This window comes from Heptranchias perlo, chromosome 2 (genome assembly GCF_035084215.1).
Source record: "Heptranchias perlo isolate sHepPer1 chromosome 2, sHepPer1.hap1, whole genome shotgun sequence".
In the NCBI taxonomy this organism is placed as follows: domain Eukaryota; kingdom Metazoa; phylum Chordata; class Chondrichthyes; order Hexanchiformes; family Hexanchidae; genus Heptranchias; species Heptranchias perlo.
Genome location: NC_090326.1, coordinates 114,969,648 through 115,258,005, shown reverse-complemented (window position 1 = coordinate 115,258,005; position 288,358 = coordinate 114,969,648). Strand labels below are relative to the sequence as shown.

Here is a 288,358-nt window from a genome sequence, read left to right as displayed (position 1 = left end):
CCCAGGAAGACAACTAATAGTACACATACAATATAAAAAAGATACTCATTCAAACTCTCCCCATCTCCCTCTCCCTCTCTCTGTCTTCCTCCATCTCAATCTCTCTGTCTCCTTCTCTCTCCTTCCGTCTCACACTCGTCCCCTCTCTGATGCCCTCTATCTTGCTCTCTCCATCTATGTATCTCTGTGTATTTCTCTCTCACTAGGATAAATTTGAACTCTCCCCAATTGGAGTGAAAGGAGCGAGGGAGCAGTTAAAATGGAGCGAATCCATTTCCCGCTCCGTTCCTGATTCCCCATTTTAATGTCAGTTGTTTTGACAGCAGATAAGGCTTCCGCCAGACTTCAGCGGGAGCCTCATTAATAAATGCAAATTGCATCATGTACATGGGACCCCGATGGCATTTTAACCACTCCTGAGTGGGATGCCAGGTAAAGCCTTCGGGAAGTCAGCGAGGCTTTCTAGGGTAAGTGAAAACAGGCCTCTGCTGCCCTGGGCTCCCCCTCACCTTCAGCCACGAGACACTTGCAACACCCACCACCTGGACTTACTTTGCTGCCGGAAACCTTCTCTTGACGCCGGTGGGCAGCTTCCGGGTCGCCCAATCTCCGTTCCTACCCAATGGCCAGATGCTGCTTTCCACCTGAAAAGGGTGAGCAGCGGATTTGCAGCAGTCAAATGAGGCCCAGCAGTTAACATATGCCAGGCCTCCAATGGAGACTCCCACACGGGATTGATGTCCACTCCCACCAGCTTCCCACCGGGAGTTAAAATCGGCCTTACTGTCTTTGTCCAGCTCTCTCTCTCTGTCTTGCTCTCTTTGTCTGTGTGTCTCTTTCTCTCTCTCCCTGTCACTTACTGCCTCCTCCACTCTGGAAGTTGGTGAAAAAAATTACTATGACTAAATTATAGAAAGGATATAGAGGCATTGGAGAGGGTGCAAAAAAGATTCACAAGGATGATACCAAAACTGAGAGGATATACTTATCAGGAAAGGCTGAACAGGCTGGGACTCTTTTCTCTAGAAAAGAGAAGGCTGAGAGGTGATCTGATAGAGGTCTTTAAAATAATGAAAGGGTTTGTGAGGGTAGACATAGAGAAAATGTTTTCACTTGTGGGGGAGTCCAAAACTAGAGGTCATAAATATAAAATAGTCGCTAATCTTTACCCAAAGAGTGGTAAGAATGTGGAACTTGCTACCAAAAGGCAAATAACATAGATGCATTTAAGGAGAAGCTAGATAAATACATGAGGGAGAAAGGAATAGAAGGGTATCCTGATAGGGTTAGATGAGGTAGGGAGAGAGGTGGCTTGTGTAGAGCATAAATGCCAGCATAGACGAGTTGGGCCGAATGGCCTGTTTCTGTGCTGTGGTTTCAATGTAACGCGATGCAAATTAAATACATTGACACAGGTAGCTATCTTTTGGTACCATTGCTTAGCTGGCAAGAATTGGTTATTTTAATATTCCGAGTTTCGGTTGAGGAAATTAAAATGATCTATCATGAAATCAATCTGAAATTATCTTTGTTCATTCATCCTTAACATTATAAAGAAATGTAAGTGTCTTCACTGTATAAGTTTCCACCTAATTTTAAGTAACATTTTAATGTAATTAATATGTTTCTAAATGTTTCCCTGCGGTTATAAACAGAATACATAATGGGGTACAGTGGGATAATGAGTCTATCCCATTTGCAAGCTAGTGCTTCATGATGCATGAGTGACAGGTTGTGATGTCTTCCTTGTTCATTTGTACTGTGCATCCATTGTGTTCGTTGTGTCTACGTTGAATTTTCTAAAGTGACTAATTAGAGCCTATAAGATGGTGGATACCCTTTAGGGCACTAGCGCCTGTGATATTAGGAGATTGCTGTATTATCCTTGCCAAAATGTTTTAAAGGCAGTTAATAGCCTTGGGGGTGAATTTATACGGGGGTGAATTTTCACAGGGATTCTCCGACTCGTCTGCCATGACTACAGTGGAAGAGCCATGGAAACCCTGGAAAAATGCCATAAACGCCATTTACATTGTTTTTCTGGGGTTTCCACAACACTTCCACCGAAGGTACAGTGGACGAATGGATGAACCCCTGCGGAAATTCACCCCCCATCACCGCATCCAGCATAGGAACTTAGGAACAGGAGTAGGCCATTCAGCCCCTCAGACCTGCTCCGCCATTCAATTAGATCATGGCTGATCTGCACCTCAATTCCATTTACCGTCTTTACTCCATATCCCTTGATACCATTACCTGACAAAAATCTATCATTCTCAGTCTTGAAAGCTCCTATTATCCTAGCATCCAAAACTTTTTGGGGAGAGAGTTCCACATTTCTCACCCTTTGTGCTTCCTTATTTGCCCCCCGAATGGCCTAGCTGTAATTTTAAAATGATATCCCATCATTCTTGATTCCCCCACCAGAGGAAATAGTTTCCCTGTATGTACCCGATCAAAACCTTTTTATCATTTTAAACACCTCGATTAGATCACCCCCAATCCTCAATACTCAAGGGAATACAAGCCAAGTTTAAGCAACCTGTCCTCAAAATTTAACCCTCTAAGCATATCCATTGGACTTCACCTGGAGAACTGTGTACAGTTTTGGTCTCCTTATCTAAGGAAGGATATACTTGCCTTAGAGGCGGGGCAATAATTATCTTTTTTCTTTCCTGTAAGATATTTCCATAACATTTATAAACTGTAGTAACCATGAAACTTTTAAGATGCTAGGAACTCACCTATTTCCTTTTTGAAACCTTTAAAGTTTCCTTTTGAATCATTTGCAGTAGCAATTTGTTCTATATATTGATCAACCTTTTGCTAAAGAAATTTGACCAATTTGACCTATTCAATTTATGCCCCGGTTCTGGAATTTGGATGAATCTTCTATGCTTTGCTAAAATGTCTCCCCTGGAAATAAAGTTCTGGTCTGCAGGGCAATTGGATTGTGCAGTGAGTTAGATAGCCCCATCTTCCACCCTCCATAAACTTAAGCTCATCCAAAGTTCTGCTGCCCATATCCTAACTCGCACCAAGTCCCTGTGCTTGCTGACCTACATTGACTCCCGGTCCACCAATGCCTTGAATTTAAAATTTGCCTCCATGGCCTCGCCCCTCCCTACCTCTGTAACCTTTGAGAATTCTGTGTTCCTCCAATTCTGGCCTCGTGTGCATCTCCCACTTCCTTCACCCTACCATTGGCGGCCGTGTCTCCAGCTGTCTAGGCCCTAAACTCTGGAATTCCCTCTGTAAACCTCTCCACTTTTCCACCTCTCTCTCCTCTTTTAAGATGCTCCTTAAAACGTCTTTGACCATGCATTTGGTCACTTGTCCTAATGTCGTCTTCTTTGGATCGGTGTCAATTTTTCGGCTGATCACAAGCCTGTTAAGCTCCTTTGGATGTCTTACTATGTTAAAGGCGCTATATAAATGCAAGTTGTTGTTGCTGTGGTTGAGGGATAAAGATTGGACAGGGCAATGGGAGAACTCCCCTGCTCGTCTTTGAACAGTGTCAAAGGATCTTTCAAGTCCACCTGTGAGGGTAGACAGGCCTAGGTTTAACATCTCACCCAAAATACAGCACTTCCAACAGTGCAGCACTCTCTCAGTACTTCACTGAACTGTCAGACTAGGTTATGTGTTCAAGATCACCTGAGGGGGGGGGGGGTTGTCGGAGAGGAATTTTCCAGATTTTTTTTCCCAAATTGGCCTGGGTTTTTATCTGGTTTTTCACCCCTCCCAGGAGATCACATGGTTTTGGGTGGGTGGGGATTACATATGTTGTGTTGCACAAGGTATCACAATTGTGTGGGACAGGCTGAATGGACCAGAGGGTGTTTTCCTGTTTGTCATTGTTCGTATGTTCGTAAGTCGCTAGAATGGGGCTTGAATCAACAACTTTCTGACTCAGAAGTGAGAAGGCTACCATTGAGCCAAGGCTGACACCTACCACATAGCTATAACATTCTTTCTAATACAATGCACTATTGAAATCATTTACCATTTCAGATAGCTGCAAACCAATGATTCTGGTACATATTGCTGAATGTTAACATTTTACAAAGTAAAGCTTGCCAAATTTATGTGTTTATGAAATAAACAATCCAAACCATATACGACATGAATATGCAAAGGAAAATAAGACCCATAGGATAAAAGAGGACCACATGGAGCAGACAATTCTTGAAATTCTTCAAGAACCAAACTTCAGGTTACATTGCCAGTTGGGATCCATGTATAATTGTTAATCTAGTAACACCAAATTTGAAAATATAAACTTATATGTAAGTGAACAATCAATTTTGAGATTAATAAATAATAACATTGTGAAAAGAAAAAGGAAGAAAAAAACTATAAATACTGGCAATCCGAAACAGCAACAGAAATGTTGGAAATGCACAGAAGACAATTGGCATCTGTAAAGAAAAAAGATTAAAGAAGGGTTACACCCGAAACCTGTCTTTTCCTTTTACAAATGCTGACTGATGTGTTGTGTATTTTTAGCACTTCTGTTTGGTACAACATTGTGAAAGTCAGATTTCAATTACATTATGTACATTTAATTTACTTACAGAGATCTATGTGTCACGTTCCCCAACAATCCCACCACTGTATGAGAAGTTTTGGATGGAATGTTCAACAGAGGTATCCTTAGGGGGGTCACCTTCAGGTCACAAAGGCACAGCAGCCTCAGTTCCACTGGATGGTGTCCAACAACCCACTTACAATTGCCTTCAGTGAACTGAATGGTGACACTTACTGTGGTACAGAGGATTGATAGCCTGATAAATGTGTGTATTAGATTAACTAAAAATACTGCAACAGCCTGGCATTAAATTGTTTTGTAATAGAATATCCTTATGCACACTGTTCAACCGATGTTGGAGTGGCCAGAATTGAATCTAATCCTGCAGGGGTAACTCTCCTTGCTGCACACTCTGGGACTATGGTGGGAGAAATGAAGGAAAAGCACCCTTCCTGATGTGTTCTTCTTAACTGTGTTGGTCTCATGGAGCCTACTGCCATATGAGAGATTGCCTCCCACCATATAACCATATACTCAAGATCTATTCCCCACATGGATTTTATTGCATCTTTTCAGTCTACATACCTTTCTCAGCCACACCAGCTTCTTTTTTGCTGGCCAAACAACTTCTCCTCCCTATCTTTTGAGACCATGGTGGTTTGCTGTTTCACTGATATCAGTTCGACAAGGGTTTTTCCACTCATCCACCATATCTTAATAGCATTTAAGGGGAAGCTAGATAAGCATTTGAGGGAGAAAGGAATAGAAGGGTTTGCTGATAGGGTTAGATGAAAAGGGGTGGGTGGAGGCTCGTGTGGAGCAGAAATGCTGGCATAGAAGAGGCTTACAATGTTACCAAAAAGAGTAGTAAGCCTGAGGATTGGGAGGGTTTTAGAAATCAGCAAAGGATGACCAAGAAATTGATAAAAAGGGAGAAAATTGAATATGAGAGTAAACTAGCAAGAAATATAAAAACAGATTGTAAGAGCTTCTACAAGTATGTAAAAAGAGGGTAGCGAAGGGAAACGTGGATCCCTTAGAGGCAGAGACAGGAAAAATTATAATGGGGAATAAGGAAATGGCAGAGATGTTAAACCAATATTTTGTAACCGTCTTCACGGTAGAAGACACAAAAAAATATCGGAAATAGTAGGGAACCAAGGATCGAATGAGAGTGAGGAACTAAAAAGTAATTAATATTAGTAAGGAAAAAGTACTGGAGAAATTAATAGGACTAAAAACTGACAAATCCCTTGAACCTGATGGCCTACATCCTAGGGTTCTAAAAGAGGTGGCTGCAGAGATAGTGGATGCATTGGTTTTGATCTTCCAGAATTCCCTACATTCTAGGACGGTCCCTGTGAATTGGAAGGCAACAAATGTAACCCCGCTATTCAAGAAAGGAGGGAGAGAGAAAATAGGAACTACAGGCCAGTTAGCCTAACATCAGTAGTAGGGAAAATGCTGCAATCTATTATTAAGGACATAGTAACAGGACACTTAGAAAATCATAACATGATTAGACAGAGTCAAAACGGTTTTATGAAAGGGAAATCGTGTTTGACAAATCTATTAGAGTTTATTGAGGGTGTAACTAGTAGGATAGATAAGGGGGAACCTGTGAATATAGTATATTTGGATTTTCAAAATGTGGAGATGCCGGTGATGGACTGGGGTGGACAAATGTAAGGAATCTTACAACACCAGGTTATAGTCCAACAAATTTATTTTAAAATCACAAGCTTTCGGAGATTATCCCCTGATAACCCTGATTCACCTGACGAAAGCTTGGGATTTTCAAAAGGCATTCGATAAGGTGCAACGCAAGAGGTTGTTACACAAGATTAGGGTTCATGGGATTGGGGGTAATATATTAGCATGGATAGGGGATTGGTTAACAGACAGAAAACAGAGAGTAGGGATAAATGGGCCATTTTCGGGTTGGCAGGTTGTAGCTAGTGGAGTGCTGCAAGGATCAGTGCTTGGGCCTCAGCTACTTATAATCTATATTAATGACTTTGAGGGGACTGAGTGTAATGTATCCAAGTTTGCTGATGATACAAAGCTAGGTGGGAAAGTAAGCTGTGAGGAGAATGCAAAGAGGCTGCAAAGGGATATAGACAGGTTAAGTGAGTGGGCGAGAAGGTGGCAGATGGAGTATAATGTGGGGAAATGTGAAATTATCCACGTTGGTAGGAAGAATAGAAATTCAGAATATTTTTTAAAAGATGAAAGACTTTGGAGAGGAAAGGGAGATTGCAGATGGGGCAATCGTTTGCAAGGACAGAGGGGTCAAGGGTGGGTTTTTTGAGGAGGGGGGTGATGATGGCAGATTTGATGTGAATGGGGCAGTACCTGAGGAGAGGGAACCGTTAACAATATCAGCTAATCTGGGAGCCATGAAGGGAAGTTGGGTGGTCAGCAGTTTGGTGGGAATAGGGTCAAGGATGCAGGAGGTGGGTCTCATAATCAATTTGGCTGCCGTGCTTCCTACATTACGTCAGTGACTTCAAAAAGCACTTCATTGATTGTAAAGCACTTTAAGACGTATGTCTGTTTGTCTGTCTGTCTTTCTATCTAGATGAGCTTGGAGAGGGCATGAGGAGTGATAGGAGAGAAACTAGAGAGAGATGCAAGTTCAGGGCTAGGGCAGGGGTGAACCATAGGGCTTGGTGGGCTAGGGGAAGGGAGGTAGGTGACAGAGGCAGCTGAACGGATGGTCTCAATCTTAGTGACAAAGAAGTCCCTGAGCTCCTTGCATTTGTTGTTGGAGTTGAGGGTGGAGGAGGCAGGGGAGAGGGGCTCCAGAAGACGGTTTGTAGTGAAGAGAAGCCGGGGTTATCTTTGCATTCCAGGATGATCCTGGAATAGTGAGCAGTTTTGGTAGAGGAGAGCAGGACCTGATAGTCCTTTATGTGGTCCAGCAGATCTGGCGATGAATGGCTCAACCAGTTGTCTGCCATAAACGTTCAAGTCTGCATCCCTTGGACATAAGGGAGTGGAGGTGAGGACCATACCAGGGGGAATGACCAGGGTGAGTGAGAGTAATGGTTTTAATGGAGACGGGGCATCAGAAGTGAAAGTAAGGGTGTGATTGAGCAGATTGGTAGCTGCAGAAATGTCGTCGTGAATGGAGGGCCAAAGGCTAAACAGTTGGCTATTTGAAAGTGCTGTTGTTAGTGACTTGGGGGAGAGTATTTTCCAGAGGCGGACACAGAAGGAAGTGGGGTTGGGAGGAGGATGGGGGATGTGGGTGGAGAGGGATACAAGGAAGTGATCAGACATGGCCTTATCTATGATTGACACGATGGGAGTAGAGAGGCCACGTGAGATGGCAAGGTTGAGGTGGTGGCCATGAATATGGGTAGTGGAGTTCATATGTAGGGAGAAATTAAGGGAGGATAGGAGGGCAGTGAACTCAGAGGAGAGAGGGCATGATGAGTTGAGATGGAGGTTGTAATCACCAAGGATGAGAAGTCGCTCAGTTCGGAGGGTGAGGGAGGAAAGCAATGAAGATATCTTGGTGAGAAACTTCTCCTTTCACATATCCACTTGTAGCCCCTTTTTTGCTAAAAGTTATATCTTTGTCGAGAACTATGTTGTAAATCATTGACAAATGTTCAGTAGCACTCAGGTGTTGAAGCTAATTTTGAAACTTTTGTGGTGAAAATGGGCTAAATTTTAGTGATCATGACACAAAGCTTCATGTGATAAAAGTGGGTATTGGGAATTTGGACGGAGAGGTCATTGCTCCTGATCTTGTACCATTTCTTGTTTGTTCATTTTAAAACAGTAAATCATGTGGGCCATGAATTAGACATGTGGACCTCTCCAGCCAACTTCCCCTTTATGCACTCCTGTCATGTGAAGCTCGGTCCTGGGAGCACGGACTAGCAAAATTTACTCAAATAATTATGCTGCTGACGTTCAGCAGCAGGTACTTTGGTCTTGTCATTGCAGAATACACTTTATAATTCTGCAATTTGTTTTGCACGCATGGATAAAGCCAATATGGAGAATTTGTGTTCCCTTCATCAGTTGGCTGAAGATGCCACTTTAAGTCTATTTACTGTCTTTGCTGAGTGCAAAGAAAAGTAATTGGACAGACAGTCGCATAGAGGTTTTCCTCAAAGCTAGTTGAAAATCCACTAAAATTATTCCTCAATCCACGACCTTTATGTTCTGATGACTGGAATATTTTTGTGAGAACATAAGAAAGCATGGAGCAAGAGAAAGTCAATAAACTATGCAGCCCACTCCTTCCATGGACTACGTTCAATTTACACGATCTCTTAACAAAAAAGTTTAGCATAAACACTCCCTGATTCCCAAAGGTAATCAAACAAAACTCCACGTGCTTGAAATTGATTTTTTGGCAATAGCGCAGAATGGCACAGGTAATGAATTCCGTGTCCAATGAAATCAATGGGAAAGAAAATCGTGCAGGGTGCCTATCAGGCTGCCGATTAGCTATCGCCCGTTTTACGCTATCGCTGAAGACCAATTTCACCCCCTCAGAATATTTATCCACTCTCACATCTCCACCATTCAACCTTGGCTAGCTGCTTTCCAGAACATTTTCTTGTTCCCAGCAACACAGTAATCATTGTGTTCCTTGGAAGATTTGATCACCAGTGGCCATACTTGTCCCTGTCATCTTCAATCTCATTCTTAATCAGATATTTATCCAGTTCCTTTTGAAGGCGTTAACTGCTTTTTCTGGGAATCAAGTCCTGTTTGCGGCTTGTTAATTTTGTACCTATATCCTCCAATTCTACAATCACAATTCATAGCCTGGTTAAATCAACATTAGCTATTGCCCTTCAATCTTTTTTCCTCCTGGTATCCGTGCATTATGAAGATATTTTTAGAAATATTGCAGACATCTGTATAAAATTAGATCAAAGATTTTTTTGCAATGACAAGAATCCCATTCCAGAATGGCTACTGGTAAAGATTTTGCTCATAGTTGAGTTGCTGAGTACCAGTAAATGTAAAATCTGATATATGTAGATGCACATTAATCTGACTACAACAACGTAGCACATTTAGCACAGCCTACACACACATGATGAGTACCATGAACGGAAAGAAAAACTTTATAAATTAAATACCTTGATGTTGCAATACTCACAGTACTGAAATCTGTCCACCAACTCATTCAGATCATAAAAAAAAATACTATCTCATGATTGCAGGTATGGTGAGATTTCCAAGCTGATAAGTGGTTTCAAGAGTTACTAGCAAACCATTGTGCTCGGTATCTCTGGGTTTGTCAGATGACTTCCAGTACTGAACGATCAATCCTTGATAGCAGCAACCTGGTCTCCCCACCCCACTTTCTCACATCTAGGGTTGGAAATTGGACCTCATTGCACCCATTTTACAGGCGTAAAAGGGGCACAACAAAGTCCAATTTTGGCTCAGCCTTGGGCTGTATATGGCACTCATTTCAGGCCTGAAAACAAGCCCTAAAGGAATTTCCGCTCCCTTGGGTCCTGATACAGTTTTCATGACTTATTTATCCAAATATTGGCATTTCTGTTAGACCTAAGTTCACTGTATTTCTGTCCCTTAACTCCTTTGCCTCCTGACTTTGATCAAATATGCTCCAACAAAAGAGGATGGGTTGTGGGGGCGGGGGGTAGTGTCTCCTGAGCTTAGCAACAGGGCAGGATTTTCTCACATAACACAAATGATTGAATGAAAGGGCGATTATGATAACAGAATAAAAAATCTTTGAACCAGTGCTGAACTCTTGGGGACAATTGGTTGAATTGCAGCGTACTGAACCACAGTCAGACACTAACAAGATCATTTCCAATTTGCCGACATCAAAATGATTTTTAAAACTGCTACAAAGGAATATTTGTGGCAAATTCAAAATAAATGTATTGTATGTATGAACTAAATTATAAAAATAATGCTTTGAAATATAAATAGCTATTAAATTGAACTGTTAATAGTGTAATATTCTTATGTAATATGTTTTTAACTCACAACCTCAAAATAATTACAGGCGAGGTAGACCTTTCAGCCCGTCTTAATTATTTTCATCGGAACAATGCAGATTATGGGGCATTAGGATAGAAATATTTAAAATTATGAAAGGGAGAGAGAAAACAGGGAACTACAGGCCAGTTAGCCTGACATCAGTCATCAGGAAAATGCTGGAATCCATTATTAAGGAAGTGGTAACAGGGCACTTAGAACATCATAATATGATTAGGCAGGGTCAACATGGTATAATGGAAGGGAAATCATGTTTGACAAATTTATTAGAGTTTTTTGAGGATGTAGATAAAGGGGAACCAGCGGATGTAGTATATATTGGATTTTCAAAAGGCATTCAATAAGGTGCCACATAAAAGGTTGTTACGCAAGATATGTGCTCTTGGGGTTGGGGGTAACATATTAGCATGGATAGAGGATTGGTTAACTGACAGAAAACAGAGAGTAGGGATAAACGGGTCATTTTCAAGTTTGCAGGCTGTAACTGGTGGGGTGCCGCAAGGATCAGTGCTTGGGCCTCAGCTATTTACAATCGATATCAATGACTTGGATGAAGGGATCGAGTGTAGCATATCCAAGTTTGCTGATGATACAAAGCTATGTGGGAAAGTAAGCTGTGAGGAGGACACAAAGAGTGTGCAACAGGATATAGACAGGTTAAGTGAGTGGGTGAAAAGGTGGCAGATGGAGTATAATGTGGGGAAATGTGAGGTTATTCACTTTGGTAGGAAGAATAGAAAAACAGAATATTTTTTAAATGGTGAGAAACTATTAAATGTTGGTGTTCAGAGAGACTTGGGTGTCCTCATACAAGAAACACAAAAAGTTAGCATGCAGGTACAGCAAGCAATTAGGAAAGCAAATGGTGTGTTGGCCTTTATTGCAAGGGGGTTGGAGTACAAGAGTAAGGAAGTCTTACTACAATTGTACAGGGCTTTGGTGAGACCTCACCTGGGCTACTGTGTACAGTTTTGGTCTCCTTATCTAAGGAAGGATATAATTGCCATAGAGGCGGTGCAACGAAGGTTCACTGGATTGATTCCTGGGATGAGATGGTTGTCCTATGGGAGAGATTGAGTAGAATGGGCCTATCCTCTCTGGAGTTTAGAAGAATGAGAGGTGACCTCATTGAAACATGTAAGATTCTGAGGGGGCTTGACAGGGTAGAGGCTGAAAGGTTGTTTCCCCTAGCAGGAGAGTCTAGAAATAGGGGGCATAATCGCAGGATGAGGAGGCATTTCTTCATTCAGAGGGTTGTGAATGTTTGGAATTCTCTATCCCAGAGGGCTGTGGATGTTCAGTCATTGAGTATATTCAAGGCTGAGATAGATAAATTTTTGGACTCTAGGGGAATCAAGGGATATGGGGATCGGGCAGGAAAGTGGAGTTAAAGTTGAAAATCAGCCATGATCTGATTGAATGGCGGAGCAGGCTCGATGGGCCGTATGGCCTACTCCTGCTCCTATTTCTTATGTTCTTATGATGGAACATGGTAAATAGAATTTGACTATTTCCAGTTGTTGGGGGGGATCTTGAACGAGCAGCCATAGATACAAGATTAAATGTAAGAGTTTCATAACAGAGGGCAGCAGAAACCTCTTTAAACAGAGAGTTGTGAGACTGTGGAATTCACTTCCAGGGTTAGTGGTTGAGGCAGGTAATGATGAGTACTGCCTCTTATAGCTTTCTGATGCTCTGGGTTATATTGCAGTCATGCATTACAATTATCAACTCCAAATCTAAACCCTGACATATAAAGCTAAACCAGCTCCTTTCCTGTCTTTTTTGAAGAATCTGTACCTCTGAATGCTATATTAATTTCCAATCTCTGGGTTTAATCATGTTTCTGATATTCCCAGTACATCATAGTTCCCCACCGCCACAACAGTGACCAGTTCTGGCTTGTTCTAGCATTAATGTAAATATGTCTTATTGTAGATTTTCCTCCTTCATGTCTCCCATGTTTGTTTTTTACCGGTCTATAATACATGTGTCTCTCACTAGGTTTCTGTGCCCATACTCACCTATTGCCTACCTTCTGGTTTTCCCCTTGCCCCCCACCTATCTAGTTTAAATGAGTTTTGATTGCTTCCTCAATGTACCTTCTTTGTTTGTATGTGCTTTAGGTGCTGCGCATATGTGTCCTACATCAGTCCATTTTATTCTGAAAATGCTCTCAGTAATTTATGAAAATACAAATATTGTTCTCACATCATGCTGCGAGCCACTCATTTAAGTTCTTGGTGAACTTCTTTCCTTTCTCTAACACCAAAGGACATAGCTTTGAATTACCTATCTTTGAGCTTTGAGGCAATCCTCATGCATATGGCTTTTAAAGCCCCAAGGTTATTTTGCCCTGTGTTGTTTACTACTAAGCAGCAGCGTGGATACGAAAAGAGACAGAAAGCAGGGAGTAGTGGTGAACGGTTGTTTTTCAGACTGGAAGGAAATATACAGTGATGTCCCCCAGGGGTCGGTAATAGAACCACTGCTCTTTTTAATGTATATTAATGACCTGGGCTTGGGTATTGGGGCATCAGTTCAAAGTTTGCAGAAGACACAAAACTTGAGAATGTAGTAAACAGTGAGGAGGATAATAACAGACTTCAGGAGGACGTAGACAGACTGGTGAAATGGGCAGACACATGGCAGATGAAATTTAATGCAGAGAAGTGTGAAGTGATGGATTTTGGAAGGAAGCATGAGGAGAGGCAATATAAACTAAATGATACAATTTTAAAGGGGTTGCAGGAACAGAGACCTGGGGTTTACATACACAAATCTTTGAAGGTGGCAGGACAAGTTGATACGGCTGTTAAAAAAGTATAAAGGATCCCCTTGGCTTTATAGATAGAGGCTTAGAGTACAAAAGCAAGGAAGTTATGCTAAACCTTTATAAATCATTGGTTAAGCCTCAGCTAAAAGAGACAGAAAACAGAGAGTAGTGGTGAACGGTTATTTTTCAGACTGGAGGGAAATATACAGTGATCTCCTCCGGGGGTCGGTAATATAACCACTGCTCTTTTTAATATATATTAATGACCTGGGCTTGGGTATTGGGGCATCAGTTCAAAATTCTGAGCACCACACTTTAGGAAGGATGTCAAGGCCTTGGAGAGAGTGCTGAGGAGATTTACCAGAATGGTGCCAGGAATAAAGGTCTTTAGTTACGTGGGGAGACTAGAAAATCTGGGATTTTTGTCTCTGGAGCAAAGAAGGTTAAGGGAAGATTTAACAGCGTTGTTAAAAATTATGAAGGGTTTTGATAAAGTAAATAGGGAGAAACTGTTTCCACTGGCAGGAAGGTCAGTAACCAAAGGACACAGATTTAAAATAATTGGCAAAAGAGCCAATGGGAATATGAGAATTCTTTTACACAGCGAGTTGTTATGATCTGGAATGCACTACCTGAAAGGGTGGTGAAAGCAGATTCAATAGTAACTTTCAAATTGGAATAGGATAAATACTTGAAAAGGAAAAAATTGCAGGGCAATGGGGTAAGAGCAGGGGAGTGGGACTAATTGGATAGCTCTTTCAAAGAGCCGGCACAGGCACGATGGGCCGAATGGTCGCTCTCTGTGCTGTATGATTCTATGATTCTAAGTGGACTACTGCCACTATGCTTTTCCTGGCCCTATCAGTATCTCATCTAGCCTTTCCTCAATATGTATGGTTTTAATTCCACATAGACAACTCAATGTTCTGTAGGCATTGTGTTTATGACACACATGGTTATCCACTTTCCTGAGCAAAGAATCTCCTTACCACTACAACCTTTCTGTGTCCATCAGTTTGCTTTTTTGTCCAAGCTATCCTCTGTGGCTTTCTGATTGCCTTTTCTTCTGAGATCTTGTTCCCAAGATTGGACAATGCCTTGTATCTTTTCACTGTTGTAACCCCATGGGTGGCTTCATAGGCTTTCTTCTCTTTCTTGTTTCTTTCACCAACCTTAAACCATTCAGTGTCTCATGTATTTGGCTTCCCACAGCACCAGTCTCTGTACCCTAACCATGTCCCTGGTTCTACTGGTTCTCCAACTTCAATCCCTGAAGGATCACCCTCAAAGTTCAATGTTAGTCTGGTCATTCCACTGACCTGTTATGACTCAATTACCGAGTTTAACATTATCCATTCACTCTCAATAATCCTCTAATTTTTGCTAGCTTTGTAAGATCCTGTACCTTGCTGTCTAAATCATCTTTAAGTATATTGATTAATAGTTTTGTATCTCTTTACCCGTCTGCTATAACTGGCTTTCCCATTCATAAACATTCTACAGCAAACACATCCCATGACCTCTATCTTAATAATAATTAACTCCACTGATCTCCATTATTCTTATTTATCCGGTTTGTTCCCGGTTAGTTTTTCTTTTTTTACTGTGTGCTCCTCTTTTTGATTTTAATTTTACTGGTGCCCCCTTATAAATTTTGCTTCCTAGGGAGTTGTGTCAGCTGTGGTGCAGCAGTAGCACACTTGCCTCTGAGTTAGAAGGTTGTGAGTTTAAGTCCCACTCTTGAGTATAAAATCTTGTCTGACATTTTAGTGCAGTACTGAAGGAGTGCTGCACTGTCAGCAGTGCCATCTTTTGGATGAGAGGTTAAACCAAGACTCCATCTGCCCTCTCAGGTGGATGTAAAAGATCCCATGGCATGATTTTGAAGAAGAGCAGGGGAGTTCTCCCTGGTATCCCTTAACCAAAAAAAATATAATCTGGTCATTATCACATTTCTGTTTGTGGGACCCTGCTGTGCACAGATTAGCTGCTGCATTTCCTCCATTACAACAGTGACTACACTACAAAAGTACTTAATTGGTTGTAAAGTGCTTTGGGACGTCCTGAGATTGTGAAAGGTGCTATATAAATGCAAATCTTTCTTTGTTAATTTTTAATTTCCTTAGGGTATTTCTTTTTTTATTATGGCTCATCTTGGGTGGTCACTTTTGACATCTAATTCTCAAAAGTTGTTCCCTTCCTCCTCAACTTCTCTCTGCTGGTCCCCTTTAACCTTAACTTCACTTAGATGTTCTCCCTTTAAACCTAATTCTCCCTTTAAATCTAATTCTGTCTGTCCTGCTTTTGAAGATATTTAAAGGTAATGATCCATTGTTAATTTACTCCCCTTATACATTACCTAGTCACTCAATCTTTATGACCATCCTGAGGCTACGGAGAGTGGAGCTTTCTCACGGTGAGGTATTTCACTGTTTTGTCCTTACAGCTACCCTTGGTTCCATACTGATAGCTTCTGACGGAATCTATCACTCACTGTTTGTTAAGTTGGCAGTAGGCCTGGATGTTTGAAGATTTTTTATGGTGATTGTAAGAGCCCTCCTGAGCAGCAACCATGCTAGTTCAACCAGAAGTCCTTCCCTCAACTGGAAGTCCGTCCCTCAACCCCATGTATATCGTGCAGGTCCACTTCATCAAATTCAAAACAACTTTCAATTATTCATGTTCATTCTACTAATTGAGCTTTTTCCTACTGTGACTGCTGCCTGACCCATTCCAGCCTGACCTAGTTACATGTGTTGCCCAACCTGGCCTAGCAAGGCCCAGACTGAATGCTTTTCGGCTGCCCTGACCCAAACCTATGTGCTTCCCAGCCTGGTCTCCTAAGACCCATCTGCCTGTATCATTTTAATTTCATTGCCAGCAGACAATTAACATTGAAGACTACAAAACAAAGCACCAGCACCATCTACACATGGGCATAGTGTGATGTCAGTGCCTGGCTGAATGAATACAAACTGGACATTAGTACATGAGGTGAATCCATCTCCATTAGGCTCATGTATAGTCGCACTGAGCACAGTCACCTGAATAGACTTCATCTTTGGGATACTGATCTGTTACCACATTTGTAACCATATGCCACAGTATTATTTAATTAATGAGAGCATGCTATACAAATTGCTACATCTATTTCAAAATCTTTAATTTTTCACAAGTTGATTAGATTTTTTAAATGATTACAATTTTTACAGATCACTTATATTTAACAATAGCTGGTGTAACCTCCAACTTAAAAACATTATTCACATCCTGCAGAAATTGTAAGAAATTTCAAAATTTGCAGACAACACCAAATTGGGGGTATTGTTAATACTGAGGAGGACTGCAACAAAATACAGTAAGACATTAACAAACTAGCAGGATGGGCGTGTAATTGGCAAATGAATTTCAATATAGATAAGTGTGAGGTGGTACATTTTGGTAGGAAGAATAAGGAGGCCACATACTGCTTGGAAAATAAGAGTCTAAATGGGGTAGAGGAGCAGAGGGACCTGGGGGTACAGATACACAAATCACTATAAGTAGCGACGCAGGTTAATAAGGTCATAAGAAAAGCAAACAAAGCACTGGGATTAATTTCTAGAGGGATAGAACTGAAAAGCAGGGAAGTTATGTTAAACTTGTATAGAACCTTGGTTAGACCACACTTAAAGAACTGTAAACTGTTCTGGTCTCCATATGATAAAAAGGATACAGAGGCACTGAAGGTGCAAAAAAGATTTACTAGGATGATACCATAACCCGGACTTCAAGGGTTAAGTTATGAGGAGAGATTACACAAATTGGGGTTGTATTCTCTAGAGTTTCGAAGGTTAAGGGGTGATCTGATCAAGGTTTATAAGATATTAAGGGGAACAGATAGGGTGGATAGAGAGAAACTATTTCTGCTGGTTGGGGATTTTAGGAGTAGGGGGCACAGTCTAAAAATTAGAGCCAGACCTTTCAGGAGCAAGATTAGAAAACATTTCTACACACAAAGGGTTGTAGAAGTTTGGAACTCTCTTCCACAAACGGCAATTGATACTAGCTCAATTGCTAAATTTAAATCTGAGATAGATAGCTTTTTGGCAACCAAAGGTATTAAGGGTTATGGGCCAAAGGCAGGTATATGGAGTTAGATCACAGATCAGCCATGATCTTATCAAACGGCGGAGCAGGCACGAGCGGCTGAATGGCCTACTCATGTTCCTATGTTCCTAACTGCTTGTTTGTACCTATCAGGAAAGATTGAACAGGCTGGGGCTCTTTTCTCTAGAAAATTGAGGGGTGACCTAAAAGGGTTTGATAGGGTAGATGTAGAGAAGATGTTTCCACTTGCGGGGGAGACCAGAACTAGAGGCCATAAATATAAAATAGTCACTAATAAATCCAATAGGGAATTCAGGAGAAACTTTTTTACCCAGAGAGTGGTTAGAATGTGGAACTCGCTACCACAAGGAGTAGTTGAGACGACTAGCATAGATGTATTTAAGGGACAGCTAGATAAACACATGAGGGAGAAAGGAATAGAAGGATATGTTGATAAGGTTAGATGAAGAAGGGTGGGAGGAAACTCGTGTGGGGCATAAACACTGGCATCGACCTATTTGGGCCGCATGGCCTGTTTCTGTGCTGTACATTCTATGTAATTCTATGTATTCAGCTCGGTTATTTTAAGCTCATATGTGATGAATGTTACAAGAGTCACCTCCAACAACAAGTGCGAGGAGCTCATGGACTTCTTTATCACTAAGATTGAAACCATCCATTCAGTTGCCTCTGTCACTTCCCTCCCTTCCTCAAGCCCACCAAGTCACATGTTCCCTAAGGTTCACCCCTGGCCTAGCCCTGAACTCGCATCGATCTTCAGTTTCTTTCCTATCTCCCCTCATGCCCTCTCCGAGCTCATCTTGACCATGAGACCCACCTCCTGTTCCCTCGACCATATTCCCACCAAACTGCTGACCTCCCAACTTCCCTTCCTGATCTATCCTTGGCCCCCTCCTATTTCTCATCTATATGCTGCACCTCGGTGACATCATCCAAAAACACAACATCAGGTTCCACATATACGCTGACGACACCCAGCTCTACCTCACCACCACCTCCCTCGACCCCTCCACTGTCTCTGATTTGTCACTCTGCTTGTCCGATATCCAGTACTGGATGAGCAAAAATTTCCGCCAACTAAATATTGGGAAGACCGAAGCCATTGTCTTTGGCCCTCGCCACAAACTCCATTCTCTAGCCACCGACTCCATCTCTCTCTCTGGCCACTGTCTGAGGCTGAACCAGACCATTCGCAACCTTGGCATCCTATTTGACCCTGAGATGAGCTTCCAACCACATACCCACTCCATCACCAAGACCGCCTACTTCCACCTCTGTAACATCGCCTGTCTCCACCCCTGCCTCAGCTCACCTGCTGCTGAAACCCTCATCCGTGCCTTTGTTACCTCTAGACTTGACTATTCCAATGCTCTCCTGGCTGGCCTCCCATCTTCCACCCTCCATAAACTTGAGCTCATCCAAAACTCTGCTGCCCGTATCCTAACTCGCACCAAGTCCTGAACATCCATCACCCCTGAGCTCACTGATCTACATTGGCTCCCGGTCTGGGAACACCTCGATTTTAAAATGCTTATCTTTGTTTTTGAATCCCTCCATGGCCTCGCCCCTCCCTCTCTCTAACCTCCTCCAGCCCTACAACCCTCTGAGATCTCTGCACTCCTCCAATTCTTGCCTCTTACGCAGCCCCGATTTTCTTCACTCCACCATTGGCGGCCATGCCTTCAGCTGCCTAGGCCCTAATTTCTGGAATTCCCTCCCTATACCTCTCTGCCTCTCTACCTCTCTCTCCTCCTTTAAAACGCTCCTTAAAACCTACCTCATTGATCAAGCTTTTGGTCACCTGTCCTAATATCTCCTTATGTGGCTCAGTATCAAATTTAGTTTGATAAGGCTCCTGTGAAGCGCCTTGGGGGACGTTTTACCACGTTAAAGGCACTATATAAGTGCAAGTTGTTGTTGTTGTATGTATGTATGTAGCTTCTCGCACTATAAAACATTCTACTTACATACTCCTTGTATTCTCCTATCTTTATACACACCATTATCTCTGGCTCATTTTTAACAATGCCATGAGAGCTCCATATATATCTGATCTGTGTGTGTTTCTATATAATATGTATATGTGTATTCCACATACACACAATTTGGTGGCATTTTTATGTTTTTAATTTAGCAAATTTCTATTTTAGTTAATGTACTTTGGAAACACATATGATTATCTTTTTACCTCTCATATCTGATCCTTTCTTTGCATTGAACATACATCACCTGCTAACATGGCAGAAAAAGAGGGGAAACTCCTTTGAAGCAAGAAATTAAAATAGCCTTTGTAGGATAAGCACAAAAATTATATATCATACTTATTAGCTGTGATCAGTAAATGATGGCAAATGAGATATCAGGCGGATGTGGAACATAAGAATGGACTTTTTCACGGCAATGCCAAATCGCCTGATAACCCACAATTATTATAATTTATTTGCTTTATTCATTTGTGGCTGCACATACATAAATACTCGTGATCTCAGTTACTGGAAAGATTATAGTTTCTTTAGTTTCAAGGTCATTGGATCCTTTCAGTTTCCAAGCTGCAGTTTTTCTGGTCAGTTAAATGTTTGCGCACAGAAGGCTAACTAGGCAACATCGATTTCACTCTTTGGTTGTAAAGTAGTGTCAATCTCTGGATAGTGACATTCTTGTTAATTAACTGTGTGCTTTCCGCAACTGGTAAAACCTGATTTGTGTCATTCTGCTAAACAAACACTGCACCGCAAAACTGTTGTCCGCTTAATTGATCTTCACTGGCACTTTAGGGAAAACAAAGTGCACAGTCTCAGGTGTCAGACACCGGATGTCTGAATAAATAGGGCTAGGCTAATCACCATTTATTTGTCCTTTTTTGAATGGTTGAATGAGTCATGCAAAAGCCTGTTCTACAAGAACTTATGAATGTAAGGAATCTTACAACACCAGGTTATAGTGCAACTGTTTAATTTAAAAATCACAAGCTTTTGGAGGCTTTCTCCTTCGTCAGGTGAGCGAGTGTGGGATTCCATGGAAGGTTACCGCATTTATATTCAGAAGTGATTACAGATAATCTTTCCAACTGCCCGTTGTCAAGGCAATCAAAGTGTTCAGACAGAGTGATGTTACCTACAGGACCACCGAATACACAAACGGCCAGAACACAAAACAGAGAGAGAGAGGGAGAGAAACATCCGAAAGGAAGAGAATGACAGAGAATGACCCGTTGTGTTAAAAACAGATAACTTTTTTTAGCTGGTGGGGTTACGTGTAGCGTGACATGAACCCAAGATCCCGGTTGAGGGCGTCCTCATGGGTGCGGAACTTGGCTATCAATTTCTGTTCGACGAGTTTGCGTTGTCGTGTGTCTCGAAGGCCGCCTTGGAGAACGCTTACCCGAAGATCGGTGGCTGAATTTCCTTGACTGCTGAAGTGTTCCCCGACTGGGAGGGAACCCTCCTGTCTGGCGATTGTTGCGCGGTGTCCGTTCATCCATTGTCGCAGTGTCTGCATGGTCTCGCCAATGTACCATGCTCCGGGGCATCCTTTCCTGCAACGTATGAGGTAGACAACGTAGGCCGAGTCACAGGAGTATGAACCATGTACCTGGTGGGTGGTGTCCTCTTGTGTGATGGTGGTGTCTGTGTCGATGATCTGGCATGTCTTGCAGAGGTTGCCGTGGCAGGGTTTTGTGGTGTCGTGGACGCTGTTCTCCTGAACATTCACCTGACGAAGGAGAAAGCCTCCGAAAGCTTGTGATTTTCAAATAAAATTGTTGGACTATAACCTGGTGTTGTAAGATTCTTTACATTTCACAAGAACTTATGATATTGGAAAAGGTACATTGAATGGAGACAGCTGGTGATCCCCTAAGACCAAGATGTCTTGCGTGACTTGTTTTGATCTAAAACAGCCAGAAAGTGGGCACATTGCAGTAAAACCCAAAGTATTTTTGTAACTACAGAAGATAACTTAATTTCATCATCAGGGCCTCAGATTTGTAACAAATGCAAAACACTTGAACAAAGGATTATGAAATGGTGCAAGTTATCAAGCAACGTTACACCAAGAAAAGCTCAACGTGGACTATAGGAACATTGATATAAGGATGGAGAAAGCAATCCCAGCACGGTGACAGCACCATAATGCGTGGTCAGCTAATTTAACTATTTTTGTGGTGCTCCTGGCACTTGGCACTTGACTCACTGGGAGTGCCCAAGAGGACCAGGGTTGGATTATTTGGCACTAGCAGCTACTGAAGGGCTGCTGCCTGTCCTTAAAGTTGTGCCAGCTTTTCAAGGAAAATGATGACTTAGGACAGAACAGCCCCACACACAGAAGGGCCGTTGGAGGTCAAGCAAATGGAGGTCAGACAAATGAAGAGGAGCCCTATTAGAAGGCAAGGGCAACCCAGGAGGACTTCTGTCACCTAATGCACCCATTGAAAATGGGTGCTAAAAACAACTGGAGCACTTTCCAGGTACTCAAGCCGCATTATGGGATGTTATCCTAATTAGAATAAAACTGGGACCGAAACAAGCCTTTGTACTGAAAGTGCACAGAATCTGTATTGTTCTGTGCTGTGCTCAATGTGTGCTGAGTAGGCTTCAGGCTCAGCACCCAATAATATAGGGCCTCAGTGCCCAAAATGCAACTGTGTCACAAGAACCTCCAAGTGTAATATCAGCCCCATATCAGAGCTTATTAAAGGACTGTAGGAGATGAAAAGAAAAGAGTAGAGCCAGAAAACATCCAAGAAAGAAAATTAAGGTTGGGGGACTCAGCTATGGAACGGCAGCAGATATGCACACATGAATGGGCACAGAGGGAGATCTTGGATTACAAGAAACAGTCGCAAGAGCTAGACATAGCAAACACGATTCTTAGGGTATGGTGTTGATGCAAAGATGTCCAATAGCTTGAGGCCCTGTCTTGAGGGGGATTATAGAACACGATGATGTTCAAGCTCAGCAGATAGCAACAGTTTTTTTTTCCCCAAAAATTGTACTCTTATTCAGGGCATAATTGACTATGTCAATGCTGTTGAATACCTAAAGAGGAAGGAAAAAGTATATTAGTCCATCAATGTGGAATTGCTCCATGACTCCTACAAGTAAATAATGAACTTTATTTATAGTTCAGGGAGAAGAAATACATGCTGCCTTCATTCTAAGGCTACCAAAGATGGTTGATTTTCTTTGAAGAGGAGGACAGTTGGACGGTTGTTTCTTCAGAGATATTCAGTGCAACCATGTCTAATGACAACTCTGCACAACCCCTATACAGACATTTGAGAGGGCTAAAACAATGCTTTAGATGGTTGGGATGGGGTGATATAAAGTTATAATATGGGTCAGAAAAGTTCTGCAAAGAACCCATACTGCATGCTGGCCACTATTACTTTCTTTTGGACATAGTTACAATCCTGAAACTGCTATTTACTTTACCAGTTCATTTCAATTTAAGTTGTGTGATGCTAATGGTGTTCATATTTAATGTGTTTGCTGCTGCTTGGTTGTCTATGTGCCCTAATACTAGGTGCTACAGAGTAGCACTAGTGCATGGCTGTATATAACCAACTGGCAAGCTGCAGGATACAGAAAGCCTAGTACCTGTACCTTTGACTAACTCCGATGGACTGGCACCAGTGCCAGAGATCTCCTTTGCTGGAGTTGCTGTGGACTCAGAGCTGCTTTCAGAGGTGGCAACTACTGCCACTTGTATAGAACTATGTGATACCACATAACTTGTGTTAACTTGATTCTCAGCTCCTGCTCCGGTTCCTGTGCTACTCCATGCCTGTCACTGCTGGAGGACACCTCTTCATAAAGAAACACTGGTCTATGTGAGTATAGAACAATGGTGTTCTATAGGATCCCTGAATTTCTCTCTCATGGTTGCCGATAAACATTCTCCAAGTGAACTGAAACTGACATAACTGCATCTTGGATTCCAAAAGCTTTATAACGTTAATGAGAGTGTCCATGAGTGATGCTCCTGCTCTGCCTATGGCCTATATAACTGAAGTCTGCATTGATAACTGCCTTTGGTGTTGCCACACGTTCAATGGCAGACTGCAGTGTAGCCAACCAGTGCTCCATAACATCACTTATGTGGAACGTGGAGCTTGTTGGACTCTCACACAATCCACAACACCTCCTAACTTAGTGTGATCAAAGCACCTGACTCTGCAAAATAATACCATTGCTCTATCAGCCTCTGTTAGAAAGCAAGCCCACTAATGTTTGTATTCCCCATACATCTTAGAAGAGGAAAGAACTGAGCCCTGAACCAATGGGCTCCTCATTAACTCTCTCAACTGTTATCAATGCTCAATGGCTCAAATTGTTCTTCCTCCACAATATCATTATAATCTCGCATAGTGTGTGTATCTGTGCTGGTGCTTGCTTCAAATTAGGGTGGTAATGGTTGATTCTCCAGTGATTTGTGTTCTTTCATTACAGTTAGTGTCTCCTGGATCTGTGAAGAGAGCAGATGTAACATTATGAATACATTTGCACACTTATTCATTTAGGTGCTGCATTGTCATTGCATGCACAATTGTGCATTTTTCTTAATTCTCAGTATGTGGCCGTCATTTGTGAGACTGGCCTTTATTGCCCATCCCTAGTTTCCCTTGAGAAGATGGTGGTGGGCCTTCTTCTTGAACCGCTGCAGTCCGTGTGGTGAAGGTGCTCCCACAATCCTGTTAAGTAGGAAGTTCCAGGATTTTGTCCCAGCAACAAAGAAGGAATGACGATATATGACCAAGTCAGGATGATGTGTGACTTGGAGGGAAACTTGTAGGTGTTGGTGTTACATTTGCCTTTCTAGGGTTTGGGAGGTGCTGCCGAAGAAGTCTTGGCAAGTTGCTGCAGTGTGTCCTTTACATACTGCAGCAGTGGTGAAGGGGTTGGATGATTTGCCTGGTGCTTGAAGTGCCAATTAAGTGAATTGCTTTGCCCTGGATGGTGTCGAGTTTCTTGAATGTTGCAGCTACACCTATTCAGGCAACTTGAGAGAATTCCATCATACTCCTGACTGGTGCTTTGTCGATGGTGGAGAGGCATTGGTGAGTCAGGAGAAGAACTATTCACCACAGAATACCGAGGGGAGAATTTTAACCCCGCACGATGGGCGGGAGAGGGTGTGGTGGGGGGGGCTAAATCAGCAAATATGCAAAAACCAACCCCAACCCACTGCGAAAGCGCCTGCTTCCGTTTTAACCACGGCAGGTTTGGGGGCGTCTGAATAACCCACTCTGGAGAGCAGGTCCGTCATTATAATATGTAAATGAGGCTCTATTCCTGATATTTTGTCAACCATTTAAATTTAATTCTGGCCGGCCAGGTTTCCCAGGGTCAGGAAACCCAGCAGCTAAAGGGAGGCAGGAGCAGCCGAATCCAGCAGATAAGTACTTTTTAGAGCACAGGAGTGCTTCCCCCCGGCCCGTCAAGCAAATCTTTTGCTGCGATCGGCCGATCCCACCCCCCTCCAAACCTGCATTGTTTCCAGGTCCCCCCTCCCTCCCAATTGCAGTCCCAGCCCCTCCCACCCACCAACCCGCAGTGTTTCCCGGTTACTGGAGACCATCCCCAAGGGTCCCCGGCCGTGGCCTTCTAGCGCTGGCTTTCCCACCCGGCAGCCTGTCAATCTGGCCGGCTGTTAAATTCAGTAGGGCCTCCGTGTTCCCAGCATTTCCGGATTTCCTCCCCGCATACACACGCCCACACTCTCTCCCCGACTCCCTGTAATTTTCGGGGCCCTAGTCTCTGACCTGCTCTAGTAGCTGAGGCATTTATGTGGCTAGTCCTGTTGAGGTTTTGGTCAATGATGAACCCCAGAATGTTGATGGTGGTGGACTTTGCAATGGTAATGCTCTCTCTTGGTGGAGATGGTCATTGCATGGCAACAGTATGGCCCAAATCTTGCTCGCTACTTATCAGTGCAAGCCTGGATGTTGGACCGTTGTTGAGGACAGGGATGTTCATGAAGCCTCCTCCTCCCATTAGTTGATTAGTAATCCACCACCATTCACAACTGCATGTGGCAGGATTGCAGAGTTGTTGGTTGTGGCATTGCTTAGCTCTGTTTATAGCATGCTGTTTTCACTGTTTAGCGTGCATGTAGTCCTATGTTATAGCTTTATCAGGTTTTCACTTCATTTCAGGTATGTCTGCTGCTCCCCCTGGTCTTCAACACTCTTCATTGAACAGGGTTGGTCATCTGGCTTTTTGGCTCTTTCTGGAAGAGTGAAGGATATGCTAGGCCACGAGGTTACAGATTGTAATGGAATACAATTCTGCTGCTGCTGATGACCCACAGCACCTCATGGATGCCAAGTTTTGAACTGCTAGATCTTTTCTTAATCTATGCCATTTAGCACAGTGGTAGTGCCACATGACACGATGGAGGGAGTCCTCAATGTGAAGTCATAACTTGGTCTCCTCAAGGACTGTGTGGTGGTCACTCCTACCAATGCTGTCATGGATAGACGCATCTGCGACAGGCAGATTGGTGAAGATATGGTCAAGTAGGTTATTCCCTCGTGTCGGTTCTCTCACCACCTGCTGCAAGCCCAGTCTGGCAGCTGTGCCCTTCAGGACTAGGCCAGCTCAATAGGTGGTAATCAGCAGGTGGTTTCCTTGCCTATAATTGACCTGAAGCCATGGGGCTTCATAGGGTCCGGAGTTAATGTTGAGGACTCCCGGGGCCAATTCCTCCTCCCCCCCCACAACTGTATACCACTGTACTCCCACCTCTGTTAGGTCTGTCCTGCCAACAAGACAGGACATACCCAGAGATGGTGATGGAGGAGTCTGAGTTGTTGGCTGATAAGTATGATTCTGTGAATATGACTGTCTCAGGCTGCTGCTAGACTAGTTAGTAGGACAACTCTCCCAACTTTGGCACCAGTCCCCAGATGTTAGTGAGGAGGACTTTGCAGGATTGACTGGGCGAGGTGTGCCTTTGTCATATCTTTTGTTGATGCCTAAGTAGTAGCCAAATGGTCTGTCCAGTTTGATTCTTTCTAATGGTTTGATACAACTCAGTAGCTCGCTAGACCATTTCAGAGGGCAGTTAAGAGTCAACCATATTGGTATAAGACTGGTGCTAGACCGGGTAATGACGGGTTTCTACGACAATCCGACATCTTCATTGACATTTTTACTGACTACTAGTCCAGTAACATGGCCACTACGCCACGGTACCCGATGTTGATCCATTTCTGCACAAGCAATGTATAGGGACAAGTTGATGTAATGCAGCAAACAAATCATAGAGTATATTATTAATAGTTACATACCAGTAGTTCTGCACAATCCTCCAATCTCCACAGTACCAATACCCTTTTAGTTCCTCTTCCTGAATAAATCAAATACTGCTTCCTCGTATGGAATGAGTTGTTTCAAGTCTGGGGAACTACTAATTGTTCCACACCGTGCCTTCCTCTTAAATCATAAGATCATAAGATACCTACAGGTGGCCCGTCTTAATTCATTCATCCAGAACAACTCTAAATCCCCCCCTTTGCTGCATCTCATTGTTTCTTAAATTATTTCATTGTTTTCATCTCCGTCACTCTGCTTAGAAATCCATTCCAAATGTTGATCCAAAGTCCCAAAGTTACTTTTAACTACTTTGAACCTAGGTCCTTTTGTTCTACTCCCACATTTTAATTTAAAGTAGTATTCCTGATTAACCTTTTCCATATCATTACTATTTTACATATCTCCACAAGTATACCTCTCAGACGCCTCCTTTGCAGGCTGAAAAGCCCAAGAACCTCAGAATTCAAACCCCTGACACTAGGGATTAACTTTGTGGCTCTTCTCTGCGCTGCCTTCAACATTGGAATGTCACCCTTGTTTCTTGTCAACCAGAACTGGACACAGTACCCAACGTTTAGTTTTATCATTAAATGTAACATCATTGGGGATTAAGAGAGGGTGATTTGGCCAATGAAAAGTCCTTCCTGTAGTATTATGTGCTACAAACATGCAAACATTTCCGTGTATCCTGCACAGCATTTTTTGTACGTATCTTTAACAAATATTACATTCCTTCATGCCTTTGTAGAAAGAGTAGTCAGATGTTTCTATGGAAGGATGAGCTAGATGGGCCTAATTAGCTCTCTCTTCTGCACTTATCTTTGTGGCCTTTGTGATACATGTCCTGAAATGTTACTTTATAGTAATACTTGTATCTTTTTATGCCTTTCTTTTTTAAGCCATGCAACATCGGGGCCTTTCAGACAGATCCTCTGGGTAGTTCTCACAGTGTTGACTCTTTTAGTGATATATTGTGCTTGATGCCTCCTTAGCATATTTGGGGGCCATCTTCCCTGACCAAAAATGTGTTCACATTGCTCCATTCCAGAGCAGCGTGTACAGAGCCATATCAGCAAATTGGACTTTTCTTAACTGTCGTAAAGCCATTACCTGTGAATATTGAGCACTGCATAGCTGCATTAATGAACTTTTCAACATTTATACTGGCTACCTGGTTCATTAGCTGCTTGGAAAGGTGCAATATGACTTTCTATCTATTGTCACCACTAAGAAAATTGTATTGTCAGAAAGTGCACATTTCAAATTCCTGCAATTGCATGAGTGGGTCAGAAATTAAAATGAAAAATGGGGACTTCTGTTTTTTCAAAAAGAAGAGGAAAATCTAGTACACTGACACAATTTAGGTTGAAGCATATCATTGCCTCACAAAGACACGTAGCTGTTGTGGCTTGATGAGAACACTGCTACTTAAAAATATGTCGTTTATATTTTTGACATTTGCTTTGAAAAAAAAACTGTCAACAAAGATTTTATCCCCTGAACATCGTAAAGTGAAGTGAAATAATGTGAACATGACAAAAAAAAGACGGAAATGAGATATTTAATTTCAACAACTGCTACTCTTACAGAAAGAAATGAACAAGGAATCTTTAATTTAAAAAATACTTATCCAGGTACTGAAGATGTAAAACTGACAGGTCTGTGCCAGTAGCAGTTCTGCATAATTGTTGTGGACTGTGAATCATTCATACTATCATTAGTTATGGTTAATAATTTTTTCATATATGCTCTTTTACTTTGCACCCTGTAATCCTGCTCCTAATGTAATACTTTTCTACAACAGTACAGAAACCCAAAGGATGAGTTTTATTAATTTTAATGATCTCTTTCAGTAAGGAAAATGTGACTTCCACACAAAATCTGCCATATATACCCACATATAAGGCTAAATTTGTATCTCCCTTTGGTGCTAAAAGTCTGTGTGCATGGCCGAGGGACACCTTACATCAGGGAGGAGGTCGGGGGAGGGAAGAAATGTTAAGCCGTGATGGTCTGGTCATCATGGTGTGGGGCAGGCTCGATGGACCAGCTAGTCTTTTCCTGCCCATCAATTTTGTATGTTGGTATGTTTGCATACCCTAATGGCTGGTTTCTCTCGTAACAGAGCAATTTTTCAAAAGATAACGGAAACATCAACTTGCACTTGTATAACGCCCTCCACGCATCCAATCTTCAAACATCCAAGCCCATCGATGCTAAAGACGAATAATCGACGAACTTTCCAAAAAGTTGGCAATACTTTCCATCAGGAGCTTTCAGTATGAGGCCCAAAGGTAGCTGCATGTAAGGACAGAACAACAACAACTATTCACATTTACATAGCACCTTTAATGTAGAAAAGCATCCCATGGTTGACTCCTGGTGGGCATGCTGACCAAGAAGTTCAATAAAAGAGGAGATTAGGGCAGCTGGTTTTGCTGCTTGTAAAGAAGCAGTGATGGACTCTTCAGAGAATGCCAAGGGAGACACAGAGGATGCAAGCCTGGGATGGCAGCAGGAGATTAGGAAAGCAGAAAAGTAGTGATAGGAGGGTGGGTGGGGGCAAAGTTTCTGAGAGGGAAGAAATGAAAGGTGACATGGCTGGATGATAAGGACAGAAGGAGAGAGTAAAGAGGGCCTGAGACAGGCCAAGAGTAAAAAATGAGGATAGAAGTAATTGTGGTAATAAATAGGGGACATGGGGCAGACGCTATGAAAGTTAAAGTCTGAAGCCCCAGTGGTGAGATAAAGTCGACTTGTAGATAATATAGGGTCAGCTTGGAGTGTCCACATACCAATATCCAGGTTTGGAAGTCAAATGTGGAGAGCAAGTGGACCCAGGAACTGTTTGAGGGGCAGAGTATCAGCTGAGGTGCTGGTGGAAGCAGAGGGCTGAAGACATGCAGAACGTTGACCATGAATCAGCTGAGGTTGATCTTAGGATCCAGCAGAGGGGTCCAGTGGCCTCAGATATCAGCGGTGTATGTGAATAGATAAACGTAGGAGTAAGGAGCAGTGGGAGTGAAACTCAAGAACCGAGATCAGTGAAGAGCAGGTAGCGAGGGGAGGGTGATGGGCAAATCCAGTGCAGATGAGGGAGCTGATCCATGGACCAGCAATAGGGTAGTTAGGAATACAAAAGATTGGGTGCTGCAGCAGTAGCTTGACGAGAGAAACGGCTGAGTGCACTGGATACAGCAAAGGCTATGGGCCCCGACAACATCCCGGCTGTAGTGCTGAAGACTTGTGCTCCAGAACTAGCCGTGCCTCTAGCCAAACTATTCCAGTACAGCTACAACATTGGCATCTACCCGACAATGTGAAAAATTGCCCAGGTAGGTACTGTCCACAAAAAGCAGGACAAATCCAATCCGGCCAATTACCGCCCCATCAGTCTACTCTCAATCATCAGCAAAGTGATGGAAGGTGTCGTCAACAGTGCTATTAAGCGGCACTTACCAATAACCTGCTCAATGATGCTCAGTTTGGGTTCCGCCAGGATCACTCAGCTCCAGACCTCATTACAGCCTTGGTCCAAACATGGACAAAAGAGCTGAATTCCAGAGGTGAGGTGAGAGTGACTGCCCTTGACATCAAGGCAGCATTTGACCGAGTGTGGCATCAAGGAGCCCTAGTAAAATTGAAGTCAATGGGAATCAGGGGGAAAACTCTCCAGTGGCTGGAGTCATACTTAGCACAAAGGAAGATGGTAGTGGTTGTTGGAGGTCAATCATCTCAGCCCCAGGACATTGCTGCAGGAGTTCCTCAGGGCAGTGTCCTAGGCCCAACCATCTTCAGCTGCTTCATCAATGACCTTCCCTCCATCATAAGATCAGAACTGGGGATGTTCACTGATGATTGCACAGAGTTCAGTTCCATTCACAATCCCTCAGATAATGAAGCAGTCTGTGTCCACATGCAGCAAGACCTGGACAACATCCAAGCTTGGACTGATAAGTGGCAAGTGACATTCGTGCCAGAGAAGTGCCAGAGAAGTGCCAGGCAATGACCATCTCAAAAAAGAGAGAGTCGAACCACCTCCCCTTGACATTCAATGGCATTACCATCACCGAATCCCCCACCATCAACATCCTGGGGGTCACCATTGACCAGAAACTTAACTGGACCAGCCACATAAATACTGTGGCTACAAGAGCAGGTCAGAGGCTGGGTATTCTGCGGCGAGTGATTCACCTCCTGACTCCCCAAAGCCTTTCCACCATCTGCAAGGCACAAGTCAGGAGTGTGATGGAATACTCTCCACTTGCCTGGATGAGTGCAGCTCCAACAACATTCAAGCAGCTCGACACCATCCAGGACAAAGCAGCCCACTTGATGGCACTCCATCCACCACCCTAAACATCCACAGGATGCACTGCAGCAACTCGCCAAGGCTTCTTCGACAGCACCTCCCATATCCGCGACCTCTACCACCTAGAAAGACAAGGGCAGCAGACACATGGGAACAACACCACCTGTACATTCCCCTCTAAGTCACACACCATCCCGACTTGGAAATATATTGCTGTTCCTTCATCGTCGCTGGGTCAAAATGCTGGAACTCCCTTCCTAACAGCACTGTGAGAGAACCTTCACCACACGGACTACAGCGGTTCAAGAAAGCGGCTCACCACCACCTTCTCAAGGGCAATTAGGGATGGACAATAAATGCTGGCCTCGCCAGCGACACCCACATCCCATGAATAAATTTTTAAAAAGCTGGTCCAACCCAGTTCAGAGAAAGGTGATAGAGGAGTTCTGAAAGATGAGTGGAGCAGAGCAGAGTCAGTGGGCATGAGAAGCAAGTGGATAGCAAAAAAGCAGAGATCATTCAGCAACATGAGAGCAGATTCCAGTGAAAAGTCTCAGCAGAAGAGCAGAAAAGAAGCCTGCCGGACAAGCCAGGTAGTGGAACAAAGGCCAGTGTACTCCTTTCCCAGTGCATTCCTGTCAGCTTTTGTCCACTCCATTTCTCTTGCACTGTGATACTGAAATGGCAACTTCCTCTCCTGACTTCAGCCAAGGGTCTAGCTGCTGATTTGAAATCAGAGGAAGTCCAGCAGGATAGAGTCATGAAAGGGAACTTCAAATCTGAAGCAGAAAACGGTGCTAATGTCAGGAGGCAGATTTCCCTTTTAAGTAACACAACACTGGAGGGCAGAGCAACAAGAGATAGGATTTCCCCGGTTGTAGTGAGAACAAACTGAGAAATAAATATGCAGATGGAAATTATTAAAGGTTCACAATTTTTGTGGATCAAAGCTTTGATGTTGACCCTCATCGTAAATAACAGTCATGGATTTTTACAGGTTTTTTTGGATAGAATTTTGGGGGGGGTTCACCTTATACTAGGGTCAGCTTATATGCAAATATATATGGGGGATATGTTTTCATCACTCCTGGCACAGAGCTTCATTGGCACAGGTTTAGCACTCCTGGCACAGAGCTTCACGTACATGGAATACATATCGAGAATTTGGGGACACCAGGAGCACAAGAGGCCATTTTGCAATTGCGTGCTGCCAGCGGGGAGCCTCACCAACTGGCAGCACATATCAGAAATTGCGCGGGGCACGATTTTACAACAAATAGACTGACTTATCCTGCACAGTGTGTGCCCAAATTTCTTACGCCCTCCTGGCAAGCAATGTTTCCCACCTGCAGTGCAAAGTGGGAAAATTGCCCTCTAAAACTTATTCCATGGTACATTTTCTGGTTGGTGGAATGTAGAATTTGATCAGAAGAAACTCTTAGCAACAAAGCAAATCAAACAAGACATTGTTAAAAGAATGAGAAATCACAATATTAAGACATGAATCATTCTTGGTGAATGTAAAGTTAACTCTGCAGTAATCTAGTAATAATGCCATATACAGCTGAGTAGAATTTTTTGATGTCCTGATATTCACATTTTAATATAAACTAAGCTGCATATCTTTGCAACAGAAAGCACATTATATGCTGTTCATTTTAACACAGTAATTAAAAAACAATTTCTCTAGCTGTGGTAACAAAGTAATCTTACTTCAATCAATTGCTGTTCTTTCTACAATTCAGATTTTTTTATAAGTTGGCTATTATTTTCATTAAAATCTGCATAAAAATACATTTGATTTGGTAAATTCCTGCACCAGCCAAAGGCATGACACCTTTCAGCAACTCCTGCTACATAACAGCCGAGTAAAATGTATCTACAAAGTAGCCTTATGATCTTGCCAAAGTCTAATTAAGAAAGAGCTGTGGATTTCTAATAAAAATGCAATCAAAATAAGCAATGGCAATAATACAAAATTGTTTATTCATGATCTTTATCTCCAAGACAGCCTCAAGCAAGTGACCATTTAAGTAAAATTGAAATCTGAGTCTTCATCTCATTCACTGGAAATTTATCAGGTGATTAAAACCGGACAGTCAAAAGCTTAGAAACTGAGCCCACCACTCCAAGGGTAAACGGCAGTAAACACTGCACTCTCACTTTTTCAGCTTGATGTGCTGCTTGCTAGTTGTTGTCATCTAGTTTATTTCTCACTAGCATATCTGAAGAGCTGAATAGAGTATTTAACTGGCTGGTCATTGATCGGGGCAGATGATGCTTATCAAGCTTAATTACTATTCACTGGACAGAAACATGAATGGCTTTCTCAAGATACACTGGAGGTCATAGTTACTACAAAAATGGTCCTACCCAAAGATATCCCTGCATATAAGTTTGAACCCTCCAAGGATCTTCTAGTAGCAGCAAAAAGAAGCAACAAAGGGAATACGGTCAAGCTCACAAGAGGGAAGCATGTCCAAATAAACAGCTTACCTTGCATGGAAAGCCATTCTTTTGGCACAAAACTGCTTACATTCCAAGAGTGGCTAGCGGCTTTGCCCCTGGATTTTTGTAGGGGTCTGCCCCTGGACCTCACTGGGACCCTCACTGAGGCACCCAACCTCTGGTGAGTATTGGAGAGGCTATCTCACCGATTTCAATACTTACAGGTTGACATCTCTGATTTCAATCCATTCTGAAAAGTAGTGGTGATTCAACTAAATAGAAAGACCTGAACTCAGTACACCTTTAAGAAGGATCTACAATTAATAGCTGCACAGGGTGGTGGCGGGGGGTGGTTTATGCTTTTTGACACAATGGTGCCCTGCCCCAGCGAATTGTCACCCCCATTTTACATGACAATTCCTGAGCTTTTTCAGGGAGCCAGTCCACCACTCATATGAAGCTTTTTGGGTTGGCACCAGAAAAAAATGACACTGAAAGCTGCTAGATCATTGTAAAAACCCAACTGGTTCACTAATGTTCTCCAGGGAAGGGAACCTGCGACTCCTACTTGAACTGGCCTGCATGTGACTCCAGTCCCACGCTATGCGGTTGATTCTTAATGCCCTTGGATGCCTAGCAAGCCACTCCATTGTATAAATAATTGCGTGTAGCACCCGTCTTGTAGGCACTACACGGACACCTAAGCCCCGAAAATGGCGTCCAAGATGCACACGCACATTTGCGACGGGAAGTGCGCAGGACACCATCTTGGTAAAGGCGTTTGCGCGCACCTAACAACGCCAGCAGCATGTAGAGTAGGGAGACTATGTGCTCAATGCATTTAAAGTCATCAGTCAGGAGTGTGGGTTTTATGCGTACTCATCTGGGCATTCATCCTCAACCTGTCTCAGAGATCACTGCATCACTGAAGTATAAGGTTTCCTCTCAAAGGTCTGCCCTGTAATGGCTGGCTAGAATTCCTTCGGTGGTAAGAAAGACTTGAGCTTCCTTCCTAAACTTCATTAATTATGTAGCATCAGAATGGGGTCCAGAGTGACACAGCAATTGATCATGTAGTCGTGAATAGCTTGGTCGAGATGCCGGCGTCAAGACAGATGGAGACTGTCAAGTTAGAGTGCCTGATGGTCTCTGCGCTTCAAGTGATTGAGCCAAAGCATTCAGCCACAAGAAGGATATTGGCGACCACAAAGCCCGGGACCAGGTCTGTGTGACTACTGATAGGGTATACTCAACAGCAGACCACAGGGCCAATCATTTACTTGCCTCGACAGCTGAAGTCATAAACAACTGATGCTTGCTGCTCAACCACCATTAGCAACTGCAAAGGAAAAGAGAGCAGTTAGGTGGAAGCAAAGATCCTTTAAGTGGGACTTGGAACTCTTTCAGAGTAATCAAGAACTGCTGCAAAAGGTAAATTATGGCCCGTAATTTCCTCATAAATTTCAGTGCAACGACACTGTAAGATCTAGTTTATTCTGAAGAGACTCGTGCATAAGTGACTTACACTGGTTTTACACCAGAACCTGCAGGTCTTCAGTTATGTGGAAAGCCTGGAGAAGCTGGGATTGTTCTCCTTAGAGCAGAGAAGGTTAAGGGAAGATTTAATAGAGTTTTCAAAATTCTGAGGGGTTTTGATAGAATAAATAAGGAGAAACTATTTCCATTGACAGAAGGGTCAGTAACCAAAGGACACAGATTTAAGGTAATTGGCAAAAGAGCCAGAGGTGTGATGAGGAGAAATTTTTTTACACAACGAGTTATTATGACCTGTAATGCACTGCCTGAAAGGATGGTGGAAGCAGATTCAATAGTAACTTTGAAAAGGGAATTGGATAAATACTTGAAGGGGAGAAAATTGCAAGGTTATGGGGAAAGAGCATGGGAGTGACTAATCGCTTTTTCAAAGAGCCAGCACAGGTACGATGGGCCGAATAGCCTCCTTCTGTGCTGTAAGATTCTATGATTCAACAAACCTTGCTATGTACGAATTTCTTTGATCATTTGCACCGCTTCAGTTACGTCAGCTGAAACCCCACTTAGCACATTGACATAGCTACATTCCCCCATGCAGAGACCGAGGAGCATGAGTATGCTCCATTTATTTCAGTTCTGATCGGACATAAATTTATGCCCAATTATAGGCGCAGCAGGAGCTGAAGTCACTGGGGTAGACCTTGACTTTGTGGAATAGTGTAAAACGGGTATTGTATTAATACGCCTGTCCATCTTTTATTTTTGTAGTTTTGAAGAAATTCCACACCCCGAACATTAACTTGTCTCCTATTTCCACAGATGCTGACTGGCCTGCTGAGTGCGACCGGCATTTTTTATTTTGTGATTTATTTCCATTAACACATTTCACACAGGACTGTCGTATGAGGAGAGATCGGGTCGACTCGGCCTGTATTCACTCGAGTTTAGAAGAATGAGAGGGGATCTCATTGAAACGTATAAAATTCTGACAGGGCTAGACAGACTGGATGCAGGACGGATGTTTCCACTGGCTGGGGGTTCCAGAACGAGGGGTCACAGTCTCAGGATACGGGGTAGGACATTTAGGACTGAGATGAGGAGAAATTTCTTCACTCAGAGGGTGGTGAACCTGTGGAATTCTCTACCACAGAAGGCTGCGGAGGCCAAGTCACTGAATATATTTAAGAAGGAGCTAGATAGATTTCTAGACACAAAAGGCATCAAGGGGCATGGGGAGAGAGCGGGAATATGCTTTTGAGATAGAGGATCAGCCATGATCATATTGAATGGTGAAGCAGGCTCGAAGGGCCGAATGGCCTACTCCTGCTCCTATTTTCTATGTTTCTATGTTTCTATACAACGAGAGCAAAACTCTGAGGTGCGGTAAAAAGAGGAAAATTCTTTTCCACTTTCTGATGGGTTTGCTCACCAGTTTATTCATATATACGTCTCTGATAAACATATCTCAGAAAGTGAAATAGAACACTAAAAGATTTGAGTTACAAATTACAACACAAATTTCAACAAATGTACAATGTAAATTTTATGACTTAGTGCTTAAGTGACTGAGACGCATATTAGAATTCGGACATTCCCTGCATGATTTTCCATTCATAATAGCATTAAATAATCAAACCTACCCTATAATCACTGACAATGGAGTGTAACAAGTGTAACAGTAATGATACATTTTCATGTGGAAACAAGAAGAGTGTAACTCTTACAAACTGACTGTGGGATGACATTCAGGGAGGAGGTAGGGTCGTACTATTGTAAAATGTACAAAAATTACTTTTTAAAAAGCTGCTTTTTATACCAGCATGAGCAGGTGCTGTTCTTTTCTGATGTTAGTACATCCTGGCCAAGCTAAGGACTGTGGGCTGTGGTTTGTTGTACTTCCTGCTTGTTTTTGGTTCATATTTTCACCAATAATTGTTACACTGTGCTCATAAAAAAATCAAAGGTAAATCGTGGTTAAGACTTCAAACCATTTTGATAAAACAATAAAGACTCTGTCAATCTTTACCACGCAAAGACCAAGAATGGATTAGGGTCTTTAATGAGAGATTTCTGATGATATGTAATCAGGAAATCTGTACATAGGCCAGCTTTCTCAATCATGATTGACAGCTGCTGATGTGTGCACTACAGGTCCTGTGTTTGAAGTGCTGTTTATAAATGTGTGAGGCCTATGTTTGATTTGGCACAGCGGGACATAAATGGCTCATGTTATCCTGTAAATCTAAAAGTACTATCTTTAACTGTCCCATGTATATAAAGCAGCTGCATCTGTGTACCTTTCATTATCAGCAACATTTTACCAAGCTACACCTGGGGTTGGATTTTCCTTTGATTTACCACCCGCTTTTGTGTGGTTTGGGACACTAAACTCAGTAAAATGAGGCAGTAAGACTGACCACCTCAACTCCACTGCCAGAAAATTGCACCCAAATTGTCCTAAAAAATGTCATTGCCCTTTAACAACCACCTGGCGCCTGCCCCACCACATTTAAATTGGGCCAAGTGAGCATGGTCATCCTTCCTATTTTTTCCCCAAAATTTTACCAGGAATGCGACTATAAGAACATAAGAAATAGGAGCAGGAGTAGGCCATACGGCCCCTCGAGCCTGCTCCGCCATTCAATAAGATCATGGCTGATCTTCGACCTCAACTCCACTTTCCAGCCCGATCCCCATACCCCTTGATTCTCTTAGAGTCCAAAAATCTATCGATCTCAGTCTTGAATATATTCAACGACTGAGCATCCACAGCCCTCCGGGGTAGAGAATTCCAAACATTCACAACCCTCTAAGTGAAGAAATTCCTCCTCATCTCAGCCCTAAATGTCCGACCCCTTATCCTGAGACTATGCCCCCTAGTTCTAGACTCTCCAGCCAGGGGAAACAGCCTCTCAGTATCTACCCTGTCAAGCCTGCTTAGAATCTTATATGTTTCAATGAGATCACCTCTCATTCTTCTAAACTCCAGAGATTATAGGCCCATTCTACTCAATCTCTCCTCATAGGACAACCCTCTCATCCCAGGAATCAATCTAGTGAACTTTTGTTGCACCGCCTTTAAGGCAAGTCTATCCTTCTGTCGGAGACTAAAACTGCACACAGTACTTCAGGTGTGGTCTCACCAAAGCCTTGTACAATTGCAGCAAGGCTTCCTTACTCTTGTACTCCAACCCCTTTGCAATAAAGGCCAACAGACCATTTTCCTTCCTAATTGCTTGCTGTACCTGCATGTTCATATGCACTTTACATGTGGCAATATGAGCAGCACAGCAGTATCCCTGAGGCACATACTGTATTTGGTGGGGGAGGGGGGGCATTTTGTTTGCTGCAGCTGAAGGCTGGTGTTACTTTGTCCCCATTTGATTTTAGCTGTTTGATGTTCAGGAGCTTCTGTCAGGCTCTGCAGAATGTACAATTATAGACTGGGACATGGTTTTCATATTGAGAATCCTTCTACTTCTATGTTTTGAAAAGGAGGAGAATGAGCATATGGAAGAGGTTAGATTGGAGGCTCTCAGAGTGAGGCATCATAGAGGACATTTGTTCCCTACATGTAGATATCCACTGATTAGAGTTTACAGAGCAAGAAGATCTGACCTAGGTTTCTCTGCATATCAATGTCTCAGAAGGCTGCACTTCTCCCAGAGGCTACAGGGGAAACATAAATTGCAGGCTGAAGACCTGCAGCCTACTTCCAGGAAAACAGCATTGTCTGTAGTGGTCAAAGACACCACTGCCTTGAATTTCATTTCACGTGGATCCTTGCAGGCAGTATCTAGAGACTTCTGCCAAATTAGTCAGGCAGCAGCTCACCATTGCATCAGAGGGGGGACAACAGATATAATGAGGCCCATGCAACTCCAAATTAGTAACAGTGAAGACTATAAGTATTCTGAAGTATCACTTTAGCCTACATTTCCCCTGCCATTGTCCCAAGAGTTTCAAGCAAACATGGAAATGAACTCAGAAGTCTATGTGGTCAAGCCACATATTAAAGGATACCCAAAAAGTCCCTTCTTCCTTTCTGCAGCTACTTCTTAGTACTGTGTCAAATAACAATTGCTCTAGTTCTTGTTCTACTACTTTTACGAGATGCTCCCTGAATAAGATGAGGTTGAGTAGTAGGTGGGTGCAATGGTTTCCCTGGAGCCTTAGAAACCTGAGATGTTTCAGCAAAGCAGCTGTCCCAGCGTTACTGGCATCCAACAGCCTTTTTCTTGCAGTGTGAAGGGATGCTTGGCCCATGTCTGAAACTCCCCGAAGTGCAGGCATTGGTGGGGGTGGGGCCTTAAGGACACAGGCTCTTTGCCACTCTCTGAAAAGACAGTGACATGTGGGAACACTCTTTGCAGCCCACTGGTGTTCAACACAGGCTGTTACTGGTCAGTGTCATTACAGTACGAATAGTATCAATCAGTAATGTAAGCCCTGTGCAGGTATAGTTTTGAGGGTGACCCTTAAGGCATCTATTGGAGCAGTGGTAACTGCCAATCTGGAACTCATAAATCTACTTAGAAGCTTCCCCTGGCACATGGAAGCTTGCTTCTGACTCATTTCTCGCAATCACTGCATTACGGCAATATAAGAGAGCAATCTCCAAGAGGTGAATGCAACCTTCCTTTAAGAGTTGCATTCATGCTTTAAATTTCCTCTGGAAGCTTGCTGCAAATTGTGCCCTACAAATGGGCAGGCTGCCCGATCCCAGCTTGATCGGTCGGCCAGCCCGCCAATCAACGTAAACGATGCCCAGCAGTTAAAATGAATCCGGCCTCACAGTGATGACATTAGGCGAGCTTCCTCCTCGCCTGACCTTTGCCCACCCGAAACCCGCTGCCAGTTCAAATTCCCCCTCATGACTTTAAAACTCCTCTTCCAGGATATTTTTGAAACTGTTCCCAAAGATAGTACTTTGGACAAGAACTTTTGAAATGGGAATTCCTCAAATTCTTAGGTGTAATAGATTTCAAGGGCTGTCCACAAACAACTGTGAAACACCAAGTACCAAGATACTGCAAACTTAAATAGACAGAATATAATTAAAGTAACTTGACTAGTGCGTTCAGAGTTTGGAGAGAAGCTTGATCAATGCTGTCATCCCTACAGACAGTGTTTGACAACACCCCATCTTAATGATTTTCATGTGCTGAATGAAGACGATAAATCATAAAAACCAAAGAGGAAAACAGCCTAGCTACAACCTGTAAAAAACAAAATTGTCTTTTCTAATGAGACTTGCAGGTTGCAGTTGTTACTGTGAGATTGTCAAACAGAACAAGCTGAATAATAAAAGAGAAATGAAAAGGAATAATTTCTGCTACAAGAGTATAAAAGGAGAGAACAATAGACTCTGTGGCCTCATTTCCTGGACTACCTGATGTAAAACAATACTAGATGTTTTATTATTATTCACGCAATGAAGTCTTTTGAAGGCCAAACTATCTCTAGGTGGAAGGCTATAACCTGTGAGGCAAAAACCCGATATGAAGCAACGCCTGTCTAGTTAATATTCAATCAATTTTATTAGCTAACGGAAATAGCTCAGAAGTTAACAGTTACTCATTATCTTGGGGTCCTGAATGTGTTGGAGAGTATAAGAGCAGGGCTTGAGATTTGAGAAACGGAGTTAAGGGCTAACAGCTGCTCAGATCTGAACTATTCCAGGAAATTTGAATGTGTGGAGTGTCTAAACAACAACAATTATAGTTAAAAAGCGGATCAGTGTTGATTTGACTGTGTAATGGGGTTGGGAGGAGGTCTTATTTATTATTCCGGGTTATTTTTCGCTGTTTTTTCTCATTTATAATTTTTGCCTATCTTAATACTTTTTATTCTCGTGTATGCCTTCTGTCTCCCTTTGTGTTTTTCTGTATTTGGATATCATGTTTGTTTTTTTTCTTTCTTTCCATTTCCATTTTACACTGAATTTCATGAGTATTGTGCAGAGAAGAGTTGGTTGCCTGGACGGGTTCTTGTACAATGCTCTCATTTCATAATTATAAACCAGAAGGGGAAATGCAGAGGCAAAGCTGAAAAGAGAAGAAAAAAATGCCGAATTTCCATGGGGGCTCTGCTGGACTCCTGCCAATGCTCCAGCAGGAGCCTAGTGGAACCCATTAGAAAAATGGCAGGGACCCAGTTGCACCAGATTCACTGCCAATTCTGGGATTTCCTGGTTAGCTTTGTCAGGGGAAGAGACTTACATCATTATTGTAGTTTATTTAACTTCGGCCAATAAAAAAGACGGGCAGATTACCCTCATGCCTTGTCAAACCATGAACTGGTCGAGCTCACAGGCTTTTTCTGAGACATCAGCTTTGACTAGGCTGATTAGAAAAATCTTTTCTCAACTGTGCTGTTAAATTATTATTCAGCAGTTTCGGGCAGGGAAATCTTTTTCTTCCCACCATCCTGACATGGAGCCATTACCATGGGGTTCACTGGCCATACCCAAATATGCTTTATAATGGAGGCAGGACAGGAACAGGAGGAAGAAGAAATGAATGAGGCACACAGGATAAGGTTACACCAGAAGAGAAGTAGATCAACCTGGAAATAACCTTCCACCAGACTTTACACACCACACGACTTCCCTGAAAATGTTATCAGAAGACATCCGCTTATGAAGGCGATGGTTGATTAAGGAGGTATAGAAGGAACTGTGTGCCTCATTGCAAACTGACCTCCAAACATCCTCTCAAGTACAAAAACCAAAGGACAGCCATATCTTGGAACACTGGGATTTCAAGTGGTTTAACTTCGCACGTATATATTTACAACCACTGCTTTTTACCACCGCGGCTACTCCTGGTGCCCCTCTGTGCTGTTTGTTAACCTAGCTTGGAAGAAAAAGATTTCACTGATCCTCAAGTAACACCTGAGGATCAGGGGCATCAATAGTCTGTGGCTGCCCTGTGGTATCATGACTCTCTTGGGACCTATGTGGGACTGGTCTTAGAGTTTATGAATCTCATAGAGTCATAGAGTCATAGAGTTATACAGCACGGATAGAGGCCCTTCGGCCCATCGTGTCCACGCCGGCCATCAAGCCCTGTCTACTCTAATCCCATATTCCAGCATTTGGTCCGTAGCCTTGTATGCTATGGCATTTCAAGTGCTCATCCAAATGCTTCTTGAATGTTGTGAGGGTTTCTGCCTCCACAACCCTTTCAGGCAGTGAGTTCCAGACTCCAACCACCCTCTGGGTGAAAAAGTTCTTTCTCAAATCCCCTCTAAACCTCCCGCCTTTTACCTTGAATCTATGTCCCCTTGTTATAGAACCCTCAACGAAGGGAAAAAGCTCCTTAGTATCCATCCTATCTGTGCCCCTCATAATTTTGTACACCTCAATCATGTCCCCCCTCAGCCTCCTCTGCTCCAAGGAAAACAAACCCAATCTTCCCAGTCTCTCTTCATAGCTGAAGCGCTCCAGCCCTGGTAACATCCTGGTGAATCTCCTCTGCACCCTCTCCAAAGCGATCACATCCTTTCTGTAGTGTGGCGACCAGAACTGCACACAGTACTCCAGCTGTGGCCTAACCAGTGTTTTATACAGCTCCATCATAACCTCCTTGCTCTTATATTCTATGCCTCGGCTAATAAAGGCAAGTATCCCATATGCCTTCTTTACCACCTTATCTACCTGTTCCGCCGCCTTCAGGGATCTGTGAACTTGCACACCAAGATCCCTCTGACCCTCTGTCTTGCCTAGGGTCCTCCCATTCATTGTGTATTCCCTTGCCTTGTTAGTCCCTCCAAAGTGCATCACCTCGCACTTTTCCGGGTTAAATTCCATTTGCCACTGTTCCGCCCATCTGACCAACCCATCTATATCATCCTGCAGACTGAGGCTATCCTCCTCGCTATTTACCACCCTACCAATTTTTGTATCATCAGCGAACTTACTGATCATACCTTTTACATTCATATCCAAGTCATTAATGTAGACCACAAACAGCAAGGGACCCAGCACCGATCCCTGTGGTACCCCACTGGCCACAGGCTTCCAGTCACAAAAACAACCTTCGACCATCACCCTCTGCCTTCTGCCACGAAGCCAGTTTTGTATCCAAAGTGCCAAGGCACCCTGGATTCCATGGGCTCGTACCTTCTTGACCAGTCTCCTGTGGGGGACGTTATCGAAGGCCTTACTGAAATCCATGTATACCACATCCACTGCGTTACCCTCATCCACACGCCTAGTCACCCCCTCAAAAAATTCAATCAAATTAGTCAGGAGTACACTTCAGCAGGCTATGTCGCTGTTTCAGGTGCGTGGACAGTCTGGCCTATATCCTGCCACCAACGTGGGCAGGCATCTGAGGGGGCTGGCTAGAAAGCTAATTTGAGCTATAATCAAGGGAGAGAAGAGCATATTGAAGGCAAATGCTAGCCATGCCTCCTGGGTCCTGGGTCTGAGTGACCATTGATCTGTGGGAAAGCAGACCTGATGGCAGATCCTGCAAACCCTAAGAGACAGCTTTCATTGTTCTCTCAAAAGGCTCCCCAAGACGTGAAGGCCAGTGGTCAAAGCATTCACTTTGGATATACAGACGAACCGTCTTAATTGCAACCACTCGAGATAACCTCGCAGATTGCGATAAAACGGGAATTTCTATAAAGCGAGGAGCAACAAAAATTAAGGCTGATCTGGTGCATAACAACTTGTACTTGCCTAAATTTCATACAGCATCTTAAAAAGATGACTACAATATAGCATCTTAAAAATTAAAGAAAAAGACTCTTGTCTCATGAGGTTTTTTTTGTGTTGCGAAGAATTCTGTGATTTATTTTTGGTGGGGATCAAAAGTCATCAACCTCCACACTGTCCCTTCCAGCACATAAAATTCATCAAATGTTTCACTGTCTTTTGAAACGATGAATCGAAGAAGAATGAAACTCTCCAACTTTGGGTACTTCCAGTCCTGACATATCTTCATTTACATCTTCTGCAGTTTCTGTTTCCGAATCTTTCAGAGAAGAAATGATTTCTGCATCCGCCATCTCTCTGCGGATGTCAGGGTCATCATCTGTCGAAACAAAAAGATCGAACACAAAAACTGCCAAGAATGGCTTCATCAACCTCATCAGCTTCGCTTGGGTCATTGTTTTCCTCGCTAGAAACTAAACCGCAGTTTCTAAAGCAGTTACTGATGCAACTGGGAGTCACTGCATTCCAAGTTCTACTGGATAAATGCATAACATCCAACATGCTATAGTTCTCTGTAACCTTGCACCCACTTGCTTGTACAATGAAAGTCGCGGCACTTTTTTTGTTGAGCCATCTTCAAAAGCAATTCGACTTCCACACAACACTCGCAAACATTAGAGATGACTGGAAACCAGATCAAAGCGGTTTTTAGGTTACGTTGATCAGTGAACACAATCGGATTGACAAGTAAAAATCTCAGGTTCAAAGTTGAAAAGTCTCGTTATTTCTGCACACCACACTTGCATATATGTGGGAATTGCAACTGGAAGCTACAAAGGAACAATACAATGAGAAATGAATGCTGAAGATTTGAGGTGGAGAAAAGCATCATCAATAGACGGAGGAAAAGGAGAGACGGTACCAATGTGCTCTTCAAACAGGTGGAGAAGCCATATCAACAGCGAGTCTAGTAAGTGAGGGTATAGTTCAATTAGCCTATAACTTGGTAGGCAATAATTTTTTTGAACTCAATTTTGAATCAAACTTTAAAACAATGGATAACATAGATACTTTTATCTAGGCTTTTGAACTATTAGCAAAGCACCATAAATGGACCAAAAACGTTTGGGCTCAACAGCTGCAACCAACATTTAACGATAAAGTACTCACTACATTTTCTTGTGTTGATTTGATGGAGAGTATGGACTAAGGAACTGTGAATATGCTATTCTTACTGGTTACGGCATAATGCCTAAAGCATACAGGCAAAGATATCAGAAGTCATGAAAAGTTCCACGTGGTACTTATAGCAAATCAGTCATAGAAATATTTGGAAACTGTGGCTGCAAAGAGAGAATTTAACTGCTTATAATAGTATGTCAGGTGGGGTTAGAGAGAGAGTCATAGAGAGTTATACAGCACGGATAGAGGCCCTTCGGCCCATCGTGTCCACGCCGGCCATCAAGCCCTGTCTAATCTAATCCCATATTCCAGCATTTGGTCCGTAGCCTTGTATGCTATGGCATTTCAAGTGCTCATCCAAATGCTTCTTGAATGTTGTGAGGGTTCCTGCCTCCACAACCCTTTCAGGCAGTGAGTTCCAGACTCCAACCACCCTCTGGGTGAAAAAGTTCTTTCTCAAATCCCCTCTAAACCTCCCGCCTTTTACCTTGAATCTATGCCCCCTTGTTATAGAACCCTCAACGAAGGGAAAAAGCTCCTTAGTATCCATCCTATCTGTGCCCCTCATAATTTTGTACACCTCAATCATGTCCCCCCTCAGCCTCCTCTGCTCCAAGGAAAACAAACCCAATCTTCCCAGTCTCTCTTCATAGCTGAAGCGCTCCAGCCCTGGTAACATCCTGGTGAATCTCCTCTGCACCCTCTCCAAAGCGATCACATCCTTCCTGTAGTGTGGCGACCAGAACTGCACACAGTACTCCAGCTGTGGCCTAACCAGTGTTTTATACAGCTCCATCATAACCTCCTTGCTCTTATATTCTATGCCTCGGCTAATAAAGGCAAGTATCCCATATGCCTACTTTACCACCTTATCTACCTTCAGGGATCTGTGAACTTGCACACCAAGATCCCTCTGACCCTCTGTCTTGCCTAGGGTCCTCCCATTCATTGTGTATTCCCTTGCCTTGTTAGTCCCTCCAAAGTGCATCACCTCGCACTTTTCCGGGTTAAATTCCATTTGCCACTGTTCCGCCCATCTGACCAACCCATCTATATCGTCCTGCAGACTGAGGCTATCCTCCTCGCTATTTAGCACAATAGCGAGGTTCTTTGTCCTCTGCAGCCATTCTGCAACCTCAGACTTTCTGTCCCTGAAAAGAAATCATAATGATGATGGCTGCCCTTTCAAGTTTCTCCAGGCCTTTAAATCCTGTAGCAGCATTACTTTTTCCAGCTCCCCCCACCCCCCCAAACAAAGTGTTTGACACATAGGGCTAGAAATTGGGCCATGTAGCGCCCGTTGTTTTGGCGCTACGTAGCCTTCCGAAGTGCCAAGGTGGCATTTTGACTGCGCACGCACATTTCCAGCGTGACTTGTGCCGGACGCCACCTTGGTATAGGTATTAGCGCTTGTGCAAATACCTGGACGCCAGCAGCATGTAAAATAGGGAGAAAATGCGTACAATCAATGTGCAACGCTGATTTAAAGTGATAGACACCATTTTGGACCTTAACGCTCAACTGACCGCACAGTCTCAACCACGCACACATGAACATGTCTTAGAATGCCTGGAGCACCCCCCACCAGTGCTATTTAAAGGGACCGTGCAGGTGTTGTGGGTTAGTTGCTGGGTTATTTTTTCAGGCTGCTGGTGGAATAGGAAGTGTTTTTTGAAGCTCCCTACACTTACTGAGAGTTGCTACAGTACATTTGAGTGTGGTTTGGCAGGTACTGCCTTAGGGTTTGGAAAGTTACAACCGTGGTTGAACAACATTCTTGGCAACCATGGGCGGTCTGCTAGGGCTCCCGTTGGGCATTGAGCATGACTGGGAGCATGCAGAGAGGCCACGCACAGCATGTCGAGCTGCGAGGAGAGGGAGGAGGAGACACAGGGCACTGAACAGGAGGCCATATCCAATGAGGGACTTCCGAGACCAATTCTCTCACCTCAACAGGAGCGAGGAGCATTGCATCCGATGGCTGAGGTTCACCAAGGAGGCTGTGACGGAGATCTGTCAACTGGTGCGGCCACAACTGCAGCCTCAGAGCAGGGCAAGGACAGCATTGCCTGTTGCTGAGAAAGTAACCGTGGGGCTGAACTTCTAAGGCTCAGGATCACTTCAGGCCCTCTGCTGGCGATATGTGCCACATCTCGCAGTATGCAGTGCACTGCTGCATAAGGGAGGTCACAGACGCACTGTACGAGATGAGGAACAGGTTCATCACCATCCCTCTTGACAGAGACAAGCAGAACGAGCAAGCACGGGAGTTCGGGAGTTCGCTCCATTGCTGGCTTCCCCATGGTGCAGGGTGCGATTGACTGCACACAAATTGCCCTGTGTGCCCCACATATCAACTCAGCCGTCTTCATCAACCGAAAGGGCTTCCACTCCCTGAACGAGCAGCTGGTGTGCGACCACATGTATCGAATCATGGAGGTCAATGCCCGCCACCCTGACAGCAGACACGACGCCTTTGTTATGCGGCAGTCCAATGTGCCAGCTACCTTTCACCCGCCTCGGCAAGTCAAAGGCTGGCCAGTGGGCGACGAGGGCTATCCCCTCATGACCTGGCTCATGACTCCAGTCAGGAACTCACGCACGCGTGCAGAGCAGGCCTACAATGAGAGCCATGCTGCTACACACAATGTCGTGGAGCACACCATAGGCCTCCTGAAACAATGCTTCTGCTGCCTGGACAGTTCTGAAGGAGCCCTGCAGTGCTCCGCTGAGCGGGTGGGAAGATTCATAGTGGTATGCTGCATGCTGCACAACCTCAGCATCATGAGGGACCAGCCCTTGCCACCGACGATCGGAGAAGACCCTGAGCCAGAGGTGGAGGAGGAGGAAGTGGATGAAGACGCAAGGGTGCAACAGGGAACACACGCCTTGTCTGCAAGGGCTCTGCGTGCTCACCTGATCCGTGCCCGCTATCAATAATTTGAACTACATCCCTGAACTCACCAAAAGTCCTACACTCCCCACCTGTCCACTCCCACATGACCATCAAATCGCCCTCCACCTGATTACACATTGATTTCCCCCTCAGCTCATCGCACAAATAAAAACCACCCTCAAATGCAAATTCAAGGTCAAATTTATCAATTAACAAATAAAATTATGGAAACATAACAGAACTATTCACCCCTGTGCATTCCCTTAGTGCCTGTTGATCGTGTGCCTTTACCTATCCTAGTGCTCCTATGAGGTGCATCTCCAGTGGCTGGAGCATGGGTGGTGGAAGGCTGCTGGCCTTCAATTGAGGAGACTGCAGATGGCCTGAGAGGACAACCTCGAGCAGTTCTGGGCCAGGAGGGCCCGACTTCAGACTGCACCATCTCAGCATGGGCTGGAGCAGTCTGGCCTGGCTGGCTGACAGGCAACAACAAGGGCACTGGCGGAGTGGCAGGGATGGGAGCAGGAATGCTGTCGTCCCGAGAGAGGACAGCAGGTTTGACTGCCATGTGCCACTGCCTCTCTCCCTGTGCAGCCTTTCAGCAGCGTGGGTAGCACTGGCTGCATGGAACGATCATGCTAATTAACAGACAGCTTGAAATTCATGTGCTGCCTGCGTAGGGGCCAATGGGTGCGGATTAATAGTGGACTGCGCTACCTACCCTCAATATTAGGCCTTATCCAGTTTTTTTTTTCCCCCCTGGAGTTCACCCAAAATATTATCATTAGGTTGACCCTGGAAATTACAACATTTAGTATGCTGGCTTCTGAAGTGCTTGGAAAATACAGACTAATTACTCCGGGATTAGGGTTTTATGACAGTCAGTGAGAGTGTAATTGAAATATAACTTGAGATGTAACTCTTATTGTGATATAATAGAAGCATTGATATTATCACAGTTTCTGACTCTCAACTCTCATCAGCTCAATTGGTAGCTCATAAGAAAGTCACAAGAAAATAATTGAAAAAGGCAAATTTTTAAAAGGTCTCAACCAGGTAAACCAGAGCCAAACACACCCCATGGATGGAAAACATCTCTTCGTTTGATTCACTACTACAGTGTTCCTAAATTGACATGTTTTCCTTCCATTTTACTTAAGGATTCAAAGTGAAATATTACACATGAGCCCTGAAAATGATTGAGAATTGTGTCACAGTTTATTTAGTAACAGTTGATTTACTGTAGCATTGCTCATGAACGATAATAAAAAGAAAAATAGTAAAATGAAAAGGAAACACTACAAATGCTGGAAATCTGAAATAAAAACAGACAAGCTGGAAATTTGCAGCAGGTCAGTCAGTATCTGTGAAGAGAATTAATGGGTTATGAGATTTCAGTTGTGTAGAATAGCAGCAGTAGCATGTAGAGAATACAAGAATAACCCAGTGCCAGTTGTAAGAGACGCTAATGTTACTATCATACTCGAGACATCCACATCTGGCACTCCGTTAACCGTCCTGTCTACATCTTGCACTATATTACTAAAAAGCATCATAACATTGAGTTCTAACTCATTTTCAGAGTTCACATTTATCTGTACAGTGACATATGATGTTTCACTTTGAATTATTAAGTATATTTTAGACACAAAAAACATCATAACTTTTTCTCTTTCCTGATGCTGACTGACCTGCACTGTATTTCCAGCATTTTCTGTTTTAAAATAAAAATACTGTCTCTTCTGATAAGTGTGTCTCTGTTTCACTCCCACTCTTGAATTCCTTCTGTCTCTCTTTGACTTTCTATTTTTCAAAATATTTTTCTATTTTGAGGGAGTAGAGCAGGGGCCTTTACTGAGGGAGTAGAGTGGGGGCCTTTACTGAGGGAGTAGAGTGGGGGCCTTTGCCTGAGGGAGTAGAGTGGGGGCCTTTACTGAGGGAGTAGAGCGGGGGCCTTTACTGAGGGAGTAGAGCGGGGGCCTTTACTGAGGGAGTAGAGTGGGGGCCTTTACTGAGGGAGTAGAGTGGGGGCCTTTACTGAGGGAGTAGAGCAGGGGCCTTTACTGAGGGAATAGAGTGGGGGCCTTTGCCTGAGGGAGTAGAGCGGGGGCCTTTACTGAGGGAGTAGAGTGGGGGCCTTTACTGAGGGAGTAGAACGGGGGCCTTTACTGAGGGAGTAGAGTGGGGGCCTTTACTGAGGGAGTAGAGTGGGGGCCTTTACTGAGGGAGTAGAGTGGGGGCCTTTACTGAGAGAGTAGAGCGGGGGCCTTTGCCTGAGGGAGTAGAGCGGGGGCCTTTACTGAGGGAGTAGAGTGGGGGCCTTTACTGAGGGAGTAGAGTGGGGGCCTTTACTGAGGGAGTAGAGTGGGGGCCTTTAGTGAGGGAGTAGAGTGGGGGCCTTTACTGAGGGAGTAGAACGGGGGCCTTTACTGAGGGAGTAGAGTGGGGGCCTTTACTGAGGGAGTAGAGTGGGGGCCTTTGCCTGAGGGAGTAGAGTGGGGGCCTTTGCCTGAGGGAGTAGAGCGGGGGCCTTTACCGAGGGAGTAGAGCGGGGGCCTTTACCGAGGGAGTAGAGCGGGGGCCTTTACCGAGGGAGTAGAGCGGGGGCCTTTACCGAGGGAGTAGAGCGGGGGCCTTTACCGAGGGAGTAGAGCGGGGGCCTTTACCGAGGGAGTAGAGCGGGGGCCTTTACTGAGGGAGTAGAGTGGGGGCCTTTACCGAGGGAGTAGAGCGGGGGCCTTTACCGAGGGAGTAGAGCGGGGGCCTTTACCGAGGGAGTAGAGCGGGGGCCTTTACCGAGGGAGTAGAGCGGGGGCCTTTACCGAGGGAGTAGAGCGGGGGCCTTTACTGAGGGAGTAGAGCGGGGGCCTTTACTGAGGGAGTAGAGTGGGGGCCTTTGCCTGAGGGAGTAGAGCGGGGGCGTTTACTGAGGGAGTAGAGCGGGGGCCTTTACTGAGGGAGTAGAGTGGGGGCCTTTACTGAGGGAGTAGAGCGGGGGCCTTTACTGAGAGAGTAGAGCGGGGGCCTTTGCCTAAGGGAGTAGGGCAGGGGCCTTTACCTGAGAGAGTAGAGCGGGGGCCTTTACTGAGGGAGTAGAGTGGGGGCCTTTGCCTGAGGGAGTAGAGCGGGGGCCTTTACTGAGGGAGTAGAGCGGGGGCCTTTACCGAGGGAGTAGAGCGGGGGCCTTTACCGAGGGAGTAGAGCGGGGGCCTTTACTGAGGGAGTAGAGCGGGGGCCTTTACTGAGGGAGTAGAGTGGGGGCCTTTGCCTGAGGGAGTAGAGCGGGGGCGTTTACTGAGGGAGTAGAGCGGGGGCCTTTACTGAGGGAGTAGAGTGGGGGCCTTTGCCTGAGGGAGTAGAGCGGGGGCCTTTACTGAGGGAGTAGAGTTGGGGCCTTTACTGAGGGAGTAGAGTGGCGGCCTTTGCCTGAGGGAGTAGAGCAGGGGCCTTTACTGAGGGAGTAGAGTGGGGGCCTTTACTGAGGGAGTAGAGCGGGGGCCTTTACTGAGGGAGTAGAGCGGGGGCCTTTACTGAGGGAGTAGAGCGGGGGCCTTTACTGAGGGAGTAGAGTGGGGGCCTTTACTGAGGGAGTAGAGTGGGGGCCTTTACTGAGGGAGTAGAGCGGGGGCCTTTGCCTGAGGGAGTAGAGCGGGGGCCTTTACCTGAGGGAGTAGAGCGGGGGCCTTTACTGAGGGAGTAGAGCGGGGGCCTTTACTGAGGGAGTAGAGTGGGGGCCTTTGCCTGAGGGAGTAGAGCGGGGGCCTTTACTGAGGGAGTAGAGTGGGGGCCTTTACTGAGGGAGTAGAACGGGGGCCTTTACTGAGGGAGTAGAGTGGGGGCCTTTACTGAGGGAGTAGAGTGGGGGCCTTTACTGAGGGAGTAGCGTGGGGGCCTTTATTGAGGGAGTAGAGTGGGGGCCTTTACTGAGGGAGTAGAGCGGGGGCCTTTACTGAGGGAGTAGAGCGGGGGCCTTTACTGAGGGAGTAGAGCGGGGGCCTTTACTGAGGGAGTAGAGCGGGGGCCTTTACTGAGGGAGTAGAGCAGGGGCCTTTACCGAGGGAGTAGAGCGGGGGCCTTTGCCTGAGGGAGTAGAGTGGGGGCCTTTGCCTGAGGGAGTAGAGCGGGGGCCTTTACTGAGGGAGTAGAGCGGGGGCCTTTACTGAGGGAGTAGCGTGGGGGCCTTTACTGAGGGAGTAGAGTGGGGGCCTTTACTGAGGGAGTAGAGTGGGGGCCTTTACTGAGGGAGTAGAGCGGGGGCCTTTACTGAGGGAGTAGAGCGGGGGCCTTTACTGAGGGAGTAGAACGGGGGCCTTTACTGAGGGAGTAGAGCGGGGGCCTTTGCCTGAGGGAGTAGAGTGGGGGCCTTTGCCTGAGGGAGTAGAGCGGGGGCCTTTACCGAGGGAGTAGAGCGGGGGCCTTTACCGAGGGAGTAGAGCGGGGGCCTTTACTGAGGGAGTAGAGTTGGGGCCTTTACCGAGGGAGTAGAGCGGGGGCCTTTACCGAGGGAGTAGAGCGGGGGCCTTTACTGAGGGAGTAGAGTGGGGGCCTTTACTGAGGGAGTAGAACGGGGGCCTTTACTGAGGGAGTAGAGTGGGGGCCTTTACTGAGGGAGTAGAGTGGGGGCCTTTACCGAGGGAGTAGAGTTGGGGCCTTTACCGAGGGAGTAGAGCGGGGGCCTTTACCGAGGGAGTAGAGCGGGGGCCTTTACTGAGGGAGTAGAGTGGGGGCCTTTACCGAGGGAGTAGAGCGGGGGCCTTTACTGAGGGAGTAGAGTGGCGGCCTTTACTGAGGGAGTAGAGCGGGGGCCTTTACTGAGGGAGTAGAGCGGGGGCCTTTACCGAGGGAGTAGAGCGGGGGCCTTTACCGAGGGAGTAGAGCGGGGGCCTTTACTGAGGGAGTAGAGCGGGGGCCTTTACTGAGGGAGTAGAGTGGGGGCCTTTGCCTGAGGGAGTAGAGCGGGGGCGTTTACTGAGGGAGTAGAGCGGGGGCCTTTACTGAGGGAGTAGAGCGGGGGCCTTTACTGAGAGAGTAGAGCGGGGGCCTTTGCCTAAGGGAGTAGAGCGGGGGCCTTTACTGAGGGAGTAGAGTTGGGGCCTTTACTGAGGGAGTAGAGTGGGGGCCTTTACTGAGGGAGTAGAGCGGGGGCCTTTACTGAGGGAGTAGAGCAGGGGCCTTTACTGAGGGAGTAGAGCGGGGGCCTTTACTGAGGGAGTAGAGCAGGGGCCTTTACTGAGGGAGTAGAGTGGGGGCCTTTGCCTGAGGGAGTATAACGGGGGCCTTTACTGAGGGAGTAGAGTGGGGGCCTTTGCCTGAGGGAGTATAACGGGGGCCTTTACTGAGGGAGTAGCGTGGGGGCCTTTACTGAGGGAGTAAAGTGGGGGCCTTTACTGAGGGAGTAGAGCGGGGGCCTTTACTGAGGGAGTAGAGCGGGGGCCTTTACATGAGGGAGTAGAGTGTGGGCCTTTGCCTGAGGGAGTAGAGTGGGGGCCTTTACTGAGGGAGTAGAGTGTGGGCCTTTGCCTGTGGGAGTAGAGTGGGGGCCTTTACTGAGGGAGTAGAGTGGGGGCCTTTGCCTGAGGGAGTAGAGTGGGGGCCTTTGCCTGAGGGAGTAGAACGAGGGCCTTTACTGAGGGAGTAGAGCGGGGGCCTTTACTGAGGGAGTAGAGTGGGGGCCTTTACTGAGGGAGTAGAGTGGGGGCCTTTACTGAGGGAGTAGAGTGGGGGCCTTTGCCTGAGGGAGTAGAGCGGGGACCTTTACTGAGGGAGTACAGCAGGGGCTTTTGCCTGAGGGAGTAGAGCAGGGGCCTTTGCCTGAGGGAGTAGAGCGGGGGCCTTTGCCTGAAGCTGTAAAGGAGGTTTGGGTGAAGAGCCATTAATCCGCTGACCTCTGTGTTTGGGGTTCAAGGGACCGTTGCTGGCATTTCAGTGAGGAACACAGCAGGATGATGCCACACAGCAGGAGCAGCAGTTTTAAACTGGCTCACAGATTCACGCAAGGAGCGGGACAGGCTGATCAGTTTATTTCTCAGGTGCTGAACGAATGATTGTAAAAAATAAAGTGGAGAAGCAACAGGATCAACATTCAGGAAATCAGATAATGTGCTTATCCTATTGGCAAGCAATCCTGTGACATCACTGAAGCTTATGTTCGTGGTTTACAGCAGCATCTTGAAGTGGCACCAATTTAGCGGCAGGCCTGGATCTATTATGGGAGCAAATGGAGGTCCAGTGTTGAGGCTGAGAGAGGAAGACGCTCGTGGGAGGCCTAGAAAGGATGTGGAGGTGAGTAACGGAGAAAAAAGCAGAGGAGTAAAGCCCAGTTAGTAAACTGAGAGAGCAGAGGTCCAGAACCGAGAGGAAGGTTAGCAGGAAGATGAAAGCTGAGGCTGGGGTCAAGGTTAGGGAACAGTTAAATGCCATGGGCACCTGAATCACACAGAATTTATTTTCGGTGGAACGTGATTCAGTTTTTTGTCCATTGAGAAAGTCAACATGTAACAGTACAGATATTTGGCCAATGAGAATTGAAAATTTCTTTTGGTGGAATGTAACTGGTCATATTTTTATAGTTCAATCAGAAAGTTGAGACATGATTAATCAATTGGCAAGCAAGAAAATGATCCTACATGCCTTTGGTCACTATAGATATAGAGGCATAATTAAAAAATTGATTGACAGACAGATAAGTAATTTACTTCAAAAATCTTTAAACCTTGTACAGTATGCAAATTAATTTTTTTTTTTATGTTCGTTCATTGGATGTGGGCGTCGCTGGCGAGGCCGGCATTTATTGCCCATCCCTAATTGCCCTTGAGAAGGTGGTGGTGAGCTTCCTTCTTGAACCGCTGCAGTCCGCTGGGCTAATAAATCTAACATTGACAATCTACAAATACTCATGAATACCCCATGTACAGGAGCAAACAAGTTGGTTTCTGTTTGACTCTACAATTGCACAATTTAACGTTTTTTGGAAACTGCTACACTCCTGTTCCGGGGAAGCAGAAGGTTTTCACCATTCAGACTGATATTATCCATACTTTATGTGTAGTGATTTCGCCATTCTGCTGGGATGACCAGCCTAGACTATAAATAAGGAATTTTTAACAGCAGGAAGGTGATAACCCCAAATTTACTACAACCACTGCAGCAACAACATTGCATTTATATATTTTTTTATTATTCGTTCATGGGATGTGGGCGTCGCTGGTGAGGCCGGCATTTATTGCCCATCCCTAATTGCCCTTGAGAAGGTGGTGGTGAGCCGCCTTCTTGAACCGCTGCAGTCCTTGTGGTGAAGGTTCTCCCACAGTGCTGTTAGGAAGGGAGTTCCAGGATTTTGACCCAGCGACGATATGGCCTTTAATGAAGAAAAATGTCCCAAGACATTTAATAGATGGAACATTTAAAAAGAAGAAACAGACCCCAAGCCAGTATGGGAAAGTTAGGAGAGGTAACTAAAAGTTTGGTCAATATAATGAGTTTTAAAAGGCCTTTAAATGCAGGAAGAGGGGCAGAGAGATGGGAGAGTTTCAGGGGGGAGTCCCAGAGAGTTAGGGCTGAGACAACTGAAAGCTCTGCCATCAATGGTAGATAGGATGTGGGGTTTGATATTCAACTCTGGGTTTAACAGCTTTGAAAGCAGCTCTTTCCTATGACCTAGATATAAAGTACAGATTGTGTAAAACTGTAACAGTATATTCCACTGGAACAAAAAAAGCGAAGAGGAGATTTCATAGAGTCTTTTAAAATTATGAAGAATTTTGAGATGGTGAATACGGAAAGTCGATTTCCTCTGGTCGGAGTGTCAGTTACAAGGAGTCATCAATTTAAAATAGTTACTAAGAGAGTGGGAAGGTGGCGAGGTTTTTGTTTATTCGTTCATGGGATGTGGGCGTCGCTGGCAAGGCCGGCATTTATTGCCCATCCCTAATTGCCCTTGAGAAGGTGGTGGTGAGCTGCCGCCTTGAACCGCTGCAGTCCGTGTGGTGAAGGTTCTCCCACAGTGCTGTTAGGAAGGGAGTTCCAGGATTTTGACCCAGCGACAATGAAGGAACGGCGATATATTTCCAAGTCGGGATGGTGTGTGACTTGGAGGGGAACATGCAGGTGGTGTTGTTCCCATGCGCCTGCTGCTCTTGTCCTTCTAGGTGGTCGAGGTCGCGGGTTTGGGAGGTGCTGTCAAAGAAGCCTTGGCGAGTTGCTGCAGTGCGTCCTGTGGATGGTACACACTGCAGCCACAGTGCACCAATGGTGAAGGGAGTGAATGTTTAGGGTGGTGGATGGGGTGCCAATCAAGCGGGCTGCTTTATCTTGGATGGTGTCGAGCTTCTTGAGTGTTGTTGGAGCTGCACTCATCCAGGCAAGTGGAAAGTATTCCATCACACTCCTGAATTGTGCCTTGTAGATGGTGGAAAGGCTTTGGGGAGTCAGGAGATGAGTCACTCACCGCAGAATACCCAGCCTCTGACCTGCTCTTGTAGCCACAGTATTTATATGGCTGGTCCAGTTAAGTTTCTGATCAATGGTGACCTCCAGGATGTTGATGGTGGGGGAATCGGCGATGGTAATGCCATTGAATGTCAAGGGGAGGTAGTTAGGCTTTCTCTTGTTGGAGATGGTCATTGCCTGGCAGTTGTCTGGCGCAAATGTTACTTGCCACTTATCAGTCCAAGCCTGGATGTTGTCCAGGTCTTGCTGCATGCGGGCACGGACTGCTTCATTATCTGAGGGGTTGCGAATGGAACTGAACACTGTGCAATCATCAACGAATATCCGCATTTCTGACCTTATGATGGAGGGAAGGTTATTGATGAAGCAGCTGAAGCTGGTTGGGCCTAGGACACTGCCCTGAGGAACTCCTGCAGCAATGCCCTGGGGCTGAGATGATTGGCCTCCAACAACCACTACCATCTTCCTTTGTGCTTGGTATGACTCCAGCCTCTGGAGAGTTTTCCCCCTGATTCCCAATGACTTCAATTTTACTAGGGCTCCTTGGTACCACACTCGGTCAAATGCGGCCTTGATGTCAAAGGCAGTCACTCTCACCTCACCTCTGAAATTCAGCTCTTTTGTCCATGTTTGGACCAGGGCTGTTATGAGGCCTGGAGCCCCGAGTGGTCCTGGCAGAACCCAAACTAAGCATCAGTGAGCAGGTTATTGGTGAGTAAGTGCCGCTTGATAGCACTGTCGACGACACCTTCCATCACTTTGTTGATGATTGAGAGTAGACTGATGGGGCAGTAATTGGCCAGATTGGATTTGTCCTGCTTTTTTGGACAGGACATACTTGGGCAATTTTCCACATTGTCGGGTAGATGCCAATCACGTAGCTGTACTGGAACAGCTTGGCTTGTGACGTGGCTAGTTCTGGAGCACAAGACTTCAGCACTACAGCCGGGATGTTGTCAGGGCCCATAGCCTTTGCTGTATCCAGTGCACTCAGCCGTTTCTTGATATCACGTGGAGTGAATCGAATTGGCTGAAGACTGGCTTCTGTGATGGTGGGGATATCGGGAGGAGGCCGAGATGGATCATCCACTCGGCACTTCTGGCTGAAAGATGGTTGCAAATGCTTCAGCCTTGTCTTTTGCACTCACGTGCTGGACTCCACCATTATTGAGGATGAGGATATTCATGGAGCCTCTTTCTCCCGTTTAGTTGTTTAATTGTCCACCATTCACGACTGGATGTGGCAGGACTGCAGAGCTTTGACCTGATCCGTTGGTTGTGGAATCACAGCTCTGTCTACAGCATGTTGCTTCCGCTGTTTAGCATGCATGTAGTCCTGAGTTGTAGCTTCACCAGTTTGGCACCCCATTTTTCGGTACACCTGGTGCTGCTCCTGGCATGCTCTTCTACATTCCTCAGTGAACCAGGGTTGATCCCTGACTTGTTAGTAATAGTAGAGTGAGGAATATGCCAGGCCATGAGGTTACAGATTGTGCTGCAATACAATTCTGCACAGCGCCTCATGGATGCCCAGTTTTGAGCTGCTAGATCTGTTCTGAATCTATCCCATTTAGCACGGTGGTAGTGCCACACAACACATTGGATGGTGTCCTCAGTGGAAAGACGGGACATCATCTCCACGCAGACTGTGCGGTGGTCACTTCTACCAATACTGTCATGGACAGATGCATCTGCGACAGTTAGATTGGTGAGGACGAGGTCAAGTAGGTTTTTCCCTCATGTTGGTTCGCTCACCACCTGCCACAGGCCCAGTCTGGCAGCTATGTCCTTCAGGACTTGGGCAGCTCGGTCAGTAGTGGTGCTACCGAGCCACTCTTGGTGATGGACATTGAAGTCTCCCACCCAGAGTACATTCGGTGCCCTTGCTGCCCTCAGTGCTTCCTCCAAGAGGTGCTCAACATGGAGGAGGTCTGATTCATCAGCTGACGGAGGGCGGTAGGTGGTAATCAGCAGGAGGTTTCCTTGCCCATGTTTGACCTGATGCCATGAGATTTCGCAGGGTCCGGAGTCAATGTTGAGGCCTCCTATGGCCACTCCCTCCTGACTGTATATCACTGTACCGCCACCTCTGGTGGGCCTGTCCAGCCACTGGAACAGGACATACCCAGGGATGGTGATGAAGAGTCTGCGACGTTGGCCGAAAGGTATGATTCTGTGAAAATGGCTATGTCAGGCTGTTGTTTGACTAGTCTGTGGTACAACTCTCCCAATTTTGGCATAGTCCCCAGATATAAGTAAGGAGGACTTTGCAGGGTCAACTGGGCTTGGTTTGCCTTTGTCATGTCCGGTTCCTAGTGGTCCGTCCGGTTTAATTCTTATTGTGACTTTCTGTAGCGACATTGTACAACTGAATGGCTTGCTAGGCCATTTCAGAGGGCGATTAAGAATCAACCTACCTGTCGCTGTGGGTCTGGAGTCACATTTCGGCCAGACCGGGTAAGGATGGCAGGTTTCCTTCCCTAAAGGACATTAGTGAACCAGATGGGTTTTCACAACAACCAGCAATTAAAGGTAGTTTCATGGCCACCATTACTGATACTAGCTTTTTTTAAATTCCAGATTTTATTTAATTGAATTTAAATTCCCCAGCTGCTGTAGCAGAGATGTGAGCTCATGACTCCGGATTACTAGTCCAGTAACATAACCACTACCCTGATTGGGAGAAATGTCCATGTAAAGGGTTGTTGGTACATCGCATGCTTTGCCACAGAGTAGTTGAGACAGAGACCATGCCATCTTTTAAGGGAAAATTGGGTAAAGTAAAGGAAGCTACAAGACGATGAGGAGACGGTTGAGCAGTAGGATTAGTTTTGGATTCTTCTTCTTTTTACTCTTCCCTGCGTAGCGGCAGATAAGGCAATCCACTTCTTCCATTGCTTTTTCATTCAGCCGATCGTGCGCTTAGTTGTTTTCGTAATGTAGTCCCTTTTTGCATGAACATGCCATTAGCCTGACTCACAATTCCCTACCAGTAGGTGATGGGTAGGGGATTATGGGGTCATTACTCCAATCTAATTGGATTTGAGTACTCCAATATTCAGAGGCCAGAGCTCTGATCTCCTGCTCACCTCTAACAAAAAACCTGCACAGACACGATGGGCTGAATGGCCTCCTGTTGTGCTGTAAACATCAATGGTTTTATTGTTCTATATCGTAGTATTTATTCAATAGCAGGCACAGCTGGACTGCCTCAGTGGTTATGAATATCAGTTGTACTGCATTGAAATCTAAGAGCTCATAATCCTTTAACTGCTGGTTATTAAAACCGTTGACACAATCAAACCCTTTGTTGAGTTAACAGGTTAAAAGACAATGGTCGTAGCATGGATCTTTGGATTTACTGGTCAAGGTTAAGGTTAACTAACAAGTAGAACAAATCCAAAAGAAGGCAAAAAATAAGTCGTCAATTAAAGAAGAGTGAAAGAAAAAGAATAATAATTGAAACAGCTATGTATGTTTTAATTTCATTCAATGTGTCTAAATTATACAATTTTATTCTATCTTTAATCCGATTTCAAACATTTTCCTCTCTTTTTTTCCTTTATTCTCTATGTTTTCCTCTTTTTTTCCAGTCCTTTCATTTTCAGTGTTTTTGGCCCATCATGTAAGAGTGTTGTAATCTTGGTAGAACAGGAAGTGAACAACACCAAACCTGTCACAAGCTGTGCATAGGAAAGGCTCAGCTGTCATCAAGGTTTATTAGAAAAGTATCACGTTAATGTGAGACATTGCAAAAGCGACTTCAAGCAGGAAGTGTGGGGTGCTGACCTCAGAGGCAAAGCAAAGTTCTCACAGCACAGTGAAAATTAAAGATAAAGGGGTTCTATTGTGACATTTGGGCAGTCGACTGGCAGAGCACGCTGGTCGGCTGCTCATTCCTGTGGCAAAGTGACCCCCATGAATTTGAAGCTCCGTCCTCATTTACACTCGCCAGGCGAGCTGCAGGGCTTCAAACAGGCGTCTCGACGTAGCTCACTAGTTTCGGCAAAGGAAAACAGGTCGGAGCTGCCGCCAGGATGGTAAGTCGCTGAGGGGGAGGGGGGGTCGCGATCGCGGTTGGTGGGGGTCCTGGAGCGGCAGCGGCCCAGATTATTTTCATGGACCACAGAGGTGCATTCCTGCTCCTCGAACTTACCTTTGCTGGGCCTCTTCCCTCCCACACCCATGGATCTGGTCCAAGCCTGCATTGCACAGGTTCCAACCAGTTCCTACCTAAAATGGCAATCGGGGTCCTATTTACCTCATTTAAAACTTTTGCACTTTGCATCTTTGTGGAGCTTTTAAGTAAATCTGCAACGCTGCAGATTCCACAAGTGCGGGTTATTCCGATTAACATAAAGGAAGTTTCAACTAGTCAGCAAGTAGCAGCATTTAGAACTCACAACCATTCCTCAACCAGGAGAATAGGCAGACAATCTGTTCTCAAGACTCAGCCAATTCTGCTCTTCGACCAATGAAACCTATATTTAATCACCATATATATATATATATTTAGTCATACACTGGACTTACATTTTTAGTGAAGTAAGTGTTCACTGTTAGAGTGAATTTTATGAACTGCGAAATAGTAGAATAAGCAGGATTATGTTCCAAAGATCACAGAGATTGTCCAGCTCAGTATCGTTAGCGATAGATGTGCTGAAGCCTCCATGAGCAGGTCATAAATTTGAACTCTTGGACTTCCTAGCAATCATTTCACTTCACTCAGTTTGGTAAATAACAGCAATACTTGTACGAGCTGCTAGATGAAGCTCCATATGAAGGTACGACATTCTATTGAGGGGAGGAGGGAGAGGAAATTTGTGTAGACCATCTCACTCTATCTCATGATGGCCAATTACAGAATAAAATTGACAATGTCTGATGAACAGTCAATGGTAGCATAGCGGTTATGTTACTGGACTAGTAATCCAGTAGGCCTGGGCTAATAATCCAGAGTCATGAGTTCAAATCATGCCAGCGTAGCTGGGGAATTTAAATTCAATTAAATAAATAAAATCTGGAATTAATATACTGGTATCAGTAATGGTGGCTGTGAAACTACCGGATTATTGTAAAAACCCATCTGGTTCACTAATGTCCTTTAAGTGAAACCTGCTGCCCTTACCCGGTCTGGCCTATATGTGACTCTAGACCCACAACAATGTGGTTGATTCTTAATTGCCCTCTGAAATGGCCAAGCAAGCCACTCAGTTGCACAACCTCACTTTAAAAAAAGTCATAATAAGAATAAAACCGGACAGACCACTAGGCAGCGGACACGACAAAGGCAAATCCAAGCCCAGTTGACCCTGCAAAGTCCTCCTCACTAACATCTGGGGACCTGTGCCAAAATTGGGAGAGCTGTCCCACAGACTAGTCAAGCAACAGCCTGACATAGCCACACTCACAGAATCATACCTTTCAGCCAACGTCCCAGACTCTTCCATCACCATCCTTGAGTAAGTCCTGTTCCGCCGGCAGGACAGACTGACCAGAGGTGGCGGTACAGTGATATACAGTCAGGAGGGAGTGGCCCTGGGAGTCCTCAACATTGACTCTGGACCCCATGAAATCTCATGGCAGCAGGCCAAACATGGGCAAGGAAACCTCCTGCTGATTACCACCTACCGCCCTCCCTCAGCTGATGAATCAGTCCTCCTCCATGTTGAGAAGCACTCAGGGAAGCAAAGGCACAGAATGTACTCTGGGTGGGGGACTTCAAAGTCCATCACCAAGAGTGGCTCGTTAGCACCACTACTGACCAACTGGCCGAGTCCTGAAGGACATAGCTGCCAGACTGGGCCTGCAGGTGGTGAGTGAACCAACACGTGGGAAAAACCGACTTGACCTTGACCTCATCCTCACCAATCTACCTGTCGCAAATGCATCTCGTCCATGACAGTATTGGTAGGAGTGACCACCGCACAGTCCTCGTGGAGACGAAGTCCCGTCTTCGCACTGAGGATACCATCCAACGTGTTGTGTGGCACTACAAACTGTGTTAAATGGGATAGATTCGAGAACAGATCTAGCAGCTCAAATCTGGGCATCCATGAGGTGCTGTGGGGCAGTAGCAGAATTGTATTTCAGCACAATCTGTAACCTCATGGCCCGGCATATTCCTCACTCTACTCACCGATGCTCAGTTTGAGTTCTGCCAGGACCACTCGGCTCCAGACCTCATTACAGCCTTGGTCCAAACATGGACAAAAGAGCTGAATTCCAGAGGTGAGGTGAGAGTGACTGCCCCTGACATCAAGGCAGCATTTGACCGAGTGTGGCACCAAGGAGCCCTAGTAAAATTGAAGTCAATAGGAATCAGGGGGAAATCTCTCCAGTGGCTGGAGTCATACCTAGCACAAAGGAAGATGGTAGTGTTTGTTGGAGGCCAATCATCTCAGCCCCAGGACATTGCTGCAGGAGTTCCTCAGGCCGTGTCCTCGGCCCAACCATCGTCAGCTGCTTCATCAATGACTTTCCCTCCATCATAAGGTCAGAAATTGGGATGTTCGCTGATTATTGCACAGTGTTCAGTTCCATTTGAAAACCCTCAAATAATGAAGCAGTCCGTGCCCGCATGCAGCAAGACCTGGACAACATCCAGGCTTGGGCTCATAAGTGGCAAGTAACATTCGCGCCAGACAAGTGCCAGGCAATGACCATCTCCAACAAGAGAGAGTCTAACCACCTCCCCTTGACATTCAGTGGCATTACCATTGCCGAATCCCCCACCATCAACATCCTGGAGGTCACAATTGACCAGAAACTTAACTGGACCAGCCATGTTAGGGATGGTCAATAAATGCCGGCCTCACCAGCGACGCCCACATCCCATGAACGAATAAAAAAAATATATAAATACTGTGGCTCCAAGAGCAGGTCAGATCTGGGTATTCTGCGGCAAGTGACTCACCTCCTGACTCCCCAAAGCCTTTCCACCATCTACAAGGCACAAGTCAGGAGTGTGATGGAATACTCTCAACTTGCCTGGATGAGTGCAGCTCCAACAACACTCAAGAAGCTCGACACCATCCAGGACAAAGCAGCCCACTTGATTGGTACCCCATCCACCACCCTAAACATTCACTCCCTTCACCACCGGCGCACAGTGGCTTCAGTGTGTACCATCCACAGGATGCATTGTAGCAACTCGCCAAGGCTTCTTCGACAGCACCTCCCAAACCGTGCGACCTCTACCACCTAGAAGGACAAGAGCAGCAGGCACATGGAAACAACACCACCTGAACGTTCCCCTCCAAGTCACACACCATCCCGACTTGGAAATATATCGCCGTTCCTTCATCTTCGCTGGGTCAAAATCCTGGAACTCCCTTCCTAACAGCACTGTGGGAGAACCTTCACCACACGGACTGCAGTGGTTCAAGAAGGCGGCTCACCACCACCTTCTCAAGGGCAATTAGGGATGGGCGATAAATGCTGGCCTTGCCAGCGACGCCCACATCCCATGAACGAAAAAAAAATGTCCCAGTCTAAGTGATGAATGTCTATGAATAAATGTGGGAAAATTATACTTAATTAAAAATACCAAAATTTTAAAATATATATTAACCAAGTGTAGGAAACTAAATATTCAGATATAAATATCAATGGAACAAATGCTTAACCAAGCCAAGTAGACTTCACACTTGATAAATAGAGTGCATTGCAGCTTATAGAATCATAGAAGCTTAGAATGTTACAGCACAAACACGAGTTGTTTGGCCCATTTAGGCCTTGCCAGTTTTTTTTACTCCACGTGAGCCATCCTGGCCAATCCCACTCTCCAGCTCATTCCCAGTATACTTTAATAGTCCTCTTTTTCAAACAAGTATCTAATTCTCGGTAAAAAGAATTTATGAACTGTGTTTCGACCACAGCTGTGGCAGAGAATTCCACATTCTAAACACCCTTGTGTAAAGAATTTTTTTCTCACCTCCCTTTTAATTCTTGCATTTGTATTCTATGCCTCTAGATATAAAGGGATTCTGGATGCCATTTTTACTGGCCTCATCTACTTACACCACCATCTTTAATGATCACAGGCTACTCTGTTCCTGTATTCAATTTAAAATTCCACTGCTTAAGGTGTATCTCCTTTACCTATTCTTAGTTCCAAAATATATTATTTCACATTTTTATGCATTCACCTGCATTTGCTATTTATCTGCCTATCCTGCTAGCTTATCGATGTTTACCTGCAATCTTTCACAATCCTTATCACAATTTGCCATATCACATTTGTAGGAGGAGACATAGTTCCCACTTATGAACCAAACTTTGCTAACTCACTGAAAAACCATCACATTTTGTATAACGACATAAAACCTTTGTGTCAAACTTCACATTTGTCCCCAATTACATCCCATCAAAGTGCACTCATCTCACCTAGAACTAGGGTCTTCACAGGACTTGTGTGGCCTGTAAATTATTTGGTGGTAATTAACTCTTTGAGGAGAAGAGGCACTGTAAGGCACTGTCTCCTCAAATGCTTCCTTTAGCTCCTTTCATCCATCCGCCATTGGTCATCCTCCGGTGCACAGTGGCTGCCGTGTGTACCATCCACAGGATGCACTGTAGCAACTCGCCAAGGCTTCTTCGACAGCACCTCCCAAACCCGCGACCTCTACCACCTGGAAGGACAAAAGCAGCAGACACATGGGAACAACATCATCTGCACGTTCCCCTCCAAGTCACACACCATCCCGACTTGGAAATATATCGCCGTTCCTTCATCGTCGCTGGGTCAAAATCCTGGAACTCCCTTCCTAACAGCACTGTGGGAGAACCTTCACCACACGGACTGCAGCGGTTCAAGAAGGCGGCTCACCACCACCTTCTCAAGGGCAATTAGGGATGGGCAATAAATGCCAGCCTCGCCAGCGACGCCCACATACCATGAACGAATAATTTTTAAAAATCCTCTTGCATACAATACATTGGGAATTCCATACCTGTTACTCCGAACCTCTTACTATGGGTGGGCACAAAACTTTCCCAGTCTCCTCGGAGGCCCTCAGCCCTCGGGGTGTCAGATGCAAGTCCAGATCAATCCAGGTGCAAGGTGAAAAAATGCTTTCAATGCTCTTCCGTAACCTCTCAGTCTGTAACCATCAATTTCTCTTAAAGTTTCTTCAGGCTTCAGCCTTCAAATGAAAGCACTTCCACCAATCTCAGTTGATAAAGGCAACAGTTATATCTTTTATTTCATTCTATGTTACCGTTGATGCAATGGAAGCACAAGTTACAGGATTTGGTGACTCCAATGCTGCTCCTCCTCATTAGAATTTATGATTATGAGTTCCTCACTGATTGCACATGTGGAGGCCCTCAGATCGCAATGGAAACTGCAGCACAGCCATCATGGGGCAAAAGTTGGCAGGAATGGATCCCACCTTGGAATCCACATCCAGAAATATTGGCAGAAACTCAGCAAAAATGACAGGTAAGTTTAAGGCCAACATTTATAACAAAGAAAACAAATAAAAATATCAACAATTTAGAAATAGATCACCAGCATCCACAAATATTCTCATCCCATCTTTTAGTTGCTTAATTTTCTCTTACATAGAATCATAGAATCTTACAGCACAGAAGAAGGCCATTCAGCCCATCAGCCTGTGCTGGCACTTTGAAAGAGCTATCCAATTAGTCCCACTCCCCTGCTCTTTCCCTTTAGCTCTGCAATTTTTTTCTTTTCAAGTATATATTCAATTCCCTTTTGAGAGTTACTATTGAATCTGCTTCCACCACCCTTTCAGGCAGGGCAGTCCAGATCATAACAACTCGCTGCATTAAAACATTTCTCCTCATCTCCCCTCTGGTTCTTTTCCCAATTACCGTAAATCAGTGTCCTCTGGTTACCAACCCTCCTGCCAGTGGAAACAATTTCTCCTTATTTACTCTATCAAAACCCCTCATAATTTTGAACACCTCTATTAAATCTCCCCTTAACCTTCTCTGCTCTAAGGGGAACAATTCCAGCTTCTCTAGTTTTTCCACATAACGCACCACACCCCACTAAACCTCACAAAAATCCTCAACCTCAGCTATAAGCTTTCTCAATACTTCATGGCCTAGCCTACTCACTCAGCTGAGATCTGACTTCAGCATGTGTCCATCAAAAGAAACAAGTGTACAGCCCCAATGTTTTTTCCTCACACAACAGTCATAAAAATGACTCCTTCCCAGCTATTTAAAATGATTCTGCACTCAGCTCTTTTTTTCTTGCATCATGGGCAAGTGCATTGAAGAAAAATAATTAAATTAACTCAGCAGTTTGCTGAAGAAAAATAATTGAATAAAGTCAGGAGCCTCTTGCAGCTTTGGGTGAGTTCCTAACTTGATGTGATTATTTTTGTAGGCTGTGTGGTTGAGGAAATCAAATAGAACAAAGAGTGGGATAGCAACCAGGGCGAAGGAGTACAACTGAACAGCAAATCGGTCCTAAAGCAGCTGTGGAGTCAAGAGGAGAAATTAACTAAAATGATGATATGAGATTGAGAGAGGCAAAGAGAGGAGAGGTTGGGAGGCAGAGAGAGTAAGCAGAGAAAGCAAGCATTGTAATTCCAACCATGACACGCTGAGCACCACCTGCTAGCACCAACAGAGGAAAGTAAAAAACCAATCCATATAAATCTTTAAGCAATGCCACAGAAGATCAACCCTTTTTTAAAATATGTTTTGCACACTGCTCATTTTTGTGTGCTATGTGAAAAATGCCTCATTAGTGTGCTGTATGAGTGCATGTTCATGAATTAACACTTTTCTTTCCAATTTTATCCTCTATTCTCTTGATGGCAGTAACTCAAGTTGGGATACAGTTCCAATGGTGACTGTAGCCATCTTACTCATGTGACCATTCTTCATATATATCTAGATAGTGGGTGTTGGCATTTGAGCCCAATCCTTTCTTTGTGTTTACACTTTCCAGCAGGGTCAAGCAGGAGCCCCAGTTAATTCCCCCCCTCAGCATCCAAATACTGAAGCAGTTCATTGAGACCCAATGTAGTATATCCACTGCTGGCTTGGCTAAGACCAGGGACTGAACCTGGGACTTTATTGATTTGTGTGGATCATATCACTGAACCAGCAGGGTGAGCCACTGCAAATAACTTCTAACAAAGGAGATGGGAAAAGGTAGTGTGGGGTCAAAGTGGAATAAAATGAATATTACAGATGGAATATGGCAGACAATGTGATAAAGCCAGTTGGAGCAGAACTGGGAGTCACCTGCCACTTCATACTGGCTCATAGTCAAATCAGCATGAAACTTATCTCTGGTTTATGCCAACTCCAATTTGAAATATTTAAATTGGTCAATTTATGGTGCCAAATGGTGACTGGATTTCATCTAATTTCAACATGAATCTGACCTTTATGTGTCACCATAGATGGGGTCTCGTACTGTATAGAATATATTGAAGTTTACTGTCAGTGCTGCCTCCTAATTACATAAAACACGAGTTATTAGATTTTTCACACCCATTAGATCTGCGATCGATGCTCACAGATAAATATGCCCCAAACACATTAACACCAGAAGGTAAATATTAAGATTTTTTTTTAAAAAAACGACCTGTTGGATAGCTGAATTTTTCTTTCAATCTATTTAATATTCAATTACGCAATCACACAAACAGATTTTTAAAACCTCCTGCTAGGTTAAGATCCTGCAGGGTATAACAGAGTTTAGTGTCCTAATGTATCTACAGTGCTCTACTTGATAACAAGTAAATGGTCTGTTAAGTTTGATGAGTTAAAATTAATTGGAAAACAGATATTAATTTTTAACATTTTCCTGAAGACAAAATACATAAATAAACATACATAAAACCACAGTGCAACAATTATACAGTACATTAAAGAAGAGGCATAGCCATCAATCAATTACAGTAGGGTAACTGTAAGGCAGACAATTGAAATTTTTATATGATATTCCTTTAGAAACATGGGTCCTGAATTTCCTCAAGATCTTGGGCAGACTGCCAGCATAATTAGGGTGGGCTGGGACAGGCAGGGCAGGAAATGGGGAAGGATCCAATAAAGCCATATCTCTGCTCTGAAGAAATGGCCAAAGGGATTTCCTCTGAGGGCAGGGACAGCTGATAGTTGTGTCTGTCCCCTTGTTGTCTGATGTATTAAAAGGAAGAGGAATGGTGTCACCCACTTCCTGAGCCCTCAATTACTGTACACCAGCAAGATACAGGGATATAGTGCATCTTTACAGAGGAGGTAGGTCCCACGAGAGTATTCCAGACCAAGTTCATGGCCTCAAGCACTCCAAGGCTGATGTTTCTGCCACGGTGAATTCAGCATTCTTATAAAGGGGGTTGATTTCACATCTGTACATCTGTTTGCTACTGGACTTGTGGGATGTGGGCGTCGCTGGCAAGGCCAGCATTTATTGCCCATCTCTAATTGCCCTTGAGAAGGTGATGGTGAGCTGCCTTCTTGAACCGCTGCAGTCCGTGTGGTGAAGGTTCTCCCACTGTGCTGTTAGCAAGGGAGTTCCAGGATTTTGACCCAGCGGCGATGAAGGAACGGCGATATATTTCCAAGTCGGGATGGTGTGTGACTTGGGGGGAACGTGCAGGTGGTGGTGTTCACATGCACCTGCTGCCCTTGTCCTTCTAGGTGGTAGAGGTCGCGGGTTTGGGAGGTGCTGTCGAAGAAGCCATCCTGTGGATGGTATGCACTGCAGCCACTGTGCACCGGTGGTGAAGGGAGTGAATGTTTAGGGTGGTGGATAGAGTGCCAATCAAACGGGCTGTTTTGTCCTGGATGGTGTCGAGCTTCTTGAGTGTTGTTGGAGCTGCACTCATCCAGGCAAGTGGAGAGTATTCCATCACACTCCTGACTTGTGCCTTGCAGATGGTGGAAAGGCTTTGGGGAGTCAGGAGGTGAGTCACTCGCCGCAGAATACCCAGCCTCTGACCTGCTCTTGTAGCCACAGTATTTATATGGCTGGTTCAGTTAGGTTTCTGGTGAATAGTGACCCCCAGGATGTTGATGGTGGGGGATTCGGCGATGGTAATGCCACTGAATGTCAAGGGGAGGTGGTTAGACTCTCTCTTGTTGGAGATGGTCATTGCCTGGCACTTGTCTGGTGCAAATGTTACTTGCCACTTATGAGCCCAAGCCTGAACGTTGTCCAGGTCTTGCTGCATGTGGGCTCGGACTGCTTCATTATTTGAAGGGTTGCGAATGGAACTGAACACTGTGCAATCATCAGCGATCATTCCCATTTCTGACCTTATGATGGAGGGAAGGTCATTGATGAAGCAGCTGAAGATGGTTGGGCCTAGGACACCGCCCTGAGGAACTCCTGCAGCAATGCCCTGGGGCTGAGATGATTGACCTCCAACAACCACTACCATCTTCCTTTGTGCTATGTATGACTCCAGCCACTGGAGAGTTTTCCCCCTGATTCCCATTGACTTCAGTTTTACTAGGGCTCCTTGGTGCCACACTCGGTCAAATGCTGCCTTGATGTCAAGAGCAGTCACTCTCACCTCACCTCTGGAATTCAGGTCTTTTATCCATGTTTGGACCAAGGCTTTAATGAAGTCTGGAGCCGAGTGGTCCTGGTGGAACCCGAACTGAGCATCAGTGATCAGGTTATTGGTGAGTAAGTGCCGCTTGATAGCACTGTCGACGACACCTTCCATCACTTTGCTGATGATTGAGAGTAGACTGAAAGGGCGGTAATTGGCCGGATTGGATTTGTCCTGCTTTTTGTGGACAGGACATACCTGGGCAATTTTCCACAATTGTCGGGTAGATGCCAGTGTTGTCGCTGTACGGGAACAGTTAGGCTAGAGGCACAGCTAGTTCTGGAGCACAAGTCTTCAGCACTACAGCTGGGATGTTGTCGGGGCCCATAGCCTTTGATGTATCCAGTGTACTCAGCCGTTTCTTGATATCACGTGAGTGAATCGAATTGGCTGAAGACTGGCTTCTGTGCTGGTAGGGATATTGGGAGGATCATCCACTCGGCACTTCTGGCTGCAAACGCTTCAGCCTTGTCTTTTGCACTCACGTGCTGGACTCCACCATCATTGAGGATGGGAATGTTTGCAAAGACTCCTCCTCCCATTAGTTGTTTAATTGTCCACCACCATTCACGACTGGATGTGGCAGGACTGCAGAGCTTTGATCTGATCCGTTGGTTGTGGAATCGCTTAGCTCTGTCTATAGCATGTTGCGTCCGCTGTTTAGCATGCATGTAGTCCTGAGTTGTAGCTTCACCAGGTTGGCACCTCATTTTTCGGTACGCCTGGTGCTGCTCCTGGCATGCTCTTCTACACTTCTCATTGAAGCAGGGTTGATCCCCTGGCTTGTTGGTAATGGTAGAGTGAGGAATATGCCGGGCCATGAGGTTACAGATTGTGCTGGAATACAATTCTGCTGCTGCTGATGGCCCACAGCGCCTCATGGATGCCCAGTTTTGAGCTGCTAGATCTGTTCTGAATCTATCCCATTTAGCACGGTGGTAGTGCCACACAACACGTTGGATGGTATCCTCAGTGTGAAGACGGGACTTCGTCTCCACGAGGACTGTGCTGTGGTCACTCCTACCAATACTGTCATGGACAGATGCATTTGCGACAGGTAGATTGGTGAGGACGAGGTCAAGTAAGTTTTTCCCTCGTGTTGGTTTGCTCACCACCTGCCACAGGCCCAGTCTGGCAGCTATGTCCTTCAGGACTCAGCCAGTAGTGGTGCTACCGAGCCACTCTTGGCGATGGACATTGAAGTCCCCCACCCAGAGTACATTCTGTGCCCTTGCTACCCTCAGTGCTTCCTCCAAATGGTGTTCAAAATGGAGGAGGACTGATTTACTGGGTGGGCAGTAGGTGGTAATCAGCATGAGGTTTCCTTGCCCATGTTTGACCTGATGCCATGAGATTTCATGGGGTCCAGAGTCAATGTTGAGGACTTCCAGGGCCACTCCCTCCTGACTGTATATCACTGTACCGCCATCTCTGGTGGGTCAGGACATACCCAGGGATGGTGATGGAAGATTCTGCGACGTTGGCTGAAAGGTATGATTCTGTGAGTACGGTTATGTCAGGCTGTTGCTTGACTAGTCTGTGGGACAGCTCTCCCCATTTTGGCACAAGTCCCCAGATGTTAGTGAGGAGGACTTTGCAGGGTCGACTGGGCTTGGTTTGCCATCGTCGTGTCCGGTGCCTAGTGGTCCGATGCCGGGTGGTCCGTCCGATTTTATTCTTAGTGTGACTTTTATTAACGAGACTTTACAAATGAGTGACTTGCTCGGCCATTTCAGAGGGCAATTAAGAATCAACCACATTGCTGTGGGTCTGGAGTCACATATAGACCAGACCGGGTAAGGAAGGCAGGTTTCCTTCCCTAAAGGGCATTAGTGAACCAGATGGGTTTTTACGCCAATCCGGTAGTTTCACGGCTACCATTATTGATACTAGTATTTTAATTCCAGATTTTATTTTAATTAATTGAATTTAAATTCCCCAGCTGCCGTGGCAGGATTATGAACTCATGACTCTGGATTATTAGTCCAGGCCTCTGGATTACTAGTCCAGTAACATAACCACTATGCTAGCGTACCCGTTGCTGCCTTCAAACCCAGTGGACACCCAAGGTGCATCGATACTGGTGCAGGCACCAGCCACCACTGTGCAAATGGCCTGCCCCACATGGGTCATCAGCGGGACATGACTCTCACTGCACCATGGAACGAGAGAACTGATTTTTGTCCACAAAAAAAACAATTTTTTTGTCATCATTAATTTTAGCAGCAAAGTAGATATAAATAGAAAACGGTAACGTCATTAGGGAGAAGTAACGAGCTATTCGACTATGTCTAGCAATTATGTCGAGATTCCTATCCTTCCTAAAATGAAAGAGTGAAGATTAATAAAAAATGAGGACAATCTCTGTCTTTGCTTGTTAAGCTTTGTAAATGAAAAATTCAAAAATACAGAGCTGCATGCAATAATCTGAAAAGTGAGCATAATACTCAATTAAATGAAGGGGAAGATTTCAAAGTATCATCACAGCCGTGATTGAATTGAATCGTAAAGAGCTGTCCAAGAAGGTGGGTCTAATAGCTATTGACGGATATGTCCACCGTGCAGCAAAAGGAAGAGAGGAGCATGGAGGGAATCAAAAGTCCATAACATTCAGCAGCTTCTGTCCCAGGTAATGAGACTCCCACTCCTGAGTTAGCTATTCGGGCTTGATGGAAGAGCAGTGCATGAGAAGGTTCAGCCTCAGCTGGAAAGCTGTGACCAAAGTGTGCCTCATGCTTTGAGGACTCCCTACATGGAAAGTCAACAATACACCACAAGTGGCAGTGAAGGTCACTCCTGCCCTCAAATTTTTATTCACAGAGACCTTCCAGGTACCAGCAGGGCATATTTCACAGATGACTCCTGAAATATGCTCAAAATGGAGTGATAGATAGCAAAGCAGATGACTCCTCACTCCATTTTGGAATTTATAAATAGGGATATAGACTAAAAAAGTGAAGAAGTAATAATAAATTTATAAATACAACATTGGTTATGTCACAGTTAGAGCACCGTTTGTGGAATTGAGCACCCTATTATAGAAAAGCCAATACATCTCTCCCAATGGTAGGGGGGAGAGGAGAATGGGAGGGGGGCCGTGTGCAGGCCAACAATGGCCTGCAGTAACGCAGTAATGTGGTGCCAAGAGCAGCAGGAGTGGAAAAAGTAAGTAAGTTTTAAAAAGAACAAACCTTTTTGTTGGCAGCTGCTGACTAGGCTGCAGCAAACTCCTGAAAGCCTGAGAGTCCAGGCCAGGCACCTGCTCTGCTCAGTGCTGGCAAATTTCTTCAAGGGGTCCTTAAACAGGCATTAGGCATATTCAAGGGGCCTAATTCCTGATGAACCATTCTGAGGCATTTCTCTAGATGTTATGGGTGCAATATAAATGTAAGTCTTTTATATCCTCCCTCCATGTATAATGATCAGAAATATTTGGGATATGGCATAAATCCAGCAAGTGGACTTGAGGAATAACACGAGTGACAAAGTCCCAAATGTGTTTTGATGCCAGGGCTACTGGAAAGAATGGCATTTCCTACAGGAGTCTGTAGTTTGATTATTTTCATGGCATGTGTTTTTATTTTTGATGTTTTTTAAATTAGAGTTATATTTGTGTTTTGGAGACTATGTACGATGTAGAACAGAAGAACTTTTGTGATGTTTAGATAATCTGGTTATCTATTGTTCTGTGCACATGGGAATTGTATTGTCATGGTAACATGGGAAGGGAAAGCTCAGTGTGGTGCTGCGAGCTGGAGTGACTCATGGAAGTTGTTAGTGCTTATGTCGGGTTATTTAAACCTCATAGTTGCATACAGGAACAAAATAGTGCACACAAAAATTGTATCATCAGGTGTAGTGACCCAACCCATGGCAATGTATAAATATATGTCAAATTAGCTTTGAGGTATTAGACAGAATAATTCTAGATTTCAAATTGTAAACTTGGTGAGGTTGATATGCGATAGAATCATAGAATCATAGAAAGGTTACAGCACGGAAGGAGGCCATTTGGCCGATCGAGTCCGCGCTGGCCCTATGCAAGAGCAATCCAGCTAGTCCCACTCCCCCGCCCTTTCCCTGTAGTCCTACAAATTTTTTCCTTTCAAGTACTTATCCAGTTCCCTTTTGAAGGCCATGATTGAATCTGCCTCCACCACCTCCTCGGGCAGTGCATGCCAGATCCTAACCACTCGCTGTGTAAAAAAGGTTTACCTCATGTCACCTTTGGTTCTTTTGCTGATCACCTTAAATCTATGCCCTCTGGTTCTTGACCCTACTGCCAATGGGAACAGTTTCTCTCTACTCTGTCAAGACCCTTCATGGTTTTGAATACCTCTATCAAATCTCCTCTCAACCATTTTTGTTCCAAGGAGAACAACCCCAGCTTCTCCAGTCTATTCATGTAACTAAAGTCCCTCTTCCCTGGAATCATTCTCGTAAATCTCCTGCACCCTCTCGAAGGCCTTCACATCTTTCCTGAAGTGCAGTGCCCAGAACTGGAAACAATACTCCAGTTGTGGCCGAACCAGTGTTTTATAAAGGCTCATCATGACTTCCATACTTTTGAACTCTATGGCCCCGATATTACCAGGGAGGCAGGTTGGCAGTGGGGGGTCGACTGGCACATGGGCAACCCGCCCAGTAAAATTGGTCCGTTCCCCACGCGATCGCAAGTAAATTGAAGCCACTTACCGTGACTTCCGGATTTCCCGTTGGAAATCTGCGCAGTGGGCGGACGGCACACCCGCATCACAGGCTGTCAGCTGGAGGAGCCCTATTTAAAGGGGCAGTCCTCCAATGCTGCTCCTGGAACCAAGAACCAAAACACAGCATAGAGCAGCCTGGGGGGAAGGCTACTCCCAGGTTTAGTGATGCCTCACTCCAGGTCTTACTGGATGGGGTGAGGAGGTGGAGGGACATCTTCTATCCGGCGGTAGGGAGGAAGTGTCCTCACTCTGCCACCAAGAAGGCCTGGCTCGAGGTGGCAGAGGAGGTCACCAGCAGCAGCAGCAACATCTCACGCACGTGGATCCAGTGCAGGGAGCGCTTCAATGACCTAACTAGGTCAGCAACAGTGAGTACACTTACTCATTCTCCTACAGTCCGTCTGCCACATCACCACCTCCAACCCACAATTCCTTCTGCACTGCCAACACTACTCTATCACATCACTCCTCACACCCACTCAAACCTCATCCTCAACTTACCTGCACTTACTCACCTCCCCAGTACTCATCCCACCACTACCACTCAACCCAATCCTCATACAATGTCATGGCTCTGTCTCATACTCACCCTCTGATGCATCTCTTTCACGGTCACCCTCACCCAAACCAATGCTTTCAGTGGTTGGCCACGTCACCATCACTCACTCACACCTCTATACTTTCTCCCCTTATAGGAGAAGGGAGCCCAGAATGCACGGGAGAGGACGAAGACCAGAGGGGGGCCACAACATCAGGTCGTCCTCACGGATGCAGAGCAGGTGGCTCTCAAATTGAGCCGCACCCTCGAGTGCCTGTCCGGGGGGACGCCGAGACTGGCAACCAACAAACGGCTGGTGACACAGCTTTAACATTTACCACTCACAATAGCAAATGATGTTAACGTGCCTTGCCGTCTTCAGCACCTCAACATCCGTCATCATGCTTAATATTGCCTTCTGTTCTCTTACAGGACCTTTAGCGACTGCCGTGACGGCGGAGGGTAATTCCTCAGAGGATCTCTGAGGGGGCACCGTCACATCTGAGCGAGCCATCCACCAGCGCAGATACACACAACTCGGTGGGTCCCCGTCGTCACTTAGTTGGGGTTGCACGTGGTGAGTCACCACACACAAGTGAGCAGGAGCAGACACTGGTGGCAGGGGCAGCTGTGGAGAGTCTGCGTCGGTGGGAGCACTCCTCTCCAGGCTCTGCTCAGCTGGACACAGATGCTGAACCCTGGGGGCCATCCATTGAAAGGAGAATGATTGAGGGGCACCAGCATATTTGCGAGGTGCTGGAACAGGTGCCACGCATACTCTCCACAATAGCGCAGAGGATGGAGGAGTCTCTGCATGAGTAGAATGGTGCCACAGGTACATGAGGGAATCTCTGAGATACTGTCACAGGGACGTGAAGGCATCTCTGAGATAGTGTCGCAGGTAAGTGCGGGAATGTCTCATATCACGTGATATCAAGAAACGGCTGAGTGCACTGGATACAGCAAAGGCTATGGGCCCCGACAACATCCCGGCTGTAGTGCTGAAGACTTGTGCTCCAGAACGAGCTGCGCCTCTAGCCAAGCTGTTCCAGTACAGCTACAACACTGGCATCTACGCGACAATTGTGGAAAATTGCCCTGGTATGTCCTGTCCACAAAAAGCAGGACAAATCCAATCCGGCCAATTACCGCCCCATCAGTCTACTCTCAATCATCAGCAAAGTGATGGAAGGTGTCGTCGACAGTGCTATCAAGCGGCACTTACTCACCAATAACCTGCTCACCGATGCTCAGTTTGGGTTCCGCCAGGACCACTCAGCTCCAGACCTCATTACAGCCTTGGTCCAAACATGGAAAAAAGAGCTGAATTCCAGAGGTGAGGTGAGAGTGACTGCCCTTGACATCAAGGCAGCATTTGACCGAGTGTGGCACCAAGGAGCCCGAGTAAAATTGAAGTCAATGGGAATCAGGGGGAAAACTCTCCAGTGGCTGGAGTCATACCTAGCACAAAGGAAGATGGTAGTGGTTGTTGGAGGCCAATCATCTCAGCCCCAGGACATTGCTGCAGGAGTTCCTCAGGGCAGTGTCCTAGGCCCAACCATCTTCAGCTGCTTCATCAATGACCTTCCCTCCATCATAAGGTCAGAAATGGGGATGTTCGCTGACGATTGCACAGTGTTCAGTTCCATTCGCAACCCCTCAGAATATGAAGCAGTCCATGCTGACATGCAGCAAGTCCTGGACAACATCCAGGCTTGGGCTGATAAGTGACAAGTAACATTCGCGCCAGACAAGTGCCAGGCAATGACCATCTCCAACAAGAGAGAGTCTAACCACCTCCCCTTGACATTCAGTGGCATTGCCATTGCCGAATCTCCCACCATCAACATCCTGGGCGACACCATTAACCAGAAACTTAACTGGACCAGCCATATAAATACTGTGGCTACAAGAGCAGTCAGAGGCTGGGTATTCTGCGGTGAGTGACTCACCTCCTGACTTCCCAAAGCCTTTCCACCATCTACAAGGCACAAGTCAGGAGTGTGATGGAATACTCTCCACTTGCCTGGATGAGTGCAGCTCCACCAGCACTCAAGAAGCTCGACACCATCCAGGTCAAAGCTGCCCGCTTGATTGGCACCCCATCCACCACCCTAAACATTCATTCCCTTCACCACCGGCGCACTGTGGATGCAGTGTGTACCATCTACAGTAACTGAAGTAAAAGGAAAGGGAAGGTCTGCTGGTCTTATAGGAAGTAGCGTTTATTTTTCAGTGAATCAAGGTCCCAAGTGTAGTTAACATTCTCTAATTTGAGAACAATTTAAAGGAGTAAACTCCTTAAAGGGAGTGGTAAGTAGTTTTTCTTTCCTTTTTTTTCTCTTGACATTGCAGTTGTTGTTAAGCTAACTTAAGGGTTAAGTCATGGCAGGAGATCCCAGAGCCGTGTCATGTTCCTCTTGTGAGATGTGGGAATTCAGGGCTCCTTCCTGTATCCCTGATTCCTTCACCTGCGGGAAGTGTGTCCAGCTGCAGCTATTGTTTGACCGCTTGACGGCTCTGGAGCTGCGGATGGACTCACTTTGGAGCATCCGCGATGCTGAGAAAGTCGTGGATAGCACGTTCAGTGAGTTGGTCACACCACAGATAAAAATTACTGAGGGAGATAGTGAATGGGTGACCAACAGACAGAGGAAGAGTAGGAAGGCAGTGCAGGGGTCCCCTGCGGTCATCTCCCTCCAAAACAGGTATACCGTTTTGGATACTGTTGGGGGAGATGGCTCACCAGGGGAAGGTGGCAGTGGCCAGGTTCATGGCACCGTGGCTGGCTCTGCTGCACAGGAGGGCAGGAAAAAGAGTGGCAGAGCTATAGTGATAGGGGACTCGATTGTAAGGGGAATAGACAGGCGTTTCTGCGGACGCAAACGAGACTCCAGGATGGTATGTTGCCTCCCTGGTGCAAGGGTCAAGGATGTCTCGGAGCGGCTGCAGGACATTCTGGAGGGGGAGGGTGAACAGCCAGTTGTCGTGGTGCATATAGGCACCAACGATATAGGTAAAAAACAGGATGAGGTCCTACAAGCTGAATTTAGGGAGTTAGGAGTTAAACTAAAGAGTAGGACCTCAAAGGTAGTAATCTCAGGATTGCTACCAGTGCCACGGGCAAGTCAGAGTAGGAATGACAGGATAGCTAAGATGAATACGTGGCTTGAGAGATGGTGCAAGAGGGAGGGATTCAAATTCCTGGGCCATTGGAACCGGTTCTGGGGGAGGTGGGACCAGTACAAATTGGACGGTCTGCATCTGGGCAGGACTGGAACCAATGTCCTAGGGGGAGTGTTTGCCAGTGCTGTTGGGGAGGGTTTAAACTAATGTGGCAGGGGGATGGGAACCGATGCAGGAAGTCAGTGGGAAATAAAATGGTGACAGAAACAAAAGGCAGTAAGGGAGAGTGTACAGAACATGACCGGACAGATGGTCTGAGAAAGCAGGGCAAAGACCAAGGGAAGTCTAGATTAAACTGCATTTATTTCAATGCAAGAAGTCTGATGGGCAAGGCAGATGAACTCAGGGCATGGATGGGTACATGGGACTGGGATGTTATAGCTATTACTGAAACATGGATAAGGGAGGGGCAGGACTGGCAGCTCAATGTTCCAGGGTACAGATGCTATAGGAAAGATAGAGCAGGAGGTAAGAGAGGAGGGGGAGTTGCGTTCTTGATTCGGGAGAACATCACGGCAGTAGTGAGAGGGGATATATCCGAGGGTTCGCCCACTGAGTCTATATGGGTAGAACTGAAAAATAAGAAGGGAGAGATCACTTTGATAGGATTGTACTACAGACCCCCAAATAGTCAACGGGAAATTGAGGAGCAAATATGTAAGGAGATTACAGACAGCTGCAAGAAAAATAGGGTGGTAATAGTAGGGGACTTTAACTTTCCCAACATTGACTGGGACAGCCATAGCATTAGGGGCTTGGATGGAGAGAAATTTGTTGAGTGTATTCAGGAGGAATTTCTCATTCAGTATGTGGATGGCCCGACTAGAGAGGGGGCAAAACTTGACCTCCTCTTGGGAAATAAGGAAGGGCAGGTGACAGAAGTGTTGGTGAGGGATCACTTTGGGACAAGTGATCATAATTCCATTAGTTTTAAGATAGCTATGGAGAAGGATAGGTCTGGCCCAAAAGTTAAAATTCTAAATTGGGGAAAGGCCAATTTTGATGGTATTAGACAGGAACTTTCAGAAGTTGATTGGGAGAGTCTGTTGGCAGGCAAAGGGACGTCTGGTAAGTGGGAGGCTTTCAAAAGTGTGTTAACCAGGGTTCAGGGTAAGCACATTCCTTATAAAGTGAAGGGCAAGCCTGGTAGAAGTAGGGAACATTGGATGACTCGGGAGATTGAGGCACTAGTCAAAAAGAAGAAGGAGGCATATGACATGCATAGGCAGCTGGGATCAAGTGGATCCCTTGAAGAGTATAGAGATTGCCAGAGTAGAGTTAAGAGAGAAATCAGGAGGGCAAAAAGGGGATATGAGATTGCTTTGGCAGATCAGGCAAAGGTGAATCCAAAGAGCTTCTACAAATACATAAAGGGCAAAAGGGTAACTAGGGAGAGAGTAGGGCCTCTTAAGGATCAACAAGGTCATCTATGTGCGGAACCACAAGAGATGGGTGAGATCCTGAATGAATATTTCACATCGGTATTTACGGTTGAGAAAGGCATGGATGTTAGGGAACTTGGGGAAATAAATAGTGATGTCTTGAGGAGTGTACATATTACAGAGAGGGAGGTGCTGGAAGTCTTAACGCGCATCAAGGTAGATAAATCTCCGGGACCTGATGAAATGTATCCCAGGACGTTATGGGAGGTTAGGGAGGAAATTGCGGGTCCCCTAGCAGAGATATTTGAATCATCCACCGCTACAGGTGAGGTGCCTGAAGATTGGAGGGTAGCAAATGTTGTGCCTTTGTTTAAGAAGGGCGGCAGGGAAAAGCCTGGGAACTACAGACCAGTGAGCCTGACATCTGTAGTGGGTAAGTTGTTAGAGGGTATTCTGAGGGACAGGATCTACAGGCATTTGGAGAGGCAGGGACTAATTAGGAACAGTCAGCATGGTTTTGTGAGAGGAAAATCATGTCTCATGAATTTAATTGAGTTTTTTGAAGGGGTAACCAAGAAGATAGATGAGGGCTGTGCAGTAGACGTGGTCTACATGGACTTCATCAAAGCATTTGACAAGGTACCGCATGGTAGGTTGTTACATAAGGTTAAATCTCATGGGATCCAAGGTGAGGTAGCCAATTGGATACAAAATTGGCTTGACGACAGAATACAGAGGGTGGTTGTAGAGGGTTGTTTTTCAAACTGGATGCCTGTGTCCAGCGGTGTGCCTCAGGGATCGGTGCTGGGTCCGCTGTTATTTGTTATTTATATTAATGATTTGGATGAGAATTTAGGAGGCATGGTTAGTAAGTTTGCAGATGACACCAAGATTGGTGGCATTGTGGACAGTGAAGAAGGTTATCTGGGATTGCAACGGGATCTTGATCAATTGGGCCAGTGGGCCGATGAATGGCAGATGGAGTTTAATTTAGATAAATGTGAGGTGATGCATTTTGGTAGATCGAATCGGGCCAGGACCTACTCCGTTAATGGTAGGGCGTTGGGGAGAGTTATAGAACAAAGAGATCTAGGAGTACAGATTCATAGCTCCTTGAAAGTGGAGTCACAGGTGGATAGGGTGGTGAAGAAGGCATTCGGCATGCTTGGTTTCATTGGTCAGAACATTGAATGCAGGAGTTGGGATGTCTTGTTGAAGTTGTACAGGGCATTGGTGAGGCCACACTTGGAGTACTGTGTACAGTTCTGGTCACCCTATTATAGAAAGGATATTATTAAACTAGAAAGAGTGCAGAAAAGATTTACTAGGATGCTACCGGGACTTGATGGTTTGACTTACAGGGAGAGGTTAGACAGACTGGGACTTTTTTCCCTGGAGAGTAGGAGGTTAAGGGGTGATCTTATAGAAGTCTATAAAATAATGAGGGGCATAGATAAGGTCGATAGTCAAAATCTTTTCCCAAAGGTAGGGGAGTCTATAACGAGGGGGCATAGATTTAAGGTGAGAGGGGAGAGATACAAAAGGGTCCAGATGGGCAATTTTTTCACTCAAAGGGTGGTGAGTGTCTGGAACGAGCTGCCAGAGGCAGTAGTAGAGGCGGGTACAATTTTGTCTTTTAAAAAGCATTTGGACAGTTACATGGGTAAGATGGGTATAGAGGGATATGGGCCAAGTGCAGGCAATTGGGACTAGCTTAGTGGTATAAACTGGGCGACATGGACATGTTGGGCCGAAGGGCCTGTTTCCATGTTGTAACTTCTATGATTCTATGATTCTATGACTGCAGCAACTCGCCAAGGCTTCTTCGACAGCACCTCCAAAACTCGAGACCTCTACCATCTAGAAGGACAAGAGCAGCAGGTACATGGGAACAACAGTATCTGCACGTTCCCCTCCAAGTCACACACCATCCCGACTTGGAAATATATCGCCGTTCCTTCATTGTCGCTGGGTCAAAATCCTGGAACTCCCTTCCTAACAGCACAGTGGGAGAACCTTCACCACACGGTCTGCAGCGGTTCAAGAAGGCGGCTCACCACCACCTTCTCAAGGGCAATTAGGGATGGGCAATAAATGCTGGCCTCGCCAGCGACGCCCTCATGCCATGAACGAATAAAAAAAAATGGAGGGAAGGTTAGCCTCCATCGAGCTTCAAGCACAGCTCGATAATGAGTCCATTGCGGCCCTGACAACGGCCGTTCGGACTCAGGGTGAGCAACTTTCTGCCGCCTTAAACAAACAGGCAGATACACTAGCACTGGCCTTACAAGGCGTCACACATGTCCTCCAAACTCTGATCCAGCAGGGTGGTAGGAGTGATGTGGGCCTGGCCCAGGAGAGGGATGATGGCGAAAGGAGACATAGAAGTGGGGACGCCACTCAAAGCGCTTCCACGTCTCACCTGTTGCCCCCCTCTCAGCCAGTACCCACAATGCTGCCTTCTCTCCAGGTAGTCGAGTCTGCCCCTGCACAGGTGCAGGTGGAGCAGTCTTTGGAGCAGCCCTCACGGGCACCGAAACTCAGAGGGCGTCGGCCCAAAGCATCTAATCGGTCAGGGCATGAACAAGAGCAACCTGCCACTACCTCTGCTGCAGCCACAGGGGAAGCACCATGTAGGAGTAGTAGGAAGCGTAAGCCAAAGGTTTTGTGAGCACAAAGGGGATGCACAAGGGTGTTTGACGCTTTGTCATGTTTTTTATTTATATTTGTTTTGTTTTCCATTCACAATAAATCTTATTATTATCACCACTACTGCCACGTCTTGCTTATTCTTGACTGGCTTGTGCAATAAGTCCCTTTTATGAGGTTCACCATGAACACTCACACTTGATGCCACCCATTGGGTCACCCTACAGTGGGTGTATATGTAGTTGCACGACTATTTTGTGCAGGTGCCTGTGGCGCAGCACTGTGTTGTGGAGCTCCACGTGGCGGAGGTGGACGGCGTGCCTGGCGAGGCTGGTGATGTTGCTCGTCCTCGGATGAAGTGATGAATGCAGCCATGGCACCGGCCATCCTGACGGTGTGAGTTTGAGGGGGTCCGCAAAGTAGGTAAATGTGTTTGCACAGCAGAGTTTTGGGTATAAATTAATAATTTTGAGTGGAAAGACAAAGGTGTTGCAGCCAAAACTTTGTCTGAAGTGACAGAGTGTCCTGGTGCAATAAATGAGGTTTTCCCCCCCACCTGTCAAATAATCCTTTGCATCTCCCACTGGCTACTGACTGAAACACGTCTGCTCCAACAGGGAGTGTTTTCCACAGCACAGGAAACACGCTGAGAAGACTTGAAAATTCTACCCCTGCCAAAATCTCCTGTCAATGAGGTCTGTCAAGGATCCCAACTAGGTAAGTATTAAAATTGTCATCCCGCCGGCTTTAATTACCGGTGGGAGTCCCACATGCGGGAGCTGCGCGCGCACCCAAACACGTCCTTGGGGAACCTGGAAGTGGGCGGGTTGGAGACGGGCTCTGGACCCGTTCCAGGATGCCCCGATTTTACGAGCCCCCCTGCCCCTAATGCATCCACTCGGCCATCCTAAAATCGACCCCTATGCCTCTATTTATAAAGCCCAGGATCCCGTATGCTTTTTTTAACTGCTTTCTCAACCTGCACTGCCACCTTCAATGTATTGTGTACATATACCCCCAGATCTCTCTGTTCCTGAACACCTTTTAGAGTTGTGCCCTCCAGTTTATATTGCCTCTCCTCATTCTTCCTACCGAAGTTATCACTTCGCATTTTTCTGCGTTAAATTTCATTTGCCCATGCCACCAGCCTGTCTATATCCTCTTGAAGTCTATCATTATCTTCCTCACTGTTTACTGCCCTTCCAAGTTTTGTGTCATCTACAAATTTTGAAATTGTGCCCTGTACACCCAAGTCCAAGTCATTAATATGTCAAGAAAAGCAATGGTCCCAGTACTGACCCCTGGGGAACACCACTGTACACCTCCCTCCAATCCGAAAAACAACTGTTCACCACTACTCTCTGTTTCCTGTCCCTTAGCCAATTCTGTATCCATGTTGCTACTGCCCCCTTTATTCCATGGGCTGCAATCTTGATGATACGCCTACCATGCGGCACTTTATCAAACGCTTTTTGAAAGTCCATAACACGACATCAACTGCATTGCCCTCATCTACCCTCTCATCAAAAAACTCTATCAGGTTAGTTAAACATGAGTTGCCTTTAACAAATCCGAACTGGCTTTCCCTAATCAATCCACCCTTGTCCAAGTTCTGTCCCGGATTATCGTTTCTAAAAGTTTCCACACCACTGAGGTTAAACTGACTGGCCTGTAGTTGCTGAGTTTACCCTCACACCCTTTTTTGAACAAGGGTGTAACATTTGCAATTCTCCAGTCCTCTGGCACCACCTCCGTGTCTATGGATGTTTGGATGATTATGGCCAGTACCTCCACAATTTCCACCCTTACTTCCCTCAGCAACCTCGAATGCATCCCATCCAGACCAGGTGACTATCTACTTTAAGTACAGCTGGCCTATCAGGTACCTCTTCTTTATCAATTTTTAGTGCATCCAGTATCTCTTCCTTTACTGAGACACTGGCAGCATCTTCTTCCTTGGTAAAGGCAGATGCAAAGTATTCATTTGGTACCTCGGCCATGCCCTCTGCCTCCATGTGTAGATCTCCTTTATGGTCTCTAATTGACCCCACCCCTCCTCTATTACCCGTTTACTGTTTACATGCCTGTAGAAGACTTTTGGATTCCCTTTTATGTTGGCCACCAGTCTATTCTCATACACTCTCTTTGCCCCTCTTATTTCCTTTTTCACATCCCCTCTGAACTTTTTATATTCTGCCTGGTTCTCACTTGTGTTATGAACCTGACATCTGTCATATGCCCCTTTTTTCCATTTCATCTTACTCACTATCTCTTTTGTCATCCAGGGAGGACTGGCTTTAGTTGCCCTACCTTTCCCCCTCGTGGGAATGTGCCCAGACTGTACCCGAACCATCTCCTCCTTAAAGGCCGCCCACTGTTCAGTTACAGTTTTGCCTGCCAATCTTTGATTCCAATTTACCCGGTCACGTCTGTCCTCATCCCATTGAAATTGGCCCTCCTCCAATTGAGTATTTTTACTTTAGAGTGGTCCGTGCCCTTTTCCATACCTAATCTAAACCTTATGATACTATGATCGCTGCTCCCTAAATGCTCCACCACTGACACTTGCTCCACTTGGCCCACCTCATTCCCTAGAACCAAGTCCAGCAATGTCTCCTTCCTCGTTGGGCTGGAAAAGTACTGGTTAAGAAAGTTATCCTGAATACATTTCAAAAATTCCTCCCCCTCTGTGCCCCTTATATAATTATTGTTATCCCAGTCTATATTAGGATAGTTGAAGTCCCCAGTTATCACTACTCCATAGCTTTTGCACCTCTCTGTAATTTCCCTGTAAATTTGCTCTCCTATATCCTTCCCACTAGTTGGTGGCCTATAGAATATACCCAGTAGTGTAATGGCACCTCTTTTATTTCTTAACTCTAACCAAGTAGATTCTGTCCTCGACCTCTCCAGGACATCCTCTCTCTCCAGTACTGCAATATTCTCCTTAATCAATACTGCCACCCCCCCCCATCCCACCTTTCTTTCCTTCCCTATCTTTCCTGAACACCTTGTATCCAGGAATTTTTGGGGCCAATCCTGCCCTTTTTTGAGCCAGGTCTCCGTTATCACCACAACATTATATTCGCACAGGGCTATTTGCCCCTGCAGCTCACCAACCTTGTTTACCACGCTTCCTGCGTTTACACACGTGCACTGCAAACCAGTCTTAAGCTTTCTTGTACTCTCTCTTTGTCTGATCCCACCTAACACTGTACTATTTCTTACTCTAGTGCTATCTTTCTCCCCGATCCTTTGTGCCCCTTGTTTCTCTTTTCCATTGCTACATTCTGGTGCCAATCCCTCTGCCAAATTGGTTTAAACCCCCCCTCACAGCACTGGCGAACCTCTCAGTGAGGACATTGGTCCCAGCTCCGTTGAGGTGCAACCCCTCTGGCCTGTAAAAAATCCCACCTTCCCCAGAACTGGTCCCAATGCCCCAGGAATCTAAAGCCCTCCATCCTGCACCATCTCTCCAGCCACGCATTCATCTGCTCTTTCCTCCTATTTCTACACTCACTAGTGCGTGGCACCAGGAGTAATCCAGAGATTACTACCTTTGGGGTCCTACTTCTTAATCTCTTTCCTAACTCCTTAAAATCTGCCTGTAGGACCTCATCCCTCTTTCTACCTATGTCGTTGGTACCGATATGGACACTGACTGTTCACCCTCCCCCCCAGAATATTCTGCGGCCATTCAGTGACATCCTTGACCCTGGCACCAGGGAGGCAGCATACCATCCTAGAATCACGTCTGCTGCCACAGAAACGCCTGCCTGCTCCCCTAACTATCGAGTCCCCTTTCACTATTGCTCTCCTGAACTTTCTCCTCCCCCCTTTCAGCTGAGCCATCCGTGGTGCTGTGGACTTGGTTCTGGCTGCACTCCGCAGAGGAACCATCTCCCTCGCCAGTATTCAGAACTTCTTCAGAATTTCTTCAGTTATAGTTTTGTGGAAAAAAATGGGATATTTTTGATCATATATACCTTAACCGCATCATCCTAAAGCTATAGCTTCTCTTAATTAGCACCTCCCAAACCCGCGACCTCTACCACCTAGAAGGACAAGAGCAGCAGGCACATGGGAACAACACCACCTGCATGATCCCCCCCAAGTCACACACCATCCTGACTTGGAAATATATCGCCGTTCCTTCATCGTCGCTGGGTCAAAATCCTGGAACTCCCTTCCTAACAGCACTGTGGGAGAACCTTCACCACACGGACTGCAGTGGTTCAAGAAGGCAGCTCACCACCACCTTCTCAAGGGCAATTAGAGATGGGCAATAAATGCTGGCCTTGCCAGCGACGTCCACATCCCATGAACGAATAATATAAAAAAAATTGTTGTGTTTGCAGTATTCTGGAAATTATATTTTTCAGCATAAAAATAACCTGCTCAGAAGCTGATGTCAGAGATACACTTCATATTCTCAAGTTGGTATTTTTCGGAACCTGGGAGATAAATATTTCCTCCATGCAGTTTTCAGGCAGCCACTAGGCCGCCCAATAGTGCCAATGGGAGACCCAATCTATATCAGTTAACAGTCCAGCCAAAGAGGAACCCAAAGCTAAATTTCTATTTAGTTTTGTGGAGCCAGGCGAAGCTGACATGCTCGTCCGGCTGCACACAAATAACCGCTGCCACACAAGGTCCCCCTTTCCCAAGAATGGATCTGCCCCCTCGACCCCTACCCTCCGCCCATCTGCCTCCCTCACCCCCTCGGCTTACCTTTTTATAGGCCTAACATTGTGGTAGCCCAGAACCGGCAGGCTGTCCCTGGCACTCATTTTCCTCCTGCAGCCTTCCGGCCCTACGTTTCTGAAGCCTGGCTCTCAAATGGATCGGGCCTCCTTTCAGCACTATTGGGTGGCCAACCAGCGCATTCCACTGGCCATCCACCCAAAAACTGCACAGAGGGAATATCTACATCATTGGGCAGTGCATGCATGGCACATGCTCTGCCCAGAGGAGTCCTAAATTGGCATCGGAAACCTATTGACATTGTAGGACCTGACTTAAACATCTAAATTAGCTGTGTGTTAGATTCAGGTGGCTGTCCGGGCTACCTATTCTGAGGAACCTGGCAAAATCGCGCCTGCCACAATGACGGTGGGAACTGAGTGATAAGTTGCTCCCCACGATTTTTGGAGAACTACTGCCTCATTTCCACCAGGGAAAAGTCTTACAAGCCCCCTCTGGTGTCTTCGACAATCAGGGCCAGATGTCCTGAGCCGAAACCTGGAACAGAACTTATTTTAACCTTAGAATCATAGAATGATAGAATCACCGAAAGTTATGGCACAGAAGGAGGCCATTCGGCCCATCGTGTTCGTGCCAGCCGAAAATGAGCTTTCCAGCTTAATTCCCCTTTCCAGCACTTGGTCCGTAGCCCTGTAGGTTTTGGCACTTCAGGTGCTCATACAAGTACTTTTTAAATGAGTTGAGGGTTTCTGCCTCTACCACCCTTTCAGGCAGAGAGTTCCAGACCCCCACCACCCTCTGGGTGAAAAAATTTCTCCTCAGCTCCGCTCTAATCCTTCTACCAATTACGTTAAATCTCCTAGTCACCGACCCCTCTGCTAGGGGAAATAGGTCCTCCCTACCACTCTATCTAGTCCCGTCATAATTTTATACACCTCAATCAAATCTCCCCTCAGCCTCCTTTGTTCCAAAGAAAACAACCCCAGCCTATCCAATCTTTTCTCATAGCTAAAATTCTCCAGCTCTGGCAACACCCTTGTAAATCCCCTTTGTACCCTCTCTAGTGCAATCACATCTTTCCTGTAATGTGATGACCAGAACTGTACACAGTACTCAAGCTGTGGCCTAACCAATGTTTTATACAGTTCTAGCATAACCCCCCTGCTCTAATATTTTATGCCTCGGCTAATAAAGGAATGTATCCCGTATGCCTCTTTAACCACCTTATCTACCTGTCCTGCTACCTTCAGGGATCTGTGGACATGCACTCCAAGGCCCCTTTGTTCCTCTACACCTCTCAGTATCCTTCCATTTATTGTGCCCTCCCCAAATGCATTACCTCACACTTCTCTGGATTGAATTCCATTTGCCACTTTTTTGAACACATAGCCAGTCCATTGATATCTTCCTGCCGTCTACAGCTTTCCTCCTCACTATCAACCACATGGCCAATTTTTGTATCATCTGGAAACTCCTTGATCAAGCCCCCCACATTCAAGTCCAAATCATTAATATATACCACAAAAAGCAAGGGACCCAGTACTGAGCCTTACAGAACCCCACTGGAAACAGCCTTCCAGTCGCAAAAACACCCATCAACAATTACACTTTGCTTCCTGCCACTGAGCCAATTTTGGATCGAACTAGCCACTTTCCCTTGCATCCCATGGGCTTTTACTTTTTTGACCGGTCTGCCATGTGGGACCTTGTCAAAAACCTTGCTAAAATTCATGTATACTACATCAAACACGTTACCCTCATTGACCCTCTTTGTTGACTGCTCAAAAATTCAATCAAGTTAGTCAGACACGACCTTCCCTTAACAAATCCATGCTTAGAATGGCTTATATGTGTATTGCCTTGGCTCCGTAATAATGCTCTTTTCTTTGACTCAGAAGGCTATGAGTTCTAGCTATTTCAGGACTTAGAATCATAGAATCATAGAAAGGTTACAGCACGGAAGGAGGCCATCCAGCCAATCAAGTCCACGTTGGCTCTTTGCAAGAGCAATCCAGCTAGTCCCACTCCCCTGCCCTTTCCCTGTAGCCCTGCAAAATTTTGCTTTCAAGTACTTATCCAGTTCCCTTTTGAAGGCCATGATTGAATCTGCCTCCACTACCTCCTCGGGCAGTGCAATCCAGATTCTAACCACTCGCTGTGTAAAAAAAGTTCTTCCTCATGTCACCTTTGGTTCTTTTGCCAATCACCTTAAATCTAAGCCCTCTGATTCTTGACCCTTCCGCCAATGGGAACAGTTTCTCTCTACCTATTCTGACTAGACTCTTCATGATTTTGAATACCTCTATCAAATCTCCTCACAACCTTCTCTGTTCCAAGGAGAACATCCCCAGCTTCTCCAGTCTATCCACATAACTAAAGTCCCTCATCCCTGGAATCATTCTAGTAAATCTCTTCTGCACCCTCTCTAAGGCCTTCACATTTTTCCTAAAGTGTGGTGCCCAGAACTGGACACAATACTCCAGTTGTAGCGGAACCTGACTTCCTTACTTTTGTACTCTATGCCTTTATTTATAAAGCTCAGGATCCCGTATGCTTTTTTAACCACTTTCTTAACCTGCCCTGCCACCTTCAACGATTTGTGCACGTATACCTCCAGATTTCTCTGTTCCTGTACCCCTTTTAGAATTGCGCCCTCTAGTTTATATTGCCTCTCTTTCTCCTCCCGAAATGTAGCTTTAATGCTGACTTCAGCATTAAATCTACACTAAATCTACACTGTCAATGTCATTCAGGAAGTGCTGCATTGTCAGAGATGCTATCCTTCAGATGAAATGTTAAGCCTTTCTGTCTGTTTCAGTGGTTCAGGTGAATGTTAAAGATCCATAGCACTATTTGAAGAGCAATGAATAGTTCATGGCAAACTTTCTTCCCTTAGCCATCACTACAAAAAATTAATTTAGTGATAATATATCTCATTGCTGTTTCTGGGACATTGTACACAAATAATGGCTGACAGTGATCACCTATATGGTGCAGTGACTACAATTCTGTATGTGCAGCATTTTGAGATGCTTCTGAGAGATGTGAGAAGATGCGATATAAAGGCAAGTTTGTTTGAGTATATCCTTTTCTGTGGAAGTTACTCATTTTTCAGAATGTCCAAAGCAGCAAATAAATCTAAGGCGCAGAAACAGGCCAATTGGTCCAAATCATCTATGCCACACGAACCTCCTCCCACTCTAATTACCTCTTCCCATCATCTACAGGATGCACTGCAGCAACTCACCAAGGCTTCTTCGACCTCTACCATCTAGAAGGACAAGGGCAGCAGACACATGGGAACAACACCACCTGCACGTTCCCCTCCAAGTCACACACCATCCCGACTTGGAAATATATCGCCGTTCCTTCATCGTCGCTGGGTCAAAATGGTGGAAATCCCCATCTATCAGCACTGTGGGAGAACCGTCACCACACGGACTGCAGCAGTTCAAGAAGATGGCTCACCACCACCTTCTCAAGGGCAATTAGGGATGGGCAATAAATGCTGGCCTTGCCAGCGACACCCACATCCCATGAACAAATAAAAAAAACCCTGCCCCCACATCTCTATTCTTTTCTCTCTCGTATATGCCTCAAGCTTCCCCTTAAATGTGACCCTTGACAAGAGTCTCGGTTGATTTATTGAAAATATAATTCAAATCCAATAAGAAAGGTTTTTTTTCTGTAGTAAAGGTGATGCCTTTTACTCCATTAATGGTTAAATGACAAATATCTTTACACAAGTTTTCAGCGTTTTATAGGGAACAAGGGAAAGCTTGTGAAAAAAAGCTGCCATTTAATAGTCAGTTCAATAAAAGATATCATGTGTTAATGTGGCTCACACAAAACTATTGACTAAAACTGGGAAAACAAAGAATATAAAAGTTTTGGGGGATTAAGTGAGCATGTGTGAAATGTGAACTGGCACCTGCCTAATGGCAAAGTGCTATTCACTCAATTTTATGCCTCCCTTTGGAGGAGGGGACGATAGTGCTGCTTGTGTTCATCGTTCTGTGGGACAGTACCATTAACGATGAAAACAAAACACCTCAAAGTTAGCTTAAGTGATCTTCACTAGATGTCACAACCAAACTCCCAAAGCACAAACTTCTATCCTTGTTTCTGAGCTAATAAAAAGTCCAGTAGTCACACCAATTTGTTTTACATTTAAAATAAAATAAAAGCAGAATGACTTCACACAGCTCCACCAGTGTTTAAGGGCACACTTCCCAGGCTGGGTCTGATAAAAAAATCAAGATTGCATTTAAAATATCTATACATTTACCTGTGCTCTGAATATCAGAAACATGTACATGCTTCGGCTAAACTTATACATATGAACTAGCTAAAGGGCCTATTGTAGTCAGAGAATTTGCTAGCAGTGGAGGAGGGGAGGACTTCACAATTGTGGGAGCTGCTATTTTTGTTGGAGAATATTATCTTTTCTCCTATTTGGTGATTCAAAATAATGAATCTATTCTATGGAATAAAATATATTTGACAGTTGTGATAATACTTTATTAATGATTCATTGTTTACAATGTTTCCATATAGTTCATCTCAGGCTGTTACAATTTATTCCCTATTATTCATTTTAAAGTATCTCTCAGCCGCAAATATTTACAGAAGTTATATTTGGTATTTTTTATTTTGCGTTCCTTAGTAAATGCCAATTGTCCCGAGCAGCCATTCTCTTCTCTCCATGCCAAATCTTTTCCACTCTCTGAAGTTTACGGCACTGTCTCCATTTTTCATAGCTTGTTCCATACAGAAGCATCTACTCTGAAGCTGACCCCATTATCTTAGCACCATCCTCCAAATCTGCCATATTTCTAGCTTTTGCTTTATCAAACATATAATAATAATCCTTAATTGGCTGGATTTAATTACTTCTTCCTTGATAGTTGGCCCTCTTATTTTAATGGTCAGCTGTGGCTGAGTGGTAGCACACTCAGCTCGGACGTTGTTGGTTCAAGTCCCAATCCAGAGACTTGAGCACAAAATTGAGGCCCTATCTGTGCTCTCAGGTGGCTGTAAAAGATCTCTTGGCACTATTTCAAAGAAGAGTGGGGGAGTTCTCCCCAGTGTCCTGGCCAATATTCATCCCTCATGACTAAAACAGATTACCTGGTCATTATCACATTGCTGTTTGTGGGAGCTTGCTGTGCGCAAATTGGCTGCTACATTATAACAGTGACTACACTTCAAAAGTACTTCATTGGCTATAAAGTGCTTTGGGACGTCCTGTGGTCGTGAAAGGCGCTATATAAATGCAAGTCTTTCTTTAAATGTTTATTGTTCATTCAAAAGGTTTATTTAGAATTAAGAAGACATAGTGTGTGAAAATTTAAGGAGGGAAAAAGGAGATTTAAAGAAAAAATAGGTAAAATATTTTTAAAAAGATATATCTGTGAAAAGGAAAGTACATTTTTAAAATTTAAATTAGAAAGTAAAAAAGAAGGCTCTTCTGATGGCTCGAGGAGCTTTTTCCTGTGAGTAGCTGAGCCAAGTTCCATTCCTGGTCTATGTTGAGTTGGCTGATCCCAGCCAGGGTATTAGAATATCTCTCTCTGACCCTGACAATACCCCTGGGTTAGAGAATGCAAATATCAGCCAGCATTCCTACTCCATTTTGCTATCCATTGACCCCCGCTGGAAGTGTGGGTGAGAATAGGATTGGGCTCGGCTGCGATGTTCCCACTGCCAAATAGCCACATCCACTGTGAAATCTCAGATATGAATAATGGCTGTTTGGTTGAAGTATCAACTGCAATTGAATTAAATTAAATAAAATTAAAGAGGGTCTATTCCTGTCCGTCATTGTTCATAAGCTGTGGAGCTGTGCTCCCATTTAGCAGCCATAGCCTTCCAGAGAGAAGGGGAGAAAATTAGCAGAGAAAACCATTGAAAAAAAATGAAAAGAAAAATCTGAACAGAAAGAAAAGAGAATCAGATGAATAAAATCTTAAGTTAAAAAAGAGAAAAGAAAATGAGACATATTGTAAGATATAACACTACTAGATAGGTTACAGATTTATTTTCACAAACGCTTCAGGCATGAGGTACAAATGTCCTCACACAGAGCGGAAAAATTAGCAGAACAGCTTAATGCGGGATATTCTATTTATTCCGTGGTCATTGTTTGGGTCAGAGTTTAAGCCACATAGCAATGTGACTATGACATGGATTATTAACCAATAACAATAACTATTATTTTCAAATATACTGTTGTCCTGTTACCAACAATTGAGTATTTATCCATAAACTTGCAGTAATGGCAACATAAATGCTCTGAAATCATGATAGGTAAACTAATATGCACAGAAAGGAACTTATTTTGCCTGTTGGTGGGAAAAGACATCAACTTAGCAAGTGGCCTGCCTGTGTGGGTCAGCAGCAGTTGACTGGTTAGAAAGATCAGAGTGAAATATCAGGGAGTACATGTAGGATTGCCAAGGCCAATGGATGGTACTCCGATTATAGCACTGCGAATCGCAACAGACAAATCATCCTCTTCTTTAAAAAATACCGCTTTTTTGTTCTTTTTTGCCAATTTTTTCCATCTCCTCCTGGACACATTGACTCCTTACTGGGGTATGGTTCTATGTCAGCTGGTCACTCTCTAATACTTTGCCCAGTGGCCATTCTTGATGCATGAGCTTCATTAGGCAATTTGTCCATGTGGGCATCAATTGCACTGTGGGTCACCTAATAGCAATTATGGCTGATTCCCTCATCTCTAACTCAGGTGCACTAAAGCTAAGAGATGAGCTAACTCAGCACATACTGGGGATTAAACAGGGGACCTTCCTGCTCCATAGGGTGCAGTTATTCAATGTCTTAACCAGCTGAGCCATTGAGGAGACTCTCAATCCACTCCATTGAATTGTCTCCTGAAACCTTCGAAGCCCCATCCTATCCAACTATCATTAGACAGGAAATTAAGGAAATATATAAGAGGCAAGTTTACAAGTGTGCACTCCCAGAAAATCGTGGAAAACCCCAAATTCCTAAGATATGCTCCCACTGGGTAAAGCTCTGCCAAAAGCACAAATTTGTAAATATAAAGATTAGAATGTGTGGCAAATGTTTTTCATCAAGGCTCATAGGTCCCCTCTTTACGATCTGGTGAAGCTGACAATTTAATAATGCCCATGGGGCTTCTTGCCTGACAAGTGATTTGCTAGTCAGGTGCTGAGATAATGTCTTTCTCTTTGCTCAGAGAACATGCTGAAACACATCAGCCCACGATCATGGCCACACCCCTACAGCAATACAGGGCACCCAATGGCACTGGTAGATTTAGAAGTGCAAGGCTGTTGATCCAACAAGGGTGGGAGGAGGCTCGCGTGGAGCATAAACACCGGCATGGACCAGTTGAGCCGAATGGCCTATTTCTGTGCTGTACATTCTATGTAATTCTATATAATTCTATGATATTTGAAGAATGCACATTTACGTATGCTTATGTGGTGTTTTCATTGTGCAGTCTGGTGAACGTTTATGCTAACCTATGGTGCTAACTGCCTTAACTAATGAGCTAAAAAGTTGAACTTGACAGAAAATAATCCTTTAATCATTTAAAGTAGGGAAGTAGAATCACCATCAAAAATGTAGCGTGGAAAATGATACAATGAAAAATGAAGAAATGATTCAGAGAAATAGAGGTGAAGTTCCTACTGAATTAAATATTTAAACACAAAGATGATATTTGACACCAAGCAATATGTTCCCGCCCACTGCTGACAAACAACTTCTGATAAAAGAAATGTTCCAAAATCAAATGGGCAGGAGAGGACTGTCACAAATTTCTTAATAATGATATAAAAGGTGTAAGGGGTTTCTTTTTTACTGTTTCTCGGGCTTATAATAGGTCAGCCAGTTATGTTTTCCTGAGCTGCCCTGCCCGCAGTGCGGTTGCGAATCGCTTACCCCTTCCTGATTCTGAGCTGAGGACTTATCGAGTGGTAACAAAGACAGACAAACAGACCAGTGGATTGGTACAAGGAAAACCAATGTTTATTAATAAGAAAACTAAAACTACAAGGTAAACAGTATAATACAGAAGATAAAGAAATCGCTATGGATGTAATACAGTCTTACACTTATCGGGTTGAAAGAAACGGACACATCGAGGGAAAATTCTAAAATCACAAGTTTAGCAATATCCCTTAACCCCCAACCTTACACTTATGCTAGGTTGTCTTGTGGCGGCCAGAAAATTAATGCTCACCGGTGAAACAGATGAAAAGGCCTGGCCTCCTGCTGCGTTTGCGAGGTTTTTCTGGATGGCCTTCCTTCTCAAGTCTGAGCTAGTGAGCAGCAGGACCCCGGCCACCAGGCGAAGAGAGCAGCTAGAGAGAGATACTGGGCAGCCCCAGTTATACCCTCTTGGTAACAGGTTTTTTTCATACCTTATCAGCTTGCTTCATTGTTTGATTTAAGCACGAAACGTAAGACAAAGGACCCCATCTCTGGCCCATTTACATTAATGGCCATTTCCTGTATCGATCTGTTCGCTAACTGCTTTACCATTGTTCCGAATGTACCTTGATGGTTCACCTTTTGTCCTGCGATCACTTCCTGCTCGAATTTTGATGTGTTGGCCGGCCATGTTGATAGCTTGCCTCAGGGCTAGAATGCAGCTGCATTGTTTAAAGAAACCTGTCTGAAACACGAAGCCTGCCGAGTTGTTGAGAATGCAATTTCAAATCTGCCGGTCCTCGGCCATGTGTCTGACTGCAGCCATTTTGAGAGACCTTGGATTTTTTAAAACAGTCACACCAGGGTTTCTTTAATAACTCCAATAAATCTTCGGGGTGGGGGGAACATGTGAAATTTTGCGAATCCCTTCAAAGGTCAGCCAAAGCCAAGAGCAAAGAATCCCTAATACTTAAGAATTTTAATTTCCTCCACAGGACAGAGTTGAAGCTAAAGACAGAAGTTGTTGAATTCTTTAAGCACTTGGTGGCCGAGGAACATATTACATGCGGAAAGGATACATCAATAACTTTATTGGCAACCAAAAAGGATAACAGTAAATACATTCATAGTTAACAGATGTTTATTTTATATTGACTTTCAAAATAGATTCATAGTAAGATAAGGCAGTGTGTGGAGCAGAAAATAGTTGCAATAGAAAAAACTTGCATTTATACAATGCCTTTCACAGCCTCATAGGGCTTCATAGCCAATGAATTACGTTTGAAGTGTAGACACGGTTTTGTAGGCAAAGAGAGCAAACAATTTGCACACAGCAAGGTCCCACAAACAGCAATGAGATGAATGTTTTGGTGGCATTGGTTGAGGGATGAATGTTGGCCAGGATGCCAGAAGAACTCCTTGCTCTTCTTTGTAAAAGTGCCATTGGATTTTTTATATCCACCTTAACAAACAGGTGTAATGTCTCAAAAACCAAGAGATAAAACTTCCTGACACTGTAGTGTCAGCCCGCAATATACGCTTAAGAACTGGAGTGGGGCCTGAACCCACAGCTTTCCCATCCACATTAGCACTGAGCCATCTATACAAATAATAAACTAGTAGGTGTAGACTACAAAATAGCATTAACATTTATTTAGGTAATAAATAATAGCATGATGACCCACATTGGATTGTGGATCATCATGCTATTATATAGTACCTAAATAAATGTTTATGCTATTTTGTAGTCTATACCTACTAGCTTATTATCCTGGCCACCATTCATCGCAGCCATCCATTTGCTGTATAAATTTACAGCACATGGTTTGTTGTGATGATTCAAAAACTGACAAATGTTACATAAGTATACCCTTTGTTTAAATGCACTCTTGTGATCATACAACTCTCCCACTTACAGGTTTTAAAACGGGGGCACATATGCTGATATATAAAATAATGGACACCCAAAAATTGCTACAAGATAGTAATCTAATTGAGGGAATCATAAAACATAACCCATGAGAGTAAAGTTGAAGTAGTTTATAACTGTCACTGAACCTCTCAATTAGATTTTTGGTTTAAAATCAAACTCTGCTATTTCTTGCTTTTCATCAAGTATAATGTTTGAATTTTGTATGAAGTTTTATTCTGTCTGTGGTCTTTTCTGTACCAGAAACAACGTTTGGAGCAGATTCTATGTCCTTGATATATTCATTCACAATTCATATGAAAGAATTAACTAACATTGCACGAGTTTATTGAGAAATGATCTGCAGTTGATTACTGAGAAACGTTATGTCCATTGATAAAGTAAATAGCAGTGATCAGGGTGATTTTGCCATTAAGCCCCTGTTCGAAGGTCGCTTGCTAGACTCTGAACAGAATTTTACCCATTGCACTTTCATTGAAATTCAAGCATGGTGGTATTTCAATAAACATGTCGTCTTTTTTGAATATTCACCACATTCTCAAGTTCCTGGTGTGCTGTGAAAGAGTTGAGAAACACTAATATTGCTGGTAAAGGCACCAACATGCTGTGCTTCCGCATCAATCAGCGTTCCATTACGAAGAATTTGCAGGTTGCGTTCTATTTCAGTGAACCAGTCATTCCAGTCGTAAACAGATGGCTCAATAAACAGACTGAACTGGCGAGGCCGATCTACTTTACACTCCAGACAATTCTTCTTTAATGGTCATTCGTAGCAGACCTACAAGCATGCCATGAGTGAGCTATATAACACATTTGATTTGTTCAGTGTTTCTCCCCTTCTCTGTTCAGAAGCCAGATCCTATTTTCCTCACTGGTTTTGTGGCATCAGAATGCGTCTGCCGTGTGACCTTTCAGTTCAACTGTTTCTGGCACTGCTGAAGTCTCACTCTTAAAAATGAGCTCCATCTCACACATCTTTTCGAATCTGAGTTTATGCTGCTCATCTTTTCTGCCAACAGCCGTACTACATATCACACAACACATCACAAATGCAGTGCTGTCACACCAGGCGTAATCAGGTTCGTATTCCACACGGTTCTGTGTCTCATGTCTGATGAGATGATGAAGATGATGGTCTGGAACAAGGTCCATTTTTTTTCCTCTTTTGTTACTTGATTCAAAATCATCAGCCACGTTACTGTAGATCGACAGACACAACACAGGTTTCATGGCATAAAACAACTGCATGTTTCAGCAGCACAAGGTGGCTGGTCAGGAAGTTTCGATGAGTCAGTTCATCACTTTAGTGAGAATTCAATACCAATGTTGGTTTTGATGACAACAAACAAAACCTACTGAAGTACTAAGGATCTAGCCTCAACTTTAATGTCTGTCCCATCAGAATTGCCAAAACCTCTTTGCAAAATATTAATTTGATTATTAATACCTTTTCAATTTTCTCCCGTCATGTCTTATGCTGATTCTGTGGATAACTGCTCTCTTTGGTACCTTGTTCAAGTGGCCATTCTTCACGGATGATTCTAGAAGGCTATTTAAGCATGGGAGGCATTATAGCAACGCACAATCCACTTCTCAATTGATATACACACCTGCTCACTTTCTAGCAGGGATTACTTTGTAACAAACAGGAGCAATACTCACTGGTTGATTTTTCTCTCCTCAGTCCAGGCATTGGCGCTAACTTAAGAGGAGCAGGGGAGTAACTGATACCCATTGATAATACTGGGGATAGGTATTTACAGTTAAATCTGCAGATTCAAATTTCCCACACATTCACAGCAAGAAATCTGAACCCACTGACAGACAACTTTCTCACTGAGCATGCAAGAACATTCCAGTTCTTTTCCCTTAGCATTTCATGCTCATCATTGCCCATGAAGCCAATTCACACCAATTGTAGCACCTCATCCCCACCCCAGCTTTGATTATCTAACTCAACACAAATCAGGAATCGATGCTGGAAATGTCCTGATTGCTCTGTTCTATATTGGGTGGTGCATTTGAGCCCAGGAGAACAAAATATTAGTTCTGAAAGTTGAATAGTTATTGCATTCGTTTGAAGATCAGCAATCAGTCCAGGATCCTCTTTCCATACTATCAGCACATGCCACCAAATATACAGGATATGTTCATAAATGCATGTTCTTTCTTTAACACAACTAAGTTGCCACAAACTCATAGGGGTCATTTTTGTCTTTACCACTTGGGAGGTAAATCGGCTGGGCAGATCAGCCACCCATTATAGAAACTGCCTGATTTTCATTTCCAATGGAAGTAAATACTGGGCAGTTTCTATAACAGGTGGGCAATTTGCCCCGTTGGTTTACCAGCTAGGTGATGAAGACAAAAATCACCCCCATAGACCTAAGCAGCTTTATAAAGTAATAAGATTCTGTTACATGCTTTGACACAATTTCACAAATATCACTGCTAACTGAACAATCACTTCAACAGCAAACATCAAAATGTCGTACTCTGAAAGTATTATTGCCTAGATTTTCCAATCTGCCAGCAGTATTCTATTTATTTTATGATGTGGAGATGCCGGTGATGGACTGGGGTTGACAATTGTAAACAATTTTACAACACCAAGTTATAGTCCAACAATTTTTATTTGAAATCTACAAGCTTTCGGAGGCTTCCTCCTTTGTCAGGTAAACATTTACCTGACAAAGGAGGAAGCCTCCGAAAGCTTGTAGATTTCAAATAAAAATTGTTGGACTATAACTTGGTGTTGTAAAATTGTTTACTATTTATTTTAGATGGTTACCACTGGCATTAAAATAAAGCTGATTAGAAAATCTAAGCCATGTCTCGTGGTGCTATCTATTGAATCCACAATTGTATGTCTGTGTCTCTCTGCCTTCCGGATGTTTCTGCCTCTCTCTGTGTTTTTTTTTCTCTGTTTTTTTTCCCTGTTTGTTTTTTTGTTGAATGTGTATTCGGGGGTTCTGCAGGTGACACCTCTCTGTCTGAACACGGTGATTGCCTTGGCAACGGGCAGTTGCAGGGGCAGTCTGTAAACACCATGTATTGTTCAATATGTATAAATGCGTAGGCTTCAAGGAGCTCTTGAAACATTTGCCTGAGGAAGGAGAAAATCTCCGAAAGCTTGTGAATTTAAAATAAAATTGCTGGACTATAACTTGGTGTTGTAAAATTGTTTACAATTGTCAACCCCAGTCCATCACCGGCATCTCCACATCATATCATATTGATGCATTCACACAAGATCAGAAGATTGACATGGATGAGGAAGGTAATTTGATCTACCCTTGCTCATTCATTCAAACAAAACTCTGCAGTCTCCCATTACAGCATCCAACTGTTTCTGAAGTGATTCCACTTGTTTTGCCTCCTTTACTCTAGCTGGGAGTCTATTCCATGTGTTGATCATTCTTCATATGAAGAAGAATCTGCTGATATGATTCCAAAATTTGCCTTTTACCAGTTTGAAGCTGTGCTACTTTATCTTATTGTCAGGCTTTAAATTGAAGTAGTTCTGAATTAATCTTCTCATTGGTGTTTTCTACCTCATATACCTCTATCAGGTTCCCTTTCAGTCCCTTCCTTTTAAGTCTGAAGCATTCCTTCTTTCTTTCTTCATCACTTGTTTTCATTATTATTCTGTAGTTTCTATTAGTGTATACATGAGCGGGATTGGGGGTTGGGTTATAGCAGCTGTGATGAAAGTGCAGTTTTGCATTGATTTAGCAGAAACATGATTTTCAACAACAAAAAAAGTTGTGGGCTCTGTTAATGCCTTAGTGAATAAATGCACCATATAATGTAATACTGAGCCAAACAGACTGGAAAGGTGCCACATTTGATCCATGCCCAATCCTGAGTTAAATCGATCTCAGCTGGGGTAGAGTTAGCACAATACAATTGACCGCAGTGTTCCTGGGCCAGGGAGGGGAAAAGTGAGCTCTTGATCACTATTCAGTGCCCTCTGTTGGAAGTGTACATATGTAGACTTTGGGAGATGATGGGATTGGGCTCAGGTGTGATTTCCTTCCATAATTAAATAGCCTATTAACACACACTGGGGCAGATCTTGACTTTGTGCGATAGTGTAAAATGGGTGATAGCGAGCCGGCAGCCCGTTTTACATAGAATAGAATCATAAGAATCATAGAATGGTTACAGCACAGAAGGAGGCCATTTGACCCATCGAGTCCATACCGGCTCTCTGCAAGAGCAATCCAGCTAGTTCCACTCCCGCGCCCTTTCCCCGTAACCCTGTAATTATTTTACTTTCAAGTACCTATCCAATTCCCTTTTGAAGGCCACGATTGAATCTGCCTCCACCACCCCCTCGGGCAGTGCATTCCAGATCCTAACCACTCGCTGTGTAAAAAAGTTTTTCCTCATGTCACCTTTGATTCTTTTGCCTATCACCTTAAATCTATGTCCTCTGGTTCTCGACCCTTCCACCAATGGGAAGAGCTTCTCTCTATCTACTTTGTCTAGACTCCTCCTGATTTTTATTTCAATTGAAATATCATAAGACACCAGGGCCTTTGTCACTTTGGTGGTGGCGGAAAACTAGCGGGAGCAGATCAGCTGCACTGTTTCTTCCAGTACACGTACACAGTACAGATACTATGTAAGCATCTTGCTGTTTCTGTAGTTCGGAGTCAGTAACCTATTGCTGCAATATAACTTTCTTCTTTGCAAGTCAATGGGAAGGAAAATCGGGCAGGGTGTTAAATGGGTGGCTGATCCATAACTGCCACTCATGCCAAAAGTGAAGATTACTCCTGCCATATTCAGGAGAGGGAAGATAAAGAGAGATAAATTATAAATAGAGAAAAAAGATAAATCTAATTTTTTTTGAAGAACTATTTGAGTTTATTTACAAGTTTGTGTAGGTACAGCTACTTAGGGGCATGAAGGGTCTTTCTAAATGTTTTCCTCTTTTTTTCTTCCAGTGCATGTGCTATGTAAGCACCTTGCTGTTTCTGTATTTCGAAGTCAGTAACCTGTTGGTTCAATATATCTTTCTGCTTTGCAAGTAGATGACAAAGTTCTTTAATCTGATCCTCGGTGTACTTAGAAGTTGCTGCAGCAAAATGCCATAACCATAGTTCAGAGTGCTACTGAAACACCTGTTATTAAAGTTACCCAGAAATATACACATGCTTGTAGATAGCTGCAATTTACACAGAGAAGGGAGAAAGCGAAGAGGAAAAATAGACTGCTAGATTGTGTTTACATCATAATTCATGGTACAAAACATTTTATAATTATCAAGATAGGCTCGAAGGGCTGGGGCTATTTTCATTAGAGGAAATGTAGGCATAGAGAAGATATGATTCAGGTTTTTAAAATGATGAAGGGAATAGGGAATCCTGTCAGCTGGATACGTTATTTCAAATGGATAAGGGTGGGCCAACTAGGGTGCATGCATACAAAATACAAAGGCAAAGAGTTAGATTAAATTCTAGGAAATAGTTTCACACAGTCATTGCAACCTGGAACAAATTACTGAAGCATGTGCTTTAGTCTTTTAAAAGGGAGCTGGTTAAGTTTATGAGAGAAGAGGACATTTTCTGTCTTAAAGGGTAAGTGACATGGTAGCTGGGAATAGTGATCTTCATGAATTATTGCAGATTCTTTGATTATCCTAGGGGTCACAGAGTTTGTCTTAAATTGGCCTCAGGTATTTTTGCTGGTTTTGTGACTCACTTCCAGGAGATTGCATTACTGAGAGAGGGGGTGCATGACTGAGGGAGGGGGGAGAGGTTGATGATGATGAAGTTGCACCATGTATGGATAGGGTGGGCTTGATAGACAAGATGGTCTTTACCCAACCTTGTCTTCATATGTTTGTATGTAGGCAGGTCCCAGGCTCAATCCCTGATTTGTGTTGAGTTGGCCAACCTCCATTGAAGAAGCAGGGTGGTGCTGGGAAAGAGTAAAGTTAGCCAAGGTTCCTGCTTCTGATTGCTGTGCAGTTAGCTCCACAGGAAAGTGGATGAATAGGGATAGTATTAGAGTTCACTGTGATGTCCTCATAGTCAAATAGCCTGCTGACACTCAACTATCTAGGCTTACAGATGAAGAATGGCCAATTAAGTAAGGCACCAAAAAGCTGCTGCTGCCTACTGCTGTATAAGACATTTAACTATAGCCTGGAAATTACTGTTGCCATTACAATAATTGCAATGAATGGCTGCATTATTTGTGTGTTAGACATAGTTGCCACATACTTCTCACATACTGTGAAATTAATGCTTGGAGAAAGCTTATAGCGTGTGCTGCAGAGTGTGTGCAGTGGGATTGTTAATGTAATTATTTTGCCAGCATAATAGATAATCTGTATCTTAAAATAAGATGAGCCGAGAGCACATTGTGGAATGAGCTGGTAACGGAGTGTGGTGGGAACAGAGGGAGAGTAACGACTTCTAAAATGAAAATTTGGTGAGAGTGGGAATTCAGCGGTGTGTAGGAAATAAGCTGTGAGCAAATAGTACAGAACTTGTGCTTTTTATCTAATTGAAATTTAAGTTTAAATTTAAACTTGTGTAATTGCAAATCAGTCCGCAGTTAACTGTCACCCAACTGTAAGTAGGTCACTGGCCAGGTGTTAAGATAGTTGTGTAACCGATCAGTTCAAACTGGTTTGAGTCTGAAAGTTATATAAAGAGAGGTAAAGAAAGAAAGACTTGCATTTATATAGCTCCTTTCATGACCCCAAGACGTCCCAAAGTGCTTTACAGCTTTTGAAATGTAGAAACTGTTGCAATATAGGAAACACAGCTGCCAATTTGCACAAATCAAGCTCATACAAACAGCAATGTGATAATGACCAGATAATCTGTTTTTTTAGTGATGTTGGTTGAGGGATAAATATTAGCCAAGAACTCCCCTGCTCTTCTTCGAAATGGTACCTTGGGATCATTTACATCCACCTGAGAGGGCAGATGAGCCCTTGGTTTAATGTCTTATCCAAAAGACAGCACCTCTGACTGTGCAGCACTTTTTCAGTAGTATGCTGGAGTGTCAGCCTAAATTTTCTCTCAAGTCTCTGGAGTGGGGCTTGTTACCACTAGACTTGACTATTCCAATGCTCTCCTGACCAGCCTGCCATCTTCCACCCTCCATAAACTTGAACTCATCCAAAACTTCCGCTACCTGTATCCTAACTCACACCAAGTCCCATTCACCCATCACCCCTGTGTTCGCTGACTACATTGGCTCCTGGTCGGCAATGCCTCGATTTTAAAATTCTCATCCTTGTTTTCAAATTCCTCCATAGCCTCGCCCCTCCCTATCTCTGTGATCTCCTCCAGCCCTACAACCCTCCGAGATCTCTGCGCTCCTCCAATTCGGGCATCTTGCACATCCCCAATTTTAATCGCTCCACCATTGGCAGCCTTGCCTTCAGCTGTCTAGGCCCTAAGCTCTGGAATTCCCTCCCTAAACCTCTCCGCCTCTCTACCTCTCTTTCTTCCTTTAAGACGCTCCTTAAAACCTACCACTTTGACCAAGCTTTTGGTCACCTGTCCTAATATCTTCTCATGTAGCTCGTGTCAAATTTTGTTTGATAACGCTCCTGCGAAGTGCCTTGGGACATTTTACTACTATATAAATGCAAATTGTTGCTGTTGAACTCACAACCTTCTGACTCAAAGGCATCAATGAGCCATGGTTGACACTAGGATTATCTCTTGGATGAGTAATGTAAAAGATTTCTACAAAAACTTTGGAGACTATTCCTACAATTAAGAGAAATCCAAATGAATTGTAATGCAGCTAATGCCCAAGGATTAAGCTCATTTTAATCTGGGTTCTAAGCTGCTCCATGAAATCCACAAAAAATATTAATGTAGTAAGTCAGTCTTAATACATTCATCTGAGGAACTAGGGGTAAGACATATCAGATCCTGTTCTCTTCTCCCTTGGATCACTTACGTCTGCCCTCACTATCTTCATCTACCCCCTCTGATTTGTATTGTTTTTATTTTCTACTTGTCTGCAGTCCTTCCCTACCATAGAATGGCTACAGCACAGAAGGAGGTCATTCGGCCCATTGAGCCCATGCCGGCTCTACGTAAGAGCAATCCTGTTAGTCCCATTCCTCTGCTCTTTCCCCATAGCCTGCAACTTTTTTCTCTTCAAGTATTTATCCAATTCCTTTTTGAAAGCCATGATTGAATCTGCTTCCACCACCCTTTCAGGCAGCGCATTCCAAATCATAACTACCCACTGCGTAAAAAAGTTTTTCCTCATGTCGACTTTGGTTCTTTTGCCAATCACCTTAAATCCTTGTCATCTGGTTCTCGACCTTTCTGCCAATTGGATCAGTTTCTCTTTATTTACTTTATCTAAACCCTTCATGATTTTGAACAATTCTATGAAATCCCCTCTTAACCTTCTCTGCTCTAAGGTATCTCAACAATGGGAGAGTAAAATTGTAAGCGTGAATCACACCCAATAGGGTTACTGGCACCTTTTAGCAGCTGACTACAAGGCATTAACCATGACTTGGGACCAGGATATGCATCCACTTTCTCAGGTGCAGAGCTGTCTAGACAGCAGGGCAAAGAATTGATAAAATTACTGTCTGAGTTGAGGACAAGAATCAGTCAAAAAACTGAAGAGACACGCATATGTTTTAATACATACAGTGATCCTTATAATAAATTATGGTAACCAAAACATTTCCGATAGAAAAGCATGATTACTTTCAGCACCACCCTATTAAAATCTACCCTGACAAAACTCATAATTTCCAATGTCTATGAGCTAATCATCAATTGTCTGGCAGAGTAATCCCCTTTGATAACCTGAGCAGGATGCGTCCCGATCCTGAGTCAGATATTGGTGGAAAGAGTTCTTCCTAAAAAGGATCAAGGATTGAAGGGACTTACTCGAGCAGGATTTCCACAATTTCTAGCAATGTGTAGGCCTGAAGTTAATGGAGAACCACCACTACGCCCAACTCACACCAAGCCGAAGTTTTCCAAGGGAGAGAGTCTCTCAATAGCTACACAAATCTGACCAAGTCTATGATAAACTGAGCCTTAGTAAAGATCTGTATTTTACGATGATTTATATTTTCTGGTTCAACAGGTCACGTTCTAGAAACATTATGTTGGCTGTGCTCAATTTGCCAAACCAGTTTACCCCTATCAGATCAAATTTGTTGAAAACTATATTGAATTATGCATCATTTGTAATTTTCAGGTAAGTTCAAATTTACTTTGAAGACAGCCCATGATGGCCAAGAGAGTTTGGTTTGGAGGGAAACAAAATAACTATCAGAGAGGGTCCTGCTCTTGATCACTATCCAGCTACCCCTACTGAAAAATGCACATATCTGGAGACGAGGGCTGGACTGTGTTCAACTTCGATTCCCTCCAGAGATAAACAGTCCACAACACTTGGGCAAGGCAGCAAAGGGCTCCCAACATCAATAAACACAGCAAGTCAGTGATATTTCCTATCAGGTAAATCATAAAGTAAAATCAGTAGAGGCCTGGAAGCATATAGTGTGGGAAAATGGGGGTGCCTAAAGAGGAAAGAGAAAATAGCAAGTAGATAATGAAATCACCTCATGTGATATTTGCTTAATTTCACTTTTCATTGTACCTGTGATTAGGAATTGGTAGATTGTCAATAAAACCAGAGAAATTAAGCCAAGACTTATTAAGTCAATTGAATGAAGATTTTTTGTAGCTTTCAAAATAAAATGCAATGTAGATTTCTATCATATAAAAATTGAAATATGATTTGCTTTCGATAATGGTTGTAACAAACTAGAATCAAGAAATATACAAAATCAGAGATAATTTCTTAATTCAACCTGGGACTAACAAAAAAATTGTAAGATTTGAATTTATGGGCTATATTAATAGAGTTAACCTGATTATATTTCTTAAAGACAGTGTTGAAAGTAATAATAGAAAAAGGAAGACACACAGTAACAAATTCTAATCAATCATTTTCAAGAGTCTAAAACTGATTGCTTCTGTGAGGGCAACAAGTCAGAAGTTTAACTTTCAGTAAGAGGCTGAAATTTGAGCTTTGGTGCTTAGCTTGTATTGTGTGGAAGAAGAGCAAGGGAGTTATCCAGGCGTCCTGGTCAACATTTATCCCGCAACCAACACCAAAAACAGATGATTGGACCATTTATTTCATTGTTTTTGTGGGCAAATTGGCTGCCATGTTTTCCTACATTACAACAGTGACTACATTTCAAAAGTATTTCATTGGCTGGAAAGTTCTTTTGGATGTCCTGAGGTCATGTAAGGCCTCTATAAATGCAATTCTTTTCTTCTTCCTTTAGCTTGTTATTATTTTAAACAAATACCTGGTGAGGCACTATTTTCTTTTTTCTTTTTAAAATAAACATTATATAAATGCATATGTAAGCTAATAGTTAACACAACTCATAATTTTTATAAATCCCCACCATGCTGCTCTAGTAATATTTGATCATATTAATGTATTAAACTCAATATTTTGGGTGCATATGATTGAGATTAAACTTTAAATACTTAAAAAGATTGCCCTTGAATACATTCCCAGCCTCACTATTTGTTGAAAAAAATAAGCTGGAGCAATCTATCAGAAATATTTAAAATAGCGGTATATTGCATACATATAAAACTTTTGTGGGCGGGGACTGGTTCAGGAGAAGGGTCACTTGAACAGATTTGAAAGATCGCGGATACTTGGGCATAATGTACTTAAGGACGCAACTCACTTACGCTTAAAATTCCGCAATCTTTTGCGCTATTTGATTTGATTCCACCCAGATTAAGCTGTTATCTGGGATGAAATTATATGGAAACTCTAGGCCGACATCTTTAGTGTTCTACATTTTAAAAACACATAAAACACAAACATAACATAACAACATAAAAGGGAATCCAAAAGTCTTCCATGGGCATATAAATAGCAAACAGGTCGTAAGAGGAGGGATGGGGCCAATTGGGGACCATAAAGGAGATCTACGCATAGAGGCAGAGGGCATGGCTGAGGTACTAAATGAGTACTTTGCATCAGTCTTTAGCAAGGAAGAAGATGCTGCCAAAGTATCAGTAAAGGAAGATGTAGTTGAGATACTGGATGGGCTAAAAATTGATAAAGAAGAGGTACTAGAAAGACTAGCTGTACTTAAAGTCACCCAGTCCGGATGGGATGCAACCTAGGTTGCTGAGGGAAGTAAGCGTGGAAATTGCGGCCATAATCGTCCGAACATCTTTAGATGCGGGGGTGGTGCCAGAGGACTGGAGAATTGCAAATGTTACACCCTTGTTCAAAAAAGGGTGTAAGGATAAACCCAGCAACTACAGGCCAGTCAGTTTAACCTCGGTGGTGGGGAAACTTTTAGAAATGATAACCCAGGACAGAATTAACAGTCACTTGGACAAGCGTGGATTGATTAGGGAAAGCCAGCACAAATTTGTTAAAGGCAAATCGTGTTTAACTAACCTGATAGAGTTTTTTGATGAGGTAATAGAGAGGGTAGATGAGGACAATGCAGTTGACGTGGTGTATGGATTTTCAAAAGGTGTTTGATAAAGTGCCACATGGTGGGCTTGTCATCAAGATTGCGGCCCAAGGAATAAAGGGGGCAGTTGCAACATGGGGGCAGAATTGGCTAAGAGACAGGAAACAGAGAGTAGTGGTGAACGGTTGTTTTTTGGAATGGAGGGAGGTGTACAGTGGTGTTCCCCAGGGGTCGGTGCTGGGACTACTGCTTTTCTTGAAATATATTAATGACTTGGGCTTGGGCGTACAGGGCACAATTTCAAAATTTGCAGATGACACAAAACTTGAAAGGGTAGTGAACAGTGAGGAGGATAGTGATAGACTTCAGGAGGATATAGACAGACTGGTAGTATGGGCAGACATGAAATTTTACGAAGAAAAAATGCGAAGTGATACATTTCGTTACGAAGAACGAGGAGAGGCAATATAAACTAGAGGGCACAATTCCATAAGGGGTACAGGAACAGAGAGATCTGGGGGTATATATGCACAAATCGTTGTGTTGAAGGTGGCAGGGCAGGTTGAGAAAGTGATAAAAAAAAGCTTACGGGATCCTGGACTTTATAAATAGAGGCATAGAGTACAAAAGCAAGGAAGACATGATGAACCTTTATAAAGCACTGGTTTGGCCACAACTGGAGTATTGTGTCCAGTTCTGGGCACAGCACTTTAGGACAGATGTGAGGGCCTTAGAGAGGGTGCAGAAGAGATTTACTAGAATGATTCCAGGGATGAGGGACTTTAGTTACGTGGATAGACTGGAGAAGCTGGAGTTGTTCTCCTTGGAACAGAGACGGTTGCGAGGAGATTTGATAGAGGTATTCAAAATCATGAAGGGTCTAGACAGAGTAGATAGAGAGAAACTGTTCCTATTGGTGGAAGGGTCAAGAACCAGAGGACATAGATTTAAGGTGATTGGCAAAAGAACCAAAGGTGATATGAGGAAAAATTTTTTTACACAGTGAGTGGTTAGGATCTGGAATGCACTGCCCAAGGAGATGGTGGAGGCAGATTCAATCATGGACTTCAAAAGGGAACTGGATAAGAACTTGAAAATAAAATATTTGCAGGGCTACGGGGATAGGGCCAGGGAGTGGGACTATCTGGATTGCTCGTGCATAGAGCCGGCTCGGACTCAGTGGGTCGAATGGCCTCCTTCCGTGCTGTAACCTTTCTATGATTCTTTGAAATGATACTTCATATTCAATCTGGAAATTAAATCTGAAACTGATTAAGTTGCCCAGTTTAGAGCCTTTATTAATGAAGGACAGCCAAAACATAAAATGCTACCTCTTTCATAAAGGCACCTGCTTTGAAATAATTGTAATATATTTATTTGGTTCACTCACATTCTACTTGATTTTAACAATAAAGTGGTTAGTTCGTATTTTTCTTTGTAAACAGCAGATCCACATTAAAATGAGGGTGTGAGATGAATCCATAATATAGTCAATGAAACAACTGCTGTAAAATGTGGCAGATCATGAAAATACAAATTTGTTGTTTTTCAACTTGATCTTTTGGGAATATATGACCAGGTAGTTCTGGAGTGCGCCACCAAGTGGACAGGCTTGCCGGGATTAACCAAAATTTATCAGAGCAGTAACAACTGGTCAAAATTTCATTCATGGCAATTTGATTTATGATTAGCAAACAAACTGCAGATGAGCTGCGCATAATTAGCCCTTAACACAAAATGGCTCTAGCATTTTTAAGCAATTTGAATGAGGGATAAGCAGCAAAATTACAGTTCCAGGAATACGCAATGTTGAAAGAGCCATTCCTTCAAACGGTACTGGTCATTTTATTTCTGTTCAGTTCGTTCAATTTGAAGAATGCACCAAATGCTACGTGAAAAGAGTATGACTGCTTTGAGTGGAACCATAAATCATATAATGTGATTTAAATCTAAAACAATATTTAGGCTACAGCTGTTTGGGACCCGCCTGGTTATTAATAAAATGTTATGTGGGCTGGCGCCTTGCTGAATAGATCAGCAATTATTTCTTGTTTTGAACATGCTGTATCCAAAAGTAGAATACAACCACAAACAAAGTAAATGATACCTTAAAGAGAAACATGTCTAAAGTATGCATTTTCACTTATACCCTAATGATTACTAAGGCAGTAAAAGTTTAAGGGAAAAAATGCATAATAGGAAATATCTACCCTCACTAAATATCTAATATTTTCAGAAAACTGGTAAGGTAAACTAAGGAAAGTTTTCACATAAAAATATCGTTATAATTCTTACGTTATCATATGGGGATATTACAGCATGAATGTTCACTTGCTACAGCTGGGTCGAAGACCACTATTTTACAACACGTGGCAGTTTATTTCTGCACAGAATAAAAACAAAAGTTCACTACAGTCATCATTAAATTGATACAATGATCAACCCGAGCCAATACGAATAATTTCTGGTTGATAAGTTTTATTAAGACAAAGGAGCTGGTCTCGACAACAGGAACCGCCCGATCTATAGTTGTTCATATTTATGAAGTAGTAAACACTTGTCTAAATCACACGGAAATGACGCCAATTTGCTTTCTTTCCTCCTCGTTACAAAACCCCACTCTCAAGATGGACACAGTACAAGTATTTCTGATGATAAAATATGTTTTGTTTTCCCCTATCAGGGATTCACGTTCCAGCTATTGCTAACTGAACTGAACATGGTACACAGTAAAGATAACAAATAACTTATATTAGTGTATCATTAGAGGCGCAATATTTAAATCAGACTACACTATTAATCCAGTACCTGTACCAACTTTATTTGGTATCCCAATTACACAGAACTATACCACTTAGAATAAGGAATTTGGGCTGCTGAATTAATAAGAAAACATATTTTATTCTTATATATGAGAATAAGCTACTAACATATTACCACTGTATAAAGCTCCTGAGTCATTAGTGGGTGCTTAATGGACCAGATTACAGGACAAAAAAGTCCAATGTCACCTTAAATTATTGTGGTGCACTGAAGCTAGCGAAAGAGGGAAAACAAATCCTTTATAAGCTTACATTTAGGAGGGATTCAGGGCCCTGGGAAAAGATGGAGAAAAGAGGTGCATGTATCAAACGTTCTGGTAAGCGGAACTTGATCTTATCAGTCCTGCCCCTCAGTGGAGAAGTTAGTGTTCAGATTCAATGAAACTGAGGATTTCAAATAAAAACAGAAAATGCTAGAGAAGCTCAGCAAGTCAGGCAGCATCTGTGGAGAAAGAAACAGAGTTAGCGTTTCAGGTCAAAGGTACCTTGACCTTTAGCTGCCATCCACTGTTCCTTTTTGGAACTGCTGCCACCAGTTTCGCTGCCCTTGCAGCTCATCAGGGAGAGACAGGCAGGCCGAATCTAAAGCGTGTTACTCTTAAAGTTAGCTTTGGTTTGGCAGGCAGAGGGGGGAATAAGCCCTCCCTGTGTTGTCTGCCTCTTGTGACTGGCCCACACTTCACATTGTTCCTGCTGTCAAAATGAATGTACCTTGACCTTTAGCTTTAGGCACCAGTCGACCTGAAACGTTAACTCTGTTTCTTTCTCCACAGATGCTGCCTGACTTGCTGAGCTTCTCCAGTATTTTCTGTTTGTATTTCAGATTTCTAGCATCCCCAGTATTTTGCTGAGGATTTCAAAAAGTTCAAAGTCATTGGAGTGTAAAGAAACTAGAAATGTCCATTTATTTACTACCGACATAGCATTCGCTGGTTTTCATTTCTTGCTTCTGTTTCTTCCTCACAGAGAGTGCATATATTAAATAAAAATAGCCGAAGAGCAGAAAAAATGTTGTAGCACTCAACCAAATATACGAGTAAACAGAACAGTTTATGTGCGTGTCGGAGATTGCTGTCTCGCACCACAGGTTGTGTGTTAAGGTCAAGTATTTCTGAACTACCAATTTCAAGTTACTGGGTTTTGAAGTAAAACTCCTGTTGTGAGATTACAAGAACCCAAGGCGAGCCCTGTTCTCAAACGCATTCGCTTTGCAACCGATCACTTTCAAACTAAACCACGGTGTGTTAAAACAATCTAACCCTCTTTTTTGTGTGTTTGTTTTAACGCATTTCCAGCCGGGTGCAGTTTTTTTTCTAATTGAGAGTGACGAATTTCCCTTGTAAATGATGCGATGCTCTTTCTGCCCCACCTAAAACATCCAGCCAACCTTCTTTGCTAGTTTCAGTTTCTGCTCGGCGCGGATGTGTTCAAAGTGCTCCGATCATTTGGGTAGGCGGTTTGCGGGATTTAACAGTGCGCTGTCGGAGTGGCTGTGACTGTCCTGAGGGCTAATCGCCGCTCTCTCTCTCTCTCTCCCACCCCGCGGAAGGTGCGCCTGCCTCGGGATGGCTGTACTGAAAGCTCGGCATCGCCACCCCCTTTCCTGTTGCGGTTCACCTCCATTCAACAAATAACGACAACTGGAAGTGTTTGCATATTTCGCCAGGCTGATTTCCTGTGAATAAACTGTACCAGACACGTCCCACACTTACCCCGCGTACCACACTGATATGGTCGTTTGTTTTTTTCATCTGCTGTGAAGTGTACCGCACAAGACGCTGATCCGGGAGAAGTTTTCGCAGATCAGTTCTTTAAGTCTCATGACTTCGGACATATTTTCTTACTAATCGAGGCGAAAGCAGAGCATTCGCTCCGGTTTATTATCTACACATTATTTTTGGGGGGAGAAAGCAAGAACTTTAAATGTGTCGACAATTCTAAGGTACTGTTTACTGGGCTAAGCATGTTACTTACCTTTGTTGGAAAGCGCCTTGTGATTTGTGGCTGTCTTGTGTGTACAGTTGTGGTGAGGGTGATTTTGTAGCAACAATTACCACTTTAATCTGTGAGAAATTGTTTTCAATATGACATTGGTTATATTGCAGAGAAGAATGTGTGTGTGTACGGTTATGTGCGCTTGTTGTGAATGTAGGGGATAGCTCGGTAGCCACTCGGAGTTGACATGTCCTGGAGCCACATTTACTTTTTAATCGGCTAACCCGAAGAAAACACTCGATGTGAGGTGAGTTCTTCTGTGGGTTTAATTACATACTAAAAGAAACTGTAAAAACCTTGCTTTTTTTACCGCCGCTAGATTCTCTTTATATATGTTGCACCTGTACAGAAAGGAAACGATCCACCTCCGGATCTCTAACATTAATCAGTCTGTATGAAATATCACTGTAGTTACTATTGATATAGTAGAGTGTGTGGCATTTATATGGAGTGACTGTCTGAAATGTGTAACTATGTCAAAATGTGGATCACAGCAGAATGAAATTGTAGTCTTTACTGGGGATATGCTCACATTAACCTGTCCAGTATTTATTGAGTTCTTCCTATGTTCTGATGTACCATATGTCAGGTTAAACTCTATATTATGGACAGGAGGACGCTACCTGTAAACACTGTGTCGTTGACTTTTAATCTGTATCAACACTCTGCTAAGAGCTGAGTGGCAAATTATTATTGTGCAACATTTGTCATATTTTTTCACGTATTATTACGGGTTTTTAAATAAATTTAAGCCACCTTCTCTACTAACTAAATAAATGTCTCAGCATTTTACCTGATCTGACCTACCTAACCAATGCATAGGCGCCAATGAATTCTATCTCATCCAAATAGTATTATATTGCAAATGTAAAAACGGCCGCACTGACGTTGAAATGTAATAAAACAAAACAACTAATATTAGACTTGTACAAGATAAACAAAAACAGGCCCCTCTAATCTACACAATAGCCCTTCTATCATATACATCTCACAAGCAACTGTTCCTCCAGGTTAGGTCATCTACATTTACTCTTGTCTCCCAGGCTATTTTAGTTCCTTTATAGACGATCACATTCGTTGTTCTCATACAAAAGGCTCTGGAACTAGCCTGCAAGGATTGCTGTCTTTAGCCTGTACTGTCCCTTCCTCAATTTTGATTTGCCTAATTTCTACCTTAGGTGTTTCTACCCACAGGCTAATGCAATCTCTCCCCTGAGCCAACCATACCCTCGTACAGACCAGCCTGTCACAATCTCTGTTCTCAGTCGCTGCAGCATCTCTTCTACCTCGTTTATTAAAAAAACTTCTTAGACTGGGAGTCCTAATCCGAATCTCCCTGAAAACAGTAATCCTTTTCAGAGATGCAGCACGAAGATGATGGTAATGATTACGCCTTGATGCTATGCAGGCCTATTAACTTGCACTACCCATCCTGCCATGAAAGCATCCACGTAAGACATTGCCCACAGTGAAACATTGCCCATGGTGAGGCATTGTCCATGGGGAGACATTGCCCACCGTGAGACATTGTCCATGGTGAGGCATTGCCCACAGTGAGACGTTGCCCATGGTGAGACATTGCCCACCATGAGACATTGTCCATGGTGAGACATTTCCCACGGTGAGACATTGCCCATGGTGAGACATTGCCCACGATGAGACATTGCCCATGGTGAGACGTTGCCCATGGTGAGACATTACCCACGATGAGGCATTGTTCATGGTGAGACATTGCCCATGGTGAGATATTGCCCACAGTGAGACATTGCCCATGGTGAGGCATTGTCCATGGTGAGACATTGCCCACGGTGAGACATTGCCCATGGTGAGGCGTTGCCCATGGTGAGACATTGCCCATGATGAGGCATTGTCCATTGTGAGACTTTGCCCACGGTGAGGCGTTGCCCATGGTGACACATTGCCCACGGTGAGGCATTGTGTTGCACAGTATCACTTGATGTCTTAGTTAACCCTTTGTCTCCATGCAGTATAGGCCTCTATATAATTTTGTTCTTTAGTACCCAACCTAAATCAGACATTATAGTAACACCAAACTCAACACCAGATATCCATAATTGGATATAGTTATTATTCTGCTGGTGGGGCTGATCTGTTTAGTTTACTTAATACAAGTAAGCGTGGTTGGGAAAATTCTGTTAGTCAGTTTCTAACGTAAGTTGCCTTTCGCAGCGCATGAAATAAATACAATTTATTTAAGAAGTAATTTTATTTAATTGCTTGGTAATACATTATTCCAGTCGATAATTTTACCGGAAAAAGTCAGCCTTCCAGTTTATTCACGCAGATTTTTTTTCGGTGAAATTGTCAACAAGAGGAATTCCATCAAAGTGGCAAACTTGGTGATACCCAAAGGATCCTTTTTACATCGGTACTGATGGAAGTACGGTTTGGTGGAACGTATGTAAACATGTTCGATTTTTAAGGCGGCTTTAAAGGAAGCACTACTAGCCCTTTCTTTCTATCTCTGTATCTGTAACAAGTTCAAACATATTGGCTTGAAGACATACCTCAATAATATTTTGGTGGTGATTTCGAGCTGTTTCAGTCACTCCTAATTCATTTAAAATATAGATAAAATAATACTGTAATAGTGGTGGAAGCGAGCGTTCTTTTCCCACGCAATAATGGTTGGGGTTGGTGAGTTGACCCAAGGCTAGGAGACTGCAGTGGTCAAGCCATGAGATTGCAGAGACACAAGAACAGAGTTAGAAACAGAATGAAGACAACTGAAGAGAAAGAGAGACAGCAACGGTGAATATGGAAAGTAATCAAAACAAGGAAAATGAAAAGTAAGCAGTAGCATTATGAATAAATAAAGTGAGCAATACAGTAAAGGTGACAGACTGAAAGAGGAATGAGTAAGAAAGAAAGAAAAAACGTTTTCACGAGAGTGAATTAATTGGCTAGGCACAGCCAGCCTTAGAAAGGATAGTCGCTACTCCAGCTTTGCTTGATGTGCGTTCCAATCAAAGACCACAGAATGGAGGCAACATTTATATTTTGTCTTTACAGTCAATACTAAAAAGCAACCTAGACCGGATATGATGGATTCAGTAACAATGCTTAGCTTTTGTATTGCTCCATTAATCTAATCTTGGCTGCAGTAAAAATAGAAAAGGATGGAAGGCACAACAGGTCGGTCAGCATCTGAAAAAGTGAACTGACAGGTTAGCGTTTCAGGTATAGATCCTTTGTCTGAACTAGTAACTGGAAGGTAAATGAAATCTTTAAAAGGATTCAGCAAAACAAAGGGAGGAGAGACAGAGGGCAAAATCAAGAGTCAGTTGTGCTAACAATAATCACAAAGATACAGATAATAGGCTTGAATACCTCTGTACAGGTATTTAAAATGTTGGAAAGAGGTGAAAAAAATGTTGGATAATATACAAAGAATGTCTCAGGCAGTGAAATGATAGAAAGAAAAAGGGAAGTTAAAGAAAATTCCAAAATGGAAAGGAATGTCGTGAATGGGAAAAATAGGCAGGAAAGTGGGAACCAAAGGCAAAAAGGTCTGTGTGGGTTTGGGAAGAGGAGTTGAAGTGATGAGCCATAGGATCACACTGCAGATAGAACAGAGATATTCAACAAGATCGTCAACTGATCTTCGTTTGGTCTCTTCTGGTAGAGGAGACTGCACCTGAGCAGTAAATACAGTATGCTAGATTGGGCAAAGAAAATTTAAATTACCAGCTCACAGGAAGGAGTAATTGGGGCCCAAGACAAGAGCATAAAATGGTGAATGCGCCTGCTACGATTGCATGGAAAACTGAAAAGGGAGGGCAGCCATAAATTGAGACGACAGCAAAACAAATAAGGGTATCAGGGAGTGAATTCCTCCTCTGGAAAGCGGAGAGGGGAAGGGAACATATGTTTGCTGTTCGTACTTGTAGATGGGAAAAGTGATGGAAGATGATCTGGTAGCTGTTTAAATCCCGTATCTGGAAATATAGTGAATGAGGTCCAGGAGCCTGTTAATTACAGATAGGACTAACCCTTGGCTGGGGAAAAAGGAAGGCATTTCAGAGATTGTGGTGCAGAAAGTAAATGATCAGAGTCGATAAAAAAAGTAACTGAGGGAAGGGAGTGGAGTTTTGGACAAAAGGGTTGGAAAGAAACATAATTGTATGCCCAGTTTTGTGCATCGTGAACATTCTCATCCTTCACCTTTCGAAATCAGGGCTTTAGAATGCCAAATCAAATCTAATTCATGCAGCTAAACATTACATTAGATGACAACTTACAGAATACATTGACTTTTTGAATTCAATTAATGAAAGGAGACCTCTAATTGCATGCAGGATTAAATTCAACTACACCTCAAAACTCCAGATATATTTATTTATAAGCAGAATTCACACAGCATAATAAACAGTTTTTGCAGACGGATTGGCATACTTTGGATACTGACCAATGATATGCTGTTGTCTACCCTGGAATCTTGAATTCAGGAAATACTGTATCAGAATCAGGTTTCCTAATAGCTTAATATATGGAGTGTATAATCCAATCCACAAATAATGCATTGAAGTATTGGAGTTCTATTTTTTTTCATGTTGTGCAAATGTTTGGCATAACGTCTTCATTATACAAATATAGGGCTGATAGATAACCTTAGATTGTAGAGTTAATATTAATTTAGTAATATCTACATTTTTAACATACATGACAAGGATCTAAATTCCTATTTAATATAAATTTGACTACAAATATTTCTATTTTTTATATTTTACACTGTTAACTATCATTCTCAATTCACATATGTCTGCGTAAGTGTGCAGGTTGTGACCAGTTGTTATTAACGCTCTGTTTTGCAAATTTGGCATTTCATTTAAAATGGCTACATGTGCACTGACTAGGAATGAGCATTACGGTAAATTAAGACCTTGAGTCTAAAGGAACTCATGTTCAGAGCCTTTGAATATGAACTTCAGATGTTATAAACTGGTTGCTCAGTAGAGAAGATTCTCCACTGGATAATCAAGGATTCAGATGCATAAAGCTATTAGACTATTAGGAAAGCAACACATTCTCCACCCTTCCACCACCAGCATTGGAATCCTAAGGATTAGGATTTACGCTTGTCTTCTCTACTGTTATAACACAGGAACCTGGACATATTATCACAACAGAGAGTATACCTGTATACCCTTCCACAATCACTAGTGAACAGATATCTACCCTTATTAAATCACCTCCAAAATGGACACAAACCACTAAGTATCACTGAAAAATAACAGTTAAAAATTAAAGAGGACTGGACGGTGCATTAGTTTAGTACATTACCCTTTCATCTTTGAGGCTTAGGTTCAAAATCTGGCCAGACTGATGGAATGAATGTTTTCTCTTTCCACTGACTTTAAGGATCATATGTGAATGAGTTTGGGTAGTCTCAAACAGGCAAGTGTAGCAACTAATGGCTATGGGATGCCAAATTGGCAATATGCTGGCAGGCTCACTCAGTAAACCCATAAGGATGGCTGGTGTGAAAAATGGAAATATGGAAATATCACAGTGGTTCAGTAGGAGGTGGCTTCCATGGTTGGAAATAAGGTATAATCAATGGACAGAGTAGAGGGAGCTTTACTTCTGCTTCTGGCTGTGTATAACTGACCTTGGGGTTTGATGTTGACACTGGGTTGCAAGGGTGTTCTATTCCCCAGCACTGATATTCCTCACTTAAATGAGCACTAACCCCCCCCCCCACCACCAAAAATTAAAACCATCTACTTTTCAGTCATTTACAATCATTGACAACCTCTGTGATTGACTGTGCAAAACTTAAATGTAACAGAAAATATTTTTATTTTTTAAAAGAGGCCATGTCTGAAGTATCCAAATCTGAAGTGGTCCAAATTGGGACAAATTTTAATTAAGAACATAAGAACATAAGAAATAGGAGCAGGAGTAAGCCATATTGCTCCTTGAGCCTACTCCACCATTCAATAGGATCCCGCCCTATCCCCACATCTCTTGATTCCCTTAGTGTCCAAAATCTATTGATCTCAGATTTAAATATACTCAATGACTGAGCATCCACAGCCCTCTGGGCTAGAGAATTCCAAAGATTCACAGCCCTCTGAGTGAAGAAATTTTTCCTCATCTCGGTCCTAAATTGCCGAGCCGTTATCTTGAGACTATGACCCCTAGTTCTAGACTCTCCAGCCAGGGCAAACAACCTCTCAGCATCTACTCTGGCAAGCCCACTAAGAATTTTATACATTTCAATGAGATCACCTCTCATCCTTCTAAACTCCAGAGAATATAGGCCCATTCTTCTCAATCTCTCCTCATAGGACAACCCTCGCAGCCCAGGAATCAATCTAGTGAACCTAGAAATTCTTCTAAATAAACCAAAATTAGATCTCAGTTCAATTCAAATGACTTCTTTAATGACCTCTAATTTGCACCTACTTATGTATAACATGCCACTTCCACTTACATCGTCTGCTGCAGTCCAGTGAAACGATTTAAGTGTGGGATGGCAGGATTAAGTGGAAACAAATTCAATAGAATTAAAATTTGGAGTGATTTGGCTAGTTGAATGGACTCCTGAATAGAGTAATGGAGGCAAAACCCTGGTATCATTTAAGTAACAATTGTGATGTGGGGGCTGTAGAGTGCTTCTGGACGGATGAATTGAGATGGGCTGAATGGTCTCCCTAATCCATAATTATCTTGTGAATTTGTGCTAAGAAGCTGAAGAATAACAAAGTCCTAGGAACATGAAAGATGGGATTTTCATTTGGTTTGGTGGGGGGGGGTTTAATCACTGGCTATAATTTGTGACAAGTGCAGCAGGGGTAGAAATCCTTGCTGATGCACAATCTAAGGTTTTTTTTGAAGAACAGCTTTCTCTGTGCAACACTTCACCTTGGATTACTGACTTTGTACTGTATAGACCACATAAAGACTGACTCTGATATGTGTATTCTCCATGAGCTTTGTGCTATTTACACAGTAGGTATATGGCACTTACATAGTTTCTGTGCTTACTTGAATAACTAGACAAAGGAATTGTCATACCTCCATCATCAACACAGCTAGTTCACTCTAATATTGGCTCCATTGTAATGATGGGCAATATGATGTATCTGTCTGCAACATATGTGAAATATCCTTGACATAAGCAAGAGTGTGCGCTGAAAAAGGACATGTATGTTACTGAATCTGACCTGACAGGAAAAAGAACCATAACTTAGAAACAATTAAAAAAATGTCTGCTTTGTTAAACTCTCAGGATTTGTGTACAACAGGAACTTATAGTCAAACAAATGCATTTAATAGGCTTACAAGTGCCAGTGGATCACCTATTGAGACTTTTCAATATTGATGGTTCAGACTCCCAGTGAATAATTGAGCTATACAATCCAGGAAGATCCGAGATTTGATCCAGGTCTCTGCTGAGTTAGTTCATCTCAACAGGAATGGCAGTTGGGCTGCTACGATTGACCTCAGTTTAAGAAAGTGAAAAACAGCCAGCGTACTCACTTTTGATCACTATTTAGTGAGTTCTGTGAGAAATACTTCCATGTGGATTTCTGGTGAGGACAGGAATGAATTTGGCTGTGATGTCCCCATTGTTGAATAGCCCGCTGACACGCAAGGTTCACAAATGAACAGCAGCTGGCGCCCACACAACCATACCCCTGCAAAGAGTCCATGCATTAAGAATAGGAGTCAAAAAAAGGAAATAAGGGAGGGAAACTAAGACTTTTAAATATTCCATTCAAATTTCGTAAGAGCAGTGCCCTGAAATAGTTCATCTAGGTAATTATTTTGCCAGCCATTTTTGAATTTATTCACCAGATGTCATCTGGGTGAGATCTTTGAATATCTGGGGATTCTGTTTGGTTATATTTTATGATATTCATATTTATATCCATAATATATCTTAATATTTAATAATACTAAAATAAAAGCTTTCAGGTAATTTGCATCTTTAAGGACAATTTTGTGAGTTAAATATAATTTTTAAAAAATTCTTCCCTTCTCTACTGAAGATGCTAATGTTTTCTGGTGGATGGTTTAGTGAGCACTGGCAAGCCCTCCAATACCCCACCCAAGTAGTCATTGTTCATATTTGAACCTAGACAGTGTCAGCAATTGTGGAGGGCATCACAGGCAAGCCCAATCCTGTCCTCGTTCAGTCTTCATACTCGTGCACTTTCCAGCAGGAGTCAGGAGCAGGAATCCAGACCTGATGTTTTCCCTCTTTAGTTCAGAGCTACAGAAGCTAATTGCAGTACCTCTATCCCTGTTCTATTAGGAGATGAGGAACTTTGGCATCCTGCTTGACCCCACTCTCATCTATCTCCTCCACAGCCACTTTGTTACCAAAGTCACTTTATTCTACCTTTAGAAAATTGCTTGCCTCAACCCCACTTCTCCCCTTCCATTGCTGAAACCTTAGTCCATGCCTCCATCATCTCAAGGGTTGACTTCTCCAACACTCAGTTGTCTGGCCTCCCTGCCTCAATTCTCTTGGAGCTTCAACTCATCCAAAATGACACAGCCCATGTCCGCACCTGCATTAACTTTCACAGTCTCATCACTCTGTTCTCTCCAAGCTCCACTGGCTCCCAGTACCCCAACTCGTCAGTTTCAAAATTCTTGTTCTTGTTTTCTAATCTCACCATGGCATAAACCCATCCTACCTTAGTGATCTTCTCCTGCTTTGCACCTTCTGCTCCTCTAACACCAGATTTCTCCTCATCGCTCACTACACCACTGAAGGTGACTAATTCAGTCACTACGGTCCTGGCCCCTGGAATTCTCTACCCATTCCGTCCTTATTGCCACCTACTTCCTTGCATTCAAAAACCACTATCGTCCTTTTATACCATGCTTTGATTCCCCATCTATCCTATTGCCCCCTTTTTCCATGTTCAGTGTCCATTGCATCATTTTCTTCCTTATTGTAAAGTGCTCTGAGTTGTCTTCCTGCATGTCAGATGCCTTAAATCCATGTAAGTTGTTGTTGCCCCAGCTGAGATCAACTAACTAAACACTGACCAGGGATTAGAATAGAAGCAATTAATTGCCCAAAGTGTCCACCTTTCTTTTAAAAACATTAATGTAAAACATTAGGTGGCCATTCAAAACATATGATCTAACTGAGTGTTGCCCTCAGTTGATCAAGTTAATACAGGCCTGAACTTTGTCTTTGCTTAACCTTTTCAAATGATAGTTTTAGGAAAATCACATATAATGCCACCTCTCTGTGGCCCTCTAGTATTAAATTTGTGCAACAGTAATTCTACTAATTAGGTGATATGTTGCTTATTCTGTCTAAATATGTTCATGTGTAATCATTTGTTTTTCTTTGGTCTTATTAAGTATATTTTGATAAAGTGTTACAATCCATGGTTGAAAAATATTAATGTTGCAAAATTATGTACTTTTAAAATTGTTTAAATTCAGCTAGAGTCTATGTTAGTAAATGGATTGAGCTTTAGAATTAAACACATAATGCAAGTGTAAGTCTAAAACTGAATGTTTCTAGGAGTATATTGGTTACAGTCCAAATGTAATGAGACTTTCCAGAATGCTAGGGGTTAAGGTTTGCATTTTGGCTGATGCCCATACTGCAAGCTGGATACTCTGTTAGATCAGGCCTGAAGCATGTCATGTTTATGTGTAATTATTTCCTGTCTCCACTAAATGGTGTTTTGTCTCTTTGTAAATACCTAGTTTTCTGTCTGTCAGGTGTAATGACTCCCTCTCTATTTCTTGCCTACATAGGTTAAGGTGGTCAAAGAGTGCCAATTTTTCCCACATGTTTTACCTTTTGTTTGCGATTAAACATATCCTAATTTACGTCCCGAAAGTAGCCCCCTAGGCATTGAAGATCATCAAATGCACTAGCACAAGGATTACTTGCATCTTATGAAATCCCATGGCTACTGAGCATATTCCTTGTTACTGTTTTATTCTACTTTTGTTTAAATAAATGGATGTGAAAAGATCTTATTTTAAAGCAGAAATAAATCATTGTCAGGGTTTTCAAAAACTTCAGTGAGTAGTGTTGAATATTGTTATTGCTAAGCCACAAATAGAATATTGAACATATGTCCAAACATATTCTGTGTGTGACCTCACCTACATGACTTACTCATGACTTCATTGTTCATGCGTTATAAGGTCTGGTCACTTATGGAATAATTTTCAAATATTGTGAATGCATTCATTCATACCACATGTATGATTCTGGATTCTAGTGCAGTTTCTATGGTGATAGTAAGTTATCCAAATCTACAGATAGACATAAAAAAAACAGAAGCAACTTCCAAAAAATTCTCTTTTTGACAGGTGGGAGGTAGAGAAGGGAACGTTGCACTTGATGGATTTTACTATCCATCTGTTTATGACAACAGCCATCCACATATCATTGTTTCACTTATATATAGTAATCAAACTTGTTACAGCACTCTTTTGGATCCAATAAAGGAAGAGTTCTTATCACTGATCCTTCTTGCTAAGGTTTGAGCCTATTTGTTGACTATAATAACGCTGCTTCGAGGAACATAGAAAAAGTTTGTAGTTAATTTATTTCAACAAGGTTCAGGTATATGAATGAAATAAAGCTCCAAGGCATTGTGATTCATTTTGTTATTTATTTAAAACTCCAAAACAAAGTTTTGAATAATGTAAATGCAAAAAACTGCAGATGTTGGAAACCTGAAACAAATATAGAAATTACTCAGCAGGCCAGTCAACATCTGTGGAGAGAAAAGATGAGTTAGATGAAGAATCTACACCTGAAATGTTAACTCATCAGTTCTCACCACAGATGCTGACTGACCTGCTGAATATTTCCAGCATTTTCTATTTTTAGAATAAGCTACTCATTTTATGCTGTCTAATTATCCTTTAAATGTACTTATTTGTATGTAACTTTTCAGAAACTCACAAAGTTTTGGAGCTTATTAGAGGGGACTCTTGCTTCACAACACTTTGTCTCCTCCGGCATTACAGAGCATCATATATTATACATATAACCAAAAGAGACATTCAGGATCACTTTGTACCATATGGTCTCTCTCTGCTTGTTCATCTGTCTACCAGTGTGAGTCCAAGGAATTGCAGGTTTGCTGCATACATGTGATGGTCAAAAGAACATGGAAAAATTATGCCCCTTAATTCAATTTGCAATATTAGCACATTTGCTTGATGCTGACAGTCAAATGTTGGTTTCCCATGGATCTTATTTGAGGTTTTGACTCATACTGCACATTTACATTAAATTTAGCCATAGTGACATTTTGCTCAGGTTTTTGCATAGATCCATATCTTGTGCAATAAAAGTTGTTTTTACAAAAGTTGCTTCCATCTCCCCATTTATAGGCTAATAAATCTAACATGGGTAAATAAATGTAATACAAAAATTAGCTTAAAATTTAATTACAGGGTACAGTTGGATGATTATAAGTTTGAATACCAGCTTCAACTTTAACATGTCTGCCCTCGCTGGGTGAATTTTGCCAGTTTTGGCCAGATGTTTTAATGTATGGCAGCAAAGTGTTCCATCTTAGGATAGGAGGGGAGGGGAGGGAGATGGGCAGGGTTTCCCTCTCTCACAGAAAAAAGCAACACCTGTCAGCTAATCACAGATCCTCAGTGATGACAGTCATGGAGAGAAGTCCACGGTCCAAACCATAATTTCTTGCCCAACTTAAAGAAGAAGCATAGTAGCAAGAGGACAGTGGCAGCGTACAGGTAGTTAAAAAGACAGAAAAAATGTTGCAAATGTGAGTTTTTAAAATGTGCATTTTAAACACACACACCTGCACATATACATAATCATGAATGCACGCAAATATAAACACGTGTATACCTTTTTAAGTATGCGTATATTGTATCTTCATGCATATTAGCGTTCATTATGCGTATGTTTAGGTCTATGTCCGTGTGCAGGTGCAAGTATGTGTGTAAACCATCCATCTGGCCGTCTCCCGCAGAACAAACGCTATCATGTCTTACGCATGAAATGATCTCCAGTTCTGTTGGCTTTTGACTATATGTTGTTTCTGCTCCGGTCAAGACTGTCCCCCCACCCCACCCCCCCCCCCCAATCATTGCCTTTTACTTACAAACACTCTCACTCACTGACAGTGCCGATGGCATGCAGTGACGAGTTAAAAAGCTCCTCCTGTTTGTTGTTGACTCGCGCCCCCCTCCTCCCTCTCTTCCTTTCCAGCCCTGAGGCTGAGCCAGTGCTATAATTATTTGATCATGTGGTATTATTATCTGTAATAAATGCAGAGCCGTCTTACAGTAATCAAGCTGATTAAAAATTCTTGCGCGCCAGCCGGAAATTGTCCTCCCTCCTCTTTCTCTCTCCTTTTTTTTTATTATTTTCTTGAACAAATTGCTCTGACAGTTACAAGGAGTGATGCAATCGAAAGGCAGCCCCAAACAGGCAGAGCCCGGGTGGACTGTCGGTGCCTAAAAACGTGATGTTTTTGACGGGTTATTTTCTCACCACTGAGAGGAGAAAGGGAAGAGGAGAGGAGTGATGAGTCTCAAAGCAACTAATAATTTAATGTGAAGCCGCTCGGCTCCGTCCTGACTGAGGAAGAGAGAGAGAGAGAGAGAAACCCAGAGACAGCCGACACCGCCACTAAACACCACAGCTTTCACTGGACTTTCAAACAACAACAAAAAAAAAAGTCAATGACTTTTTGGGGTTGAAAAAAATATATATCACGTTTGAGTCCCAAGTTGCTCCGTTTTTTCATCTTAATATTAGGTGTCTTCTTTTTTTTTTTGCAACTAGACACTTTTCCCCCTTTCTCCAGCCCCTAAATCCAAGGACGATCATTAAAAAAAATTATCAATTTAAAGATTTTTTAAAAAAAAATTTCGGAGCTTATATACTGTCCAGAAACCAACCGGCCCGGCTGTTAGTTTTCTCGAAGAGTCCGAAGTGAAGAGTTGCTATTTTTCTTATGCCTTGGAAGTTTGGCTTTTAGCTCCGCGCAGAGAAGTGGGTGAGTTGGTTGCGATCGGAATTGTATTTCCTGTAGTTTTTTCAAAAAAAATGCCACACGATAACGACAGCGTTTTTTTGTGTACCCATACAGCTTTGGTTAGTTTGTTTCTTTGTCTTTTTTTTTCTAAATAAATGTAAATGTGAAATCCTGGAGTGGAATTTTTCAAATGCACGGAACTGGTAGCACAGAAAAAAGTTGTAAAGTAGGCTGAGGGTGAGACTGTGCATTATTTGCTTGAAAATAGTGGGCTGCAGGTTATCAGTGCGATGTTGGGATGAGAATGCCTGCTTTAGAACTGATCTTGTGTCACAGTAGTCAATGAAAAGTGGAATTTGCTGTAGTTCATGAAAAACATACAGTAATAGAAATCCCAATATAGTGTTGTGATGGGTATTATCATTTGGTTATAATTATAAACATCTTGTACCAAGTCAAAATTGGAACACTTCGAGATGTGACCATTCATTTTGTGATGTACACTAGCCTGAAGTCTGAACTCTGAACCTAAAATTTGGGAAGTGAATTCTGGTTTTACAGAATATTCTGTCATTTGAGGATGTATGTACCTAAAATGACAACATTCTGGCTATCGCAGTCTTAATTCCAGATTATGTAGTTGCCCTTACATTTTGACATCCATGGAACCTGTTCTGAAGGATTTGCATCTTTTGTCTTTCTGAGAAGTTACATGGATATATTATGCTATAAAGGTTTGAAGACCTTAATTCTTAAAAAAAGAGGCTAGTGATAGAAAATCTGGACATTCCACATTAATCCTCTATATTTGTTGTTGAGTCTGACCTCAGTAATATCTTGAAGTGGTTTTCTTTAAACTTGGTAGGTAATCTCTGAAAGTTGGTGGTGAGCATGGAAAAACCCAGTGAAACAGTGCAAGTGAAGGAGAATTCAGAAAAAAACAACAATCTCATTGATCCTAAAGGTCCCCCGGCTAAGATCCCCCGCTTGGAGCAGAATGGGAGTCTCTCCACCCGCAGCAGACTGGGTAGCATGGGTGCCAAAGTGACTGGAGGCTCACTCAAACACACAGGCCAGCTGGTGAAAATCGGTAATAAAAAAGGTACCAGTGTGTGCAACCTGCTTTCACTAGTATAGAAATATAGAAATAAAAGTAGAAATATAGACGGTTAAATATTCCCGTGGTAATGCAAAGTTGACTGCAAAGCAAATTTCCTTCAGAGCACAGTTTAAATGTATGCAGTCCTTTCACAAGCAAGGATATTTATGAAAATAAAATAGTTTGAAGGCAGCAGAATTTATTGTTCAAGCTGCCATAACATTTATCGTACAATCATTTATTTTTCCTCTATTTGCAGACAACAAGGAATGTATTATTTATGAAATGAATGGACACAGCAGTCTGTATTGTTAGATCTTTATCTATTAGAACTGGAAAAAGGCACTTCAGCAAATTCCTTGGCCTCTGCTTATGATTACCCTATTTATTGATTGTTAGCCAAGTGCATATATATATAAAGGAAGCCAGGTTAAAAGCACCAAAATTATAATTTATTACAGTTTTCAAACAGAGTGTATTAACATTTATCATCAAAAACTGGAGCAGAATCAAACAGTCTTATGATCCCTGCAAAGTTATAAGTGCCATAAATTCCTGAATAGAAGATTTCAGCTGTCTCTGGCATTATGTGATATTTGCAGACTGTGATGCCAGTACAGTTTTAGACAAGGATTCTACACACTTGATTACTTCTTACAGCGGATGTGTTGTTTACATAGACTCATAAACCTTCACGCTGCCTTTCATATTCGCATCATTGAGTATTTTTAGAACTGATCGGTGACCATCACTTACTGCTTTAATACTAGAAGGTTATAAAGTTTCTGGCTCTGGAAATTTAGCCAAGTATTAGTAATAGGGAACAGCCAGTGACGTAAAATATCATGAAAGACCATCCACTTTGAAAGAAGGAAGATGATGAGAGTTTGGAAAAAAGATGGTAGGAAATTAATGATGTCATATTTAGTCAATATGCTAAATGCTACACAGTTTTTAGAACTACCAGACATTAGGAGAGAAAAGTGGGTCTATCTTACATATCCTTCTCTAATGAAATGATGAATAATAATATGGCATTATAAAGACAGAACATAATTTTTGTGCCGTGCATGATTTTGAGCACATATGAATTACTTCCCCATTAAAAATTGTAGCTACTAGCCATTCTGTAAAGTTAAGCAGGTGACCAGTATCATTAGTGAATTGAAGGGACTTTTAAATTTAACCTCATAAAATGTAACTTTTGGGTGCTTGGGCAACCTAGTCTCCTCAGGTGCTCATACATATGATCCATATATACGTTTGGTTTAATATACAGTGTTAATGTTCTTTTAAATAGTCAAATTTGTGGTGATTACTATAAGTATGCAATAATTACTAATAAATCTTGTTAGAATGACAGTTGCACCTCCTATACAATATATAAATATGTAAGCCATTTCTTATTGTTTGTAGGAAATATGCTCCCTGTTTTCTGTGTGGTGGAACATTTTGAAAGTCCCATTGAATATGAAAGTAAAGAAGAACATGCAGAGTTTGTTCTGGTACGGAAGGACATGCTGTTTAACCAACTAGTGGAGATGGCACTGCTTTCTCTTGGATATTCCCATAGTTCTGCTGCTCAGGCTAAAGGTACATCATTTCATATTTACATCCTGATCTAGAATAAAGTTATATTTAGTTTTTGCCCAATTATAAAGGTTTTGTTTAATATCTCTGTTTTCAAAAATAATATTAAAAGTTTTTTCAGGTAATGTTATTAACATGTGTTAATGATGAAAAATCCGTTTATATTCACAACTCAAAAGAGGAAAAATACAAAAATATAGAAGGCCATGCCAAAAATTCATTGATTGTAATGAGGCTTCTTAACATAGTGATAGCAATTTTGAGCAAGAAAATATCGAAAACTACTAAATTTCCGACGTGCAGTATATATCTCCAAATCAATTTGGCAATCAAATTAGAGGACATTGTTTTTTTTACCAATTTGATGCTGCAGTAGAAAACAAATAAGAATTTGTTATGAAATCCAGAATTTAAAGGATTCATTTTATTTAGAGATAAATGCCCTTTTTGATTTCGACATGGAGTGTTGGTATAACAAGAGTGTTTATTTTGTTGGTATAATTTTATTGTATTGCACATTAATGGAACCATTTTGTCCACACAATATTATTCAAAAAATATGCAGAATACTGAATTGTGAGTTGTAGGTTGTATCTTCAAAAAAAATGAATGTTTTTTTGCTGGGAGGAAAAAGATTTTGTACTTCAGTTATCTTTTGATCATCCAAACAGGGAAAAAAGATAATGATTTCAAACACTTTCCCAATCATCAATATTTAATATTAGCAATTTGTGGTTCTAACAGAGGTAATGATGACATTGAAAAATATAATAAAACATTTTAACTACTTTTGCATTAGACTTTTTTTTTCTAATTTAGCTTTTCTCTGAATCTTACGTCTATTTAATTCTAGTAAAGCAAAAGAGGTTATGCTTCTAGTAATGACAGTTGTTAAGTGAATATGAGCCAGTTAGTGGGAGGGCATAGGGAGAGTAATAGCTCATTTATATTAATTGATTATGGTAAATTTGGGCTTTTTTGATATTTTTCTACACTCAAAAATGATGGAGGAAATCTCAAATAATGTTTAATCAGTGCAAAATAATTTGGGAAATGTGATTTATTGCCTGTTTAAAAGTATTAGCATCTTATAGGTGTATTAACAGCTGAGGTTTCTCACTCTACCTAATGCTGCCTGTCACAGGCCTGATCCAGGTTGGGAAGTGGAATCCAGTCCCTCTCTCATATGTGACAGACGCACCGGATGCCACAGTAGCAGACATGCTGCAGGATGTGTATCATGTGGTCACACTGAAAATTCAGTTACACAGGTTAGTCACAACATGCAAGTCCCCGGGCTTTGACGATTGCATGGCATCATTATTATTTCATCTCTGTCTTTAACTCCCACATCTCTAAATGCCTGAATTATTTTACCAAACGCATTGGAGCAAGAAGGTAGAAGTAACAAGAAATAATAGTCGCCACATGCAGCTGATGTATAATTCATGCATCAATACAGCAGATGTGTTGTATAAAGTAATTAACTAATCAGAACAATCAGGAGACTGAGAGCAATCTCTAGATGCATCTGCTTGATGTGCCAAATGAAATCTGTCTATCTTGAAGGAATGTTGCACCAGGAACCAGTCCTGAAATGTCCTATTTTTTTCCCCCTTTTTATGATATATTCTATCATGCAGTTGCCCAAAACTGGAAGACTTGCCACCTGAACAGTGGACACACACAACCGTCAGAAATGCTCTGAAGGAACTACTGAAAGAAATGAACCAGAGCACACTGGCAAAAGAATGCCCCCTCTCCCAGGTATTTATAGGGCTTTACTAAAGTAGTTTAGAAAGAGTAATAATGAATAAAACCTGAACTGCAGAAAACTTATTTAAATCTTTTGAGGACTGCAGCACCACTTTTGCACCAAAATCAAAAATATATGATTACATTTTTTGTCAATTTTTTTCCAAAAATCTTACAAGTGGTCTGAGGTTTTGCATTTCTCTAATTCTCATTTATAATAGTCACCATTGCAAATTTGTAGAAGTAATATTCATGATTGGAAACTTACATTTCTCCTATTGTACATTGTAAGGAATTTCTCTATCATGTACCACAGACTCATTCCTGGTAAACCGGCAATAATGATGTCCCAAATTAGAGTAACATCCTTTAAAAGTGTAGTTTGGCACTGAATCACTTCAGAAAGTAACTAGAAACCTGGAAATGTTATATCTTATTTGAAAAATTCCATACAATGTACATTTTGTATCAAATACTGGATACTAGGAAGTGAGTTAAACACTATCATGTAATCTTGGGGTTCAACTACAATTTATAAGCCTAAAGTTTTGCTTTGATGTCTGCTGAACACTTCAATTAAGTTATTACTATGTAACTCACTCTTAGTTATTCATTAACTTAAATGTATTCAAAACTGATAATTGTAGAAGTCTTTCATTGCTCGAAGGGTTAATACTGGATACACTGTTTTTCATTGCAATGGAATGACATGTTCTGCTGAAAGATGTCATTTGATGTTACAGTAGCAAAATTCTTGACAGTGGTGTGCTTCTGTTTCCAAGGAGTGACAGATAAGGTCAAGGTTTCATGCAAATTAAATGATTTCAAAAGACTTGAATAGTTCTGGATCCACACCCATATTGATTATAGAAAGCTTAGACTCCTTACCAGACTAGTCATTATGCTAGCAAAACATCTGCCACTGAAAGAAGAATTTAACACATTTATTTTGTAACTTAGCTTTTTATTAATGTACAAGACAGTTTACAACCGTTTCCACAATACAATTTAGTTTACAAAATCTGCCAATCAATCATTAAGGCGAAAGAAGAAATTTCAATATTTAAATAAAGTAAAACATCATGTCCAGCACATACACTGTGTAGGATATACTTGAAGGATGACATGTAGCGGCAGGAATTGGTATGCATTGCGCCCGTTTTTCAGGTGTAAAACAGATGCACGGTATACCAATTTAGCAGTGAGACGGCCTGCACCCAATCTGCGCAATCTTTGGTCCCACTGGTAAATTTGTGGGGCCTGTGGAAGTGTGACCAGCACCAGTTCGTAGGGAGTGTGCTGATGAGGCCCGTGGATCAATTTCCATTGATCCTCATGCCATTTGGTTTAGGCGTGCACTGGTAACGCAGCAACGAGTCTGAGCAGGAAAATGGGCCCAGTCCAAAATCTACCTCATAATGTTTCTATAATTTAAATATGTAGATTCTGAAAGCACATTGCATGGAACTGCAGCTTTGTGAATATTAAAATGAATAAGTCTTATTTATTTGAAAATTTCAGTAAGATTTGTATTGAAATTTTGGTGAACTGTTTGTGAACTAGTAGCTGTAGCCAGGCGACAATAGATATTAAGACTTGTTGAAAGAAACGGTTTCAATCATTTTAATTAATAAATCAATTATGCTTAAGCAGCTTTAATATTGGTGTGGGTGGAGTGCTTGCACCATCAGTTCCCGAAGTGCAGGTCTTCCATTGCCAATCCAATCCGGCCAATTACCGCCCCATCAATCTACTCTCAATCATCAGCAAAGTGATGGAAGGTGTCGTCGACAGTGCTATCAAGCGGCACTTACTCACCAATAACCTGCTCACCGATGCTCAGTTTGGGTTCCACCAGGACCACTCGGCTCCAGACCTCATTACAGCCTTGGTCCAAACATGGACAAAAGAGCTGAATTCCAGAGGTGAGGTGAGAGTGACTGCCCTTGACATCAAGGCAGCATTTGACCGAGTGTGGCACCAAGGAGCCCGAGTAAAATTGAAGTCAATGGGAATCAGGGGGAAAACTCTCGAGTGGCTGGAGTCATACCTAGCACAAAGGAAGATGGTAGTGGTTGTTGGAGGCCAATCATCCCAGCCCCAGGACATTGCTGCAGGAGTTCCTCAAGGCAGTGTCCTAGGCCCAACCATCTTCAGCTGCTTCATCAATGACCTTCCCTCCATCATAAGGTCAGAAATGGGGATGTTCGCTGATGATTGCACAGTGTTCAGTTCCATTCGCAACCCCTCAAATAATGAAGCAGTCCGTGCCCGCATACAGCAAGTCCTGGACAACATCCAGGCTTGGGCTGATAAGTGGCAAGTAACATTTGCGTCAGACAAGTGCCAGGCAATGACCATCTTCAACAAGAGAAAGTCTAACCACCTCCCCTTGACATTCAATGGCATTACCATCGCCGAATCCCCCACCATCAACATCCTGGGGGTCACCATTGACCAGAAACTTAACTGGACCAGCCATATAAATACTGTGGCAACAAAAGCAGGTCAGAGGCTGGGTATTCTGCGGCGAGTGACTCACCTCCTGACTCCCCAAAGCCTTTCCACCATCTACAAGGTACAAGTCAGGAGTGTGATGGAATTCTCTCCACTTGCCTGGATGAATGCAGCTCCAACAACACTCAAGAAGCTCGACACCACCCAGGACAAAGCAGCCCGCTTAATTGGCACCCCATCCACCACCCTAAATATTCACTCCCTTCACCGCCGGCACACTGTGGCTGCAGTGTGTATCATCCACAGGATGCACTGCAGCAACTCGCCAAGGCTTCTTAGACAGCACCTCCCAAACCTGGGACCTCTACCACCTAGAAGGACAAGGGCAGCAGGCACATGGGAACAACACCACCTGCACGTTCCCCTCCAAGTCACACACCATCCCGACTTGGAAATATATCGCCGTTCCTTCATCGTCGCTGGGTCAAAATCCTGGAACTCCCTACCTAACAGCACTGTGGGAGAACCTTCACCACACGGACTGCAGTGGTTCAAGAAGGCGGCTCATCACCACCTTCTCAAGGGCAATTAGGGGATGGGCAATAAATGCCGGCCTCGCCAGCGACGCCCACATCCCATGAACGAATAAAAATAAAGTGGCAAGCCAAAGGCATTGCAGGGCTATGTGGAAAGAGCGGAGTAATGGGACGAATTGGATAGCTCTTTCAAAGAGTCGGCACAACCATGATGGGCCAAATGGCCTCCTTCTGTGCTGTAAGATTTTATGATTCTATAGGTACCAGATTCATTAAGACTAAAGTCCAGGGTGAATCAACAGGTTTATGATGGAGTTGCCACCAGTTGTATAGGACCACTGCTTCAGGAGCTGGTGGCACAGACACCCTACGAGCACCAATATAAATGCAGCCTTAGTTTAATTTGCTCACCTCTGAATCAGAAGGCTCTGGGTTTGAGCCCTGCACCAATGCTTGAATGCATTAACTCAGCTGACGCTCCAGTTTAATACTGAAGGAGTGTTGCATTATTGAAGCTGCGGCCCTTCATGTCAGAGGTTAAACCAAGGTCCCATCCACCTATTCAGGAGAGTGTTAAATATCCCATGGCATTGTTCAGAGAACAGCATTATTCAGAAAAGAGTTCTCCCAGTATCCTGGCCAATATTTCTCCATAAACAATATCAAAAGAAACAAAGCAGATTAGCCAGTCATTTTTCTCATTGTCGCTTGCAGGACTTTGCTGCGGCAGAATGGGTGTTGTGTTTGCCTACACAACAACGGTCACTGCACTCCAGAAAAATAAAATGTAATTCATTGCGTGAAGCACTTTCAGATGTTTTCATGTAATAAGGCTCCATGTGAATGCAAGTTTTTTTTTAAATTTAACTGCCCCATCTCTCTCACCATTGTCCTCTGGAACTACTTTCAACTGGCTAGCCAGTACTGCATTGTGTTTCCCATTCCCTCTTTCCAAACTCTTACAAATTTGTGAACATGAACCAGCAGGTAAGTTTTTGAATTTTGTTTGTTTACTTGTATTTCTAAAGTAGATGTATTAGGATAAAGGTTGGCATTCATTTGGAAAAGTTTCTTGACGACCTGCCTTTCATTAGTAAAATGGCTATTATCCCATTGTATCACCAACCTTTTTCTTTAAGTCATTGCAATATGTAGCAGCAATGAGGCCAGTGAGGACCAAAAGGTTCAAGCTGATATGTACGACAGGTGGTTGCTGGCCTGGTCAATTGGAGTCACTGATGGAGAGAGTTAAAGCATTCCTTGTAGATGTGAGTCAGATGTAATTCAGATGTTCCCTTGGGAGTTGCAGGTGTCTTTCTAATTTGTTTCCAATAGCAGGTACCCAATCCTTTACACTGCAAGTTTAGTGTCAGTGTGACATGATTTCACCATTGCATTGACATTAAACTGGCAGTGTTAGTCCTGAGTCAGGCTCCAATTTGACTGGAGCAAAGCGATGTGTGACTCCCTTGAGGAGGTAATCTCACACCAGGGGAATCCAGTACAGTGTCAAACCTGGTTTGCAAAGTGCTCAGGAGATCGGTTGGACAATTTGTAAACTTAGCTGACCTTACTTTAAATGTTTAGAGAACAGAGATTCCCCCTTCCTGCTCTCAGACAATTTAAATTTCTAACTTTTGGGAGACAGACATTTTTTTTTATATTTCAAAATAAACTTTACTCATAAAATTTGTAAAGGTACATACAACACAATTTCAAGTCATACTTCAAACAACACAATACAGGTCATACAATTTGCAATAGTACATTCAGTACAGTTCAATGATCCCGGTACAATCAATGCAGTTAAGCACCATACATTGTACGTACAGTTCATGGCACCCTGGGGTGCCTCATTGCATTATAGTCGTTACCAGTTACGGATACAGTACATTTTGTTATGTTCATTTATCATTTTACATTCTGCCCGAGGGGTTTTTTAACTGATTCTAGCCCCTCGGTGTACAATGACGGGAGGGCTCTAAATCATGGCCTTTCCCCATAGAGCCTTTGCATACGTCGCACCTCGCCTCAGTGCATCCTGCAGCACGTACTCCTGGACCTTGGAGTATGCCAGAAGGCAACACTCGGTCGTGGACAGTTCCTTCAGCTGGAAGACCAGCATGTTTCGGGTGGATCAAAGGGCCTTCTTCACCGAGTTGATGGTCTTCCAGCCGCAGGTGATATCTGTCTCGGTGTGTGCCCTGGGGAACAGCCCATAAAACACAGCGTCCTGTGTTACCGAACTGTTTGGAATGAACCGGGACAGATACCAACGCATCTCTCTCCAACCTTCTGGGCAAAGGGGCAGCCCATCAGGAGGTGGAAGATGATTTCCTCCCCGCCACAGCCTTCAGGGCAGCTCGCGGTGGTGCTGAGGTTCTTTGCGTGTAGGAAGAACCACACTGGGAGGGCCTTTCTCACCACCAGCCAGGCTACATTCTGGTGCCTGTTGGTCAGTTCCATTGACGAGACGTTCTGCCAAATGGCATCGACCGTTTGGTCGGGAAAGAAACTGATCGAATCCACCTTCTCAGTTCCTTGCAAGACTCTGAGAATCTCCCGTGGATTCCTGTCGACCACTGTCTGACGGCCTTGCGGTCGATGGGGTTCCTCCTCAGGAACTTCTCCACCTGGGACAGGTAGGGGGGGACAGTCCAGCTAGACGGGATGTCCTGCGCTTGCTCGGCCTGGCGTGGCTAGACCCAGCCTTCTCGATGTGTTGGACAGGTAGAAACCCAGCAGGTAGTGACACTTGGTGTTTGTGTACTGGGGCTCTACACATATCCCGAGGCAGCGACACACAAAGGTGGCCATCAGGATCAGAGCGGTGTTGGGGACGCTCTTCCCTCCTTTGTCTAGGGTCTTGTACATGGTGGCCCTGTGGATGCGTTCTACCTTGGACCTCCAGACAAAGTGGAAGATAGCTCGGGTGACTGTGACGGCAGAGTTGTGGGGAATGGGCCAGACCCTGGCCATGTAGAGCAACACCCCGAGTACCTCACACCTTATCACCAGGTTCCTGCCAGTTATGGAGAGGGATCGCCCCACCCACACACCAAGCTTCTGTTTGGCCTTGGCGATCTGCTGCTCCCAGTTCTTTGTGCAGGTCAGGGGCCCCCCCGAACCAGATCCCCAGCACCTTCAGGTAGTTGGACCTGACGGTGAAGGGGACAAAAGATAGTGTCTCCCACCTGCCAAAGAACATGGCCTCGCTTTTATTTCGGTTCACTCTGGCCCCCAAGGCCAGCTCGAAACGGTCGCAGATGCCCATCAGTGTGTGGACATACTGCTGGATGTCGGAGCAGAAAACGGTGACGTTGTCCATGTACAGGGAGGCCTTAACCTGAGAGCCTCCGCTGCCAGGGATCGTCACCCCCCTGATATCACGTCCTTCCTGATGGACGCAGCAAACGGCTCGATGCAACATACGAACAAGACCGCAGAGAGAGGGCAGCCCTGCCTGACTCCAGATCTGATAGGAAAGCTCTCTGACGCCCACCCGTTGATTAGGATTGTGCTACGGATGTCCACGTAGAGCAGTCAGATCCAATCACGGATTCCCTCCCCAAAATCCATTTTGGAGAACGCATCCATCATGAACGTGTGGGATACTCTGTCAAAGGCCTTCTCCTGGTCCAGGCTGATGAGGTAGGTGTTCACCCCCCTGTCCTGCACATAGGCGATCGTATCCCTTTGCAGCGCAAGGCTATCAGAGATCTTCCTGCCGGGTACAGTACAGGTCTGGTCCGGGTGGATCACCTGCTCCAGAGCAGACTTGAGCCTGTTGGCGATGGCCTTAGACAGAATCTTGTAGTTGACATTTAGCAAGGAAATGGGTCACCAATTTCTGATTTCTTCCCTCTCCCCCTTCTGTTTGTAGATGAGGGTGATGATGCCTTTCCTCATGGACTCTGACATGCTGCCTGCCAGAAGCATCCCCCGTACACTTTCAGTAGGTCTGGGCCTTTCCAGTCCAACAGAGCCGAGTACAACTCGACCGGTAAGCTATCGCTTCCGAGAGTTCTACTCTTCTAAAAGGACTGGATGGCCTTTATTAGTTTGTCCAAGGTCAGTGGCCAATCCATGCTCTCCCGCTTGCTGTCCTCTAAGACTTCTGTGATAGAGGATAGGAAGGACTGGGATGCCGTGCTGTCTGTGGGCTTCACGTCAAACTGCCTGGCATAAGAGGATTTGCTGACCCTCAGTATGTCGGTCTGCGAGGACGTCAGCGAGTCGTCTTCCTCTTTCAGGCTGCTGATCACAGAGGTCTCTCTGTGCAGCTTCTGGGAGAAGAGGCGCAAGCACTTCTCACCCTGCTCCACAGAAGACTCTGGACCGGAAGATGATCTTTGAGGCCTTGGAGGCAAAGAGCGAAGCTTGCTGGCCCTTCACCTCCCTGACATCGACCCCCATCGACTGCAGCTGGAGCAGATTCTGCATGCTTTTCTGGAGTGGTGACACTTCCCTCTGTCTCTCTCGCTTTCTGAACTCCTTTGAGGATGAGCCATGCCCATGTATGTATCCAGGCATGTGTAGAGTTCTCTCCTGAACAGGACAGTTAAAGTTCCAGCCAGGCAGGAGCCAAGCAATGTAAACATGGTTCTGCCTAGCTAGAACCTGGCCTGAGACTGGTAGCTGCAGTGTAAATTCATGTTAAAGGGTCGTTGTACTGGCAGTTTAATAGTGTTTTTGAACATGCTCTTACCTGGAGGAAAGTGTGGTAGCAGTTTTACACCCAAATAAACAAGTCATAAGCTATGCATTATAAGGCCATCAAATTTTTGATTGTCATTTCTTCACACTTCCATAATTGTACATACTGAAATATAGCAATAAGACAGAAAACGTGCATGCATTTGAAACGCATAAAGTCCTCAGATCCTAAATAAAATTCAGGCTAAATTGAAACAGGTCAAATAAAATTTAACACTGTTTTCCTCAACAAAGTCTTTTCTTGTATACAAGGGGATTTCCAGTTGATAACAGCAGTGAAATTTAGAAATTATTAGCTGTAATTTCCTTGGTACATGAGCAATGCTTTTTATTTATTAAGGCTACTATACTGAATATTTGGTAATAATGTCATTGAACATAAACATCTTTATATTTTATATTTAAGAAATGTAAAAGTAGCAAAATATGAAAAAAATCCAGTTTACTAATAATCAGTAGTTTAAATAAAAACAAGTATTGAGGATTTTGTTGAATGTTGATAGTATTCTTATCAATATTCTCAATCCCATATCTTTATTTGAAAAGAACTTTCCTAGCAACTAATAGCACAAATAGTTCTGCATCTATCTCATAATCTCACATAAATACCAGGATATTGCTTTGTCTTTTAATCTTTGCTTTGTTTTATTCTTGCAAGGTACACAGGAGTATTTACACTTGTCAATTGGACATTTATTGCTAGTTTTATCTTCCCCAAAAAGCTTAAATAAAAAATCTCGACTATCTTAGAAATACTCCAGAGCTTAGTATAAAACCTTTCTGTTCTTAAATGTTAATATACCAAAGTTATCTTCGGCAATAGCCTTCTGAATTATTAAGCTCTTTTAGTGGCTTTAAAATGTAAAGAAAAGGATTATGGGGTTACTTCATGTCTGTTGAAGAAATACATAAGAAACCAACTCACTGTTTATCATGAATATTTCACATTCATTAGAACATCATTATCTATATTTTAATAGCCGCCATTTTAGAAGGGTGATGGTAAAAGAATATCGGAGTAGTTCATTAAAAAAATTCTGAGTCACTCAATTACTGTACATCAATAATTAACCTCTTCATACAGATTTTTGAACCCAAAGGAACAGTGAAATGTTCATTATATCTGTACTTTCTCTATAATGATTAATTGAAGCAAAATATGAAAAAATCCAGTTTACTAATAATCAATTAAACTGTAAGAGTAATCTTTGTTAATTTGAGGAGATGCTGTAACAATTTTTTTTGAATCAACATATTGATATTAGTACAGTGGCCCTTTTTGTTGTTGCCATGGATTTTAACAAATTTGGCCCGTGATATTGTTTAGTCTAGAGGAATCCTAGGACAGAATGTGCCAAGTCAATGTTATTAGAGTACAGAACAAAACATACAAACTTAAGCAATAATGTTCACTAAAGTTTTTACTCAATTTTACATGAAGAAAAAGTACAGTAAGGATTACCATATTTTTAATTTAATGCTAGGATAGACATATTTCATGTGAATTGCAGTTTAATCTTTGAAAATTAATTTGAAAATGCTTTACAAAGTGTGTGCCATGGATTTAGAAACTGATACTTGACCCACAGTGTAACTTTGCATGCAGTGCAGAGATGGATGGCTGTAGTGTCTCTGCACTGTTTAAAAAAGAAATAATGGCTGTATCTCGTTCACTCTTAATCAAATGAGATCTCATAACTGAAATTCATCTCAGTCTCATTTGTTAAAATTAATATAATTGCATAACACAGAGATATTCTGAATCTATGACCACCTATAAAGAATTAGATATTTTCACAAAGATTTTCAGAATTACTTGCACCAGATTTCTGGTGTATGCCTTCATTAAGACTTTCTTTTTCACTGTGCGCACATATGATGACAGGGAATACTTAGAATCATAGAATCATAGAAGTTTACAACAGGCCCTTCGGCCCAAGATGTCCATGTCGCCCAGTTTATACCACTAAGCTAGTCCCAATTGCCTGCACTTGTGTGCATCTAGTGTGTAACCAGAGCTGTCTAATATCACTTTCAAATGGACATCTGTTTTTCTAAAGAATATTAAAAGTGGATAGCTGCTCACTGGTGAAATGAGCTCCAGGAGCTTTCGGAATGTGAAACCTCTGTAGCTCACAAGAGTTACAATGTTTTCTCACTTGTGAAAAAACTCACCACGAATGAGGAGATATTCAGCTTTTTATTATTAGGTAGCATCACTCTAAGCAGGGCTTTTAATGTTGTGTAATGCCACCATTTCTTTAGTAAATTCTGAAGTACATCCCAAAATAATCTTCTGAGTCTGGCTCAAATTCCCGTTTAATTACTAACATATATAATGTAAAGTTTGTTACATTTCCCTTTAGAGCAGTGAGTCAGCTATGTGGGTGTGATTAAGATCACAGACTTCAGTCTTACAGAAACTTATGGTTCCAGTCATGCCCACATGACTGACTGACTGACCACTTTAATGATAAACAAATACAACAAATTTCACTCTACTCTTCCTCAATAATTAAAAGGACTTGGAGGTTATTTTTTCCAGCATTAAGGTTATTTTTAAGAAGATTTCCGGATTAAAGATATTTCTAGGGTTATGTGAGTCTGAAGCATGTCTTTTAATAAATTGTGGAAAACTTTACATTACTGTGGACCTACAAGTTGTAGGTAATAATACTTCAGATTTTCACATGCGCAAAATGATCTCATGGCCATTGAAATCACCAATGAGAGCCATAGAATTATTGAATAATATATAAGATGAATATGCAAAATTTGAAAGAAGCGATATTGTATTATTTGTGTTTTAGCAATGACTTGACCTCACTGTAAAGTTATTTTTCTTTTTTTTAGAATAGCAATCACTTGAATGGCAAGCTGCCTGGTTATGCCAGGTCAGGTGCACTGACGGGGATGGTGGTGAGCCTATCATATCTGTCCTTATACAGGATCCTGTTACTGAAATCAATAGAAGCTAGAGGGAAGGATCATATGTCTACAATTAGTTCCACAAGTGTTTGCAAGATGCTAGAATTGTCAAAGGAACAGAAGTGATCCTACTTTCCCCCCTTTCCACCACACTGCGCCTCATGAGAATGTTTCAAAAAGATCATTTTTTTCCTGAAGAAAACCAACATTTCCTGTTTTTTTAAAATTAAGAATAATGACTATATTAGGAATATCTGCCATTGACTATTTGATGTAAGGTGAAATGCAAGTGCTTTTACCTGTTTTTATTCGTCATTTTAAGCAGCTTAAAAGATTGTTATAATTTTGGTCATACCAAATGTGACTGATATTGTTATGATCTTCACCTAGTCTTCCTTCTTAATGCCAAACACAGACCACTGATAATAACACTTCAGTTGTAGTCAGGTTGTTCTCAGATTGAAGACTACAAAGGAGTGAAACCCCTCCTGTCGATAGTTTTAGAAAAAAAGCCAGTGTCAGTATACGAAATAAAAACTTCTGTTTTGTCCTTACACCAACTCGTTTTGTCAAAATTATCAACAGGAAGAATTAAATTCCCCCTGAGAGCAACCACCACCCCAGTACTGAATTTGGATCACCTGTCCCAGGGAATAGATCAAGCTGCTAACTCCATTCACTTGTAACGGTGAACAGCTGGCAGCAAGGAAACTACAATTGTTTTTCTTGGACTGAAATGGAAAGAAATGCAGTGCCTGATAGTCAATTGTGTCATTGGTGCCTGTTTTATTTAGTTAAATTTCATTTCAGATGTTGCTCAGTAAATCTTGTCCCTCAAGGCCATGTTTCAGGTCATCTAATAAAAGTTGGTGCCTGGTCATTAATTTATTGTTAGGATTGAGGTTAAGTAGTCACTGTAGACTAGTGATCTTTAAAATTGTATTCGTTGATGATTTTTATTGGTTGATTTTGACTCATAGTACAATTTTTTTTATGAGTTCAACACACCTTGAACTTTCTGTAAAGGCTAGTCTGCTCAGTACATTAGTGTAAAATAGTGTTCTTGATAACTTTGGGATTGCAGTGTATTGTAGACAAAACATCAGTGCCTAAGACTCCAATTCACAAAGGTTTTGCAGATCTGCTAATATTCAAATAGCTGCACTTTCCTGTAGCAAGAATCCTACCAAAAGAGATTGAAGCTTTTTGTCATTTTCGTATGTTCGTAAGCTTAGCTTGGGAATTGTAGGTCAATTAAAATGCAGCAACATTAGCCATTTCTGTAAGGTATGTGTTATTCATCCCATTGAAATTAATTTTCACCCAAATAGTTTCCTGCTTTATAGTGAAAATTAGATTTTTGTACCAAGTTGCAATTTGTTTTATTTTTAATACAAAGATTTTTAAGATTTCCTTATTTATATTGTTTCTATTTATGTTTTTCACCTCTGTGAAGTCTTGTTTTAAATAATGTCTTCCCTCAAACAACATGATTACAGTATATAATACTGTGTTATGAAAATGCAAACCTCTTGGGGACAAGGACTAATAACAGAGAGCTTAGAATGTTGAGTATTGTTTATTTGACCTCTTTTAATTATATTTTTGTACTCTTCTTCATACCACAGTGAAACACACAAACTTCCAAATCACATGCATACATATTATACAGGTTGGGAATCACACATACAGAATAATTGAATCTTAATTTAAAAACATTTGTTTTTTTTAAGTTTATACTTTAAGCCAGCTTTTTAATTGATTTTACAGGAATAGAAGAGCCATCATGTAATGTGATAAAGGAATATCTGTCCACACTTAGATTAATTCTGTGCAAACAGTTTGAATACACAATACAGAATTTTCATGTATTAACCTATGGCTTCAATAAATAGCCTTATAGAAACTAATCATATCATCAGGAAATGTACTCATTGTCTTGAAGGCACTTGTATAAAAGCTGAATAGATACAGGCTGGAAGTTGATTGAAACTCACAGCTAATTAGAATCCATCTGTTAAGGCCCAAATTATTATTGTATACAGAAGTGCCTTTTTCATCAGAATGGGGTTGCTTTGTGGGGCCTGTTGCTTCTAAACTGCATGTATATTTGTACACAGGTGTAAAGATGCATTATAACAACTATTACAACAATGGATTCTATAATTCTATAAATACATTATAACCCTCTATATGATACAATGTTCAAGGTGTCACCAAAGTAACACTTGACATTGATCAAGTCACTTATAAGATTGTGATTATGAAGAAAGAAAAATATTCAAAAATAAGTACCCAAAAAAAGTTAAGTAAAGTTGTTTACTCAAACAATGATTATAAGCTAGAATGACTTTGGAAGTAAAGAATCTGGTCTAACTTTTTTTTACCACTTTCACTTATTTAAACGTTTGAGGTAATATATACCTATGGTTGAAACCAGTTTTAAATTCTTTGTTACTGACTGAAGGTTTTGTTTTTTTTAATGCAGAGTATGATTTCCTCCATTGTAAACAGCACTTACTATGCAAATGTATCAGCAGCAAAATGTCAAGAATTTGGAAGATGGTATAAACATTTTAAGAAGACAAAAGACATGATTGGTAAGCAAGAAAAATTGTTGATCTGTTCATTATGATGCTAATGGCGGGCACATACTTTTTCAGTAAATGTCTAATATCATGCCTTTGTCTGTTTAGATAAAGTAATTTTAATCATTTGCACAATTACTTCAAAACATTTTTAGCTGAATGTGAGAAGATGGGACCTGTTAATTATTTAAAAATGAAAAGCAGAAGATTTGGAACTTAATTGCAAAAATGTCCACTGCACTTGTAACTGTATGTAGATATGTGATTATAGATGACTATCAGCTAAACTACTGTTCCATTTAATTGTTTCTGTATTTTAAACTATAATTTTAATCTTTAGAAAAAAATCGAGATTTGCTCCTCAGGAATCATCGATTAAGATTAAGTAACATACATTCTTAAATAATCACATGATGTTTGTGAATGAGTGCCTTAATAGTCTGAAATGTAAATTCTAGTATGGAAAATACTCTGCCATTTTGAGTTGCGAGATATCATGTTCAGACAATGGAGATCACATGCACTACAAATGAAGGCACTTGTCTGAGGTTGGGTTACAGTACCACTGTCATGACTAGATCAGTGTCTAGCCTTGATGGTAGTAGCACTGCTCTTGACCTTACAGAGATGCCTATTGTCAGCACTTGGATAAAAGTGAATGTAAAAGTTCTGTTATCCACTATTGTCAATCCTGCACTCTTGAGACCAAAAGAGTGGAATAGCAGAATGGTGAATTGTAAAGGGCATTAGTTCAAGTGCTTCATGGTCTGAAATAACACTGGTTTAGACACTATGGTGAGATAATGAAAAACCCTCCTAGAAATTATGACATTTTCTCTGTAGTAAATTTTGTCTATTTTTTTGTTTTATTCTGAGCATCTCAAATCTGAAATATTTTTATAGTAATTATTTTTCATAGCCTCAATATTATTCATCAGAGTGCTGAACTACAAGAGGAAAATTACCGTATTAGGACCAAGAGGTGAAGCAACACTTTTCAGAATAATTCACAGCCAAAATGATCATTGTTAATGACTGGAGTCAGTAATTATGATGAAAAAATGATTGCAGATGCGTTTTCAGAATCGAACCCCAGGGGTATTACATAACACACAATAAATAAATTACACGGACATTTTCTATGTGAAGTGAAGCAATGACAAATTTTACTATAATTCTGTGAAATAGCACTATTTTAATTTTAAAAAGTAACATACTTTCTTAAATAATCACATTCTTAAATAAACATAGTTTTGGCTATGCTTAAGTTATCAGGAAAACTGAACAAAGATTCTGACAGTAAATACACCTTAAAGGGACACTTGAAACCCAAAATATTCCTAATCACTAATTCACAGATGTTTGTAGGAAGACCTCTGTATAAAATAATGTGACATTGTGAATGCTTATATGTTTTATCAGTCAAGTGTTTGTATATGGAGTTCCAAATTAGGCCACATAGTAAATAAGTAGATTTTTTTGTATTCATTCATGGGATGTGGGCGTCATTGGCAAGGTCAACATTTATTGCCCATCCCTAATTGCCCTTGAGAAGGTGGTGGTGAGCCACCGTCTTGAATCGCTGCAGTCCATGTGGTGAAGGTCCTCCCATAGTGCTGTTATGTAGGGAGTTCCAGGATTTTGACCCGGTGACGATGAAGGAACAGCGATATATTTCCAAGTCGGTCTGGTGTGTGACTTGGAGGGGAACGTGCAGGTGGCGTTGTTCCCATGTGCCTGCTGCCCTTGTCCTTCTAGGTGGCAGAGGTCGCGGGTTTGGGAGGTGCTGTCGAAGAAGCCTTGGCGAGTTGCTGCAGTGCATCTTGTAGATGGTACACGCTGCAGCCACAGTGCGCCGGTGGTGAAGGGAGTGAATGTTTAGGGTGGTGGAAGGTGTGCCAATCAAGCGGGCTGCTTTGTCCTGGGTGGTGTTGAGCTTCTTGAGTGTTGTTGAAGCTGCACTCATCCAGGCAAGTGGAGAATATTCCATCAAACTCCTAACTTGTGTTGTAGATGGTGGAAAGGCTTTGGGGAATCAGGAAGTGAGTCACTCGCTGCAGAATACCCAGTCTCTGACCTGCTCTTGTAGCCACAGTATTTATGTGGCTGGTCCAGTTAAAGTTTCCGGGCAATGGTGATCCCCAGGATGTTGATGGTGGAGGATTTGGTGATGGTAATGCCGTTGAATGTAAAGAGGAGGTGGTTAGACTCTCTCTTGTTGGAGATGGTCATTGCCTGGCACTTGTCTGGCGCAAATGTTACTTGCCACTTATCAGCCCAAGCCTGGATGTTGTCCAGGTCTTGCTGCAAGCGGGCACAGACTGCTTCATTATCTGAGGGGTTGCGAATGGAACATTAATAATTTTTACCATAAAAGGCAGTTGTTTGAAGCATTCAGCTCACAGAAAGGATAACAGATTTAAGCATTTATGTAGAAGTTTGTTGGCAAAACCATTGTTTAGGACTTATGTGAATAATTCTGTGGAGCTGATAATTATTTTCACTGTCCAGACAATGATATTTACCCAGTCCTAAAATACATACTATACACAAAGGGTATATATAAATTGCCAAAAGTAATTGCTTAATTAACTATTTGAATGATTGAATACATATACTACATATTAAACATGAATATGGTACGACTTTCTGATTCAATGTGCTTTTAGTGTTTTGTACGGTATTTAAGTATTAATGGACTGCTGCCTGTACTGTACCCAGGAATTGATGGTAGCTAGGTCTGTTGAAATTAGTGCAGTCATGGGTGCAATGCAGGCAGAACCGCACGTTGTTTGATCTGTTTCAGGCATTGTGTTGATTTCTGATCTTTCTGTAACTTTTAAAAGTTGCTGCCTTGGCTAGACCAGTACACAGCTGGAAAATGGCTCCATTGATGCCCACAAACCTTCGAGGGTTATTGTTACCTCCTGTCACTTATTAAAGCGTCGTGTGGGGGAATCTTCAGTCGAGGTTGACTGTCCTCAATCAGGATTTAAAGATACTATACAGTATTGAGTCAATAAGGATGCAGGTTTTTTGATTTGTTGCTTGAATATGTTTAGCATGGCTTGAAAGTATTGAAGGAATCCAAACCCAGGCTTCTCATTCAGAATTTCTAGATTTCACATCTCTAAATCTGATGTAAAAATTGGATTTCTAATGGTGCTTTTGGTTTTATTGGCAAATTCAGCTATCACTTTGTCATTATGTCTGTACTGGCAGAGGTGCTACTCATATTCTAAACTGGTTGAAATCTGATTGAGGAACAGAAAATGCTAGAAATGCACAGCAACTCAGTCAATATCTGAAAGAGAAAGATAGGTTAATATTTCAGGTGGGACCCTTTAACAGAAGTAAATAAACTAAAAACTTAAAAGCAAAGGCATTTGAGGTTGGCTGGCTAGTCAATTAACTGGCGTTTATTAATGCAACTGGCTCCGGGATGTCATATCCAGTTAGCTGATTTCCTTGGCAATTCATAGTCCATGATAGCACAATCATTGAGGACTGAAGATGCCCTGTACTTTACCTTCAGGCTTCCCATAGTTCCAGGGAATTCCAGTCCCCGTTGGTCAGTCGTTTTTTTTTAAACTCTTAATTCACACACTGTGATGCAGAAACAAACTCTTAATACTTCATATAACTGTTTTCCTCTGACAGTTTACTGGTTGAACCCAGATTAAACATTTGGCCTCTGGTTGGCTGAAAAGTGGGTTGGTTTTACAGCTAGTTGAGTTTAAGATATTGTAACTAGGCCAATTTTGATGTGATTTTATCCATCAAACACTGGATGCTGTCAATGAGTGAGTTATTTATCTACAATGCAGGTTGCCCTAGACAATCTCCCATGGCATTGCACGTGGGATGTCAAGTCCAAATGTAGTCTTCACGTGAAGTGGGATTACAGGGTGGGAATAATTGAATTGGGGTGTACAGATGCAATTCAGTCCTCATTTTAAAATTATATGTTCAGTTCTTATTTCCATTATAAATTCTTATGTCCATATTTATAATGGAAACTACCTATGTAAACTGATCACATTGTAATTATATCCCCCTGACTGTGGTGGTGATACAGCACTGGGGAAGGATATAATTATAACCTGACAGTTTTACCCTATAAATATAGACATGGGAATTTATAATGGAAAAAATGGACAATTAAAGTCTGTGGGGACTTTCTGTCAATGTCCTGTGGTGTTGCACATGGGGCATTAAGACCAAGTGTAGTTTTCAGGTAAAGCAGGTTTAGAGGGCAGGGTATAATTGGACAATAGGAGGACTGAGACGCAGGAGGCTAGAGGAGGAATGTAAAGCAGGGTTAAAGGCTGTGAGGTGGAAGGTTAAAGGCCAGGGAGACAAGGGAGAAACTAGGAGGCAAGGAGGAAAGTAGTATAAGGTTAGAGAGCAGAGAGATGAAGGTAGTGCAGGGTTGGAGAAGGCAGAACAGGAGGGGAGGAAGAAGGTAGAGTTGGGTTGGAGGCGGAAGTATGGAGGATGGGGGAAAAGAGAGCATAGTGAAGCTAGAGTAGAGTCAGAGGCCCAGGGGTGAGGGTATGGCAAGAGAATTGGACACTGTTGGAGTGCTTAGAGCTTAGCCAGTGAGGTGGGTGCTGCTGTTATTGGAAGAGTAGCTGCGAGAGTTTGGCACAGAGTGAGACCCAGAGTAGGCCAGAGTTGGAAGCAGTGACACCAGTATGGCCAGCTCAATTGGAGCAGAGTTTGGGTGGAGTTGAGATGGGGGAATTGGAGGTTGGAGGGGCAAGGGGAAATTGGTAGGGAAGGAGGAATGGGGAAAGAGGTGGAGGAAGGAGAGTAGGAGGAGGGGCAAAACGAGGAAGGGGATTTCCAACTTTCCTATTTTGTAAAATACCGCAGTCAGTCTCTGTGTTCCATACAGACCGATTGCAACTTGAATATATTTTAAAACAATTATTTTTATATATGGGGAAGAAGTCTGCAGATTGGGAGAGTGAGGAACACCAATATGATGACAGAGGGAGAAGGGGGTAAGGGGGCATTAGGTAGGCAAGACAGCTGATAATGATGTGGTCTATTTGGGGTTAGGGGATGAGATGGGGGAGAAGGACAAGATGGAGAAGGGGAAATGGGGGTAAGATGGGGAGGGGTGAAAGGGGCCAAGAGGAGAAAGATTTTTGTAAAGTGCCACAGTCAGCCTGTGTGCATTCCATACAGACTGACAGTGGCACCTAGATATATTTTAAAATAATATTTGCATGTGCATTGGGCAGCTGCCAGTGGGGCAGGGACCACAGCCACACCAGCAGCCAGCGGGCGGAGAGCTGTGCTCACGTTGTGGTCGCACACGTCGTGGTCGCAGTGAGAGCCAGCAGGGTGGAAGATTTGGGCTAGTGATCAGAGCCAAGATCACAGCCACACTGAGAGCCAACGGGGCGGGAAAGGAGGGTCGAAGTCATGGCTGCCTTGGCAGCCAGAGAGGTGGGTGCTACTGTCAGTGGAAGCAGCATCTGAGTAGCTGGGTGAGTTTTGCACCAAGTGAGGCCTAGAGTAGGCCAGTCCTCCATATATCACTGTTTTTGAAACTAATGGTTTATTTTTAAACCTTGCAACCTGAAAATAAAATTCTGGGGGATTAGAGTAAGTTCCACTCAAGTGGCTGCTGAGCAGGGGCTCTTGCTGGTGGGGACGTGGAGCAGGGAGCAATGCTCTGCAGAGATGAACAATAAGTACCAATGCCTATAAACTTAAAACACATACAATTAATGCAAAATGTAATAAATAAATACTGTGTTACAAAAACGTGATAACAGAAAGTCAAGGTGCACGTAGAGAAAGTGCACACAGACATAAGATTTTTAGTATTGATAGATTTGGAGTGATTTAGCTTCTTAACGTTCTTTTTTTGTTCATTCTTACATTTTGTTGACTGTTCATACTTGTTTTATTGTTGTCATATGTGCTTAGTAGTTCTTCAGTGGAAGCATATTTTCCTCATGTTCCCTGTTTCTTCAATTATGATTTGTTGCTATTTTATGAATATGAAATTTGAATCAATCAATTGCAAGACATTTTTAAAAATGCAAATATGACGCTGACGTGTGACCCAGGTAGTGTGGTGTGATGGACGAAATGCATGATAGACACTTTCTGTTATGCAATATTCCAACTTTGGTGTGAAGGTGTCCTAAATGAAAATGGAATGCACCATAAATGGGCAATAACCTGTGTGTTATCTTTTTTTATTGCTGAGAGCCTCAATGAATTGTGGCAAATTTAATAAAGTCCTACCACCTGCAATAAAGTTTTTAATATTCACCAAGCTGTCATTAATGGTAAAATATACATAAAAAATGCATCTTATACAAAATAGCAATACTCATTTTTTTAAGAAAATGTGAAGGGTTTGTGTTTGTCACTTGGAGCATTTTCAGTTCATGTCTTATTTCTGAACCTTGTTTTCCTTATTGCTCTAGCTGAAATGGAGACCATGTCTGAACTGTCTATTTCTCAGCCAGGAACAAATCATGTAAACTTTGGACCACAAACAGTTCCTGGGAATGGTACTGAACTGCCCCAGCCACCGTCACCTGCCCAGCTTCCTCATAGTGGTCAGCCCGCTACCAGATCCCAACTTTCCAATTTGCACCCTGGACTTGTCTCTGCACCTCTTAGCCCACAGCTGGTGAACCAGCAGCTGGTTATGGCCCAGATATTAAACCAACAATTTGCTGTCAACAGACTCCTGGCACAGCAGTCCCTAAATCAGCAATACCTGAACCACCCTCCTGTTAACCGAACCATGAATAAACCATTAGAACAACAGACTTCATCAAATGCTGAAGTGTCTTCCGAAATCTACCAGTGGGTTCGCGACGAGTTGAAGCGAGCAGGCATCTCCCAGGCAGTGTTCGCTCGTGTGGCTTTTAACCGCACTCAGGTGAGACAAAAAAAACTCTTCTCTGTTGTACATTTGGCATAGTTCCAAATCAGTGGGTGGGGCCATGTCATGGGTCTGTCTGCATCATCAGAGCATTTGATTCCGGTTTATTGCAAGGCGAGATGATGCAGACATGCTCTTTATTTTTCTGAAAGTTACAGCATATTATAGACCTTCACAGAATCATTGATGTTCTGTGAATTTGATTACAATCTATTTGAATCAGTATATTAGTTTTTAAAGTTATGAGACTCCATGTTCTTGTGCACATTCAAAGACACCATTAATTTATTGACTGTAAGGATTCACAGTTGTCTTTTTGAAGGACTGATAACATTTATTTTACATTTCTTTTGCAATTTATTTAAACTCACCTGTAACAACTTGTCTGACAAAAGTTTTAGGAATCTGTTTCAGCTACTGTGGTAGTGCTGCACGTAATACACTAATTTCATATAATATTCCCTAATGATTAGATAAGATGCATTCTCATTCCTCATTTACTGATATGAGAATCTAGTCCATGTTTAAATGTCTGTTTTTTTGATGGGGTGAATCTAGATCAATATATTTGAATTAATGTTGCCAGTATGTTTGTGATCTAGTTAAAGGTGTCTCAAAAATGCAGGGCTTGTTCTCAGAGAGGAAAGTTTCTTGTAATTTTTTGTTGTTCTATTCTATACTAACTTGATTGAGTTTTTTGATGAAGTAACGGAGAGGGTAGATGAGGGCAATGCAGTTGATGTGGTGTATGTGGACTTTCAAAAGACGTTTCATAAAGTGCCGCTTAATAGGCTTGTCATCAAGATTGAAGCCCATGGAATAAAGGGGCAGTAGCAGCATGGATACAAAACTGGCTAAGTAACAGGAAGCAGGGAATAGTGCTGAATGGTTGTTTTTCGGACTGGAGGGAGGTGTACAGTGGTGTTCCCCAAGGGTCAGTACTAGGACCAATGCCTTTCTTGATATATATTAATGACTTTGACTTGGGTGTACAGGGCACAATTTCAAAATTTGCAGATGACACAAAGCTTGGAAGTGTAGTGAACAGTGAGGAGGATAGTGATAGACTTCAAGAGGCTATCGACAGGCTGTTGAAATGGGCGGACACGTGGCAGATGAAATTTAACGCAGAAACATGCGAAGTGATACATTTCGGTAGGAAGAACGAGGAGAGGCAATATAAACTACAGGGCACAATTCTAAAAGGGGTACAGGAACAAAGAGATCTGAGGGTATATGTGCACAGGTCGTTGAAGGTGGCAGGACAGGTTGAGAAAGCAGTTAAGAAAGCATACGGGATCCTGGGCTTTATAAATAGAGGCATAGAGTATAAAAGCAAGCATGATGAACCTTTATAAAACACTGGTTCGACTACAACTGGAGTATTGTGTCCAGTTCTGGGCACTGCACTTTAGGAAAGAGGTGAAGGCTTTACAGAGGGTGCAGAAGAGATTTACTAGAATGATTCCAAGGATGAGTGACTTTAGTTATGTGGATAGACTGGAGAAGCTGGGGTTGTCGCCTTGGAACAGAGAAGATTGAGAGGAGATTTGATAGATATATTTAAAATCATGAAGGGTCTAGACAGAATAGATAGCGAGAAACTGTTCCCATTAGCGGAAGGGTCAAGAACCAGAGGACATAGAGGTAAGGTGATTGGCAAAAGAACCAAAGCTGACTTGAGGAAAACGTTTTTACACAGCGAGTGGTTAGGATCTGGAATGCACTGCCTTGAGGGGGTGGTGGAGGCAGATCCAATCATGGCCTTCAAAAGGGAACTGAATATGTACTTGAAAGAAAAAAATTGCAGGATTACAGGGATAGGGCGGGGGAATGGGACTGGCTGGATTGCTCTTGCTTGGAGCCGGCCCAGACTCGATGGGCTGAATGGCCTCCTTCCGCGCTGTAACCTTTCTATAATTCTATGATTCTTATTAGAGATGCTAAAACATGCAAGGAAAACTAAAAGGATATTTTGGTGCGAAAATGTAATAAACCTGTCCCTCTCTACAAACTATACATCACACTTTATTTAAAATAATGGATACATGAAAATTATTTTCTGGTTGAGCATTAAATTTGTGCAAGCTACAAAAAACAGCCACAGATGTTTATTCTCCTTGTACAGGAGCAGGAATAGGCCATTCAGCACCTGGAGCCTGCTCTGTCATTTAATAAGATCACGGCTGATAAGATCATCCATTTGATAAGATCATGGCTGATCTGATTGTGACCTCAACCCTACTTTCCCGTCTACCTACTATAACCTTTGACTCCCTTGTTAATCAGGATTCTATCTAACTCAGCCTTAAAAATATTCAATGACCCTGCCTCCACCGCTCTCAGGGAAGGGAATTCCACAGACTCACGACCCTCTGAGAGAAAAAAATTCTCCTCATCTCTGTCTTAAATGGGAGACCCCTTATTTTTAAACTGTGGCCCCTAGTTCTAGTCTTTCCCACAAGGGGAAACATCCTTTTAGCATCTACCCCTTCTAGTCCCCTCAGGATCTTATATGTTTCAATAAGATCACCTCTCATTCTTCTAAACTCCAGTGTATAAAGGCCCAACTTGTCCAACCTTTCCTCATAAGATAACCCCCTCATCCCAAGAATCAGTCGACTGAATCTTCTTTGAACCGCCTCTAAAGCAATTAAAATAAGGAGACCAAAACTGCACACAGTATTCTAGATGTGGTCTCACCCATGCCCCGTACAACTGTAGTAAAACATCTCTACTTTTATATTCCATTCCCTTTGCAATAAATGACAACATTCCATTTGCCTTCCTAATTACTTGCTGTACCTGTATACTAAGTTTTTGTGATTTATGTACTAGGACACCCCGATCCCTCTGTACCTCAGAGTTCTGCAATCTCTCTCCATATAAATAATATACTGCTTTTCTATTCCTCCTGCCAAAGTGGACAAGTTCACATTTTCCCACATTACACTCCATCTGCCAAATTTTTGCCCACTCACTTAACCTATCCATATCCCTTTGCAGACTCCTTATTTCCTCTTCACAACTTACTTTCCTACCTACCTTTGTGTCATCAGCAAATTTAGCAACCATACATTCGGTCCCTTCATCCAAGTCATTGATATAGATTATAAATAGTTGATGCTCAAGCAATGATCCCTGTGGCACTCCACTCGTTACATCTTGCCAACCTGAAAATGACCCATTTATGCCTACTCTCTGTTTCCTGATAGCTAACCTGTCCTTTATCCATGCTAATACGTTACCATGAGCTCTTATTTTGTGTAGTAGCCTTTGATGTGGCACCTTATCAAAAGCCTTCTGGAAATCCAATTGCACCACATCCAGGACAAAGCAGCCCGCTTGATTGGCACCCCACCCACCACCCTAAACATTCACTCCCTTCACCACCAGTGCACAGTGGCTGCAGTGTGTACAATCCACAGGATGCACTGCAGCAACTTGCCAAGGCTTCTTTGACAGCACCTCCCAAACCCGCGATCTCTACCACCTAGAAGGACAAGAGCAGCAGGTACATGGGAACAACACCACCTGCACGTTCCCCTCCAAGTCACACACCATCCCGACTTGGAAATATATCACCGTTCCTTCATCGTCGCTGGGTCGAAATCCTGGAACTCCCTTCCCAACAGTACTGTGGGAGAACCTTCACCACACGGACTGCAGCAGTTCAAGAAGGTGGCTCACCACCACCTTCTCAAGGGCAATTAGGGATGGGCAATAAATGCTGGCCTCGCCAGCAACGCCCACATCCCATGAACGAATAAAAAAAAACATGTACAGGATCCCCTTTATCCACGTTGCTTGTTACTTCCTCAAAGAATTCTAATAAATTAGTCAAACACGATTTCCCTTTCACAAAGCAGTGTTGACTGCCTGATTGCATTGAGATTTTCTAAGTGCCCTGCTATAACCTCCTTAATAATAGATTCTAGCATTTTCCCTGTGACAGATGTTAAGCTAACTGGCCTGTAGTTTCCTGCTTTCTGTCTCCCTCCTTTCTTGAATAGAGGAGTTACATTCGCTATTTTCCAATCTGATGGAACCCTTCCAGAATCTAGGGAATTTTGGAAAATTAATACCAATGCATCTACTATTTCTGCAGCCACTTCTTTTAAGACCCTAGGATGAAGTCCGTCAGGACCTGGGGACTTGTCAGCTTTTAGTTCTAATATTTTTTTCAGAACCCTTTCCCTAGTGATTGTAAAATGTTTTAAGTTCCTCCGTCCCTTTCACCTCTTGATTCACAATTATTTCTGGCATGTTATTTGTATCCTCTTGCACATAGTCAAATGTTTTGATTTAAAAGTTTTCGTAGCCTTGGCTACAATTCAGAACTGTTGAAAGTTACAAGTGGATTTGAGCACCCACACTTTACTTGTACTTTACTTTCTCAACATTTTATGTCAAAGAGACAGTTCAGTTCTATATTTAAGCTGTTTCACAAAGGATGTTGTGTTGTCTTAATTGATTGATTATTTAGAAAGGTTTTTAAAAGCTATCACTGAAAATCTCATTTTATCTATATTTAGAATTATAGAATTGGATACCTAGATGTGGTTACAAGGAAATAATCTCATTGAGTGGTTCAGATGAGATTGTAAACCATGAGAGCAAAGCTCAAGCAGTTTATATCATCTGAGTCTGCTTTGAATAATTTTCATATATCCATTATTTTAAATAATGTATGCTGTATAGTTTGTGAAATATAGGTTTATTGCATTTACACCTTTTTTGCTGGAAGCAGGTACCATGGTGGACACAGGCAAATATACCCGGTTCAGTTAATATGTGTTGATATCCTCACTAAGAAACTAATGATTGTGACAATATTGCTGCAAATTTGTTGAGCGATGATTTTGTAATTGATTACCAGAAAATAACAGTGTATGTCTCAAATTGTTTTACATCATTCTAGCAAATATGACAATGAGGAAGATGTATAATCTTTGTTTGACGTAATTCAGCATGTATGCTTAATTCCGCCACATCATAATGTGGTGTACTATCCAGCATTTGTAGTTTTTAGGGGACATGAATGGTGGTATAGAGTTGACATCATTAGTCAACATGATATAAATTACAACTTTTTGTGCGCTCAGTTGACTAACAGTTCATACTATTTTCCAGATGTCTGTCACGTTTTATCTTTGCAAGGTGTGGCATTACACGGCCGTTTTCTTCCACTGTTGCAAAATAATTGCCTAGTAGCACAAACATTTAAAGGAAATCAAAAATTATGTGATAAACCAAAAATAATAGTGACAGAAAATAAATGTGCAAAAACATGTAAAACATTTATTGAAATTTACTAGTCTGCACCCTCATGTTTTAAAACAATTATTGTTTTCACAATAGAAAGAAAAAACCTTGCATTTATGTAGTGCCTTTCATGATCTCAGGACATCTCAAAACATTGTCACAGCCAATGAAAGAATTTTAAAGTGTAGTCACTGTTGTAAGCTAGAGAAACACGGCAGCCAGTTTGGATAGGGCAAGGTCCCAACAGCAGCAATGAGATGAATGACCAGATTATCTATATTAGTGATGTTGGTTGAGCGAGAAATGTTTGCCAGGACACCAGGAGAACACCCCTGCTCTTTTTCGAATAGTGCTATAGGATTTTTTACATCCACTTGAAAGGACAGATGGGGCCTCGGTTTAACGTCTCATCCAAAAGACGACACCTCCAACAGTGCAGCACTCCCTCAGAAGTTATTCTCTTGAATGAATATCTATCTATTTTACTAAATGTTGAGTGGGTGCAATATTTAATCACAAAATGCATTAATAACTGTTGCACCTGTAGGTAGCACTATGAGCAGCAGTTACAATGTTAAATGCATGTCACATAACGTTATGTGCAAACCCCTCTACTGGTATGGTATTGTGACAGTGAGATTTGCCATCCAGCTATTGTGCAAAGACACTGGGTTTGAGATCATTCTCTGCCTTTGAAGAGTTCTTACAATCTGTGCCTTAAGGTGAATGTTCTCCTCCCAAGCCACCCCTCCCCCACCACTACCGAAAAGAAATGCATGCAGCAACCCCCTCCCACTGAGCAAAACGTCGGGGTCAGGGAGTAGACAAATCTCTTCTCCCCTCATCTGTTGATCAGAAATTCAGGGCTGGGGATTACTGTGAACATGTTCCTTCATCAACCCCATATCAGCATTTGGCATAAACAATACTGGTGTGCTTATAGTAAACAATTTTACAATACCAAGTTATAGTCCAGCAATTTTATTTTAAATTCACAAGCTTTCGGAGGCTTCCTCCTTCGTCAGGTGAACGATGTGAACGGTGTGCTTATAGTAATGGTTGGCAAAATTATAAACCCAATCTTTTTAAGTAGTTCACAATTTTACTATAATAGTATACAGAGGCAATCTTCTCCCATTGAACTGTGATTTAAATGGACAATAAGCTGTTGCTTTGGGTGCAGTTATTATTTGGCAGGTACACTGGCCTTAGGGCTGACCAGGTTAAATGCTCAGGCCCTCAGATAGTGTTCAAAGATTCGCATAGTTTTATAATGCTTCAATATTCAAGCTTCTGATTGAGTGATGTAGATGTCTATGCACCATTTCTCCCATATGTCGAACTGACTTTAGACTGTTCATTTCTACCTGTACGACCTCAAGTGGTGTGACTGGGTCCTAATTGTTCCTTTGGTTTTTCAGTGTCAGAAGTGTATAACCGAAGATCAGAGGATTGATCTTGCTCCCCACTTCCGTAAAGACGCTGACATATTGTCATGCTGTTTTCTTTCTGTAATGGAGTGCACTTTGCAGCAAAGAAATGGAAATGGTTTCTTCTCTTAGCAGCTTTGACAGGAATGGCTGTAACTTAGGAGCTAAAACTTCTTAGGACATTGTAATGGCCTTTAACCCATGGTTTGCTGCATTACAGGTATATATTTACAGGGTTGATATCTCAAGATTTTAAATCTGTTATAACGACTAATTTTTAAAAAGTTAGTGCTGCTAAACAATTGATGAAAAGTTTGGACAAGTATTTGGGGGAAAAAAGCGCCAAGGATATTACTGACTTCTCCACATTGTGTTATTAGGCACCCCCTCCTCCACTGTTCCACTGATTCTTGTTATAACATGCATCTTACTATAACACACTATTTGGATAGCTTCCAAGTAGTGCATTATAGCAAGGGTATGCCGTACATGCCTAGTAAATTTTATCCTCCAAACAATTAGCAATTTTTCATGCTTTTGATTTTCAGATATTTTAAATTAAACCTTGATGTGCATCAAAAAGTTAGTCAATATAAACCTGCTGCCAGCACGTGACACCTGGGGAGAAGCAAACTAACTAGCTGTTTGAGTCACTCAGTTCTTCCCCTCCCCATGTTGAAGGTTTTAGCTTAAAGCTACGTTGCTCCACAACAAAGGTTTTTTTTAAAATTTGTTTTTAAATGTTTAAGATTATAATTATGAAATACAATTGAGTTTTAATCATGGGCAGACTGATTAAGCAGGGCTGATGGAATGCAAAAAAACTTACCTCAGACCAAAACTCATGCATCCAGAGCTGATTGAGGAGACGTGGGCCAATTTTTCCCTAGGGTACAATGCACAAAACTCTGTTAGTTAGCATTTTGGTATTCCTTGACTTTCCACAGAGAGCTAAATGCCCAGGGAATATCTGCTCCATCGTGTTTATCCTTCAACACATGAACACTTCCCTTCTCAATTGACTCTTGTCCATATGCTCACAGTAAAGTTAGGCTTTTGTGCGTTCCACCATAATAGGCACAATCAATCTAGCCATAAATAAAATGGCCCTATGTTCACTATTCGGAAAACAAACATAAATCTTTTTTTTAAATTCCTGCTATTGATAAGTCATGTTGGTGACTAGCTCCCAGACCTCTCTGCTGTACTTCTAGGAGTTGGGAGATGTCCAAGACTGGCCTGGGATGACTTGCTGTACAGTTTTGTTTTCCTTTAATTTAAATAAAGTGAATGACCTCACAATTCCCCACATTGAACTCCATCTGCCACAGTTTTGCCCACTCACTTAATCTATCAATGTCCCTTTGCAATTTTCTGTTCCCAATTACATTACTTACTGTGGCATCTAACTTAGTGTCATCAGCAAAATTGGATATACAGCTCTCTATTCCTTCACACGTTGTTATGATAGGGAGCTCAGTGTGAGCAAAATTTTAGACATGGTCCTAAATTCTACTACTCTACACATTAGAAGATTACACCTTTTTTAAGCTCCCCTTGAGTTCATTTTCATAGTATCATAGTAGGTTCAGTACAGGAGGAGGCCATTCGGCCCATTGCACCTGTGCCGGGTCTTTGAAAAAGCTGTCCAATTAGGCCCATTCCCCTGCTTTTTCCCCATATCCCTGTAATTTTTTTCCCTTCAGGTATTTATCCAATTCCCTTTTGAAAGTTACTCTTGAATCTACTTCCACCACCCTTTCAGACAGTGCATTCCAGACTATTACAACTCGCTGCATAAAAAAATGTTTCCTCATATCGTCTCTGGCTCTTCTGCCGATCACCTTAAATCTGTATCCTTTGGTTACCGACCCATCTGCCACTGGAAACAGTTCCTCCTTGTTTACTCTGTCAAAACTGTTCATGACTTTGAACACCTCTATCAAATGTGAAATAAGTGCATCTTTAAATATCTTCACATTGGATTTTTTTCTCAGATTGGTATATTCACAAAATCATTTTAGAATAAGGGTGCAGAATACCTCCAATACTTCAATTAACTATAAATGTATTTCAATAACTTCCTTCGTGTAGAATAGAATTAACATGGTGGCAGGAAATTCATTGATTTATGTTAGTACTTGGGTCTTAGCATGTGATTTCCATATGTAATGCAACCTACTTAATGAATGATATGCATAGTTGAGAATGTGTACTTAAAACTATGTGAAAATAGATATTTGTTTTCAGCATGATGGCTGTGATTTTGTTGGTAGTAAATCTGTGAGGAAAATGTTTTTGTACAGCATATCATACAACAATCTGAACAAACCGGTCCAGTGCCATTCTATAGTGACGCCTGGAACTGGTGTGCTGATCATGGTGACGTGATGTTGTCATGGCACATTCTAAAATCTGTTTTCTTTCTCAGTATAGTGAATATAGTCTGTGTAACATTTCTACCTAAATGCATACTCTTTGTAGCACTGAATCTATTATAATAGCACCTCTTAAAAACATTCAGACAACTGAACTGACTCACTTGCCAGCTCTAAAGTAGAAATGGCAGTAAGTTAGTGCAGAATTTTTCAGTGTTAGGACTTTTAAAAATAATTCATGACATTAATAAAGAACAATTTATAAATTTTCTCAGTTTACATAACATCAAAAAGTTGAACTAGTCAGGATAAAAACATATAGGTTGAGCTATATGAGAATTAAGGCTGTACCAATGGGTTATTTTGGTAATTAAATACTGCGCTAGATTATTTGAATAACTAATTGACTGTTGAGCTAGTTAAATGTGTCGTCAGTATTTTGCACACCGATTTATTGATGCTTGGTGTTGAATTGAAGACTAACAAGTTGAGATTACATTTCTCAGTCAGTACATACATTAGTTTTCAAGCTAATAAACTGAAGATAAAAAAACACATTTTGGTGTTTGATTTGATATGGCAACAGTATTATAACTCATCTGTAGAATAGGATCTGAACAACCTAATGGAGTGTGTACAATACTATATCATTGCCATGCCCAGAGTGGTTGGCTTGATGACAAGTAGATTAATTGATTACAAATTGTAAGAAAATCGATTGGCACAACCCTGTATGAAGGATTATCAAGCGTAGGTAAAGTGTGAGCATCTCTTCTTTTTAGCATTGCCTGGGCAGCTGTTTAAATCCACAGTGGAGTAAAACTATTATCCTATGTTTAAATTTGCGTAGTTAGTTTCATCACAGTAATTTTTCTTTCATTTAAATTTGATTGCAGCAGCTCTTTACTGAGAGTCTGACTTGTAAATCAGTTTGAGTACACAAAGAAATCACTGCTGGTTCATTTTCAATTTTGTGAAATTGACAAGATAACAAATGGGCATGGATTGTATTTTTAATAACTTGGGGGTATTGCTCCAAATTCAGTGCTTCACCCTTCTCCTCCTGTTATTGTAAATCTGATAATGGTCATACCTACAGCTGCAACCATCCATAAAGTGGTTAAAAGCACAGTGACTGTTCCAAAATGAACATTAAAGGTAGTCAGCCATTTTATGCACAGTCAGGTCTATAGGGAACAAATTTTTTTTTTTGCAGAATCAGTACTCTGTGCTTTATTTGGCATCTGCTTAGGAATCACTGAAGTGCATTCTAACGCTAGCTTGGCATCACTTTGCAACAATATGTTACCTGTGCTTTAATAAAGTTGATAACTTTATAAAAGTATAAGTGATACAAATAATTTTTAAAAAGAAAATTTTAAAAATCCATCGTTAGGTGTTGATATCCACCTGAACAAAGAACTTGTACAGCCTCAAAAGCTGATGTTTACGAACATTTATATCTATTAACCCAATAGAAGTTGTATCCTTTTTCATGTGCGGGTATTTTTATAGCTAGCACAGCATCTGTAAACAGATGGCATTGAAATGCACATTAACATTTACATAGTGAGTGCTCCATACTCATCAGGCCTGTGTAGCTTTGTCTTCTTGTACACATAATTCCGAAACATTGGTAAACAGTTGATTTTATTTTTGTTATTGTCAAATATTTTCTTGTTGGCATATGTTGCAAATTTTTAAGTGCCGTTTTTTGAGGTATCTTTACTGCTTTAAAACTGTTAATATGACTTTTTATAAAAAATGTATTGAGAGCCCAGCTTATATATATTAGAAAAAATTGTATCGGACTTGTAAAACTCCTGCATTGTGTAAACTGCAAAATTGTTCACCCACTATTTCAGTAATATCTTTTCTATTTAGCTGTCCACAATTGCGCATTTGTAGATTTACCAATGTATGCTTTGTTAAAAGTCTGTGTAGTGATCTCCTATATTCTGGTTAATGTCATGAATGTGAGTGCACTGCTAGAGAAGACAGTTATAAAATTAGGGATACAATTGAGTCTTTCTTTCAAAGTACCTAATTGAGCATTAATGTATTCTTACTGCCATTGAAGGTTCACTCTGAAACTCCAGCACAGCAGTGAGAGAATAATTAGCGGCCCCTGGTCAAGTTCAGTTCACAAAAATACTACTATGTTGTTTCTACTTTTTCTTTAATGCAGGGTCTGCTGTCTGAAATTCTCAGAAAAGAAGAGGACCCGAAGATTGCCTCGCAATCTTTGCTGGTCAACCTGAGGGCAATGCAGAATTTTCTAAACCTACCAGAAGCAGAAAGGGACCGTATTTACCAGGATGAAAGGGAGAGAAGCCTCAATGCAGCCTCAGGGATTGGAACTGCGCCTTTGATAAGTTCTCCTAACCGTACCCAACAGGTAACCGCTAAATGAAAATATCCAATTTTATTTTTTTCCTGGAGTTGGTCTTGAGGTTCTACAATCATATTTTTCTTTCAGAAAAGCTTTTTCTTCTTAGTATCATATTATGAATTAATTTTTTTGGCTCAATGTGTTGCTCGGATTATTCAATTTTATAATCTTAAAGAAAATAATTTTTCAAAAGAATTATTTATGTAGATGCTATCAGTGGCAGAATGAGATCCTGCTCAGTTTGAAGACATTAAAAGGAAAATACTCAAAAGGTTAAAACACCCAACTTGCTTTGTTTGTATAGGGAAATTATGGATACATTTTCTGATCCTATGCTCCCAGTGCAGAGCCTTGTTCGACCGGAGAACGGATTAGTGAATCGGGCGTGGAGGTCAGCGTGCCTCATTTGCAGTGCTTTCAATTTTCCGATGATTAATTTTAATGGCCCGATAACCAGGAATGTCGCAAATCAGGTGCACTAATCTCCACGCCTGATTCTCCGATCCATGCTCTCATTGAGCAAGGCTCTGAGCCAAAGGCGGAACCTCACAGAATCGAGAACTGCTTAAAAAGTGATCGGTTTGGAGGCCTGTAACATACGGTTCTTTCACCTCTGAATCAAACATTAATGGAACAAAGGGATCTTTTATCTGCTGGCAGCAAGGCTCCTAAGTGAAATGCATTTGAATAGTCTCAGCCCAGTTCTTAGTGAGCATGGATCCAAAGAACAAAACTGCCCCCAATTTGGTACAGCTGACACTAAGGCTTGAAATCATAATGTGGCAATGTGTTAAAATAATTGGGGTAATGCCTCTGTTAAAATAGTAGAAAAGAGAATTTCATAACAACATATTAAACATTGGTATGCTAATATTTGCACAGTATAATTTCAAGCCTTGAAAGTGACAAATTCATTCAGAGAGGAATTGGGGAAAAAGTCACAGGGCAGTGGTAGGGGTTCTAAGGCTGGCCTTAAGTCACATTGTGGGGGCAGAGTAAAGGGAGTTTTACTCTGCGTTCTGGTCATGCTACACCTAATCTGTGAGCCTCTGGTGCCTAAAGAGGAAAAGGGTTGCCCGTCCCAGCACTGGCACTCATCATGATTAGCACAAAATTTCACTAAAATATATGAAACAGAAAAATTGTGTGTTTTTATCATTTGGCTTGCTGTTTGTAATTTTGATAACCATTGGAAAAGTCCCTTTTATACTATAATATCTTCTATGGGAACAGTTCTAAAATGTTAATGTTAGCCACATATCTTTATTTTTGAGCAACCATCCATATGGTAAATGAAAAGCCTTGAATTTTTGGGTCAAAGATCAATAATGTATAAAGATTGCTAAATCATAGAATCATAGAAAAGTTACAACACGGAAGGAAGCCATTCGGCTATTCGAGTTCGCGCCGGCTCTATGCAAGAGCAGTCCAGCTAGTCCCACTCCCCTGCCCTATCCCCATAGCCCTGCAATTTTTTTCCTTTCAAGTACTTATCCAGTTCCCTTTTGAAGGCCATAATTGAATCTGCCTCAACCACCCCCTCGGGTAGTACATTCCAGGTCCTAACCAAATGAAGTTGATTGGAAGAAATGATAAAGGAGATGAGGTTCATGCAGATTTTTGAGAGTACAACTAAACCTTGTTCAAGTTCTTTTCCAAGACATTGTTAAGAGTTATCATAAATAGTAATAGCTGCTTAATGGCTCAGTGAGTTTATTCAGTGTATAGTTGAGTCGTACAATAAGGGGAAGGCCTCAAATTTGATCCCTTATCTGTGCTACTTAGCTGATCTTAGCTGCAGTACTGGTCAGAGTGCTAGAGTTGACCTCGTTGCTCTTGATCAAAGGGGGCAAAATCAGCCTGGCTTTCTCTTCCTGAATACTGTCCTGTGATCCCTCCTCGAAGTACACATATGTGGACATTAGGCAAGGACAGGATCCTCATGGTCAAGTTGCCTGCTAATACCCACTGTCAATGTTCACACATAAATGCACACTCGAACAAGGCATTTAAGAATGCCCATAAAGTCCATCAAAGACTCACCGTCTTCAGGAGGGGAAGAAAATTGCCAATGTTGATTATTGTTAGCCTGTCACCTTGTGAACTGTTCTTTTTATTCCTTTTTTAAAAATGTTGCTCACAGTACCTGATTATTTCTTCAGATCCATAAATATTTGTTTCACAAATGAGACATAATGGAAGAGAAAAGGAAAGAATTTTGAATTTTAATACTCTTGTAAAATGTTCTCCATTCTTGCATCAGTAATCTGGAACCTTTTTATTTTTATTAAGAAGTCTTGCTTTGTTTTTAAATGTTGCCTGATGTATCGTGTTCAGTAGAACCTCCCACTCAATTGCATGCAGGGCAAACTTTGAACCATTTCTTTGTCTTAATTTTGTAATAATTCATTGGAAGAAATCCACTGTTCCAGTGTTACCTTTCAGTGCATTACTTTATAACTTCTGTGGTAATAATGCCAAGGCTTGTGCAGCAAAACACCATGAGACCTTCAGTAAATAAATAAGTTTCAGCGATGCAATATATGAATGCAAAGTATCTTTTTATTCTGTAGGAGTGAATAAAAGATTCACTGCCCAACACAGTGATAATTCACACCAGTGAAATACAGAAAGAATAATAGACACAAGTGAATTATCACTTGACAGTTGACATGTCATTCTGAAATTTATTTAAAGCTTCACTGAGATTCCAGGGATCATTCTCTCCCATAGACTTTAAAAAAAAAACTTCACTGGTAAAGCTGAGTTCTAGGTAACCATCGTAACTCACTCAAGCTTGTACTTCTGTAAGTTATGAGTATTTTACATTAGTGAAAGAACCCCAGTAACACATTGTCACCAGGGAGATATTGTCTTTGTATTTAAACTTCTTTCTTATAGTACATTATTAACTCAGATTAAACCTTTATCTAGGTCAAAACGTCCTCCATTACAACTGAATGGAATGGTAAATCGGAAGGCTGTGCACTTAATATTAATGCTTCCATTTATGATGAGATTCAGCAGGAAATGAAGAGGGCCAAAGTTTCCCAAGCATTATTTGCTAAGGTTGCAGCAACAAAGAGCCAGGTAAGGAAAAAGGTGCAGTCTGCTTGTACTGCATGGAAGATTTATGTTTTGTTCAGGCTAATTGACCTACATATATAGCTTGCACTATATGTTCATATGCTTCATATATAGGCTTCACAGCAGAGAATGCTAGATATTTGATTTTCCAATCCTCTTTGGCTACAGGTGTGGTACTGGAGGACTACTAAGGTTTACGGTTGTTCAAAAAGGGAGAAAGGGATAGACCGAGTAATTACAGGCCAGTCAGCCTAATTTCGGTGGTGGGCAAATTATTGGAAACAATTCTCAAGGACAGTATTAATCATTATTTAGAAAGGCATGGATTAATCAAGGACAGTCAGCATGGATTTGTTAAAGGAAGGTTATGTCTGGCTAACTTGATTGAATTTTTTGAGGGGGTAACAAGGAGGGTCGATGAGGGTAGCGCGTTTGATGTAGTCTAATTGGATTTTAGCAAGGCTTTTGACAAGGTCCCATGTGGCAGACTGGTCAGAAAAGAAAAAGCCCGTGGGTCCAAGGGAAAGTGGCAGGTTGGATCCAAAACTGGCTGTGTGGCAGGAAGCAAAGGGTAATGGTCGACTGGTGTTTTTGTGACTAGAAGGCGTTTCCAGTGAGGTTCCACGGGGCTCAGTACTAAGTCCATTGCTTTTTGTGATATGCATCAGTGATTTAGACTTAAATGTAGGGGGCATGATTAAGAAGTTTGCAGATGATACAAAATTTGGCCATGTGGTTGATAGTGAGGAGGAAAGCTGTAGACTACAGGAAGATATCAATGTACTGGTCAGGTGGGCAGAAAAGTGGCAAATGGAATTCAATCCAGAGAAGTTTGAGGTAATGCATTTGGGGAGGGCAAACAAGGCAAGGGAACACACAATAAATGGGAGGATACTGAGAAGTGTAGAGGAACAGAGGGACTTTGGAGTGCATGTCCACAGATCCCTGAATGTAGCAAGCCAAATAGGTAAGGTGGTTAAGGCATATGGGATTCTTTCCTTTATTAGCCGAAGCATAGAATATAAGAGCAGGGAGGTTATGCTAGAACTGTATAAAACATTGGTTAAGCCACAGCTAGAATACTGCGTACAGTTCTGGTCACATTACAGGAAAGATATGATTACACTAGAGAGGGTACAAAGGAGATTTACGAGGATGTTGCCAGGACTGTAGAATTTTAGCTATGAGCAAAGATTGGATCGGCTGGGGTTGTTTTCTTTGGAACAAAGGAGGCTGAGGGGAGATTTAATTGAGGTGTATAAAATTATGAGGGGCCTAGATAGAATGGATAGGAAGGACCTATTTCCCTTAGCAGAGAGTTTAAGAACCAGGGGGCATAGATTTAAAGTAATTGATAGAAGCATTAGAGAGGAGTTGAGGAGAAATGTTTTCACCCAGAGGGTGGCGGGGGTCTGGAACTCACTGCCTGAAAGGATGGTAGAGGCAGAAATCCTCATCACATTTAAAAAAATACTTGGATATGCACTTGAAGTGCCGTAACCTACAAGGCTATGGACCAAGAACTGGAAAGTGGGATTAAGCTGGATAGCTCTTTTTCAGCCGGCATAGACTAGTTGGGCCGAATGGCCTCCTTCTGTGCCATAAATTTCTATGATTCCATATAGAGGATGCTGAAAGCGCTTGTGAACCAAGTAGTTCTGCCTCATTTGTGGATATCAGTAGTTCGTCAAAACCAGATTTATCATAAGTTTCATTTTTATGATTTTATTTTACCATTTTGAGCATAGAAATTACCATTTACAATGTTAGAGTACAGATGTTTTAATTGCTTTGTATGTCATTCTTCAGTCTGCTATTTTAATGGAGGAATTAACCTGTTTAAAATGAACCAGTTAATACCTCCATTCAGATAGCAGACAGAAGAATGTCGTACAAAAGTATTAAATGTTTAAAACTAATGCCGCAAACGGTAAGTTTTAGGCTTTGGTCTCCTTACAGAACTGGTGATCACACCAACTTCTGAGAAGAGGGAATGGTTTGGCTCAGAGATTTCACCATGATTTACCTAAATGCCTCTGTGATTGGTTAACATCAGTGTGACAAATTGGATTGTGTCAGTGTTTCTCTTTAGTTGGAGTGTTTCCACCTAGGCATCAAGAAGTGACTGAGGATGCCCAATTGCTTTGTGTGGCCCTCACCCTTGGGATTCAGAGCTGTGAGTTTCTGGTAGAGTATCAAGTGCTCAAGAACCACTGATGCACCCCTTGCATCTTGCTTTTGTATTTTATTTTCAAATGTGTGGACGTTCAATACTTCAAAGTGTCAGCTTGGCTCAGTTGGTAGCACTCTCGCCACTGAGTTAGGACTTGAGCACGTAATTTAGACTGACACTTTAGCATAATGTTGAGCGACAGCTGCATTGCCGGACGTCTTTTGGACGACAGGTCCTTTTGCCTATTCTGGTGGATGTAAAAGTTGGAAGAAGAGCATGAAGTTGTCCTGGACATATTCCCACCAAAAACAGAATAACTTTTTTCATCTCATTTGCTGTTTGTAGGATCTTCCAAATTAACTGCTGGTTTTGCCTACATTACAACAGTGATAGTACTTAAAAGTAACTTATTAGGATGTAAAGTGCTTTGGAACATCCCAAGGACATGATAAACTGCTATATAAATGCAAGTTTGTTCCATTAAAGGTTAGTTCTTTCTCATCATAAATAAATAAGAAACATGGCAATAGTCAAATTATCTTTATCTTGTCATCCCAAATTATCTCTGAACCTATGCAGCATATGTTCATTTTTATTTTTGCTGTTTTCCGGTACACATCTGAAAGCACACAACTTTGTTCCCTCTCTATTTGTTGACCTTACATTCATTAGAATGCATGCACATCTGAGGAGGCAATCACAGTGCAGCAATAATTATTAATTGAAGCTATCAAACAGGTTTATATCACTATTTTAAGCATTATAAATAGTGTTTGCTGAGTGAATAATGCCGTACAGTGACCATTTTCATGCAAAAAAAAACTTAAAAGTGCTGGCTTCAGATTGATGAACTCCAGGCATTAGGAGATAGAGTATTGCTCCAAGTCAGCTTTGGGTCAGAGAGTAACCATAAGGTCCTGCACGGGACCTGGCAGGAGGTGACAGGCGAGGTTAATCTAGTGTCAGAAACCCAGTGCACCTACAATAAGGTATGCAAAATATTTTAAAACTGAAAAAAGTGCAAAGGAGTGAGCCAAAGTAATGGCAATCCAAAAAAAGTGTTCTCCGCTCTTTACGAGCATTTGGATAAATAACATAAATAATCACAGGGAATGTTAACTATCGTGGTATCAACATAATAGCAAAATATGCGTCACTTACATTATACAGTATGTGTCCTGTCAGACAAAGTAAGTTGCATGTTTAAGTTGTATAAGACGTAACTATTATCACTCAACACAAACATCTGTACTCATTGAAGAAATTGGCCTTCAATAACTCCTGAATGAAAAGAGACAGGTGGAGAATACCCCCAACTGAAACTCCTCACCCCATTCAAAGAAGCCAACATGGGTATCATTCGCATTGAGCCTGTGGAGGGAAAGGGGGATGCTGTGCCTTGAGATCCTGTATGAACTGCTTGTTTACATCACTATGGCAATATATAGTATTATTGGCTACACAATTCATCCGCATTGAACACAGGCACAGTTGTAGTACCCACAGGATACACAGCATGTGATTGCAGTGATGCAGCAAAATGCACAACAGTGAAGTCACATTCACATGATCATTTTTCTTTCTTTTCACAGAAAGGCCAGTACCCAATGTACTGCACAAAAGCTACCATTGCTCAGTAACACCATGCATCACCTCTAGCTATTCGAACACTAGCACAGAGATATATACTTTGGAGATGTATCTGTTTAGAAACAGGAGGCATCATATAACAAAATACAACTCATGATTGAGGAAGGGCAGAATGTATGCCTCTTACTGAATGGAGATTCAGTCTGCTGCAGTGCACTGCCGAGTCACTTCCAGATTTAGACTTCTTGTGACCACCGTACAAAGGGAGGCTTCTACATAAACGAAGACATGTATATGACTCACGTGTCTCCATTGGGACACTGTGGCAAAGTCTCTACATCTGTCTTTCTTCCACTATAATGGAATATGTCTCTCAATTGCATTCTGCCATAGAAAACATGATAAGTTCAGTGCCACCTGCATTGGATAGTGCCTTGAGTTGCGTGGCAAGCATAGTGGAACCCTTTCCAGTGATGGGGACATGATGTTAACGTTCACTTTTCACAAGACAATAATCATTGGCTTCAGGGTGCATGCAGACAACACTCACAGAGCGTTGAGGATTCCAAAGTCCTCAGAGAAGTCAATGCTTTCTACTTGCAGAGATCTGGGGCTGTATGAGGACTTGGCCTTTAGTAAAGGCCTGAAGCAAAAAAGGCAGCGTGAGGCATAAGTAAGTGCACAGATTTCCACGGTCAGTACAAGGGCTATCATTACAGGCACACCCCCTGCTCCCTATGAAAGCTCAGCATCTACAGATTGTGGTCCATCCCAATCCATGGAAACTCCTGAGCAGACTTCCCAAATGATCACTGCTGCTGTTTTTTCCGGAAAATGACTTCAAAGTGGCAAACAAAATATTACCTTTGGTACTGAAGGTTGGAGGGGAATAGGGGGATTCATAACAGGATCAACACATTCAATGCATTACAAAAATGAAAGGTATGTTTAGCATTGAGAAGTTAGTATAATACATTTTTACAATATGCTTGTAGCCAAGCACTGTACTTTCACAGTTGTAGTATCACATTCAGAAAAAAATGCTTTATGGGACCTTAGAAGTGGTGAACATTTTTAAGGAGGGAGACTTTTGATGCTACTTTTCAGGGATATGAAATGTTTGCTGTAGCCATGAGGAAGTATGTTAAGGAAGCTGAACATTGTTTCATTGGTTATTGGCTTAAAACGGAATTGTACTCATGGTGATAATGTGAATCTCAGGTGTGATATAAGGATATGTTTGAAGGTACACTAATTATAAAACATAAAAGTTTTATAGATATGATGCCACAAATGGCAGCTGTGTATTGGTGATTAACTGTTCTTTGAATAGATACTGGCCATAGGTTCATTTAATGGTGGGAAATTCTTGGATCAAGGCCTGATAAAGCAATCTTCTGTGGACTATACTTTCATCTGGATCTTGTATATACTCATATTCCACCTCATCCATGTCTTCCGGCTGCAGGGTGGAGCATTAAAGGGAATCTCCGTTTCTTGCAACATGCAGCAGAACTTGATGATTCTTCCAACATGTTTTGGAACATACTGTAATATCCACCCCTTTTTTCTACCGAGACTAGTTTAAGCAGCTTAAGGAGCTCAAATTGTTGTTCAATTAGGGCCCTTGCTGTCCTGTAGGCCTCATAGTAATGAGTCTCTAGCGCAATATGCAGGTTCCTTATCAAGTACGCCTTATCATCAAGAAGCCATCCTTACTCTTCCTCACCACTGAAAAGAATTGGCACAGAATATTTCCTCAAAATAAAAGCATCACAGGTACCACCAAAGAAAATGGACATTTGCATACATTGTCTGATGCTAGTAGTCCCAACAATGAGGGAGGTTGGAATCCCTTGAGTTGACATAAGTCAGTGGATATGGATGGGGCTCAAATGGCTACGCAAATACAATCAATCACTTCCTATGCCCTGGGACAAGTACAAATGTCCTGCTATTGCAGATGTTCCAGGGCGAAGTTAATGTTCAAATAAAGACTCTTATCACTTCCCCTGTACAGTAGTGGACAGCAAGCTACCCAATGCAACTGATATCACCTATGGAGAACTGGAAGGACTCTGTTGTGAAAAATTAAGGGTAGCAGTCACGGCTACTGGCAGTGCCATCATGATAGTGGAGCTTGGCTACAAGCTTTCCTGTAACAGTAAGTCATGTTGGCTCTGCTTAGCTGCAACTCCTCAAACATTCTCACTCAGACTTGTTGGGATAGCTCACCGAATGATGTAAATTCAAATGTGGAGGCTTTGAATTACTGCAGCCAGAAGCTGCTGTTGTTTGATGGCAGTGTTACCCATAAGTACTCAGCAAAATAGCTGAACACAGAAAGGAGAAGGTAAGCAGATGTTCACGAGTAGAAAATTAAAATCCGATAGAACAGGAATAATCGTAAAGTAAGATAACAGAGCAATTGCAGTAAGAAAATCTATGTAACATGGCCAACAAACTGATATACTTTGTTTAAGGACATAGCTGCCAGACTGGGCCTGCGGCAGGTGCTGAGCGAACCAACACGAGGGAAAAACCTACTTGACCTCGTCCTCACCAATCTACCTGTCGCAAATGCATCTGTCCATGACAGTATTGGTAGGAGTGACTACCGCACAGTCCTCGTGGAGACGAAGTCCCGTCTTCGCACTGAGGACACCATCCAATGTGTTGTGTGGCACTACCACCGTGCTAAATGGGATAGATTCAGAACAGATCTAGCAGCTCAAAACTGGGCATCCATGATGCACTGTGGGCCATCAGCAGCAGCAGATTTGTATTCCAGCACAATCTGTAACCTCATGGCCTGGCATATTCCTCACTCTACCATTACTAACAAGCCAGGGGATCAACTCTGGAACAATGAGGAGTGCAGAAGAGCATGTCAGGAGCAGCACCAGGCGTACATAAAAATTAGGTGCCAACCCGGTGAAGCTACAACTCAGGATTACATGCATGCTAAACAGCGGAAGCAACATGCTATAGACAGAGCTAAGCGATTCCACAACCAATGGATCAGATCAAAGCTCTGCAGTCCTGCCACATCCAGTCGTGAATGGTGGTGGACAATTAAACAAAAAACAGGAGGGGGAGGCTCTGTAAACATCACCATCCTCAATGATGGCGAAGTCCAGCACGTGAGTGCAAAAGACAAGGCTGAAGCGTTTGCAACCATCTTCAGCCAGAAGTACCGAGTGGATGATCCATCCCGGCCTCCTCCCGATATCCCCACCATCACAGAAGCCAGTCTTCAGCCAATTCGATTCACTCCACGTGATATCAAGAAATGGCTGAGTGCACTGGATATAGCAAAGGCTATGGGCCCCGACAACATCCCGGCTGTAATGCTGAAGGCTTGTGCTCCAGAACTAGCCAAACTGTTCCAGTACAGCTACAACACTGGCATCTATCTGACAATGTGGAAAATTGCCCAGGTATGTCCTGTCCACAAAAAGCAGGACAAATCCAATCCGGTCAATTACCACCCCATCAGTCTACTCTCAATCATCAGCAAAGTGATGGAAGGTGTCGTCGAAGGTGCTATCAAGCGGCACTTACCAATAACCTGCTCACCGATGCTCAGTTTGGGTTCCACCAGGACCACACGCCACCAGACCTCGTTACAGCCTTGGTCCTTGACATCAAGGCAGCATTTGACCGAGTGTGGCACCAAGGAGCAGTAGTAAAATTGAAGTCAATGGGAATCAGGGAGAAAACTCTTCAGTGGCTGGAGTCATACCTAGCACAAAGGACGATGGTAGTGGTTGTTGGAGGCCAATCATCTCAGCCCCAGCACATTGCTGCAGGAGCTCCTCAGGGCAGTGACCTAGGCCCAAACATCTTCAGCTGCTTCATCAATGATCTTCCCTCCATCATAAGGTCAGAAATGGGCTTGTTCGCTGATGATTGCACAGTGTTCAGTTCCATTCGCAACCCCTCAGATAATGAAGCAGTCCTTGCCCGCATGCAGCAAGACCTGGACATCTCCATCAAGAGAGAGTCTAACCACCTCCACTTGACATTCAACGGCGTTACCATTGCCGAATCCCCCACCATCAACATCCTGGAGGTCACCATTGAACTGGACCAGCCACATAAATACTGTGGCTGCATTTGTAGGTCAGAGGCTGGGTATTCCGCGGCGAGTGACTCACCTCCTGACTCCCCAAAGCCTTTCCACCATGTACAAGGCACAAGTCAGGAGTGTGATTGAATACTCTCCACTTGCCTGGATGAGTGCAGCTCCAACAACACTCAAGAAGCTTGACACCTTCCAGGACAAAGCAACCCGCTTGATTGGGACCCCATCCACCACCCTAAACATTCACTCCCTTCACCATCGGCGCACTGTGGCTGCAGTGTGTATCATCCACAGGATGCACTGCAGCAACTCACCAAGGCTTCTTCGACAGCACCTCCCAAACCCGCGATCTCTACCACCTAGAAGGACAAGGGCAGCAGACACATGGGAACAACACCACCTGCACGTTCCCCTCCAAGTCGCACACCATCCCAACTTGGAAATATATCGCCGTTCCTTCATCGTCGCTGCGTCAAAATTCTGGAACTCCCTTCCTAACAGCACTGTGGGAGAACCTTCACCACATGAACTGCAGCGGTTCAAGAAGGCGGCTCACCACCACCTTCTCAAGGGCAATTAGGGATGGGCAATAAATGCTGGCCTCGCCAGCGATGCCCACATCCCATGAACGAATAAAAATAAAAGACCTCAGGTGGTTCTAAGCACTGTTCTACCGTCAGCTTTTATGAGGGAGGTTCTTCCAGTAGTTGTTTGAAGTGTTAAGTCATGTACTGTGGGAATATAGACTAGGTTATTCAAATGGCCATTAAAAACCACTTAACTAGCTTAAATGTTATTGCCCATATAATATATGTTGCTATGTGGTCTGACATTTAACTTGTCGGAAAAATTTCATTACACGTCCACAAATTTAGTATTACAACGAAGAACTGAAATTACTCAGCAGAAATTTACAATGAATGCAGAGGAAATCTGGGTTCTCTATTTTTCTTGCTCGCTACAAGCTTCTAGGTTTTCATAACTCAAATTTCCAGTGGTGTGGTGACACAGTTTTGCCTTTTTAGAAGCCACAAACTACTGACACCCACAGCTTTTTTCCAGGAATAAGAAATGATATTGCTCCTTTTGGGGGAGGGACTTAATAGACATGAGAAACAGGAAAATCCATATAGGTAAGAAGAAGAATGTGGCTTCCACTCCTCTCCCCTGCGCCTCCCCCCACAATCTAACATTTTTTGCATAAATACTGTTGACTGAAAATGATCAAAAACTGCTAAGTGTCCTGGTAGCTAATACAGCAGGGCCCTGATTTTCAGAGCAGATTAACATGAATTTAAGTCCCAGGAGGGCATTTCTCTCAAAATCAGCTGGCACAGTTTGGAAAAGTTTAGTCAATTCTCTGCTGAGCCACCAGTGAAGGGATTCAAATTAGCAGTGTGTTGCACAAAGTGGGGAGAAGAGCTTGCTATGGCAGTCTTCCTTGATGTAAATGCACCTCCCTGTTTGAGAAAGGGGGCTGAGGAAGGTATTAAAAAGTAGGGAGTAGTCTGAGCAATTAATAAAACAAACAAAATTGCCTGAAAGTGGTTTTGCATTTTATGCTATTTTCAAAATATATATTTCATTGATAGTGATCTATGCTTCTGACAAAATAAATTAGTTTTTATGCAGCATGTTGCTGTATAATAAGGTGTCTAATTCTTATTACCGGTTTGTTGATGCAAAAACTCCTTTAAATTGACCATTTCAACACATGGTTTCCCCTGAAACTAGCTGTGATAATTAGCGTGGGTCTAATGAGACAGAATGTCACTGATCCTGTGCTGAACTGTTGTGTATCAATGCCACAGACAGGAACTGTCAAGCCTGCCATCTGTGACAAGTCCTGTGCAGGCCTGGCATGTTGAAATTACAGGCTTGAGCATGCTCACTAGAGTGTGATGAACCAATGGCTTATCTTCATCTTTGCAAAAGCTGTGTTGCATATTTTTTTCCTCTGGCAGACCACACAGGGGCTTGTTCTGAAGAACATTTTCACTAATCTGATCAGTCAGCCAAATACTTCGGGAAAACTGCTTTAATGATCCACTAATTACCACAAGTCAATATGAACTATATTATTAGTCTGAGGGAAAATATTCCATTAGGTCTCCCCCTTGGGAGTTCCTCTGCTTTGTGATGTCACAGAGTCATAGACCCTTCTTGTAATTAATTTTATTTACACACGCAGACTCAGAAGGTCACACCTGCACAACCCAAGTCAACCAGGGAGCTGGTGGCACTCGGGTTTAATCAGATCTGTCATAATTACCATTATGCATGTTTCTGACACATGCTGTGAAATATTTCAATTTAACTGCCGCTAACAGAAGAACCAGATGTACTGTGAGTACGGCAGCACTGGAAATATTATTCCTAAAGATAAGCTTTCCCTTTCCTCTGTAGTTAATGTGCCACAGTAGCTGAAATATCCAGTAAATTATGATCTCGAAAGCAGAGTAGGGTTGATAACAGCCGATTAGACAGTTTAACCACAAACAGCTTGTTCATTTTTCAGAAATGCAAACCACATGTTCCAAATAATTATGTATTTCCTGCGTTTTTCTAACTTTTATTACTTTTGCTTTCTATGCTACCGTTTCCTTCCACTTTCTTGTTTTTTTGGTGTAAATTAATCTTGCCAAATTCTTGAATAGTCAGAACAAAAGCTAATGATTTTGGTTAACCCTTTGAGTACCTGAAGCACACTTTTCCCCATCCTTTCTTTTGGATGATTTAGGTTGTGCAGAGAAAATAGTTGATGAAGAGTTGCCTTTGTTCTCTATCCTACTGATTTCCCGCATTATATTTACCATTAGAAATGTGTAAATTTACATTTGCATAAGCAGTATACCTCCTTCCATAAGTTACAATGGAATGCCAGTGGAATGTCAGTAGAGATTCAGGGTGCCTGTCAGAAAATTTGTTTCTTTATTTTTTCTGTGTTAATGGTATTTTTTCTTTGTCTCTGATCTCTGCTAAGTCAGGAAATGACTATAAGATTAAAAGGGGTGATTTCCAGTCTGGCAGTAATTTTAACACCGACTTATCAGAGCCTAGGTGTTAAATTGGATTTGGACAGTATTTGCGCTGGTTCACAATTTCCTATAATAAATCTTTTATACCATTGGAGTAAAAGCAAATAATTAGCCTACCATTGAGAGGAGGGGAAATTTGAATTAAATTTAGATACACTGTAAATTCCAAATTGTTACTCTGTATATTCCACTGGAGTTATAAAGCATCCTATCGAAGAGTGCAATATCTACAGCTATTACATGGCAGTGAAAGCAAATAATATAAGAGAGCTGCAGGCTAGTCGAAGGAGAACAAATAGGAGGAGACCATATCTGAGAGAGATGGTTCAAATGTCATATCTAGGTTTTTTCCAGAAGATATATTGTATATGGAGGTTGAGACTTTGTCAAAGCTATGTGCAGTGTTGGAAAGGTGTGCATGTGGATGTAAGGGTGTTGACAGTTAATCCAGTGGCATACAGCAACAGTGATTTTCATTCATCTTGGAGAGACAGTGCAGTTTAGTACGAGATGCCATGGCTAGTCCTGGTTAATTGGGGGTGGGGAAGAGCTTTGCATTACAAGCGAGTCAAAATGTGAACATCTTTTGTGACGTGCAACATGCTGCATGTAGCAGGGCATTCACCAAGATATTAGTGAGAAATGGTTCATGTCATGGTTTTGGAGGGTGAAGGAATCCAACAGCCTGTGCCAGCAGATGAGTTAGAATGTTCACCCCAAAGTCATTGTCACTCATTTTGTTAAGGGCATCTTCTATTCTGCTGCAGTGGCAGCATTCTAATTGTCCTTCCCAGATAATATTCACTGACCAATTATTGCTTTCAAAGTACATTTATGAGAAAACAGAGGAAGTGAGAACTAGGCTTGTTGTCAATCTTAAAATCACCTGAGTTCAGTGGCATGTTGACACTAAGTATTAGTACGATTGTTAACAGATGTAGACTTGAACCCTTCTCCATTCATTATCCAATCTGAACTCTGCTATTATGAAAGACAGCAGCATCACAGCCAGCTTGCACTTGTCAAGCCAGGCAAATGAAGAAATACAAAGAATATTTACATATAAAGAACCGGGGTTGGGGGGGGGAATGGGGGGGGGGAGGCTGTTAGCCAGAAAAATACCCCCATTGAAGAAAAGAGAGAAAAAAAAGCTCTTCTGTGTTCTAGAATCCCACTCACCTCCATCACCATCGCTTGGATCTGTGAGTAACCATTGCGGGGGAAGACCTCTATTATTCAATTCTTATAACAACATAAAGAACGCCATTATGATTTTGCCATGAATAGAGAAAGGCAGATATCTTCCTCCTACATAGCAATCTAAAGTGTCTTCATTCTTGTAAGGTGGTAAATCAACACTGTTGCTTCAAACTTACACAATGGTCTTTGTTTTGAAACAGGGTTAGAGTTCATTTCTCAGTTGTTTTCAGTTCCATTTAAACAAATAGAGTTAAGGTGGAGGTTAGAGGGAGGAAGTGAATGTTAAAAATTCAACATTACAATTCAGTGTTACTGACGAAAATTTTCACACAATACTTCTTGCTTTTGCCTTGGATTCTAAAAATAATTATGACTGAATAATCAAATTAAATTGAGGCTAAACATTTTGGGTTAGAATTTCCATGGGGATTTCTCGATCACACACCATGACTTTGGCGGATGATGAGTGGAAACCCCAGAGAAACATATCCAAAACTCAGCTGCGCGTATCCTTTACTGCAGTAAGTCTTGCTTGCCCATCACTCCGCTCCTCAATGACCTACACTGGCTACCTACCACCGCCCCCCCCCCCCGCCCCCCCATCGCATTGAACTTAAAATCTTTGTCCTCGTATTCGGATCCCTCCATGGCCTCGCCAAATTTCTGCAATCTCCTCTAGCCTTCAATCTCCTCTAGCCTTATATCCTCTCCACATCTTTCAGTCCTCTGATTCTGGCTTTTTCTGCATCCCATCCCCCTCCCTTTATTCCACCATTGGTGGCAGAACCTTCAGGCACCTAGGCCCTATTTTCTGGAACTCCCTTCTAAACCTCGCCACTTGTCTCTCCACCGCCAATAATCTCATCAAAACCAATCTTTTAATGAAGCTTTCAGTCACCTATCCTAACTCACTCTACACGGCTCAGCATTTGTTCCTTTATCTTTTTTCCCCTCCCTCTATGTAAAGTGCCTTAGGACATTTTCTATATTAAAGACACCACAGAAATACAAGTTATTGTTGTTAAACCACAAGTTAAGCATCAATGTGAAGCAGTTTTTGTTTCATAGCAGCATTTAAACTTGTGTAAGGTGGGTGTCAACACCCCAACTGACTCCAGGGCCCCGATATTAACGGGGAGGCAGGGAGAGTGCAGGAGAGCCCGGTTGTGGGCGAAAAACACGGCAAGGCCTGCTGATCTTAACAGCAGGGCCTCATTTGAATAATTTTGGGCTGACTCCCGCCCGACAGCCAGCCAGAATGAAAGCCTGGCCGGTGGGTGGGAGCACTTAATAGCAGCAGGAGGCCACAGCTGGTGACCCATGGGTACGGTCCACGGCAGTCAGTAGGAAAGCGGAAGCTCCGGGCCATGACCAGGGGTGGCTGTAAGAACAGGGCTGTCATCGGGGGGGTGAGTGATAGGAGCCGTCATCGGGGTGTTGGGAGTGAGTAATTGATGGTGGGGGAGGGTGAATGATCGGGCCATCACGTGGAGGGGGGAGGAGAGTAGAGGCTGAGTGATCGGGGCCATCATCGGGGAGGAGGGAGGGTGAGTGATCGGGGCTGTCATCGGGGGGAGAGGGGAAGGAGGGTGAGTGATCGGGTCCATCATCGGTGAGGGGAGGATGAGTGATCAGGGCCATCGTTGGCGGGGGTGGGGGGGAGGAGAGGCTGTGATTGGGACTGTCATCATGGGGAGGGGAGGAGGCTGAATGATTGGGGCAGTCATTGGGCGGGGGGGCTTCCTTGTGAGGCCTGGGGGAATCACTGCTGCTCCTCCTGGCCCACAAGGAGTGCTAAAATGAGTAGATTTTTTACTTACCTTAGGCGGCCGGCGCCTCCTGCCTCGAATCAGCTGCTGGGTATCCCACAGCGCGGGCCTCCCCCTGGTGTGCAGTTAAGTTAAGTCGCGTTAAGGCCTACTCCTGTTCCTATGTTCCTATATCGCCGATAATGCCATTGAGCTGCGACTTTTGAATGTTAATTAGGCCCCCACCTGCCTTTTGTGAGAGCTTCATTGATGGCCTGATTTGGACTTTTAAAAATTTAAACAGCTGGGAATGTGGTCAGGTTGGGTTCGGGTTGCTTGATCCCAATACTTTAAACCCCTGACGCTCTCCTGCTCATTAGGTGGGGGCGGGAGGGGGTTAAAATCGAGACCAAGGAGCCTTACTTCACTTCTCTGCGGTGTTCGGTCAAGTCCTGACTCTTGATGAAGGCTGCATTTACACTATAACTGCAGAGTGATGTGAAATGAAGCTGCTTTGCACTGATCCCATATTTTTACTGAGAATGCTTCAAATTAGACAAAATCAATGCTCAGGGCTCCCTGAAATCAGCAGAGAAGGAAATGTGCCTGAGATGCTCAGAGTTGTTGGAGACTGGAGAGCCTGGATAGATTGGGAACAGAAATGTCTGGCAGTTAACTTAAAAAAATTGATGAACAGTTTTAAAATCTGGTAAATTTTCAAAGAAAATTAGTAAAAGGAATCTTAATCTGCTGGAAAGCCAAATATAAAGGCAACTTACAATTGTTCCCAATCAGTTTTGCAATTTACGAACTAATGTGTGTGAGGTCAGAAATCCCTCTGCTAAACCATCTGTATAAATCTGCACTGTGTGGACCTTGTGGGATTGCATCTGAGTAGGAACTTTCTTTTATCATGTATCTGAAGGTGTATCACATGAAAGAGACACCTCGCCCCCAGACTAGTGAGCCGCACTAAAGCAAATGTGCCCACACATAGTCAGATAGAGATACTAAAAGTCAAAATAAAGTTCTAACCCAGCATTACTGCGTAAATTGTTTTATTAAGGATAGGATTATATTTGACATTGAATGAATTGAAATCTTAAATAATTTTTTATCTGAAAACTAGCTTGTTGCACTCCTGCTTTCAATTGGTAAAATTATTTAATTTGTCTTGTTGAAATGAGTGGATACTGAAACAGAATGAAAAATGAAAGATTCTTCTGGAGTGTACTATGCCAAAATGTTTGGTAATGTTAAATTCAAATGTTATTTTGCAATGAAATTTTTGATTTCATTTGCAAATGGACCATGAAGTATTCTTAGAGTTCTTTTTATGTGCCTTTCTGTGTAAGATCCATGTATAATTTTTAATTGAAATTTGAACAAATTTATAAGGCTTTGTTCATTTAAACTGAACTTTTCAAAACCAATTCCAAATTAAGAGCATCATTGCATTTAGCGCAATTGCCCTACAATTGTGGGTGTCTTGTATTCAATATCTTGGTGTATAATGAAAAAAACTTTCCCTTCCATACAAACCTAAGTAAAATCAGTAAATTATTTGCCTTAATATATGTGTATCAGTTGTAGAGAAAATCATGGTGAACAGAGTAAGGTTTAACTCATCAGATTCTATTTGACTGTGGCCTTGAAACATTTCCAAAATAGATGGCAATTACTCAATGTCATACAGTATTAAGATAATGTAAAGTGATTGGCTCAGTGTGTCCCACCTTACCATCATAAACATTGGACCAAAGTTGTTTCTCAATATGCTTTTCTAACCTTCCCAAAACCAGTTATCAAATGCAAAAGGATTGTTGAACTAAAATTTAAAAAAAAATTAAAATCTAGAAGGCCTTTTAATGAAAAAGATGTTTTGCTTCCATTTTTTGAATGGTGAGATAAATTTTATGTTAAACAAGATAATTGATGTCTGTACATTTTCTACTTTTTTTAATCCACTATCAACATCAAATGCATTAGGTCAGGTATGGCACACATTAAATGCAAGGAGAGTTTGTTGTAGATTGTCCTAGCAACGTAGCTCAACTACAACTTCAGCAGCTCACCCTCAGCTGCACCTGTGACATTTCTATTTTTCACAACAGCCATTTCTGTGGCCTCTGATGCAATCTTTATGCTGCACTATTTGCATTAATGCCATGACATTTTTTTCACTGTACCGGTGCCATAGTGATCTTGAAAGTGTTGTTGGCAAACGACCGGAATTTTGAAAACTCTGGCCATTGTATTGCTGATTAAAACTGTCATCTGGGTAATTGAGCACTAGCTAAGGGCATACTCACATCCTCGGTAAACCCTTATATTTACTGGAGTAAAGTAATGCCCATTACTCCCCATTCCAATGCTGGGAGCCAGATTAGCTCTGAGGTTTGCTGCTACTCACAGTCTCAATGACCCCTAGATGGGCCTGCCTAGCTCTTCACTCACTGAGAACTACCTCCACGCACTGACCTCAGGCCCAAGGCTCCAGCTAGGGGGAGGAATTATTATCTAATGTTAATATTAAGGGAGCAGTGATCATGCAAGAACAGGCAGCTACTGATCCCATTGTCTTTTGCAGCCAGTTAAATCAGCCAGTCCAAATTTCCAGTGCTTCATGGGCCCCGATACTTGCGGGGAGGGTGCGGGGGAGGCCGAAAGCAGCCGAAGAACTCGGCAATGCTGGGGACTCGGAGGTCCTGACGAACTTTTTTGTTCTGTTTCCCACCCAGCAACCAGCCAAATGGAGAGTCTGGCTGGCAGCCAGGAGGGAACAGCAGCAGCAGGAGGCCACAGCCGGGGACCATTGGAGACGATCCCCGGCAATCGGGGGGGTGGGGGGGAAAGAGAGGCCGTGATCAGCAGTGGGGAGAGAGAGAGGCCACGTTCGGCAGCGGGGAGAGACACACCGAGATCGGCTGGGAGGCAAAGAGAGGCCGCGATCATAGTGGGGAGAGAGACGCTGAAATCATAGATAAGTCACCAGGTCTGGATGGGATGCATCCTAGGTTGCTGAGGGAAGTAAGATTGGAAATTGCGGAGGTATTGGCCATAATTTTCCAAACATCCATAGATACAGGGTTGGTGCCAGAGAACTGGAGAATTGCAAATGTTACACCCTTGTTAAAGAAAGGGTATAACGATAAACCCAGCAACTACAGGCCAATCAGTTTAACCTCGGTAATGGGGAAACTTTTAGAAACGATAATCCAGGACAAAATTAACAGTCACTTGGACAAGCGTGGATTGATTAAGGAAGGCCACCGTCGATTTGTTAAAGGCAAATCATGTTTAATTAACTTGATTGAGTTTTTTGATGAGGTATCGGAAAGGGTTGATGAGGGCAATGCGGTTTATGTGGTGCATATGGACTTCCAAAAGACGTTTGATAGAGTGCCACATAATAGACTTGTCAGCAAAATTGAAGCCCATGGAACAAAAGGGGCAGTGGAAGCTTGGATACGAAATTGGCTAAGTGACAGGAAACAGAAAGTAGTGGTGAATGGTTGTTTTTCGGACTGGAGGAAGGTGTACATTGATGTTCCCCAGGGGTCGGTAGTAGGACCACTGCTTTTTTTGATATATATTAATGACTTGGACTTGGGTGTACAGGGCACAATTTCAAAATTTACAGATGACACAAAACTTAAAAGGGTAGTGAACAGTGAGGAGGATAGTAATAGACTTCAAGAGGACATAGACAGGCTGGTGGCCAGGGCGGACACATGGCAGATGAAACAACGCAGAGAAGTGCGAAGTGATACATTTTGATGGGAAGATCGAGAAAAGGCAATATAAACTAAAGGGTACAATTCTAAAGGGTGTGCAGGAACAGAGAGACCTGGGGGTATACGTGCACAGGTCGTTGAAGGTGGCAGGGCAGGTGGAGAAAGCATTTAAGAAAGCATATGGGATCCTGAGCCTAGCGACATAGAGTACAAAAACATGATGATCCTTTATAAAACACTGGTTCAGCCACAACTGGAGTATTGTGTACAATTCTGGCACCGCACTTTAAGGACATGGAGAGGGTACAGAAAAGATTTACTAGAATTTACTCCAGGGACGAGGGACTTAAGTTACGTGGATAGACTGGAGAAGCTGGGGTTGTTCTCCTTAGAGCAGAGAAGGTTGAGAGGAGATTTGATAGAAGTATTCAAAATCATGAAGGGACTGGACAGAGTAGATAGAGAGAAACTCTTCCCATTAGCAGAAGGGTCGAGAACTAGAGGACATAGATTTATGGTGATTGGCAAAAGAAACAAAGGCGATATGAGGAAAAACTTTTTTACGCAGTGAATGGTTATGATTTGGAATGCACTGCCTGAAAGGATAGTGGAGGCAGATTCAATCATGGCTTTCAAAAGGGAATTGGTTAAGTACTTGAAGGGAAAAAATCTGCAGGACTACGGGGAAAGGGCGGAGGAGTGGGACTAACTGGATTGCTCTTGCAGAGATCCGGCACAAGCTGGACAGGCCGAATGGCCTCCTTCTGTGCTGTAACCATTCTATGATTCTTTGGTTCTATCAACAGGGGGGAGAGAGACGCCGAGATCGGGAGGGGGGAGAGAGAGGCCAAGGCTCCCTGTGGTATTAGGAGGCATAAAAGAACAGTACGGATGTAGAAAAAATTCCGACATCATCAATGATTTTAAGAAGCTTTATGCACTAAGGTTCTTAATTGGAGCAGCCTATAGGCATCTTTGCTCTGCATCAGACTGTACTATACCTGCTAGGAGTGCCTGATGCTGACACTAGGACCTAGATTTTTACTCCGAGCCATGGAGAGCGTGGCATGGCGGGTGGGGGGAAGGATTTTCGGACGGGAAACCTGGAAGTATGGGTTTCGCAGACATCCTGCCAATTTTGACGTCAGGATGTCTTTTAAATTTTTTCAGCAGGTTTCCCGCGCGACAGCCAGCCAGATTGACAGGCTGTCTGCCTGTCGGACGGGAAAGCAGCCGGGGAGCGGATGCCAGGTAAGTTGGACATCGGGGGTGGGGGTTGGGGCCAGACATTTGTGGGGGGGGGGGGTTGTCTGTCATTGGGGTGGTCGGACATCGGGGCAGGGGGGCGGTTTTGGACCAGACATTATGGGGGTCCAGACATTGTGGGGCGGGGTCCGAGACATCGGGGCGGGGTGAGAGGGGTCGCCGTGGATAGATCAGAGGGTCGGAGACATCGACGGGGCCGGACATTGGTGGTGGTGGAGGGGGGGGCTCCAGCCGATCGCTTGTGTCGGATCGCGGCAGGAAAACTTGTTGGGCCTAGAGGAAACACACCTGCTCCTCCTGGCCCACAAGCGATGCAATAAAGACACTTACCTGTTGATCTGGGCCTTCTCTCCAACGTTTAGGTGACGAGAATCATGAATCATGATGGGAATCCCGGCCACCAGGAGTTAAAAATAAAAATATTAAAATGGAGGCATACAACCTCCTTAAAAAATTTCAGTGACCGACCTTCCTCCTGAGAGCGGGTTGGTCACCCGCCCCTCGACCTCCCTCCGTTAAAACCGGAAGTGGGCGGGTTGGAGGCGAGTCAGGATCGGATTTTACATTTTCACAATTTTTACCTTCCCACCCGCCCCCAACCCACCCGCCTTTGGGGGTTTAAGTTACCCCCAGGTGCCCAAAATAGAAAACGTTCTATTTCCGAGTACTAACAGCCTACAGCTTCATGAGCATAAAAATCACCTGTTGTTGTTTTTTTGAACAGCAATTTTTGTCCATTCCATGTGAGAAAGCTCCTCAAATTCAGTTGGTGCCTCCTCTTAAATGGTCCAGCTGAAGCAGTATTTTTCATTACTTTCACAGGGAATTCAGAGCTATTTTTGCAGGTGGGAAAGAGTTAAATAATTCGAGCAGACTGGCTGATTATTTAAGCAGCCTTCTTCTATTTCACTATATGCAATAGTCCTGTGGTAAATTACATATTGTGAGGTAAAGCTGAGCAAAATTAGTTCCATCCAAATATAGATTTGGATTCTTTTTGGAAGGAAGGGAGGTGTATCCAAGTGGCAACTTGGTTTCAGATTTCTCTAACCAATCCAATCGGCAGTCACACAGCTTCAGGTCTTACCCATTACAGCACTTGTATGAAAAGGGCAGAGGTCACATCCCAAATTTGAACTAATCAGATTTATGCAAATCCTGATCAATATGAACAAATCGTAATAAGACCAATTCAGAACATGTTGAAAATTGCTTTTGAGATTGTCTATTTTGTGAAGATCTGGTAGTCAAATTTGTTTCTATTTTTATCTTTAAATTCTTTTGAAAAAGTTCTTTGAAAATTGGGTTGTATTTCCTAAAATGTAAGGAATTTTCCATTTAAAAATGTAATATTGTATATTGTTTCTTCACCAAAGTGCCAAATGACAGCAAAACACAAGAAGCAAATATTCAGGTCCTGTTGTATTCCCCCAAGTGCGTGTTAAAATTACACTGGAGAAATACAGGTCTCAATAAATATTATTTCATCGAAATGCTAGCTTTCAGGATATAAAAAATTAACTGAGGCCCAATGGAGATTATAAATCAGCTCTTAATCAAACATTTGTATGTGGCTCATATGGTTTTGCCATTATAGTACCGGCCGTTTTAGAATTTCTGTGAAATCATTCAGAACCACACTACTGTTAAGCTAAAGAAAATCATTGCCTAGTGTTAAAAGGCATGTGAATCTGGGATTTGATGTTCTGGTAAGATTTGAAAACCTAAAAGGCTGTGATACCTTAAAAAAATTGAAAATAAGAACATGTAAAGCATACCTTAGGGGCATGTTAACTTTATGTAAACCATCATTGTAATAAATCTACTCATTCTAAAGGCATCTTGTTCATTTTAACAGGTAGATAATTATTACAGAATTCATAGGAACTGAGCTTTAAAAATTGTAACTGTGATCTTCCGGAATATTGCTTGAAGTTTTTATTCTAATCATGGTTACATTTTTATTTAAAAATACAGCTGTTTGAGTTATTAGATTTGAACCTCCTTACACCCTCCAAAAAAATTATACTATATTATGTTTTTAGTTTAGATGCATATTCCAGCTAATTTTGAATCTGCTGCAACATTACCCTGATAATATTGGTTTAAAAATGATAGAATTATTGTCAGCTAATTAACAATCTCTCTGCAGGTGCATGCATTTTCCTGCGCAATTAAAGTTCTAGCTTTTAAAAAAAACTCAACACAGACACTGAGGCTGCTGCACGCAGTTTTATAACGTTCCTCATTAAAAACAGGAGTGAGCATTTATCTCAAACTCCAATGTAGACAGGCCCCAGTTCTTTAAGTATGGAATAAGAACAAAACTGACGTATTTTTAATCTCACGCCATTAGAATCAGGGTCTGTACGTCCAACTACTGGGCTACTAATTTATCATGCCTAACTTTAGAATTCATTAAGATATTGACCAACTTCAAAACTGATTATTTTTTTACCCTCAGAACCTGGGTCCCTTTCAGAAATGATTATACTGGGAACCATTCATTTGTCTTATTTTGGGCCATTAGTAAATACTTTTGTTGAATTTTTATTCTTAATATTAGCATTTATAATTTATGCACATACAGTGTTATTTTTTTCTTGTTTGAACATTGTGCCCAATTTTGCTCTACTTATTTTTCTCATACTTTTTTATTTGTCGGCACATGACAAATAAATTACATGGTTGCCCTTTTTTTGTAGGGGGAGGTAAGCTCGTACTCTTTTTATCTCATGGATGTGGATGAACTGTATGTCCTTCAATCACAGTTTATCTGGACATAGTGGCCAGATTTTTTTATCTCCAGCAGAATTCTCAGAACAGTAGATTGGTCCAGTAATATTCATTTTTTTTAGAAGCAAATCTATTTTAATACACGCATTGTGATGAGGTTGCCCTGTGTTCTTCCATACTGTAAGCAAATACACTTATAATGGCTACAGAGCCTACAGGCACCAATCAGTTAAACCCTTTTATGGTTTTAATAGTGCACACAGTACCAAACTATGCTTTCTGTGCTCTGAATGCACATCAGACAAAAGTGGTATTATTGCAGGATACTATAGATAGAAGAAGGGAGATAAATAATTTGTTTTTTCATAAAACTCTTGTAAATGGGTGGACTAGAGATCATCAACTCACTGGTATGTGTTTTTACCTATGTAATTTACTGAATTGTCACATATCCCAAACATTACAAAGGGAACCATCTATATGCTTACCTGTGTGCCTAAATCCTCTCCTGTTGTTTAGTTTTTTGCTTCAAAAGTAGCAGCGAGAAACAAAAACCCTTGCTTAATCACGTCATAAAGTTTCTCTTCAGTGACATGCAGTGGCATCCACCACCATTCACGATATCACCAAAGAGTGGATTCAATACAAAATGTCTGCTTTCAGCCTTTTTTTATTATTCGATCATGGGATGTGGGTGTCGCTGGCAAGGCCAGCATTTATTGCCCATCCCTAATTGCCCTTGAGAAGGTGGGGGTGAGCCACCTTCTTGAACCGCTGCAGTCTGTGTGATGAAGGTTTTCCCACAGTGCTGTTAGGAAGGGAGTTCCAGGATTTTGACCCAGCGACGATGAAGGAACGGCGATATATTTCCAAGTCAGGATGGTGTGTGACTTGGAGGGGAATCTGTAGATGGTGTTGTTCCCACGTGCCTGCTGCCCTTGGCCTTCTAGGTGTAGTGGTCGCGGGTTGGGGAGGTGCTGCAGCACATCCTGTAGATGGTGCACATTGCAGTCACGGTGCGCCGGTGGCGAAGGGAGTGAATGTTTAGGTTGGTGGATACCACCGAGCATCAGTTTTGAAGCATAAAACAAGGAACAAAACTGAACTGAGAGTTTTCAGTCAGAGTAGCAATTCAGATGAATGTGCTTTCCAACAAAAAATGCTTGGCCAACTTAATAAGTGACTTTTGAAATGTGCATACTGGGAATTGTGTGTCATTCTGTACATTCATAAATACTAACTTATTTTAGTAAATTTTAAAATCTTTTGTCAGATTGTCACTAAACTTGAGCTCTTATAAGATTCTGCAGTCCCTTTGATAGTGGGCGTCTGAGGAACTGTTGTTGAAGTCAGATAAATCATGCTAGGTGTAAAATCCACTGCAACAATGCAAACCGCTGACTCCAACATATAGATTTATCAGCTGATGTTTGGGATCTTGAACTTTTATTTCCTTTGATCTAATTCCAGTGAACTGAGACACTTAGTAACACCCTTTAGTCATAATCAGAAACAACTGTTTGTAATTGCTAGGATCTCTGCCAGTATCATGACAAGATCAGCGTTACATTTTCGTGTCGGTTCTAAAAGCTGCAGAGAAAGAATCTTTGATTCAGTTATTCATTCTTAGATTTTCAATTTGCTGTGGCATTTTCTGCCTTTTACTGTGTACTTTTTAGTGTCTCCTCTAAAGAGGCCTATTTATAATTCTTCTTTGTGCGTAAGAGAATATCTGAACATAATATTAGATGTCACAATGCCATTTGAGTCTTATTTCAGCATTTAAAATTTAAATTCGTCCATTAGGGAAGCCCTGTCCTGCTAGCCTGCCTGAAGACAATAGCTATTCGGTCTGTATGGGCTCAATTTAAAAATGGCGGTGGGATGGCAGCGGAGGGTGGGGTGGGGGGTCAATAGACGCGCGGCAAACCCGGATAATAAAAAGTTACATTTCCCCACGCGATCACGACTTAATTGGTGGCCATTAATCTTGTTTCCGGGTTTGCCGCCCAAAAGCTGCGCAGTGGGCGGACTGCGTACCCGCATGACAGGCTGTCAGCTGGAGCATATGGATTTAAAGAGCCATTGCTCCAATAGATTTTGCTGGAGCAAAGAGACAGAAGACCCAATGGAGCAGCACAGGGGCAAGGCTGCTCCAAGATTCAGCGATGCCTCAATTTAGCTGCTACTGGCCGGGGTGAGGAGGAGAATGGAACTATTTTGCCTGGCCAACAGGAGGAAGCGTCCTCCCTCTGCCACCAAGAAGGCCTGGCTCGAGTTGGCAGAGGAGGTCCCCAGCAGGAGCAACATATCCCACACCTGGGCCCAGTGCAGTTCAACAAAAGTGAGTACACTTACTGATTCTCCTGCATTCTGTGGAGCACATCAACCTGCCCCACCCCCCCGCCCCCAACTCATTCTGCACTGCCAAGACTACTCCATCACATCAGTCCTCACACCCACTTCAGGCTCATCCTCAACTTAACTGCACTTCCTCACCTCCCCATTTGTGAACCCACCACTATCACTCACCCCAATCCTGATCCAATGTGATGTGTCTCTGTCTCATACTCACCCTCTGATGCACCTCTTTCACTGTCAGCCTCACCCAAACCAATGCATTCATCAGTTGGCCACTTTACAATCATTCACTCACACATCTGTACTTTTTCCCCTTCTAGGAGAAGAGAACGCAAAATGCACGCGAGAGGGTGAGAAATGGAGGGGGGGGCCTTCACAAATAGTGGTCCTCACAGACGCAGAGGAGGAGGCCCTGGAGATCAGTTGCGTCCTCGAGTGCTTGTCTGTTGGAGACGCTGAGACTGGCACCCCACAAACGTCTGGTGACACAACTTTTAACATTCATCACACACAACATGAATGGATGTTAACAATGATTGGCATGTTGAACACCTCAGTATGCTCATCGCAACATGACATATCAGTGATGATGCTTAATATTGCCTTCTGTTCACTTACAGGCCCTTCAACGACTGCAGTGATGGCAGAGGGTGATTCCTCAGAGCACCTGCCAGCCTCTGAGGGCGCACCGTCACATCTTAGCGAACCATCCACCAGCACAGATACTCACACCTCAGTGGGTCCTGGTAGTCAGTTAGTTGGGTTGGCATCTGATGAGTCACCACATATAAGTGAGCACGAGCAGACACTGGAGGCAGAGGCAGCTGTGGAGAGTCCACATCGGTGGATGCACTCCTCTCCAGGCTCTGCTCAGCTGGACACAGATGCTGAACCCCAGGGGCCATCCTTTAAAAGGAGAATGATCGAGGGACAGCCGCACATTTGCGATGTACTGGAACAGGTGCCACTAACACTCTCTACAATAGCGCAGAGGGTGGAGGAGTCCAACTCCTGCATGAGTGAAATGATGGCACAGGGATGGGAGGGAATCTCTTAGATAGTGTCGTAGGGATGTGAGCAACTCTCTGAGATAGTGTCGCAGGTAAGTGCGGAAATGTCTGCGATGGAGAGAAGGCTAGCCTTTGTTGAGCTTGAAGTACGGCTCACAAATGAGTCCATTCAGGCCCTGACAATGGCTGTGCGGACTCGGTGAACAACATTCTGCCGCCTTAAACAGGCTGACAGATACTTTAGAAGTGGCCTTCCAAGGCATCACATATGTCCTCCAAAGTGTTGTCCAGCAGGGTGGTAGGAGTGATGTGGGCCTGGCCCAGGAGAGGGATGATGGCGAAAGGGGACATGGAAGAGGGGACACCACTCAAAGCACTCCCACGTCTCACCAGTTGCCCTCCTCTCAACCAGTACTCTCAATGCTGCCTCCTCTCCAGGTGGCTGAGTCAGCCCCTGCATAGGTGCAGGTGGAGCAGTCTTTGAAGGGGCCCTCATGGGCCCCAATCCCCAGAGGGCGTAGGCCGAAAGCAACCTGCCACTACCTCTGCTGCGGCCACAGGGGATGCACCACGTGAAAGCGATAGGAAGAGAAAGGCTAAGGATTTGTGATCACGAAGGGTATGCACAAGGGTGTCTGACAGACTGTCATGTTTTTCATTTATATTTGGTTTATGTCAAAGTCACATTAAATGTTATCATTCTCACCACTACTGCCAAGTCTTGCCCATTCTGACTGGCTTTTGTGATAGCGCCCTTTCATGTGCTTCACCATGAACGGCGACGCTTGATGCCACCCAGTGGGTCACTTTACAGTGGGTGTGTGTGTAGTTGCGGGACTGTTTTGTGCAGGGAGTTGGGGGTGGTGGTGGTGCTGGTGTTGGCACTGGTCTTTCCAGGTGGTGTGAGGACTGCACTCTTCTCACTTTCTGATCGTACGATAACCGTTCACATGTGAGTGACTTCCTGGCCCCATGAGCAGCCAGGTGAGCCAATGGGTTCGTCGCCCTCCTCCTCCTCCTCCTGCTTCTGTTCTTGCTCCATGTGGATGGCAGATGTGGATGGTGGATGAGGGGATGGGGCCTCTTCAACCGGTGCACCTTTCTGTTACGCCATGTTATGCAGGACACAACACACTACTGTAATGTGACCCACCCTCGTGGTGCGTATTGAAGCGCTCCCCCAGAATGATCGAGGCACCAAAATCGCATCTTCAGCAGCCCTATCACATGTTCAGTTATAGACTTGGTGGCGATGTGGCTGTCGTTGAATCGACGCTATTGCTCATTGATGGGGTTCCTCAGAGGTGTCATGAGCTACGTGTGCAGGGGTATCCCTTGTCCCCGAGGAACCAGCCCTTCAGGGCGCTCGGTGAATGGAAGAGGCCCGGGATGTTGGATTCCCTCAGAATGAAGGAATCGTGGCAGCTGTCAGGGAATCTGGCACACACGTGAAGGAATCTGTTGCGTTGGTCACAAACGAGCTGAGCGTTGATGGAGTGATATCCCTTTCTGTTGATGAAGAGTACTGGCTCGTGTGGAGGTGCTCGCATTGCTATATGGGTGCAATCAATTGCACCCTGTACGTGTGGAAAGCCAGCCACAGAGTGGAATCCCACTGCCCTCTCCGTCTGGCTGAGGTCGTCCATGGGGAAGTTGACGTATTGCGAAGCTCTGCAAAACAAGCCATCGGTGACCTGCCTTATGCACTTGTGTGTAGGCGATTCAGAGACCCTGATGATGTCACCGGTGGCACCCTGGAATGATCCGGAGGCGAAGAAGTTAAGGGCAGTAGTGACTTCAACTGCGATAGGTAATGAGATGCCGCTCAGCCCAGCCGGGAGCAGCTTGACATGAAGGAGGCTGCAGATGTCTGCAACCACCTGGTGACTCACTCTCAGCCTCCGTATGTACTGCTCCTCAGAGAGGTCCTGGAAGCTGAGCCTCGGTCTGTAGACCCCCTGGCGAGGGTATTGCCTCCTGCGACATTGCTCCCTCTGTGCTCTTGTGCAGGTGCCTGTAGCGCAGCACTGTGTTGTGGAACTCCAAGCGGCGGAAGTGCACGCTGTGCGTGGCAAGGATGGTGATGTTGTTCGTCCTCGGATGTACTGGTGAATGCAGCCATTGCGCCCTCCCTCCTGATGGTGTCAGATTGAGGGGGTCCGAAAAGTTGGTAAATATATGCAAACAGAAGAATTCTGAGTGGAAACCAAGAATTTTCAGTCTGAACACAAAGATCTCCCAGCCAAAAGTTTATTTGAGAGAATTGAGTGCCCTTCTGCAATAACTGACCTTTTATCCCCATCTGTCAAACAGACATTTAAATGTCCAAATGGCTGCCGGCCGAAACACGACTCCTTCACCATGGCGTGTTTCACACAGCACAGGAAACACGCTGAGGCAGGGTTGAAATCGCTTGCCAGCATAATTAATTATATTCATGCACATTTCAAGTATTTTAAGTACCCAGATGCACCCAGATGACTCTGGGTCATGCATGTTTTTCAGCGTGTTGGAGCCGGGATTTCTGACTGCTCCAAAAAAACCATGATTTTCTTTGCTCCCCCAACCCCAACGCACCTGGACTTTCATTTTAAAATTGAGCCCCATATATCACAGGAGGGTCCAGCTAACAACTTCTAGCTAATAGCTAACAGCTTCCTATGACAGATGTGAAGGTTCTTCTAGTCTGGTCAAAGGGCTCCAAGCAGAAGCCTGTAATCAGGTTACAACTCTACGTATGTATAGCAAGCATCCCTATATCAGGAAAAATTGGGGTGCCATGAAAAATTAAGTACTTTTTCAGGAGGTAAAATATTAATATTAGGTAAAAATAGTTTTTTAAAAATAATCTATGGAACATTAACATTTTAACATCACAGAATAATACAAGAAGTCAACAAAATACATTTATCAAAATAAAATTCTTAAAAGGACCACCAGAAGTTAATTTAATTTTTGTTATTCATTCTCGGGATGCGGAGCCAGTGAAAGTCTCCCCCAAAGTGTTCCACTATGACCTGCTCTGCCATCTCCTGGATGTTATTTAATATCGGGTCCAATATTGCCCGTTGACCAATTGTTCCATATAACTATCCAATATTGTGCCCAGGATTGTGTTTTCCCATTCTTAATCTATTCCCTGTAAATTATAGTCACGCATAAAACCTGCATCTGTTCTTGTACCTGCTTCCCTTATTTGACCACAAAATTCTTGGTCCAATCCTTTCTTTTGACCTGTGGTCTATGCAGTCATCCATAGTTAGTTTACTTCCCCTCATATCTTATTCCTATCCATGGAATTTCCACTTTATCCATACTTTAGGTCCATCTCTGTTATATTCAAATTCTCTTTTACATAAAAGGCTAAACCCCCAGTTTGTCTTTTCTATTTCCGTGCAGTAATCCATACTGCTTATATTTGCCAAACCCATGACATTGTTGAACTAGATGTCTGTGAGTCCTGTGATATCATAGAGCCCCTCTCTAGCAAGAATTTCCAGGTCTTCCATTTTAATCCTAAGGCTCCTACCATTCATATATAGAACTTTGAGGCGTGCACTTCCCCACTCCCTAGACTGGTGGCCCTGAACTTCCTCAGGGATCTGAGAAAACGAAGGGCATTATCACGGCGAACAGGGGTTAACGGGGCAGAAATTGGGTGAAAGTCGGTTACAACGGGTCTCATCACCTGCTCCAGAGTTTTCCTCAGGTAGAGGGGTGGCCGGTGCTTCTTTCGTCTGCTCCCTTTCCAAATTCGGTCAAAGAAAGGAGGGGGACTGGGAGGATGACATCACCCATTAGAATTCCTGCCCATTCCACCTCTGTGCCTCGAACGTACTGTACACCTGCACGAAACAGATGTACAGCACTTTGATGTGGCGGAAAGTGGGAAAGTCGATTTCTCTTCTGTAAAGAAAGCAGCCTTTCTGGAAAGGGGCCCATTTTTTCTAGTTTCTTCGATCTCCTGATGCACCTGCCAGCACTGGTTCCCAGTTGCTGCCCAGCTTTTTGCACCCACCACCATTACCTGGCCGCACCCCAGCATTTATGAGAGATGCTTATGTTTCTATGACCAGTGTAATTAAAATCTCAGCTGCAAATATCACTAGTGTTGCCAAATGCTCAATAGCAGACTGCAGTGCAGACATCTACTGCTCCATGCTGTGTATGTAGGAGATGGCTGTGCATACCTAGGTACTGATATAAATTTACACAACCCAGAGCCTGAGCATTTTGCAATCATGTCCTAAAATTTGTAATCTATATATTACTGGATGGAGTGAATTTAGTTTATTTAGTTTGGTTGTGCCTTCCAATCTTTTTACAAAAAGGGCTGTCATTAGTACTTGGGGGTGCTGTAGGATTCAATCTAAGTCAGCTTTAATACTGAAGTGACACTACTTAAAGCTACAACACCAACTTGCCAAGTTTGTATCCAGCACAGTGAGGAGCAAGTAGCTCTGATGCAATTAGCTCATGTTCATTTCCTAAATCATTATTATCATTATTATTATTAATAAATGCAATTTAGGCAATGAAAAAATAAGTATGTCATACTATAGGATTCTGTTGTCAATTTGGATAAGTATAAATAAATCTAGAATTGTACACTGCTGGTTGTGATTAATATCTATTAGCTGCAAAAACAGATTTTTTTTCCAGTACTATGTCCCAGTTTATATCCTCTGCTCTTCTGACTCTACTGCGCATGCTCATTGCCTCCACTTAATCATTGATGGCAGAGCCTTCACCCGTTGTGCCCCTGTGCTCTGCAATTCTCTTTCTGAAACCCTCTGTCTTGTTATATCTTTCCCAATCTTGAAATGCCTCCTCAACATCTCCCCTTTTCAACCATGCCTTCAGTCACCTCTTCTAACTCTTCTCCCAACTCCTGCTCAGCATATAATCCTCTTCCCCTGTGAAGCATTTTGTTAAAGGCACTATACAACTTGTTGCTTCTTTCCTTGAGCACATAATTGAGGTTGAGACTCCAGTGCAATACTGAGGGAATACTACATTAGTGAAGGGGGATGCCTTCCTTCAAATGAAATGTTTATCAGAGGTCTACCTGTGCATGTGGATGTTGAAGAAGAACAGGGAGTTCTCTTTGTCTCCTAGCCAACATTTCTACCTCAATCAATACCACTGGGAAAAAACAGATGTGCTAGTCATTCATCTCTGCTGTCTATGCAATGTTACCTACGCAGTAAAGGCTACCCATAAGACCGTCACTAATCTAATCTCCTCTGGAGATCTTCCCTCCACGGCCTCCAACCTCATAGTCCCCCAACTCCGCACAGCCCGCTTCTACCTCCTTCCCAAGATCCGCAAACAGGACTGCCCTGGGAGACCCATCGTTTCAGCCTGTTCTTGCCCATAGAACTTATTTCCTCCCATCTTGACTTTGCTTTTTCTCCCCTTGTCCAGTCTCTTCCAACCTACATCCGTGACTCTTCTGACGCCCTCAGCCACTTTAACAGTTTCCAGCACCCCGGCCCTAACCGTCCCCTTTTCACCATGAACACCCAGTCCCTCTAGACCTCCATCCCCCACCAGGTCGGCCTACGGGCCCTCTGCTTCTCCCTTCGACAGAGGCCCAACCAGTCCCCATCCACCATCACCCTCCTCCATCTGGTTAAACTTGTTCTTACGTTGAACAACTTCTCCTTTGACTCCACTCACTTCCTCCAAGTAAAAGGTATCGCTATGGGAACCAGTATGGGTCCCTGCTATGCCTGCCTTTTTGTGGGATACGTGGAACATTTCTTATTCCAGTCCTACTCAGGTCCCCTCCCTCACCTCTTTTTCCAGTACATTGATGGCTGTATCAGCGCTGTTTCCTTGCTCTCGCCCCGAACAGGAAAATTTCAACAACTTTGCTTCCAATTTCCACCCTACCCTCAGCTTCACATCTCTGACTCTTCCCTTCCATTCCTCGACTTTTCTATCTCCATTTCTGGGGATAGGCTGTCAACCAATATCTATTATAAGCCCAGCGACTCCCACAGCTACCTTGAGTACACTTCCTCCCAGCCTGCTTCCTGTAAGGAATCTATTCCCTTCTCCCAATTTCTCCGTCTCACAATCTGTTCTGACAATACCACCTTCCGCACCAATGCTTCCGATATGTCTTCCTTTGTCCTCAACTGAGAATTCCCCTCCACTGTAGCTTACAGGGCTCTCAACCGTGTCCATCCTATTTCCCTCACTTCTGCCCTCACCCCTTCCCTTCCCTCCCAGAACCATGATAGGGTCCCCCTTGTCCTCACCTTCCACCCCATCAGCCTCCACATTCAACGTATCATCCTCCGCCATTTCTGCCACCTCCAGCGCGATCCCACCACAAAACACATCTTCCCCTCCCCTCCCCTTTCAGCATTCCGAAGATACTGCTCCCTCCGTGACACCCTAGCCCACTCTTCCATCACCCCAAACACCCGCTCTCCTCCCCACGGCACCTTCCCATGTGAGCGCAGGAGATGCAACACCTGCCCTTTCACCTCCTCCCTTCCCACCGTCCAGGGCCCCAAACACTCCTTCCAGGTGAAACAGCGGTTTACTTGTACTTCTTTCAATTTAGTATACTGTATTCACAGCACACAGTGCAGTCCCCTCTACATTGGGGAGACCAAACGCAGACTGGGTGATCACTTTGCTGAACACCTCCTCTCTGTCTGCAAGCATGACCCTGACCTGCCGGTCACTTGCCATTTTAATTCCCCTTCCCACTCCTACTCTGACCTCTCTGTCCTCGGCCTCTTACATTGTTCCAATAAAGCTCAACGTAAGCTCGAGGAACAGCTTAGGGACTTTACAACCTTCCGGACTCAACACTGATTTCAATAACTTCAGATCATAGCCAGTGCTCCCATTTTTTTGGTCAGCTAGTGCTGGTAATGGTTCTGCTGCTGCCATTTACAGCTACTCCTGATCAATCTTTTGTTTCTTAACCTGTCCCATTACCACCTTCCTTGCCTTGCACCATCATCCCTTTAGTTATTTAATCACTCGTGCCCTCCACCCTATCAAAGACCTTCCCTTTTGTTCTTTCCTCCCCCCTCCCCCTTCCCTGGCTCTGTACTTGCTCAAAAACTTTAACTCTTTTGACATCTTCCAGTTCTGTCAAAAGGTCTTTGACCTGAAACGTTAACTCTGTTTCTTTCTCCACAGATGCTGCCTCACTTGCTGAGTTTCTCCAGCATTTTCTGTTTTTATTTCAGATGTCCAGCATCTGCAGTATTTTGCTTTTGAAGGCTGCCCATTTGCCTGCTATAGTTACTGCACTCCAAAAAAGTTAGTCATTGTGTAAATTACTTTGAGACATGTTAATGAAGGTATAAGGTGCTATATAAATGCAAGTATTATTATTAATTGAAAATGAGATCCAAATCTGAACAGCTGAAAAACAGAAGGATAATTAATCCAAATTTGTATTGACATAGGGTCACTTAATAGATGATCCAGTGTTACATTATGTTAAAGGTGCACTGTTTTTGTCGCAGGAGGTAGAGAATTGGAACCGCTGCATGTCATTTTTGTCACAATGACTTTACATAGAAACAAAGTAATGATGTTTTTTTGCAATGCAGTGATGCATCCCAGCACAAGTTATGCCAAGTGTTTGAAAGGTAAATAAAAAAGTTTTTCCAAACATTTTTGATGCAGGCTACACCCTATAATGAAGTGTAACCTGATCCACCAAATGATTCTCTCATGACCATTTTCCTTCACTTGTGCTAAACTTGCCATGCTATCTGAAATGAAGCTTGCTAATATGTTCTGAAACACTAATACCAGAAAGATGTATGTTTTTCCTAGCTTTCAAAATTCCAGATAAGCCACTAAAAAGACAATCTACTTCTTTGGTTAATCAAAGTAACTACTCTAATAGTAATTGGCAATAGGTCGCTGGACACCCGTCAGAAGACAAGTATTTCCGTGCCAGTCACAGTTGTTGTTCAAACACTCTGACGTACTTTAAATGAGTTTCAGTAGCTCTAAGCCAAACTTTAAGATAACACACTTTGTAGTTTTGGAGAATGACCACAAAGGGTGCTGGAAATTTCCCCTATGTATGGCTTTGTTAGCTGATTATGGAGTAACTTTGATAATAAATGTAGAAAGGTCCTCAGCTCCCAGTTGAAGAAGGAAGTATAGCTTGAGCTGTGACATAAAATAGGGAGAGGAAGGCTATAAATAGGCAGTATTATTAAAATATTTATGCACTGCAAGTTACTAAATTGAAATTTAGCTTAGCCAGCCAGTGAAGTACATTTGAGCTACTCTTTTCTTAAAAGGAAGATTAGCTGTACAGTGAAGTATCCAGGTCTTGGCCTAATTTGGGGCATTTCCGATGAACTCCCACCAGAGTTACAGCAGGAGTGTACCCAAAGGGCCGTGGATTTTCAGCCTTGTGGAGCTTTATCTAACAACCTGCCCAAGTCCACATTTAGCTACTTAAGTACTGTAACAGTTAAAGGTATACAATTTACGACAGTTGCTAGAGTATTAACCTGATTCTAATTTTCTAGAAGCAAATGGCATAGTGCTAGCTTTATCAAACATAAGAGTTGCATGATCATTAGACTAATTAGCTGCATTCATCAGTTCTCTGTTAGTAGTGCAGCAGTACTATCAAAGGTAATGTGCTATCACCATCTTACAATCAATCTTCTGCAGCTATACATAAGGAGAAGAACAGTTTCAAAGACCTGTCTAACACTAAACTTTGAGAGCCCAAAATTCCAATATTCTTCTGGGGCAAAAGTGATGTAGATCTGGCACAGGGGACCAGGAAGTGATTGAGCTCACAGGCTTTGAATGTCCTCAAGCATAGACTGAAATACCAGCTTTGAGTGCAGCGATTACGGAAATCTTTTTTCAGCTGTCCAACTATGAAAGGATTCTGCAAGCTGACTTCCAGCAGTTTCAGACAGAGAAATCTTTTCCTTACCATGGGGTTTACTGTGCCCATTTCCATGTACACATTCGAGTTCTCTACGGTAAGGAAAGCAGCCTTTCTGGAAAGGGGCCCATTTTTTCTAGTTTCTTCGATCTCCTGATGCACTTGCCAGCACTGGTTCCCAGTTGCTGCCCAGCGTTTTGCACCCACCACCACTACCTGGCCACACCCCAGCATTTATGAGAGATGCTTATCCTGTGTCTCTGACCAGTGTAATTAAAATCTCGGCTGCAAATATCACTAGTGTTGCCAAATGCTCAATAGCAACAGCACTGAGTAAGAGGAAATGACAGAGGTACTCAGGATAAGGCTACACCAAAGGAGAAGAATAACTAGGAGGCTACAGACTACACTATTACCTCAGTGATGTTTCAGAATGATGTTTCAGAACGGGTCTGCTTAAGGAGGCAACGATTCAGTAAGGAGGCGTAAAAGATACTCTAGGAGTGATTTTAAATATTAGGCAACTGGCCGGCGAAGCAAGCGAGCGGACTGGCCACCCAATCCTTCCAGCGGGAGAGCCGGTCTAATTTGAGGGGAAGCTACTATCCAGCCGGCAAGCTGCATGCCTCAAATTGCAGCTCACCAGCTCCAGGCTGGTGCAATATCGGGCAGCTCCGAGGCCGACCCAACTGGCAGGAAGGTAGGTCCAGGGGGTTGGTGGGGGCTGGAGCCAATCTAGGTATTGTAATGCAGAGTCCACTCTCTCTATCAACCTAGTTGCCCTGTTAAGTTAACTGCAGAAGGAAGAAGAGCTGTTAGGCACTCCTGATCCTCCTGGCCCCACAAAAGTAATTTTAGACTTACCTTTTAGGTTCTCTTCCTCTTTACCTTCAGGCTTATGAATGTTAAAGGAAATAGGAGCAGGAGTACGCTATACGGCCCCTCGAGCCTGCTCCGCCATTCGTTGAGATCACGGCTGATCTTCGACCTCAACTCCACTTTCTAGCCCGATCCCCATATCCCTTGATTTCCTTAGAGTACAAAAATCTATCTATCTCAGCCTTGAATATACTCAACGACTGAGCATCCACAGCCCTATGGGGTAGAGAATTCCAAAGATTCACAGCCCTCTGAGTGAAGAAATTCCTCCTCATCTCAGTCCTAAATGCCTGATCCCTTATCCTGAGACTATGCCCCCTAGGTCTAGATTCTCCAACCAGGGGAAACAGCCTCTCAGCATCTACCTGTCAAGCCCCCTCAGAATCTTGTATGTTTCAATGAGATCACCTCTCATTCTTCTAAACTTCAGAGAGTCTAGGCCCATTCTACTCAATCTCTCCTCATAGGACAACCCTCTCATCCCAGGAATCAATCTAGTGAGCATCCTGCCAGAAATAGTGATGGAAGCAGCACACATAATAGCTTTTTAAAAGGGAAGTGAATAAATATTTTAAAAAGAACAGTGCTAAAGGATGTGGTGAAAGAACAGGAGAATGGGATTAAGCAGATAGGTTTTTCAGAGAGTGAGCACAGGCTTGCTGGATTGAATAGCCTCCTTTTAGAACATAAGAACATAAGAAATTGGAGCAGGAGTAGGCCAATTGTGCTCTAAAATTTTGAGATTGTAGAGAGTCTGACCATTAGTATTAATGTAAGAGGGTGCTTAAAAGTTGATAAAAAGAATTATGATCAGTATTGTTTTCTTTTATCTCAATTTTTTGGTTTTATCTCTGCAGAAATTGTAAACAAATCAAAGAACCTGTTAGCTGCTCATTCACTAAGCAGAACCTTGTTAAGGTAACTGCAGAAGGAAGGAGTACTTGAAACCTCTTTGGAATGATCAAGCTGCTGCAAGGATAGGTTATGATATAGCAAGCCAGTAGTCCAGGAGGGCCATTAAGGAGATGAAGTGGGATCAGTAAGTTGCGTTTATTGCAAGGGCATGCAATTCCACAAAAATTACCTTAAATTGCTTTCGATTGCTTAAAGTCTGTTGTCAGTTATGATCAAAAGGGTTCCTCTGGGATAGTGCCACTGACTGATAAGTCTGGTGCTTTCCAACCAACCCATGAGGGCATCCCGGGGATTTGGAACGACCACTATACTGAGCCAGCATCTGACCTAACAGGCCATAGCAAGAAGAGCAGAGACTGAAAAAGAGTGGAGTTTGCTGTAAACTAGGTTGATGGAGAGAGTGGACTCTGCATTATCTTACCTAGATAATGGTAGGGTATCTGGTGGTATTCATGCCAAATTCCTAAAAACTCCTTTAGGCGAGAGGAAGGTAAGGGCACTGGTCTTGATGAACAGTGCCAGAAATCAATACATTGCAGCTGCTCCTCTGAGCCTGGTGAATAGGAAGGATTCCGTTTGAGGCACATATGCCCTCGATGTTCTAAAGCACAGTTGTGATTTTTATCCTAGGGGTATCCTAGAGTGTTCAAAATCTACCGAGGAATCTCACAGATATCAGTGGCTCTTAAAGTGGTTCTTCGGATTGTTTTGGCACATATATTGTAGGCCCATGAAATAATCGGAAAGGAACAGACTAGATTATTTGCAGGATAGGCTGTGGCTTTATTTGAGATTGCATAGCATGATAAGGCTCAAGGAAAGTAACTTTCTGACCTCCTTACCTTTTGTGTAGCAGGTGATCCCTAGATCTAGTTTCCCTGAGTGCAGCAGACAGACCAGTGTTGGAGCAGGCACCTCAAACAGGTGTTAGACCCCTTCTTTGCATGTGCAAAGGGTCTAACGCCTGCTTCAGGCAAAGGTAAAGGACACCTCATGTTTGTCCTTACCCAATATGGCGGGCGGCGCACTTCCAGACGAAAGTGTGCACGCCTTAGGTGTCCACGCAGCACCCGAGAAACGGGTGAGGCACAATGCAACTTCCAGGCTTTTGTGTTCCAATAAGAAATAAAAACTGCTGGCTTATAGGGAATAGTTGAATCTTGAATTGTCAGTTTATAGACATATTTTATCCAGCACCACCCTGAAACTCAGTTTCTCTGTAGTTTAGAAAGGATCTGTTTTTATTATTATTTCTTTATGAGTAAGGAAGTCTTTATGCCTTGTGTGCTCTGTTAAAGATCAACATATGTCAGAGATTCTAATAAGAGATTATTGCACTATGTTGTTCATCGAGAGCTAGAGCTGGGGAATGGAATAGTTTTTAGGGAGTTTTTGAGCTCTCTCACGGACTGTGATAGATATTCCACTGATACTGGAATCTACCATTGGCATTCTATAAACAGAAACAGGATCATTAGATTGAATGTTATTAGATGGAAGTATTTTAGCTTTAAAATGTATTTTAATTGTACTGATAGCTCAACGATTACATTCATTTTTGTGTGTTAAAGAAAATTAATCCCATGCATTTTACGGAATAAAGAACCAAAATGTACGAATCTGCAGGGTGAAACTCAATAGCAAGTTTCCGTATGGCTACTACAAATAAGAATTTGAATTCTTCCTCGTTTGTTCATCTTTCACATACAAATGATAATTCAGTTATTCAAATGGGAAATCAGACACCATGGGCTCAATTTTGAAAGCCAAGTCCGGGTGCGTTGGGGGCGGGTGGGGGGGGGGCAAGAAAATCAGAGAAATCCGGAGGGAGAACGAATTCAGACTCCAACCTGCCGACTTCCGTGTTTGACCCAGACGCGTCTGGGTGTGCGCGCATTTCAGGAAGCCGGAAGTCCCACCAGCAATTAATACCCACCGGCAGGAAGGTATTTAAAGCAGCAATTAATCATAGAATCATAGAAAATTTACGGCACAGAAGGAGGCCATTCAGCCCATCATGTCTGCGCCAGCCGAAAATGAGCCAGCCAGCCTAATCCCTAATTAAGGGAGTTGAACTTGTTAAACTATTTAATGTTATTTTGATTGAGGCAGGGAAAGGATTTTAACCCTGCCTCAGCTTGGTGAAGGACCCGTATTTCAGCCAGCAGCCATTTGGACATTTAAATCCCTGTTTGAGAAATGGGGATAAAAGGTGCGTTGATGCAGCAGGGCACTCAGTTTTCTCAGGCACACATTTGGCTGGGAGATCTTTGTGTTTAGACTGAAAATTCTTGGTTTCCACTCAGATTCCTTCTGTTTATGCATACTTACCAACTTTCCGGACCCCCTCAAACTCACATCATCAGGATTGGGGGGGGCACAATTACTGCATTCACTGGTACATCCGAGGACAAGGAACATCACTATCCTCGCCAGGCACGGCGTGCACTTCCGCCACTTGAAGCTCCACAACACAGTGCTGCGCCACAGGCACCTGCACAAGAGCAGAGAGGGCAACAACAGAGGAAGCAATGTTGCAGGAGGCAGCACCCTTGCTAGAGGGTCTACAGACCGAGGCTCAGCTTCCTGGACCTCACTGAGGAGCAGTGCATACGGAGGCTTAGAGTGAGTCACCAGGTGGTCGAAGACATCTGCAGCCTCCTTTTTTTTTTATTATTTGTTCATGGGATGTGGGCGTCGCTGGCAAGGCCAGCATTTATTGCCCATCCCTAATTGCCCTTGAGAAGGTGGTGATGAGCCGCCTTCTTGAACCGCTGCGGTCCGTGTGGTGAAGGTTCTCCCACAGTGCTATTAGGAAGGGAGTTCCAGGATTTTGACCCAGCGACGATGAAGGAACGGCGATATGTTTCTAAGTCGGGATGGTGTGTGACTTGGAGGGGAACGTGCAGGTGGTACTGTTCCCATGTACCTGCTGCTCTTGTCCTTTTAGGTGATAGTGGTCGCGGGTTTGGAAGGTGCTGTCGAAGAAGCCTTGGCGAGTTGCTGCAGTGCATCCTGTGGATGGTACACCCTGCAGCCACAGTGCGCCGGTGGTGAAGGGAGTGAATGTTTAGGGTGGTGGATGGGGTGCCAATCAAGTGGGCTGCTTTGTCCTGGATGATGTCGAGCTTCTTGAGTGTTGTTGGAGCTGCACTCATCCAGGCAAGTGGAGAGTATTCCATCACATTCCTGACTTGTACCTTGTAGATGGTGGAAAGGCTTTGGGGAGTCAGGAGGAGAGTCACTCGCTGCAGAATACCCAGCCTCTGACCTGCTCTTGTAGCCACAGTATTTATATGGCTGGTCCAGTTAAGTTTCTGGTCAATGGTGACCCCCAGGATGTTGATGGTGGGGGATTCGGCAATGGTAATGCGGTTGAATGTCAAGGGGAGGTGGTTAGATTCTCTCTTGTTGGAGATGGTCATTGCCTGGCACTTGTCTGGCGCGAATGTTACTTGCCACTTATCAGCCCAAGCTTGGATGTTGTCCAGGTCTTGCTGCTTGGGGGCTCGGACTGCTTCATTATTTGAGGGGTTGCGAATGGAACTGAATATGCCAATCTGCTCCCGGCTGGGCTGAGCGACATCTCATTACCTGTTGCAGTTAAAGTCACCACTGCACTCAACTTCTTCGCCTCCGGATCATTCCAGGGTGCCACCGGTGACATCGCCGGGGTCTCTCAGCCATCTGCACACAAGTGCATAAGGCAGGTCACACGACGACTTGTTTCACAGGGCCTCGCAATACGTGAACTTCCCCATGGACGACCTCAGCCAGACAGAGAGGGCAGTGGGATTTCACTGGATGGATTCCCACGGGTACAGGGTGCAATCGATTGCACGTGTATAGCATTCCGAGCATCTCCACACGAGCCAGAACTGTTCATCAACAGAAAGGTGTAAGATTCCTTCACGTGTGCATCAGATTCCCTGGCAGCTGCCACGATTCCTTCATTCTGAGGGAATCCAACATCTCGGGCCTCTTCCATGCACTGAACACCCTTAAGGGCCGTCTCCTCTGGGACAAGGGATACCCCCTATACACGTGGCTCATGACACCTCTGAGGAACCCCATCAGCGAGTAACAGCGTCGATACAACGACAGCCACATCGCCACCAGGTCTATTATTGAACATGCTATAGAGTTGCTAAAGATGCAATTTCGGTGCCTCGATCATTCTGGGGGAGCGCTTCAATACGCACCAGCAAGGGTGGGTCGAATTATAGTCGTGTGTTGTGTCCTGCATAACATGGCGCAACAGAGAGGGGTACCGATTGGAGAGGCCCCATCCCCTCATCCACCATCCACATCTGCCATCTACATTGAGGAGGAGCAGGAGGAGGAGGAGGAGGAGGAGGATGAACCCATGGGCAGAGCAGCGGCTCACCTGGCTGCTCATGAGGCCAGGGAGTCACTCACATTTGAACGATTCTCGTAAGATCAGAAAGTGAGAAGAGTCCAGTCCTCACACCACCTGGAAAGACCAGCAGCAACACCAGCACCACCACCACCCCCATCCGCCCTCGCACAAAACAGTCCTGCAACTACACATACATCTGCTATAAAGTGACCTATTGGGTGGCATCAAGTGTCGCCGTTCATGGTGAATCACATGAAAGGGCGCTATCACAAAAGCCAGTCAAGAATGGACAAAACATGGCAGCAGTGGTGTGAATGATAACATTTAATGTGACTTTAACATAAACCAAATATAAATGAAAAACATGATAGTCTGTCAGACACCCTTGAGCATACCCTTTGTGATCATAAACCCTTAGGCTTCCTCTTCCCACCGCTTCTACGTGGTGCATCCTCTTTGGCTGCAGCAGAGGTAGTGGCAGGTTGCTCATGCTCATGGCCTGACTGCTTGGATGCTTTCGGCCTACACCCTCTGGATTTTGGAGCCCGTGAGGGCCCCTCCAAAGACAGTTCCACCTGCACCTGTGCAGGGGCTTACATTCCCGCACTTACCTGAAACACTATCTCAGACATTTCCACAGTTACCTGCAATACTATCTCAGACAGTTGCTCACGTCCCTGTGGCACTATCTCAGAGATTCCCTCATTCGAGTGCCATCATTCCACTCATGCAGGAGTTGGACTCCTCCATCATCTGCGCTATTGTGGAGAGTGTGCTTGGGACCTGTTCCAGTACCTCACAAATATGCTGCTGTCCCTCGATCATTCTCCTTTTAAAGGATGGCCCCTGGGGTTCAGCATCTGCGTCCAGCTGAGCAGAGCCTGGAGAGGAGTGCTCCCACCGACGCGGACTCTCCACAGCTGCCCCTGTCACCAGTGTCTGCTCGTGCTCACTTGTATCTGGTGACTCACCAGGTGCCAACCCAACTAACTGACTCCTAGGACCCACCAAGGTGTGAGTATCTGCCCTGGTGGATGGCTCGCTAAGATGTGATGGTGCACCCTCAGAGGCCGGCAGGTCCTCTGAGGAATCGCCCTCTGCCATCACTGCGGTCGCTGAAAGGCCTGTAAGAGAACAGAAGGCAATATTAAGCATCATCACAGATGTGTCATGCTGCGATGAGCATACTGAGGTATTCAACATGCCAATCATTGTTAACATCAATTCATGTTGTGTGTGATGAATGTTAAAGTTGTGTCACCAGACGTTTGAGGGGTGCCAGTCTCGGCATCCCCGGCGGACAGTCACTCGAGGATGCGGCCGATCTCCAGGGCCGCCTCCTCCACTTCTGTGAGGACCACTATTTGTTGTGGCCCCCCTCCAACGCTCGCCCTCTCGCGTTCATTTTGCGCTCTCTTCTCCTAGAGTGTCAGTGAGTGATGGTGAAGTGGTCAGCCGATGAATGCATTGCTTTGGGTGAGGCTGACCGTGAAAGAGGTGAATCAGAGGGTGAGTATGAGACAGAGACACATCACATTGGATCAGGATTGGGGTGAGTGATAGTGGTGGGTTCACAAATGGGGAGGTGAGGAAGTGCAGTTAAGTTGAGGATGAGCCTTAAGTGGGTGTGAGGAGTGACGTGATGGAGTAGTCTTGGCAGTGCAGAATGAGATGTAGGGTTGGGGAGGGTGGTGAGTGATGTGCAATACAGGAGAATCAGTAAGTGTACTCACTTTTGCTGACCTAGTTAGGTCATTGAATTGCTTCCTGCACTAGACCCAGGTTCGGGATATGTTGCTCCTGCTGGTGAACTCCTCTGCCACCTTGAGCTAGGCCTTCTTGATGGCAGAGGCAGGCCACTTCCTCCAGTGGGCCGGGTAAAATCTTGGAGCAGCCTTGCCACTGTGCTGCTCCATTATGTCTTTTTGGTCTTTGTTCCAGCAAAAGTCATTGGAGTAATGGCCCTTTAAATGTTGGTGCTCCAGCTGACAGCCTGTCATGCGGGTGCGCAGTCCACTCACTGCGCAGCTTTCGGACGGCAAACCCGGAAGCCATGTTAATGGCCACCAATTAAGTCGCGATCACGTGAGGAAATGTAAGTTTTTATTATCCGGGTTTGCCGTGTGCCCATTGAACCCCCACTGCCATCCTGCCATCCTTTTAAAATTGAGCCCCATCAGTTTTCGGGTGCTTTTATACTGCAACTTTAACATCACCAAGAAGGGGCCATTTCGGTGGGAGCTTAGCAATTTGAACCAGGCAGTATTAACAAGGTACTGCCTAGTTAGAACTGATATTGCAGTTACCAGTCTCAAACTTAACTTGAGACTTGATCCTCACAGTAGCCCTGCAGTGTCTCCCATGGCACATGGTCTGCATTTGCACTGCAGCTCTTTTTTCTCGCTGGTGTTAATAGCTTTACTAGAATCATAGAATCATAGAAGTTTACAACATGGAAACAGGTCCTTCGGCCCAACATGTCCATGTCGCCCAGTTTATACCACTAAGCTAGTCCCAATTGCCTGCACTTGGCCCATATCCCTCTATACCCATCTTACCCATGTAACTGTCCAAATGCTTTTTAAAAGACAAAATTGTACCCGCCTCTACTACTGCCTCTGGCAGCTCGTTCCAGACACTCACCACCCTTTGAGTGAAAAAATTGCCCCTCTGGACCCTTTTGTATCTCTCCCCTCTCACCTTAAATCTATGCCCCCTCGTTATAGACTCCCCTACCTTTGGGAAAAGATTTTGACTATCTACCTTATCTATGCCCCTCATTATTTTATAGACTTCTATAAGATCACCCCGAAACCTCCTACTCTCCAGGGAAAAAAGTCTCAGCCTATCCAACCTCTCCCTATAAGTCAAACCATCAAGTCCCGGTAGCATCCTAGTAAATCTTTTCTGCACTCTTTCTAGTTTAATAATATCCTTTCTATAATAGGGTGACCAGAACTGTACACAGTACTCCAAGTGTGGCCTCACCAATGCCCTGTACAACTTCAACAAGACATCCCAACTCCTGCATTCAATGTTCTGACCAATGAAACCAAGCATGCTGAATGCCTTCTGCACCACCCTATCCACCTGTGACTCCACTTTCAAGGAGCTATGAACCTGTACTCCCAGATCTCTTTGTTCTATAACTCTCCCCAACGCCCTACCATTAACGGAGTAGGTCCTGGCCCGATTTGATCTACCAAAATGCATCACCTCACATTTATCTAAATTAAACTCCATCTGCCATTCATCGGCCCACTGGCCCAATTTATCAAGATCCCGTTGCAATCCTAGATAACATTCTTCACTGTCCACAATGCCACCAATCTTGGTGTCATCTGCAAACTTACTAACCATGCCTCCTAAATTCTCATCCAAATCATTAATATAAATAACAAATAACAGCGGACCCAGCACCGATCCCTGAGGCACACCGCTGGTCACAGGCCTCCAGTTTGAAAAACAACCCTCTACAACCACCCTCTGTCTTCTGCCGTCAATCCAATTTTGTATCCAATTGGCTACCTCACCTTGGATCCCGTGAGATTTAACCTTATGTAACAACCTACCATGCGGTACCTTGTCAAAGGCTTTGCTAAAGTCCATGTAGACCACGTCTACTGCACAGCCCTCATCTATCTATTTGGTTACCCCTTCAAAAAACTCAATCAAATTTGTGAGACATGATTTTCCTCTCACAAAACCATGCTGACTGTTCCTAATCAGTCCCTGCCTCTCCAAATGCCCTTAGATCCTGTCTCTCAGAATACCCTCTAACAACTTACCCACTACAGATGTCAGGCTCACCGGTCTGTAGTTCCCAGGCTTTTCCCTGCCGCCCTTCTTAAACAAAGGCACAACATTTGCTACCCTCCAATCTTCAGGCACCTCACCTGTAGCTGTCGATGATTCAAATATCTCTGCTAGGGGACCCGCAATTTCCTCCCTGACCTCCCATAACGTCCTGGGATACATTTCATCAGGTCCCGGAGATTTATCTACCTTGATGCGCGTTAAGACTTCCAGCACCTCCCTCTCTGTAATATGTACACTCCTCAAGACATCACTATTTATTTCCCCAAGTTCCCTAACATCCATGCCTTTCTCAACCGTAAATACCGATGCGAAATAGTAATTTAGGATCTCACCCATCTCTGGTGGTTCCGCACATAGATGACCTTGTTGATCCTTAAGAGGCCCTACTCTCTCCCTAGTTACTCTTTTGCCCTTTATGTATTTGTAGAAGCTCTTTGGATTCACCTTTGCCTTATCTGCCAAAGCAATCTCATATCCCCCTTTTGCCCTCCTGATTTCTCTCCTAACTCTACTCCGGCAATCTCTATACTCTTCAAGGGATCCACTTGATCCCAGCTGCCTATGCATGCCATATGCCTCCTTCTTCTTTCTGACTAGGGCCTCAATCTCCCGAGTCATCCAAGGTTCCCTACTTCTACCAGCCTTGCCCTTCACTTTATACGGAATGTGCTTACCCTGAACCCTGGTTAACACACTTTTGAAGGCCTCCCACTTACCAGACGTCCCTTTGCCTGCCAACAGACTCTCCCAATCAACTTCTGAAAGTTCCTGTCTAATACCATCAAAATTGGCCTTTCCCCAATTTAGAATTTTAACTTCTGGGCCAGACCTATCATTCTCCATAGCTATCCTAAAACTAATGGAATTATGATCACTGGTCCCAAAGTGATCCCTCACTAACACTTCTGTCACCTGCCCTTCCTTATTTCCCAAGAGGAGGTCAAGTTTTGCCCCCTCTCTAGTCGGGCCATCCACATACTGAATGAGAAATTCCTCCTGAATACACTCAACCCAGGTCCGCCGCCGCTCAGGTCTCGGTCCTCGGGTCGCTGCTCTTTATATCCCCGCTCTCCGCTCTCTCGCCTCTGGTTCCGCCCAGGTCCGCCGCCGCTCAGGTCTCGGGCCTCGGGTCGCTGCTCTTTATATCCCCGCTCTCCGGTCTCTCGCCTCTGGTTCCGCCCAGGTCCGCCGCTGTTCTATGTCAATATGATGCTCTGCTATTTGGAGCGTATTCTGCTGCTACTTTGCACCCATATTTCACCATCATATCCCAAATCATTTTGCCCATATCCTGTCAGTAACAAATCAGTTCACTGACAACAAATCTAATGCTTTCTTACTGTTTAAGGCACCATAGCTCCCCATGATATCTACTCTTGTGTGTCCTTTCAATCCTAGTGTCCTACTTTACTTACTGTGGCCGGAAATTCTGAGGTGGCTGACTGATGATTTGCAACAGCAGCCTTGGGGGAATTGAGATGGTACTTTTTTGTCTTTGGTCATGGGACATTTGCCCTTTAAGAAGAAAGAGTGTGAAGGTACTCTGCGTTCCATCTTATGGAATGCAACCCAGGTATCGGAAGGCATTCCTTAATGGGGATGAAGTGGCAAAACCATCTTCTGCTAACCTGGATCATGCCCTTTGTGGGCCACCTCCCCTCAGGATCGAAAAGCTGACTCCTCCTTTGCCAGAGTACAGACAATAACACCTCAACTAAAGAATCTTTAAATTTGTGGGCTTGGTGTCCTTAAGAAGCGCCAAAGCTCAGACATTGCATTGAGTCACATGTTTAGATACAAAATAGCTGCTTTGACCTTTTCAGCTGCTTCAGCAGCACTGACTCCCGCCCACCACCTCCACCCCCCCCCCCCCCCCGCCAAAGGCAAGCTGCCTATACAGTGTGTTACTAGAGCCTGGAGCTCACCATTTCATTTTGAATTTGATCTTAGGATGTGAGCAATGCTGGCAAGGTCACATTTATTGCTCATCCCTCCTTGCCCTGAGAAGGTGCTGGGCATTTTCCTTGAACCACTGCAGTCCTTATGCTGATGCTGCTCCTATGATGCACTTTAGTTGGGAATTCCAGGATATTGACCCAGTGACGATGAAGAAATGGCAGTGTATGGTCAAGTCAGAGTGGTTTGTGACTTTGGAAGTGATAGTGTTCCCTCAGCATTGCTTCTTTTGTCCTTCTTGAGGGTAGAGATCACAGGAGAGGTTGTTGTTATTGATGAATTGCTGCAATGCATCCTGTAGATCACAATCACAGTGTGCCAGTGATGGAGAGTGTGAATAATGGGCTGGATCTTGCTGGAGCAGGGCATCTCGCTGCATGCCCTGTTAGACATTTTTCTGCACCCTTCAGTTCGAAATTTTTTTGTGCCGTAACTTGCTGGAAGTGCAAGCTGATAACAACGTGACAAGGGCAATGGGCATCTGGGACCTCAGTGAACGGTGGGACCAACAGTGTATCTCCTTAACCAGTAAGATTTAAGGATTGAGAATAAAACAGGAATGATGGAGAAAGAGGTTGAATTCGAGTGGGTGAATTACAGTCAAATCAGGTACAGAAAGAGAAATAAAAGAGAGTAAATATCAAAGGGAGCCACGGTGCCTTAAACAGTAAGAAAGCATTAGATTTGTTGTCAGTGAAATGATTGGATTAAGAGAGAGAAAAAAAAGATACAGAAAGGAAAAGTAAGAATGATTAATTATGACCCCTTCTCCGTCCCCCCCCCTCAAACGTTTGATGGTGGGGTGACTCGCAGATGGTAGTGGTGTTGAAGGTGAGGGGGAGATGACTGGGCTTTCGCTTGTTCAAGATGGTCATTATCAGGCCTTATGTGGCACAAATGTAACCTGCCACCTGTCAGTCCAGGCCTGAATGTTATCCAGGTCCTGCTGTAAGCTGGCATGGAATATGTAACGAAGATGCAGTGAGGAAAATTGGGCTGGGAGTTGGCAGTAAAACATGAGTGGATTAAAAAACAGTTTTAATGCAATCCTGATGATAAATCCACTGTTGAGAGAAATTCAGCCCTCTATTAAGTTGGACCAGTTGAAAAACTCTTTTCACCTCTAGAACCAGGTTTGCACTCCAGTACAAATAGATGGGATGATTTTTTTCTTTGGTCTTTGACTGTAAGTAAAAAGAGTTTGGGTTGTCTGAAGACAGTAATCACAGTCTACAGCATATAACTGCCAATAACGTGGCTGATCTAGGAAATTGAAATGTTGCACTAGCACAATAAATGATGCTCTTCTGAAATTGTGGTTAAAGCACATTGTTGGAGTAGAACTTGATCCTGAATGTAAAACATGAATTTGTCCCATTTCTCTACAATCTTATCCTTCACCTCGAGGAGCACATAATTCAAGCAGAAACATTTATAGGAAGGGCTTGGAGTCATTTAAACACTTCTACTTGTCTTAAACTTAAGTACTGACTGAAGACATCAAGCTGATTATTTGAGTAGATTTTGCTATTACCATAAAGTAGAAGGATACTGTTATGCTACATTGTGAAATCACAACATTCTTACAGCAGAGCAGGGTTATGCTGCCAGCTCCCTCTCATTCTTTTGCCATGCAAAGTGAATCTGTATGCACGCCTGCTTATACACATGGACAGAACACACATATCAACATCCAGATGCAGGTTAATGTTACCGAAAAGCTGATGACTAGTCAGCTCTTTGCTAATGTTAAAATGCTTAAAAATTAGTTTTTTAAAAGTTCCCTGGCAGTTCTTTAAACGAGGTGGTCCATTAAAAAGTTATACTGAAGCCAGTGCAAAGCCAACCTTTTCAAGATGGTCTCACCGCAATTTCAAATATGTGGAGAGCTATCAGTTTGGCAACTTCAAATTTCAAATTATACTATATATTTTGTGCTGATGCAAAGCTGCACCTGCTTCACACTGATGCAAAATGTATAGTATGAGAGGCCTATTAAAGAACTCACACCTAATGAAAGCTGACTGTTTAAGGTATGACTTTAGTTCTTGAGAACTTATCAGATATGTTATAACTGAGGGGTTAGTACATTACAGTTACTTTTTATTAGTGTTTACTTAATAAAGAAATGGAAGAGCTTGAATTTATATAGCGCTTTTCATGACCTCAGGACGTCCCAAAGTGCTTTACAGCCAATGAAGCACTTTTGAAGTGTACTCACTGTTGTAATGCATGAAACGTGACAGCCATTTTGCCCACAGCAAGGCCCCACAAACAACAATGAAATAAATGACAAGATGGCCTATTTTTGATGTTGCTAGAGGTATAAATGTTGGCCAGGACACTCCCCTGCTCTTCTTCAAATAGTGCTGTGGGTTCTTTTACATCCATCTGAGAGGGCAGGATAAAAAGATTAGAAAAACAAGGATGAGGTCTGTCCAGTTTATTAGAACAAATTAAGGCAAATAAAATTGGGAAATATTTAACTAATAAGAGTAAGCAAGAGTAGTTATACTCTGAGTTAAATTTATTATTAAGAGCTTACACAGATCTATCTCAAACCTGACACCTAACAACTTAGCTGAGGTTAAAATCACCAAAGACAATTCATAATTTTCTATTTTCTATTCAAATCTTTCAGAAGAATTTCAAACATCATAGAAATCATTTTTAGATTAGATGGATGAAGTACAGAGTCAAACAAAACCAGAATAGATTATGCAAAGGCTACAGGAATATCAATTATGTGTTTAAAAATGGCAAAGATCTGTCTGAATCAACTTTTTTAGAGATAAAGTGAGACACTACTCTTTGCCATGATCTAGGAACAATATTCAGGGACAATAATATCACTAGCTAAATGATGTAATTAAGATAAATTGCACTTAAAGTTGAAAAAAAACCTTGGCATTTGGTAAATCTGTTAAAGGAATATAATCAAGTTCATTTGAATGCTGTTTGATTTCCATTAAAGTCAAAGAAAATTGGGCGCAGTGTAAAACGGGCTGTCGATTCACTACAAGACCTTTTCACTCTACTGGCATAGACTAATTTCACCCCTTCAAAATCTAAATCTAATCATTACTTCTTGATTTTCCTTGTCTTCTCTTTTACTCTTTCCAACCTTGGTGACGTCTTGCATTATGGACCTTGGGTTGTCATCTTGGTTTCTAAATGAAAATACACAGTTTCAAATAAATCTTTAACAGGATCTTACGTACCAAAACAGAATGAGTATACTTGTCAATGGCATCACTCATCCAGATGAGCAAACCTGCTCCTAGATCTCCAAGGGTTAACCTATATCTGTTTGATATTATTTACTGCATATTTTTGAGTAAACTTAGGTTGTTAAAAATGTGCTCTTGTGTGTTTCAAGGGCAGGAACTGTTGATTCATATTATTTAACATTAAGCTGACCATAGGCTACATGGTTTACTGCTGGGTTTGTTATACAAGTAACCACTTTCGTGGGTTTTTGGTTTGGTGAATAAAACTGATGTACCACTGAAATTGGCTGAGTAGTAAGGCAAAGGCACATTAATTTGGTAAAAGGAACTGGGGTGGTAAAAATTAACTTTATGTCGCCTGCCATATGATTTACATATAAATTCAAAACATTTGTGTCAGTTCTGTCTTTAGCCCTGTAATGCTTTGTTGCTAAACAAATATTTCACACAATAACATTGCCAAGGAGCCAGAGCGGTGTGACCCAAATAACAACTGGATTATGATGAATATTAATAGAGGGCAAGGCTGGGGCAACTCAGGCGTCACTTTTATTGAGGCATAGTTTGTGTGTGACCTAAAAGTTTTGTGTGAAAGCAACAAAAAGGTAATATTGAGATGTGAAGCAAAGCTGCGTTCCAAGCCACAGAACACTTTCTTTGACTTCAACGTTATGTTATTTTTATTTTATATATAGCCTATTAATTAAGTATAACAGATTTCCATCTTACCTATTGCATCCTTGGAAAATAAACACATTTACCTGGTAATTTAGACATATTCTGAACATAGGAACAAGAGTAGGCCATTCTGCCCATCACACCTCTCTGTCTGTTTGGTAGCCATCACAGCTGTGGGCCAGGAAATCCAAGGGCAATCAATTCGAGCATAAGTGCCGAGATCTCCCTGCCAGTGATTTTCAGTAGTGGGTCAGCTCATTTAAATAATCTGTGCAGGTGTCTGTGCAACTAGGGACACATCTCCTATCTGAGGAGGCAAGAAATTCCATCAGCCTCCTTTATAAGGGCACTGAAAAATGATGCTGAAATGTTGAAGATCTTCAGAGGTCCAGGTCTGGAGCCGAGATGCATTCCACTTCCAGCAGGCTAGTATTTCTACTCTCACTCAGTACAGTGGCTTGCAACTCCCAGCCTGGGAGCTCCCTATCCTGGTCATATACCTACTGATGTGGGGGACCACTTTTGGCAGGGGCAGAGGCTCCAGCTCAAACAACACCACTCGCTGCCACATTCCTACCAGCTTTACAGCAGGAGTGCACTGGACAGGCCACAGATTTTTACCCTCTCTATCATTTTAATCCCTATTCCCCACTTTTTCTCCATTGCTTAATACCCTTACTTTCCACGTAAGTACCTAAATCCCTTTCAAATAGTTCAATTGATATTACATCTGTGGTCTTCTAAGGACATCCTGGGGTCGTGAAAGGCGCTGTATAAATACAAGTTCTTTCTTTCTTTATAAAAGCGATGCAGTAGATGCATTATATGTAGATTTTCAGTAGGCATTCGATAAGGTGTCTCACCTTAATACAAAATTTCAGGAGCATGGTTAAGAGGAAATATAGCAGCATGGACAGAAAGTTGGTTAATGGACAGGAAACAAAGGGTCAGGGTTAATGCATGTTATTTGGATTGGATAAATGTTGTACCCCAGGGATGAGTGCTGAGTCCCCTTTTTTAAAAAATATTTAGATAAATCTGAATTTAGTTGTAAGGATCAAGGATATCAAAATTTACCGATAACACTAAGGTAAAGGGTTTGGCAAGCACTGAGGATTACTTCACAAAGACATACACTGGTTAGCATAATAGGTAGGTAGGTAGCACATTCAATTTAGTGTGGAAAAGTGTCCGCTTACGCATTTTGGTAGGAAAAACAAAGAATGGGAGTGTAGACTCAAAGGAAAGGCACTGAAGGATGTCAGAGAGCATTCCCATCTGCCACTCTTATGTCCAAAGTGTACTACCTCACACTTTATGTGTAACTGCATATGCCATTCACTTAATCTGTGTCCTTCTGCAATTTCTTTGTTCCCTTCACAATTATCATTTCTCATGGACACTGCTAAATCGTATTAGGATGTTCCAGGGTAGATTTTATGAATTAGCATTCATAGTGCAGAGCTTTGCGAGATAGGTATGCTAACTTGGAGTTTGAGCACAGAGGTTCATTTGGACAGAACATTATGCAGGGAGGACTGACCTCCACGGCCAAAATCCTGATATCTACCCCAGTCACGCAAAGAACATAAGAACATAAGCCCTATCCCCATATCCCTTGATTCCCTTAGTGTCCAAAAATCTATCGATTTCAGTTTTGAATATACTCAATGACTGAGCATCCACAGCCCTCTGGGGTAATGAATTCCAAAGGTTCAGAACCCTCTGAGTGAAGAAACTTTTCCTCATCTCGGTCCTAAATGGCCGACCCCTTATCTTGAGATTATGACCCCTAATTCTAGACTCTCCAGCCAGGGGAAACAGCCTCTCAGCATTTACCTTGTCAAGCCCTCTAAGAATTTTTTACGTTTCAATGAGATCACCTCTCATTCTTCTAAACTCCAGACAATATAGGCCCATTTTACTCAATCTCTTCTCATAGGACAACCCTCTCATCCCAGGAATCAATCTAGTGAACCTTTGTTGCACCCCCTCTAAGGCAAGTATATCCTTCCTTAGGTAAGAAGACCAAAACTGTACACAATACTCCATGTGTAGTCTCACTAGAGCCCTATATAATTGCAACAAGACCTCCTTACTCTTACACCCCTACCCCCTTGCATTAAAGGCTATCATTTCATTTGTCTTCCTAATTGCTTGCTGTGCCTGCATATTAACTTTCTGTGATTACTGAGATGCTAAATCTTAAAATGTATTCCTATATCTCCTAGCTTAATATCATATGTAAACTTGCACATGCTGTCCTCCAAATCCAAGTGAGGGGTAATTTTAACTTTAATCGCCATGTGAAAAATGGGTGATAGCGAATCGAGGCCCTTGTTTCACACCCGTTTATTGTCCAGTGATAAAAGTTAAAACTGCCCCCAAAGAGTGATAAACTAGAGCCACAGCACAACCTGCCAATCTGAAAATGTCCCTTTGATCGCAACTTTACCCCCGAGTTTTCTATCCATGCCACAATCCTACAATTCCTTGCTCCTCAATTTTAGTTTGCAATCTCATGTGTGATATTGTTTCATACCGATGGAGGATGCACATATTAATTAGAAAGTAGCTAACCCTATGGGTAAATATCATCACCAACAGGTATCCACATCAGCAAAAGAGAGTTCTAGATTTTACTTTTGGAGAAATCTTCATTGTTGCCCTGCAAACCTGCTCTCTTAAATTTGATATCTGTGCAATACCTTACAAAGTTTTGCACTTAATATCATTGAATGTCTGCTGAAGAAACTTACATTGTTTATTAAGTAATAGTACCTTGTAAAAAGAAAAGTATCAATTACACTATTACAAAAAGTTAGATAGCACTTATTTAAAGTCTGTAAACTGAAAAAAAATGTCAGCTTGACTTAGTGGTAGCAATCTCATCTCTAAGTCAAACGGTTATGGGTTCAAACTCCATTTCAGGAATTGAATGCATTATCTAAGTTGACACTTCAGTGTAACACTGAGGGAGTGCTATATTGTTGGAGGTGCTGTCTTTTGGATGAGATGTTAAACCAAGGCCCCATCTGCCTATACAGCTAGACACAAAAGATCGTCTGGCACTATTTGAAGAGCAGGGAGTTCTCCTGGCCAATATTTATAATAATTTCTTTACACAGAGAGTTGTTGGAGCATGGAATGCTTTGCCACAGTGGTTGAGGGAGAGACCATTGATTTTTTTAAGGAAAGTTAGGGTAAATATTAGATTGAGAGAAAGATATGAGGAGAGAGCAGGACAGTGGGATTAGCTATGGATTGCTGTAGCAAAAAGCTGGCTTGGGCACGGTAGACCGAATGGCCTTCTTCTGTGCTTTAAACTTTTATGGTTCAGTGGTTGTTCAATTAAGATCTTCAAAGTTTGGCTTCCAATTAGCACAACAAAAACAAACACCCGTCAATTTGGCTTTCCCATCATGCTACTTTCCCACCAAAAATTTCTGAAACAATGACATTCATAATCTAAAATGAAAATTGCTTCTAGAATTGATTTAATTGTTTGCAGAATTTGATATTTGAAAATCCCAAGCTCTCAAACAAAAAATAAATTTCCCTCATTTCAGATCTCGGTCTGATTACATCTTAGCTTTCATGTAACCTGTCAAGGTCAAAATGACCACTAAAACAAGTATTGCCCAATAACCTCACAAAACAGCTATTTAAATTTTGGATGTCAAGATGATTATTGGGTCTACCTCAAGTATTTTATATATAATTGGGTTAGGAGCAATATATCTGTGCCATAACTTTGAAAAAGAAATCCACCAGAGCACCAGTGTGACCTTTCCATTTTGCACACCAGAGATCACTTTGTTAATCTCTGGAATACTGGAGTCTCAGGATACGGGGTAGGACATTTAAGATTGAGATGAGGAGAGATTTCTTCACTCAGAGGTTGGTGAACCTGTGGAATTTTCTACCACAGAAGGGTGTGGAGGCCAAGTCACTGAATATATTTAAGAAGGAGCTAGATAGATTTCTAGACACAAAAGGCATCAGGGGCATGGGGAGAGAGCGAGAATATGGTATTGAGATACAGGATCAGCCAGAATCATATTGAATGGTGGAGCAGGCTCGAAGGGCCGAATGGCCTACTCCTGCTCCTATTTTCTATGTTTCTATGTCTCAATGCTTTCTTCACAACCCCAGATTTTTATGGATTGTTTGTATCAAGACCACCTGCCAATTTATTATTACTGCACCTGTATGAAAACCTAGTGCAGTTTATTCCATCAAGGAGCACTTTCGATTGTGAGATTCCCCATCTGTGAAGTAAACTTGTTGGCTCCGATATTTATGGGGAGGCGGGATAGGAGCGGGTGGGAGGCGTAGCGACTGGGATCCTGTTGAATTTAACAGCAGGACCTAATTTAAACTTTTGGACTCCGGTTCCTGGCCGCAGCTAGGCAGATTGAGAGGCTGGCTGTTGGTTGCAGGTAGGCCTGCAGCACCAGGCCGCAGCCGGGGAGTGGGAGGGAGAGCTCATGGGTCGGTGTGGGGGGTGGGGGGGAGGTACGGGGGGACCAGGGTTGGGGTCGGAGAAATCAGGGTGGGGAGGCTGTGGAGAGATTGTGGGCCAGAGAGATCGGGGAGCAGGGACTGCATAGATCACGGGGGTCGATCGCTTGGAGTGGGAAACAGGTTAACTTGGTGGGTCGGGGAGAAGCACTCCTTCTAAAATCCTGGCCCACAAACAGTGCTGGAAAGGCACTTACTTACCTGTTGGATCCGTCCGTACTCGCCCCCCTTTAGTTGCCAGGTATCCTGAGCCCTGGGAAACCTGGCCCACAGTCATTAAATTTGAAGCACAGTTAAAATCTGAGGCACACAGCCTCATTAAAATATTTAAATGATGGGCTCACTTCTGGAGATCAGGTCAGTCACCCACCGTCCAACCAGCCTCCGTTAAAACCAGAAGTTAGCGCGATGGAGGCAGGCTGCGATCGGATTTCCCATTTTTGAATTTTTAACCTCCCACTCTCCCACCTGTCCTGTGGGTTTAAAATTCTCCCCATTGTGTCAGTGATCACTTATCCTGTTTTTGTAAAATCTGAAAATGTGACAGTGACATGTTAATACAACATATAAGTAAAATCTTGATGACTATTCAACAGAACCTATTTAAAACCAAGCCGTTACATACATGTAATAGGACTGTTGCTGAGGATATGCAGGAGTTGGCATCCCTTGCAGTATGGTTTAAAATATTTCCCAGTTCAGTTTGATTGAGGGAGAGTTTAAACATTCATTATTGACATTCATTTTTGCCACTGTCAACTTAAATTAACAATGAAGGCCCCCGTAGGACCATTCCTCTCCCTCCTCCCCCCTCCATCATTTACGAGCTTTGGAACTTCCTTTATGGCGTGGACAGGATTTTGCTTTGGACCTCCTCTTACATATCATGCACACGTTCATTCCTGCATTGGGTTTAGAGCAGCATGCTATGCATACATTGTAAGATGGCCCAGTCAACAAGAGTAAGAGATTCTCTCCAGCTGGAGCATTGCAAACTCCATGGGGTCGATGTTAACCCACCCAATGACGGGCGGGAGAGGGTCGGGAGGGGGTTAAATATTAAAAATCGTGAAACGTGACCCTAACCCGCTGTGTACGCACCTGCCGACGGGATGTTGCATGGCGTGTTTGTGTCCAATCCTGGAGAAGTGGGACACTTCAATAGAACACTTAAATCAGGCTCCCACAGTTGCCGGCCGGGTTCCCCAGGGCTCGGTAAACCCAGCAGCTAAATGGATACAGGCGCAGCCGGCTACAGAAGGTAAGTGCTTTTTAGAGCATTGCTTGTGAGCCAGGAAGAGTAGGAGTGCTTCCCCCGGCCCCTCAAGCAAATTTTCCGCCGATCACTGTCTCTCCTCACTGCCGCGATCGGCCGACCCTCACGCCCCACCTCCAAACCTGCGATCCCGAGTCTCCCTCCCCACGATCTGCGGCCCCCACCTCCCCCCCCCGCCAACTAGCGATCCCAAGCTTTCTGCCCCACGATCTCTTCCTCGCTTCCTCCCTCCCGATTGCCGGCCCGACCACTCCCTTCTGCCCCACGATCTCTTCCTCACTTCCTCCCTCCCGATTGCCGGCCCGACCACTCCCTTCTGCCCCACGATCTTTCTTGATTGCTGGGGACAGTCTCCAAGGGTCCCCAGCTGCGGCCTTCTGCTGCTGGCTTTCCCGCCTGGCAGCCGGCCAGCCTATCAATCTGGCCAGCTGCCAGGCCGGAAACAGAATAAAATAATGAAAATGAGGTAGCGGCAGGACCTCCACGTCCCCAGGATTTCCAGGTTACCCCTCCGCAATTGTGCTCCCTTCCCGCCTCCCCGTAAATATTGGGCCCATGATATTTCAACCTTATTCTTGACCAATTGTAAACAGAGAATTTATAAGCCGTGAAGTTCCACGGTGTGACAATTAACATACAAACGTTTAATGCCCTCATTTGCAATTCCTTTGCCTGATTTTACAGAAACATTAACCCATTTATTTTAAATACTAAAAGGGTGATTTTAACCCTGACTGCCCAGCAGTAATGGGGCGGGCAAATGGTATAAATCAGGCTGGGCAGGTGGTTAAAATTGCTGCAGAGTACTTACCATTCTGTTCCCGTGCATTCCTACTGGCTGCCATTTTACCCGTGAAGCTTTTTCAGTCGGCCAAGACACCCACCAGAGGCAGGTGGGGACCTCATGAATACATGAAAATTGGTGTCCTACGATGCAATTAGGACCCCAACGCTGTTTTAACATGAAATTACGGAAGTTCCTGCTCAGCGTCCAACCTGCCAGGATTGGTCTCTCAGAGCTACTGAAGCAGTATTTAAAGGGGCACTAAGGTGCAGGTAAGTGGATTGCAGGTGCTGCTTGGATTGCCAGGAGAGTTTCCAGCTTCCAGATTGCTTCTTTCTGATATTTTTTTGCTTTATTTACCCTCAGTAAGCCCTACCTGCTTATCATGTGTATTATTATTGTTAATTTCATTTGGATGGAGGAAGGGGAGCAGCATCAGTCTCAGCAACCAGCAGCAGCTGGTCCTATTAGAAGGCAGCAGGTAGGGAAGCAGTTCTTATAGGAGGCAGTGCCCAGCACACAGGGTGTACAGGCCGAGTCACTTTCTTGGATCTATCTGAAGAGCAGCATTTGTGGATAGGAAGGGCTACTTCTCCATTAATATCCAGAAACAGGATCATTCAAGTTTGTGCGAGGTACACAGGCAGCTGTCATGATGCATTTTTTAAATTCATTCTAGGGATGTGGGCATCAATGGCAAGGCTGGCATTTATTGCCCATCCTTAGTTGCCCTGAGAAGGTGTATATCCAAGTTTGCAGATGACACTAAGTTTGGAAACACAGTAAGTTGTGTGGATGGAAGCAGGAAGTTACAAAGAGACATAAACAAGCTAAGTGAGTGGGCAAAACTATGGTAGATGAAGTTCAATGTGAGAACTGTGAGGCCATCCACTTTGGATCTGAGAGACTAGGAGCTGTGGAGGTGCAGAGGGATTTAGGTATCCACATACACAAATCGCTAAAAGCTAGTGCACAGATACAAAAAATAATCAAAAGGGCTAATGGAATGTTGGCCTTTATCTCAAGTGAGGAAGTCATGCTTCAATTGTACAGAGCCTTGGTCAGAACCTATCTGGAATATTGCGTTCAGTTTTTGGCACTACACCTCAGGAAGGCCTTGGATGGAGTACAGCGCAGATTCACCAGAATGATCCCAGGACCTAAAGGGTTAAATTACAAGGACAGGTTGTATAAACTTTGTTTGTATTCCCTTAAGTTTAGATGGTTAAGGAGTGATCTAATCAAAGTCTTTAAAATGATAAATGATTACAACAGTGACTACACTTCAAAAAGTACTTTGTTGGCTGTAAAGCGCTTTGGGACATCCTGAGGTTGTTAAAGGCACTATATAAATGCAAGTCTTTTATTTGATATGGTGGATTTAGAGGAACTATTTCCTCTGGAAGGGGAATCCAGAACAAGGAAGCCAAATCTTAAAATTAGAGCTAGGCCATTTAGGAGTGAAATCAGGAAACACTTCTACACACAAAAGGTAGTGGAAATCTGGAACTCTCATCCCCAAAAGACTGTGGATACTGGGTCAGTTGAAATTTTCAAAACAGAGATTGATAGATTTTTGTTAGGTATGGGTATTATGGGTTATGGAACAAAGGCAAGTAAATGGGGTTGAGGTACAGATCATCCATGATCTAATTGAATGATGAAATAGGCTCGGGGGGCTGAATGGCCTACTCTTGTTCCTGTCTTCCTATGTCTTGCAGTGTGCCCTTGTGATTGTATGTTGAAGGGTGTGATGGAAAGAGGAGGATTGTTGAGAGTGTTGGAGGAGGGGTGAAATGGGTGTTGTCAGTTGTTGTTAAGAGAGATGAAGAGCTGCACTCACCCTTGCTGCTCTTGTGAGGTCACTGAACCTCTTCCCACACTAAAACCGGGTCCTGGTACCCACGAGGGGGGAGAAGGAAGAGCAACTCCTCCATAAATTCTCACGGTTTCCCAGTGTCAACAGCAGAAAGTTTAAACTACGTTGGTTGTTCGGAGATGATCAGCACGTATCTTTTTAACCTGTTTTTGCTACTTTTAGTAATATAAAAGCTTAGCATAATGATTGATTTGTGTATACGATACTTTAGTTCTATAGATACTGTCCAGGCCTGCTGGATAGTAGCCTTGGGGATCCTCCTGCAGGTACTGGGGAACAGAACCTCATTCCTTTCCCTGACCTGCTCCATGTGGATCTCCAGCAAGGCATCAGAAAACTTAGGGGCAGCCCTGTGATTCATTGCCATGAAGATAATTCTCTCCAAATTGTTGCAAAGGAATCTGGCTTCAGGGAATGCAATCTTACTTTAAGAGGTGCATTCCCACTTTAAGGGAGGCCCGAGAGTTAAACTGGCCTGCATCTCACGCTGGCGATGTCATGGGGGCTTTGTGCTTGGAATCCCCCCGATTTCGATCCTGGCTTAAAATCGGCTTAATATTTATATGGTGTAATTCAAATACTACTGTGTTAAGGACACCACTGTATCCAACAAAAGAAGAAAATCGACCATGGACCATTACATCTGCCAATCTGACTCCGATTACTCTATTCCACTAATCACAGTTGAGGTCAGACTGTATATTGTGCACTTTGATTGTAAAATATTCTCTGGGAAGGAGAGACAATTCTCCTGTGAGCAAAGGGATTAATTATACCATCCGTTGAACTGGGTGCTCTTCTGTTGTCAGACATGCTGAGTGGAATTATGGAACCTGGATTTACATCATGGTTATTAATGGCCTCACAGTTGTCCTGCATACTCCTTTTATTAAGATGTATAAGCCTTCTGTGATGTTTTCATTTGTAGTTATGTGTGCTTCTGTCACATTTATTATGCAGACGAACAAGAATCTGAAAATAAATGGATAAATGGCTATAAAAGTTAAGTAATATGAACTACCGTATGTTCTGAATGGATGCTTGATGTGAGATTTAAAGAGTATTTAGTAAAAAAACGTGGATATAACAGTAGGGAAAAGCATTTGATATTTATAAAATCATAGATATTTCAACGCAGAAATAAGTCAATTGGCCAATGTGCCTGTGCTAGCTCCACATCAGAGCTATCAACTATAATCTAATTCCCTGTTCTTTCTCTCTCCCCTTTAAAAATGCTCTCTTCAAGTGTTTGCCTAATTCCTCTTAAATGCTGTGATTGGACTAAATTTCAATTTATGATAATGTATTCTAATTAACCCTTTGTGTGAAGAAAATTATAATCCCCCCATTTATGATAATAGTAATATAACTAACCCTAAATTGATGTCCCCTTGTTACTGATTCAGAAGTTGATGGAATTAATCTTACACTATTTACCCACTCAACCCTTTTCAACACTTTGGACATTACTATTAAATTTTTCCTTAACTCTTTCTGCTTCAGTAAATACACCTTAATTTTTCAGAAATGTCACTGTAACTATATCCACTCACCACCCAACATCATCCTAATGAATCTACATGGAATTTACAGCACAGAAACAGAACATTTGGCCCAAAGGATCTGTGCTGGTGTTTATGCTCCACATGAGCCTCCTCCCACCCTACTTCATCTAACACTATCTGCCTATCCTTCTATTCCTTTCTCCCTCATGCACTTATCTAGCTTCCCTTTAAAGGCATCTATGTTATTGGCCTCAACTACTCCTTGTGGTAGCAAGTTCCACATTCTATCCACTCTCCGGGTAAAGAAGTTTCTCCTGAATTCCTTATCGGATTTATTAGTGACTATCTTATATTTATGGCCCTTATTTTTAGACTCCCCCACAAGTGGAAACATTTTCTCTATGTCTACCCTATCAAACCGCATCATAATTTTAAAGACCTCTATTAGGTCACCCCTCAGCCTTCTCTTTTCTAGAGAAAAGAGCCCCAGTCTGTTTTGTCTTTCTACTTTGTACCTTTCCAATGACTCCAATATCCTTTCTATAAAGGAGTACCCAGTACACCAACTGTGGCTACTCTAACCAGTGTCTTTAGAAAGACAAGGAGGTAATGAGGAATCTCTAATCAATGTCCTGTATAGAAAAGCCAGAATTTCATTTACCTTTTTTATGCTTTGTTCACCTGTTTTTAGAGATCTGTGTATCTGTACCCATCTGATCCTCCGCCACGTTGAGAAGTTCACCATTTAGGGTATATTTCCACTCTCCTTTCCCCAAAGTGTACTACTTCATATTTATCTATGTTAAGCAAGAGATATGAAACAAAGGCAGGTAAATGGAGCTGAGGTATAGATCAGCTATGATCTAATTGAATGGCGGAACGTGCTCGAGAGGCTAAATGACCTACTCCTGTTCCTATGAACTGCGTTTATCACATGTCTGCCCACTACCGTAACTTGTCAATGTCCTCCTGCAGTATCCTACATTGTTCCTTACAGTTTTCCATGCCCCTAATCTGGTATCATCAGCAAATTTTGATATTATTCCCTCTATACCTTGTCCAGATCTTTTATCTATATGAAGAAAAGTCTCAACTCAGCTCCCTGGGGCACATCACTAGCTACATCTTGCCAATCGTGAAACATCTATTTCCTCCTACTCTCTGCTTCTATCCTTCAGCCATGTCACCACTTTACCTTTAATGCTGTGGGTCTTAATCTTTGCAGCAAGACTCCTATGTGGCACTTTCTCAAACACTTTTAAAAGGCCAAATATATCACATTCATTGCATTCCCTTTACTTGTACACATGTTAAATTTGATTTTTTTTTGAGTTTCTCATAATCTGAGCTCGATTTTTAGAGAGCTAACCCCCAACTAAGATTAGACCTTAGATGGAATATTCTGTCCAATTCTGGGTGCCACTCTAGGAACGATATCAAGGCCTTAGAGAGGGTGCAGAGGAGATTTACTAGAATGGTACCAGGGATGAGGGACTTCAATTATGCAGAGTGACTAGAGAAGCTGGGATTGTTCTCCTTAGAGCAGAGAAGGTTAAGGGGCGATTTAATAGAGGTGATCAAAATTATGAGGGGTTTTGATAGAGTAGATAGGGGAAAACTGTTTCCACTGTCAGGAGGGTTGGTAACCAGAGGACATAGATTTAAGATAATTGTCAAAAGAACCAGAGGAGAGATGAAAAGAATTTTTTTTACGCATGATCTAGAATGCATTGCTTGAAAGGGTGGTGGAAGCAGAGTCAATTGTAACTTTCAAAAGGCAATTGGATAAATACTTGAAAAGGAAATATTTGCAGGGTTATGGGGAAAGAGCTTGGGAGTGGGACTAATTGGATAGCTCTTTCAAAGAGCTGGCACAAGCACAATGGGCTGAATGGCCTCCTCCTGTGCTGTATGGTTCTATGTATCATGAATATGTTAGGCAACTGGCTGGAGAGTTTAGAACCAGGGATCATAGTCTCAGGATTAGGGGTGGGTGATTTCGAACTGAGATGAGGAGGATGCACTGCAGCAACTCGCCAAGGCTTCTTTGACAGCACCTCCCAAACCCGCGACCTCTACCACCTAGAAGGACAAGAGCAGCAGGCACATGGGAACAACACCACCTGCACGTTCCCCTCCAAGTCACACACCATCCCGACTTGGAAATATATCGCCGTTCCTTCATCGTCGCTGGGTCAAAATTCTGGAACTCCCTTCCTAACACTGTGGGAGAACCATCACCACACGGACTGCAGCGGTTCAAGAAGGCGGCTCACCACCACCTTCTCAAGGGCAATTAGGGATGGGCAATAAATGCTGGCCCCGCCAGCGATGCCCACATCCCATGAACGAATAAAAAAAAAGAATTTCTTCACTCAGAGGGTGGTGAATCTTTGGAATTCTCTACCCCAGAGGGCTGTGGCTGCTCAGTTGTTGAGTATATTCAAGGCTGAGATAGATAGAGTTTTGGAATCTAAGGGAGTCAAGGGATATGGAAATTTGGCGGGAAAGTGGAGTTGAGGTCGGTTGATCTTATTAAATGGCGGAGCAGCTTGAGGGGCCATATGGCCTATTCGTACTCCTATTTCTTATGTTCTTATTGAAGGCAGTAATTTTCAGGGTGCAAAGCTGTTTTGACACTCAAATGCAAATTAGATGGATTTCTTTCAGAAAATAACATTTCAGGATAACAGCATATGAGTGATTTGAGACATGATATGGTAAGTGTAGCATGCTTGGGAGGAAAACGGTGACTTTGGATTGCTTTGAATGGTCAACAGCTCCACTATTGTTGTACCTTGCGACTACCAGGATGGTAGAAGGCAAACTAGATGGATGGAACTAGAAGCAAGGGAGGAAATAGCAGAGGCTCTGACCATCATTTTCCGATCCTCCCTGGCTATAGGCGTGGTGTTGGAGGTTTGGAGGACTACTAACGTTGTACCATTATTTAAAAAGGGAGAAAAAGATAGACCGAGTAATTATAGGCCAGTCAGTCTAACCTCGGTGGTGGGCAAATTATTGGAATCAATTCTGAGGGACAGCATAAATCGTCATTTAGAAAGGCACGGGTTAATCCAGGACGGTCAGCATGGATTTGTTAAGGGAAGGTCGCATTTGACTAACTTGATTGAATTTTTTAAGGAGGTTTGATGAGAGGAACACATTTGATGTAGTGTACATGGATTTTAGCAAGGCTTTTAACAAGGTCCCACGTAGCAGATTGGTCAAAAAAGTAAAAGCCCATGGGATCCAAGGGAAAGTTGGATCCAAAATTGCCTCAGTGGCAGGAAGCAAAACGTAATGGTTGACGGGTGTTTTTGCGACTGGAAGGCTGTTTCCAGTGGGGTTCCGTAAGGCTCAGTACTGGGTCCCTTGCTTTTTGTGGTATATATTAATAATTTGGACTTGAATGTGGGGGGCTTGATCAAGAAGTTTGCAGATGATACAAAAATTAGTCACATGTTTGATAGTGAGGAGGAAAGCTGTAGACTGCAGTTGGGTATCAATGGACTGGTCAGGTGGGCAGAAAAGTGGCAAATGGAATTCAACCCAGAGAAGTGTGAGGTAATGCATTTCGGGAAGGCAAAAAAGGCAAGGGAATACACAATAAATGGGAGGATATTGAGAGGTGTAGAGGAACAAAGGGACTTTGGAGTGCATGTCCACAGATCCCTGAAGGTAGTAGGACAGGTAGATAAGGTGGTTAAAAAGGCATACGGGATACTTTCCTTTATTAGCCGAGGCATAGAATATAAGAGCAGGGAGGTTACGCTATAACTGTATAAAACATTGGTTGGGCCACAGCTTGAGTACTGTGTACAGTTCTGGTCACCACATTACAGGAAAGATGTGATTGCACTAGAGAGGGCACAGAAGGGATTTACGAGGATGTTGCCAGGGCTGGAGAATTTTAACTATGAGAAAAATTGGATAGGCTGGGGTTGTTTTCTTTGGAACAAAGGAGGCTGAGGGGAGATTTAACTGAGGTATATAAAATTATGATGGGACTAGATCAAGTGGATAGGGAGGACCTATTTCCTTTAGCAGAGGGGTCAGTGACCAGGGGGTATAGATTTAAAGTGATTGGTAGAAGGATTAGAGGGGAGCTGAGGAGAAATCTTTTCACCCAGAGGGTGGTGGGAGACTGGAACTCACTGCCTGAAAGGGTGGTAGAGGCAGAAACTCTCAACTCATTTAAAAAGTACTTGGATGAGCACTTGAAGTGCCAAAACCTACAGGGCTACGGACCAAGTGCTGGAAAGTGGGATTAAGCTGAATAGCTCTTTTTCGGCCGGCACGGACACAATGGGCTGAATGGCCTCCTTCTGTGCCATAACTTTCTATGATTCTATGATTGATTCTATGATCTTGGTTTTCTTTCGTCGAGAAATTCCTATGTTCCTATGCAAAGAGTTCCACTGTTTCTGATCATGGTGATTGTGCTGGTTCAATACTTCGATGGCTCAAGAATGTTTGTATATTTCACAGCCCTAACCTGCCATTCACTCATAAGAAGGACCAATACAAAAATTCCCAAACACAACAGGGTTATCGTGACCTCTTCTTCTGCTTATTCCTTTTAATCTTTTTCTTACTTTTCTTTTCTGTCTCTTTTCTCTCTCTCTCTTAATCCACTGTCTTTCCCTCTCTTTACTTCTCATGCTGTCTCTAATTTACCCTGTTTCCTTTTCCAACATTCGCTCTGTGTCTTTCTGTATTCTTTTGTTTCATTGGTTAAGGAGACAGACCATTCGGCATGATGTTCATGAGGTCCCAGATGCAACGTTGACATCTCTGCGCCATTATCAATCTGCATTTCCAGCAATTTGCGGCGCAAATATAGTGGGCTATGAAGGGCGAGGTAAAAAGTCCAATTCACACCGCTCGCCGCAAGATGCGCCATTCCAGCAATGCCTGGGCCATTATCATAGCCTCCTTCTGTGTTGTATGATTCTATTAGGCCCATCATGGCTGTGCCGGCTCTTTGAAAGCTATCCAATTAGTCCCACTCACCTTGCGCCTGCTGCCTTTGTCCTTCTAGGTGATAGAGGTCACAGGTTTGGAAGGTGCTATGGAAGAAGCCTTGGCGAGTTACTGCAGTGTATCTTGTAGATGGTGCATACTGCAGCCACTCTGCGCCGGTGGTGAGGGGAGTGAATGTTTAGTGTGGTGGATGGGGTGCCAATCATGCGGGCTGCTTTGTCTTGGATGGTGTCGAGCTTCTTGAGTGTTGTTGGAGCTGCACTCATCCAGGCAAGTGGAGAATATTCCATCACACTCCTGACTTGTGCCTTGTAGATGGTGGAAAGGCTTTGGGGAGTCAGGGGGTGAGTCACTTGCTGCAGAATACCCAGCCTCTGACCTGCTCTTGTAGCCACAGTATTTATGTGGCTGATCCAGTTAAGTCTCTTATCAATGGTGACCCCCAGGATGTTGATGGTGGGGGATTTGGCAATGGTAATGCTGTTGAATGTCAAGGGGAGATGGTTAGACTCTTCTTTGTTGAAGATGGTCATTGCCTGGCACTTGTGTGGCACGAATGTTACTTGCCACTTATCAGCCCAAGCCTGGATATTGTCCCGGTCTTGCTGCATGTGGGCATGGACTGCTTCATTATATGACACGGAACTTGGAAATGTAGTAAACAATGTAGAGGATAGTAGTAGATTTCAGCTGGATGTAGACAGACTGGTGAAATGGGCAGACACATGGCAGATGGAATTTAATGCAGAGAAGTGTGAAGTGGTGCATTTTGGTAGGAAGAATGAGGAGAGGCAATATAAATGAAATGATACAATTTTAAAGGGGATGCAGGGACAAAAAGACCTGGGGATGCATTTACACAAATCTTTGAAAGTGGCAGGAAAAGGTTGAGAAGGCTGTTAAAATAGCATATGGGATCCTTGGCTTTATTAATAGAGGCTTAGAGTACTATAGAGAAGGAAATTATGCTAAACCTTTATAAAACATTGGTTCGGCCTCAGCTGGAGTATTGTGTTCAATTCTGGGCACCACAATTTAGGAAGGATGTCAAGGCCTTAGAGAGGGTGCAGAAGAGATTTACTAGAATGGCGCCAGGGATGAGGTACTTCAGATATGTGGAGAGACTGGAGAAGCTGGGGTTGTTCTCCTCAGAACAGAAAAGTTGAGGGAAAATTTGATAGGGGTGTTCAAAATCATGAATTGGTTCGATAGAGTAAATAAGGAGAAACTATTTCCAGTGGCAAAAGGGTCAGTAACCAGAGGACACAGATTTAAGGTGATCGGCAAAAGAGCCAGAGGCGACATGAGGAAACATTTTTTTCCGCAGCGAGTTGTTACGATCTGGAATGCACTGCCTGAAAGGGTGGTGGAAGCAGATTCAAAAGTAACTTTTAAAAGCGAATTAGATAAATACTTGAAAGGAAAAAATTTAGAGACCTATGGGGAAAGAGCAGGGGAGTGGTAATAATTGGATAGCTCTTTCAAAGAGCTGGTACAGGCAAGATGGGCTGAATGGCCTCCTCCTGTGCTGCATCCACTTTGATACTATGATAGAGGTTCGATTTTTGAAATTAGTGCTCCTTGTGCAAATCTTTCTACAGCGGGAGTGCATTTTGTGAATTCAAGGGCAGAGTTCAGTGTGCCCTGCATGAAATACTCTCCACAGATGTATGTTGTCCAGCTACTGGTTTTTCTCTATCTCCCAATACTTTATCAGATTCAATTGTTACGTTTATCTGGATAAGAACAAGATTGGAGGTTATGAGGAAAACAACAAATTGTGTATATCTTAAAACTGACCACTTTGACCAAGCTTTTGGACACCCCTTCGAATCTCTCCGTCTTTGTATATACATATATATATAACACCTTTAATGCAGAAGAACATCCCAAGGTGCCTCACAGCTGCATATGGAAAAAATGGACGCTGAGCCAAAGACAGAGAGATTCGAAGGGGTGTCCAAAAGCTTGGTCAAAGTGGTCAGTTTTAAGAAGGGTATTAAAGGAGGAAAGGATGGTGGAGAGGCAGAGGGGTTTATGGAGGGAATTTAAGAGAGTGGGATCTAAGCAGCTTTAGGCATAGTTGCTAATGGTGGGGTGAAGGGAGGGTAATATGCAAGAGGTTGGAGTCATAGGAATAGGGAGTTCAGGAGGGTGGGGCTGGAGCATTGGAAGAGATTACAAAAATAGGGAGGAGTGAGACCATGGAGACATTTAAACACAAGTGTGAGAATTTAAAATTTGAGGAATTGAGGGACTGGGATCCAATGTTGGTCAGTGAGGAGAGAAGTTGATGGGCAAGCAGAACTTGATGCCGGATAGGGTGTGGGCAGCAGAGTTTTGAATGAGCTAAAGTTTAAGGAAGTTAAAGGATGGGAGGCCCATCATGAGAGCGCTGTAGTAATCGAGTGTGGAGGTGACCCAGGCATCAGTGAAGATTTAAGCCATAAATGACCTGAGGTAGAGGTGGAGGCGGATGATAATATGGGGATGGAAGTAGACAGTTTTTGTGAAGGAGAGGTTATTGAGGCAGAGGCTCAGCTCAGGGTCAAAGAGGACACTGATGTTGCGAACAGTCTGATCCAACTGAGACAATGGCCAGGAAAGGGATGGAATCAGTGGCAAGGATATAGAGTTTGTGGTGGGGGCTGAAGACAATGGCGTCAGTCTTTCTGATGTTTAACTGGAGGAAATTGCAGCCCATCCATGACATTCTGGATGTCAGTCATGCAGTCTGATAGCAAAGAGGCAGTGGAGCGGTCGAGGGAGGCAGTGGAGAAGTAGAGCTGGATGTCATCAGCGTACATTTGGAAACTGACTCCATGCCTGCCAATGATGTCGCCAAGGAGCAATATGTAGATCAGAGGACGGGTCCAAGGATAGATCTTTGAAGGACTCCAAAGGTAATGGTGCAGGGGTGGGAAGAAAATCTATTGCTAGAGAATATAGATTGTGATAATCAAATGCTGTATGCAGCATGATGATTCCTCTGGTGCTTCGACCATAGTAATGGAAGATAACCGGCCTAACAAGAATAATGCATATTCTGGAATTTCCCTTTGTGACAGGGATAAACTCTGCAGAGCCATTCCTGAGGAGATTAAATTGATTAGCTGGATTACAAGATAGAACAGATAGTGCATAGTTTGTGGAAGAAACAGGCATGATGGGCTGAATGTTCATTCCTTGTTCAATACTTTCTTCTGTTCTTATGATAAGGATACATCTTGGAATTAAATACTGTACAACAAATATATTGCATATTTATCTTTACTATGAATTTTTAAAAAATTCTTACCTTACAAAGTTAACGTATAGTAAAGTAGCTTTGTTGTTTGCAATATTTAAATTATAGCACCTATACTTTATACGCAGCAGTATTCTATGAACAGTTCATTTGTCGGTTGCGCTCCTGCCTACAGCAACAATCAGCAGCAACCCAACTTGCATCTAAACAGATGATATGACTTAACATTACAGACTGTCACCTCTGAGTCAGAAGATTGTGGGTTCAAGTCCCACTCCATGGGCTTGAGCACAAAATCTAGTCTGGCACTCCAGAGCAATGCTGAAGGAGTGCTGCACTGTCAGAGGTGTTGTATGTCAGGTGAGACATTGAACCGAGGCCTCGTCTGCCCTGTCAGGTGGTAAAGGAGTCCATGATACTATTTTGAGGACGAGCAGGGGAGCTCTCCCTAGTATTCTGGCCTGTATTTATCCCCTCAACCAACATCAGATAAAACAGATTATCTGGTAATTATCTCATTGCTGTTCTTGTGAGCTTGCTGTGGGCAAATTGGCTGTCGTGTTTCCCTACATTACAACAGTGACTATACTTCAAATAAGTACTTCAACGGCTGTAAAGTGCTTTGGGACATCCTGGGGTATATAAATGCAAGTACTTTCTTTCTTTATCCATTGTGTTTAAATGGTTACTTTTTGGTATATTTTGTTAAATTATACTCTGAATAGAATAAAGTGGAAAACTAATGTGTTTTTACTTTATTCACATTCTTGTCACCAAGGGATGGTTATGCGAGCTTTTACGTTGGAAAGAAGACCCTTCACCAGAGAATCGGACTCTTTGGGAAAACTTATCAATGATCAGGAGGTTTCTGAGTCTTCCTCAGGCTGAACGAGATGCCATTTATGAGCAAGAAAGCAATGTGATCCATCACCATGGAGACCGACCATCTCACATCATCCATGTTTCCGCAGAACCAATTCAGGTTAGTATACCTTATCCAACTGCAATATTTATCTACATAAGCTAAGAGGGCTATCTTCGGTGAGGAATTTTTTATGAAGACCACTTTGTGTGCTAATTGTTAGTGATTTGCTGCTATTTAACATGAAAAACATAAGAGAAGAAAGTGCCATTCATTGTTCTTCTGCATTGTACTAAGATTGAAAGCGGATGGGAATAAAATCACTTGAGTACTAATTTCATGTACAGTAAATTTGCTTGGTTGCTTTCAATATTTTAATTTTAACAACACAGTAATGTGCTATGAACAGTTCATTTTTTTTTTGCCTACAGCAACAGCCAGCAGCACCCCGACTTGCACCTAAACAGCCAACAACAACACCAGCAGAATCAGAAGATGAAAGTCGTCATAAGCCCAGATCTCGCACTAAGATTTCTGTAGAAGCCCTGGGGATCTTGCAGAGCTTTATACAGGATGTGGGTTTGTACCCAGACGAAGAAGCAATTCAGACTCTGTCAGCTCAACTTGACCTGCCCAAGTATACCATCATAAAGTTTTTTCAAAACCAACGTTACCATCTAAAGCATCATGGCAAACTGAAGGACCATGCAGGTTTGGAGGTGGATGTGGCAGAGTATGAAAAAGAAGAATTGCTGGAGGACTCGGAGGACTCAGAGGAAAGCGAGGAAGGCAAAAGTTCAAAAGAAATATATTCCGTTAAAGTAGAAGATACCTTGTCAGGAGAAGGGACTACAAAGAACTTAGATTCTGATCAGGAACCAAAAGACTGACCCTGATATCACACAAACTTTTCTTTTTTGAAATTGTGCCACTGATGTATAATTATATGAAAAACCGTCTCGTTTCCTGCATTATTCATCAGAAAGACCAATTTGTCTTTACAAACTTGCACAAAAACTGATAAATAATCTCAGTAAAAGACTGAACAATTCTCCTGTGGATAATGCAGACTGCACTAGAAGTTTTTCAGTTTTTTTTCAAGCAAACAAGCAGCTACATATGAAGTATTTGGGATTGCCTTGAACATTTTTGTAACTGCTGTTTACTGATTAATGACAGTTTCTGTACAAAGTACCAACAGAGGAAACTGGTACTGTATGATGTTTGACTGTATTGGCTGTCAGACTTAAAATGCTGATTCAGGAGCTTTCCACAAATAATCACAGATTACCGAGTTCTGAATGGATCAAACACTCCAGTTTCAGTGCTCCATTCAAACCAGTATGTTTTTTGCAACTTATAAGAAAAATCTGGCCTTTTGAAAATTAACAAAATTGTGGATGAGGATACTTTGTGCTTAGCTATATATCATCAAAGTTGCAAAAAAAAGGAAGAAACTGCTCACTGCAAAATGCAGTGTTAATGGAAAATATGCCAATAATTGCCTTGTGTAATATGGCACTGCCATCATTCAATTATTCTGCAAGAGAGCAATCACTGTAACTTTGAGTCTTGTCATTACCTGATTTTAAAATGTGAAACACAACTTTTTTTAAAATTTGTGTAGTCTAGATTATTTATTTTCAGAAAACTTAGCCTCATGATGTAATTAATTTTTTGAAGTTTCTGTTACATGTAACATTGTGCTTTTTCATACTGACTTTTTCTATTTATAAATGTATTTTGATGGGCAGTGATACAAAGTGTCTTAAAAGTTTCAATTGAAAAATTGTGCTTTAAAATTTGCCTAAAAACTGCTGTATGTTATCAAAGCAATTCATACCATGGGCTTCACTCTTTATGGTGTATGCAATTTTCTATATTAATGTTAAACCATCATGCAAATGAACATAGGTCAATAAAAATAAAATACATTAGATAACTTATAAAATTCACACAAAAATAGATGTTTTGCAATGTGTCTTCCTTCAGTTTACAATGGATTGAAGCTTTTTTCAGTGTAAATTTCTGTATGAAGATTACAAGTGTACCTGTTTTTATGAGTTATCTTGCTATGTGGAACTATGAGATCACAAATTATTTTGTTAAATCTGACTATGTTAAAACCTTTTTTAAAGCATATCACAGTTTTTCTTTATGCAAAAATGTTCAGATGGGGATGGTTATTAATTGTTAATTGCACAATTAAACTATCTTTGTATAATACAATAATATTTGTTTGCTTCTATCTTCATTATTTAAGTATATTTTAAATGTAACAATTGGTCAATATATGTCCTACTATTCTGTTGGCTGTCTTTGATGTGTTTACGTTTCTTTTATCTTCTGACATATTTGAAGCAAAAAATACTCTGATCTTGAAATTATGCCATAGGACAAGTGTACGAATGCTTAGCACATTTCCTATACCAGCCATCCGTGTGGTCTTTCTGAGTGAGATTACCAAATCAGTCTAGAATAAGGGGCAATTTAGAATCATAGAAAGGTTACAGCACGGAAAGAGGCCATTTGGCCCATTGAGTCCATGCTGGCTCTGTGCAGTTATTCCCACTCCCCCATCCTATCCCCGTAGCCCTGCAATTTTTTTCCCTTCAAGTACTTATCCAATTCCCTTTTGAAAGCCATGATTGAATCTGCCTCCATCACCCACTCTGGCAGCGCATTCCTGATCCTAATCACTTGCTGTTTAAAAAAGTTTTTCCTCATGTCATCTTTGGTTCTTTTGCCAGTCACCTTAAATCTATGTCCTCTGGTTCTTGATCCCTCTGCCAATGGGAACAGTTTCTTTCTATCTACTCTGTCTAGACCCTTGATGATTTTGAATACATCTATCAAATCTCCTCTCAACCTTCTCGGTTCCAAGAAGAACAATCCCAGCTTCTCCAGTCTATCCACATAACTAAAGTCCCTCATCCTTGGAATCATTCTAGTAAATCTCTTCTGCACCCTCTCTAAGGCCTTCACATCTTTCCTAAAGTGCATGCCCAAAACGGGACATGATACTCCAGTTTTGGCCGAACCAGTGTTTTATAAAGGTTCATCACAACTTCCTTAGTTAGACAGTGGGCTCATGTCCGCTGGCCACTGGGTTGAGACTAACCAACTTTATTTTGAATATAGCCTATACAGCCAACAAATTCAGTCTGGATCTGTGCCCAGCTCCCAGAGGTAAAAGGACACTGTGCTAAATCTACTGCAGCACCCATTCCCAAGGAAAATTTAACTTTGGAACTAAAGTGCCCATGACTAAGATTTAATGCTAAACATTTATAAGACATTTATAAAAATGTGATGTGTTGTGTAGAATCAGCTGTATGTGAAGTGTTGAATGCTCAGCTGATTCGATGGATTAGACTTGCTACAAAGTCATATTCTATCTCTCTTATTAGGAATGGTTATGCCTGCATCTAAATGGTATTAACCATTTGGTTATGATGAGTCAACTTTCTGTTCTTGCTGAGGTAAGTAATACAGGGGCGGGGGGGGTGGGGGGGTGAAATTGGGCTGTTTAGCACCCGTTTTGTAGGCGCTACGCGGGCACCTAAGTCCCAAAAATGGCATCCAAGATGCGTGTGCTTCTGACGGGAAGTGCACAGGACAACATCTTGGCAAAGAGGTTTGCGCCCGCACCTAACGACCGCTGGCAGCATGTAGAGTAGGAAGATGATGACGCGAATCAGCAACACAGATTTGAAGCAACTGGTGAAATTTTGGAACTCCACGCTCCAGTCAATGCCCTGTTTTAACCTCGCTCAGCTGAACAGGACTTAAGCGGCATGAAGGACCCCCCACCAGCGTTATTTAAAGGGATCATGAAGTACTTACAGGTTAGTTGCTGGATTATTCTGGCTGTTGGTGCAATTGTACATGATTTTGGATGTTTCCTATACTTGGCTAAAGTTTCAATATTCTACAGGGAGTGGTCTGGCTGGTCCTGCAGTGCTTTTAATGGCATTTAAAATAATGTGCTGAGAAAAGTTGCTTCCAGATATGGGTGGCCTGGTCGGGCTTCCTTTGGGAATTGACCATGACTGGGAGAATGAAGAGAGGCCAGGACAAGCTGCCAGAAGAGGGAGGGGGAGGAGGAGCAGGGCACTCAGCAGGAGGCCGTATCTACGGAGGGTCGTCTGGGACCAATTCTCTTACCTCAACTTCAACGATGACCAGTGCATCAGATGCCTGCGGATCACAAAACAGGTCGTGACTGAAGTTTGTTAACTGCTTCAGCCACAACTGTAACCTCAAAGCAGGGCAAGGACAGCATAAGAACATAAGAAATAGGAGCAGGAGTAGGCCAATCAGCCTCTCAAGCCTGCTCCGCCATTCAATATGATCATGGCTGATCCTTTATCTCAATACCATATTCCCGCTCTCTCCCCATACCCCTTGATGCCTTTTGTGTCTAGATATCGATCTAGCTCCTTCTTAAATATATTCAGTGACTTGGCCTCCACAGCCTTCTGTGGCAGAGAATTCCAAAGATTCACCACCCTCTGAGTGAAGAAATTTCTCCTCATCTCAGTCCTAAATGTCCTACCCCGTATCCTGAGACTGTGACCCCTTGTTCTGGACCCCCCAGCCAGGGGAAATATCCTCCCTGCATCCAGTCTGTCTAGCCCTATCAGAATTTTATATGTTTCAATGAGATCCCCTCTCATTCTTCTAAACTCGAATGAATACAGGCCGAGTCAACCCAATCTCTCCTCATACGGCAGTCCTGCCATCCCGGGAATCAGTCTGGTGAACCTTCGCTGCACTCCCTCTATGGCAAGTATATCCTTTCTTAGGTAAGGACACCAAAACTGCACACGATACTCCAGGTGTGGTCTCACTGCAGTAAGACATCCTTGCTCCTGTACTCAAATCCTCTTGCAATGAAGGCCAACATATCATTTGCCTTCCAAATTGCTTGCTGCACCTGCATGTTTGCTTTCAGTGACTGGTGTACAAGGACACCCAGGTCTCTTTGTACATCAACATTTCCCAATCTATCACCATTTAAATAATACTCTGCCTTTCACATTTATCCACATTGTACTGCATCTGCCATGTATTTGCCCACTCACCCACCTTTTCTAAATCGCCTTGAAGCCTCTTTGCATCCTCCTCACAACTCACGATCCCACCTAGTTTTGTGTCATCAGCAAACTTGGAAATATTATATTTGGTTCCCTCATCCAAATCATTGATATATATTGTGAATAGCTGGGGCCCAAGCACTGATCCCTGCGGTACCCCACTTGCCACTGTCTGCCATCCCAAAAAAGACCCATTTATTCCTACTCTCTGTTTCCTGTCTGTAAACCAATTTTCAATCCATGCCACTATATTACCACCAATCCCATGTGCTTTAATTTTGCACACTAACCTCTTATGTGGGACTTTATCAAAAGCCTTCTGAAAATCCAAATAAACCACATCCACTGGTTCTCCCTTATCTATTCTACCAGTTACATCCTCAAAATACTCCAGTAGGCTTGTCAAACATGATTTCCCTTTCATAAATCCATGTTGACTTTGTCCAATCCCGTTGATATTTTCTAAGTGTCCTGTTATCACATCCTTTATAATAGACGAGCATTTTCCCAACTACTGAAGTTAGGCTAAGCAGTCTGTAGTTCCCTGTTTTCTCTCGTCCTTTTTTAAATAGTGGGGTTACATTTGCCACCCTCCAATCTGCAGGAACTGTTCCATAATCTATAGAATTTTGGAAGATGACAACCGATGCATCCATTATTTCCATGGCTACCTCTTTTAGTACTCTGGGATGCAGATTATCAGGCCCTGGGGATTTATCGGCTTTCAGTCCCATTAATTTCTCCAGCACTATTTTTTTTACTAATACTAATTTCCTTTAATTCCTCCTTCTCACTAGTCCCTTGTTTCCCTAGCATTTCTGGGAAGTTATTTGTGTCCTCTTTCGTGAAGACAGAACCAAAGTATTTGTTTCAATGCTCTGCCATTGTTCCCCATTATAAATTCGCCTGTTTCTGACTGTAAGGGACCTACATTTGTCTTCATTAATCTTTTTCTTTTTACATACTTGTAGAAGCTTTTATAGTCCACTTTTATGTTCCTTGTAAGTTTACTCTCATACTCTATTTTCCCCCTCTTAATCAATCTCTTGGTCCTTTTTTGCTGAATTCTAATCTGCTCCCAATCCTCAGGCTTGCTACTTTTTCTGGCAATTTTAAATGACTCCTGTTTGGATCAAATACTATCCTCAATTTCTTTTGTTAGCCATGGTTGGGCCACATTTCCTTTTGTGTTTTTGCGCCAGAAAGGAATGTATAATTGTTGCAATTCATGCATTTGTTCCTTAAATGTTAGCCATTGCCTATCCACCATCATGCCTTTTAATCAAGCTCCCCAATCTATCATAGCCAACTCACTCCACAAACCTTTGTAGTTTCCTTTGTTTAGATTTAGGACCCTAGTTTCAGATAGGACTACTTCACTTTCCATCTTAATGAAGAATTCTATCATGTTATGCTCACTCTTCCCTAAATGACCCCGCACAACAAGATTATTAATTAACCCCTTCTCATTGCACAATTCCCAATGTAGGAAAGCCTGTTCCCTGGTTGGCTCTGCAACGTGCTGGTCTAAAAAACCATCTCGTACACACTCCAGGAATTCATCCTCCACAGTATTATTGCTAATTTGGTTTGGCCAGTCTATATGCTCATCGCAGAAATAAAACCCACCACCAAATGCAAATTCAAAACCACATTTATAAATTAATACATGAAATTATGCAATCAAAATGAGACTATTCACCCTTGTACATTCCCTTAGTGTCTGTCTTTCGTGTGCCTTTACCTTCCCTAGTGCTCCTATGAGATGCTTCCCCAGTGGCTGGAGCATGGGTGGTGGCAGGCTGCTGCCATTCAATTTAGGAGCGTGCAGATGGCCTTGGAGGACGACCATGAGCAGCTCTGGGCCTAGAGGGCCCAGCTTCAGACTGCACCATCTCAGCCTGGGCTGCAGCAGTCTGGGCTGGCTGGTTGACAGGCAACAGCAAGGGCACTGGCGGAGTGGCAGGGCTGGGAGCAGTAATGATGTCACCCTGAGAGAGGACAGCAGGTTCGTCTTCCCTGGCGTCACTGCCACTCTCCCAGGCGCCTCAGTAATCCTGGTAATCTGTTAGAGAACAGATTGCTGGAGTGCTGTGACGCCCTGGCAGCCCCGTTCCACGGTGGTATCCAGAACCACAATAGCCGCAGTCTGAGCTTCCAAGGCAGCAGTCAGACCTTTGATGGCAAATGTTTGTGCTGCAATGGAAGCTGTGACATCGGCCATTAGATGCTGCATTATGGTGGGTTCCACAGGTGTGCTGATGGAGCTGACCGCTCATTCCATGTGGGAAAGGATGGGCTCCAAACTCTGCGCAAAGCCCTGTGCCAAGTTGGAGCTGGTCCCCCATGCTCCTTGACACTGTGCACAGGCTTTCTGGCACCAAGTGCACCAAGCATTTGGTTGTGTAAGCCTATCAGCCTTCTTCTGTAGCCTGGCCCATCGAAGTTATCATCTGTCTCCTCTGCAGCAGAACTAGTGTACAACCTTGCCCTCTGGCGAACTGGCACCTGCGGTATCCATTCCCCCCGCCTTGGCTCCTGCGTACTTGTGCTTGGTGTCTCATCACATGCAGATCCCTCCTCTATCCTAGCCTCTAAAGTACGTACAGTGTCAGTCTCTAAGCTGGTGGCTGCAAGTGTAAGATCGAATGACGGTGTGTCTTCATCATCACTGTCTTCTTCCTCTGCCTCCTCTGACTGGGTAGGTTCCAGTTCTTGGATATCTGAAATGACAAAGGTACACGGGTTGAGTTGTGGAGCGGGGAGAGGAGAAAGCAAGACATGTGTGCTCACACCATCTGCAACACGTGAGTCAGAAAAGATTGTGGGATGAGGGAGAAGTGGAAGAGAGAAGGAGGATTAGGTATGCAGAGACCCTCATCATCAATCCCTCCAGCACCGCCAGTGGCCATGGCCTCAGCAATGGCCCTTCCAATGATGGCCAACACTGTCTCCTCCATGGGGGTTAAAACGTGTAGGCGCACTTGACTGCTCCAGTTCTTTCTTGCTGCCTCCTGTTATGCGCCACCTTTTCTTGCAAGAGGGAAGAGTGTCAGTGAGTGTCCTGCAAGATGTTTGGGTGATGTGGCTGTCATGGTTGAATGGCTTCCAGTGTGTGTGACCTGTCAGTTGTGGGTGTGAGGCTTGCAACAGTGGTAATGTGTGAGGGTGAGATGAAGCATATGATTTGAACGGTTGAGTATTGATTGAAAGAGTTTGTTGGTAGGTGGGTGATGGGGGTGTAGTGAATTGAGCAGTGGATGATGCTAATGGTGCTTTTGGTATGATATGCCATTTGAAACTTGAACTCACTCACCTTGACAACTTGTGTTAAATTATTGAACTTCTTCTTGCACTGCATCCATGTTCTTGGAGCTATGCTCCTTGCATTTACCTCGTCCACTACTTCCTCCCACTGCCTCTTGAGCATATGTCTGGAGGGCCTCTTGCCCCCTATAGATACAGGAGGCCCCTCCTTCTCTCCACCTCTTACCCCAAAGCCTCTAGTGCATCAGCAGAGAACCTTGGTGCACGCTCTCTCGCAGGTGCAGCCATTCTTCAAAGTATTAGAGCACTGAATCACTTCACAAATGACTCCCACCACTTCTTGTAGCCACAGTGCACCTCCCCTTTAAGAGGTGCAGGCTACCTTTAAGAAGCGCGAGCCACTCGCGATGTCAGGGCCCCCTGCTGATGCTTGCAGCCAATGAACAGCATAGGTAGTGCTGGCTGCACGCAGCAATCATTTAAAACAGCATGCAGCACGAATGTTACATGCTGCCTGCATCGCAACAAACGGGCGCGGGTTGATTACGCACCGCGATCCCAGCACCCGTTTTCGGGGGTTATCCAATTCAACCCCCACTGAGTTTTCCAATGGTTCAATGGTTGACCTGACAATAGCGCAGTCTGCCAGGTAAAAACATTTCCCAGTTGCTAACCACTCACGTATTAATGGATTAGTCCCAGTGTGGATGAATGAAAAAATAGCGGTCAGAATTGACAGAATTGTTCATCCATGTGCACATTTTTTTTGGACTCAGCAGTGTCCTTAATTCTAAAGCTGCACCAGCAAAAATAGTTTTATTTTCAAAAAGGGCCAGTCTTCACCCACTTGGGGAGAAGGAGTAGTTTTAAAAAATCTTCTTAAGTGGCCAACACTTAACTGCTGAGCTGATGTGCTCAACTTTGCCCTTCTGCCAGTAGTGAATTTTCATTGGAAAAGGTGTCTTACCAGCAGTAGTGCCAGTGAGAAGCTACTGCAGTGTATAACTTAGCTATTTTCTGCTGGTGGTAAAAGCTCTTGCAGCTAGTCTACTCCTGATAATTCAATCATTTTTTGGACCAAAAAATTGAATTAGCCAATTATTTGAAGTAAGCAACATAAACAACACAGCAAAGTGGGAATTTAGTGCTAAAAAAAATTGAATTATCGGATAATTTAAATTAAGTGACTGAATTAATAGCAGACTGTAGTCCACTGTGCAATTCAGCCAATTCTGTCTTTAAGGGTTTTTTTTTAATCGAAGCACACAGGTAGTGACTGTTACCATGGCAGTATTGAAGATAGAAGGGATTAAAAAAGGGATGAGCTGCATGGAATGGGAGCTGCTGAGGTAAAATGATCGCACAGGACTTCTTATGATTTGTTACAATCATATTCATATAGACAACCAAAGGCTTACAGGATGTACCAATAACCTTTGCTCACCAGAACTTCAACCTGCAATATTGTTCCTAAAGAATTAATTTTGACCCCCCCCGCCAAAAACCACGACAATACAATTTTTTCACCTGCCCACTGTGACCAGAATCACGATGAATTCTGATTGTTTAGCGATGAATAATGAATTCCATAATTTACAGGGGAAAGTGAGGGCTGCTTTTGCACAGTTCAGAGTGTTCAGAACTGTTGCAGGTGTAGAGGGTGGTGGAAAGTGCCTTAGACTGAGGCAGGTAATCAGTCAATTTAGGTATGTATGGTATAGGGAAAGATAAGGAATTAAGCTGGAAACAAGTTCCAGCAGAAACAAAAACAATTAGTACTGTTTAAGTTTCAGCTTAAGTGTTTTCCAATAGTATTTAGTGAAATTGAAAAGTCTACCTGTGACCACTGTCGAAATTTTGTTCCAAGTTTACCGATTTTTGTTTTAAATGGCAGAGAAACTTGAAGAGCAATTCACTTCATTCTAGTCTAGCAAACAAGGAAACCTTGTTGTAAAAGCTTAGTTCTGATGGAACAATTAAATTATCAGTATTCATTCACTTGAGAATTTCCAGAAATCCCACAAGATTTTTATCTCTTAATTACAAATGAAAGCCATATTTAAATAATAGGGGATTCTTTTCTCCAGTGGATAACTAGTATCATTTGATTGTAAGTAGCTGTCACTAACAACTGGATAAGAGGAAGGAAATTTTTAATTTTATCAAGTTGGTTATCTCTTAAAATTAACAACTAAAATAGACCGGTTAACTGGAAAATCTCTTGTCTGCAAGGATGTAACTATCAATAAATATTGAAATAATCAATTCAAATAAGTAAAAGAACTAGCAAGAAAAACAATCCAGAAAAATCTGTATCCATATTATTCATATCAAATGCAAAAAACGCCATTGTACATCTATTAGGTAAAAGTGAGTACTGGATGCTGTGGTCAACTTTAGGAAGCACATAGCAGTTGTACAAGCCACAGTACCATGTTTTACATTCCTTCCAATTATGGAATTCACCATGTTCCACAAACACCCTGATATAAGTAGTGGAACTAGATAAGAGGTAGCACAGACTGAGAGCAGCTGTAATTTTGCAAAAATTAATTTAAAATATGCAACAGAGTAATTCTCCATTTGAACTGCAACTTATATATCATATGATCCCTATAGAATCATAGAAAGGTTGCAGCACGGAAGGAGGCCATTTGGCCCATCGAGTCTGTGCCGGCTCTATGCAAAAGCAATCCAGCTAGTCCCACTCCCCCGCCCTATTTCCGTAGCCCTGCAAATGTTTTCCTTTCAAGTACTTATCCAATTCCCCTTTAAAATCTGCCTCCACCACCCCCTCGGGCAGTGCATTCCAGATCCTAACCACTCACTGTGTAAAAACGTTTTTCCTCATGTCATCTTTGGTTCTTTTGCCAATCACCTTAAATCTATGTCCTCTGGTTCTTGACCTTCCACCAATGGGAATGGTCTACACTATCTACACTGTCTAGACCCTTGGTGATTTTGAATACCTCTATCAAATCTCCTCTCAACCATCTCTGTTCCAAGGAGAATAACCCCAGCTTCTCCAGTCTATTCACATAACTAAAGTCCCTCATCCCTGGAATCATTCTAGTAAATCTCTTCTGCACCCTCTCTAAGGCCTTCACATCTTTCCTAAAGTGCAGTGCCCAGAACGGGACACAATACTCCAGCTGTGGCCAAACCAGTGTTTTATAAAGGTTCATCATGACTTCCATACTCTGTGTACTCTATGCCTCTATTTATAAAGCCCAGGATCCTATATGCTTTTTTAACCGCTTTCTCAACCTGCCCTGCCACCCTCAACAACCTGTGCACATATACCCTCAGATCTCTCTGTTCCTGTACCCCTTTTAGAGTTGTGCCCGCTAGTTTATATCCCTAGTACAATTCTACACTGTATTGATATCTAAGTCTGATGGATTTGCTTTAAGTCTTTTGATTTGGAGCTGTTGTCACTGTCTCATAAAAAAAACTTCAACCACTTTCATCATTTTTATTTTAAATTTTAATTTCTAATTTTATCTGCTTTAATTTAACAAAATACTTCAGCAAGAAACTACATGATTTCATTAATAAATCTACATTGTGACATCACTGAGAATACAATTCCCTGAATCTTTGTAATGGTGGATAGATATTTTTTACAATATATTGGGTTTGTGCTTTAGTTGATATTTGATTTTCAATGATGCTATTCAATGAGGCCTCATTAACATAATTCTTTTTCGTTTGTTCAACCTCCATAAATAAATGGATAGGCAGCCATTCAGATAGGGAGACACCCATGAGACATTCTTCCATCAAGAGTTCGGCACCTCACTGTAACCATACAGGTATGTGATCTTTTCCCAGCCACCAGCAGAAGATCTTTACCTGGTATTGCATTACACTTTACTCACATTGAGGTTGAAATTTCTCCTGTCAATAATTTCACTTAAAAAGTTTGTGTGACTCACATCAACTTTTCACTTAAATTAGGAACCTCACCCCCATTGTCTGGAGCAGTGCAGTTCATTCTGCTGATGTGTACCAGAAAACAGTTCTTGGTAAACAGGCTAAGTTTTTTCTTCCCTAGCATTAGTTGCTTAAAGATTTCCAAAAGATTTTTGAAATATTTTGTAAGATTTGTGGCGCTAATCATCAGCTAACTCAATGTTGTGCATCTGACCCTGCCCTTTAAAAGCCAACTGTCTGAAAGTCACTGAGGGCCTGGGCAGACAATACCATTATAGGAATGTACACAAATAAACACAGCTTCTAGGTACACAAATAAACAAGGATGTGCTCATTTTCACCTCTGTATGAATACGCTATACAGATTTTGTATTGATTTCAAACCTCAGTACCCTTTCTGCTTAACACCTCATAGTGATACAGAACAACATGGAGGATGCTTTGGACAGTGACAAGGTTCAATCACAAAAGTGGGTTTTCCTTCCTAAGGCATTTCACATGTTATTCAACAGATGCGGTGGCAGACTTCCTGGCAATCTTTTAGAACAAGAAATTTTGCTACAATAGCCAAAATAGTCAACAATCTTTTGGCAGAGTAAATCCACAAGATGTGATTGAAGAGACAATAATTATACCCATGATCCCAAGGTGGCCAAGAAAAACAGTGGGTGTAATAGGTCCACGCCAGTAGCACAAAGTGGGCTCATAGTGAATTGGAAAAGAAAATCGAGTTCAGTGTATAACGGATTGCTGATGCTCTATGAGCCCGTTCTGCACTACTGGCGTAGAACAATTTCAGCCCCAGAATTCTCCAACCTGTTTTGAACTGAGTACAGACTTGCTCATTGCAACTTCATACCAGCAGAATCTGTTGTTACAGATAAATGGCAGATCTGGCACAACTTCATCATTGCCATCATTTGATAGATAACTCTGGAGCTTAGATATGGAGGGATTTCTTTATCTATTATAGAAAACTTGGGGTAATTTTAATGACATTGTGGTTCGGGGCTGAAGCTTCACCTACCAGGACCATCTATAGCATTCTGGGCACAAGCTTCAAGTTTTCCAGCTGTTAATTTGAAATATTTGGAAAATTGCGCACAGCCGCAACCTAATTTCCAATATGGGCTCCGAGAGTGCGAGGCTCCCTGTCAAAAGTGCAAAGTCAGAAAATTTCTCCTCTTATCAGCATTGAGGAAAGTCACTGCTTGGAAGGGTTTGGCCTGGATTTTTCTACATCGGCAGGGGCAAGTGGGGCAGGATGGAACTTCCAGCTGCGGGACTGAGCCACTGTCATCGTCCCATTTTGTTTGCTCAGGTTTAATTAAGTATTGAGGGCAGTCTCAAAGCTATGTGCGCAACTGTGTGGGAGGGATATCCTGTGCAGCTGCAGCGTTGTATTTGTTGCAGCTGTTAAAAGTGCCAGGCGAAAAACTCAATACAATGTAGAATCCTCTGAAACATAACCCTTTCTTTAAAATTCGTTCATGGGATGTGGGCGTCGCTGGCGAGGCCGGCATTTATTGCCCATCCCTAATTGCCCTCGAGAAGGTGGTGGTGAGCCGCCTTCTTGAACCGCTGCAGTCCGTGTGGTGAAGGTTCTCCCACAATGCTGTTAGGAAGGGAGTTCCAGGATTTTGACCCAGCGACAATGAAGGAACGGCGATATATTTCCAAGTCGGGATGGTGTGTGACTTGGAGGGGAACGTGCAGGTGGTGTTGTTCCCATGTGCCTGCTGCTCTTGCTTTTCTAGGTGGTAGAGGTCGCAGGTTTGGGAGGTGCTGTCGAAGAAGCCGTGGCGAGTTGCTACAGTGCATCCTGTGGATGGTACACACTGCAGCCACGATGTGCCGGTGGTGAAGAGAGTGAATGTTTAGGGTAGTGGATGGGGTACCAATCAAGTGGGCTGCTTTGTCCTGGATGGTGTCGAGCTTCTTGAGTGTTGTTGGAGCTGCACTCATCTAGGCAAATGGAGAGTATTCCATCACACTCCTGACTTGTGCCTTGTAGATGGTGGAAAGGCTTTGGGGAGTCAGGAGGTGAGTCACTCGCCGCAGAATACCCAGCCTCTGACCTGCTCTTGTAGCCACAGTATTTATGTAGCTGGCCCAGTTAAGTTTCTGGTCAATGGTGACCCCCGGGATGTTGATGGTGGGGGATTCGGCGATGGTAATGCCGTTGAATGTCAAGGGGAGGTGGTTAGACTCTCTCTTGTTGGAGATGGTCATTGCCTGGCACTTGTCTGGCGCGAATATTACTTGCCACTTATCAGCCCAAGCCTGGATGTTGCATGCGGGCACGGACTGCTTCTTTATCTGAGGGGTTGCGAATGGAACTGAACATTGTGCAATCACCAACAAACATCCCCATTTCTGACCTTATGATGGAGGGAAGGTCATTGATGAAGCAGCTGAAGATGGATGGGCCTGGGACACTGCTCTGAGGAACTCCTGCAGCAATGTCCTGGGGCTGAGATGTTTGGCCTCCAACAACCACTACCATCTTCCTTTGTGCTAGGTATGACTTCAGCCAATGGAGTTTTCCCCCTGATTCCCATTGACTTCAATTTTACTCAGGCTCCTTGGTGCTACACTCGGTCAAATGCTGCCTTGATGTCAAGGGCAGTCACTCTCACCTCACCTCTCAAATTCAGTTCTTTTATCCATGTTTGGACCAAGGCTGTAATGAGGTCTGGAGCTAAGTGGTCCTGGCAGAAACTAAACTGAGCATCGGTGAGCAGGTTATTGGTGAGTAAGTGCCGCTTGATAGCACTGTCGACGACACCTTCCGTCACTTTGCTGATGATTGAGAGTAGACTGATGGGGCAGCAATTGGCCGGATTGGATTTGTCCTGCTTTTTATGGACAGGACATACCTGGGCAATTTTTCACATTGTCGGGTAGATGCCGGTGTTGTAGCTGTACTGGAACAGTTTGGCTAGAGGTGCGGCTCGTCTGGAGCACAAGTCTTCAGAACTACAGCCAGAATGCTGTCGCGGCCCATAGACTTTGCTGTATCCAGTGCACTCAGCCGTTTCTTGATATCACGTGGAGTGAATCGAATTGACTGAAGACTGGCTTCTGTGATGGTGGGGATATCGGGAGGGGGCCAAGATGGATCATCCATTCGACACTTCTGTCTGCAAACACTTCAGCCTTGTCTTTTGCACTCACGTGCTGGACTCTGCCATCATTAAGGATGGGGATGATCACAGAACCTCCTCCTCCCGTTAATTGTCCACCACCATTCATGACTGGGTGTGACAGGACTGCAAAGCTTGATCTGATCCGTTGGTTTTGGAATCGCTTAGCTCTGTCTATAGCATGTTGTTTCCACTGTTTAGCATGCATGTAGTCCTGTGTTGTAACTTCACCAGGTTGGCACCTAATTTTTAGGTACGCCTGGTGCTGCTCCTGGCATGCTCTTCTACACTCCTCATTGAAGCAGGGTTGATCCCCTGGCTTGTTGGTAATGGTAGAGTGAGGAATATGCCGGGCCATGAGGTTACAGATTGTGCTGGAAAAAATTCTGCTGCTGCTGATGGCCCACAGCGCCTCATGGATACCCATTTTTGAGCTGCAAGATCTGTTCTGAATCAATCCCATTTAGCACGGTGGTAGTGCCACACAACACGTTGGATGGTGTCCTCAGTGCGAAGACGGGACTTTGTCTCCACAAGGACTGTGCGGTGGTCATTCCTACCAATACTGTCATGGACAGATGCATCTGCGACACGTAGATTGGTGAGGACGAAGTCAAGTAGGTTTTTCCCTCGTGTTGGTTCGCTCAGCACCTGCCGCAGGCCAAGTCTGGCAGTTATGTCCTTCAGGACTCGGCCAACTCGGTCAGTAGTGATGCTACCGAGCCACTCTTGGTGATGGACATTGAAGTCCCCCACCCTGAGTACGTTCTGTGCCCTTGCTACCCTCAGTGCTTCCTCCAAGTGGTGCTCAATATGGAGGAAGTCTGATTCATCAGCTGAGGGAGGACGGTCGGTGGTAATCAGCAGGAGGATACCTTGCCCATGTTTGACCTGATGCCATGTGATTTCATGGGGACCGGAGTCAATGCTGAGGACTCCTGACTGGATATCACCGCACTGCCACCTCTGTTGGGTCTGTCCTGCCGTTGGCCAGGACATAACCAGGGATGATGATGGAGGAGTCTGGGACATTGGCTGAAAGGTATAATTCTGTAAGTATGGCTAGGTCAGGTTGTTGCTTGACTAGTCTGTGGGACAGCTCTCCCAATTTTGAATGGGCAAAACTGTGGCAAATGGAATTCAATGTAGACAAAGGTGAGGTCATCCACTTTGGATCAAAAAAGGTTAGAACAGGGTATTTTCCAAATGGTAAAAAGGTAAAAACTGTAAAAAAGGTAAAAAGTGGATGTCCAAAGGGACCTAGGAGTTCAGGTACATAGATCATTGACGTGTCATGAACAGGTGCAGAAAATAATCAAGAAGGCGAATGGAATGCTGGCCTTTATATCTAGAGGACTAGAGTACAAGGGGACAGAAATTATGCTGCAGCTATACAAAACCCTGGTTAGACCGCACCTGGAGTACTGTGAGCAGTTCTGGGCACCGCACCTTTGGAAGGACATATTGGCCTTGGAGGGAGTGCAGCGTAGGTTTACTAGAATGATACCCGGACTTCAAGGGATAAGTTACGAGGAGAGATTACACAAATTGGGGTTGTATTCTCTGGAATTTCGAAGGATAAGGGGTGATCTGATCGAAGTTTATAAGATATTAAGGATAACGGATAGGGTGGATAGAGAGAGACTATTTCTGCTGGTTGGGGATTCTAGGAGTAGGGGGCACAGTCTAAAAATTAGAGCCAGACCTTTCAGGAGCGAGATTAGAAAACATTTCTACACACAAAGGGTGGTAGAAGCTTGGAACTCTCTTCCGCAAACAGCAATTGATACTAGCTCAATTGCGAAATTTAAATGTGAGATAGATAGCTTTTTGGCAACCAAAGGTATTAAGGGATATGGGCCAAAGTCAGGTATATGGAGTTAGATCACAGATCAGCCATGATCTTATCAAATGGTGGAGCAGGCTCGAGGGGCTGAATGGCCGACTCCTGTTCCTATATTCCTATGTTCCTAAGCCCCAGATATTAGTGAGGACTTTGCAGGGTTGACTGGGCTTGATTTGCCTTTGTCGTGTCTGGTGCATAGTGATCCGTCCGGTTTTATTCTTGTTATGACTTATTGTAGTGAGATTGTACAACTGAGTGGCTTGCTCGGCCATTTCAGAGGGCGATTAAGAATCAACCACATTGCTGTGGGTCTGGAGTCACATATAGGCCACACCGGGTAAGGACGTCAGGTTTCCTTCCCCAAAGGACATTAGTGAACCAGATGGGTTTTTACGACAATCCGGTAGTTTCATGGCCACCATTGCTGATACAAGTTTTTTTTATTCCAGATTTTATTTAATTAAATTTAAATTCCCCAGCTATCATGGTAGGATTTGAACTCATGAACTCCGGATTATTAGTCCAGGCCTCTGGGTAACTAGTCCAGTAATATAACCACGATGCTACCGTACCCTACTTCAAATAATCCTTATGAAGAAGTGAGGAAAGCAACAGAAGAGCACTAGCGACTGAATGAATTTGCAAAGAGCCCTGTAATCATGCTTACTGCCTGGCTCCCATCTCCAAAAGATTCTGAATGGCATTTCCATAGAGGCATTATCCCTGAGAGATGGAACTAGGGCAGAGACTGAGGGAAATGGGATGTCAGACCTATTCCTGGCCGAGCTCCAACATTTTCATACAGCGAGGTAGATAAGCAGTGGGTGGAGGGCTCCGCTCCGACAAGGGACAGAAGACAATTCCGGTGGCCATTTTTAAGGGCAGAAATTTAGTGGGAGGCCTCCCAACCCCATTTACCTTACAATCCACTCCTGTACTGTCCAAAAATGGGTGGTATTTGGAAGCAAAATGTAAGTCTTTAATTGTTGAAGAATATTTTTTGGTATTTGGATTATGAGTTCAACTTCTGATATCTTCTGTTTTCAATCACTAATTTTTCGGATCTGTGTCATAGTTTGAATTGCTGTTTTGATTTAATTAAAAATTCAAAGTAGTTTGTTTCCTTGATTTAGTTAGAAATAAAACACTTTTATGTAGCACATTATCACATCTCTCAGAAATGTCTCAAAGCACTTCACATACAGTGAACTATTCTCAAGCGCAACAGCTGTTGTTATGTAGCCAAATATGGCATCCATTTTGCACAGAACAAGATCCCACAAACAATAATGACTTGTTAATCTTTTCTTGGTAGTGTGATTTGAGGGTTGGGAGAACTCTGCTCTTCTTCAAATAGTGCCATGGGATTATTGATGCCCATTTGAACCATGGGAACAGGCTAATGGGACCTCAATTAAACAATTCATATGAAGAACAACAGTTCTCCCTGGCCTGACCTAAAATTTCACCTCTACTCTCAGCTGCTCACGGGACAGCAGCTCTCGAATTCCACCTCTAATCCAGTGCATGTTGTCACTCATCTTCCTGTGCACCCTAGACCTTAACAATAAGTAATAGACAAATACTAAGTACATCAGTAAAGGAGCATCTCTGAAAGTCAAATAGAGGCACTAGAGACAAACAGGAGAGAGGAGGCAGAGGGGAAGACAGACATAAGGGAAGACTGAGACAGAAATAATGAGAAAGACACAGACCGGACAGATAGACAGAAAAGGTTGTGGCAGCCATACAGAGAGAAAGAGTGGAAGACGAGAACAGAGAGTACAACAAAAGGAATTAGAGGGTGGGACGAGACAGGCAGTCACAGAAAGAGAGATATTTTTGTTGTCTGCAAGCATTGCAATGGGTTAGCAACTGTAGGGCTGCACTGGGGGCAGTACTGCTTCTTCTCGAATGCAATGCATGCCACGAATGTCGAAGTTTGTACAGTCAGATCATTTAAATTCTTAGAAATTGCTCCCTGTGCATACTGGCATAGGTGCTGGGAGCACGCTGATGGAGAAGGTGAGATGTCGGTCATCCTTAAGGGCTGCTGGGAAAATTTAAAAGGATGCAATCATTTCAAGGTAAGTGGAGGCAAAAATTCTTCAGGCTTTTAGAAAGGCTAAAAATAGTTTTTGAATGAGCGTCAGCTTTCCCATGGGCTGTATAAGGGGGGTGAGGGTGGGGAGCAGGAGGAAATAAGCAGTCAAACATCAAGAGAAGGCAAAACCAATATCCGGGCATCAAACGGAGCATGTGACAGATTGCACTAGTACAGTTCCCAACCCCATGTTTAATGATTCTTTCATACACAACAGATTCAAACACTCCTTACACAACAGATTCAAACACTCCCTACACAACAGATTCAAACACTCCCTACACAACAGATTCAAACACTCCCCACACAACAGATTCAAACACTCCTCACACAACAGATTCAAACACTCCCCGACACAACAGATTCAAACACTCCTTACACAACAGATTCAAACACCCCCAACACAACAGATTCAAACACCCCCTACACAACAGATTCAAACACCCCCTACACAACAGATTCAAACACTCCTTACACAACAGATTCAAACACTCCTTACACAACAGATTCAAACACTCCACACCCAACAGATTCAAAACACTCCTTACACAACAGATTCAAACACTCCCTACACAACAGATTCAAACACTCCCTACACAACAGATTCAAACACTCCCCACACAACAGATTCAAACACTCCTCACACAACAGATTCAAACACTCCCCGACACAACAGATTCAAACACTCCTTACACAACAGATTCAAACACCCCCTACACAACAGATTCAAACACCCCCTACACAACAGATTCAAACACCCCCTACACAACAGATTCAAACACTCCTTACACAACAGATTCAAACACTCCTTACACAACAGATTCAAACACTCCACACCCAACAGATTCAAAACACTCCTTACACAACAGATTCAAACACACCTTACACAACAGATTCAAACACTCCCCACACAACAGATTCAAACACTCCCCACAAAACAGATTCAAACACTCCTTACACAACAGATTCAAACACTCCTTACACAACAGATTCAAACACCCCATACACAACAGATTCAAACACTCCTGACACAACAGATTCAAACACTCCTTACACAACAGATTCTAACACCCCCTACACAACAGATTCAAACACTCCTTACACAACAGATTCAAACACTCCTTACACAACGGATTCAAACACTCCTTACAAAACAGATACAAACACAACTTACACAACAGATTCAAACACTCCTTACACAACAGATTCAAACACTCCCCACACAACAGATTCAAACACTCCTTACACAACAGATTCAAACACCCCCTACACAACAGATTCAAACACTCCTCACACAACAGATTCAAACACTCCCCACCCAACAGATTCAAACACTCCTCACACAACAGATTCAAACACTCCTTACACAACAGATTCAAACACTCCTTACACAACAGATTCAAACACTCCTTACACAACAGATTCAAACACTCCTTACACAACAGATTCAAACACTCCCCACACAACAGATTTAAACACTCCTTACACAACAGATTCAAACACCCCCTACACAACAGATTCAAACACTCCTTACACAACAGTTTCAAACACTCCCCACCCAACAGATTCAAACACTCCTTACACAACAGATTCGAACACTCCTTACACAACAGATTCTAACACCCCCTACACAACAGATTCAAACACTCCCCACACAACAGATTCAAACACTCCTTACACAACAGATTCAAACACCCCCTACACAACAGATTCAAACACTCCTTACACAACAGATTCTAACACCCCCTACACAACAGATTCAAACACTCCTTACACAACAGATTCAAACACTCCTTACACAACAGATTCAAACACCCCCTACACAACAGATTCAAACACTCCTTACACAACAGATTCAAACACTCCCCTCCCAACAGATTCAAACACTCCTTACACAACAGATTCAAACACTCCTAACACAACAGATTCAAACACTCCCCACCCAACAGATTCAAACACTCCTTACACAACAGATTCAAACACTCCTTACACAACAGATTCAAACACTCCTTACACAACAGATTCAAACTCTCCTTACACAACAGATTCAAACACTCCTGACACAACAGATTCAAACACTCCCCACCCAACAGATTCAAACACTCCTTACACAACAGATTCAAACACTCCCCACCCAACAGATTCAAACACTCCTCACACAACAGATTCAAACACTCCTTACACAACAGATTCAAACACTCCTTACACAACAGATTCAAACACGCCTGACACAACAGATTCAAACACTCCTTACACAACAGATTCAAACACTCCCTACACAACAGATTCAAACACTCCTTACACAACAGATTCAAACACTCCCCACACAACAGATTCAAACACTCCTTACACAACAGATTCAAACACTCCTTACACAACAGATTCAAACACTCCTTACACAACAGATTCAAACTCTCCCCACACAACAGATTCATACACTCCTTACACAACAGATTCAAACACTCCTTACACAACAGATTCAAACTCTCCTTACACAACAGATTCAAACACTCCTTACACAACAGATTCAAACTCTCCCCACACAACAGATTCATACACTCCTTACACAACAGATTCAAACATTCCTGACACAACAGATTCAAACACTCCTGACACAACAGATTCATACACTCCCCACACAACAGATTCAAACACTCCTTACACAACAGATTCAAACTCTCCTTACACAACAGATTCAAACACTCCTTACACAACAGATTCAAACACTCCCCACACAACAGATTCAAACACTCCTGACACAACAGATTCAAACTCTACTTACACAACAGATTCAAACACTCCTTACACAACAGATTCAAACTCTCCCCACACAACAGATACAAACTCTCCTTACACAACAGATTCAAACACTCCCCACACAACAGATTCAAACACTCCTTACACAACAGATTCAACTCTCCCCACACAACAGATTCAAACACTCCTTACACAACAGATTCAAACACTCCTTACACAACAGATTCAAACACTCCCTACACAACAGATTCAAACACTCCCTACACAACAGATTCAAACACTCCCCACACAACAGATTCAAACACACCTTACACAACAGATTCAAACACTCCCCACACAACAGATTCAAACACTCCTCACACAACAGATTCAAACACCCCCGACACAACAGATTCAAACACCCCCTACACAACAGATTCAAACACCCCCTACACAACAGATTCAAACACTCCTTACACAACAGATTCAAACACTCCTTACACAACAGTTTCAAACACTCCACACCCAACAGATTGAAACACTCCTTACACAACAGATTCAAACACACCTTACACAACAGATTCAAACACTCCCCACACAACAGATTCAAACACTCCCCACAAAACAGATTCAAACACTCCTTACACAACAGATTCAAACACTCCTTACACAACAGATTCAAACACCCCATACACAACAGATTCAAACACTCCTGACACAACAGATTCAAACACTCCTTACACAACAGATTCTAACACCCCCTACACAACAGATTCAAACACTCCTTACACAACAGATTCAAACACTCCTTACACAACGGATTCAAACACTCCTTACACAACAGATACAAACACAACTTACACAACAGATTCAAACACTCCTTACACAACAGATTCAAACACTCCCCACACAACAGATTCAAACACTCCTTACACAACAGATTCAAACACCCCCTACACAACAGATTCAAACACTCCTTACACAACAGATTCAAACACTCCCACCCAACAGATTCAAACACTCCTTACACAACAGATTCAAACACTCCTTACACAACAGATTCAAACACTCCTTACACAACAGATTCAAACACTCCTTACACAACAGATTCAAACACTCCCCACACAACAGATTCAAACACTCCTTACACAACAGATTCAAACACTCCCCACCCAACAGATTCAAACACTCCCCACACAACAGATTCAAACACTCCTTACACAACAGATTCAAACACTCCCCACCCAACAGATTCAAACACCCCCTACACAACAGATTCAAACACTCCTTACACAACAGATTCAAACACTCCTTACACAACAGATTCAAACACTCCACACCCAACAGATTCAAACACTCCTTACACAACAGATTCAAACAAACCTTACACAACAGATTCAAACACTCCCCACACAACAGATTCAAACACTCCCCACAAAACAGATTCAAACACTCCTTACACAACAGATTCAAACACTCCTTACACAACAGATTCAAACACCCCATACACAACAGATTCAAACACTCCTGACACAACAGATTCAAACACTCCTTACACAACAGATTCTAACACCCCCTACACAACAGATTCAAACACTCCTTACACAACAGATTCAAACACTCCTTACACAACGGATTCAAACACTCCTTACACAACAGATACAAACACAACTTACACAACAGATTCAAACACTCCTTACACAACAGATTCAAACACTCCCCACACAACAGATTCAAACACTCCTTACACAACAGATTCAAACACCCCCTACACAACAGATTCAAACACTCCTTACACAACAGATTCAAACACTCCCACCCAACAGATTCAAACACTCCTTACACAACAGATTCAAACACTCCTTACACAACAGATTCAAACACTCCTTACACAACAGATTCAAACACTCCTTACACAACAGATTCAAACACTCCCCACACAACAGATTCAAACACTCCTTACACAACAGATTCAAACACTCCCCACCCAACAGATTCAAACACTCCTTACACAACAGATTCAAACACTCCTTACACAACAGATTCAAACACTCCCCACACAACAGATTCAAACACAACTTACACAACAGATTCAAACACTCCTTACACAACAGATTCAAACACTCCCCACACAACAGATTCAAACACTCCTTACACAACAGATTCAAACACCCCCTACACAACAGATTCAAACACTCCTTACACAACAGATTCAAACACTCCCCACCCAACAGATTCAAACACTCCTTACACAACAGATTCGAACACTCCTTACACAACAGATTCTAAGACCCCCTACACACAGATTCAAACACTCCCCACACAACAGATTCAAACACTCCTTACACAACAGATTCAAACACCCCCTACACAACAGATTCAAACACTCCTTACACAACAGATTCTAACACCCCCTACACAACAGATTCAAACACTCCTTACACAACAGATTCAAACACTCCTTACACAACAGATTCAAACACCCCGACACAACAGATTCAAACACTCCTTACACAACAGATTCAAACACTCCCCACCCAACAGATTCAAACACTCCTTACACAACAGATTCAAACACTCCTAACACAACAGATTCAAACACTCCCCACCCAACAGATTCAAACACTCCTTACACAACAGATTCAAACACTCCTCACACAACAGATTCAAACACTCCTTACACAACAGATTCAAACATACCTTACACAACAGATTCAAACACTCCTGACACAACAGATTCAAACACTCCCCACCCAACAGATTCAAACACTCCTTACACAACAGATTCAAACACTCCCCACCCAACAGATTCAAACACTCCTTACACAACAGATTCAAACACTCCTTACACAACAGATTCAAACACTCCTTACACAACAGATTCAAACACGCCTGACACAACAGATTCAAACACTCCTTACACAAAAGATTCAAACACTCCCTTAACAACAGATTCAAACACTCCTTACACAACAGATTCAAACACTCCCCACACAACAGATTCAAACACTCCTTACACAACAGATTCAAACACTCCCCACACAACAGATTCAAACACTCCTTACACAACAGATTCAAACACTCCTTACACAACAGATTCAAACTCTCCCCACACAACAGAATCATACACTCCTTACACAACAGATTCAAACACTCCTTACACATCAGATTCAAACTCTCCCCACACAACAGATTCATACACTCCTTACACAACAGATTCAAACTCTCCTTACACAACAGATTCAAACACTCCTTGCACAACAGATTCAAACACTCCTTACACAACAGATTCAAACACTCCTTACACAACAGATTTAAACACTCCCCACACAACAGATTCATACACTCCTTACACAACAGATTCAAACACTCCTTACACAACAGATTCAAACTCTCCCCACACAACAGATTCATACACTCCTTACACAACAGATTCAAACACTCCTTACACAACAGATTCAAACACTCCTTACACAACAGATTCAAACACTCCTTACACAACAGATTCAAACTCTCCCCACACAACAGTTTCAAACATTCCTGACACAACAGATTCAAACACTCCTGACACAACAGATTCATACACTCCCCACACAACAGATTCAAACACTCCTTACACAACAGATTCAAACTCTCCTTACACAACAGATTCAAACACTCCTTACACAACAGATTCAAACACTCCCCACACAACAGATTCAAACACTCCTTACACAACAGATTCAAACTCTCCTTACACAACAGATTCAAACACTCCCCACACAACAGATTCAAACACTCCTCACACAACAGATTCAAACTCTCCTTACACAACAGATTCAAACACTCCTTACACAACAGATTCAAACACTCCCCACACAACAGATTCAAACACTCCTTACACAACAGATTCAAACTCTCCTTACACAACAGATTCAAACACTCCTTGCACAACAGATTAAAACTCTCCCCACACAACAGATACAAACTCTCCTTACACAACAGATTCAAACACTCCCCACACAACAGATTCAAACACTCCTGACACAACAGATTCAAACTCTCCCCACACAACAGATTCAAACACTCCTTACACAACAGATTCAAACACTCCTTACACAACAGATTCAAACACTCCCTACACAACAGATTCAAACACTCCCTACACAACAGATTCAAACACTCCCCACACAACAGATTCAAACACTCCTCACACAACAGATTCAAACACTCCCCGACACAACAGATTCAAACACTCCTGACACAACAGATTCAAACACTCCTCACACAACAGATTCAAACACCCCCTACACAACAGATTCAGACACCCCCTACACAACAGATTCAAACACTCCTTACACAACAGATTCAAACACTCCTTACACAACAGATTCAAACACTTCACACCCAACAGATTCAAACACTCCTTACACAACAGATTCAAACACACCTTACACAACAGATTCAAACACTCCCCACACAACAGATTCAAACACTCCCCACACAACAGATTCAAACACTCCTTACACAACAGATTCAAACACCCCATACACAACAGATTCAAACACTCCTGACACAACAGATTCAAACACTCCTTACACAACAGATTCTAACACCCCCGACACAACAGATTCAAACACTCCTTACACAACAGATTCAAACACTCCTTACACAACAGATTCAAACACTCCTTACACAACAGATACAAACACAACTTACACAACAGATTCAAACACTCCTCACACAACAGATTCAAACACTCCCCACACAACAGATTCAAACACTCCTTACACAACAGATTCAAACTCCCCCTACACAACAGATTCAAACACTCCTTACACAACAGATTCAAACACTACCCACCCAACAGATTCAAACACTCCTTACACAACAGATTCAAACACTCCTTACACAACAGATTCAAACACTCCTTACACAACAGATTCAAACACTCCTTACACAACAGATTCAAACACTCCCCACCCAACAGATTCAAACACTCCTTACACAACAGATTCAAACACTCCTTACACAACAGATTCAAACACTCCTTACACAACAGATTCAAACACTCCCCACACAACAGATTCAAACACTCCTTACACAACAGATTCAAACACCCCCTACACAACAGATTCAAACACTCCTTACACAACAGATTCAAACACTCCCCACCCAACAGATTCAAACACTCCTTACACAACAGATTCAAACACTCCTTACACAACAGATTCTAACACCCCCTACACAACACATTCAAACACTCCCCACACAACAGATTCAAACACTCCTTACACAACAGATTCAAACACTACCCACCCAACAGATTCAAACACTCCTTACACAACAGATTCAAACACTCCTTACACAACAGATTCAAACACTCCTTACACAACAGATTCAAACACTCCTTACACAACAGATTCAAACTCTCCCCACACAACAGATACAAACTCTCCTCACACAACAGATTCAAACACTCCCCACACAACAGATTCAAACACTCCTGACACAACAGATTCAAACTCTCCCCACACAACAGATTCAAACACTCCTTACACAACAGATTCAAACACTCCTTACACAACAGATTCAAACACTCCCTACACAACAGATTCAAACACTCCCTACACAACAGATTCAAACACTCCCCACACAACAGATTCAAACACTCCCCGACACAACAGATTCAAACACTCCTGACACAACAGATTCAAACACTCCTCACACAACAGATTCAAACACCCCCTACACAACAGATTCAAACACCCCCTACACAACAGATTCAAACACCCCCTACACAACAGATTCAAACACTCCTTACACAACAGATTCAAACACTCCTTACACAACAGATTCAAACACTTCACACCCAACAGATTCAAACACTCCTTACACAACAGATTCAAACACACCTTACACAACAGATTCAAACACTCCCCACACAACAGATTCAAACACTCCCCACACAACAGATTCAAACACTCCTTACACAACAGATTCAAACACCCCATACACAACAGATTCAAACACTCCTGACACAACAGATTCAAACACTCCTTACACAACAGATTCTAACACCCCCGACACAACAGATTCAAACACTCCTTACACAACAGATTCAAACACTCCTTGCACAACAGATTCAAACACTCCTTACACAACAGATACAAACACAACTTACACAACAGATTCAAACACTCCTCACACAACAGATTCAAACACTCCCCACACAACAGATTCAAACACTCCTGACACAACAGATTCAAACTCCCCCTACACAACAGATTCAAACACTCCTTACACAAAAGATTCAAACTCTCCCCACACAACAGATTCAAACACTCCTTGCACAACAGATTCACACTCTCCCCACACAACAGATTCAAACACTCCTTACACAACAGATTCAAACACTCCTTACACAACAGATTCATACACTCCCCACACAACAGATTCAAACACTCCTTACGCAACAGATTCAAACTCTCCTTACACAACAGATTCAAACACTCCTGACACAACATATTCAAACACTCCCCACACAACAGATTCAAACACTCCTTACACAACAGATTCAAACACTCCTTACACAACAGATTCAAACTCTCCCCACACAACAGATTCATACACTCCTTACACAACAGATTCAAACACTCCTTACACAACAGATTCAAACTCTCCCCACACAACAGATTCAAACACTCCTTACACAACAGATTCAAACACTCCTTACACAACAGATTCAAACACTCCCTGCACAACAGATTCAAACACTCCTTACACAACAGATTCAAACACACCTTACACAACAGTTTCAAACATAACTTACACAACAGATTCAAACACTCCCTGCACAACAGATTCAAACACACCTTACACAACAGATTCAAACACACCTTGCACAACAGATTCAAACACTCCTTACACAACAGATTCAAACACCCCTACACAACAGATTCAAACTCTCCTTACACAACAGATTCAAACACACCTTACACAACAGATTCAAACTCTCCTTACACAACAGATTCAAACACCCCTACACAACAGATTCAAAATCTCCTTACACAACAGATTCAAACACACCTTACACAACAGATTCAAACACTCCTTACACAACGGATTCAAACACTCCTTACACAACAGATTCAAACACCCCTACACAACAGATTCAAACTCTCCTTACACAACAGATTCAAACACTCCTCACACAACAGATTCAAACACTCCTTACGCAACAGATTCAAACTCTCCCCACACAAGAGATTCAAACACTCCTTACGCAACAGATTCAAACTCTCCCCACAAAACAGATTCATACACTCCTTACACAACAGATTCAAACACTCCTTACACAACAGATTCAAACACTCCTTACACAACAGATTCAAACTCTCCTTACACAACAGATTCAAACACCCCCTACACAACAGATTCATACACTCCTTACACAACAGATTCAAACTCTCCTTACACAACAGATTCAAACACTCCTTACACAACAGATTCAAACTCTCCTTACACAACAGATTCAAACACCCCTACACAACAGATTCAAACTCTCCTTACACAACAGATTCAAACACTCCTTACACAACAGATTCAAACACTCCTTACGCAACAGATTCAAACTCTCCCCACACAAGGGATTCAAACACTCCTTACGCAACAGATTCAAACTCTCCCCACAAAACAGATTCATACACTCCTTACACAACAGATTCAAACACTACTTACACAACAGATTCAAACACTCCCTGCACAACAGATTCAAACACTCCTTACACAACAGATTCAAACACACCTTACACAACAGTTTCAAACACACCTTACACAACAGATTCAAACACTCCCTGCACAACAGATTCAAACACACCTTACACAACAGATTCAAACACACCTCACACAACAGATTCAAACACTCCTTACACAACAGATTCAAACACCCCTACACAACAGATTCAAACTCTCCTTACACAACAGATTCAAACACACCTTACACAACAGATTCAAACTCTCCTTACACAACAGATTCAAACACCCCTACACAACAGATTCAAACTCTCCTTACACAACAGATTCAAACACACCTTACACAACAGATTCAAACACTCCTTACACAACGGATTCAAACACTCCTTACACAACAGATTCAAACTCTCCTTACACAACAGATTCAAACACTCCTTACGCAACAGATTCAAACTCTCCCCACACAACAGATTCAAACACTCGTTACGCAACAGATTCAAACTCTCCCCACACAACAGATTCATACACTCCTTACACAACAGATTCAAACACTCCTTACACAACAGATTCAAACTCTCCTTACACAACAGATTCAAACACTCCTGACACAACATATTCAAACACTCCCCACACAACAGATTCAAACACTCCTTACACAACAGATTCAAACACTCCTTACACAACAGGTTCAAACTCTCCCCACACAACAGATTCATACACTCCTTACACAACAGATGCAAACACTCCTTACACAACAGATTCAAACTCTCCCCACACAACAGATTCAAACACTCCTTACACAACAGATTCAAACACTCCTTACACAACAGATTCAAACACTCCCTGCACAACAGATTCAAACACTCCTTACACAACAGATTCAAACACACCTTACACAACAGTTTCAAACATAACTTACACAACAGATTCAAACACTCCCTGCACAACAGATTCAAACACACCTGACACAACAGATTCAAACACACCTTACACAACAGATTCAAACACTCCTTACACAACAGATTCAAACACCCCTACACAACAGATTCAAACTCTCCTTACACAACAGATTCAAACACACCTTACACAACAGATTCAAACTCTCCTTACACAACAGATTCAATCACCCCTACACAACAGATTCAAACTCTCCTTACACAACAGATTCAAACACACCTTACACAACAGATTCAAACACTCCTTACACAACGGATTCAAACACTCCTTACACAACAGATTCAAACACCCCTACACAACAGATTCAAACTCTCCTTACACAACAGATTCAAACACTCCTTACACAACAGATTCAAACACTCCTTACGCAACAGATTCAAACTCTCCCCACACAAGAGATTCAAACACTCCTTACGCAACAGATTCAAACTCTCCCCACAAAACAGATTCATACACTCCTTACACAACAGATTCAAACACTCCTTACACAACAGATTCAAACACTCCTTACACAACAGATTCAAACTCTCCTTACACAACAGATTCAAACACCCCCTACACAACAGATTCATACACTCCTTACACAACAGATTCAAACTCTCCTTACACAACAGATTCAAACACTCCTTACACAACAGATTCAAACTCTCCTTACACAACAGATTCAAACACCCCTACACAACAGATTCAAACTCTCCTTACACAACAGATTCAAACACTCCTTACACAACAGATTCAAACACTCCTTACGCAACAGATTCAAACTCTCCCCACACAAGAGATTCAAACACTCCTTACGCAACAGATTCAAACTCTCCCCACAAAACAGATTCATACACTCCTTACACAACAGATTCAAACACTACTTACACAACAGATTCAAACACTCCCTGCACAACAGATTCAAACACTCCTTACACAACAGATTCAAACACACCTTACACAACAGTTTCAAACACACCTTACACAACAGATTCAAACACTCCCTGCACAACAGATTCAAACACACCTTACACAACAGATTCAAACACACCTCACACAACAGATTCAAACACTCCTTACACAACAGATTCAAACACTCCTTACACAACAGATTCAAACTCTCCCCACACAACAGATTCAAACACTCCTTACACAACAGATTCAAACACTCCTTACACAACAGATTCAAACACTCCTTACACAACAGATTCAAACTCTCCCCACACAACAGTTTCATACACTCCTTACACAACAGATTCAAACACTCCTTACACAACAGATTCAAACACTCCTTACGCAACAGATTCAAACTCTCCCCACACAACAGATTCAAACACTCCTTACACAACAGATTCAAAGACTCCTTACACAACAGATTCAAACACTCCTTACACAACAGATTCAAACTCTCCTTACACAACAGATTCAAACTCTCCACACACAACAGATTCAAACACTCCTTGCACAACAGATTCACACTCTCCCCACACAACAGATTCAAACACTCCTTACACAACAGATTCAAACACTCCTGACACAACAGATTCATACACTCCCCACACAACAGATTCAAACACTCCTTACACAACAGATTCAAACTCTCCTTACACAACAGATTCAAACCCTCCTTACATAACAGATTCAAACACTCCCCACACAACAGATTCAAACACTCCTTACACAACAGATTCAAACACTCCTTACACAACAGATTCAAACTCTCCCCACACAACAGATTCATACACTCCTTACACAACAGTTTCAAACACTCCTTACGCAACAGATTCAAACTCTCCCCACACAACAGATTCATACACTCCTTACACAACAGATTCAAACACTCCTTACACAACAGATTCAAACACTCCTTACACAACAGATTCAAACACTCCCTGTACAACAGATTCATACACTCCTTACACAACAGATTCAAACTCTCCTTACACAACAGATTCAAACAATCCTTACACAACAGATTCAAACACTCCCTGCACAACAGATTCAAACACTCCTTACACAACAGATTCAAACACTCCCTGCACAACAGATTCATACACTCCTTAAGCAACAGATTCAAACTCTCCTTACACAACAGATTCAAACACTCCTTCCACAACAGATTCAAACACTCCCCACACAACAGATTCAAACACTCCTTACACAACAGATTCAAACACTCCTTACACAACAGATTCAAACTCTCCCCACACAACAGATTCATACACTCCTTACACAACAGATTCAAACACTCCTTACACAACAGATTCAAACTCTCCTTACACAACAGATTCAAACACTCCTTCCGCAACAGATTCAAACTCTCCCCACACAACAGATTCATACACTCCTTACACAACAGATTCAAACACTCCTTACACAACAGATTCAAACACTCCTTGCACAACAGATTCAAACACTCCCTGCACAACAGATTCATACACTCCTTACACAACAGATTCAAACTCTGCTTACACAACAGATTCAAACACTCCTTACACAACAGATTCAAACACTCCCTGCACAACAGATTCATACACTCCTTACACAACAGATTCAAACACTCCCCACACAACAGATTCAAACACTCCTTACACAACAGATTCAAACACTCCTTACACAACAGATTCAAACACTCCTTACACAACAGATTCAAACTCTCCCCACACAACAGATTTATACACTCCTTACACAACAGATTCAAACACTCCTTACACAACAGATTCAAACACTCCTTACACAACAGATTCAAACACTCCTTACACAACAGATTCAAACTCACCCCACAAAACAGATTCATACACTCCTTACACAACAGATTCAAACACTCCTTACACAACAGATTCAAACACTCCCTGCACAACAGATTCATACACTCCTTACACAACAGATTCAAACTCTCCTTACACAACAGATTCAAACACTCCTTACACAACAGATACAAACACTCCCTGCACAACAGGTTCATACACTCCTTACGCAACAGATTCAAACTCTCCTTACACAACAGATTCATACACTCCTTACACAACAGATTCAAACACTCCTTACACAACAGATTCAAACACTCCTTGCACAACAGATTCATACACTCCTTACGCAACAGATTCAAACACTCCTTACACAACAGATTCAAACACTCCTTACACAACAGATTCAAACACTCCCTGCACAACAGATTCAAACACACCTTACACAACAGATTCAAACACACCTTACACAACAGATTCAAACACTCCTTACACAACAGATTCAAACACCCCTACACAACAGATTCAAACTCTCCTTACACAACAGATTCAAACACACCTTACACAACAGATTCAAACTCTCCTTACACAACAGATTCAAACACCCCTACACAACAGATTCAAACTCTCCTTACACAACAGATTCAAACACACCTTACACAACAGATTCAAACACTCCTTGCACAACGAATTCAAACACTCCTTACACAACAGATTCAAACACTCCTTACACAACAGATTCAAACACCCCTACACAACAGATTCAAACTCTCCTTACACAACAGATTCAAACACTCCTTACATAACAGATTCAAACACTCCTTACGCAACAGATTCAAACTCTCCCCACACAACAGATTCATACACTCCTTACACAACAGATTCAAACACTCCTTACACAACAGATTCAAACACTCCTTACACAACAGATTCAAACTCTCCTTACACAACAGATTCAAACACCCCCTACACAACAGATTCATACACTCCTTACACAACAGATTCAAACTCTCCTTACACAACAGATTCAAACACTCCTTACACAACAGATTCAAACACTCCTTACACAACAGATTCAAACTCTCCTTACACAACAGATTCAAACTCTCCCCACACAACAGATTCAAACACTCCTTACGCAACAGATTCAAACACTCCTTACGCAACAGATTCAAACTCTCCCCACACAACAGATTCAAACACTCCTTACACAACAGATTCAAACACTCCTTACACAACAGATTCAAACTCTCCTTACACAACAGATTCAAACACTCCTTACAATACTGATTCAAACTCTCCCCACACAACAGATTCATACACTCCTTACACAACAGATTCAAACACTCCTTACACAACAGATTCAAACACTCCTTACGCAACAGATTCAAACTCTCCCCACACAACAGATTCAAACACTCCTTACACAACAGATTCAAACACTCCTTACACAACAGATTCAAACTCTCCTTACACAACAGATTCAAACACTCCTTACACAACAGATTCAAACTCTCCCCACACAACAGATTCATACACTCCTTACACAACAGATTCAAACACTCCTTACACAACAGATTCAAACACTCCTTACACAACAGATTCAAACACCCCTACACAACAGATTCAAACTCTCCTTACACAACAGATTCAAACACTCCTTACATAACAGATTCAAACACTCCTTACGCAACAGATTCAAACTCTCCCCACACAACAGATTCATACACTCCTTACACAACAGATTCAAACACTCCTTACACAACAGATTCAAACACTCCTTACACAACAGATTCAAACTCTCCTTACACAACAGATTCAAACACCCCCTACACAACAGATTCATACACTCCTTACACAACAGATTCAAACTCTCCTTACACAACAGATTCAAACACTCCTTACACAACAGATTCAAACTCTCCTTACACAACAGATTCAAACTCTCCCCACACAACAGATTCAAACACTCCTTACGCAACAGATTCAAACACTCCTTACGCAACAGATTCAAACTCTCCCCACACAACAGATTCAAACACTCCTTACACAACAGATTCAAACACTCCTTACACAACAGATTCAAACTCTCCTTACACAACAGATTCAAACACTCCTTACACAACAGATTCAAACTCTCCGCACACAACAGATTCATACACTCCTTACACAACAGATTCAAACACTCCTTACACAACAGATTCAAACACTCCTTACGCAACAGATTCAAACTCTCCCCACACAACAGATTCAAACACTCCTTACACAACAGATTCAAACACTCCTTACACAACAGATTCAAACTCTCCTTACACAACAGATTCAAACACTCCTTACACAACAGATTCAAACTCTCCCCACACAACAGATTCATACACTCCTTACACAACAGATTCAAACACTCCTTACACAACAGATTCAAACTCTCCTTACACAACAGATTCAAACACTCCTTACACAACAGATTCAAACACTCCTTACACAACAGATTCAAACACTCCTTACACAACAGATTCAAACACTCCTTACACAACAGATTCAAACTCTCCTTACACAACAGATTCAAACACTCCCCACACAACAGATTCAAACACTCCTTACACAACAGATTCAAACTCTCCCCACACAACAGATTCATACACTCCTTACACAACAGATTCAAACACTCCTTACACAACAGATTCAAACTCTCCTTACACAACAGATTCAAACACTCCTTACACAACAGATTCAAACACTCCTTACACAACAGATTCAAACACTCCTTACACAACAGATTCAAACACTCCTTACACAACAGATTCAAACACTCCTTACACAACAGATTCAAACACTCCTTACACAACAGATTCAAACACTGCTTACACAACAGATTCAAACTCTCCTTGCACAACAGATTCAAACACTCCTTACACAACAGATTCAAACACTCCCCACACAACAGATTCAAACACTCCTTACACAACAGATTCAAACTCTCCCCACACAACACATTCAAACACTCCTTACACAACAGATTCAAACACTCCTTACACAACAGATTCATACACTCCCCACACAACAGATTCAAACACTCCTTACACAACAGATTCAAACTCTCCTTACACAACAGATTCAAACACTCCTTGCACAACAGATTCAAACACTCCCCACACAACAGATTCAAACACTCCTTACACAACAGATTCAAACACTCCTTACACAACAGATTCAAACTCTCCCCACACAACAGATTCATACACTCCTTACACAACAGATTCCAACACTCCTTACACAACAGATTCAAACTCTCCCCATACAACAGATTCATACACTCCTTACACAACAGATTCAAACACTCCTTACCCAACAGATTCAAACTCTCCTTACACAACAGATTCAAACACTCCTTACGCAACAGATTCAAACTCTCCCCACACAACAGATTCAAACACTCCTTACACAACAGATTCAAACACTCCTTACACAACAGATTCAAACTCTCCTTACACAACAGATTCAAACACTCCTTACAATACTGATTCAAACTCTCCCCACACAACAGATTCATACACTCCTTACACAACAGATTCAAACACTCCTTACACAACAGATTCAAACACTCCTTACGCAACAGATTCAAACTCTCCCCACACAACAGATTCAAACACTCCTTACACAACAGATTCAAACACTCCTTACACAACAGATTCAAACTCTCCTTACACAACAGATTCAAACACTCCTTACACAACAGATTCAAACTCTCCCCACACAACAGATTCATACACTCCTTACACAACAGATTCAAACACTCCTTACACAACAGATTCAAACACTCCTTACACAACAGATTCAAACACCCCTACACAACAGATTCAAACTCTCCTTACACAACAGATTCAAACACTCCTTACATAACAGATTCAAACACTCCTTACGCAACAGATTCAAACTCTCCCCACACAACAGATTCATACACTCCTTACACAACAGATTCAAACACTCCTTACACAACAGATTCAAACACTCCTTACACAACAGATTCAAACTCTCCTTACACAACAGATTCAAACACCCCCTACACAACAGATTCATACACTCCTTACACAACAGATTCAAACTCTCCTTACACAACAGATTCAAACACTCCTTACACAACAGATTCAAACTCTCCTTACACAACAGATTCAAACTCTCCCCACACAACAGATTCAAACACTCCTTACGCAACAGATTCAAACACTCCTTACGCAACAGATTCAAACTCTCCCCACACAACAGATTCAAACACTCCTTACACAACAGATTCAAACACTCCTTACACAACAGATTCAAACTCTCCTTACACAACAGATTCAAACACTCCTTACACAACAGATTCAAACTCTCCGCACACAACAGATTCATACACTCCTTACACAACAGATTCAAACACTCCTTACACAACAGATTCAAACACTCCTTACGCAACAGATTCAAACTCTCCCCACACAACAGATTCAAACACTCCTTACACAACAGATTCAAACACTCCTTACACAACAGATTCAAACTCTCCTTACACAACAGATTCAAACACTCCTTACACAACAGATTCAAACTCTCCCCACACAACAGATTCATACACTCCTTACACAACAGATTCAAACACTCCTTACACAACAGATTCAAACTCTCCTTACACAACAGATTCAAACACTCCTTACACAACAGATTCAAACACTCCTTACACAACAGATTCAAACACTCCTTACACAACAGATTCAAACACTCCTTACACAACAGATTCAAACTCTCCTTACACAACAGATTCAAACACTCCCCACACAACAGATTCAAACACTCCTTACACAACAGATTCAAACACTCCTTACACAACAGATTCAAACACTGCTTACACAACAGATTCAAACTCTCCTTGCACAACAGATTCAAACACTCCTTACACAACAGATTCAAACACTCCCCACACAACAGATTCAAACACTCCTTACACAACAGATTCAAACTCTCCCCACACAACACATTCAAACACTCCTTACACAACAGATTCAAACACTCCTTACACAACAGATTCATACACTCCCCACACAACAGATTCAAACACTCCTTACACAACAGATTCAAACTCTCCTTACACAACAGATTCAAACACTCCTTGCACAACAGATTCAAACACTCCCCACACAACAGATTCAAACACTCCTTACACAACAGATTCAAACACTCCTTACACAACAGATTCAAACTCTCCCCACACAACAGATTCATACACTCCTTACACAACAGATTCCAACACTCCTTACACAACAGATTCAAACTCTCCCCATACAACAGATTCATACACTCCTTACACAACAGATTCAAACACTCCTTACCCAACAGATTCAAACTCTCCTTACACAACAGATTCAAACACTCCTTACGCAACAGATTCAAACTCTCCCCACACAACAGCTTCAAACTCTCCCCACACAACAGATTCAAACACTCCTTAGACAACAGATTCAAACACTCCTTACACAACAGATTCAAACTCTCCTTACACAACAGATTCAAACACTCCTTACACAACAGATTCAAACACTCCCTGCACAACAATTCAAACACTCCTTACACAACAGATTCAAACACTCCCTGCACAACAGATTCATACACTCCTTATGCAACAGATTCAAACTCTCCTTACACAACAGATTCAAACACTCCTTGCACAACAGATTCAAACACTCCCCACACAACATATTCAAACACTCCTTACACAACAGATTCAAACACTCCTTACACAACAGATTCAAACTCTCCCCACACAACAGATTCATACACTCCTTACACAACAGATTCAAACACTCCTTACACAACAGATTCAAACTCTCCCCATACAACAGATTCATACACTCCTTACACAACAGATTCAAACACTCCTTACACAACAGATTCAAACTCTCCTTACACAACAGATTCAAACACTCCTTACGCAACAGATTCAAACTCTCCCCACACAACAGATTCATACACTCCTTACACAACAGATTCAAACACTCCTTACACAACAGATTCAAACACTCCTTACACAACAGATTCAAACACTCCCTGCACAACAGATTCATACACTCCTTACACAACAGATTCAAACACTCCTTACGCAACAGATTCAAACACTCCTTACACAACAGATTCAAACACTCCTTACACAACAGATTCAAACACTCCCTGCACAACAGATTCATACACTCCTTACACAACAGATTCAAACACTCCTTACGCAACAGATTCAAACACTCCTTACACAACAGATTCAAACACTCCTTACACAACAGATTCAAACACTCCCTGCACAACAGATTCAAACACTCCTTACACAACAGATTCAAACACACCTTACACAACAGATTCAAACACACCTTACACAACAGATTCAAACACTCCCTGCACAACAGATTCAAACACTCCTTACACAACAGATTCAAACACACCTTACACAACAGATTCAAACACACCTTACACAACAGATTCAAACACTCCTTACACAACGGATTCAAACACTCCTTTCACAACAGATTCAAACACCCCTGCACAACAGATTCAAACACTCCTTACACAATAGATTCAATCACTCCCCACACAACAGATTCAAACACTCCTTACACAACAGATTCATACACTCCTTACACAACAGATTCATACACTCCCCACACAACAGATTCAAACACTCCTTGCACAACAGATTCAAACACACCTTACACAACAGATTCAAACACTCCTTACACAACGGATTCAAACACTCCTTACACAACAGATTCAAACACCCCCTACACAACAGATTCAAACACTCCTTACAAAACAGATTCAAACACACCTTACACAACCAATTCAAACACCCACTACACAACAGATTCAAACACTCCTTACACAACAGATTCAAACACTCCCCACACAACAGTTTCAAACACTCCCCACACAACAGATTCAAACACTCCTTACACAACAGATTCAAACACTCCTTACACAACAGATTCAAACACTCCCCACACATCAGATTCAAACACTCCTCACACAACAGATTCAAACACTCCTTACACAACCAATTCAAACACCCACTACACAACAGATTCAAACATAGAAACATAGAAAATAGAGGAAGAACAGGCCATTCGGCCCTTCGGGCCTGCTCCGCCATTCAAAATGATCATGGCTAATCGTCTAACTCAGTACTCTGTTCCCGCTTTTTCCCCATATCCCTTGATCCCTTTAACATTAAGAAATATATCTATCTCCTTCTTGAATACGTCTAATGACTTGGCCTCCACTGCCTTCTGTGGTAGAGAATTCCACAGGTTCACCACCCTCTGAGTGAAGAAATTTCTCCTCATCTCGGTTCTAAATGGCATACCCCGTATCCTGAGACTGTGACCCCTGGTTCTGGACTCTCCAGCCATCGGGAACATCCTCCCTGAATCTAGCCTGTCTAATCCTGTTAGAATTTTATATGTTTCGATGAGATCACCTCTCATTCTTCTAAACTCTAGTGAATATCGGCCTAGTCGACCCAATCTCTCCTCATACGTCAGTCCTGCCATCCCAGGAATCAGTCTTGAAACATTTGCCTGAGGAAGGAGAAAATCTCCGAAAGCTTGTGAATTTAAAATAAAATTGCTGGACTATAACTTGGTGTTGTAAAATTGTTTACAGGAATCAGTCTGGTAAACCTTCGTTGCACTCCCTCCATGGCAAGGACATCCTTCCTCAGATAAGGAGACCAAAATTGCACACAATACTCCAGATGTGGTCCCACCAAGGCCCTGTATAACTGCAGTAAGACATCCCTGTTCCTGTATTCAAATCCTCTTGCAATGTAGCCCAACATACCATTCGCCTTCCTAACTGCTTGCTGCACCTGAATGCTTGCTTTCAGCGACTGGTTTACAAGGACACCCAGGTCTTGTTGCACCTCCCCTTTTCCCAATCTATCACCATTCAGATAATAATCTGCCTTTCTGTTTTTACAACCAAAGTGGATAACCTCACGTTTATCCACATTATACTGCATCTGTCATGTTCTTGCCCACTCACCAACTTGTCTGAATCACATTGGAACCTCTTTGCATCCTCCTCACAGCTCACATTCCACCCCAGCTTTGTGTTGTCTGCAAACTTGGAAATGTTACATTTCGTTCCCTTATCCAAGTCATTGATATATATTGTGAATAGCTGGGGCCCAAGCACTGATCCCTGCGGTACCCCATTGGTCACTGCCTGCCACCTAAAAAAGACCCGTTTGTTCCTACTATCTGTTTCCTGTCTGTCAACCAATTCTCAATCCATGCCAGTATATTCCCCCCAATCCCATATGCTTTAATTTTGCACACTAACCTCTTGTGTGGGACCTTATCAAAAGCCTTCTGAAAATCCAAATACACCACATCCACTGGTTCTCCCCCATCTATTCTACTAGTTACATCCTCAAAAAACTCCAGTAGATTTGTTAAGCATGATTTCCCTTTCATAAACCCATGCTGACTTTATCCAATCCCGTTAATGCCCTCCAAGTGTTCGGTTATCACATCTTTTATAATAGACTCTAACATTTTCCCCACTACTGATGTTAGGCTAACTGGTCTGTAATTCCCTGCTTTTTCTCTCCCTCCTTTTTTTAAATAGTGGGGTTACATTTGCCACCCTCCAATCTGTAGGAACTGTTCCAGAGTCTATAGAATTTTGGAAGATGATCATCAATGCATCCACTATTTCCAGGGCCACTTCCTTTCGTACTCTGGGATGTAGATTATCAGGCCCTGGGGATTTGTCAGCCTTTAGCCCCATTAATTTCCCGAGCACTATTTTTTTACTAATACTGGTTTCCTTCAGTTCCTCCTTCTCACTAGTCCCTTGGTTCCCTAACATTTCTGACAGGTTATTTGTGTCCTCCTTTGTGAAGACAGAACCAAAGTATGTGTTTAATTGTTCTGCCATTTCATTGTTCCCCATTATAATTTCCCCCATTTCTGACTGTAAGGGACCTACATTTGTCTTCACTAATCTTTTTCTCTTGACATATTTATAGAAGCTTTTACAGTCAGTTTTTATGTTCCCTGCTAGTTTACTCTCATACTCTATTTTTCCTCTCTTAATCAATCTCTTTGTCCTCCTTTGCTGAATTCTGAACCGCTCCCAATCCTCAGGTTTGCCACTTTTTCTGGCAATTTTATGTGCCTCCTCTTTGGAGCTAATATTATCCCTAATTTCTTTTGTAAGCCACGGTTGAGCCACCTTTCCTGTTTTATTTTTGCGCCAGACAGCAATGAATAATTGTTGTAATTCCTGCACACATTCTTTGAATATTAGCCATTGCCTATCCACCGTCATCCCTTTTAGTAAAGTTCCCCAATCTATCATAGCCAACTCGCACCTCATACTTTCATAATTTCCTTTATTTAGATTCAAGACCCTAGTTTCGGATTCAACTACTTCACTCTCCATCTTAATGAGGAATTCTATCATGTTATGGTCGCTCTTCCCTAAGGGACCCCGCACAACAAGATTGTTAATTAATCCTTTCTCATTGCACAATACCCAGTCTAGGATTGCCTGTTCTCTAGTTGGTTCCTCAACGTATTGGTTGAGAAAACCATCATGTACACACTCCAGGAATTCCTCCCCCACAGTATTATTGCTAATTTGGTTTGACCAATCTCTTTGTAGATTAAAGTCACCCAAGATTATAGTTGTACCCTTATCGCATGCGTCTCTAATTTCCTGTTTAATGTAAGGAGTCTTACAACACCAGGTTATAGTCCAAAAGCTTTATTTGAAATCACAATCTTATGGAGGCTTCCTCCTTCGTCAGGTGAGTGTGGGATTCCATAAAGGTACCGCATATATAGTCAGAGAACAATGCCTGGTGATTACAGATAATCTTTCCAACTGCCCGTTATCAAGGCAATCAAAGGAGTTGAATAGTGTTCAGACAGAGAAACATTACATACAAGACTACTGAATACACGAACGGTCAGAACACAAAGACAGAGAGAGAGAGAGAGAGAGAGACACCCGAAAGGCAGAGAAAGAGAGAGAATGACCAGTTGTATTAAAAACAGATAACTTTTTTTCGCTAGTGGGGTTACATGTAGCGTGACATGAACCCAAGATCCCGGTTGAGGCCGACCTCATGGGTGCGGAACTTGGCTATCAATTTCTGCTCGACGATTTTGCGTTGTCATGTGTCTCGAAGGCCGCCTTGGAGAACGCTTACCCGAAGATCGGAGGCTGAATGTCCTTGACTGCTGAAGTGTTCCCCGACTGGGAGGGAACCCTCCTGTCTGGCGATTGTTGCGTGGTGTCCGTTCATCCGTTGTCGCAGTGTCTGCATGGTCTCGCCAATGTACCATGCTCCGGGGCATCCTTTCCTGCAACGTATGAGGTAGACAACGTTGGCCGAGTCGCAGGAGTATGAACCATGTACCTGGTGGGTGGTGTCCTCTCGTGTGGTGGTGGTATCTGTGTCGATGATCTGGCATGTCTTGCAGAGGTTGCTGTGGCAGGGTTGTGTGGTGTCGTGGACGCTGTTCTCCTGAAAGCTGGGTAATTTGCTGCGAACGATAGTCTGTTTGAGGTTAGGTGGCTGTTTGAAGGCGAGTAGTGGAGGCGTGGGGATGGCCTTAGCGAGGTGTTCGTCGTCATCAATGACATGTTGAAGGCTGCGAAGAACATGGCGTAGTTTCTCTGCTCCGGGGAAGTACTGGACGACGAAGGGTACTCTGTTGGTTGTGTCCCGTGTTTGTCTTCTAAGGAGGCCTATGCGATTTTTCGCTGTGGCCCGTCGGAACTGTCGATCGACGAGTCGAGCGTCATATCCCATTCTTACGAGGGCGTCTTTCAGCGTCTGTAGGTGTCTATCGCGTTCCTCCTCATCTGAGCAGATCCTGTGTATTCGTAGGGCCTGTCCGTAGGGGATGGCCTCTTTGTCGTGGTTAGGGTGGAAGCTGGAAAAGTGGAGCATCGTGTGGTTGTCCGTGGGCTTGCGGTAGAGTGAGGTGCTGAGGTGCCCGTCTTTGATGGAGATTCGTAGTCTACACGATAACATCAACAAGTTCCATCCCACCATCAAACTCACCATGGACGACTCCTCAGAATCGGTTTCATTCTTGGACACACACATGGAGTAACCACCCCCACAATCTCCGCCCCCTGCCCCCACAATCTCTGAACTCCCCCCACGATCTCCGACCCCCTGCACGATCTCCGACTCCCCCCACGATCTCTGACCCCCAACAATCTCTGACCCCGCATGACCCCGACCACAACACCCCCACCCCCCGATGTCTGACAGTCCCCCAATGACTGACTGCCCCACTGGTGGCCCCCCGACCCCCTCCAATGACTGATCTCCTGATGACTGACCCCCCCACCCATGACAGTCTCTCAATGACTGACCCCCCCGATGGCTGACCCCGCCCCCATTGACTGACTCCCCCGATGACTGATTCCCCCGTGACTGACCCAGTGTCATTGTTGGCTGGTTTGTTTTTGCTTTTCAGTGGGATATATTTCTTCTGGACTGTATTGATCACTGTTTTAAATGTTTCCCATTGCTGTTATTTTTTTTGTCAGTAAATTTTTCCAGCTTATTTACCCTAATTCCATTCTCATCCCCTTGAAATCTGCTTTTTTCCAATTTATTACTTTGGTCTTTGCCTGACTTATGTCCTTCTCAATCTTTATCTTAAACCTCATTATGTTGTGATCACTGTTGCCTGGATGTTTCCCCACTCTTGTTTCTCTTCTCTGTTCTGGTTCATTTCCCATTACTAGATCCATCAGTGCTTCCTCTCTTGTTGGGCTTTTTACATACTGGGTAAGAAAGAAGTCGTGCACACTTTGTAAATCTCCATTCCCTGTCCCCTTTACCTACCTCTTCTTGCTGGTTTATTTGGGGATAGTTAAAATTTCCCATGATTATTATTCTACGCCCTTTACTCATTTCACATATTTGCCTATATATTTCTTCCTCCACCTCCTTTCCACTATTAGGTGGTCTGTAATATACCCCTATTGGCATGATCGATTCCTTCTTATCTTTTATTTCAATCCATATGGATTCTGTTTCTATCCTTCTGTTAGTTATGTCCTTTTTTTCTGTTGCCATTATGTTATCACTAATTAGCACAGCTACCTCACCCCCCTTCCTTTCCTATCCCTTCTGATTATGTTATAACCTGCAGTCCTGTTCTTTATGTAGCCATGTTATTCCTATTACAACTGGTTCCTCACTATGAATTATTGCTTCCAGTTCCCCTGTTTTATTTTGAACGCTGTGTACATTGCTGTACAGGCAGTTTAATTTGTCTTTAATACTTGTTCCTTTTACTTTATTTTTAACAGTCCTTTTATACTTTGTTTTATAACTGTATTTGTTCCTTGACTATTTATGTTATCTTTATTCCTTACTCTGGTCTAACCTTTACACTCATCTCCTGTTTCTTTTATCTTTAAGCTTTTGTTATTGCTACCATATCCCTCTCCCCATCTTGCTAGTTTAAAGCCTTATGCACCAGACTATTTATCCTTTACACTAAGACTCTGGTCCCATTCTAGTTCAGGTGGAGCCTGTCCCAGCGGTACAGCTGCTTCCTGTCCCAGTACTGGTGCCAGTGTCCCATGAAATGGAACCCTCCTTCCCACACCACTCTTTCAGCCACACATTCACCTTTTTGATCTGCCTATCCCTATGCCAATTAGCCCAGGGCTCGGGTAGTAATCCTCAGATTACCACCCGTGAGATACTGCTTTTTAATTTAGTTCATAGCTTCTGATAATCCCTTAGCAAGACTTCCTCCTTGTTCTTCCTATGTCATTCGTGCCGACATAGACCATGACAACTAGATCCTCCTCCTCCCTTTCCAAGTTCCTCTCCAGTTGCTCCAAGTTGTCCTTTACCCTCGCATTAGATAGGCAGCATACCCTCGTGGACTCTCAATCACGACTGCAGAGGACACTATCCATCCCCCTGATTATAGAATTCCCTATGACTACAACTTTTCTATTCTGAACCTTCCCCCACCCACCCTTGGACTGCCTCATGCTCTACAGTACCATGGTTAGCATTCTGGGTATCCTCCCTGCAGTCTTCATCCTTATCCTCACATGTATCAAGTATCTCGTACCTGTTGGATCGGGCCAGTGTCTGTGGGACCTCCTTCTCTACCTCTCCTAGGTTCCCACCACTCTGCTGACTAACAATCACACTCTCCCCTTCCTGTACCTGTACTTTCCTCTGAGGTGTGACTATACGCTGGAGAAAACTACCTAGATATTCCTCCCCCTCCCTTATATGTCAGAATGTCTCTAACTCGCACTCCAGCTCAAAGACTCTGAACCAGAGTGTCTCAAGGCAGAGACATTTACTGCAGATGTGGCAATCTGAGATAGTCTCGCTGTCCACAAACTCCCATATATTACAGTCCTGACACACAGCCTGTACTGCCATTTCTAGTTTTTATTTATTCATTTATTTATTATCAGTAGTTTATTTCTCGGACTAATAGAATAACTTGAGATCGAGATTATATTTAGTAAATGGATTTAGCTTGGTTTTGAAATAATTAGTAATTACTTAGTCTTTTGTATTTTATGCATTTTTTTACATTTAAATTTTTTAAATTTAATAGATTAGTTTATAATCCCTTGGTTTAAATCACTTAGCACATCCTTCCCCCTCTGCACCTAATTCTCAGTTGAAAGTCCTCACTCTGTTAGCAGTTCACTCTATTAGAGGTTCACTTTCTGTCCTTACCAACCTCTGTGCTCAACTCCGTATCCACATCACCAACTCCATCCCACCCTCTGGTCACTGTCTCAGGCTGAACCAGACTGTTTGCAACTTTGTCGTCCTGTTCAATCTTGAGCTGAGCTTCTGACCCTTTTTTTCTTCTCCATCACAAAGACCACCTCCTTCCACCGTCATAACATCACCCACCTCTATCCATACCGAGACCCATCTGCTGCTGAAATTCTCATCCGTGTGTTTGTCGCCTCCAGACTCAGTTGCTTCATTTCTCTCCTGATCAACCTCTCTTCCTCCACCCTCATAAACCTCAACTCTGCTACCTGTACACCAAGTCCCGCTGGCCCATCACTCCTAACCTCACAGATCTACATTGGCTCCCACTCTCCCAACACCTCAAATAATAAAATTCTCATCTATGCGATTAAATACCTCCATGACCTCGCGGCTCCCTATCTCTATAACCTACTCCAGTGATACAATCCCTCCCGACCTCTTTGTTTCTCTAACTCTAGCCTCTTGTGAATCGTCCCCTCCATTCTCCCCACAATTGGCGGTCGTGCCTTCATCCACCTGGGGCCCACATTCTGGATTCCCTCCCTAAACACATCTGCCTCTCTATCTTCATAGCCATTGTCAGTTCAATGCGTGTGGTGGAGTTTGGTTTCCAGATCTTTCGGATGAGACGTTAAATCAAGGCCATCTGCCCTCTCAGGCGGATATAAATGCAGATTCAGTGTGAACACTGAGAAGTAGTCACATGGATAGGTGAATAGAATCTGTAAAGCACCAGCATTCTACTCATAGATTGATAAGATCTAATTCCATGCTTACAATTCATGCACAGTGAATACCAATCTTAATTGTGACTTCTAGGCGAGGTGCGGAGTTGGGATCAGGCATCTCACCACAAGGAGCTGGGGAAAATCTGTAGGCAAGTCTTCCTGGATTGCTTTTGCACACCTCTTCATTGATTAAAAATTAGCATTGAAAGAAGCTTCCTCTGCTCTATGTGAATGAAAACATGGTAACCAAAAGAAAAAGTGATTAAGATTGACTTATCAAATGACTAGTTTATTATAATGATTTTTTATTTAATTTGTCTATTAAGGGATCTTATTTCACCTCATAGGATTTCCGTTTATTCCGAGTGATAATGCTACAGCACGCACTAATTGTGTGTTAAGGTGTAGTAATTTTGTTAGTATTAATCAAGTGGGCACTAACCTTTGCCCATTCTCCTAAAAGTGCTCCAGAGAGTAAACACATCACGCTGGTCTGATGTTAACATTTTTTTGCTTGTTAAGAGCTTGTTAAGCTGTAATTAATGGAAATGCACAAGTTTACTCAGGATTTATTTGATTCACACATCACTTTAGGTACACACGATAGATGCTTGTGTAAAAACATTCAAAGAAAATGGCAGAGTTCGAGGCTGCGTGTAGAAGGGAGCTCTTAAAGGGACATCGGCTATTTTTTCAAAACATTTTAAATTTATTTTTCAGTTTGAATTTTGTTTCTTTTTCAGATTTTACTTTTTTCAATTCAGAGTGTTGAAAAATCAGTTAATTGAAAAAAGTCAGAATCAATTTCTCCAGTTTTACCCCAAAGTCAACTGTAAAATAAGCAAATAGGAACATAGGAATTGCAAATGAGTGTTTTAAACTTGCTGATCAGCCATGTCACTAAGGTGCCATGCGCTCTACTGCTGGATTTATGAGCTTTTTAACATTTATATCAGTTCAGAGATTGTGAATTGCTTGTGAAGGGTTAAACCATCATTATTGCGGGTTTTTTATGATTGGCTGCTTTTTTGTTATTCCCTGTAATGGAATCATAGCATACAAAATTACCTCTTAAAAACCAAATATACCCAACATTTTGTTAGGTCAATAAATGACAGTAAAAAGACCAATCATCCTGTTTTCAAACACGGGGTAAATAAAGCCCATAATTTTCTTTCTCTTCTCTTGCCCTGTGTAATGTTTTTTCACAGGTGGTCATCTCTTTAGCTAATGAAAGCCATTAATCTGCTTGAGTAGGAACATAGGAACAGGAGTAGGCCATTCAGCCCCTCGTGCCTGCTCCGCCATTTGATAAGATCATGGCTGATCTGTGATCTAACTCCATATACCTGCCTTTGGCCCATATCCCTTAATACCTTTGGTTGCCAAAAAGCTATCTATCTCACATTTAAATTTAGCAATTGAGCTAGTATCAATTGCCGTTTGCGGAAGAGAGTTCCAAACTTCTACCACCCTTTGTGTGTAGAAATGTTTTCTAATCTCGCTCCTGAAAGGTCTGGCTCTAATTTTTAGACTGTGCCCCCTACTCCTAGAATCCCCAACCAGCAGAAATAGTCTCTCTCTATCCACCCTATCCGTTATCCTTAATATCTTATAAACTTCGATCAGATCACCCCTTATCCTTCGAAACTCCAGAGAATACAACCCCAATTTGTGTAATCTCTCCTCATAACTTAACCCTTGAAGTCCGGGTATCATTCTAGTAAACCTACGCTGCACTCCCTCCAAGGCCAATATGTCCTTCCAAAGGTGCGGTGCCCAGAACTGCTCACAGTACTCCAGGTGTGGTCTAACCAGGGTTTTGTATAGCTGCAGCATAACTTCTGCCCCCTTGTACTCCAGTCCTCTAGATATAAAGGCCAGCATTCCATTAGACTTCTTGATTATTTTCTGCACCTGTTCTTGACACTTCAATGATCTATGTACCTGAACCCCTAAGTCCCTTTGGACATCCACTGTTTTTAACTTTTTACCATTTAGAAAGTACCCTGTTCTATCCTTTTTTGATCCAAAGTGGATGACCTCACATTTGTCTACATTGAATTCCATTTGCCACAGTTTTGCCCATTCACCTAGAAACAAAACTTGCAAGATAACCCTTTTAGCTTGCATCAACTTTTTTAAAATAAGAAATCACTTTTACTTTTGTTTCTTTTTTTCCATTTATTACACATTGGACGCATCATCAGTCACTATTACCCTGAGGGTATAGTGTGCAAAATGTAAATACATAGTCAGAATTCTGCGTGTTCATTTTAAAGCCATCGTAGTCGAATTTATTCCAGTATGCATTTAATGGGTATGAAGCTTAGACCTCTTATCTCTTTCTGACCTCTATATATAGTATGCATTCACCACTTAGCTGGTTAGCATTGTGATAGCAAACATATTGAAAGTGGTAAAATAACTCAGTGTAAGACTATCTGGGGATTTGCAATTGAATGAATCTCTCTAGGGTATGGCCTGCTGGAATGGCAGGACCTGTTATCTGCTAAAAAAAAGGTTTCCAATCCATGTAATTCAATATTTATGCGATCATTACAATACAGTAATTCCCTGTGATGCTAAACCAAACTGTATGTATGTGGATTATGAGGTCTGCCAATCTGAGTCCATGATTGTGTTCTCTATCACTTCCATGCAGTGTTCAAATATTTCCCCATATGTTGGAGTAGATCCAATTTCCCTGTTGACCCGTAGACCAAGCACTCCAACTAAATATTATCAAAATGGCACTGTGCCATTGTTTTTTAGTGGGGGAGGCATTTCATTTTCATAGTAGGATGAGTAGCCACTGTGCCACCTGGAGGATCATTTGTCTCATGGTACCAGGGACTAGAAGGTCTGTCATTCATGCTAAAAGGTAAATGTCAGTGCTGGGCATCATGAAAATACTGGTCACTTCAATCAGAAATTCTAAAACTTCCTCTCTGGAGTGAGATTATTCTGCGACACTGCCAATGAATGTGTTAATGTTCCTCCTCCCTCTTCACATCTCCCACAATTATCATTTGGAAGGAGTCCCATTTTGAACAGCCTGTGTGGAGTTAAGTAGGTTCTGTGCAGAATTTTTAGTTGAATGTCTTAATAGCACAACAAATGATCACAAATGCATTCAGCTGTGTAATATTCAAAGTGAAGAAGGTGAGTTGAACATCCACATCATTGTGTTACTCGGAAAAAAAATCTGATCATTGCAAGAATTTAAAATGGGGCGTGAGAGACTTGTTAAACAAAAAGTTTCAAATATTGTCTCATGCTGTTCGAGAGAAAACTAGTGTGAATTTGATATTCCTTCTCTGAAAGAAATGAATAGAAATTCAATGTTGAGAGACAGTCACAGGTTTGTAGTTCTTGAAAGGAATTAATGTGGTCATCAGTATTTCTATTGGTGAGCCCAGTGTGCAGTATATGCCATCTATTCTGTTTACTGCATGTATAATAGCTACTATATCAGCTTTTCTTAAAACCCTCAGACAAAGATTTCCACATTGGCCATGACATTTTTGTTGAGCTCAGGGTAGGACAAATCTTGTTCACAGGAGCATATTTAATTCTCGTCAGACTGCAATGAAACTTCAGAAAAAGCCCTCTGATGCCAGTTGTCCAATTTCTTGATTCTGTTCTCAAGGTTGATCAGTTTTTGTATTCTCACTTTTTGGGAGAACCATACCTAATTATTTGACCAATTTGAGGAATCAATTTGAAAGCTCCTACAAGTATGCCTGAGAGGCCATTAAACTGTGATAATTGGAGAAGAAGTTATCATTTTCTGATTCCATTTTCATGATATCCAAGATATACACTGGGAGTAAGGAAGTGTTAATTGAGGCATTATCTAAGATGGTTATTTGTTCTGTCAATTCTTTCTGAACAGCAAGACTCTCAAGGGTACCCAGAAGTTGTTAATGCATGAATAAACATTGTGTCATATTTTCCTCTTTCCCTGAATTACAGATTGATTTAATAAATTTTATAGGTTTTTAAATCGACCCAATTTAAAAAGCGTCTGTGATTGATTTTCCTGCAAAAGAATTTGTGGCCAATGGATTTGTCATTGTTAATAAAAGTAAACTGGCCAATCAGAATGTACCTGTAATAATACTGTTTTTGTACTCCTCAAGTTCGGGCTCCATATCCCAGCATGCCTAACACAAATCCGTGGATGGCACAATCTTAAAGTAGCATAGTACGAAATTTATAACCGCATTTTCAAACAGCACTCCTTTTCTGCTCTCCAGAGTTTATTAAAATATGGCCCAGTGTTTATTCATGTATTAAGTTCTTCTGGATTCCTGTGAAAAGTCTTGTTTGTATTCCAGAAAGTATTGATACAGCAAACAATACATCTGCAAGACCAAACTCCAATTTTAATTTTCTAAGAAGGCTTACTAAAATCTGCCATTTTGGAGAGAATATTGGGCATAAGTGTGACCTGTCACTTGGGAGTGGTAGTTTACTGAAAAATAAACAATCTTATAAAGACAAGCTAATAACAGGCCACCACTGTGTGGTAAGCAATCCCTGAGCGATGTTCTAAGTGCACAGTAAAATTAAAGCTCAGCCACTAGTCATGGTAATTACACTAAAGTTGGAAAACATTTTTGTTTCAGTTCTTTGGTTAGTGTACAGCAAAACAAAAACTCTTTTTTATAGACTCTTTTCTATAGATACAATAGCAATAAAATCTGTGTTAAGAGAGTGAGCTTATTTTATAAATTCTCACAATCTCAAGTTTAGACCCTTTAGCTTTCAATCTTGGCATTTGTCCACTTTGTTCTGCTTTTATTTCCCCATCCACTCTTTCAACATGGACATTATTGCTTAAATATTTCTATTTTTATGTGGTCAGAAGAGCATGTTGTCTGTCTCACCAGCTGTTCCTGTTACTTGTATATAAGTTCAAGTGTAGCTTTTGGTGATTTGTCTCATGAGAACTGATAGTGAAGGCTAAATATTGTTTGAAATGTTGTATTGCTACTTTATATAATTGGTATTAGTAATATGATATTATAGATGTTTCACCCGTGTTTGCTGGTACTGGAGCGTATTACATGTAAAACCTCATACTCTAGGTGACTCGTTTGTCAGTCGGGAGTGCATGTTACTTAAGATAGGTTGATCTGTGAACAAGCAACCAAGCGTATGATGCAGGTCTTCTTGTTCACCGACCTGAAGCACAGTCATTGTAACATCAGGGTGACATTCAAGTAGCAGCACTGTGTATGAATGCTTTTGGCATAATTTAAAAGTAGCATCGTATAAAAGGTATAACCATACATTAAAACAGCACCCTCTTCCTGATATCCTGAATGAGATTCAAATCACAAGAATACCTATGGACGGAATGCATCCTCTTATCTGTGCCAACTACAGGCCCCTTCCTCTAATTCATGAGTGTCCAAACTCGTGGGCAATATTAGAGCTTTAAATCAATGATCCCTTGAAGTTGTTTGTATCTAAAGCTGCCAAAATGTTTGATGTTTTGATTTAAGATTTATCCATCAATAAGGTAACAGCGCTAAGAAAAGTCCTTTCCAAACCTCAAGGTCAGTAAAATTCAAAGAGAACCAACCAGCAAGTGTGAAATATAGGGATAATGTTACAGGTCTGAACTGCGGGTGAGAGACCTCGCCCGCTGGCAGCTCATCTCCGACATTTGGGCACGGGCCATCCATGACTGCCTGCTGCCACTTTTCCTAACAAGTAAAATAGTCATATTTTTATATTAAGTATATTAATTTTACACCCAAAAAGTAATGCTTAGTGTAAATTATCAAGAATGATGTGTGATAAGAATATTACTGCGCAGTGCATTCGCTGGGACTATGAGCAGATTGCAGAAGCACCTTATTGCATTCAGTCCTAAGACTACAATTTAATCTTTCAAATTTCATTTCATCAAAATGAGAAAAGACATGTCCATCAGCTGTTTAGTGCTGTGATTCTATGTACTCTGAGGTTGCTATGGGTCCCAAAGCATTACACAGTACAGTAATCTATTATTACTGAATCAGAAATCCGTTACATAAAGCAACATCTGATGAAGAAATAATTTATAACAGAAGCAAGCTTCTATGAAACAAAATACCAGCCATCAATGAATATCATCCTGCTCGTGTTAAAACTAATGATAACATCCATACAATGGTTACTCCAATGAACAACTGACTAGCTGACTCTGGTGGTACTTCACCACTGAATCTTTCCATATGTTCTATCATACGGAAAGAGATTTAACTTGAGCAACCCAACAGATTGCCAGCAAATT

At 42.8% G+C, this 288,358-nt stretch overlaps 1 protein-coding gene across 5 annotated transcripts; it reads left to right on the top strand.

The window, feature by feature from the left end:
• Positions 1–112,657: 112,657 nt before the first annotated feature.
• LOC137342267 (DNA-binding protein SATB1-like) lies at positions 112,658–236,139 on the top strand. Of its 5 annotated transcripts, none has more exons than XM_068006133.1 (11): positions 112,658–113,026; positions 126,934–127,170; positions 128,584–128,760; positions 129,902–130,028; positions 130,401–130,524; positions 143,638–143,749; positions 150,193–150,656; positions 161,921–162,130; positions 165,059–165,214; positions 233,879–234,082; positions 234,394–236,139. In XM_068006133.1, exons 2-11 carry the CDS (start codon positions 126,960–126,962, stop codon positions 234,850–234,852), a joined length of 2,244 nt encoding a protein of 747 aa, XP_067862234.1. In that variant the 5' UTR covers positions 112,658–113,026; positions 126,934–126,959; the 3' UTR covers positions 234,853–236,139. The 5 variants fall into 5 exon arrangements, with proteins under 5 accessions (XP_067862234.1, XP_067862273.1, XP_067862264.1 ...); XM_068006141.1 differs by lacking the exon at positions 112,658–113,026 and adding an exon at positions 126,014–126,089; XM_068006172.1 differs by lacking the exon at positions 126,934–127,170 and having other exon boundaries at positions 112,659–113,026.
• Positions 236,140–288,358: the final 52,219 nt, after the last annotated feature.

Coding starts and splice junctions, on each gene's coding strand:
- LOC137342267 (XM_068006133.1), top strand. CDS start 126,960: ATGGAAAAACCCAGTGAAACAGTGCAAGTGAAGGAGAATTCAGAAAAA. Junction 127,171..128,583: donor GAAAATCGGTAATAAAAAAG/GTACCAGTGTGT, acceptor TATTGTTTGTAG/GAAATATGCTCCCTGTTTTC. Junction 234,083..234,393: donor TTTCCGCAGAACCAATTCAG/GTTAGTATACCT, acceptor TTTTGCCTACAG/CAACAGCCAGCAGCACCCCG.